This window comes from Staurois parvus, unplaced genomic scaffold (assembly GCF_062004578.1).
Source record: "Staurois parvus isolate SC_StPar_1 unplaced genomic scaffold, SC_StPar_1.0 ptg000953l, whole genome shotgun sequence".
In the NCBI taxonomy this organism is placed as follows: Eukaryota; Metazoa; Chordata; class Amphibia; order Anura; family Ranidae; genus Staurois; species Staurois parvus.
This window is the reverse complement of record NW_028318749.1, coordinates 422,009-710,366: the sequence shown is the minus strand read 5'-3', so window position 1 is coordinate 710,366 and position 288,358 is coordinate 422,009. Positions and strand designations below refer to the sequence as shown.

General features: G+C 43.0%; 2 protein-coding genes across 15 annotated transcripts; one reads left to right on the top strand and one right to left on the bottom strand.

Moving 5' to 3' along the window:
• Positions 1 to 39,793: 39,793 nt before the first annotated feature.
• Positions 39,794 to 78,742, bottom strand: LOC149441722 (scavenger receptor cysteine-rich domain-containing group B protein-like). 4 transcript variants are annotated; one of them, XM_089656960.1, is made up of 5 exons: positions 78,705 to 78,742; positions 57,388 to 57,547; positions 55,038 to 55,343; positions 42,654 to 42,739; positions 39,794 to 40,830 (listed from the first exon to the last, which is right to left on the bottom strand). In XM_089656960.1, exons 2-5 carry the CDS (start codon positions 57,440 to 57,442, stop codon positions 40,756 to 40,758), a joined length of 522 nt encoding a protein of 173 aa, XP_089513086.1. In that variant the 5' UTR covers positions 57,443 to 57,547; positions 78,705 to 78,742; the 3' UTR covers positions 39,794 to 40,755. The 4 variants fall into 4 exon arrangements, with proteins under 4 accessions (XP_089513086.1, XP_089513085.1, XP_089513088.1 ...); XM_089656959.1 differs by lacking the exon at positions 78,705 to 78,742 and adding an exon at positions 75,816 to 75,956; XM_089656962.1 differs by lacking the exon at positions 78,705 to 78,742 and adding an exon at positions 75,816 to 75,956 and having other exon boundaries at positions 39,794 to 40,802.
• Positions 78,743 to 118,959: 40,217 nt separating this feature from the next.
• On the top strand, positions 118,960 to 238,563 carry LOC149441721 (epsin-1-like). Of its 11 annotated transcripts, none has more exons than XM_089656970.1 (14): positions 118,960 to 119,146; positions 135,430 to 135,718; positions 175,090 to 175,299; positions 175,796 to 176,289; positions 177,712 to 177,961; positions 183,381 to 183,514; positions 186,204 to 186,245; positions 186,395 to 186,466; positions 201,530 to 201,616; positions 204,677 to 204,974; positions 212,709 to 212,864; positions 220,354 to 220,455; positions 236,378 to 236,611; positions 237,145 to 238,563. In XM_089656970.1, exons 4-14 carry the CDS (start codon positions 176,062 to 176,064, stop codon positions 237,516 to 237,518), a joined length of 1,977 nt encoding a protein of 658 aa, XP_089513096.1. In that variant the 5' UTR covers positions 118,960 to 119,146; positions 135,430 to 135,718; positions 175,090 to 175,299; positions 175,796 to 176,061; the 3' UTR covers positions 237,519 to 238,563. The 11 variants fall into 11 exon arrangements, with proteins under 11 accessions (XP_089513096.1, XP_089513095.1, XP_089513097.1 ...); XM_089656969.1 differs by lacking the exon at positions 175,090 to 175,299 and adding an exon at positions 145,768 to 145,807; XM_089656971.1 differs by lacking the exon at positions 175,090 to 175,299 and having other exon boundaries at positions 183,381 to 183,502.
• The last annotated feature ends 49,795 nt before the right edge of the window (positions 238,564 to 288,358 follow it).

The window sequence follows — 288,358 nt, the reverse complement described above, 5'->3', positions numbered from 1 at the left end:
CCTGAGAAGAGTACAGAGGCAGGGTGATGTGATATTTACAGGAAACTATGTACAGCACCCTGCTGGCTCCTCCCAGCAGCCATAATCTGCCTGCATTGCATAGGGAAGCACATACACCTAGTGATGATATAACTGGGTCCTAAGGTATGTAATGAAAATGGAGAGGTTTTATTTAAAAAATGTCATTAGCATGTTTAAGATAGGGGAAAGAAACCAGAGAAAGCAATGTAAATAAACAGAATAAACTTTAAGTTGAAAAATATTTTAAGGGGTTGATTATTATCGCCTATTAAAGGCATAAAGGATGTTTACTTTGCCAAGGAATGTTTCCTGGAACTCAGTCAACTGTACTTTGGAAAGAAGATCCAACCACTTGCAAGGAAAATAAAAAAAAATGAATTTTTGTTTGCACATGATTGAATGATGAAAGTCTGCAGAGCTTCGCCTCATTCATTAAGCTGTGTGGGACATCCCATTGCAAAGTGAACATTGTATTTGCATTTAGTAAACCAAACCCTTAGGCTGGCCATACATTTTACAATTTTCTTTAGAAAATTGCTTTAGATTTACTAAAAACCATATAATATGAGATTAAACCTAAACAACACTTTCAATTGTGCCCAATTAGGTAGGCCCTTGCACTACATAGTTGAAGGTAAATCTAAAGGAAATTGGGCAGAAATTGTAAGAAAATTGTATAGTCTATGGCCAGCCTTAGGCTGCATTCACACAGGCATTTATTCACAGTTCAAATCTCAGCAGCAGGAATCTATTGACTCCTGCTGCTGGGTTTGACAGCTGCGAGCAGATAGCTGCTGTTCATACACTGCAATGACAGACTTTTTGGAGGCTCCAGCTAATCGTGGCAGTTTGCACACCCAGCGGTTACATGCAGTGATTGTGGCTGGACACACGCAAAGTGTCATTGCAGTGTACAGGCTCAGTGGCCACAACTATCCATTTGCAGCTGTCAATAGTCAGTAGATTCCTGCCGCTGGGATTCGCACCGTCCCTAAGCTCCCATGCAAATGCAGCTTAAAAGTGGTTTTCTTGTTCACCATACTGCCCTTCAAGTAACTGTGAAAAGTTTATGTTTTTCTTCACCTTTGAAAATAAGATAAATCGTTAACTTGGTTGCCTTTTAAATCAAATGCAGAGAACAGATGAATGTGCAGGAACACGGCATCCAATAAGAGCTAATCTCTCAGTTCTGTGTACAGTGGGCTGAGCAATAAAATATGATACTGATGGGCTGCAAGTTGCCCATTCCTTTTTGAATTACTAAGTCTTAGCCTATGAAAGAATGTGATGGGTTCATAAACAAAATCCCCAGCAAAAAGTAAAAAAAGGACAGCTACTATAACACCTCATCCTGCTGTTTTAGTTATATTTTTCATAGTCTAATCACTTAGATGCATTTATAAAATAAGGCAAAGTGAGTGCTCAATAAAAAGTAGCTATTGCAGGTAACCATATAAAACCTCTATCAAACAGTAAATAAGAAGTGCAGCGCTAACATAAGTTAGTAAATAAAAGTGACGGATAAAAGTTCATAGATATTAAATGTTGATATTAATATAAGATCCCAACTGCAGCAGAATGCTTGTGCTTCGAAGTAATAGTAAAATTGCGCACTCACCAGATGAGAATTGAATATGCGCATATAAATAAATCTACCATGGTCCAATTATGGGAGCGGGATATGCCAGGTGTAAGGAAAACTTCCTTCCAGGTATGGAACAGCACAGCAGAAATCAGCATCTTAGCCACATACAGTAGCTGCCCTGCCAGCCAATCAGCACATCCTTTCTGCAAGGCCGGCCAGCAGCGATAGGTGCATGCCTTCAAGACAGCTGATTAGCTCTGCCTCAGTGGGCAGGGTTTTGCAATGACGAGAAGCAATTCTGTCCCGCCCCCTACCTGCTATTAAATTACAGAGCCTTCTCATGATCCTGACCCATCCAAGCACCCAGAGGAGGGAATCCCTGTAACAAAGGCTGCAGACCAATCCATCCTTAAAGGTGACCTCTGGATGAGCAGACCTTTTATCCAGCCGAAGAAATTTCTGCTGTGCTGTTCCATACCTGGAAGGAAGTTTACCATATGCCTGGCATATTCCACTCCCTAAGTGGACCGTGGTGGATTTATTTATATGCGCATATTCAATGCGCATCTGGTGAGTGCGCAATTTTACTATTACTTCCAAGCACAAGCATCTGAGTTCTGCTGCAGTTGGGATCTTATATTAATAATACTATCATTCCCACCCCACACGCCAAAGTCCTGGGTGTCACCCTGGACTCAAACCTTTCCTTCCAACCTCATGTCCAATCACTATCAAAGTCATGCAGGCTCCACCTCCGCAACATCTCCAAGATACGTACATTCCTCACCCCAGACACTACTAAACAACTCGTACACTCCCTCATCATCTCACGCCTGGACTACTGCAACTCCCTTCTCACTGGCCTACCCAAACAAACGCTATCCCCACTCCAGTCTATCCTGAACTTAGCGGCGAGACTCATCCACCTCACCAACCGCTCCATATCTAACACCCCCCTCTGCCTATCCCTTCACTGGTTCCCGATTGCCCAGCGCATTAAATTCAAATTACTAACTCTGACCTAGAAAGCCATTCACAATGCCGCCCCAAACTACCTAACTGACCTCATACCCAAATACCACCCTACCCGTGCCCTTCGCTCCTCACAGGACCTCCTACTCTCTAGCTCCCCGGTCTCCTCCTCCCACGCCCGACTGCAGGACTTCTCCAGGACTTCCTCCATCCTCTGGAACTCCCTACCCCAATCCATCAGACTGTCACCTACCCTCCTCACCTTCAGGCGCACCCTGAAATCCCATCTCTTCAGGGAAGCCTATCCCACCCTCACCTAACAACTGGTCTCCTCCACTTCTCCCACCACTCCATCCTCCACAGCCACTTCCTCCTGTACCACTATCCCCTCCCTCCTAGATTGTAAACTCGAAAGAGCAGGGCCCTCGAACACCTCGTGTATTGTATTGTTACCATTTTGTCTCATGTTCTGTCCCCCTTGCTATTGTACAGCGCTGAGCAAACCCTTTGGCGCTATATAAATACTGTATATTAATAATAATAATATCAACATTTATTATCTATGAACGTTTATGAACTTTTATCCGTCACATTTAGATGCACTGCATGGGACAGTGTTACTTTAAGGCTCCATGTACACTGCAGCTGATAAACTCACGTTTAGGAGCTTTTCTGCATTTTTTTCAGCAGCCCCTGAACTCACCCTAATGTTTTCCTATCTGCCCATGTACACTATGTCATTAACAGTTGTTTACAGGCAGCTGAGTTTACATTTGTTTTTTTTGAACGCACCAAACTTGCATTCAGGAGTAGATTTTATCAGCGTTTCAAACGCCAAACGCTTATAAAGGTGTGAAAACGCGGCTATCTGCGTTTATAAGCATTTGCATTTGGAATTTTTTTTTAACTCTTCCATTTCCAGATGCTGTCTAGAGCCATTTTTCATCATGAAAAATGCATGCAAAGTGTTTTCCTGGTACTCAAATGGACCTGGTGCACCATACTTTGAGGTTTCGTATGAAAGAAAATATGTTAGACACTGCTGCAATAATTTCTGCACAGAAATGAGCTGGAACACATCCAAACACCACAAAAAAAAAAGACAGCTAATCTCAACACATACTGCTCTCTCTGCTTCTGCTCTCTTTATTTCTCTCAAAATGTCTGAAATAGTTAATTTTTTACAGTTTTTCATGTGCATTCTGGGCATTTTGGAAGGTCAGCTGAGGTTATATTTAAAAAATGCTTCTAAATGCAAACGCACATAAACGTGGTATGCAAACGCGGCTAAACAGACGTTTTTTAACCTACATTTACCAGCAGTCAGTTTCGTTCAGATGTATCCCGTGTACATGGGGCCTTATATTGGATTGTACCCACAGGTTATGTAACACGTGAAAAGAGATACAGTCTCCTTAAAATTGGTAAAGTGTTGGCTGGGATGTCTCAGTGTTACAAAACAAACTGAAAAAATAGATGTGAAATATGCACTCAAAGCAAAACTCCAGCTGAAAAATAACAAAATAAAATGAATAGCCCATAAAAATTAAAATAAAATAGCAGCTTATGTTGCAATATTTATTTTCAATCCTGAGCTCTCCACTAAAGCACTACTTTTCCTGCACAAGTTGCCCTCAGTCTGATAGACAGAATCATTCAACCCAACTCCTCCAGCCCAGACTGTCCTGGATTTGTCCAAGCCTGTAACTAGCCAGTAATGAGCAAGTTTGTCTGTCACTTTCCACTCTCCTCCTCTCAACATGCTCCTTTTCAGTACATTACCTGCAAGAGGCTGATACCAGATTAAAGTCAGGTACTTACACTGCTTGTAAGCGTAAAAACATTTTAATAATGTATTAATAATTACAGAGCTGCATTCATTGGCGTCCTATATATATATGCCGAGAGTTCAGATTTAAGTTGAAAACTTCATGAATAGGTGTGTGTCAGTGAAAATGAGTAAAATGTTTGTATATTAATATTAATATTTGTTTATTCATGTATATCGTATATATCATGTATATTGTATATCATGATGTTAAAAAATCTTAATCATATTTTTCTGAGAAAAATCTAGTTTTATTAAGCAGAATTCAAATAAATCTAAGTGATACATTAATAATGGATGCGTGTGCTGTCTTGTGCTATTATCTTTATATTACTAGTATTGTTTTCGTTGCAAAATAATAGGAATAGTCTGTATAAAAGTGGGTGCCATGTTATTGTGGTTGGTAAAACTTTAAAACGTATGCCTTGTCAGCACACATGCAGACAGAATCTGGAGTTAGTACCATCACTACACCTGCCCTCGTTCCTACCTCTCCTCTTCATTCTAGATGCATAACACCATAAAGGCTGGCCATACAATTTTCTGTCCAATTTCCTTTAGATTTACCATCAACTATGTAGTGCAAGATCCTGCCTAATTGGATACAATTGAAAGTGTTGTTAGGTTTGACCTCCTATTATATGGTTTTTGGTAAATGTAAGCCAAAAATCTCAAGAAAATTGTATAATTTATGGCCAGCCAAAGCCATATTTCAGGTCAGTAAAGATTTTCTTTCTCCCTATGAGACCTAGAGGTTGATGTACTAAAGGCAAATCAGCTGTTTGCAAGGGAAGTTGCATTGTGCAAGGGAATTTTCCCCAAAGCTTAGTGAATGTGGCGACATTTCACTTTGGAAAGAATACCCAAAACCCATAGAACACCCAATCATGTACTAGAAAAATTAAAATAAAACTGCAGTTTTGCTTGCACACATTTGATCACTAAGATCTGGGGATAATTCCCTTGCAAATTGCAACTTATTTTACAAAGTGAAGAGCCTTTTTGCCTTTAGTGAATCAACCCTAACTTCCCAGAAATGTCTCCAGGTGTTTATTTGCCTTTTCCTCTAGATCAGGGGTGTCCAAACTTTCCAAACAAAGGGCCAGTTTACTGTCTTTCAGACTTTAGGGGGGCCAGATTGTGGCCAGCAGGAGGCAGAAAAAGTCTCAGGGCCAACATGAGTAAGAGTCAGGGGCGGACTGACTATTTGGAAACTCAGGCACTGCCCGAGGGCCTGGGGTCAGTAGGGGGCTCCATGAGATGCCCCTGGTACCTTTTTCATAGGCATTTTTGAGTTTGGGCAATGACACAGGGGCCCCATGATCCCCTATTGCCCGGGGGCCCTATGAGTTGTCAGTCCGCTCCTGGTAAGAGTAAACAAGGTCTCAGGTGTGGTGTTCAGTTGCATAGTGCCTGTGGTCAGTAGGAGGAGGAGTAGTGCCCCATCATGCAATGTGCACCTACCCGGTGATAGGAAACACTACAATATAGTCGACACAGTGGAGTAATGCATATAATTTTTCACCATAATTTGGAGTCACATATTATTTGTCTAATGTGTGTGGATACTGTGGAACATATAATTTTTGGTTATATAAAATGGTGTTGCGCTATGGTATGTTTTTGTTTTATTTTGCATGGATCTGCAGTTTTAAGGTCCAATGGAGGCATAATACATGGAAGGAACACGTCACAGATCAGAAATTTGGAGACACTTTTTCCTTATAAAGCGGTTTTGGCCTATTATAATTTATAGGTTAATGGTCAAGGTGAGCAGGCAGCGGGGCCACAAATCAAGCACGGTGTTGTATATTACTGGATGATAATGCAACTTTTACTGGATTGGACATTTATTATCATAATTCTGTTACACAATATTTTTTTGAACTGTCACTTTATGTTTTCAAAACGTATTGTTTTATTTATGAGGAGATAGCGCGCCACATTTTTTTCATTTATCTAATTTTGAGTGTGAGTACATCAGAGCAATAAGTGCAGCAATCTTCTCCCCTGATATTATTACTAATATTGGAACATAGCAGCGCATAAGCCTGTACCATTTGCAGTGCCCATCATTGCTATCACTGTAAGGAATATTGGCCCATCATTGATGTTAGTGGATAGAATAGGGCCCCATTGCCAGTTGTGTCAGTTGGGGGAATTATGCCCTACTTTTGGTGTCAGTGTTAGGAATAGTGCCCCAAGGGCCGGTTAAAGGCTAGCAAAGGGCCACATCTGGCCAACGGGCTGCAGTTTGGAGACCCCTGCTCTAGATCTAAATCAGTCTTTCTCAACCTTTTCACCACAGAAGATTCTTGAAATAATTTTCAGGTCTCAGGGAACCCCTGGTAAGATTAGTCTATTGATGGTCATTGGGAAAATGCTCCTTACATTGGTGGTGGGAAGTGGGAAGAATGTCCTTTTTACAGAGGTGGCCAGAATGACCTTCACAGTCATGTCACTGGCTCTGCCAAGTAGTGTTGGACCTGGAACTATGCAGGCATCATTAGATAGGAGTCAACTCAAGGAACCCCTAGCTATCCCTGTAGGAACCCTAGGATTCCATGGAACCCTGAATGAGAATAGGTGATCTAGATATTGGTGAATAATGTGTGTATTCAGACCAGTTTTTTTTCTAGTTTTGTATAGAGTGGAGAAGGATTGGAACTTCTGTCAAGTTTTAATTGCTAACAAATGCTCCATTACAGATATTTACCTTCACCTCCGGCCCTGCTCCTCTAACAGAGCCCCAGATAGCAGTAAGATCCTGACAGCCTGTATGCACTTGCCCATTTGCTATATCAGCTCTTGACTCTTTCAGCTCATGTTTTGGCATAATGGAATTTGCTCCTGAGGTCTCTGCTCTCCAGTATGTTGAAAAAGATAACAAAGCAATACATACAGTGGGGATCGAAAGTTTGGGCACCCCAGCTAAAAATTTGTATTAATGTGCATAAAGAAGCCAAGGAAAGATGGAAAAATCTCCAAAAGGCATCAAATTACAGATTAGACATTCTTATAATATGTCAACAAAAGTTAGATTTTATTTCCATCATTTACACTTTCAAAATAACAGAAAACAAAAAAATGGCGTCTGGAAAAGTTTGGGCACGCTGCAGAGTTAATATCTTGTACTGCCCCCTTTGGCAAGTATCACAGCTTGTAAACGCTTTTTGTAGCCAGCCAAGAGTCTTTCAATTCTTGTTTGAGGTATCTTTGCCCATTCTTTTTTACAAAAGTCTTCCAGTTCTTTGAGATTTCTGGGCTGTCTGTCACGCACTGCTCTTTTAAGGTCTATCCATAGATTTTCAATTATGTTGAGGTCAGGAGATTGTGAAGGCCATGGCAAAACCTTCAGTTTACGCCTCTTGATGTAATCCCCCGTGGATTTCGAGGTGTGTTTAGGATCATTATCCATTTGTAGAAGCCATCCTCTCTTTAACTTCAGCTTTTTCACAGATGGCATCAAGTTAACATCCAAAATTTGCTGAAATTTTATTGAATCCATTTTTCCTTCTACTCGTGAGATGTTCCCTGTGCCACTGGCTGCAACACAACCCCAAAACATGATTGATCCAACCCCATGCTTAACAGTTGGACAGAGGTTCTTTTCATTAAATTCTGTGCCCCTTCTTCTCCAAACGTACCTTTGCTCATTCCGGCCAAAAAGTTGAATTTTAACCTCATCGGTCCACAGAACTTGTTTCCAAAATGCATCAGGCTTGTCTATATGTTCATTTGCAAAGTTCAAACGATGATTTTTGTGGTGAGGACGTAGAAGAGGTTTTCTTCTGATGACTCTTCCATGAAGACCATATTTGTACAAGTATCTCTTTATAGTGGAATAGTGTACCACAACTCCAATGTCTGCCAGATCTTTCTGGAGGGATCGTGCAGTCAAACGTGGGTTTTGAATTGTTTTTCTCACAATCCTGCGAGCTGTTCTGTCTGATATTTTTCTTGGTCTTCCAGATCTTGCTTTAACTTCCACTGTTCCTGATGACTGCCATTTCTTAATTACATTCCGAACAGAGGATATTGACATCTGAAAACGCTTTGCTATCTTCTTATAGCCTTCTCCAGCTTTGTGAGCGTCAACTATTTTCAGTTTCAGTTTTCTAGACAACTGCTTAGAAGAACCCATGGTGCTGATTGTTGGGGCAAGGTCAGATGAGTCTGGGCATTTAAAACCTTTGAGATTAACATCACCTGGTCTTCCCAGACGATGATTGAGAACAATCCATGACACTGGCAGGTCTCAGCTTTGCAAAGGGGGCAGTGCATGCTATAAATTCTGCAGGGTGCCCAAACTTTTGCAGACGCCATTTTTTTGTTTTCTGTTATTTTGAAAGTGTAAATGATGGAAATAAAATCTAACTTTTGTTGACATATTATAAGAATGTCTAATCTGTAATTTGATGCCTTTTGGAGATTTTTCCATCGTTCCTTGGCTTCTTTATGCACATCAATACAAATTTTTAGCTGGGGTGCCCAAACTTTCGATCCCCACTGTATATGATTTTGGGTAAACAAGGTTTACTTTTGGTGATTTTGTCTTGCAAAAATTATTTTTTTTTCTATTTATTATAGCATTGTCAATTTACACAGCTCTTTTACATATTGCACATTCACATGATATAGCATTGTCAATTTACACAGCTCTTTTACATATTGCACATTCACGATTTTTTTTTTTTTTTTGCCATCCACAGACAAAAATCATAACAAAACTAAAAACACTTTTTCCTGCATTGAGGTTCTATGCACTGACTGAGTGTCACTGACAGCTCTCGGTCACAGCTTTTGATCAGGAGCCAGCAGGATGGGCTCCTGATCATGTGACCGTTGTGAGACAAAAATCTTGATAAAACAAAAAAAAAACAATTTTTCCAACTTAGATTAGTATTAATTCTAAAACAAATTCAGTGTTACTGTCGATTAATTATAATTCCAGTAGTAAGTAGAGATGAGCGAATCGAACATGACGAAGTGGAATTCGTTTAGAAGATTTGGAAAAATTCGATTCGCGACGAATCCGAAGATTAGCAAACTTCGGATGCACAAATCGAATTTTCCCAAAAATGGCGGCGACATGTGTGGCGACGGAGCGGGGATCTCTGGGAAGGCGCGCAGACAAGGCGCGCTGACCCATAATGCATTCATTCATGACATGTGATCGCATTAGCCAATCAGCAGCCAGCCAGCCAGCACTGTGTAATGGTGGAGCTATAAATCGCGGCCATCTTAGAATTCTCCAATAGCCTCCGGTCATTCAAGAGAGACAGACCTGTGTGTATTAAGGGACAGAGTTAGGGCCACAGAGACTTTAGGGCCACAGAATCGTTACTCAGGGACACAGAATCGTTACTCAGGGACACAGAATCGTTACTCAGGGACACAGAATCGTTACTCAGGGACACAGAATCGTTACTCAGGGACACAGAATTGTTACTCAGGGACACAGAATTGTTACTCAGGGACACAGAATCGTTACTCAGGGACACAGAATCGTTACTCAGGGACACAGAATCGTTACTCAGGGACACAGAATCGTTACTCAGTGACACAGAATCGTTACTCAGGGACACAGAATCGTTACTCAGGGACATAGAATCGTTACTCAGGGACACAGAACTGTTACTCAGGGACACAGAATCGTTACTCAGGGACACAGAACTGTTACTCAGGGACACAGAATTGTTACTCAGGGACACAGAACCGTTACTCAGGGACACAGAATTGTTACTCAGGGACACAGAATCGTTACTCAGGGACACAGAATTGTTACTCAGGGACACAGAATCGTTACTCAGGGACACAGAATCGTTACTCAGGGACACAGAATCGTTACTTAGGGCCACAGCTATCAAAGAATCGAAAATTTAAAGTGACATACACCCTTTTTTTTTTTGGTGGCTGTCGTGCACAGTTGGTGCTGCAGTTTGCCGATTGTGCAAAATAAACTGACTTTCTGCTTCACAACCACTATTGTACGTTCAAAGAGTTAAATCCATTTACACGCCGGCTGGCGGTAATATTTTTTGGGTGATTAGTGCATTCCAGTGACACAAACGTACAGTTTCCAGCCAACGGCAAGCTGCAATTGACCGATTGTGTACAATAAACTGACTTTCTGCTTCACAACCACTATTGTACGTTCAAAGAGTTAGATCCATTTACACGCCGGGTGGCGGTAATATTTTTTGGGTGATTAGTGCATTCTAGTGACATAAACGTACAGTTTCCAGCCAACGGCAAGCTGCAATTGACCGATTGTGCTAAATAAACTGACTTTCTGCTTCACAACCACTATTGTACGTTCAAAGAGTTAAATCCATTTACACGCCGGGTGGCGGTAATATTTTTTGGGTGATTAGTGCATTCCAGTGACAGAAACGTACAGTTTCCAGCCAACGGCAAGCTGCAATTGACCGATTGTGTACAATAAACTGACTTTCTGCTTCACAACCACTATTGTACGTTCAAAGAGTTAGATCCATTTACACGCCGGGTGGCGGTAATATTTTTTGGGTGATTAGTGCATTCCAGTGACATAAACGTACAGTTTCCAGCCAACGGCAAGCTGCAATTGACCGATTGTGCTAAATAAACTGACTTTCTGCTTCACAACCACTATTGTACGTTCAAAGAGTTAAATACATATACACGCCGGGTGGCGGTAATATTTTTTGGGTGATTAGTGCATTCCAGTGACATAAACGTACAGTTTCCAGCCAACGGCAAGCTGCAATTGACCGATTGTGCTAAATAAACTGACTTTCTGCTTCACAACCACTATTGTACGTTCAAAGAGTTAGATCCATTTACACGCCGGGTGGCGGTAATATTTTTTGGGTGATTAGTGCATTCCAGTGACAGAAACGTACAGTTTCCAGCCAACGGCAAGCTGCAATTGACCGATTGTGCTAAATAAACTGACTTTCTGCTTCACAACCACTATTGTACGTTCAAAGAGTTAGATCCATTTACACGCCGGCTGGTGGTAATATTTTTTGGGTGATTAGTGCATTCCAGTGACATAAACGTACAGTTTCCAGCCAACGGCAAGCTGCAATTGACCGATTGTGTACAATAAACTGACTTTCTGCTTCACAACCACTATTGTACGTTCAAAGAGTTAAATCCATTTACACGCCGGGTGGCGGTAATATTTTTTGGGTGATTAGTGCATTCCAGTGACATAAACGTACAGTTTCCAGCCAACGGCAAGCTGCAATTGACCGATTGTGCTAAATAAACTGACTTTCTGCTTCACAACCACTATTTGTCAGGGCAGGAGCTGAGGAACGGACAGGCAGGCCTAACAATGTAACGCACTGGCTGACGACAACCACCACCCACAGACCGAAGTCCCTCAGGGCGCGGAGTCTAAGTCCCAGGCTGCCCTTCACCAGGGCCCCTGATGGTGGGGATGGACTTGACGCAGCCAGGAACCAGGTCGCGGCCCCCGAGACACCTCAGCTGCGGTAATGGCCGCCGCCAATGGCGTGTAGCTAGTGGAAGAGACAAAAGAGTAGTCAGACAAGCCGGGGTCAACAACAACAGGACAGAACAGTACAGGACAGCAGACGAGAATCACAGGTCACGAGCCGGGTTCAGCAACAGAGGGTCAGATCAAAGGAGAATACAAAGAATAGTCAAGACAAGCCGAATCAGATACCAGGAGAGTCACGAGAGTCAGAACAGAGTAACAGCAACACAAAGACACAAGACACAAGTGCAAAGAGCATGTGCGGGCCACAGGCTTATATGTCATCAGCCACACCCCTCTGGAGGATGGACCACAGAAACCTGAAGGCATAAAAGGACTCCCATCATGCACAGCAGAATCCAAGATGGACGCCAGCACATGAAGTAACATAACCTCAGGGAAAAGGTAGGACCTTGACACTATTGTACGTTCAAAGAGTTAAATCCGGTTTTATTTTTGGGGTGCTTATTGAATTAAAGAGTATGTCAGACAACACGCAGAGGAGTGGCAGAGGAGGCAATGTTTCAGGATCGAGCAGACGTGGCAGCAGAGGAAGGGGTCGAGGCAGCACTAGTCACAGCCAGAGGCCAGTGCTCCCGGTGTCATCCAGCGGTCGTGTCTCCACCGACAACCCTGCCGTCATCGATTGGTTGACTCGGTCGTCTTCCTCTTCCCAGGTCACCTCTCACACCTACAGCCAACGGTCGGTGGGTATGTCAGACACAACCGTTAGTTGGCATGGCCCGGGAGCAAGCCCACTGAAATCACGTGTCCTCGACCTGCCCCTGTCCTTTGGTGTTCCCTCACCAAGCGAAGTATCGCATGCTGTGGGCTCAGCCCCACTGTACAGTGAGGAAGAGCTAACAGAGGGCGGTCAGGAACGGGGGGAGACATCCGCCTCTTCAGCAGCCAGGCAAAGAAGTACTGGCGAGGAGAGTGGCTCGGTAGCCGGTCTAGAGACAGGTCTGTCTCCTGACCCACACGCAGCCGAGGGGGCTAGTAGTGACGCGGAGACCCTAATTGATGATGATGAGGCTGATCGCACTTGGCAGCCTCGTCGTCATCAGGCTATTGCTTCCGCATCATCAGGAGAAGAGGGTGCCAGCTTGCCAGCGAGCAAAACAGTCGGTGGGTTGCCCAGGAGGCAGCAGGGTCGCAGCAGTGTCAGTGGAGCCAAACGGCCACGGAGTAGAGCACCAGCTCCACTGCAGCCTACCACCACGGCCAGTAGTGGTGCCGGTGTGCACGGAGTCAGCCAGTGAGGAGTAGCGGGGGCAAAGTTTCCTACTCGGCGGTGTGGCAATTTTTCGTCACGCCGCCCGAGGAAGTAAACGTAGCCGTATGTCGACTATGTGGCCAGAAAGTCAAGCGTGGCCAGGGGGCCAATGTTGGGACTACAGCGTTGCGTCAGCATATGCAGCGTCGCCATTTGGTGGCCTGGGAAAACCGTGATAAAGATACGGCGGTTCTGCCTGCCCCAGCCCCCGCTCCATCACCGTTACTTGCTCCTTCACCCGACGTCAATCGCCCTCTATCAGCCAGTCAAGGCTCCAACACCTCTGCTGAGGGGAGTTGTCGCTCGTTGGCATCTTCCGCTCGTTCAGATGCTCCTTCTCCTGCTACTCCTCTTCACGGATTCCGTCAGCAGTCTTTCTTGGAATCCGTTTCCAAGTGACAACAGTTTGCGAGCACGCACCCGACGGTGCAGAAGCTGAACGTCCTCCTGTCCAAGTTGCTGGTGCTGCAGTCCCTCCCTTTCCAAGTGGTGGACTCAGCACCTTTCCGAGAAATGATGGCTTGTGCCGAGCCGCGGTGGAGAGTGCCAAGCCGGCATTTCTTCGCCAAAAAGGCAGTGCCAGCCCTGCATTCACATGTAGAAGAGATGGTGGGCCAGTCTTTGAGCATGTCGGTCTCTGCCAAAGTGCACGGCAGCGCCGACGTGTGGAGCTGTAACTACGATCAGGGACAGTACATGTCATTTACGGCCCACTGGGTGAACGTGGTGCCGGCACAGCCGCACCAGCAACTTGGACAGGTCACGCCGCTTTTGCCTCCACGTTTGCACGTCCTTGGTCCAGCAAAGATGTCCGCCTCTACCACCTCTTCTTCCGCCGTGTCCTCAGCCGCCACCCCCGTGCCAAGTCCCATTACCCGACCGGCATATCACATGTGCAGGGCGCAACGGTGTCACGCTGTGCTGCACCTGGTATGCCTTGGCGAACGTAGTCACACAGGGGAGGAACTTCTGAGTGTAATGAACAGAGAAATCGACAGATGGCTGTCTCCGCGCAAACTGAAAATCGGAACCATGTTGACTGACAACGGAAAGAACATGGTGTCTGCTCTGCGTCAAGGAAGGTTGTGCCATGCGCCATGCATGGCTCACGTGTTCAATCTGGTTGTCAAGCGGTTCCTAAAATCCACCATCCCACTGCAAGACATCCTTAAAATGTCACGTAAACTTTGCATGCATTTCAGCCATTCCTACACCGCAAAGCACACCCTCCTTGAGCTGCAGCGGCAGAACGGAATTCCACAGCATCGCCTGATCTGCGACGTTGCAACAAGGTGGAATTCAACCCTACATATGTTAGACCGCCTTTACGAACAGCGAAAGGCCATCACCGATTTCCTGATGTTACAAGCGGATAAAGGTACTCCCCTGTGTAACTTAGATGTCAGCCATTGGCAGCTCATGCGTGACACCTGCCGCTTGTTTAGGCCCTTTGAGGAGGCCACGCTATTCGTGAGTCGGCAGGACTATGGGATGAACGACGTCATTCCTCTGTTGCACGTCCTGGAACAAATGCTATTAACAATGGCTGGTCAGGGTGCGGTAGACGTGGCGCACAGATCTCAGCGCCACATGACCCCTGTGGGGGCAGGACAGGAAGAAGAGGAGGAGGTAGAGGAGGACATTGGTGCTCAGGAATTATTGAGTGAAATGGGTGGTTTTTCCACTCAGCGGACAGGAGTGGAGGAGCAGGAGCATCTGGTAGAGGAGGAGGAGGAGACAGAGGACCCAGACGCACCGTGGCAGTATGCTGTGGAGATGGAGGCAGGGAGTCCCTCGCATTCCTTAGCACAAATGGCCCATAGCATGCTCGGTTGCTTGCGTAGCGACAGCCGAATAATAACCATCAGACAGAGGGATGACTTTTGGCTGTCCACCTTGTTGGACCCTCGCTACCGTTCAAAAATGGTGGCCTTTTTCACACCTGCTGAGAGGGAGGCCAAAATAAAGTACTATAAAAACCACCTATGTAGTCATGCAGTATATAGCCCTATCGGCCACTTTCTGGCATCCAGTTGCTGTAGCCCCCATCACCACACTGTGCCACGGGCCCCTGTACCGCCTTCTCATACTGCTGCCAGATCCATCCTCTGCCATGTGCGTCTTTGTCGTCTGCTCACGCTGCTGGGTTCCAGTTTTAAACCTAGGCCTGTGTATGGCTTCCGAATACTGCTGCCTCCACCGCCACCCTGTGCCATGTGCCTCTGTCGTCTGCTCACGCTGCTGACGGCTTCCGCTTTTTAACCTAGGCCTGTGTATGGCTTCCGAATACTGCTGCCTCCACCGCCACCCTGCGCCATGTGCCTCTGTCGTCTGCTCACGCTGCTGACGGCTTCCGCTTTTTAAACTAGTCCTGTGTATGTCTTCCGAATACTGCTGCCTCCACCGCCACCCTGTGCCATGTGCCACTTTCAGGTCTCCTTACACTGTTGGTGGGTTCCATTTTGTGATAGGGTGCTGTATGGCCTTCCATTGCTGCTGCCTCCACCGCCACCCTGCGCCATGTGCCTCTGTCGTCTGCTCACGCTGCTGACGGCTTCCGCTTTTTAACCGAGGCCTGTGTTTGGCTTCCGAATACTGCTGCATCCACCGCCACCCTGCGCCATGTGTCTCTGTCGTCTGCTCACGCTGCTGACGGCTTCCGCTTTTTAACCGAGGCCTGTGTTTGGCTTCCGAATACTGCTGCATCCACCGCCACCCTGCGCCATGTGTCTCTGTCGTCTGCTCACGCTGCTGACGGCTTCCGCTTTTTAACCTAGGCCTGTGTATGGCTTCCGAATACTGCTGCCTCCACCGCCACCCTGCGTCATGTGCCTCTGTCGTCTGCTCACGCTGCTGACGGCTTCCGCTTTTTAAACTAGTCCTGTGTATGTCTTCCGAATACTGCTGCCTCCACCGCCACCCTGCGCCATGTGCCACTTTCAGGCCTCCTTACACTGTTGGTGGGTTCCATTTTGTGATAGGGTGCTGTATGGCCTTCCATTGCTGCTGCCTCCACCGCCACCCTGCGCCGTGTGCCTCCGTTGTCTGCTCACGCTGCTGACGGCTTCCGCTTTTTAACCGAGGCCTGTGTTTGGCTTCCGAATACTGCTGCATCCACCGCCACTCTGCGCCATGTGTCTCTGTCGTCTGCTCACGCTGCTGACAGCTTCCGCTTTTTAACCTAGGCCTGTGTATGGCTTCCGAATACTGCTGCCTCCACCGCCACCCTGCGCCATGTGCCTCTGTCGTCTGCTCACGCTGCTGACGGCTTCCGCTTTTTAAACTAGTCCTGTGTATGTCTTCCGAATACTGCTGCCTCCACCGCCACCCTGCGCCATGTGCCACTTTCAGGTCTCCTTACACTGTTGGTGGGTTCCATTTTGTGATAGGGTGCTGTATGGCCTTCCATTGCTGCTGCCTCCACCGCCACCCTGCGTCATGTGCCTCTGTCGTCTGCTCACGCTGCTGACGGCTTCCGCTTTTTAACCGAGGCCTGTGTTTGGCTTCCGAATACTGCTGCATCCACCGCCACCCTGCGCCATGTGTTTCTGTCGTCTGCTCACGCTGCTGACGGCTTCCGCTTTTTAACCTAGGCCTGTGTATGGCCTTCAATTGAAGCTGCTTCTGCTCCGCCACTCTGCCATTGGACTCTTGATAGTCGTCTCCCCACGCTGCTGCTGGGGGGACTTTTTAACATAGGCCTCTGTATGGCCTTCAATTTTAGCTGCTTACGCTCCGCCACTCTGCCATGGGCCCCTGTACCGCCTCCTCATGCTGCTGCCAGGCCCGTAATCTGCCATGGGCCCCCGTACCGACTCCTCATGCTGCTGCCAGGCCCGTAATCTGTCATGGGCCCCTGTACCGCCTCCTCATGCTGCTGCCAGGTCCAGAGTGTGTCATGGGTCCCTGTACGGCCTCCCATTACTGCTGTCTCCATCGCCATACTCTGCCATGTGCCACTTTCAGGTCTCCTCACACTGCTGGTGGGTTCCATTTTGTCATAGGGTGCTGTATGGCCTCCCATTGCTGCTGCCTCCACTGCCACAGTGTGGCTCCACACTCTGGTTTTGGCCCCGTGACTGCCCAAATGAGTGAAGTGTGCGGTGATTCTAAGATCGACGGCACTCATCTGCATGTCATACTGACTGACAGTATTATTTCTCTTCCCCAGCAGACTCCAAGGGCATTTAAATTAAAGGTACAGTGTTCTGCACTAATATAAAGGCTCTCTGAAGCCTAGAAACACCCTTTTTATAAGTTAAATTCGCAGCGAATATATTCGCCTCGAATCGAATTTATTCAGCGAATTCGGCGAATCAGCCGAATCGAATTTTTGAATAATTCGCTCATCTCTAGTAGTAAGCATTGCAAAATTATATATAAATTAAATAAAGGGTTTTTTTTTTTTTACATTTTATGCTTTTTTCTGAAATGACACTAAAATACATTAATGAACAAAATGAATAGAAACAAAAAAAAGTTTAACCTGTTGCAGAGCTTGTAACGTACATATGTGACAGGAGGAAAGTGGGTTTTGGCACACAGGCGCTGCGCATATGCATCCATAACGGCCTGAGGTTGTGTTGTGTGAGTGCTCATTGTGAGTGCCCAGCACACTGACTAAGTTGTCACTGACAACGCTCAGCCTGGGTTCACACTTCTGCAGTGCAGCATATCGCGTGATTCGCATCTGCACCGCATTCCTGTGCAAATCACATGCAAAATTTGTGAGGTGCGATTTGAGCCATTTTGTATGGCTCAAATCGCACCGCATCTACACCAAAATGGTGCAGGACCCTTTTTTTGGTCCACACTAGATTCGGATTGCATGGATATTCACACATGTGTGATCCGTATCTGCACATCGCACCGCGTTTTGCGAACCGATTTCGGGTGTTGTTAACTTAACATACACACCCGCGTCGGTTCGCATAAACAGGGTGCGATTGTGATGCGGTGCGGAATTCACACAGAAACAGGTGCAAATTACGCAACGTATCAGTGTGAACCCAGGCTCAGTCATGACCTCTAATCCAGAGCCAGCGGAATGGGCTCCAGATCATGTGACCATTGGGAGAAAAAATCACAGTGGTCACTGAAAAGAGAAGCTGCATGAAAGGGTTAAATGTCAATGGTTACAAAAATAAACAAAAAATCTGTAGCAAAATAATAGCTTAAGGCAGAAGGGGAAGAAGCTGATTTGGGTAAACCAAGGATCCCGAGTAGTATGGGCCACCTTTCCCCGTTCTCACTGTGTGCCCTCATCCTCCTGGGAGCAGTGTGGAGCTAATTTCTGGTGTATCTGTTATGAGTTTCGTTCTGAAGAATGGATTCCAATGAAGTACATCCAGTCTATTGAATGATTCCAGGAAACATAGCGCTTATTGATCTTTCCTTTGAGGGTCAAAACCATCTGGTAAGGAACAGTGTGTTTGGTGTTGGTGAAGGATCTTTCCCTCTGATGTTTCCCTGGACACTCATTGGATTCATGCTGTTTCTTTAATACTGGACTTTCTTTATTATATATGTGGAATTTCTTGGATTCATTTATTTTAGATTATAATATATTTTCAGCGCTGCATTTTTTTAATTCACATGGGAAGCAGGACTTTCTGCTCAATTGGTACGGGGGATGGGTCATGGGCAGAACAAGTGAACCACAGAATGCAGGGCTAGTCAAGGGAGATCTCTCCTTGTTGGACCATTGCTTTATGTGCATGGCCTGTACTTTTTGAGTGGCTGAGCCTATATCAAACTAGCAGCCCAGCAGTACGTTAATTCAGTCCTGGTCAGAACAGGGGCGGACTGACCATTTGGAAACTCGGGCACTGCCCAGGGGCCCAGGGTCAGTAGGGGGCCCCATGAGATGCCCCTGGTACCTTTTTCATAAGCTTTTTTGAGTTTAGGCAAGGACACATGGGCCCCATGATCCCCTATTGCCCGGGGGCCCCATGAGTTGTCGGTCAGTCCCCTGAGTCAGAATGTCTGTTTTTTGACAGATACTGCTGGTATAGCTGCTGCATTTACACAGCAACTCTCGGCTGTCATTTTGGCAGCAGGAACTTGTTGGCAAATCCAAAACGGCAGAGAGGTAGTGAGGTAAAACAACAGAACATACTATACATGCCATGCCAGTGAATTAAAACCAGGCACATTTGCTAATTCCTAATCCTGAAGTATAAAAGAAACACACAACATTACAGTCTTGGCAGGTGACCTAAATGTATATTTTTCTCTTAAAAGAGAGGAATAGAAAGAAGTAAGAGAGTATCACTTAAGTCTGGTTCACATTTTCCTGTTTAAAACACATGCAAAATGTATTTTTAAGCATGGTTTTCATTTTCCTCATTCCTGCATTTTTGTTGGTGGAAAAGTGGAAGTGATACTATTCTATACAATGTGCTGCACATTATATTCTCCAGAGTACTTGACTGTATACACTATGCTAAACTATTCTGTATAACACATGCTTTTACTCTGTAAAGCTGATTGCAGTTTAAGGGGACCCATTCACTCTACGGATTGTGTTATTTTGTAATAACGCCCATCTCTGGTACCATGACCCATTTTTGAATTCAGTGTTTTTGATGTATGCTATGCAGTGTGGGTGTATTGCCTACTACTGTAATAGTGTGTTCAGTTGCCATTCAAATTAATGCCACTGCAATGCACCACAATTAGATGTGTGTTGCAGTAACTTGTGGCATGACACACATTATACCTTACGCTACCACAATACATATTTACACAGTTACATAGTTAGTCTGGCTGAAAAAAGAAAAAAGTTCATCCAGTTCAACCATTAAAAAAAAAAGTTATAATCCTATACCCACAGTTGGTTCAGAGGAAGGCAAAAAAAAACCCCCGGCAAAGCATGATGCAATTTTCTCCTGCGAGGAAAAAAAATTCCCTCCTGATCCCCTGAGAGGCAATCAGATATTCCCTGGATCAACTTTACCTATTAATGTTAGTATCCAGTTATATTCTGTGTATCTAAGAAAGAATCCAGGCCTTTTTTAACCTCCCTAGTGGTATTTCCGAGTGTAGCTTGGGGTAGAGTTTCAGTACCAAAAGCGGTAACCCCAAGCTACACTCGGGCTTACCATGCAGTGTTGCATAGGGAGTCCCTGCAGCACTTATCTTGTCCTTCGCTCCTGTGATGCATCCCCTGCAGCGTCCCCGGCCATCTCCTCCGGCCGATGCCGGCATCCGGCTTACGTGTTCCGGTCCCTGTGACGTCGGGACGTACGGGCACCAGAACCGGTGGCAAATTTGAAATTTTTAAAAAAATGTCATTTTTTTAAAAATGATTATTACATAGTAAAACATTGCTGTTTCAAAATATTTCACATACATTTTGTCCCTACTGCTTTGTCCTGTCCCCTGCCTGCATTTTGACTGTTCTTTCTGCCTGGAAACTTAGAAACGTCCATGGCGTCCAAAAAGCGTCTCTTTATGTCAAAAGCGGTTTTAGACCGGCTAGAGAACAGCGATAGTAAATCAGAACCACTTGCAGAATTGAGTGATAATGATTCGTGGGGAAATTCGGCATCAGACACTGAAAACGATTCTGCGACTTTACTCAGTGATGTGCGAACTTGGCGCTATATTTCAAATTTCAGTGTTTTTGGTTTGATTATATTATTTAATTAAATGTATTATTATATTATTATTTTTTATGATTATTTATTAAATTATAATTTGTGATTTTGTGTTTCAAGTTTTATCATATCCGGAATGTTTACTAGACTCTTGTTCGGACAGATTTCAGTGAGTTATTCTTAAATTACAGGCCTACAATAAAGAAAATACATATTCCATGCAAAGAAATGGTACCGCTTTCAGCACCAAAAATCTGAAATAATCATACCGCTAGAGAGGTTAAAGCAATCCACAGAGCTGGCCAGAACCAACTCTTGAGAGAGTCTATTCCACATTTTCACAGCTCTCACTGTGAAGAAATCTTTTTGTGTTTGGAGATTAAATCTCTTTTCCTCCAGATGTAAAGAGTGCCCCCTTGTGCTCTGTGATGACCTCAGGGTGAATAGCTCTACACCGAGTTCACTATATGAACCATTGATGTATTTATACATGTTAATCATACCGCCCCCTAATCTCCTCTTCTCAAGAGGGAATACATTCAGTTCCTCTAATCATTCCTCATAGCTGAGCATACGTCAGTGTGAACAGACCCTAGCTGACACAGATTTGTTTAGTTTCTGAAATTTGTACCTGAAATTCTTCTTTAACTAGTTCCAGACTTTGGATGTGCTACATGCAAAAAACGTCATAATTGTACACAGGACGTGTGTAGCATGTCCAGTCTCTCTGCCCTGCTTCTGGGACCCCCTCTCAGTATGCAACAATTATCAGTTTTGATTAATCCAAACTGGAATTACTGTATACTCAGAGAAGGTGTTGGCAGCTGTAGCTGTCAGAAAAATAGTCTGAATCAGTGTTTATAAATAGCACTTGCTCAGATATATACAAAGACACTTACATATTGTCACTTTTGTATCTTTCTATTCATTGAGATCAAAGGGATGAACTTAGATCTGCTAATGATGTTAGTTAACCACTTCCCATCCGGCCCACGTAGAAAAACGGCCGGACGGGAGCGCTGCTGATGCAGTTGGACATTTTTACACGTCCCCCCGCATACATTGCCTGTGCGCGCTCCCTGGGAGCACGCGGCACCGTGATCGTTGCCTGCTGTGTCCTCCAATCACAGATTGCTGCACGGGACCTCTGTGTGAGGTCCCGATTCATGCAATCACTGATTGGCCAATGAATAGTAGTAAACAAGATGTCACTTTCTGACATCATTGCTTACTACAAGTGAAATCTGTGAATGATCACAGAGGTCACATGGTACAAGGCTATTCACAACAGCCTTGTACCATGTGACAAGCTGTGACCAATCACAGCTCGCACAGTATTTCTCAATGGCTGCAGGAATGCAGCTGCAACAGGTCACAGCCGGCTTCCTTTATTAAACATGCTGGTGCCAGGGACCCAAAAATGGCACTGCTGGGCTGCACTGATGGGTGGCACTGATGGGCACTAGAGGGCAGAGGTGGGTGGCACTGCTGGGCACTGATAGGCACAGGTGGGTGGCACTGCTGGGCACTTGTGGGCAGCACTGGTGGGTGGCACTGCTGTGCACCGATCATCAGGGCACTGATCATCAGTGCCCTGATGATTGGTGACGATCCCTCCTCTGACAACTGCCGTGATGCTGTGACAGTGTGAGGAAAGTGCAGCTGATAACCGGCAATTGAATTTTCCGGTGATCCGTGTGTCATTGGACACAGCTGATCACGTGGTAAAATGCCACTGTGATTGGCCTTTTACCATACCACGTGATCAGCTGTCATGGAGATCTCAGGGTGCGCGCCCCCGGGGGCGCGCAGGAGAGCATGTTCTAGGACAGTGATGGCGAACCTTTTTGAGCCCGAGTGCCCAAACTGCAACCCAAAACCAACTTATTTCTTTCAAAGTGCCAACACTGCAATGAAACCTGAATATCGAGCTTTTGGTTTAGAAAAAACAACTCGTACAGTAGTGCAAACTAATTAACAGCTTTTGTCTTAAAAGAAAAACAACGGCATGTCCTCTCAGATCTCCATGCCCTCCGAGACAACTATATTTCCACCCGTACGTCACTGGCCACGCCCACCTCGGCTACGTCGCCGCTGGCCCTGCCTAGAGAATTGTGGGAGATGTAGTTTTGAGGGGGGTGCGGTGCGGCGTTACGGGATCAGTTTATGTCCATATTTAATTACCGTATTTTTCGCTCTATAAGACGCACCTTACCATAAGACGCACCCTAGGTTTTAGAGGCAGAAAACAGGAAAAAAAATTCTGAACTAATGGACTGCAGACATAGTAGAGGAGATGACCAGAGACTGCGGACAGTACAGGGATGACCAGAGACTGCGGACAGTACAGGTATGACCAGAGACTGCGGACATAGTACAGGAGATGACCAGAGACTGCAGACACAGTACAGGGATGACCAGAGACTGCGGACATAGTACAGGAGATGACCAGAGACTGCGGACAGTACAGGGATGACCAGAGACTGCGGACAGTACAGGTATGACCGGAGACTGCGGACATAGTACAGGAGATGACCAGAGACTGCGGACATAGTACAGGAGATGACCAGAGACTGCGGACATAGTACAGGAGATGACCAGAGACTGCGGACATAGTACAGGAGATGACCAGAGACTGCGGACAGTACAGGGATGACCAGAGACTGCGGACAGTACAGGGATGACCAGAGACTGCGGACATAGTACAGGAGATGACCAGAGACTGCAGACACAGTACAGGAGATGACCAGAGACTGCGGACATAGTACAGGAGATGACCAGAGACTGCGGACATAGTACAGGAGATGACCAGAGACTGCGGACAGTACAGGAGATGACCAGAGACTGCGGACACAGTACAGGAGATGACCAGAGACTGCGGACACAGTACAGGAGATGACCAGAGACTGCGGACACAGTACAGGAGATGACCAGAGACTGCGGACACAGTACAGGAGATGACCAGAGACTGCGGACACAGTACAGGAGATGACCAGAGACTGCGGACACAGTACAGGGATGACCAGTGACTGCGGACAGTACAGGGATGACCAGAGACTGCGGACAGTACAGGGATGACCAGAGACTGCGGACAGTACAGGGATGACCAGAGACTGCGGACACAGTACAGGGATGACCAGAGACTGCGGACACAGTACAGGGATGACCAGAGACTGCGGACAGTACAGGGATGACCAGAGACTGCGGACAGTACAGGGATGACCAGAGACTGCGGACACAGTACAGGAGATGACCAGAGACTGCGGACACAGTACAGGAGATGACCAGAGACTGCGGACACAGTACAGGAGATGACCAGAGACTGCGGACACAGTACAGGGATGACCAGAGACTGCGGACACAGTACAGGGATGACCAGAGACTGCGGACACAGTACAGGAGATGACCAGAGACTGCGGACACAGTACAGGAGATGACCAGAGACTGCGGACACAGTGCAGGAGATGACCAGAGACTGCGGACACAGTACAGGAGATGACCAGAGACTGCGGACACAGTACAGGAGATGACCAGAGACTGCGGACACAGTACAGGGATGACCAGAGACTGCGGACAGTACAGGAGATGACCAGAGACTGCGGACAGTACAGGGATGACCAGAGACTGCGGACAGTACAGGAAATGACCAGAGACTGCGGAAAGCACAGGGATGACCAGAGACTGCGGACAGTACAGATGACTGCTGACCTTTGGGGAGGGAGGGGGAGCGGGTACCTGAATTTGACAGGTACCCGCTCTTACTCCCGCAGAGTTTTTTTTTTATCTTACCTGTTCCTTTATCCAGCCGCGCGCTGTCTTCCCGGCTTCTGTAGTGTGGGCGCTCGTCGGACAGCCGGATGCCCAGTGCGCATGCGCGAGAAGCGCTGCGCTTTGTGATTGGTCCGGCGGCTTCTGGGATCTGTCATGTGTCCCAGGTACCGCCTTACCATTCACAAAGAGCACTGCTTCTTGCGCATGCGCACTTGGGACCCGGCTGTCACGCACACTACAGAAGCCGGGAAGACAGCGCGCCGCTGGATTCTCCTGGCGTGCCCACAGATAAGGCTCGGCGTGCTGGCTGTGGCACGCGTGCCACGGGTTCGCCATCACTGTTCTAGGAGAATGTCATATGATGCCCTCCCAGAACTGGCCAGCCACAGTGAAGCCATCATTCAGCTATCTGAGGTCAGCAAGTGGTTAAAGCGGAGCTCCACCCAAAAGGGGAAGTTTCACTTTAAGGACTGTTCCGCCGCTCCTCATTGGCACCTTTGGGGAGTGGGTACCCGAATTTGACAGGTACCTGCTCCCACTTCCGGTCCGATCGCCTAGGTGATCGGAAGCAGAAGGTGTCCTCCCTCCCTTCGTCCCTGTAGTCTTTTGGGACACATGACAGGTCCCAGGAGACTACAGGACCATTCATGAAGTGCAGTGCTACTCGTGCATGCGCAGTGGGTACCCGGCTGTGAAGCTGCAAGCTATCACAGCCGAGTTCCCACACTGAAGATGCCTCCTGGAATACAGAATGGCTGGTGAAACGAGCTGCGGGGGACACACCACGGTACCGAGGGACAGGTAAGTGGCTGTTTTTTAAAAGTCAGCAGCTACAGTTTTTGTAGCTGCTGACTTTTATTTTTTGACAGGGTGAATGGAACTCCACTTTAGGTAATGACAAAGTTACTGCCGAATAAACAGGTCCATAGCAGAAATGTAAAAATTTTGCTGACCTAAATATTTGAAAGATTTTATAAATAACTTAAGATAATGCTTTGCAAAGTATAAGGTACTTACTACAACGTTACCCCAGGTACTGGAACAAAAAGATTTATTTGCATAATGAGCCATGAAACTATGGAATGCAGTAAAAATGTGGAAATACTTGTCAGACTAAATTTTTATCAGGGACTGAAAATCAAACTGTGGACTGAACACTTTTCTTGCAGCAAATGGTATCTGATGCAATAGATGAATTACTAATACATTCTGTGGATGGCACAATCCAAATTTTCTCTTTTCAAGGTACTTAGGGTTCCTGGATGTAGTAGGAGTTGTGGTCCATTCACATGGGGGTTTAGCACACCCTACAAATTCCAGCAGCTTGCTGTATGAACAACTGTTCATACAATGAGCAATTACCTGTGGTTGGAGACAGATGATCCTGGCTGAATGCAGTCGGCTTGGATCCAGCCATAATCACTGCAGGTAATTGTTGGCTGTGTGAACAGTCATGAATTGCTGTGACCGGCACCAGCCCGTCCTTGCTTTGTATAAGCTGAGAACCCAGGGGAGTGTCTACTGAGAGGCAAACAAGGTGTTTGCCTTGGGCTGCATTTTTTGGGGAGGACGGTGTTGCCCCCCAGGCAGAAGTTACACTGCAAGCAGTGGCATCACTATGGGGGTGTAGGGGCCTGCCAGAGGGGTGACACCAGGCCTGGACAGGCCATAGGGGCACCATGTGGTGTGTGTCACCAGCACTGAGGGGGCCACCCGCAGCGCTGACAGAATGAGCTAGCTGCTAGACAGATTCAATCTGGTGGCACCTCAATTTTTAGGTATTGTGTATGGACTCCCCAATGTTTTCCATTCCCTTTCTCCCTGTTTTTGAAACAGATTCAAATTGGCCAGCACTGTCCATGTGATGGTGCAGACCAATTAGAATGACTCTTGTTCATAAATGCTGAGAGGTACGGATGCTGCAGGGATTTCAACTTCCCGGACCGGTGAAGTGGCATCCCAGGCCCCTGACGGTGGGGGATCACTGGACACTGAAGAAGAGTGTGGGGAGGATTCATCGCACCTACAGCCGAGCTCTCCTCTAACTGGCAATGTTCCTCTCCTATTGACCCCCAGCACCTCTCTAGGGGGACTTTATTCCTCGCACCAACCATGGCTGCAACTATAGCCAGCTCTTTCATCTGACAGAAGAGACAGGCTAGGGAGTCCAACAGTGACCGGGTGTGTACTGGTCCAAGAGATGCAGCAGCCCCAGCAAGGATGTCCAATCCCTGTGTGAGAGGTATGTCCTGGGGTTGTTCAGGAGAGTCCACTTCTGCAGCGGTCAGTGCTACTCCATACATCCCTCCGTACACCTGTCCTCCCATCCACCCTTCCCTCCTCCCATTCATCCTTCTGCCCCTCCATCCATACATCTGTCCCTCCATCCACTCTTCCCTCCTTCCATTCATCCCCCCATCCATCCATACATCTGTCCATACATCCATCCCTCCATCCACCCTTCCCTCCTTCCATTCATCCATCCGTATATCTGTCCATCCATCCCTCCATACATCTGTCCCCCCATCCATCCCTCCATACATCTGCCCCCCCCCCCTACACCCTTCCCTCCTTCCATGCATTCACACATACAATACATCTGTCCATCCATCCCTCCATACATCTGTTCCCCCATCCACCCTTCCCTCCTTTCATACATCTTTCCATCCATCCATCTGCCCCTCAATCCATCCTTCCACCCATCCTTCCATACATCTGTCCCCCCATCCACCTTTCCCTCCACCCATCCATCCATACATCTGTCCCCCCAATCCATCCATCCACCCATCCCTTTATACATATGCCCCCCCCATCCACCCTTCCATCTATGCATCCATCCTCCATACATCTGTGCCCCCCGCATACATCTGGAGTTTACAGATGAAGGGGTGGATCTTGAACAAGAAAGGGTGGGACAAATGTGGATGAGGGGGCACCTGATTCTAGTCCTGCCTAGGGCAGCACAAAACCAAAATACACCACTGAGCACCCATAGCTCCTCCCACACACCCATCAATCCAAATACAGGAATCTGAAGATTCTTGCCAGTGGAATTCGCAGGCTGTGTGCTAATCAGCCATTTAAATTATTATTATTATACAGTATTTATATAGCGCCAAAGGGTATGCTCAGCGCTGTACAGTAGCAAGGGGGACAGAACATGAGACAAGACAGTAACAAAACAGTACACGAGGGGTTCGAGGGCCCTGCTCTTTCGAGCTTACAATCTAGGAGGGAGGGGAAGGTGATACAGGAGGAGATGGCTGTGGGGGATGGAGTGGTGGGAGGAGTGGAGGAGGTTGTTAGGTGAGGTCAGGTGTTAGGTGAGGTTGGGGTAGGCTTCCCTGAAGAGGAAGGTTTTCAGGGTGCGCCTGAAGGTGAGGAGGGTGGGTGACAGTCTGATGGATTGGGGTAGGGAGTTCCAGAGGATGGGGGAAGTCCTAGAGAAGTCCTGCAATCGGGTGTGGGAGGAGGAGACCAGGGAGCTAGAGAGTAGGAGGTCCTGTGAGGAGCGGAGGGCACGGGTAGGGTAGTATTTGGGTATCGGGTCAGTTATGTAGTTTGGGGCGGCGTTGTGAATGGCTTTGTAGGTCAGGGTTAGCAGTTTGAATTTGATGCGTTGGGCAATCGGGAGCCAGTGAAGGGATTGGCAGAGGAGGGAGGCAGATGTGGAGCAGTTGGTGAGGTGGATGAGTCTAGCCGCTGAGTTTAGGATCGACTGGAGTGGGGATAGCGTTCGTTTGGGTAGGCCAGTGAGAAGGGAATTGCAATAGTCCAGGCATGAGATGATGAGGGAGTGTACGAGTTGTTTGGTGGTGTCTGGGGTGAGGAATGTGCGTATCTTGGAGATGTTGCGGAGGTGGAGCCTGCAATATCTAGATAGCAGTTGGATGTGGGGTAGGAAGGAGAGGTGGGAGTCCAGTATGACACCCAGGACTTTGGCGTGTGGGAGAGATGGTGGCGTTGTTAGTAGTGATGGAGAGGATGGGGGGGGCGCGGGGTGGGGGGAAGACCAGGAGCTCGGTTTTGGATAGGTTAAGTTTGAGGAAATGGACCGACATCCAGTCTGATATGTCGTTTAGGAGGTGGGCAATGCGGGCAGAGAGTGAGGGGGTGAGGTGGGGGGTGGAGAGGTAAATTTGGGTGTCGTCGGCATAGAGGTGGTAATTGAAGCCATGGGAGTGAATAAGTTTGCCAAGGGAGGAGGTATACATGGAGAAGAGGAGGGGCCCAAGGACAGAGCCTTGGGGGACCCCGACAGAGAAGGGGAGGGAGGGGGAGGTGGTAGTGTTGTAGGTGACGCTGAAGGAGCGTTGGGAAAGGTAGGAGGAGAACCAGGAGAGAGCAGCGTCCCTGATGCCAAGGGAGTGCAGTTTGGCAAGGAGGAGAGGGTGGTCAACAGTGTCGAAGGCCGCGGAGAGGTCGAGGAGCAGGAGGATAGAATAGTGGCCATTGGCTTTGGCGGTTAGCAGGTCATTGGTGATTTTAAGTAGGGTGGTTTCGGTGGAGTGCAGGGGACAGAAGCCAGACTGTAGGGGGTCAAAGAGGTTGTTATCAGTGAGGTGGGCACTTAGGCGATTGTAGGCCAGGCGCTCAAGGAGCTTGGAGGTGAAAGGCAGCAGGGAGATGGGTCTAAGGTTGTTAAGGTTAGTGGGGTCGAGGGAGGGTTTTTTGAGTAGGGGTGATGTGTGCGTGTTTTAGAGGGGAGGGGAAGGTGCCGGTGGAGAGGGAGAAATTGAAGATGTGGGTGAGGGAGCGAATGATGGAGGGGGGGTGACTGGAGAAACTGTGAGGGGATAGGGTCCAGAGGGCAGGTGGTGAGGCGGGCTTCAGTGAAGACCTTAGAGACCTCCTCAAGGGTAGTTGGGCTGAAGGAGCGGAGTGCAGGGGAGGTGATGGTGTGCGGGGCATTAGGTATAGTGGGGGGTAGTGCGGCTATGAGGTCGGGGGAGGGGAGGGTTGAGGGGTTGGAGGAGGGCGGGAGGCTGGGTGGAGAGGTGGATTGTGAGTTGACAATGTCCTTACGGATTGCGTCAATCTTGTTTTGGAAGTGATTGGCAATCTCGTGGGCGGTGAGTGAGGTGCTGGGTGGAGGTGGGGGGGGGGAGAGAGCAGGGATTTGAAAGTGGAGAAGAGCCGGCGAGGACAGGTGGAGAGGGTGTTGATAAGGGTTATGAAATAGGCTTGTTTGGCGGCGTGGAGGGAGGTGGTGTAGGCGAGGTAGGCGGCTTTATAGATGGAGAACGCGTGAGGGGATCTGGTTTTGTGCCATAAGCTTTCCAGCGCGCGACTGCGTCGTTTGAGGCATTTTGTGTGGTCGTTTTGCCAGGGTTGAAGCGGTCGGGGTCTAATGCTATGTGTGGTTAGGGGTGCCAGGGAGTCAAGGGCAGCTGACAATGAGTCGTTGTATGCAGTGGTGGCCAGGTCAGGGCATGACAGAGGGAGGATGCTGTCATACAGACGGTCAGCTGCCGGGTAGAGATGGGTCGGGTCCAGGTTGCGGAGGTTGCGGGTGATGGTTAGATGCTTCGGGGGGGGGGGAGTTGAGGGAGGGGGAGATGGAAAATGTGAGGAGGTGGTGGTCAGAGAGGGGGAAGGGGGTGTTAGTGAAGTCGTGGGGGGTGCAGAGGTGGGAGAAAACGAGGTCCAGGGTGTTTTCATTGGAGTGGGTGGAGGACTGTGTGTGCTGTGTGAGCGCGAAGGAGGAGGTTAGAAGGAGGAGTTGGGAAGTCGCCGGGCTGTTGGCGTTGATTGGGATATTGAAGTCGCCTAGGAAATGGACCCCTAAAGTGTTTTGGCAGAACAAAGATATGCTGTTCATAATTGTGTATGTGACAGTTGATCCAGTTGGTATTCATTGATTTGGTAACAAACATTTTTATGAGATATTTAGGTTCAGAATTTTAAACTGGATAAAAAAGGCTCCACACATTTCAGTGGCATGCAGGTACAGGGGTGCTAGTGTGCAGGGTCTATAGTTTGATAGAATCTGATCTAAACTGAGTCTAAGTTCATCAGTAGGGAAGTTATGGATATCTGATTATTTGTGAATTCAATGTCTTGATCAAATCACACACTGAATGGATAATAAAACCGAAGGGTTTGTGGCCACCATTACACCCATACAGGAAATACAGGAAGGATTGTGCCAAGGACAGGAAGGAATAGACTGTTCTGACAACACTGTCAGAGTATCTGAGTCTTCCCACTTTATTAAAAATGGGTTTTTAAACTGATTGTGATGCCTATCTGTATCTTTTATATTTGTCTGGAGTCTGGCTTTATTTTTTTTTTTAAATAATCTTTCCCACATGGAAGAAAAATATATTTGAAATATATTTTAAAAATATTCTTCCCAAATATATTGGCATATATTTGAAATGCTACAATTTTGACCATATTCAATATATTTCAAAATATATTTCAATAAATAGAAATAAATTAATATATATATATATATATATATATATATATATATATACACAGTATATATATATATACACACTGCATGTTGCAATGCTTTTTTATTACAAAATATATGATAAAGTATTTTACAAATACATTTCAAATATACTGTATGTCTTTAAAAATACAAATCTACATTTTTGAAATGCATTTACAAATATATGTAAAAATATATGTTAAAATGACTTTTTATGTCGGGAGCTCATCAACGATTGGGCGGGGCCTGAGCATGGCGGCAGGGGAGAGCTCGATGTAGGAGCTCTTGGACGGAGCTCCGTTGTCTGACCTCCCCAGGCCTCCGGGTCTATCCCCTCAGGCATGTTAGAGCCCTGTGGTGTGGGACTTACCCTGGCCTGACGGCTCCCTGTGAAGGAGAGGTGGATGCTGGTGTGAGGAGAGAGGAGAGCGGCTGGAGACTGGCAGCGAGAGAGTCCCTGGATGCTGGGAGACGAAGGAAGCCGGCGCGATCACGTGACCGGCCGCAAGGCACCACTGGGAGATCGGGAAGCCGGCCGGCGTCTTGCAGTGAGAGAGCTGCGCCGACCTGTTTGCCGGTGGCCGATTCATTCTCCCCCTATCCCCCTGAAAACCCCTCGAGCTAAAAGTAAAGCGGGAGGAGAACTACCGAGACCTGGACAAGGAGATCGAGGAGATCCTGGGGAGTTCCCCCCCATGAACGGAACCTTAGGGGAACTGAGCGAGAAAGCACTCACAAGAAGAAAACATATGAGGAGGGTGAGTGATCATGGCTGAACTCTGACTTGCATTGGTGTGAAGTACTGAGTTGACCCCTAAAGAGAAGCAGGGTGTAAGTGAAAGGGAGGACCCCCGGAGACTGTATAAAAGGTGGAAGAGGCCCGTGGAAAGAAAAGCTTAAAAAATCAGCAGGGGGATAGGGCAGAGATTTGAAAGTTAAAGAATTGTTTCCCCTCCCTACCCACAAATTTATAAAGGAGTATAAGAAGGATAAGAGCTACAGAGAAAAATTAAAAATAAAAATGTAAAAGGAAGTGGGCTTAAAGGGTCCCAGACTGGTACAATTAAAAAATACACCTCCCAAGGAAACGTAACCCCAGAAAGACCCCAGAGCAGGACTGAAAAAGGAGAAGCAGATTTTAGTATGGAAAGTAGCCCTAGAGTATCATTAGGCCTTGATACTAGTAACCAGCAAATATCAGGAAATATAGAGTTGGAAAAAGATCTACATATACCTAATAAAAAAGAAATGGCAGAAATGTTTAAAGAATTGGAGAAAACAAGAAAACAAGAAATGGTAAATATCCGCAGTGATCTGGGACACCTGTTGGAGAGAGTTGAAGAAACGGAGGAGAAAGTTAAAAGTCAGACCCAGGCTATCTCTGAACTAGAAAAAGAAATAATTAACATAGGGAAAGCCCAAGAAAAATTGTTATATAAGGTTGAGATTCAAGAAAACAAAGACAGGAAGAGAAACGTCTTGATACGAGGGGTCCCAGAGAACTCAAAGGGAGAAAGTCTGCAAGAGGTGGTTTGTAAAATATTTAATACTATAACAGACAGCTCTGAATTGGAAAGGACGAAAATAGAAGGAACCTTTAGAAAAGGAAAAATTCAGAGAATTCGGGGGAAAGAAAGGCCGAGAGATATACTAGTTAAATTTTATGAGCTTCGGGATAAAGAAAAAATCTGGAAGAAGATCAAGGGAAAACCAGTAATTAAGTATGAAGGAGGAGACATGCAGATATATGCGGATCTGGCCCCAGAGACTCTGTGGAGAAGGAGATCTTTGAGACCCCTATTGGAAAGGTTGAAAGAACATAATGTGCAATATAGATGGGGGACTCCCGAATGTTTAATAGGATGGAAAAATGGGACTACAGCATACCTCAGATTTCCAGAAGATTTGAAATATTTTTGTGATAGTTTAAAAATCCAAAGAATGGAAATCCCTGGCTGGGAAAAAGAACAATGGGAATATAGAATGAAGAGAAAAGAGGACTGGCAATCTGTGGGGGGGAGGAGGCGGGGGGGAGGGGGAGAGGGATGGAGGAGGAGAAATAGGGTTTTTTTTTTTTTTTCTCCTCGATCTCTTTCTGTCCTCACCCTACCGTCCATGTCTTACTGTGCCTGAGATAAATCTGGGTAGGACTTGGGGGGTTATGGGGAGGTTAGACAAGGGGATAGTCGTCCATGGACAGAGTTTCAGCCCAAGGATCAAATCAAAAGTGGATTTTATTTTCCATAAATGATTAGTAGGCAAATTATAGGCCTAAAAAGAGGGGGGAGGGGGGAGGGAGGGGGTTGGAAGGTTGGAAGGGTGGGAAACGGGAGAGGGTTTTTTTTTTTTTCTGCAAGATAAAAGAAGATATAAAAGCAAGTGAGAAGGGAGAAGGAGGAGAGGAGAAGAAGGGAGGAGAAGAGGAAATGAGAAAAGGGGAGAGAAAAGAAAAATATAGATGGAGGGGAAAAGAGGAAATTTAAGGAAGATGGAAGAGATTCAGTTTATAACATATAACGTAAATGGGTTGAACTGCCCTGGGAAAAGATATAGATTATTTAAAGAACTACACCATAGGGCAGCCTCAGTGATATTTCTACAGGAGACACATCTTGAGATAAAATCAAATGTTAGGCTGAGGTCTAGAAATCATCCAACATGGTATTACGCGGACTCCCCGGTTAAAAGAGCAAAAGGGGTAGCAATAGGTTTGGCAAAGAATATTAGGTTTGAGTTGGAAGATAGAAAAACAGACCCAGAGGGGAGATTCTTGTTTTTAAAGGGCAAGTTACAGGAGATCGAGTGTACACTGGCCAATATCTACTGTCCTAATAAAAGACCGGAGGCGTATCTGAAAAAAGTGTTGAGGAAGTTGATGGACTTTAAAAAAGGACGTCTGATTCTGGCAGGGGATTTTAACTTTTGTATGGAACCACAAAGGGACGCTACCTCCCATATACAGAGAGAAGGAAGTAGGGCCCTGAAATTATTGAAAAAAGAATTACATATAAGTCAATTGGTAGATGCCTGGAGAATTACACATATGCAAGATAGAGATTATACTTTCTTTTCAAACATGCATAAGAGGTATTCAAGATTAGATCATATATTAATAGAACATCAACTAATTGATCATCTGGTCCAGGTAGAAATAGAGACAATATCTCTATCAGACCATGCCCCAGTTATTGTGAAAATGGAATGGGGGAGGAGGAAAATCGGAGGGCTGGGATGGAAATTGAATGAGACACTCTTAGTACAAAAGGAAATAGCTCAGAAAATAGGAGAGGAGATCGAACGCTTTTTTAAGGAGAATGAGACAGGTGAGGTATCAACAGCCACAGTGTGGGAATCTCACAAGGCATACATAAGAGGAATATTAATAGCGATTGGGGCAAGAAAGAAAGAAGAGAGAAAATGAGTGGGCTCTTAGAAGAAATAAGTAACTTAGAACAAATACATAAGAATAGAATAACAAAAGAAATAGAGCTGAAGTTAAAAAAAAAGAAAGAAGAATTGGAAGAAGTGATAGAAGAGGAGAGGAGAAAAGTATATAATAGAGTTTTGAGTGAGAGATATAGATGGGGAGAAAGACCTGGAAAGTATCTGATGAGAGCTCTGAGGAAAAAGAAAAATAGAAATTATATAGAAAAAATAAAAGATGCTAAAGGAAACCTGATGCATTCAAATAAAGATATCATCAAAGTCTTCATAGAATATTACAGGAAACTGTACAATATAAGCCCCCTGGAAGGTTCAGAAAATATAAAAAGTGAGAAGAATCAAAAAAGAAAGAAATATCTGGAGACGGCTGGGTTACTAAAATTAAGCGAGGATCAATTGAACTCCCTAGATGCAGATATCTCACAGGACGAAATAACATTAGCATTGAAGGGGACAGTGTCGGGGAAAAGTCCAGGACCAGATGGATATACAGTGAGATATAAAAAATTTAGTGAAATTTTAGTACCAAAACTTAGAAATTACATGAATGCACTAGATGGAGAGATGGAAGTAAGAAGAGAATCATTACAAGCCCAAGTCGTGCTCATTCAAAAAGAGGGAAAAGATGCCTCACAGTGTTCGAGTTATAGACCTATTTCATTATTGAACACCGACACTAAGTTGTACGCAAAGGTCTTATCAAATAGACTGAAAGAGCTAATGCCTGAATGGATACATGAGGATCAGGTGGGCTTTGTCCCAGGGAGGGAGGGTAAAGATAATGGGTTACGATCATTGATGTTAATCCAAAAGAGCAAAAAGGGCAAAGAACCGGTGGTGTTACTCTCTATAGATGCTGAAAAAGCGTTTGATAGAGTGAACTGGAGATTCATGATGGATACTCTAGAAGCCTTGGGAATTGGGCCTAGGATGAGAGAGTGGATAGGAAAGTTGTACAGATACCCTTCTGTGGTTATTGGGGTAAATGGGGAGAGGTCAGAACCCATTGAGATGTCAAACGGAACAAGACAGGGATGCCCATTGTCCCCATTGTTGTATGTTATATCATTAGAACCATTGTTGTCAACAATAAGGCTGAATAGAGACGTAAAGGGAATCCCGATAGGGGACACAGAACATAAAGTTGCTGCTTTTGCAGACGACCTGTTGTTCTACGTAGGAAATCCCAGGATAACACTTCCAAACTTAATGAAGTCATTAAAGGAATATGGAGAACTATCAAACCTAAAGATTAATCTAACAAAAACGGAGATTCTAAATATAAACATCTTAAAAAATGAAAAAGAAAAGATACAAAAGGAATTTCCCTTTAAATGGAAAGACAGAGATATAAAATATCTAGGAGTAAAACTAACAGCCTCATATAAACATCTATATAAATTAAACTATATTTCATTGATTAATGAGATTAGAGAGGAGTTAAAAATATTGGAGGGAGGAACCCCGACATGGATAGGCCGTATTAATCTGGTAAAAATGGTAATAGTACCAAAAATTATATATAGATATCAAATGATCCCAATCAAACTCCCAGAGATCTTTTTTAAAATAATTAAGAAACTGATAACAAAATACATATGGAGGAATAAAAAAACAAGATTGTCATACGAGCTGTTGAGTAGGAGGAAAGAAAGAGGTGGGTTAGGGCTTCCAGACTTTAAAAGATACTACAAAGCTGTAATATTGGCAAGAACCATAGATTGGATATATAATTATAAAAAAAGCTGGGTGAGAATAGAGAATGAACTCAGTGGAATAGACCTGGGTAGGGTGATATGGGTGCCAACACAGTATAGGGGTTTAAATGATAATGTAAATACATACACTTTGAATGTTTTAAAAATTTTGGATAATCTACACAAAAATATGAAATGGACTTTTAATTCAACACTTATTCCACTAAAAAACACGGAGTTTTTTCCCCCAGGCAGAGAAGAAATAGGAGGGAGGTGGTTTAAAAAGGACAAGGTGCAATTAAGAGATATTTTGGTGGGGGATGAAATAGGATCATTTGGGGAATTGAAAAAAAAAGAGGGAGAGATCTTCACTAAATTAGATGAATGGCGGTATTTTCAATTGAGGAGTTTTGTTGGAAGTTTGACAAGGCCTTTAAGGACAAGAGACAATTGGAACTTGTTTGAAAAGGTATTGGGAATACAAGGTGATGGGAAACATGGGATTGCTAAAGTTTATAAAATACTCACTGAATTAGACACAAACACAAAGCCAACATATATAACAAAATGGGAAATGGATATGGGAGTTGTGATAGATGAGGAAAAGCAGAGGAGAATGTATAGACTAACTCACGAGAACGTTTCTATGAGAGAAGTAGAGATGAACTATAAGTGTTTGACAAGATGGCACATTACACCAAATGTAGAAAATAAGATGTGTGGAGAGAGTTCACCACTGTGTTGGAGGGGATGTGGAGAAATAGGCACAATATACCATATATGGTGGGGATGCCCAAAAATCCAGATATTCTGGAAGACAATAATCCACTTGATAGGAAAATTGACAGAAATAGACATAGATCTAGATCCAGAAGTATGTATTTTGCATAACATGGACATAACAGTAAATAAATATAAAAAATCAGGGATATGGTACTATATAAATGCTGCAAAAGCTCTGATACCCAAGTTCTGGCGGCGAATAGAGATACCGAAGGAAGAGGACTGGATTGAAAGAGTTGAGCAGATCAAAAAGATGGAAAGGTTGTGTCATATCCAAGAAGATAGAATGGAGGCTTATTATAGGAAATGGGAGAACTGGGAAAAAGCTAGATTATATATGAAGTATAGGAAAGAATAAAGAAAACAACAGAAAAACTTCACTTGCTGATATAAGAAGACGCAGAGAAAAGGTAGGATAGGCAGAGGGGATTAGGGTGGGGGGTGGAGGTGGGAGGGAAAGTTGCATAGAGTAAATAAAGTAGAAATGTTGGATATTATAATATTATAAAATATATTTATATATATATATATATATATATATATATATATATATATTGTGATGATGAAATGTATTTAAAATGAAAAATTAATAAATATTTAAATTATAAAAAAAAAAATGACTTTTTATATGTTAAAAAAAATCTGAAGAATATATTTAAAAAATACATGTTTTTTAACATATATATATTTTTAAATACAGTTGCAAGAAAAAGTATGTGAACCCCTTGGGATTACGTGGAGTTTTGCATGAATTGGGCATAAAATGTGCTCTGAATGTCATCTAAGTCACAACAATAGAAGAACACAGTCTGCTGAACATAATACTACACAAACATTAGATGTTGCCATAGTTTAATTGCACATAACATGTAAACATTCACAGAGCAGGGAGGAAAAAGTATGTGAACCTTTGGATTTAATAACTGGTTGACCCTCCTTTGGAAGCAATAACCTCAACCAAACATTTCCTGTAGTTGTAGATCAGACATGCATAACGATCTGGAGTAATTTTGGACCACTCCTCTTCACAAAACTGTTTCAGTGTAGCAATATTCTTGGGATGTCTGGTGTGAATCGCTCTCTTAAGGTCATGCCACAGCATTTCAATCGGGTTTAGGTCAGGACTCTGACTGGGCCACTCCAGAAGGCGTATTCTGTGCTGTTGTAGCCATTGTTTTGTTGAATTACTTGTATGCTTTGGGTCATTGTCCTGTTGCATCACCCATCCTCTGCGGAGCTTCAGTTGGCGGACAGATGGTCGTACGTTTTACTGCAAAATGTCTTGATAAACTCTGGAATTCATTTTCCCATCAATGACAACAATCCGTCCAGGCCCTGAGGCAGCAAAGCAGCCCCAAACCATGATGCTCCCTCCGCCATGTTTTACAGTGGGGATGAGGTTTTGATGTTTGTATGCTGTGCCTTTTTTTCTCCACACATAGTGTTGTGTGTTCTTCCCAAACAACTCAATCTTGGTTTCATCTGTCCACAGTATATTTTGCCAGTAGTGCTGTGGAACATCCAGGTGCTCTTTTGCAAACTTCAAACGTGCTGCAATATTCTTTTTGGACAGCAATGGCTTCCTCCGTGGTGTCCTCCCATGTACTCCATTCTTGTTTAATGTTTTCCTTATTGTAGATGTGTCAACAAAAATGTTAGCATGTGCCAGAGATTTCTGTAGGTCTTTAGCTGACACTCTGGGATTCTTCTTTACCTCATGCAGCATTCTGCGCTGTGCTCTTGCAGTCATTTTTACAGGACGACCGTGCCTAGGGAGAGTAGCAACAGTGCTAAACTTTCTCCATTTGTAGACAGTCTGTCTTACCATGGACACATGAACATCAAGGCTTTTGGAGATACTTTGTAACCCTTTCCAGCTTCATGCAAGTCAACAATTCTTGATCGTAGGTCTTCTGAGAGCTCTTTTCTGCGAGGCATGGTTCACATCAGACAGTGCTTCTTGAAACCAGTAAACCCAAAACAGGTGTGTGTTTTTTAAGGGCAGGACAGCTGTCAGCAACACATCCAATATCATCACACCGATTGGAGTCAAGGTTGGCTCACTCCTGGCTCCAATTAGCTCTGGGAGAAGTCATTAAGCTAGGGTCTCACATACTTTTTCCTCCCTGCACTGAGCATGTTTACATGTTATGTGCAATTAAACCATGGAAACATCTAATGTTTGTGTAGTATTATGTTCAGCAGACTGTGTTCTTCTATTGTTGTGACTTAGATGACGTTCAGAGCACATTTTATGCCCAATTCATGCAAAACTCCACGTAATCCCAAGGGGTTCACATACTTTTTCTTGCAACTGTATACTCTTCAGATTCTTCACCTAGGTGAATGACATGTGTCTGATTCCATAGCCTCCTGAGATAATCTAGCACATATCCCAGGAGGCTGATGGAGCAGGGACACACATCGATCGGCAGGTATACCACAATGTGAGTCATCGTGGGGCTGCATAAATCGGGAAGAGACAGCTTGCTCTTGATTATTTCAGAGAAAAAGATGGAAATGCAGTACCTGGGCTATGGCAGCAAAGCACCAGTTTGCAGCAGGACAATGCTGGATTCAGTGGGCAAGTGAATATGTGAATTGAGGACAAACCTGCATAAAATAGGTAAGATGGGTTATAAAAAAAACAAAAAAAACAAAAGGGGGGCAAAGTTCCTCTTTAAGTGTATGGGAAATCAAAAACAGATGCAGTGTTTCAGAGTCATTTAGGATCTCTTTATCAGGAAATTCTCCAAAGAGGTCCTGCATTACTTCCACATACTTACAGTATATAAAAATACACTATTTATAATGAATAAAGTGGAATTGAACGAAAAAAGTGAATATTTCCAATGAGAACAAAAGGAAGTCCGATCGCCTGCACTTCAAACACTCCACTTTATTGAACCAAGATAAAACCAATACAGACAGTGGAAATACAGTGGTGGACTGGCAGGTAAACGCATTTCACGCTAAAGACAGCGCTTATTCATTACCCAGTAAACATATATGAATATTTACAATGTTATTGATGAAATCTAGAAATGGTAATTGTACCTAAGCAGTAGCCAGAAATAATGTGCCTTTTGTCGGGAATGCCTCCTGAAACAGAGAACTTCCTGGTATTTGAGGGTGCCTAGGCACTCCTGTACAAACAGTCTTCTAGCTGTATATCAGCAGTGTGAGATCTAAGGCACTGCTGCCTCTTACTGCCATTCTCAGAAGATTTGCAGTGAGATTTGGTAATATCACTACTGTGCAGTTCCCTGTTCTCCTTGTTGGAGGCTCTGCCATAAGGAAGCAAAGCCCTGCCTCTAACAAGAAGGCCACCATCATACAAAGACACAAATCAAGACCAGTGCATTGCCCCCTGCTTGCCTTTTATGGGTACAGCTTCCAGAGGTCAGTCCCTCTTTAGGATGTGCTGCTGGAATATTCAGAATATACGATCCACAATGCCAATTTTTTTATTGCAACCTACATGTAACGTTGAGACAGATATGGTGCATAGACAGCAAGAAAAACTTGACAGAGGCTCTAAATAAATGTTTTGACTGGAGTTGGGCTTTAATAAGTTCATCCATACATTCATACATTATATCTGTTATAAACACATCCCCATTGTAGCCTCTACACACATTATGACCTGACAGCTTTGAGAAATGACACTCCATATAGAACAGAAAGTATGATTTATACATTGTTGTTCAGGTAATAAAAACATAATACATACATATACATATACATATGAAAATTACATATCTACTAATAACCTTTAAGGAACAGCTAGTACAATTAAGAAGTTAGGTTCACTTTCACGCTAGGCCACAGATGAATAGCTGCTTACAATTTCACCTTCCTTCTGATTTTGAGTTCAGGTAGAATCTGCCCTGCCAGGATAGAGAGAGCTGAAAGCAACTACGAAAAACGACAAAATAAAAAAAATAATAAACAGTTACAGCTGTTTATGATAATCAAAAAAAATTTCTAGAATTAAAAATACCCATTTTGCATAAACAGTTATTTGGCATTTGGCCACTAGGTGGAGATACGTATCATAGCAATTTCCTATGGTACCTAGCGCCATCAAATGGCCAAATGCAGTTTTAAATCAGTGATAAGCATTCGTCCAGTGCAGGAAGTAATAACATTGTTTTTGTTTTTCACACAGAATGAATGTGTATGTGCTTTCCCTGGCTTAATTGCAATGTGATTTTTTGTTTTAAATGAATACACCCCTATGTGTGTATTACTGACATTTGATTCTCTGAGCTGCAGGTTACTTACTAAACATTTTCCTTTTATTCAGATGTTTTTCTCTATAGATTAAAGATTAGAGTACAGAGCAGGATTTACAGGCCAGAGGTTTACAGAAATCAGTGAGCAAAGCTTAGATAAATAATTGTTCTCTAAACCTTGCTAATATAAAATGACAATTTCAAACTCTATCAGTGGCTATTGCAAACCAAAAAGGTTACTATAACTGTTTAAAGCTGTACTAAACACTACAAATACTCACCTCTGAATTCCAGCAATGTAACATTACATCTCTTGGCAGTCGCTGTTATATTCTACTGTTATATTCTACTTCTGCGTGCCTGATTTTCAGTCTCTTAATTGGCCAACTGGCGATGACATCATCCCATGAATGGGCATGGGAATCAATCATTTAGTCATGTGCAGCTCATGCACATACAGTATCTCACAGAAGTGAGTACATCTCTCACATTTTTGTAAATATTTTATTATATCTTTTCATGTGACAACACTGAAGAAACACACAACCATTAATGTCTAAACTGCTGGCAACAAAAGTGTGTTGAGTTATTTTGAAGGGACAGCAAATTTACACTGTTATACAAGCTGTACACTCACTACTTTACATTGTAGCAAAGTGTCATTTCTTCAGTGTTGTCACATGAAAGATAGAATACAATATTTACAAAAATGTGAGGGGTGTACTCACTTCTGTGAGATACTGTATCTCTTCTGCAATAAAGAGCTACCTACTCGCAGATTTTAAAATGTTAGGTTTAGTTCCACTTTAAAAGATGTTAGCTGCAGTTGGGCTTTACATTGTTAGTCAGTTGTAAAATCCATCTACATCTACTAGTTCATCTAACACTACCCTCTCCACTGATTGACAATGCTGCTTTCCAAGGATGGCTACTTTGCTCCTCCATAGATACAGTGGAGGAGTGGATGAAGCCTCTCTAAAACAGGAGGTGTGTTACTGGCTGATCACCAGATAAAAATAAGGAAATAAAAGATTGAAAAATAGAAAACAAATGCAGCCACCACATCCAGTGATTGCTAAGATATGCATCTATAGGATGCTTTCAAATGTCAGTACTAGGCACTGTGTGCCCTGAAGCCGATGCTGCCTGTCGCATCCTTACCAGGCTCCCCGATTAGATATAGATAAAGAGGGTGGCGGCAGCAAAGGAAGGTAGGGGGACCACCTTCCGCCAACTGTGAAAGTGATCCAGCGGCTATTGGACCATTGTTACCGTGTAGGGAATCCCAAGCTGAAAACAACAATACCAGGTTCATGATATAGTCTCAACCATTTTCCCAATAGAACCAATTCAACCTTAGGCCATTTATAAACAGGCTAAGGGACAAGAAGTGGTTAATAGTTTTGATATGGGGCCACATCACACATAGTTACACCCTTGATCACTACAGCTATTTATGACCTTACAAAGTACAATCTAAGAGATTTCATTTCAACTGCTTACCCCTTTTTCCTCTACAGTGCTGTTTATGCCATCCAAAGAAAAGAACGACGACACATGAATTTGAATCTGCAAATTTCTCCGTGGCCCTTGAAAATGAATAACATGATCTTAATTGTCAGCAAAAGACAGAAAAGGAACTTTTTATGTGTATTTTAGGTGGGGTGCATTGAAAAAAGTCCTGCATGCTGCGTTTTTGATGTGCTTTCACCAAAACACGTTCTATGGGTTTAATGGTAACACGCCTAAGATACATGTAAGAGATCCCTAAAATACAACGCACCAAAAAAAAAAAAAACATCGATGTGAATAGGCCCTTACACTTTGGGAAAAAGCAAAGGGGCCTGTTTTGTGAAACACATTTTCTATAGACATCTTTAACTCTTTTACCTACTTTTCATTCTTAGCAAATGGCCATTGTTAAGAACATTGTAAAATGTAGCTAAACAAGTAAGAAATCTTACTAAGAGCAGTGGCTGGCCAAACCTTTACTATTCCGAATGATGAGGGTGAGGGCTAGGAGGAGGATTAGGCTGGGGAAAGAACTAATGCAGGAACTAGGAAAAGAACTAGAACAAGTATCAGCTGAGGCTGTATTTATGGCTTAGGCAAACGACTAAGATTTGGGATAATATTATCACTAAGCATATTAGAGATGCTAATTTATTTTGGGGTAAAAAGGAAAAATGTTTCCCATTCTTTATTATTTATAGTTTTTTCTTTATTAAAAGGAGAGCTGTACCATTACTTAAACCATCAGTAGCCTACCCCTTCACTCTTTTTCAAGGTAATCTGCACAAATCCCCAACCCTTAAGACCCATCTCCCTGCTGCCATTTACCTCTAAACTCCTAGAACGCTTAGGTGTCCGTTTATGTACCAGCAGTAATAGATCGCTGCTCAGTTCTCCGGCATTCTCGGAGAACACAGTTCTCCTGTGAATGCCGTTTATGAAGCATATGTAGATCAGTTCTCCAAACGAAGGGAGAACGGTCTACAAACGCTGGAAAACGGCTGATTTTACTATAATCTCGTGAGATTACAGTAAAAGATCAGTTTACTAAACAGAGGTAAATTATCTCTGCTTAGTTTGCGGTCCCTCCGATTCTCCAGCTCTGGGCTGGAGAATCTGGAGGGAGAACACAGATCTCCAGAGAAGGGCTGAACATATTCTCCTGGGTGTCATAAACTGTGAATGACCAGAGAATAGCTGTGATCCTCTGAATCTCAGCTATTCTGTGTGTCATAAACGGACACCATAGTCTACAATTGCCTGAGCTCCTACAGCACTGACAACAACCTTCTTGACCCTTTACAGTCTGGCTTTTGCTCACTACACTCCACTGAAACTGCCCTACTAAAACTCAATAATGATCTACTAACTGCTAAAACCAATGGCCACTACTCCATACTCTTACTACTTGACCTCTCTGCGGCTTTTGATACGGTTGACCATCCCCTCCTCCTCAAAAAACTCCACTCTCTTGGCCTCAGAAACTCTGCTCTCTCCTGGTTCTCCTCCTACCTATCACAGCGCTCCTTCAGTGTTAACTATAATGCTGCCTCCTCCTCTTCACTCCTCTTTCTGTAGGGGTCCCTCAAGGTTCTGTCCTTGGACCCCTTCTCTTCTCCATCTACACCTCCTCCCTTGGTCACTTGATAAACTCCCATGGCTTTAAATACCATCTCTATGCTGATGACACACAAATCTATCTTTCTACTCCTCACCTCTCCTCTCACATTACTAAAGTACTAAGCGACATATCGGCATGGATGTCATTCCACTTCCTCAAACTCAATCTTTCCAAAAACTGAGCTCTTAGTATTCCCCCCAGCCTGCGCCCCCTCCCCTGACTTCTCCATCAAGATCAATAATACAATCATCAGTCCCTCCGATCATGTCAGGGTACTAGGTGTAATCCTAGACTCCCATCTGTCCTTTCAGCCCCAAATCCAATCACTGTCCAAACCTTGTAGACTTCACCTCCATAACATCTCCAAGATACGCCCGTCCCTAACCTTAGAAACCACTAAGCAACTTATTCACTCCCTTGTTATATCTCCCCTTGACTATTGCAACTCCCTCCTCATTGGCCTACCTCATCGCAGGCTATCCCCTCTTCAGTTTATCATGAATGCTGCTGCCAGAATCATCCACCTTACTAACTGTTCTGCCTCTCTGCCAATCCCTCCACTGGCTTCCCATTGCCCAACGGATAAAATTCAAAACACTAACAATAACGTATAAAGCCATTTATAACTCTGCCCCAAATTACATCACCGATCTTATCTCTAAATATCACCCAAACCGTACTCTCCGCTCCTCGCAAGACCTCCTACTCTCTAGCTCCCTTGTCTCCTCCTCTCATGCTCATCTCCAGGACTTCTCCAGAGCTTCCCCCATCCTCTGGAACTCTCTACCCCAATTTATCAGACTATCTGCTCACTTTTAGGCGATCTCTGAAAACCTATCTCTTCAGGGAAGCCTATCCTGCCCTCAGCTAATACTGGAATCTTCTACTCTTCCAACCAGTCCATCCCCCACAGTTACTACCTTTTGTACCACTAGCCCCTACCTCCTAGATTGTAAGCTCCAAGGAGCAGGGCCCTCAAATTCCTCTTGTATTGAACTGTATTGTTGCTGTATTGTCTCCCGTTAAATTGTAAAGTGCTGAGCAAACTGTTGGCGCTATATAAATCCTGTATAATAATAATAATAACCCCAACTCCAACTGCTTACTGCCCCCATCTGTCCAATTAAATTATCTTTTCATAGACTTGAATGCCCATATGGAAGAAAAATATATTTGAAATATATTTGAAAAATATTCTTCCCAAATATATTGCCACATATTTGAAATGCTACAATTTTGGCAGAGGGTGCCAACTGCGCATGCACAAGAAGCGCTGCGCTTTGTGAATGGTCCGGTGTGTTCTGGGACACATGACAGGTCCCAGGACGACGAGGCCATTCGCAAAGCGCAGCGCTTCTCACGCATGCACACAGTATAGGAAGGAGAGCTCCGTGGAAGTGTCAAATTCAGGTACCCACTCCCACTCCCTCCCTAAAGGTCCGCAGTGTCTGGGCATCCCCTGTACTGTCTGCAGTCTCTGGTCATCCCCTGTACTGTCTGCAGTCTCTGGTCAACCCCTGTACTGTCTGCAGTCTCTGGTCATCCCCTGTACTGTCTGCAGTCTCTGGTCATCTCCTGTACTGTCTGCAGTCTCTGGTCATCCCCTGTACTGTCTGCAGTCTCTGGTCATCCCCTGTACTGTCTGCAGTCTCTGGTCATCTCCTGTACTGTCTGCAGTCTCTGGTCATCCCCTGTACTGTCTGCAGTCTTTGGCCATCTCCTGTACTGTCTGCAGTCTCTGGTCATCCCCTGTACTGTCTGCAGTCTCTGGTCATCCCCTGTACTGTCTGCAGTCTCTGGTCATCCCCTGTACTGTCTGCAGTCTCTGGTCATCTCCTGTACTGTCTGCAGTCTCTGGTCATCTGTACTGTCTGCAGTCTCTGGTCATCTGTACTGTCCGCAGTCTCTGGTCATCTCCTGTACTGTCTGCAGTCTCTGGTCATCTCCTGTACTGTCTGCAGTCTCTGGTCATCTCCTGTACTGTCTGCAGTCTCTGGTCATCTCCTGTACTGTCTGCAGTCTCTGGTCATCTGTACTGTCCACAGTCTCTGGTCATCTCCTGTACTATCCGCAGTCTCTGGTCATATCCTGTACTGTGTCTGCAGTCTCTGGTCATCCCCTGTACTGTGTCCGCAGTCCCTGGTCATCTGTACTGTCCGCAGTCTCTGGTCATCTCCTGTACTGTCCGCAGTCTCTGGTCATCCCCTGTACTGTCCACAGTCTCTGGTCATCTCCTGTACTGTGTCCGCAGTCTCTGGTCATCTCCTGTACTGTCCGCAGTCTCTGGTCATCTCCTGTACTATGTCTGCAGTCTCTGGTCATCCCCTGTACTGTGTCCGCAGTCCCTGGTCATCTGTACTGTCCGCAGTCTCTGGTCATCTCCTGTACTGTCCGCAGTCTCTGGTCATCCCCTGTACTGTCCACAGTCTCTGGTCATCTCCTGTACTGTGTCCGCAGTCTCTGGTCATCTCCTGTACTGTCCGCAGTCTCTGGTCATCTCCTGTACTGTCCGCAGTCTCTGGTCATCTCCTGTACTGTGTCCGAAGTCTCTGGTCATCCCTGTACTGTGTCCGCAGTCTCTGGTCATCTCCTGTACTGTGTCCGCAGTCTCTGATCATCTCCTGTACTGTGTCCGCAGTCTCTGGTCCATCTCCTGTACTGTGTCCGCAGTCTCTGGTCCTTCTCCTGTACTGTGTCTGCAGTCTTTGGTCATCTCTTGTACTGTCCGCAGTCTCTGGTCATTTCCTGTACTATGTCCGCAGTCTCTGGTCATCTCCTGTAGTATGTCCGCAGTGTCTGGTCATCTCCTGTAGTATGTCCGCAGTGTCTGGTCATCTCCTGTACTATGTCTGCAGTCCATTGGTTCAGAATATTTTTTTTCTTGTTTTTCTCCTCTAAAACCTAGACGCGTCTTATGGTCAGGTGCGTCTTATGGAGCGAAAAATACGGTATATACATACTGCATGTTGAAATGTGTTTTTATTACAAAATATATATGAATAATATTTATAAAAATACTTTTCAAATATACTGTATGTCTTTAAAAATACAAATCTAAATTTTTGGAATGCATTTACAAATTTTTGTAAAAATATATGTAAAAATTACTTTTTTATATGTTAAAAAAATCGGAAGAATATATTTAAAAAAATATATATTTTTAAAAATAATTTTAACATATATGTTTACATATATTTGTAAATGCATTCCAAAAATGTAGATTTGTATTTTTAAAGACATACAGTATATTTGAAATGTATTTTTAAAAATATTTTTCATATATTTTGTAATAAAAACGCATTTCAACATGCAGTATATATATATATATATATATATATATATATATTGACATATATTTTGAAATATATTGTATATGGCCAAAATTGTAGTGTTTCAAATATATAGCAATATATTTGGGAGGAATATTTTTAAAATACATCTCAAATATATTTTTCTTCCATGTGGGTGGGGCCACATGCCAAGGATTTCCAGTCTTGATACAGTATATGGCCTATTCAACCCTATAGGGACCAAGGCCTGGCCAGCACTGAAGAGAACTGTGTGACAGTTTAGTAGTCCCTACTTGAAAACGTTGCTTACAGGCACTGTGGAGTTCCCTTTATATACTTTAAAGTATGGAGTCATTTGCCGAGATCTCCTCTTTTCTGTGATGAGGTGTACATTGTGTAGTCTGTCCTTTTCTGTTTTGTTCATCATGTTCATGTTCATTTTCACCTATCAATCACCCACCCATGCTCCATTCATAGATTTTGTTTCATTCATAGAAGTTGTAGTACTAGTCCTATGAATGGAGGAGCTGAGCAGAAAGGGTGGGCCTATCCAGGCTGTCCTGATGAGTGCCTGTGAAAGCCTCTTAGCTGTGTTAACCCCTGCTGCACCAGAAGATTATGGCGGGGGGGGGGCATGGACAAAAGAGGATTTCTACTGGAAGAAGAGGCATCAGCACAAGGGACACATTCTACTGACTGTAAGTTATGTCCCTTGTGCTGATCTTTCTGTTTTTAATTTTAGTTACACTTAGGCTTTAAGCCTTTCTACCAATCCGCTTGAGGAATTCACAGATACCTTTGCTTTTGTACAGTGTGTTGACTTGATACTCCCCAGTTAATATAATTTACCATATGTAAATTGTATCTGGCTCCCCTAAAAATGAGTTTCCCCTTGAGTGTGTGCAGGGCCGCCAATAAGGGGGTAGCACCGACCCCACTGCACAGGGCTCAGGCTCATCAGTTGAACAGGGAGCCCAGGCAGCTGACAGGCAGGAAAAAGGGGATCGTGGACAACTGACAGGCAGGGCAATTACTGGAATGGATTCCCCTGTGGCTCCCCCTGCAGCACAGCCAATTTCTCCTCCTCTCATGCCTGCTAACTTTCAGCTGCTGCAGGGGGAGCCACAGGGGGATCAGTTCCAGTAATTTTGCACCAATCACCCCATCTATCGATGATTTGATGCCTCCCCCTTCCCCACAGCTCTGATTACCCTCTATTACCCTCTCCTTCTTTGCAGCACTGCCAGCTTCTTCTAAACTCCCTCCTGGCAGCTGTTAGCTGCTGTGGGCACACAGAGGGATCATTTTAGAATGGAAAATCGTGTGGGGGAAGGGGCGAGGGGGCGCTAAACATGTTATGTTTACAGGCCCCTTCCTTTCCTGAACGAACACAGTGAGTGATTACTACCAATCAGTGATCTCAGCGGGACGATAAGATTCAGAGTCAGGATTCAGCGCTCACAATTCTGTGCTCTATGAAAGTAAAGATTTTAAACTTTGAAGCAGCAGCCAGACATAGGACTGACTGCAATAAGAGCCATTTATATTTAAAGTGCAAATGTATAAAAATAGGTGTTGGTTGGAGTTCACACCTTATTAGGTAAATGCATAGGGATTTTAGAGACAGACGTTTTGTTTTCATGTATTTATATACAGTATTACAAAAAAGAAGGGTAGAATATGGTAAAGCTGCATTCTTTCAATTTGCAGTGCAGGCAGGAGTCTAGGTTATATTATTTTATGCCTGCTACTGTGTTATAGTTCTTTACATTTCTGGCTGATGCAAAAAGGGTAAATGTAATTGTGTGACATTTCTTCCACTGCATGTGTGCGTCATGGCCCTTTTTGAGAGGCTATATGTGTAGGGGAAGCCAGCCTTGTGGTGCAGTCCAGTATGGAAGTTGTAAGGCTGATTTCAATTTGAGGAGTTTTTCAAGCGTTTTTGCGTTAAAAAAAGCACCTGAAAAGCTCAAGAAAACTGCTTCCTTGTGTATGTGAATGTATATCTATGTATGTTTTCACACTGAGGTGTTGCACTTGCGGTGCGGTGTAAAAACTCTTGCTTGCAGCATCTTTGGGGCATGTTTGGGGAGTTAAAAGAACACCCCAAAAAAATCAATGGAAAACGCCTGAAAAACGCCTCTGAGAAGCGTTTTTGGTGCAGTTTTAAGTTACATGTCCTTTGAAAAACGTGTGAAAAACGTGGTAAAAATTAGTCAAAAATGTGGTAAAAATGCCTATATGTTTTTGAGGCGTTTTTGCGGTGGATCAGTATAAAGGTAGCCTAAATGTAAAATATTCGTTCAGCAGCTTTCTCCCTAAATGGAACCTGAATTTGGGCAACCATGTGAATGATCTTTGTATGAATGGACTTTCCTATTTTCAGGTACTGTATGAGCAGCTCCACTAGGGAAACAGTACAGCCAAATCATACACAGCCAAATCACTGCACAGCAAATGTAATGTATAGTACAGTCATTTATGTGAAGGAACTATTCTGTGAAATGTACTACTTCAACTGTATTTCCAAGTCTATTCAGTAAACTTAATTATTGTTTGAAGAAGTTATCTTGTGTTGATTTATAAATGTGATTCTTATGAGCTACTAGGGTGTATTTTAATTTTACTAATAATTTTAATTAAGTAGGTAAAATAAATTATAAATATAAATGATTCAGTGACTGAATTAATTAGTTAAATAAATATATAAATTGAATAAGTGGGTCGCCTACACTACACACATACCCATACCAATGTGTCTATATTAAATTAAAAAAACACTTTGTGTCACGCTCCACTATTAATATATATACAAAACAATTAGTGAAAAACAATAAACTGAGTCCTGGTAAATTTTCTTAATGTGATATTATGAATCACGCTAGTGCTGCATGCATAATTTACATACAGAGAAGGAATCCTCAAAAAAATCCTCAAAACAATCCGTGATCCTGTAGTGTCTTTATTAGTATAGTGCAAAAAGAAGTAGGTGGATCTGACACCCTGCATGGAAACAGCTCCATCTCCGTTCGCAGTTAGTTAAATTGGACCCAAAAAAAATGGCCGCCGCCATGTGGACTTTAAAAAAATGGCGCTCATAGTTCCTATATAAGTCAATGTGCGCCATGCCAGCTAATCAATTCCCCCTGATGAAACCATGTGACCTTGTGGCGTAACGGGTAGGGGAGGGGCTCTGACGTCATGATGCTTTCAGGCAAACCACACAGCAAGTATATGGGAGTGTGTAAAACATACTAAAGACCAAGCAAATTTGTACCAAAAACATTTATTTTATTTATTTAACATGTGAGTGCACTATATTTATTTATTACATCTTTTAAAAAAGAGGATAAGGCACTATATTTTCTTTTTAATTACAAGGAACACTTATTTATGGAGGAGAAAGTCTGAAAGGAGCTAAGAGACCCCCTAGTGGGAAAAGGGATAACTCCAACCATCCACCCGTATTTAGGAAAGGATCTCTTGATAACGGCGAGATCCCCTGCTGGAAAAAAGAAAAACTCCATTTATCCATCCATCCATCTGGGATACAGGAATTTATCCATCTGTTCAATTCACTTAACGGTTTGGTCATATACATCAAATGAGAGCACAACTGGTGAAGGAGCCCAGAGTGTATATATATAAATTTGGTGGATTATACTTTATATCACTTTTTGCACTATACTATTGAAGACACTACAGGATCACGGATTGTTTTTAGGATTCCTTCTGAGGACTCTCTGTGTGTAAATTATGCATGCAGCACTAGTGTGATTGATAATATCACGTTAAGAAAATTTACCAGGACTCAGTTTATTGTTTTGCACTAATTGTTTTGTATGTATATTTGTCTTGTGTTGATTACTTGAGGATGGAGGAGAAGGATATTACAGTAATGTTTAGCCATGGTGTATTGAAAAGAAAAGTGAAACAGTGAGTTAAAGCCATAGTTACCCTCTGGGTTATGAATGAGGAGAGAACATTACAGTTAACCTTTATGGTTAAGAAGAAGTAAAGAGTGTGCAACAAGTTAATGATGTGTGGAGAGAGAACAAGAAGGAGAAGCTGCCAGCTAGCAGAGGAAACAGTGGCAGTGGCTGGTGATAGGTAGTGAGGGGGCAGGTTACACCTCATGCACCTCACTTAGTGGCATGGTATCCATGTTGGAGTGCACTGTGGTACAAAACACTCTTAGAGACCAGGATCCTGGGAACCATAGTGTGCAAGGCCTTATGAAGTGAAGTATAGTGGTTTCCCTCTATGTCTAAGGGGATAATATACACTATATTGCCAAAAGTATTGGGACACCCCTCCAAATCAATGGATTCAGGTGTTCCAATCACCTCCATGACCACAGGTGTATAAAATCAAGCACCTAGGCATGCAGACTGCTTCTACAAACATTTGTGAAAGAATGGGTCGCTCTCAGGAGCTCAGTGAATTCCAGCGTGGTACCACCTGTGCAATAAATCCAGCCGTGAAATTTCCTTGCTACTAAATATTCCACTGTCAGCTGTTAGTGGTATTATAGCAAAGTGGAAGCAACTGGGAACAACAACTCAGTCACAAAATGGTAGGCCACATAAAATGACGGGGGGGGGCGGAGCATGCTGAAGCGCACAGTGAGCAGAAGTCACTGACTGTCTGCAAAGTCAATAGCTAAAGACCTCGAAACTTCATGTGGCCTTCAGATTAGCACAACAGTGCGTAGAGAGCTTCATGGAATGGGTTTCCACGGCCAAGCAGCTGCAGCCAAGCCTTACATTGCCAAATGCAATGCAAAGTGTCAGATGCAGTTTTGTAAAGCATGTCGCCACTGGACTCTAGAGCAGTGCGGACATGTTCTTTGGAGTGATGAATCACGCTTTTCTGTCTGATGATCCGATGGACGTGTCTGGGTTTGGCGGTTGCCAGGAGAATGGTACTTGCCTGACTGCAATGTACCAAGCAGAGTCGTCTTTAAGGAGGGGCAAAAGGAAAAGCTGCTGCTGGGCCCAGTCATTGTTGTGGGGCCCATACCTGCCAACTATACTGGTTTACATTCCCTTGTCCCTGGAAGTCTTTGTCCCAGGCTGTGTCTGATATCTCAGTGTGAAGTGCTGTCACTTATGCTGCCCAGCTCTGTCCTAATGCCATATACAAATGACTAACATGTGCAGACCATGTCTGCATTCACATATAAATAACAGCAGCATTCATATGTAAATAGCAGCTGTAATGTAGCATTTATATGTAAATTGCGGCGGCATTCATTTGTATATTATGCCACCTCCAAGGCTCCAGCCACCAACACCTCTGCTAATGGTCAGTGTAAATTCCCCCTTACATTGGTGGCCAGTGTAGAAATCTATTGGTTGTTGGTGTAAAATCCCCCATTACATTGGTGGCCAGTGTAAATTTCCCTTTACATTGGTGGTAAGTTCAGAATTGCCTTTACACTGGTGCTCAGTGTAAATCCCCTTACATTGGTTATTAGTACCTTGGATTGTACACCCCTTGAGGGTTAGGGACTGATGTGAATGTATAATATATATGTAAAGCGCTGTGTAAATTGACGGCGCTATATAAGTACCTGAAATAAATTCGTTTTAATTCCCCCTAACATTGGTGGTCAGTGTAGAAATGTCACCCCCATCCCCATCCAGCACTGCCACTGATCCCATCCACCCCAAGCACTGCCATTGATCCCATCCCCCAAGAACTGTCACTGATCCCATCCCGCCAACAGCACTGTCACTCATCCCATCCCCCCAGCACTGCCACTTATCCCATCCTCCCCACAACTGCCACTGATCCCATCCCCCCACCACTGCCACTGATTCTATCAACCCTCTCCCCAGCACTGCCACTGATCATACCCTCCCCCACAGCACTGCCATTGATCCAAGGAGTCCTAGGAGTTTTCTGTCTTTTGGTGGGTCCCCTAACCTTCTCAGTCCATGGTGTGCAGGCAGTGAGGAGATGAAGTTCTGCAACCTTCAGCAACCAATCAGTGAGATGTAATGAAGTGCTGTAACCTCTAGCAACCAATCAGTAAGTGGTAAGGATGTGCAGTAACCTCTAGCAACCAGTGAGCGGTAATAATATGCAGCAGCCTCTAGCTATCAACTAGTGACCAGTAATGATGTGCAGTAACCTCTATCAACCAATCACTGAGCAGTAATGATGTGCAGTAACCTCTAGCTACCAACTAGTGACCAGTAAGTATGTGCAGCAACCTCTAGCTACCAACTAGTGACCAGTAATGATGTGCAGTACCTCTAGCAAGCAATCAGTGAGCAGTAATAATATGCAGCAAGCTCTAGCTACCAACTAGTGACCAGTAAGGATGTGCAGATTCCTTAAACAACTAATCAGTGAGCAGTAATGATATGCAGTAACCTCTAGCAACCAATCAGCAAGCAGAAATCAAGTGTTGTAACCACTAGCAACTAATTAGTGAGCCGTACTGTGTACTGTAACTTCTAGCAACCAGTCAGTGAGCGGTAATGATATGCTGTAACCTCCGGCAATCAATTGCAATTGCTGCCTGATCTGCTGAAGTAAACTGATTTTGAGTTTAGCTGCTATTTATTGTATGTCTCGGAGCAGGTGGAGAGCAAAATTGCATGGGGGGGTCTGAAAAATGTTTGACCAGGGTCCAATCAATATTAAAGATGGCCCTGGTGCCAAGTGTAAAATTTGGTAGAGGGGGATTATGTTGTGGGGTCATTTTTCAGGCTTTGGGCTTAGCCCCTTAGTTCCAGTAAAGGCAACTCTTCAGCATACCAGGACATTTTGGACAAATTCATGTTCCCAATTTTGAGGGAACAGTTTGTGGATGGCCCCTTCCTATTCCAACATGACTGCACACCAGTATACAAAGCAAGGTTCATAAAGACATGGATTAGTGAATTTAGGGAGAAGGAACTTGACTGGCCTGCAGAGAGTCCTGACCTCAACTGGATAGAGCACCTTTGGGATGAATTAGAGCGGAGACTGTGAGCCAGGCCTTCTTGTCTGACATCAGTGCCTGACCTCACAAATGCGCTTCTGGAAGAATGGTCAAACATTCCCATAGACACACTCCTAAACCTTGTGGACAGCCTTCCCAGAAGAGTTAAAGCTGTTATAGCTGCAAAGGGAACGTGTAAAGGCAGATGTCCCGATACGTTTGGCAATATAGTGTAGTTAAAGTTACAGTGTGAAGAGACAACCTGGTGGAGTTGAGTGCTTACTGCCACTTTCTCAAAATGACTTTGAAATCATGTGTTGGGAAAGGTAGGAATATACCATGTTGCCAGCTGAGGAGATGTTGTGGTTCTTCTATAGGTATGTGAGGCCTGAAGGTGTCATCAACCCACAATGAAGCTTAGTCTAAGATAAACTACTAAGGCTTGCAATACTCCTCTGTGGCCTCTAGGGGGCACCTGCTATCAGCAGTATAAATGAATATTACATTTGTACCCTGTAGTTCCTTACCTGAACACTTGGCTCCAGAGTCAGAATAGTATGAATGAGAATGTTGAAGAATGGTATAAGGACAGCTCAGTAGGTCTTTCTCAGTGCCAGTACATTGGAAGTAAGTCAGTCCACCAAAGGGAGGACCTTGACCATATTTGCCATTGCCGGATGCTTCAATTGGCGTACCACAGCCAAGTTGCCTGCACACTACTTGTACATCATTTAAATCCCACATTCCTGAGCAAACTGTACCCCAAGCATTGCCATAGTAAATCTCTAAACGCCCCTCACATGGGTTTGGCCCAACAAGACGAACATTTGCTTCTGCAACAAAAACAACACACGTTTTTATAATGCAAACTCAGGCAGCCAGTAAAGTTTGCTGAAAGTTTGGAAAAAATTGTGAGATTAAAAATTTTATTCTACCTACATCCCTATCTGTTCTTGCATGGTTTGTATGTTGTTTTATCTGCTCAACAATGTACATCTCATACAACATTGTATATGTGTGGAACAGTTTGATAAAGATTCTGAACAAGAAAAAAAGTGTGAAATTCCATTAAAAATTTTATAATTCTGAGGAAATGCATTGGAATCAATAGGGAAGGCAAAATTTGTGGTTCTTAACCACTTGCCCTCTGGAAGGTTTTAACCCCTTCACAACTAGGCCATTTTGTGCTATTCAGCACTGCGCTATTTTAACTGGCAATTGTGTGGTCATGGAACACTGTACCTAAAGGAAACTTTTATCATTTTTTTCACTCAAATAGAACTTTCTTTTGATGGTATTTTATCACCACTGGGATTTTTCTTTTTTTTTGCTATAAAGGAAAAATGACTGAAAATTTTGAAAAAAATATTTTTTCTACTTGTTATAAAACATATCCACAAAAAATCAAGGTCAAAATGTATTCTGCTATGTGTCTTTGGTAAAAATATATCTCAATAAGTGTATATTAATTGGTTTGTGTGAAAGTTATAGCATCTACAAACTATGGTATATATATTTAGAAATTAATTAGACCTAATGTACTGATGGCCTATCTCATTTCTTGAGGCCCTTAAAATGCCAGAGCAGTACAAATATCCCAATATGACCCCTTTTTGGAGGTAGTCTGAGGTACGTAGTAAGAGGTGTGGCAAGTTGAAATTTTTTGTGACAATTTTTTGGAAAGTGAAGAAATCAAATAATTTTTTTCTTACAATCTTTTTTACAGTGCAGTGATCAGGGATACCGACTAGTGACAGTATGCTAAAAATAAATAAAAAAAATAAAAATGTAATTACATTTTTAAAACATTGTTTTAAACATATTTTTTCATTTTTTTTCATAATTTTTTTACATACTGTCATCAGAGTAGTTTGGTATCGCCATAGTGACACTGTACTACTCTAGGGGATGATCAGGGATTTTTTTTTTACACTTTGATTTTTTTGCACTTTAATGAATGGGTTACATTCATAAAAACTGTGATTACTATTGTGTGCTGTGATTGGCCCACAGCTATCGCATGGCACTGGGTGCTGTGATTGGCTCAGGCACCATGTGATAGCTGTGGACCAATCACAGCATCAGTATAGGAATCACAGCTGTTATAAATGATATTCATTTATAACAGCTTTGTTGACAATATGATCATGTGATCGGATAGCGTTCACATGATCTCCCAGTCGATCAAAGTGGCCGAGTAACAGGAACTGCACAGTGCTGTGTCTGGTGGACACAGTGGTTGCAGGAACAGTGTGTTCCAGGGGGCATTCCAATACACCTGTGTTAAGCGGCATACAGGTATGCCGCTTATCCTGCTCGTACCACCCACCCTCAGTACATGTACTGTGGGCAGTCCAGAACTGTTTAAGTTCTTTTGCCAAAAAAAACTAACCCTCACACCAAAAAAAGCACCCTCTAAATAAAGAAAAAAATGGATCATGTTTTTTCTGCAAAGTTTTACCACAAATTCAATTTTGCATCATTCTGCTTATCCCTACGAGTATAGAATATACTAAACATATACAGTAGCTTCCAATTGTCATTCATATGGAGCCAAATCCCGGTGTCCTTCTATCCTCCTCAGATGACCGTTATTTTGGTCTGATGTATATCACTGATCTGAGTTCACTTGTGACATTTCAATAAAGTTCTGTCATCAGTGGGATCAGTGCATTGGCACTGTTTCTCCCAACACACAGCAGCAGTCGTGTGATCAGCGCAACTCACTGGTCTGATCGAGCCCAAAAACCTTTCACAAAATATTCAAAAATGTGAATATTAGTTTGACATTAATTTGAGGTGATGGTCTTATGTTTTTTATTTATTTGTCTACATTTTTGTAAATTTCCATTAAATAGATTTTAGGTTAAAGCTTACCAAGAGCATGGAACAAGAGAGCCCAGAATACGGAAGTAACTTTAAACATGTACATCTTGGTTTCATATGGAACTGTGATTTTTGCTGTTTCCACGTATTATCTATTGCTTTTTCTTCCTATTTCCAGATTCCTTTCACATTTATAATAATACCTGAAATACTGAAATGATGAAAAACAACACTTTATACAAACAACTGTGTAGTTTATGACAGCATCATGGTAGAAATATAGTCTGTTAAAAGGCACCATACACAAAGAAATGAATTGAGAGAGTAGGAACAATATAGTCTAAAAATTACACCTATTATTATTTGTATCTGATGATCCCCCACTTATATGCCCTTATCCAATATATTTACAGGTTATGGTGTGAAAAATGTACTATTATACTCTAGACCAGCCTTTCTCAACCTTACTATTAATGAGGAACCCTTGAAATAATGTTTTGGTCTCAGGGACCTTGTGCTAAAAACAACTTCATCTACAGCTGACTGTACATTGATATGATGGTCAGGGATAAGAAAGTTGCTTACACTTGTGGGCAGTGAGATTAATCCCCATTTTACAGATAACTAAAAAGATGACTGGTTTCAATGGCAACTTATTTGAGAGGCAAGAATTTCTCCTTGCTTAAGGAACCCTTTCCAACCTCTGGAGGAACCCTGGTTGAGAAAGGATTCTTTAGATTCTAGGTGTGCCTATGACCATTACCATGTACATCCAGGCATGTTTCTGTGCACAGATGCACATTAAATCCCAAGGATTGCACCCAACAGACTATTTAAACTTTCAGCTGAAGAGTAGGTCAATGATTCTGACCTGACCTGATATGCTTGATCCCACATTTCCGACTCAATCTGGCTTGATCTGGCTGTTTACCTGTACATGTATCCCAGTTATCCAGCTACCTCAATACAAGGATTAGAGATGAACTTGGTTATCTTCTGAAGTCATCTCTATCTGAACTTCTGCTTTGTGCTATTTTTTAGTGCAATCAGCTGCATGGGGGGAATGACCTGGAACTAGAAAACAGCACAAACATTAGCAAAGGGGTGGGATGTTGGTGACAATGTCATGGACTATATAGGGGCATGTGTTCATATAAGGGCACTGATACCACCAGCATCCCGTCCCTTTGTTTGATGTGCTGCAGGGTGAGGGATGACCTGGCCCGCAGCTATTTGTGCTAGAAAATTGCACAAAGTGGAAAGTCAGATAGAAATGAGTTTAGGGGGCAGGGCCAGAGCTAGCCTATCTGATCTGGGGGTGCAGTATAAAAAGTCTGGGGGCATAATGTCAACAGTGTGAAAGAGATGCAGGGAACCGGTATTCCTTGTTCACTTTTGTACCAAGAGTCACAACCTGGAAATAACGTCTGAAAGAGAGTGCAGAGGCATTGCAGGAGTGAACAAGAAAAACTAGTATCTATTAGGCTGTCATGAAATCAGGAGGATTAAACAGAATCTGTGCCTACATATATCAACTGTCCCTATCAGATTGACCCCTTACATTGGGGTCCTCATCAGAGTACAGTACCTCCTTACATCAGTTGTCCCCTTCAGAGTATATCAAATGTCTCCATCAGAGCCCCCTTACATCATTTGTCAACATCAGAGTCCCCCTTGCATCAGTTTTCCCCATCAGAGTGCCCCCTTACATCAATTGTCCCCATCAGCATGCCCCTTTTCATCAACTGTTCCCATCAGAGTCCCTTTTACATCCATTGTCCCCATCACAGCGTCCCCTTATATCAACTCTCTCCATCAAAGTGCTCCCTGACATAAATTGTCCCCATCAGAGCCCCCCTTAAATCAATTGTCAGTGCTCCATACATGAACTGTCTCCATCAGAGTTCTCCTTACATCAATTGTGCCCATCACAGTGCCTCATGGATCAGTGGATGCATTCCTAGAGACTTAGGGGGGACAACTAAAATCTGGGAGGGCATAGCACCCCCCTAGATCTGGGCTTGTCAGGGAATACCAGAACTCATCTCTAGCAAGGATTTCTATTAACCTACCTGGTTTAAGGGAATCTGCCATGAGAAAATGAACTGATTTTGAAATGCTATGTCCAGGCTGTCATTCTAATGCTTTGCCTTCAATTCCGTATAAGTTGCTTACCAGAAACAAGTATAAAGATAAGTAGTTCTGATATTTCTGACATATGTTTACATCTTGTTTGTTTGGGATCTTTGACTGAAATGTACTGAAGTCAGACCCAGCCAGGAATCTAGTTTAATGGCAGTCCCCATACTTCTCTGATGTCAGAGTCACTTTAAATCTGACCACTGTCTCTGACTTGTTCATGACTTTCCTTCTTACATTTTTCTGGTACTGTCCTGCCTGATTACTCTGCCCAACTCCAAGGAGCAGGGCCCTCCTAACCCTCTTGTATTGAACTGTATTGTTGCTGTATCATCTCCCGTTATATTGTAAAGAGCTGAGAAAACTGTTGGTGCTATAAAAATCCTGTATAATAATAATAATAATAATGATAATAATAACCATGACAGGCAGTGGCATAGGCACTACCATCCATTGGGATGTCTTGGTTCTCCCTGTCCTTTTTACTAGAATAGTCTATCATGGCTAAGAGGTGCAAGAGAGGACATCACTTCCACTTTAGTCTTTAGCCAAATTGCCTTATTTGTATTTCAATATGTTTATTAAGGATTTTTAGAAACATTATACAGAAAGACAGGAAACGCACTTTCAGATTTTGATCGATTATGAGCAAATTGCACCATAAACAGAGTGGTACAAATAATATCATTAAAATAGTAGACAAAAGTAGAGAGAACGAAAAGTGAGGAAAGAACTGAGGAAGAAAAGTAAAGAATAAAACCCTAAAAAGAAATGAGAGAGGGCCAGCCAAGAGTCTGTTAAATAACAGAAATATACTGAATCCATGGGTCCCAAGTGCTCTCAAATTTAGAAGTATTGTTATTAAATATACTAGGAAGTTTATCATTAATCATAATCCAATGTATTCTCTCTTGAGAAGAGGAGATTAAGGGGGGATTTTATTATTATTATACAAGATTTATATAGCGCCAACAGTTTGCTCAGCGCTTTATGATCAACATGTATAAATACATCAGTGGTTCATATAGTGAACTCGGTGTTGAGCTATTCACCCTGAGGTCATCACAGAGGACAAGGGGCACTCTTTACGTCTGGAGGAAAATAAATTTAATCTCCAAACACGGAAAGGTTTCTTCACAGTGAGAGCTGTGAGAATGTGGAATAGACTCCGTTAAGAGTTAGTTCTGGCCAGCTCAGTGGATTGCTTTCTTGGATACACAGAATATAAGTGGATATAACATTTATAGGTAAGTTGATCCAGGGAATATCCGATTGCCTCTGAGGGGATCTGGAACAATTTTATTTTCCCAGCAGGAGCAAATTGAATCATGCTTGGCTGGGGTTTTTTTGCCTTCCTCTGGATTAACTGTTGGTATAGGATTATAACTTTTTTTTTTTTATGGTTGAACTGGATGGACTTTTGTCTTTTTTCAGCCAGACTAACTATGTAACTATGTAATTAAGTTTCTGTTTGACTAAGTCCAGTGAGATTGCTGACCGTTTCCAATGTTTGGTTATCGTAATTCTCGCCTCCAACATGATATAAAGAATCAATTTAACCGATTTCTTGGGAATATCAGTTGGCAATAAATGAAATAGAGCTATTTTGGGGGATCTACGAATATTAATTGCTGTTACCAAGTAAAGGAAATTAAATAAATGGATCAAATTGTCTTATTTGACATAAGCCTGAGGGTTCTTCAGAGTGATCTCTTTCAATTTGAAAGGAAAATTCAAGCCTCATCCTCACACATAACTCCTACTACAACAGCTATAACCAGTGAGGGCCTAGTTCCTGTTCCTGTTGCAGTGCTATCAGTGCATAAATCCAAAGTACCTAGAAGTGATCATGTTTCAGTGACTGTAATCAGCTTTGGAGATTTCAGTAATTCCTGCCAGATATAACTTCCCTACATCCCTGCAGATTTCAGAAAGGCCTGGGCCCAAAGGCTCCCAAAGGTATCAAGTCTCCCAGAGGCAGCTCTAGGCTTTGTAAGGCCTTAGGCAAAACTTAGACATGAGGACCCAGTCATGCCCATCAATTCGTCAGCTACACAGCATGCCTTCCCAGATTGAGATCCTCATGAGGTGGATGGGAAGGGTGATGTGCGCGGACGCAAAGTCACTCCGCATTAGCTGGTGAGCGGAGCTCTAGACATCTTAGGTTACACAAGAGGTGAGTGTGACAGGGCTCTTAATGCTGCCTGCGCACAGAAGCGCTAAAGTGTCCTCTCACCTCTAAAATGAAGTCATGCTGCAAAACAGCTGCGAGGCCCACTGAAGTGAGACAGGGCTCTTACCGCTGCCTGAGAACAGCATTAACCAGTTCAGCTCCAGAGCAATTTAGTTTATTTTTCACATACATGTAAAAGTCTCAGTTTTTGGAAAAAAATTACTGAAACCCCCAGAACATTAGGCTGCGTTAGGCAAATTAGGTAACCGGGAAGCCTTTGTGACTGACCACCTAATTTGCCTAATTAGAGAGCCGCCTCTTTAGTCCCTTGGCTGAGACCATTCCTGACACTATGATCTTGCTATACAGGCATACCTCGGTTTACAAACGCCTTGGTTAACGTAATTTTCGGTTTACGAATGAAAATCCATTGAAAATAATGGCTCAGTTTACAATTTTTTTTCACAATACAAACTGATTCATTGGTTTTTAATGCATTCACAAATTTTTTTAAATCATGTCCCTGTACAGTATTTATGCCTTTAAAGTGCACTTTATAAAGAGTTTTGAACAGATAGACTTTTTTTTTTACTTTTTTCTGACCTCCGGAATGGATTAATTGGTTTTCAACGGATTTACAATTTTTTTTTTTATCATGTCCTTGTACAGTATTTATGCCTTTAAAGTGCACTTTATAAAGAGTTTTGAACATATAGACTTTTTTTTACTCTTTTCTGACCTCTGGAACGGATTAAATGGTTTTCAATGCATTTACAAATTATTTTTTTATCATGTTCCTGTACAGTATTTATGCCTTTAAAGTGCACTATATAGAGTTTTGAACAGATAGACTTTTTTAACTGTTTTTCTGACTTCCGGAACGGATTAATTGGTTTTCAATGCATTCCTATGGGAAACCGCGTTTCGGTTTACAAATTTTTTGCATACAAAAAGTCCCGCAGAACGCTTTAAAGCCGAGGTACGCCTGTATATTAGTTCTCAACACTGCCCAGACAGGTATTAGACTTGTAAAAGACTGCATAGGAGCATTCCAATTATGGAGCAGTACAGCTACTGTATGTTTTCACATGCCATGGCTCTGAAAAGTGATCCGCAGTTGGACTGCTTTTTACAGGCATTCAGAATGTGATACATCACCCCCTCATTGACTGTTTTAACCCCATAAAAGCCACAGCACGGCACCCCAACCACTTGTATTGTACGCAGTTGCTGGGTGATTGCGGCATGGCTCTATTCTCTTCAATGGATTGCGTTCAGCAGTGGTACTGCCCGCCGAATGCAATGGGGGGGTGGCAGACAAAATGTTTGCAGTTGCTGTGAAGCAAAGCATTGCTGCCCTGGCATGGGTACACCCCCTTCTGTTGCCTTTGGGTTAAGAGGTGTAGTTAAATCATGGCTGTTTAACGCCTTCCAACCAAGTCTAAAAAAGCCCCAACTGTATTTTAACTCAAATGTTCCAAATTTATCATCTCCAAAGAGGTGGGTTTTAATGATTTGGGCACAGTTTTAAATATGAAACAGATTGGGGATAGGTTATAGGAAATTTAGGATGGAACTTCCCAACTATAGAAGTGAAATAGCCAAAACTTGAAGAAACCTTAACATTTCTGAGCATCTTGCTACTAAGGGTCATTGGATGTTCAATAGGGAAGAAAAATGCACATGTGCAATATATGCAAATATCAATGTGAGGATCTATGATATTTTTTATATTTTCATAGCAATAAATAACTTAAACAGGAATAAAATTAACACAGCAATTATCTGAACATGCAAGGAACTATTTAGCAGTAAGCAAAGTATTCATATACATATAAAGGTGCAGTGCTAAAATAGCATAAATAAGAACAACATAATATAGCATAAAATAAAGTGCAGAGTATCAGATCACACTGAGGTGAACTTGAGTGAGTAAAAAGTCCCAAGATATATGAGGGCCCACGTGGGGATCCAGTAGATCCTAATGAGTGCGTGGGGCAGGGTTCCAGTGTACCACACAGTGAATATAGGGTAAAAAAGTGCGCACTCACCAGAAGTGTGTCAAAAATACGCATGTGAAATTTTCCTGTTTCATCAGGTAGCGGTCATCTACTGCCAAGGTAAGGTCAGGATCATACACCTTCCAATCACAACTCAGGGTAGGTACTCCAAGAGTCTCAAACGTGTCTCAAACGTGTCACTATCTGGGATCCCTTTGAACAGGTTCTGCAAGTGGGGACTCTCAATGAAGAGAGCCCAATAAGGGACACCACATAGCGTGATACCGTAGACACTAAGTTTATTGTATCAAAGGGTAACACAACAATAAATGGTGGAGATAAAAATGAAGGTTAACACTGACCAGACCAGACAGTGGTCAGACGTCCGGATACTGTAGCCCCCCCCGACGCGTTTCGTGCAATGCACATTATCAAAGGGTGCTGGGCTTACCCTTTGATAAGCAAAGTATTGTTTGAAACTGGAACTTTTAAAACTTACTGGCAGGAAGGTTTTTACTGTAAAGGGACTCAAAGCATCTCTTCTGCAATAAATGCTTCTTCCCTGCCTGCTAGCAAGTTGTTTGCTCATTGAGATACATCTGCAACTCAGTGTAAAATTTTGGCGTGTCTTGGCCACTAGGGTGAATAAGTTCCCATTATGTCATCCTGGGTTGGCCAATCAAATTGGGCAGAAAGAAAACCACGTAAAGATATCTGTGGTGAGAAAGCAGCTTGTAGATGTCGTATGGCTGGGTGGGAGGTAAATGCAGTGGACTTTCTGTTTGGTGAGTGGTACCTCCTGATGAATGTGATGGAGGTTTAAATCTTGCCATGGCTGCGAAGCAAAGAATCATGGCCACAGCATGTGTACACAGCCATGTCCTTGGCAGCTTAAAGTGGTTGTAAACTTCATGAAATATGAACAAAGTATATCCCTCTACAGTTCGTACTTGTCTCAGTTAAGAACACTATGTGTCATTTCTGTCTGCTGCTTTGTTCCTCTGATATCAGCATGAATCACTTCTGACAAGTTTTCCTGACACCAAGAAAGAAATTGTGACTAGGGAGTGCACAGCCTGTGATTGACAGCCACAGCTCTGTTCCTGTGTGCTGTGTGAAGTAGGGTGTGTCCCTTCCCTCCAATCAGCTCTCAGAGCTCACTTCACTGAGCACTGCAATGTGTAATTTTAGTGCTTTGTTTTCTGACAGCTCAGACAAGCTTTATAAATTCCGGACTCATGAACAGATGAAGAGAAAAAGAAGACAGCAGATAAAAAACACAATTTATGTATGAGGATATGTTTAATCTCTGTGTATCACCTGAAGCCAGTCACTTCACTGGATATATGTAAGGGTTTACAACCACTTTATGGTGGAGCTGATGGGGGGTGTTAAAACACAATAATGTGTTTTTACAGCCTCTGAACTTCAATGTGTAAATGAAGCCAAAACAAGCAATGAACAGATGCAGCTGACTCCTAGCAAATAACTCCCATTATTTTTTAAAACTCCCATCAAAAAGGCTGAAGTGACCATTGTTTTAGGCTTGGGAGCTGAGAAAAAATGCCAGTTGCATACTGCATGAGAGCCTGATCAGTCACCATGCCAATAGAGAGAACTGCCAGCTTGTGCTTTTCTCTAATTGCCAGCAAAGCTGACACGTGTTAAATTGTTGAATTTTTAAATGTTACTAAACCTAGGACCCTGCCTTCACCATATTCAGTCTCCCACAGTAGATAGAACATGGAAATGCAATTATTTTAGTAAATATTAACTAAAATACCGTTTCTCATCGGCAGTTACAGCAGTCTTGTGTTTTTTATCAGTGTCCAGCCGAGCACTGGTTAAAGCTTGTAGGAGGAGTTTTCATTCTCCTCGCAATGTCCAATGAGACTGCATGACACCTGACCCTCTGTCTGGACAGTGCTGATTGGCCCTGTGCTGATCGCACCCTCCCAAAAAACCCCAAAAAAACAATCTAGCAATATACACCAAACTGAGCAAGTGTCCCCAAGGCTCTGTTCTATCAGTAGATGGATTGGGGACAGTAGAAGAAGGGAAGGATCAGAGAAGACAGGATCAAACATCCTTTTTACACAATACGGAGGATTAACCACTTAGGTTCAACAACAAGTATAACAAGCATGCTTTCCTACATAACCTTAAAACGATAAAGTGCAGCGCTTAACCAGGTGAAGAAGACAATGAATAGGTAATCACAGTGAGTGCTTAACCAAATAAAAAAGTCAATGTATAGGTATCCGCAGTAAATCACTGTATGGATGCGAATTCCCACGGCCTCCACTCTGTCAAAATAGTAGAAATGCGCACTCACCGGAAACGCATAGGATATGCGCATGTGTGATTATGCATCACAGGCAATGGGAACATCAGAGGTTAGGCAGCCAGGCATCTCCCTCATGGTGGGTCATCACAGACTCTTTGATAAGGTCCAGGGGTCCCCTTAAGGTCAGCCAGGTATTGTAAAGGAATCTCCTCTCAGGATGGCAAAAGTGTTTTCACTGTGGGAATGAAAGCTCCAAATAGGAGCCCCAGAAACAGATGCCAGAGATAGTGTAGTATGTCCAAAAATCAGTGCTTTATTGATAGAGATAACAGGGCAGTAACAGGGCAGTATGCATGTAAATAATATAATAATGACATAGATATGCAGCAGTACTGACCCTTAATAGTGATGACCGCCGGGCCTCCTCGTGGCTCCGGCGGTGGAATGACGTCACGCTCTGCACAGCTCCTCCTTAGGCCTTTCGTGCTACAGGCACATCATCAGAGGGGAGGCTGTACAGAAGCGTGACCGACGTCAGTGTTAAAAATAGGAGAAACGGCACATGCGCAGTTAACCGCGGCCATTTTCCCGAAGAAAGCGTGTACTGCGCATGCGCGAGCACGGCAGCGCCATTTTGCCGTGGATCCGCGATCGTACAAAAAGCAAGGGGGAGACACAGAAGTCTCATAGCACAGAATCCCAGTGCCGTTTGCTAACTATGCCGCAGACCCCAGGGACTCTATGTCAAACATTATTACCCTCATAGCAGTACCTGTGCGCATGATGTATGGGGTACAAAGATCCCCCTCAGTGATTGGCGTAAGGTTGCAATAACGGACCACGGCAAGATGAAGAACAACATAATGAATATAATAAATGATATCCCACAAAGACTTGGATAAAAGCAATGGAGGTAAAAACAAGGCATAAGATCTAGGCAGTAAGGGACATAATTAGTGATACACTACCCAATCAACCAGAGTGAATGTAATAATCATATACATTACAAATACTCATAATAAATATGTACAAAACAAAAAGGGAATAAAAAGAGATAAAAAGACCCTAAAAATAGCCCATAAAAAGCCATCATGATTATTCCTGCAACCGTCTTAATAATTGGGAAGTCAAACAGGGCAGAAGGAAAAATCATAATAATAATAAGACCAATAAATAATAATCAATTAAGCTGAATGAATGTCCGAATAAAATTAAAAGGTATTCAAACACATAGAGAAGAAGCACGCTAAGAGTGCAACTTAATACAGAGAATAGGATTATTCAGCAATATATGTCAGATAAAAGTAGGCTCAAAATATATAAAACAGAAATGGGAAAAAGACATAAACCAATCAACTGTTAGCAATGAAGCAGTTGACATCTACCTCAATGTTATGGCCTAAAGGGTGTAAAGTTTGGAGCTCAAACACCCATTTAGTCTCGGCTTGGGAAACCGCCCTGGTTTTGTTAATACCCCTCCAATGGTTTTTAATCACATCGATACCAATGAATTTCAGTGAAGATGGGTCACTATTATGGTGAAGGCGGTAATGGTTCGATAATGAGTGCTCCCTAAACCCCTTCTTAATGTTTGAGACGTGCTCACGTAGTCGATCTCGTAGACGTCTTGTTGTTCTGCCAATATATTGTTTGCGACAGGGACACTGCAACAAATACACTACAAATTTACTATAACAAGAGATAAAATGCTTAATGTTGTATGTTCTACCCGTGATAGATGATTGAAATGTGCTGACTCTCCTTTTTCTAGTATTGTCACACTTACAGATAATGCACTTGTTACAGGGATGAAACCCTTTCAAATCTTCAAACAGAGATGTATTTTGAGGAGGGTCAACAACATTTGGTGCAATCATATGCCTAACAGCCGTTGCCTTCCGAAATACAATTTCAGGTTTATCTGGTAAAATTGTTGTTAAAACTGGGTCCATTTTTAGAATGCCCCAATTATCATTCATTATTTTATTTATCTTCTTATATTGAGTTGAGAAGGATGTGATGAAGGGGCATACTTTCCTTTGATTACTCCTTGATTTATCCATCAGCATGGTGTTTCTATCCATCTGCGCTATTGTCCGTATAGTGTGATCAAGGGTTGCCCCATTATATCCCTTCTCTAAAAACCTATGCTTTAAAATGTCGGCCTGAATATGGTAAGTTTCATCCTCTGTACAATTACGCCTAATTCTCATCATCTGTCCTTTAGGGATATTGGACAGCCATTTAGGGTGATGACAACTCCCAAGAGGGATGAAACTATTACGATCTGTTGCTTTAAAGAATGACTTAGTAATGACTCTACCCATGTGATTAACAAGTGTCAAATCTAAAAAATTAATTTCTTCATGACTATAGGCATATGAGAGCTTAATATTAAGGCTATTATAATTCAGTGTATTAAAAAATTTTTTAAGAGACTCCTCCTCCCCATTCCATAAAAGCAAGATATCGTCAATGTATCTTTTATAAAACAATAACTCAGGCCAATCTCTGGAGAAAATGAGGTCCTCCTCCCACCGGGCCATGAACAGGTTTGCCAGGCTGGGGGCAAACTTAGCCCCCATAGCCACACCTCTAATCTGCAAAAAATATTCTTTATTGAACCAGAAATAGTTCCTAAACATCGCGAATTCCAATAATTCTAAAATGAAATCCTTCTGGGTGGTATGTAGGGAGCTGTATTGTGTCAAGAAGAAATCAGCTGCCTCCATACCATCATTATGATTGATGTTCGAGTACAAAGAAGCAACATCGGCTGTTACTAAAAAGGTATCAGGTGAAGTGACAATGGTGCTAACCTCATTGAGAACCTGTTTAGTATCTCTTAGGTATGCCACAGTTTGCAAAACAAGTGGTTGAAGAAAAAAGTCCACATATTCGCCAATCCTAGAGCAAAGTGAGCCAATACCGCTTATTATTGGCCTCCCCGGTGGTTTTACGGGGTCTTTGTGGACCTTCGGCAGTATGTATAGGACTGGTAGTTTAGGTGCTGTTGGAACCAAGAAGGCTTTTTCCTTTTTATTCAAAATGCCTTTTTCATAACCTTTGTTGATGATCATTTTAAGAGACCGTTTGAATTCAATCTTGGGATCCTTAAGTAAACGGACATAAGTAGTGTTGTCACTCAGAATATGGTTGACTTCACTAATGTAGTCCTCCTTGTTGAGAACAACCACACCGCCACCTTTGTCAGCTGGCCTGATCACCAGATTGTTCCTTTCTAGTAATAGTTTGATAGCTTTAGAGTCACCTGATCTATCAAAAGATCTCTTATCTGGTAATAATGTTAACTCTTTCAAGACTTTATCCCTGAATAAATTCACGTATGTGTGGGTTTGCGGAGGAGGGTTATAAGTGGATGCATTGTGTAAGTTGGAATGAGTATATCTATCAGTTGGGGCATCCTTAGTGATAGGATTAGTGGTGAAATACCTTTTCAAGGATAATTGCCGTGCAAACTTATGTATGTCCATGTAGGTTTCAAATTTGTTCAGTTTTTTGGATGGGGCATATTTCAATCCTTTATCCAGTAAGTGAAGCTCTTTCTCTGTAAGGTTAGTCCCACTAAGGTTAAAAATACCCTGTGCCTTTACACCCTCCTTTTCTTGGGTGTGTCCATTTGATCTCTTCCCTCCTCTAAAGGTACTTACCAGCAATCCAAACAGGACAATTTCCGGTCAAGGCCAAACAATCAAAATAACAATAAGAATAGTTATCAACCTCACAATAATTTTAGAGCACCACCTAATTCAGACTATTACTATAACCAGCAACAAAATTCGGATTATTATCAGCAAACCACGAATTATCAGCAAACTACAAATCATCCCCGGCAGCCTTTTTTAGGGGTAAGTACCACACGAAAAAGAAGGGACACCGGAGGGGAAAGAGAGGAGGGAAGAGATCAAATGGACACACCCAAGAAAAGGAGGGTGTAAAGGCACAGGGTATTTTTAACCTTAGTGGGACTAACCTTACAGAGAAAGAGCTTCACTTACTGGATAAAGGATTGAAATATGCCCCATCCAAAAAACTGAACAAATTTGAAACCTACATGGACATACATAAGTTTGCACGGCAATTATCCTTGAAAAGGTATTTCACCACTAATCCTATCACTAAGGATGCCCCAACTGATAGATATACTCATTCCAACTTACACAATGCATCCACTTATAACCCTCCTCCGCAAACCCACACATACGTGAATTTATTCAGGGATAAAGTCTTGAAAGAGTTAACATTATTACCAGATAAGAGATCTTTTGATAGATCAGGTGACTCTAAAGCTATCAAACTATTACTAGAAAGGAACAATCTGGTGATCAGGCCAGCTGACAAAGGTGGCGGTGTGGTTGTTCTCAACAAGGAGGACTACATTAGTGAAGTCAACCATATTCTGAGTGACAACACTACTTATGTCCGTTTACTTAAGGATCCCAAGATTGAATTCAAACGGTCTCTTAAAATGATCATCAACAAAGGTTATGAAAAAGGCATTTTGAATAAAAAGGAAAAAGCCTTCTTGGTTCCAACAGCACCTAAACTACCAGTCCTATACATACTGCCGAAGGTCCACAAAGACCCCGTAAAACCACCGGGGAGGCCAATAATAAGCGGTATTGGCTCACTTTGCTCTAGGATTGGCGAATATGTGGACTTTTTTCTTCAACCACTTGTTTTGCAAACTGCGGCATACCTAAGAGATACTAAACAGGTTCTCAATGAGGTTAGCACCATTGTCACTTCACCTGATACCTTTTTAGTAACAGCCGATGTTGCTTCTTTGTACTCGAACATCAATCATAATGATGGTATGGAGGCAGCTGATTTCTTCTTGACACAATACAGCTCCCTACATACCACCCAGAAGGATTTCATTTTAGAATTATTGGAATTCGCGATGTTTAGGAACTATTTCTGGTTCAATAAAGAATATTTTTTGCAGATTAGAGGTCTGGCTATGGGGGCTAAGTTTGCCCCCAGCCTGGCAAACCTGTTCATGGCCCGGTGGGAGGAGGACCTCATTTTCTCCAGAGATTGGCCTGAGTTATTGTTTTATAAAAGATACATTGACGATATCTTGCTTTTATGGAATGGGGAGGAGGAGTCTCTTAAAAAATTTTTTAATACACTGAATTATAATAGCCTTAATATTAAGCTCTCATATGCCTATAGTCATGAAGAAATTAATTTTTTAGATTTGACACTTGTTAATCACATGGGTAGAGTCATTACTAAGTCATTCTTTAAAGCAACAGATCGTAATAGTTTCATCCCTCTTGGGAGTTGTCATCACCCTAAATGGCTGTCCAATATCCCTAAAGGACAGATGATGAGAATTAGGCGTAATTGTACAGAGGATGAAACTTACCATATTCAGGCCGACATTTTAAAGCATAGGTTTTTAGAGAAGGGATATAATGGGGCAACCCTTGATCACACTATACGGACAATAGCGCAGATGGATAGAAACACCATGCTGATGGATAAATCAAGGAGTAATCAAAGGAAAGTATGCCCCTTCATCACATCCTTCTCAACTCAATATAAGAAGATAAATAAAATAATGAATGATAATTGGGGCATTCTAAAAATGGACCCAGTTTTAACAACAATTTTACCAGATAAACCTGAAATTGTATTTCGGAAGGCAACGGCTGTTAGGCATATGATTGCACCAAATGTTGTTGACCCTCCTCAAAATACATCTCTGTTTGAAGATTTGAAAGGGTTTCATCCCTGTAACAAGTGCATTATCTGTAAGTGTGACAATACTAGAAAAAGGAGAGTCAGCACATTTCAATCATCTATCACGGGTAGAACATACAACATTAAGCATTTTATCTCTTGTTATAGTAAATTTGTAGTGTATTTGTTGCAGTGTCCCTGTCGCAAACAATATATTGGCAGAACAACAAGACGTCTACGAGATCGACTACGTGAGCACGTCTCAAACATTAAGAAGAGGTTTAGGGAGCACTCATTATCGAACCATTACCGCCTTCACCATAATAGTGACCCATCTTCACTGAAATTCATTGGTATCGATGTGATTAAAAACCATTGGAGGGGTATTAACAAAACCAGGGCGGTTTCCCAAGCCGAGACTAAATGGGTGTTTGAGCTCCAAACTTTACACCCTTTAGGCCATAACATTGAGGTAGATGTCAACTGCTTCATTGCTAACAGTTGATTGGTTTATGTCTTTTTCCCATTTCTGTTTTATATATTTTGAGCCTACTTTTATCTGACATATATTGCTGAATAATCCTATTCTCTGTATTAAGTTGCACTCTTAGCGTGCTTCTTCTCTATGTGTTTGAATACCTTTTAATTTTATTCGGACATTCATTCAGCTTAATTGATTATTATTTATTGGTCTTATTATTATTATGATTTTTCCTTCTGCCCTGTTTGACTTCCCAATTATTAAGACGGTTGCAGGAATAATCATGATGGCTTTTTATGGGCTATTTTTAGGGTCTTTTTATCTCTTTTTATTCCCTTTTTGTTTTGTACATATTTATTATGAGTATTTGTAATGTATATGATTATTACATTCACTCTGGTTGATTGGGTAGTGTATCACTAATTATGTCCCTTACTGCCTAGATCTTATGCCTTGTTTTTACCTCCATTGCTTTTATCCAAGTCTTTGTGGGATATCATTTATTATATTCATTATGTTGTTCTTCATCTTGCCGTGGTCCGTTATTGCAACCTTACGCCAATCACTGAGGGGGATCTTTGTACCCCATACATCATGCGCACAGGTACTGCTATTTTAATTGCACTGTCACTGTTAATGAGGGTAATAATGTTTGACATAGAGTCCCTGGGGTCTGCGGCATAGTTAGCAAACGGCACTGGGATTCTGTGCTATGAGACTTCTGTGTCTCCCCCTTGCTTTTTGTACGATTGCGGATCCATGGCAAAATGGCGCTGCCGTGCTCGCGCATGCGCAGTACACGCTTTCTTCGGGAAAATGGCCGCGGTTAACTGCGCATGTGCCGTTTCTCCTATTTTTAACACTGACGTCGGTCACGCTTCTGTACAGCCTCCCCTCTGATGATGTGCCTGTAGCACGAAAGGCCTAAGGAGGAGCTGTGCAGAGCGTGACGTCATTCCACCGCCGGAGCCACGAGGAGGCCCGGCGGTCATCACTATTAAGGGTCAGTACTGCTGCATATCTATGTCATTATTATATGATTTACATGCATACTGCCCTGTTACTGCCCTGTTATCTCTATCAATAAAGCACTGATTTTTGGACATACTACACTATCTCTGGCATCTGTTTCTGGGGCTCCTATTTGGAGCTTTCATTCCCACAGTGAAAACACTTTTGCCATCCTGAGAGGAGATTCCTTTACAATACCTGGCTGACCTTAAGGGGACCCCTGGACCTTATCAAAGAGTCTGTGATGACCCACCATGAGGGAGATGCCTGGCTGCCTAACCTCTGATGTTCCCATTGCCTGTGATGCATAATCACACATGCGCATATCCTATGCGTTTCCGGTGAGTGCGCATTTCTACTATTTTGACAGAGTGGAGGCCGTGGGAATTCGCATCCATACAGTGATTTACTGCGGATACCTATACATTGACTTTTTTATTTGGTTAAGCACTCACTGTGATTACCTATTCATTGTCTTCTTCACCTGGTTAAGCGCTGCACTTTATCGTTTTAAGGTTATATTGATATATTTCTGAGGTACTGTGGTTACCTATAGTGTTCTAGCTGCTGACATTGTTAGAGAGCGCTCACGATCTTTTCATACCATGCTTTCCTACATATACAGATTGATTTTACTGTTGTGGGCTTAGTAGCATTAACTTTGGAGGAAAACTTCAATGGCATTCTATATACGGGATTAGGTAAAGAGATTCTATATATGAGTAACTCAGAATAGATTGATTTCACACAAGGCTTAGAGAAATACTGGCAGAAATTCTGCTTGTTTCATATAATGGCCTTCACACATTGTGTTTCTATTTTTCCCTAGAAACCAATGGTTCCTAATAGCTTTTTTCCACTACAGCTGGGACATCTGGTTTGTTCTTAGAAGGTCATGCTCTACTGCAGACATCATGAGTTCTGGGAAAACCATGAATGCAGTACAACTTGAATGTGGCTGTTTACCAGCAATGAAAAAAATATTAGTTCAATACCTGCCGCTTAGCTTGGTCCTACTTATTGAAAGTATAGAATGTAGTTTTTCACTGGCTGAATTAAAAATAAAAATGTCTAACATGCTGCTTTTCACCTGTTTGTGAGATGTAAGTCAGAAAGACGTGTGGACACTGAGGACCCTGCCCAGATAATGACAGTGCTCCATCCCAGCAGAATACAAAAGGCCAGGGTACGAGGGAAGCTGGCACCAGTGGCGGATTGATGGGCAGCAAATCAGCAGTAAAAACAAAGGACAATGAGTTGCAAATTTTCAAGAGGCCAATTTTTACAAGATCATCTCAAACTACCGGCAAGACCACTGACCCAGAGCAAGCTTCCGACAATAGTTGCTGATTAGCTGCCTTGCTTTCCTTACCAGCCTTTGACTCAGATGAGGAGATGCATATTGACATCTTGACTTTTTTTTCTTTTGTGAATGGACTTTATGTTTGTCCAGAAAGTTATTCTTCATGCTCTGTTCATAATTAGGATTAACCACTTGAGCTCCAGAGGACAATTTTGAGGAAAAAAAAACAATATTTTGGACTTTTTGCTACAAAACATGTCCAGTAAAAAAAAAAAGCAAAAATTAAATTTAGTCATAAATTTCTGCCAAAATGCATTCTGCGACATGTCTTTGCTAAAAAAAAAAAACAATACGTGTAAATTAATTGGTTTACATGAAAGTTATAGCGTTTACAAATGGCGGGAAAGATACTGGGATTTTTAGGGTTTTTTTTATACTAATAATGGTGGAGATCAGCGAATTATGGCGGAGATCAGTGACTTTTGGCAGCGACTAGCGACTTATGGCGGGACTGCGGCGGACATTCTGACATTGGGGGGTACTGACTTGGGGTCACTGACATCCCCAAAAACACTAATACAGTGATCAGTGCAAAAAACAAAAAACACTGACACTGTACTAATGGCACTGGGGAGGAAGGGGTTAACTTTATTTTGTAGGGAAGGGTTATCTGTGTGAGGGGGAGTGTTTTACTAGGGGGCGGGGGGTGTGCTGCACGGGACACCGCTGATCGAGAGAGAGAAACTCTTCTTTCTCGATCAGCTCATCCTCGAGCTGTCAGTTGTGCTGTCTGTCACTGTTTGCCGCCGATCGCCAGGAAACAGCCGGTAAGGACCGGCTGTGACCCGGCGACTGACATCCGCGGCGGTGATCAGCGGGACAGATAGGGTGGCGGCGTGCCTCGCGCGCCCCCTATCTGTTTACAAAACACACATTTTAAAACGTGGTTTTGCCTGCCCGTGCCGCCCTGCCGCCGTATTTCTACAGTGGCAGGGCGGCAAGTGGTTAAAGCCTTTTAAATCCAATACCAAGAATACAATATGTATTGCAGCATAGCAATTGGGCAGCACAGTGGCTAAATGGTTAGCACTTCCACCTGGAATTACTAGGGTCGTTGGTTCGAATCTCGACCACAGCACCACCTGCCTGAAGTTTGCATGTTCTGCTTGTGTGGGTTTCCTCTGGGTACTCCAGTTTCCTTCCACACTCCAAAGATATGCTGGTAGGTTAATTGGATCCTGTCTAAATTGGCCCTAGTATGTCTAAGTAAGTTAGGGACCTTAGATTGTATACCCCTTGAGGGTTAGGGACTGATGTGAATGCACGATACATACAGAAAAGCACTGCTTAAATTGACGACACTATATAAGTACCTGAAATAAATAAATTAGATGTGGTGGCTGCACTAGTTTTCTTTTTTTGGCTTTCTTCCCTCTGTTTTCCTCTGGTGATCTGGTCAGTAACACACCTCCTGTATTAGTACGGGGGGGGGGGGGAGACAAAAGAGAGCAGCCACAGTCTGTGGGTGAGAGTAGTGTTAGATGTACTAGCAGATTTAAATACATTACAAATTGAAGCCAAACTCCAGCTAATACTTTATAAGCAGTTACAGCAAACAGTTTTTTTTCTTTATGCGATAAAGGTTTCACATGAGCACCCCTATCAGTAGAAATGAGTCGCCTAATCTCTGTAACTGATACATTTGCGGGACAGCTTGTTCTTTTGAACAACAGACTTACTGGCTGGATCACCAGATAAAAATAGAAGAAAGAAAGCCTAAAAAAGAAAATGAATGCAACCATCACATCTCAAAAATGGCAAGCTGCAATATAATAAGTGTTTGGTTTTGGGTTTACTACTAGAAACAATTAAGTACTGTCCGTGATACTTTTTTTATTTGCACTAACATACAAATTTGAGGACAAGCTTTCGGAGAGTGTCCCCTTCTTCAAGGTCCAAGCAGTACTGCTTGGACCTTGAAGAAGGGGACACTCCCTGAAAGCTTGTCCTCAAATTTGTATGTTAGTGCAAATAAAAAAAGTATCACGGACAGTACTCAATTGTTTCTGTCGCAAATGCACTAATACGGCTACAATCACCTCAAGCAAAAGGGTTTACTACAAAGATTTGTTTCAAGTTAAATTGACACTAGTGGCCTAACTTTCACATCCAAAAAATATTAGGGTGGGAAACTACCATAAAAAGATGCTTCTGGTTCTGAGTAACACTTTGTGTGTGTAGTGGAAGAGAGGGTGGTTATCATTACGGATGAGCAAATCTGGGGAAAACTTTGAAAATCCAAACCTTTCACCAACCTCATTTAAGTCTCTTTTGTTTGTGGAGCTAATAACCAAATTGTTGCCAGACAAAAGGCAGGTGAAGCTATGAACTTCCCCTGGGGACATGCCTAATGTACTAATGCCAAAATGTAAAAAAAATATATCCTACAGCTGGGAGAATGCCCTTTTAAATGCAGCTTCAAATTTGACATAAAAAATACACTATGCCCTGGTTCACACGAATGATATCACTGGAAGACAGCCGCTCAGGGCAATATTTGGCAGCTATGAAGGAGGCCTTTGCCAGAAGCAGCCATCTGCAGGTACTAGGATATGCACCATTACACATAATTAGGGCTCATTCAAATGAGCTTTTTATCTTGTCCTCCATGCAGGGCTGCTGGCAGTTGCATGGTCATCTACCTCGAAGCAACATGCAGGCAGCCCACAGAAGCGGGTGCATTGACAGCGCTGGCACAGACGCAATCACATGTCAAAATCTGACATGTGGGCAGGAGCGGCTGTACAGATCCGAAAGCAGAGGCTCTGATTTCAGATCCGTACACCTGCTTGTGCCCGCATCCACTTTTATGAGCTGCCTGCATGCAGCTCCGAGGTGAATGCATACGCCTCTGCCAGTGGCTCTGCAGGATGGGCTAAATGTATATGGTGATTTATCTCTACTCCCCTCAACATAAAAAATAAATAAACTTCAGTTTTAGGTCTCATGTACTCTGCAGCTGATAAACTCACGTTCAGGAGCTTGTCTGCATTTTTTTCAGCAGCCCCTGAACTCTCCCTAATGTTTTCCTATGTGTCCATGTACACATCGTCGTTTACAGTCGTTCACAGGCAGTTGAGTTTACAGTTTTGAACGCACCAAACTTGCGTTCAGGAGTAGATTTATCAGCATTTCAAACGCCAAATGCTTGTAAACGTGTGTAAACGTGGCTAACGCATTTATAAGCATTTGCGTTTATAAGCGTTTTTTAACTGTTCCATATCCAAATGCTGTCCAGAGCTTTTCTTCATCATCAGAAATGCATGCAAAGCATTTTCCATGTATTCAAATGGACCTAGTACATCATTGCAGTCAGTTCTAGGTTTTGCGTGAAGGAAAAAATGGTAGAACGTGCCGCATTATGCTCATGATGGGATCCATAGTGAATACAACCAGAAAAGACAGGTAATCTCAGCACATACTACTCTCTCTGCTTCTGCTCTCTCTATTTCTCTCAAAATGTCTGAAATAGTTAATTTTTTACTGTTTTTCAGTGCATTCTGGGCATTTTGGAAGGTCTCCTGATGTTATCTTTAAAAAATGCTTCTAAACGCAAACGTACATAAATGCACATAAACGAGGTATACAAACGAGGCTAAACAGGCGGTTTTTAACCTGTTTTCAGCAGTCAGTTTCCATCATTCAGAAGTGTTTTCCAAACGTCCCGTGTACATGGAGCCTAAGTCTGATCTTTACAAAGAATCTTACCACTGAAATATTGTTCCCTTGAATGAAGGGCACATGACCAGGTTTGCATCCAGTCAAGCTAATGTCACTATATAAAAATCTGCAAAGTGTATTTTCTGAAGTCTAGTTCCCTGATAGGGTCATGTAACATTCTGGGCACCAATACTTGCTGCAAGCATTTCTAAAGTCTAAATAAAATGTAATAGGTGTTTTCAGATTATTTTATAAACATATTTAATGTACTTTCTTCATAGGTTGTTACATTATGTACATTTCTTGGGATAGATCAGACCTAATAAATACTGTATATAATATAGTGTAAAACGCAATTACATTTATTAGGCATTTTATCAATTTATATTCAATAAATATAATAACACTATACAGCATAAAGTATGCACATATGCAAAAACAAAATCTGAGTATACTAATTCATTAATATATTAATATATAAGAATCAAAATAACAAAACATTTCTAATCTGAGTCAGGTTCAGGAAAACAGGAGACGTGTACCTTTACTGTTCCATTCTTCCATCTGCATTGTATGATGTTTTCTGCACATACAGTATATATTCATTTCCATAGACATTTAAATATCAGTTACGCACAATTTATCTTTGTATCTGTTTTAGTTTTCTAAACACATTTATGTGCAATTCAAATAATCTAGGATGTAGGTTATTTACAATCGATTTAGTGCATCTGAGTAAGCAAGAGAATTCTTAACTCCTTGATAGTAGAGGTGCAGTCCTTGGTGTTAAACTAAATCCGGCCATAGATGGATCGAAAGTTGACTGGTTCAGCAGGAACCAGCTGAATTTCTGATCTATTTATGGGCAGGCTAGTTGTACTAAAGTCGATCTATCAATCGATCTTTTGATCACTGTCAGGGGCTATAGCCGCCAGCAGTCATCACTGTATATTGCTGGTGGGGAAGAACACAATAGCACTGTGGGAGGAATTCCCTCATCAACGCTGACTATGTTGATGGGGGAATCAAGCAATTTTCTTTCCTTCAACCCATAGTTGAAGGAAAGAAATTGCTTAATGTATGGACTGCCTGATACAGACATTGAATGACATTTATCAATTAAGCTGTACGGGCAAGCAGATACAGTCCAATAGGAAAACTCAATGAACTACCACAGCGCTCAACAGTGCAGTGGTAGTTCATTGAGAACTACAGGCTGACAACCACAAAGGCTGTTGGGACTTGTAGTCCATTCATTCACAGTACTCTGTGAATGAATGATGCAGCTGTGTGGGCGAAACTGACAGCTAGTATGGACAACTTTTCCCCATACTGCTGTCACTGGGAGGTGGGGGATAGGTCAGCGGCTGCAGCCGTGGGAACATGTTCCTCCCTAAAAATGGTTGGAACATGCAACATGTTTCCAAAGGTGAACTTATCCTTTAAGCCGGCCATACATGGACTGAAATTTGGCCAAGTCAGCAGGGACCGGACGAATTTTGATCCATGTATGGCCAGGGAGGTTGTACAAAAGTTGATCTACTGACTGACTTCTGTCCTGTCGGATTTCTCCCCATAGCTGATAGTTCTGATCTGTGTGTTCTGACGGTGAGGAAGTCTCCCCGCTATCAAAGTACAAAGACACAGAGGGGAGGATTCCCCCATCCACCTCAAATGTGTGGATGGGGGAATCAAGTCATTTTTTTTTTTCACTAAACCTGTTGGTTGAATGAAAACAAATGACTCATCTGTGGGCTGCCTTAGTAGTCTAGTGGGATAATTACAATGGTGATCCCCACTTGTTTAGCACATTCATTCTGTTGCCAGATGGTGGTGATTTAATAGAAGGTTAAACATTTTAACCTCAGAAATGCCCTTTAAATTGATACCAATGGAATTACTGGTAATTGTTATTGCTGATAGATCTAGTGTGAGCAAAAACAATTTCCTAAAATCTATGGTGGCATGACAAAAAAAATATACTTATTATAATATTTTATGTCCTGTCATCCTGTGTGATAATTATCATGCTAGTCTTTTGTATTCAGGTGGGATAACATAAGAATGAGTCTTAGATGGCTAGTCAAATAAAAAATAGCTATATTACCCAAAAAGGAAAAGACTCAACTTCTTCTTCTTCTTTGGTACATATTAAAGTGTAACTTTAGTTAGAAATTGAGTCCTGCTAGATCACTTCAGGCTGGCCCCTTCTCCATTTATAGCTATGCAAAGCATGAAAAATAAGTGCCTATACTGTTTAAAAGCAAGTAATACACTGTCCCTCCCTACTCTGCACATGCTCAGTTGCTCTCTGTTCTCGGCACTGTACCTATAATCAGTCACTAGAGGATGATCAGCTGACAGCCTATAGATTTACTGTTATTGAGGGGTAAGTCAACAACAGGAATGACAAAGACTGTGACTGGACAGATTAGGGAGAGAGAAAAAAAAATCAGGACAGGTGACAGGTGAAACTTTGCTGCCAAGGAGACACAAAAAGCTAAACTCACAAGAATAGTATTTGATGTCATTTTCCAATATTCTCTACTATCTCTCTCATCAGCATCAACTTGTAAACTTCAGCACCGTAAAAGCTTCTGTCAGCCTTCCTCTCCAGCTGAGCCAAGGGGGAGAGGTTACAATAAGGAAGTGACTGCTCTGGGCTTCAATGAAAAGATGGCCTTTGGCTAGAAAAAACAGAAGCAATGCTGGAGGCAATATACAGCACAATCTAATTTTGGTATCATATTAACCACTTCCCATCCGGCCCATGTGCATAAACAGCCGGATGGGAGCAGTGCAGGAGCTCGTGGACATTTATAAATGGACCCTGCATACACTGCCTGTGCGCGCTCCGATTGCTGTACAGGACCTCTGTGTGAGGTTCTAATTCATGTGATCACTGAGTGGCCAATCAGTGATCAAATGAATAGTAGTAAACAAGATGTCACTTCCTGACATCATTGCTTACTACTTGTGAAATCTGTGAATGATCACAGAGGTCACATGGTACAAGGCTATTCACAACAGCCTTGTAGCATGTGACAAGCTGTGAACCAATCACAGCTCGCACAGTATTTCTCAATGGCTGCAAGAATGCAGCTAGAGAGAAGGAGAAATGATTGTTTTTACAGCATTTATGGGTGTAAAAGCAATCAGTGTAAAAAAAGAAAAAAAAATCTTCATCACCCCCCACAAGTAGTACAGTGTCACTATAGTGACACTGTACTGCTAGGGTTACTGTATGTTAAAAAATAAATAAATAATAATATAAAAAATAAAATAAAAATGTAAAAAAAATGTTTTGAAAAATTATAATTTTTGGTTATAAACTAATTTGGGTTATTTTTTTTTTTTTTACTAAAAAGATAGATGAATACATTTTGGCCAAGATTTATGAAGAAATATTATTTATTTGCAAAATTTTATAAGAAAAACACTATTTTTTTCAAAATGATTGGACTTTTTCATTTATATAGCAAAAAAATACAAATCCCAGTGCTGAATAAATACAACCAAAATAAAGTTTAATCTGTCTCAAAAAAATGCTAAAAATATTCATATGGGTACAGTGTTGCATGACCGCGCAATTGTCAAAGTGTGATAGCACTAAAAGCTGAAAATTGGCCTGGACAGAAAGGGGGTGAAAGTGTCCGGACTTAAAGTGGTTAATGTGCAAAGTATTTTCTTTTGTTAAACAGTTATGGGTAAAGTTCAGCTTTAATAGTGAACATGAGCCATGATGTTCAAGCACACACTGTTTTATCTGTAAAAGTTAATAAAACTGAAACTGAAAATCTATGGTGTCAGTTTCTGGTTAGAAACCCTGAAGAATGTTCCTATTTTGATGATCAATGCCATGATTTGAACCTTCTTTCTAGCAGTGACAGAGAGAAAAGGACTGTAGGCAGAGAATAAACTATGGATTTCCCCATGAAAAGTGCTATAAAATAAGTGATAGCTAAGTAATTATAAAGGCATGTCAATGAAAAAAAAAATGTGTGTGACGTTAGGATATAAACTTCAGTGGACTAGAGACAAATGCACAGTACATAAAACAATATTCTCTGTACAGCTCTATGAGTGCGTCAAACAAACATCCAAGAGCCCCAGGTAATTTAATAATAAAATTGATTCAGAGCAGAATAGAGCCAACATGTTTCAAGGGCCAAACACCCCCCCCCCTTCATCAGGGCTCAAGAATTTGGACTTTTTGTGCTTTAAGCGGTACTAAACCCATAACCAAAAGTGTGATATATTGCAGCTTAGGCTGGTTTAGGCCAGTGTTATTGAATGCAGCAAAGGGCTTCTCCAAATAAAATATAATTTCAGGGCTCATGTATATGGCTGTAGAAAGTAAATCAGCATTTTGTGCCCATTGAGATGCAACAAATAATACAACATTAGCGGCTTCATGTGAGTAACTGCTGCCTCTCGCATTTACACGAGCATGCAGGGGTTACATGCCTATAGCCATGCACAACATTTTCTGCAATGTTTCTCAATGGACAAAAAACAGCTGTGGCTCCCAAGCATTTCTGCAAAAAGCATAATGCTGGGTCAATGATGTCATGGGGGGGGTCACCTGGTGACATCACTGGGTTGCTCTGTCCCTTGGCTTTTTTAAAACCTGTCAGATCGTGGGGGTCTTTGTCAGGAGCGGAGCTTTTTTTTTTTATTCTTCTTTGGGTCAGTGGTGGTGATGTTCATTGTGATTGACGTTGGGTCTACTTCTGGGGACAATTAAAAAAAAAACATTTTTTAATAAAGGACTTGTCAAAAACTGCCGTTGTGTTTGTATTCACTTTTTACACTTTGTTGGTGAATGAATAGGGGTACTATATACACCATACTCATTCACATGGGGGGTGGAATCTGGGGGCCCCCTTGTTAAAGGGGGATTCCTGATTCTGATAAGTCACCCCCCACAGACCCTCACAACCACAGCCCAGGGTTGTGGGGAAGAAGCCCTTGTCCTCATTAACATGGGGACAAGGTGCTTTGGGTGGGGGAGCCCTCCCTGCCCCAAAGCACCCCCCCATGTTGAGGGAATGTGGACTAGTATGATTCAAGAGGCTTGCTCGCCCCTCCCCTTTCCTGACCTGCTGGCCTGCATGCACGGATAAGGGTCTGGTATGGATTTTGGGGGGGTCTCATGCTGTTTTTTTACAAAAAATTTGGCGTGGTGTTTCCCTTAAAATGCATACTAAACCTGAAGGGCCTGGTATGAATTGCGGGGGGGGGACCCCACGCTGTTTTTTCCCTAACTTTTTATTTTCTTGGCTAGGTTCCTTTGCATTCAACTGTCAGTGGGGAATCCCGCTGACAGATGATTACTTATCAGTTGTTAACAGCTTGGCAGCTGCCCGCAACTGTGTTGTTTACTGGCTAAAGTCATACAAAGCACAAAACACTAAATGCATAAAAAATGCAAAAAAAAAAAAAAACACAACAAGAAACTAGTGTGAAAAAAATGCAAAATGCACCAGGAAAATGCATCAAACGCAATCTACATAGATGTGAACCTAGGTATCTGCCTATCTCTTCACAGAGAGATCCTTGCCTGACCTGGGCAGCAGTATATGTGTGAAACTCTGTGTCTTTTCTCTTCTGTATAGCTGAAAGGGACCTAGCCCACTCACAAGGAGATTTTCTATCAGACTGGAAAATGTATCTATGTGATAACAATAATCGCCAACAAAAGATTCTTGTTATTGCCACCTATGTGATCAGAAACTAGTTGATAAACATGTGAAGCCTGAAACTGAGATAATTTCTATTGGCCAGCTTACCCCTAGGCATACTAGGAAAGATAAAACAAGAAATTAATGTCTTGAAAATAAAATACATTTTGCTTAAAGTATAACTTTGGAGTTAAAGTATAACTGTGGAGTTAAAAAACTGGAGTTGAAAACAGGAGATTATAACAGGAGTCTACTTTTTTTTTTAATTTAAATATTTATTAATTTTTCACATTATTACAAAAATTCCATTAGAAGAGACACAATACATATAAATATCAATACATTTCTACTCTGTCATTTCTATTTACCTCTTTTCTTTCCCTTCCCTCCCGACCCACCACTTCCCCCCCCCTCCCCCCCCCCTCCCCTCTGCAAGATCTCCAATCTCTCTAGGCCCAATAACTTCAAATAACTTCCTAGTTTAGATTTCTCTATATTTCTCTTTCAATCCCGATTTTTCCCATTTTTCCCATTTTTCCCATCGTGAATAGTATATTTTCGTCCTGTCTTCCTGAATATGATAAGATTTTTCCATTCTGCTAATCTGGTTAACCCTATTGATCCAATCCTCCTCCGTTGGTACCTCTGTCTTCCGCCAAAACTTGGGGATCAACCCTTTTGCAGCACTTAAGTAGTACCATACACCTGATTCTTTATATTTATTTACTGTTGTCTCAACACTATGTAGGAGACATATGGTTGGGTCTAATCCTATGTCATTTCCATTTATTATTTCTATTAATTTGACTATTGTCTTCCAGAAAACCTGAATTTTTGGACATTGCCACCATATGTGAAACACCGTGCCCTCTTCCCCACATCCTCTCCAACACATTTTTGAATTCTCCCCCCTCATCCTGTGCTCAGTGCTCGGTGTAATATGCCATCGTGTCAAACATTTATAGTTAATCTCAACGTCTCTCATACTAACACTCTCGTGAACTAATCTAAATATCTTATTCTGTTGGTCTTCATCTATCCCCACCCCCATATCTCTTTCCCAGTTTGTTATAAAAATTAACTTTGTGTCTGTGTCTAGTTCTGTAAGTATTCTATACATTTTTGTAACTCCGTGTTTCCCATCTCTACGTGTTTCTAATAGCCTTTCGAACATATTCCACTCCTTTTTTAATCTCAAAGGTTTTGGGAGAGTTCCTATAAAACATTTTAATTGATGATATTTCCACTCATCTATTTTAGTAAACAAATCTCCTCCCATCTCTTTTAATTCTTTAAATGTTCTCAATTCCCCCTCTACCAATACGTCTCTCAATTGGATATCTTCCTTTTTAAACCATCTCCCTGATATCTCATCTTTTCCTGGAGGGAAAAATTCCGTGTTTGCAAGAGGCATTAATATAGAGTTAAATTCCCATTTCATGTGTTTATGTAAATTATCCCATATCCTTAAGACAATTAAAGTGTAAGTGCTTGTGCCCTCTTTAATTCTTCTATAATGTGCTGGAACCCATATCATCTTACTCAAATTAATTCCACTCAGATCATTCTCTATTTTTACCCAACTTTTCCCCTTATGATTAAAAGTCCAATCATAAATTCTTGCTAACATTACTGCTTTGTAATATCTCTTGACATCAGGTAGTCCCATCCCCCCTTTCTCTTTAGTCCTACTCAGTGTTTCATATGATACTCTTGGTTTTTTATTCCTCCATATATATCTTGTTAACATTTTTCTCATTATCTTAAAAAAGATCTCTGGGAGTTTGATCGGGATCATTTGAAATCTATAGAGTATTTTAGGTATAATTACCATTTTAATTAGGTTTATTCGTCCTAACCATGATGGATTTCCTCCTTCTAATCTTTTTAGTTCGTCCTTAATCTCATTTATCAGAGAAATATAGTTTAATCTATACAGTTGTTTATATGAGGTAGCAAGTTTTATTCCTAGGTATGTTATATCTTTTTCTCTCCAGATAAAGGGGACTTCTTTTTGTAGCCTTTCTTTTTCGCTCTTTGGTATATTAATGTTCAAAATCTCCGTTTTTGTTGGGTTCATTTTTAGATTAGATAGTTCACCGTATTCCTTCAGGATCTTCATTATATTTGGTAGTGTTATTCGGGGGTTGCCTGCATAAAACAGTAGATCGTCCGCAAAGGCCGCTACTTTGTGTTCTATATTTTCTATCTGGATTCCCTTTACCGCTCCACTATTCCTTATTATTGATAGGAGGGGTTCCAATGTCAATACATACAGCAAAGGGGACAATGGGCATCCTTGCCTTGTTCCATTGGACATCCCAATGGATTCCGACCTCTCCCCATTTACCGTGATGATTGCGGTGGGCTCCTTATATAGTTTACCTATCCATTCACGCATTCTCTCTCCCATCCCCAACACTTCCAAGTTGTCCATCATAAAGCCCCAGTCCACTCTATCAAACGCCTTTTCGTCATCAATTGACAAGAGCACCACCGGGGCTTTCCCTTTTCTACTTTTCTGGATAAGCATCAGAGTTCTCAAACCATTATCTCTACCCTCTCTCCCCTGGACAAAGCCCACCTGGTCTCCATGGATCCATTCGGGCATTAAATCTTTCAGCCTGTTTGCTAGAACCTTTGCGTACAGCTTAGTATCAGTGTTTAATAATGAAATTGGTCTGTAACTAGAGCACTGAGAGGGATCTTTTCCCTCCTTATGGATGAGAACTACATGGGCCTGAAGGGATTCCCTCCTCCCCTCCATCCCACCTCCCAAATCATTCATATATTTCTTTAACTTTGGTAACAGTACTTCACTAAATTTTTTATAGTACTTAACAGTATAACCATCCGGGCCTGGGCTTTTCCCTCCCCCTGTACTTCTTAATGCTGCTTCTATTTCTTCCTGAGAAATTTCTGCATCCAAAGAGTTCAGTTGTGTTTCACTAAGCTTTGGCATTCCCGCATTTTTTAAATATATCCTCCTTTTTTCGTTAATACCTTCTCTAATTTCTTTTGGTGTTCCTTGGTGGCTGATGTTATACAACTTTCTATAATACTCCGTGAATACTTTAATGATTTCTTTAGTTGAGTGGACCATCTCCCCCTTAGGGCTTTTTATCTTTTCTATATAATTCCTGTTCTTCTTCTTATTCAGGGCTCTCATTAAGTATTTTCCTGGCCTATCACCCCATCTATATCTTTCACTTAATACTTTATTATATACTCTTCTCCTCTCCTCTTCCATCAATCTCTCTAATTCATCTTTTTTATCCCTTAACTTCTGTCTTCTTTCTATTGTTATTTTTTTCTTATGTATCTGCTCCAATTCCAGGATTTCCTTTAAGAGTCCACTAACCCTCTCTCTTCTTTCTTTTTTCTTCCTTGCTCCCATCGCAATCAGGATTCCTCTTATATATACCTTATGACTTTCCCATACTGTAGCTGTCGATACTTCCTCTGTTTCATTCTCCTGGAAATATACCTTAATCTCTTCACTGATCTTCTGCACAATATCCTCATCCAATAGAAGAGCCTCATTTAACCTCCATCCTAAACCTCCCGTCCACCTTTTTCCCCATCCCATTTTCATTACGACTGGGGCATGGTCCGAAAAAGTTCTTGTCTCTATTTCTATTTTAACCAGCATTTCAATGAGTTGATGATCTATTAAAATGTAATCCAGTCTCGAGTATATCTCATGTGCATTAGAGAAGAAGGTATAGTCTCTGTCCTTCATATGCATTATTCTCCAGGTGTCCACCAGCTGGTACTCGTGGATCACCTTCCTCAAAGCTCTCAGGGACCTACCGCCTTCTCTCTGCACAAGGGAGGTTGCATCCATTTGTGGGTCCATACAGAGATTCAAATCTCCTGCTATCATCAAGTGCCCTTTTTTAAAGTCTATCAATTTTTTTAGCAAACCCTTTAGAAAGATCTCCGGTTTCTTATTGGGGCAATATATGTTGGCTAGTGTACATTCAATTCCCTGTAGCGGGTGTCGGCAACCCGCGGCTCCGGAGCCGCATGCGGCTCTTTTTCACCTTTCCTGCGGCTCCGGAGCACACTGCCCACCAGGTGACAGGCAATAGGGTCGGCAAGCCACGGCTCTTTTAATGCAGCTCTTCTATGTGCCGGGCGCCCGCTCCCCTCCCTCCTCCAAACATTGGCTGTCAGGATGTAGGCGGGGCAGCGTGACGAACTCCTCTCCTCTCACAGTCCGCCCTGAAGACCAGAACGCCGCGGGAACACAGCTAGAGGAACGCGCGGAGCAAAGGTAAGTGAATTGACACAGGGGGAATGAATTACTATAGGGGGGATGAATTACTATGGGGGATGAATTACTATATGGGGGATGAATTACTATGGGGGATGAATTACTATATGGGGGATGTATTACTATATGGGGGATGAATTACTATATGGGGGATGAATTACTATAGGGGGGATGAAATACTATAGGGGGGATGAATTACTATATGGGGGATGAATTACTATATGGGGGATGAATTACTATGGGGGATGAATTACTATATGAGGAATGAATTACTATATGGGGGATGAATTACTATGGGGGATGAATTAATTACTATATGGGGGATGAATTACTATGGGGGATGAATTACTATATGGGGGATGAATTACTATATGGGGGATGTATTACTATATGGGGGATGAATTACTATATGGGGGATGAATTACTATAGGGGGGATGAAATACTATAGGGGGGATGAATTACTATATGGGGGATGAATTACTATATGGGGGATGAATTACTATGGGGGATGAATTACTATATGGGGGATGAATTACTATATGGGGGATGAATTACTATGGGGGATGAATTAATTACTATATGGGGGATGAATTACTATGGGGGATGAATTACTATATGGGGGATGAATTACTATATGGGGGATGAATTACTATGGGGGATGAATTACTATATGGGGGATGAATTACTATATGGGGGATGAATTACTATGGGGGATGAATTACTATGGGGGATGAATTACTATAGGGGGGATGAATTACTATAGGGGGGATGAATTACTATATGGGGGATGAATTACTATATGGGGGATGAATTACTATAGGGGGGATGAATTGCTATATGGGGGATGAATTACTATGGGGGGATGAATTACTATATGGGGGATGAATTACTATATGGGGGATGTATTTTCAGTTTTAAAAATGTTTCTCTCAAAATAAATTTCAATCGTGGTTTTGGCGAGATTTGGCTCAGTTGAAAAAAAAGGTTGCCCACCACTGACCTAAGGCTATGATTGTGATTATGACGATACACTGTGGCCCTGGTTAACCCTTTGCTTACTGGGCCCTTAAACCCCCTTCATGACCAGAGCGCTTTTCGCAATATATGCAGTGTCGGATTTGTTTTAAATGTTGCAATGGTTTTGCGGCTCCCAGTCTTTTTTTCCCTCTCGGAAACGGGTCCAAGTGGCTCTTTATGTCTTAAAGGTTGCAGACCACTGCCCTGTAGTTTACCTTTCAAAAACAGGAATCTCCCTTCTGGGTCTGTCTTTCTATCTTCCAACTCAAATCTCATATTCTTTGCCAATCCGATTGCCACCCCTTTTGCTCTTTTAATTGGAGAGTCAGCGTAAAACCATGTTGGATAGTATTTAGATTTTAATTTCACATTTGATTCTATCTCAAAATGTGTCTCCTGCAAAAATACCACTGACGTTGCCCTGTGATGTAACTCTTTAAACAACTTAAATCTTTTCCCAGGACAATTCAACCCATTCACGTTATATGTTATAAACTGTATTTCTTCCATCCTTCTTGATTTTATCTTTCTCTCTTCTAGTCCATCTCCTTCTATTAGGCCCGGATATCTTGCAGAACATTAACCCCACACCCCCCCCTCCCCCCCTCCCCCTCTCTCTGCCCTCCCCATCTCCCCCCCTGTAGCTCCCCCCCCGACCGCCCCCCCCAAGGCCTCCTTTGCCTTTGGATCATAATCCACCTCTGATCCCTACCTTGGAGGTTCGGCTCCGCTCATGACCGCACCCCTCCCCCCCCCCCTCCCCGAGGTCCCTTTATCTAATAACTCTCTATTTACTCTTCCAACCAGCTGCCACTTTCCTTCCCTACTGGTGTATAAATCTCCCTCCTCCACTTCCCAGCCCGGTATCTCTAGTCTCTGCAGTCCGAATTTATTACAAAAATCTTCCATATCTTCTGGAAAACTTAAAGTTGCCGAAATTCCATCTCTCCAACCGACCAAACTCGCTACTTGTCTCCATCTATATTTCACTTTATGTCTTTTCATCTCTTCTAATAAAGGTTTCAATATTTTCTTTCTTCTCAAAGTCTCTGCTGTTAAATCCGCAAAAATTTGGATATTTTTCTCACCATATGGAATACTTGTTCTTCCTTTTATCTTTTTCCATATCTCCTCTTTATCTCCATAATTATGGAATTTGACTATTATATCTCTTGGTTTTTCCAATCTTTTTTCTTGTTGGAACTTCCCTATCCTATACACTCCATCTAGTTTAAACATCACCACCTCCGCTTTATCCACTATGGAGTTCAAAATTTTGCCGATTAACTCTTTTAAATCCTCCCCCTGGGTCATCTCTGGGACTCCTCTGACTCTTAAGTTATTTCTCCTGTCTCTATTTTCTTGTTCTTCCATCTTAAAAAAAAGTCTTTTTTGTTCTTTTCTATTGTCTATTATCCATCTCTCTAATTTTGGGATAGCTTGAGCATGACCCTGAACTTTTTCCTCAGTTTCCTCCATCCTAGTTAGCAGTTGTTCCAGTTCTTCCCGAATTATCCCCATCTCTTGCTTTATTGATAATTCCAATTTTTTAAACATCTCAGCCATTTCCTTTTTATTTGGTAATTGCAGATCTCTTTCAGATTCTCTCGGCCCTATACCTTCCGATGGTTGTTGACTACTATATACCGGTCCCAGGGAAAGTCTCGGCCTATTATCCAAACTTATTTCCAGTTCACTTTTTTCACTCACTCCTTGAGATCTTTCTGGGGTCAAATTTCCTTGTGGTATATACTTCTTAATCGAACCAGTTTGAGGGTTCTTAGACCCACTCCCTTTTGTGTTTTTACCTTTCATGTCTTCACCTCCTCCAAACCTTCAGACCCCCCCGGGGAATCCCCAAATTCCTTCTCTCAATTTAGAGAATACAATGTCCTAGTGCAAGCACAATGAAAGCCTTGCTTAAAAACTGGTATACAAAAAAGGAAAATCCAGTACATGAGTCCAGGATATAGGGAGTATATAGGGAGTATATGACATCCCCTGCAGTGTACACGTTGTTATCACTCACCTTCCACGCTGGAATATCTTTCAGAATGCAGTCCTCTGCTATAGTTGTCTTTCCTTGGGGGATTCCTTTGGGTCTCTTTAAGCCTTTATCCTTCTTTCCATATTCTTCTGGGTTGGAGGAGGTATGGAAGTTTGAGGGGTAGAAGTAGTATAGAAGTGTGTGGCAACGTACCACCTTACCCCTCTTTACATTGCTCGCTCTTCTCCCTTGAACTGCTGGACGCCGAAAAGCCGGCTGTTTCTTCTGCTCCCAGAGCTCCTCCGCGGCTGCCCACGTGTGAGAGCCGCTATGCCGCTATGCTCGTCTCCCTGGCAACCCCAGTCCTGCTCCGGAGCTACCACGAGAGACGCCTAGTGAGAGAGGGACTCAGCCGTCTCCCTTCTGGGCTCGCCGCCACGCCGTCTCCGGGACCCCTCTTCGGCCGGGTAAGGCTCCAGTATGCTCCACTACTGCTCCAGTGCAGCTAGGTTTGGGACCGGGACCTCACAGGGGAGATGAACGGGGAAAGGGAGCGAGGAGTGCTTACTCCACGCTCTCCCGAGCCGCCATGATCAGGCTCCACCCCCGGGAATCCTTCCGTGGTAACAGGAGTCTACTGACCTGTAAGTGACAACTGATAATTCCTATTAGTAATATTAATATTGTAACTGGGATATGAGTGCTAGCAGGGTTGAAGGTTTTGTGCAGTGCACAGTGTGCCGCATGTATGCAACAATGGAGCAACCGCTCCAGGGTGGATACTGCTGTGACAGATATGAGCGGGTTGCCCTTCTGGAAACTTGCGTTAGGAGCAAGTTGCAACACTGGGCAGAACCGACAACTCTGAAAGGGGTCTTCTGCCCTCTGAGCAGGTAGCTAATGGGATTGATGTGGAGGGTCTAATCAGGATTATCAGGTAGGAAGATGGGTTACTGTAACGAGAGGGATTGGTAGGTGCTCACAGAAAAGGAAGGCCAGCCCTGGGTTTGTGCACCCAAACAGATTTGCCAAGTTGGGTGAAGATGTGGGGGTGGCAAGCTCCGGGGGGGCAGCCCTAGATGTCACTGCTATCCTTAACAGCCGGGAGGGCAGACCTTCTGGGAGGGGTGGTGTCAGGGCTCCGGGGTGTGACCAGAGGTATGTGACTAACGCAGGGAAATGCAGGCTTCAGATAAGTTATAAACAATATAATTTATTCAAGACTAACAATACAAACATAAACGCAGTGCAATACTAAAACATAACACAGTGCAAACGAACCAAACCACCCACAGATAACAATACATACAATGCAAGCGTCGTCAGGCAGGCCGGGTCAATAACAAACGGGCAGGTAGGAGCAGGAGGAGCAGGCAGAGAGTAGTCAGGTCACGAGCCGGGTACAGCATCTAACAGGCAGGCAGGTACAGGGGGGTCAGACAGAGAATGGTCGGGGTCACAAGCCAGGGATCAGAACAGGAGAAGTCAGCAGAGGTCCAGATCAAGCAGGGTCAGCAACAAGACAGGGACAGGGACAGGAACAGGAACAGGATGCAGGAACAAGATACAGGGCCCAGGAAAAACACACACCAAGGCAGAGTCTGCAGGTCTGGCCATCCCTTAAATACACCTGCATAAGCAGTTTCAGGTGTTTGGCTGGCTGCAGGGTTGAGTCTCTGATTGCTGGGAGCACCCGCTGGCCAGCCCTGGTACTGCAGCCCATAAGGCAGGTGAGTCACACCATTGCTGGCCAGTCCATTCCTGACAGTACCCCCCCCTCAAGGAGCGGCCTCAGGACGCTCCAAACAGTCCTAGCTGGGCAAAATGTTCCACCGCCCGGGTCTGGTAACTGGCGGGATATCAAAGACTGGCACACCGGGCAGGACTCCGGGCAGCAGGACTCCGGGCAGCAGGACTCCGGGCAGCAGCACATCGGGCAGCGGCACATCGGGCAGCGGCACATTGGGCAGGACTCCGGGCAGCGGCACATCGGGCAGGACTCCGGGCAGCGGCACATCGGGCAGGACTCCGGGCAGAGGCACATCGGGCTGGACTCCGGGCAGAGGCACATCGGGCTGGACTCCGGTCAGAGGCACATTGGGCTGGACTCCGGGCAGAGGCACATCGGGCTGGACTCCGGGCAGAGGCACATCGGGCTGGACTCCGGGCAGAGGCACATCGGGCTGGACTCCGGGCAGAGGCACATCGTGCTGGACTCCGAATCACCAGGCGGGGCGACAGGCATCGGGCCCCCAGTCGGAGCGGCGGGCGCCGGACCCCCAGGCGGGGCGACAGGCATCGGGCCCCCAGTCGGGGCGGCGGGCGCCGGACCCCCAGGCGGAGCAACAGGTCTCGGGCCCCCAGGCAGAGCGACAGGTCTCGGGCCCCCAGGCGGAGCGGCGGGCGCCGGACCCCCAGGCGGAGTGACAGGTCTCGGGCCCCCAGGCGGAGCGGCGGGCGCCGGACCCCCAGGCGGAGCGACAGGTCTCGGGCCCCCAGGCGGAGCGGCGGGCGCCGGACCTCCAGGCGGAGCGACAGGTCTCGGGCCCCCAGGCAGAGCGACAGGCACCGAGTCACCAGGCACGATAGTGGGCTTCGAGTCAACTGGCATGACCGCGGGCACTGGGTCAGACATTGGATCGTCTAGCTGGACAGCGGGCATCGGGTCACCAGGCATCAGGTCATTTGGCTCGACAGCGGGCACTGAGTCATCTGGCAAGGCAGTGGGCACAGAGTCACCAGGCACGACAGTGGGCTCTGAGTCAATTGGCATGACCGCGGGAACTGGGTCAGACATTGGATTGTCTGGCCCGACAGCGGGCATCGGGTCACCAGGCATGACAGCGGGCACTGGGTCAACAGGCATGGGGTTGTCTGGCTCGACAGCGGGCATCGGGTCACCAGGTATGACAGTGGGCACTGGGTCACCAGGCATCAGGTCATTTGGCTCGCCAGCGGGCACCGCGTCATCTGGCACCGAGTCACCAGGCACGACAGTGGGCTCCGAGTCAACTGGCAAGACTGCGGGCACCGAGTCAACTGGCGGAACAGCAGGCATCGAGTCGTCTGGCAAGACTGCGGGCACCGAGTCAACTGGTGGAACAGCAGGCATCGAGTCGTCTGGCAAGACTGCGGGCACCGAGTCGTCTGGCAAGACTGCGGGCACCGAGTCAACTGGCGGAACAGCGGGCATAGAGTCACCTGGTAAGACTGCAGGCACCGAGTTGTCTGGCAAGATCGCGGGCTCCGAGTCGTCTGGCAAGACTGCGGGCTCCGAGTCGTCTGGCAAGACTGCGGGCACCGAGTCGTCTGGCAAGACTGCGGGCACTGAGTCAACTGGCGGAACAGCAGGCATCGAGTCACCTGGTAAGACTACGGGCACCGAGTCGTCTGGCAAGACTGCGGGCACCGAGTCGTCTGGCGGAACAGCGGGCATCGAGTCAACTGGCGGAACAGCGGGCACCGAGTCGTCTGGCAAGACTGCGGGCACCGAGTCGTCTGGCAAGATCGCGGGCTCCGAGTCGTCTGGCAAGACTGCGGGCTCCGAGTCGTCTGGCAAGACTGCGGGCACCGAGTCAACTGGTGGAACAGCGGGCTTCGAGTCGTCTGGCAAGACTGCGGGCACCGAGTCGTCTGGCAAGACTGCGGGCACCGAGTCAACTGGCAGAACAGCGGGCATCGAGTCACCTGGTAAGACTGCGGGCACCGAGTCGTCTGGCAAGATCGCAGGCTCCGAGTCGTCTGGCAAGACTGCGGGCTCCGAGTCGTCTGGCAAGACTGCGGGCACTGAGTCGTCTGGCAAGACTGCGGGCACCAAGTCGTCTGGCAAGACTGCGGGCACTGAGTCAACTGGCGGAACAGCGGGCATCGAGTCACCTGGTAAGACCGCGGGCACCGAGTCGTCTGCCTGAACAGCGGGCATCGAGTCAACTGGCGGAACAGCAGGCACCGAGTCGTCTGGCAAGACTGCGGGCACCGAGTCGTCTGGCAAGACTGCGGGCTCCGAGTCGTCTGGCAAGACTGCGGGCTCCGAGTCAACTGGCGGAACAGCGGGCATCGAGTCACCTGGCATGATAGGATCATCAGGCTGCATCAGTTCATCAGGCCGGATCAGTTCATCAGGCTGGGTACAGACATCAGGGTGGATCAGTTCATCAGGCCGGATCAGTTCATCAGGCTGGGTACAGACATCAGGCTGGATCAGTTCATCAGGCTGGGTACAGACATCAGGCTGGGTACAGACATCAGGCTGGATCAGTTCATCAGGCTGGGTACAGACATCAGGCTAGGTACAGACATCAGGCTGGGTACAGACATCAGGCTGAAGTGCGGGCGCCGAGGCACCAGGCTGAACCACGGAAGGCAGGTTCTCAGACGGCAGGCTCACCGGTTTGGATACTGGCAGGATGGTACTGGTTGGAAAGAATTTTCGCTTTTTTCTGGTTTTAACTACTGGAGCACTGCAAGTAAACGCAGGTCTGCAAACAAATGGAGCAGCTGGAGACAGAGAAGAGCTGGAGGATGGAACAGAGGAGGGAACAGTTGCTACAGAGGGCTTCTTTACAGGGTTAAAGGCAGGATAGGTGCAGCGAGTGGGAACAAGGTACTGACATGCGGTAGATAGCCAAGTATACTGGGCTGTAACTGGAGGTGCTGTTGGAAATGCAGGAGTAGAGCTTTGAGGAAATAGATTAGAAGCAGGACTGGGTTTTTGTAAGCTGACTGAGGCTGGGTGTAACAAATCTGTCCATGTCTGCAGTATGGGTTGAACAAAGCTGAGCTTACACAAAGCCTGTCTGACCAAAGACTGCACTGCGTTTATACAATCCCTTAATACCTGTGGTGAACATGCAGAATAACGCTCCAGAAAGTAATCCACATCATCCTCTAATAACCATACCAGGGACTCTACCTGGTCTGCACTAAATGGTGGCAAAAATTCATCCCTGCATTCGGGGGTACCAGATGAAACCAACTCAGCACAAACCTGAATCAATGGCTGCACCTCAGAGAATTCTGTGCCCTGATCTACTAGAACATGAGCGATCCGTATACATTCTAGCAGTTCATCCCGGGGATACTCCTTCAGAGTTTGATAAGCATACTCTCTGTCATCAAACACTAGCAGAGACAAATACACAACCTCATCAAGATCCATCCTTCCCAGCAACAAGCCAAGATGGCTTCCCTGTGCAGCCACTTCTGGTCAGGATTGGCCTTGGTGTAATGTCAGGGCTCTGGGGTGTGACCAGAGGTATGTGACTGACGCAGGGAAACGCAGGCTTCAGATAAGTTATAAACAATATAATTTATTCAAGACTAACAATACAAACATAAACGCAGTGCAATACTAAAACATAACACAGTACAAATGAACCAAACCACCCACAGATAACAATACATACAATGCAAGCGTCGTCAGGCAGGCCGGGTCAATAACAAATGGGCAGGTAGGAGCAGGAGGAGCAGGCAGAGAGTAGTCAGGTCACGAGCTGGGTACAGCAACTAACAGGCAGGTAGGTACAGGGGGGTCAGGCAGAGAATGGTCGGGGTCACAAGCCAGGGATCAGAACAGGAGAAGTCAGCAGAGGTCCAGATCAAGCAGGGTCAGCAACAAGACAGGAACAGGATGCAGGAACAAGATACAGGGCCCAGGAAAAACACACACCAAGGCAGAGTCTGCAGGTCTGGCCATCCCTTAAATACACCTGCATAAGCAGTTTCAGGTGTTTGGCTGGCTGCAGGGTTGAGTCTCTGATTGCTGGGAGCACCCGCTGGCCAGCCCTGGTACTGCAGCCCATAAGGCAGCTGAGTCCCACCATTGCTGGCCAGTCCATTCCTGACAGGTGGTAAGGGTAGTGCAGGAAGGCCTAGACAGTTGGTGGTAGTAGGGGATTCTATAATCAGAAGGACTGATAGAATAATTTGTCGGCAGGATCACCTCAACCAACTGGCTTGCTGTCTCCCTGGCGCCAGCGCTCAGTTCACCCTCTGATCACATGGGGAGAGTGGATCAGTCTGTGATGATGGATAATAACGTGATGAACTCTGAGAGTGAGGCTTGAGTAAAGACATTACAGCTTCTCTTCTGGAGTGAATGGAAAGATGTAATATTAATCTTATACAGGTTAATGGTCAGAGGAAATATTGGGGCCCTTCTGTATACGGGGTTGGAGAAGCTCCTCTACTAGGGACAGCTATATTTATCAACAATCTCCCTCAAGAAATCTATGAAGATAGATGAATTCCACTTTTTCAGACTGTTGGAATATTGTGTGAATTTTGTCTTATGAAGGACAGATTATACAAGTGAACGCAAACACCTGAAATACAGCATGTGTAATGGACTTTGTGTATTCAGCATTGGAGGTGCCAGACTGTCTGGGGGAGGGGGGGTTGGGGGGCTCCCTTTCGCTTTGTTTGCTGTTGGTTGTACTGTCTACCATTTGCACTGTTTAGGATAATGTGATCCAGCTTTTAACTAATCAGTGCAGGATTTATTTATTTATTTTACACTTCTGTTTATAGGTTGTATTAGAGGATATAAATACAAAACAGAGCCTCCTGTGCATTCCCCAGCTCACATAATGCACAATAAACAATTACCACATAGTGCAAAACAACAGAGGTAATAAACTACGCCTAGGAGTAACCGCGCTCAGAGTACCAGTACATACTTAAGGATAACAGAGTAGGAGTACATGCATGCCCCCATTCATGTCCCTATCATGTCCAAAACCACTTGGTGTTATAAACTGTACCCAAGATACTAAGGTTTGCAGGAAAAGAGGGAAAGGGGGGGGGGGGGTGAAGGGAGATGGTAAAGCAATGAGGAGAAGGAAGGGAGGAAGGGAAAAGAAAATAGCCAAGAGAAAGAGCAGTACAAGAATACCGGCAGCCTAATACACGTGGACATCTAAGAAGATAGACTGAACTTAAAGCATCTGCTACAACGCTGTCATGTGGGATTCAACCCAGATGTTCCATACCTTTTGAAATTTCTAAGGGCACCCCCTTGCATGGTAGGTTGCCTTGTACAGAGGAATTACAGAATTAACCAGTGTTTTCCAGATTGTAAGGGTAGGGACTATAGCTGACTTCCAGTGAAGGACAATTGCCTTCCTGGAATAGAATAACAGCAAGCCTAATAAAGTTCTGAGTGCTCTGTTGTGTGCCAGAGCGTGCACCAACCCTAGGATACATCTGTATGGTAGTCACCTTGAATACACACTCAAGCACTTGTTCCCAAAAATACTGTAGGGAGCATTGGCAGCATCTGCCCCACTTCTCCAGCAGGTTGGTGGACAACTAGGATAAATTGCATGAAGATTTCCTGGAGTTAGATAAATATGATAAAGTAGTTTACATTGTATAAACTTATCTCTGGTAGAAACTAATTGTTGAAGTGGGCCTTCCCATATATCCTCCCAGTCCTCACCATCTAAAGGAGGGATAACCTCCTGCCATGAACCCCATAATCACTCCAAACCATGGTGAATAGTGGGTTGTGGGGACTTGTAAATAGTAGACAAGGATTTCAGGATGTTTATCTCAATGTGCAATATTTGTTTTTATTGTTCATGTGGGGACTGCACCATTTTTTAAAGTGTATAAAAACCTGTATTTCAGTTTAATAAACAGTTCCAGTTTTGCACCTAAGCTAGTGTCATCTAGTACTTGGGTGCAATGCCCAGCTAAAATACCTTGGTCCTGTGTCCCAGCGGGGAGGAAGCACTTAAGAGGGGTGCCAGGTGGTCCGTCTCAATACCCAACTAGTTCTCTCTGGGGCAGATGGATGAGGAGATTTTCATCTGAGGCCTGAAGAGGTTCCTTTAAAGGGACTGAGTGCTCCTAGTAAGAACTGTCTGCTGATCCATTAAGAGACAAGAGCCACTCCAGAGAGAGTAGAAAGTCCAGGATCAAATTCTTGCTTTTTGTATGTAGGAAGTTTGTCCTCCAAGTTGTTTCAGTTCCATTGGGCATCTCATATAGCCCTAGACCCCATCCAAGTTGTTTAACCCTTAACAGAACAACAAAACCAAGCTGATGGACTGATTACTAACTTTGGATGTAAGAGTGGAAAATGCATGTTGCCTGGCTGTGCAGGAAAATAGGGAGACCCAAAACCAGTGGCTCTCAAGCGCTACATATTAAACTCTGGTACATTTTCTAAATAATTTTCAGGAATTCTTAACAATTGTTCTGCTTGTACATTATCACGTCAAAGCCCTATTTTGGCAAACATGCCATCATCTTCCTGTAAATATTGATAGAGCAGGTTGTTTGATTTTTAATGATTTTTGTCATTAATCCTCTTTAGGAAAAAGAAGCCGGGACCAATAAAGCTGAGGAAGAAGCGAGAAACTCCTGAATGGTTTGCACAGACAAGTCTAGCAATGTTTGAACATTCAAATTGTTTTGACTGTTTAAAGGTTCTCAGTGTATTTATGGAAATACGGGCAATGTCATATATTGTGTTCATAGTCTGATGTCTTCTGGATAAATAAAGCCAAAATATATATTCCTATTGTAAAAGAAGTTTTGATGAGCGGATTTATTTTGCCAACTGATTTTGCTGCTAAAGAAACAATTTCACTTTCACCGCATTTTGTTGAAACTAGCCTTTTATTTATCAATATGACACTAAGGCAAAAGTTTCTTGAAAATAAATAATCTACCTTAGAGGACCATTCACACAAGAATGCGGTGAGGAAAACCCAAGTTCTGTGTATGTTTCTCCCACTGTGTTCAAAATGCACTGGATGTGCGACTGCAGGTGTCAAAGTAATCCTAACAACACCCCAAATGCAGAGCGTTTGCTTGCACTGGATTATATAGTACCTCTGTACCAAGCAATTTGGTTACAGTGTGTTTTTTAAAGTAGTGCATACACTACTTTTGGTGCAATCCAGTGCGATTTCAGACTATTCAAATGAATGGGTTGAAAATGGCATCACACTGAATTGCACAGGAATGGAATGGAATCGCTCTGCATTCCTGTGCGATTGCATTGAGATCTAGCACTTAGGCTGTATTCACAAGTGACTTTAAATATTAAATGCACATATAATATTATGGGAATGCTTCTGTTGAAATGAATTTTCAGGCAACAGGGTCTCTTTAATGCTCCCCAGCCCTTGCAGGGAAACTCTGATTTACCTCTGACACATAACACAGCCAGAAAGATCACTCTACTACTTACTGATTTACTGATTCAGCATTACAGATTCCTGGACCACCTCCTTACTGACTGGACAGGGTGGGGATGCTGATTCATCACCCTGTCCAGTTAGTAGTGGTGTGGTAACATGTAAGTTAAACTGCAGAAACGGGAGATAAGTGTGTCCCAATTATCTCTCACTTTTTCTCTGTTTGACCCAAATCCTGTTTTCCCCCATTCCTCCCAAGTGGTACATCATTTTGGTTGAATAGTCTTTTTATATAAATGTACTACTTAAAGTGACACTAAATGATATCCAGAGGCATGACTAGGGTTGGTGTCACCCAATGCGGTAACACATGGTGTCACCCCTCTAGAGGTGGGCGGTCCCTGTCGTGCACACACAGCCTGGCCCTTCCCCTCCCTGTGTCCCCGTCGCACACCCCGAACCGGAGCTCTCTGATTGCTCCTCACTCACCTCTGTCAGCTCTCTGTGTCTGGCTCCTCTCACATGTCAGGGGCCCCAGGGCCTGGCTACACTTCTCCTGCGCCCCGCACACACCTCCGGGTGCTCCTGTCCCGGGGCTGAGTGTGATGTGATGGCAGCCCCCTCCTCCCCCCTGTACACAACTGACAACTCCCTGTACATTATTGGGGAGGATGACACACAAACAAATTTTCTTCTTTACATTTTGGTATCACCCTCTGTGATGGTGTCACCTGGTATTGCCTGCACCCCCCTAGTGATGCCACTGATGATATCCTTATTCTCCAAAATAAATCATAACACATCCGCAGGGGAGGACTGACAACTCATGGGGCCCCCGGGCAATAGGGGATCATGGGGCCCCTGTGTCCTTACCCAAACTCAAAAAAGCCTATGAAAAAGGTACCAGGGGCATCTCATGGGGTCCCCTACTGACCCCAGGCCCTCGGGCAGTGCCTGAGCTGCCAAATGGTCAGTCCACCCCTGCACATCCGCTACTTAACCATAGCTCCCAACTGACACTCGTTTGGCGGGGCTGTCGGCCTTTTGAGACCAAATCCCTCTGTCCCTGCCTTATGCTGGCCATACATTACTTCGTTTTTTTGTTTAGCCAGCCAGCTGAAGAAAACAAAACTGAGCTGATTTCCCCATCCTTACTTCCGAGGTGGATGGCAAAATCCTCCTTGCTGCATATTTTTTATTCTTTCCCCTGGTTCACCCTAGGCAGCACGCAGCAGACAGGTTGCGGGTGCAGGAATCGATTTCCGCACCTGCAACCACCCACAGCCGCAACGCTTCTCTTGCGAGTCGCATGGGGGCGGCACCACCAAGCATCTCATCCCGCAGCACAATCGCAGGTGGGGGAACCGCACAGAAACCACATGGTCAAATGAATGGGCTGCCATGCCCGTGTGAACACAGACTGCACTAGTGTGAACCGGGCCTGACAGCAGGACTCTCTGACCGTCAGAGTACACCGATCAGCATTACAGCCTATTGTCTGCATGCACTGGTCAAGCAGAGATTTTCCAACAAGCTTGTTCATCAATAGAGCAGCTTCTCATGAACAGGAACCACCATACATGGACCAAAATGTAGACAGCTCAGGGGCGGACTGAACATTTGGGAACTTGGGCACTGCTTGAGGGCCTGGGGTCAGTAGGGGGCCCCATGAGATGCCCCTTGGTACCTTTCATAGGCTTTTTTGGGTGTGGTTTGAGTGTGGGCGAGGACACAGGGGCCCCATGATCCCCTATTGCCCGGGGGCCCCATGAGTTGTCAGTCCACCCCTTAGACAGTTCCTGCTGAACTAGTTGAATTTCAATCCATGAATGGCGGGCAGGGCTGCTGTTAGAAATTACGGGGCCCGATACATCTGATGCCCCTATCGAAAATAATAAAACAATATTTTCACTACAAATACACTAAAATCATTATTAGTTGACACAAACCTGATATAACTTACGAAATTCCTGACAAATCTAAAAGATAAAACTGTGTTGAGGTACAAAAGTTCTGTTTGTAAATTCGGGGTCATTCTTGGGGGTCATTCGCATAGGTGCTGTGGCCTGTACAGTGTGAATCAGTGTTTTTTTAATGGCTATTTCTGTGTGGAGGCAGCCTATGTTACTCTATGGGGACACAGCAACTGTATGAACACAGCCACAGGTCCTGATTTGACAGGTGTGTGGATGCAGGTGTATTTCTACCGAACCCTGGCACTCACCCACACCCACTCACCCACACCCACCCATACAGCCACTGCATCCTCATAGAGTAATGCAGGCCATAGATGGGGAGAAAACCGGCTGATTTTTCTTTAAAAAAACAAAAAATCCCGTCTACAGCCGGCAAAAAGTGTCCCTGCAGAGAGCTCCGCTATTTCTTTGACAATTCTTTGACATTTATAGCGGCTGCAACATTGTATCTATTTGTATCCATTTCGGATACAGATGTTTTTATTTGGGAAACAAATAGATACAATGTTGCAACCGCTATAAATGTCAAAGAACTGTCAAAGAAATAGCGGAGCTCTCTGCAGGGACACTTTTTGCCACACTGGAATTCTTCTTCTTCTTCATCCTCTTCTTCTTCGTCCTCTTCTTCTTCATTCTCTTCTTCTTCTTCATCTTCTTCATCCTCTTCTTCTTCCTCTTCTTCTTCTTCTTTATCCTCTTCTTCTTCATCCTCTTCTTCTTCCTCTTCTTCTTCATCCTCTTCTTCTTCTTCTTCTTTTTCATCCTCTTCTTCTTCTTCATCTTCTTCATCCTCTTCTTCTTCTTCATCTTCTTCTTCCTCTTCTTCATCCTCTTCTTCTTCTTCCTCTTTTTCTTCATCCTCTTCTTCTTCTTCATCTTCCTCTTCATCCTCTTCTTCTTCATCCTCTTCTTCTTCTTCATCATCTTCTTCTTCCTCTTCTTCATCCTCTTCTTCTTCTTCATCATCTTCTTCTTCCTCTTCTTCTTCTTCTTCCTCTTCATCCTCTTCGTCTTCTTCCTCTTCTTCTTCTTCATCCTCTTCTTCTTCTTTTTCTTCTTATTTTTGTCTTCCTCTTGCAGGTCACTGCTCATGCGCAGATTTTTTAGCAATAAAAAGATCGGCCGATTTGCCCATCATTGCCGCAAAAATCGGCCAATCGGCAAAATCGGCCGATCTTTTTCAAACTTTAACGATAAAAAAAATCTGCCAAAATACCGAAAAACGGCCAACCTATTAACCCACTAACGATCCGAAAATCGGCCGATTTTCGACCCATCTATGGCCTGCATAACAGGTGGCTCCAGCAAATTGCTCATTCACACTGTATGGGCCAGAGAACAAGTGTGAATGAGCCCTTCATTTCTTTAAACTATTTTTTATAATTTTTATATTTTACAACTCTGGTTGGGAAGGGGGGCTTGGGTGAAATATCAGGAGTCACCTTAGAGCAGTGTTTCTCAACTCCAGTCCTCATGGACCCCCAACAGGTCATGTTTTCAGGATTTCCATTATTTTGCACAGGTGATTTGATCAGTTTCACTGCCTTAGTAATTACCACAGCTGTTTCATCTGAGGGAAATCCTAAAAACATGACCTGTTGGGGCTCCATGAGGACTGGAGTTAAGAAACACTGCCATAGAGACAGAGAAAGTAATTGAGGACACGGATTCTTTATTTCTCTCCCTGTAAGCCTCAGCTGCACTGCACATGAATGAACAGGAGACAGAGGCTCCTGTCCATTCATTAAAATCAAGTTAAACAACAGCAAAGTGCCAAAAGATGCCCAATAAATAGTATATTTTGGCGCTTTGGGGGAGGAGAAACCATGCAAGCCTATAGTGCTGTATGAAGCTTCTTTCACATGGGCGGACTCTGCCAGTGGATGATTCTGTTCAGCGGGGTATCTGTCCACTGATCCCTGCTGAGCAGGTGGATTACAGGTCCATGTCCTCTCCGCTTATGCAGAGCGGACACAGACACAGCCTGCTCTCCTCTATGGGTGGTCTGATGTAAACAGACCGCCTGTCTGTTTACACCTGACTGTCATCCAGCCTGATCCAATCCACTAGACAGAAGAGGTAGGAACTCCCCATCCGTTTTTAGCATATTGGATCGGATGCTTTGACAGTTGGAAAATGGCAGTTGGGAAATGACAGTTGGAAAAACAGTTATTTTAGACAGTTGGAAAGTGACGTTTTTTTTTTGACAGTTGGAAAATGACAATGCATTTTTGACAGTTGGAAAATGCCAGTTGGAAAAAGAGAGTTATTTTAGACAGTTGGAAAATGACCATTTTTTTTGACAGTTGGAAAATGACACTGCATTTTTGACAGTGGCAAAAAATTACACTGCATTTTTGGTAGTTGGAAAATGGCAGTTGGGAAATTACAATTGGAAAATGACAGTTATTTTTGAAAGTTGGAAAATGAGAGTTTTTTTTGACAGTTGGAAAATGACAGTTATTTTTGACAGATGGAAATGACAGTTATTTTTGACAGTTGGAAAATGACAGTTAATTTTGACAGGTAGAAAATGGCAGTTGGGAAATGACAGCTGGAAAATGGCAGTTATTTTTGACAGTTGGAAATTGACCGTTATTTTTGACAGTGGTAAAAAAACAAACTGCATTTTTGACAGTTGGAAAATGACAGTTAATTTTGACAGTTGTAAAATGGCAGTTATTTTGACAGTTGGACAATGACAGTTATTTTTGATAGTTGGAAAATGACACTGTATTTTTGACAGTGGCAAAAACTGACACTGCATTTTTGACAGTTGGAAAATGGCAGTTATTTTTGACAGCTGGAAAATGACAGTTATTTTAGAGAGTTGGAAAGTTTCATGTACCAGTCACAAAATGCAGGGGTTTTGTACAATGTAGTAGGTAAAAGGATGGTTCCAAGACACCAGCTGTCACGCCAAAGCTCAAGCATAGTGGTCTGGGGCTCTTTTTCTGGATTCAGAGTCAGTGATTTGCACAGAGTGACTGGCGCCATGATACGGTGTGTTGTGTTGCCGAACAGTGTCATATATGATCCTTTCCTCTACTCTGTGATAAAATGCAGCATATCTGTATTTTATCGCAGCTCACTGCACAGCACAATTGTTTTCTGTGTCCTGGTGGTGTCCTGCATTCATCCAGTGCAGTAAAACAGAGCCTAAACCACATGACCTCCGGAAGGTCAGTCAGTTGGAAAATGACTGTTATTTTTTAAAGTGGTAAAAAAATAAAACTGTATTTTTGACAGTGGCAAAAAATGACAGTTATTTTCAACAGTTGGAAAATTGGCTGTTGGTAAATGACAGTTGTTTTTGACAGTTGGAAAATGACAGTAATTTTGACAGGTGGAAAATGACAGTTATTTTTGACAGTTGGAAAATGACAGTTAATTTTGACAGATGGAAAATGGTGGGGAAATGACAGCTGGAAAATGTTATTTTTGACAGTTGGAAAATGACCGTTATTTGTGCCAGTGGTAAAAAAAAGAAACTGCTTTTTTGACAGTTGGAAAATGACAGTTAATTTCAACAGTTGGAAAATGGCAGTTATTTTTGGCAGTTGGAAAATGACAGTTATTTTTGACAGTTGGAAAATGACAGTTAATTTTGACAGTTGAAAAATGGCAGTTGAGAAATGATAGTTGAAAAATTACAGTTATTTTTGATAGTTGGAAAATGACCGTTATTTTTGACAGTGGTAAAAAAAAGAAACTGCATTTTTGACAGTGGCAAAAACTGACACTGCACTTTTGACAGCTGGAAAATGGCAGTTGGAAAATGACAGTTATTTTTGACAGTTGGAAAATTACAGTTATTTTAGACAGTTGGAAAATGACAGTTATTTTCAACAGCTGGAAAATGGCAGTTGGGAAATGACAGTTATATTTGACAGTTGGAAAATGACAGTTATTTTTGACAGTTGGAAAATGACAGTTAATTTTGACAGTTGGAAAATGGCAGTTGGGAAATAACAGTTGAAAAATGACAGTTATTTTTGACAGTTGAAAAATGACCATTATTTTTGACAGTGGCAAAAAATGACAATGAATTTTTGACAGTGACAAAAAATGACACTGCATTTTTGACAGTGGAAAAAAATTACACTGCATTTTTGACAGTTGGAAAATGACAGTTATTTTCAACAGTTGGAAAATGGCAGTTGGGAGATGACAGTTAGTTTGACAGTTGGAAAATGACAGTTATTTTTGACAGTTGGAAAATGACAGTTAATGTTGACAGTTGAAAAATGGCAGTTGGGAAATGACAGCTGGAAAATGAAAGTTATTTTTGACAGTTGGAAAATAACCATTATTTTTGACAGTGGCAAAAAATGACACTGCATTTTTGACAGTGGCAAAAAAATGACACTGCATTTTTGACAGTGGCAAAAAAATGACACTGCATTTTTGACAGTTGGAAAATGGCAGTTGGGAAATTATAGTTATTTTTGACAGTTATAAATGACAGTTATTTTTGACAGTTGGAAAATGACAGTTATGTTTGACAGTCGGAAAATGGCAGTTGAAAATTGACAGTTATTTTCAACAGTTGGAAAATTGCAGTTAGGAAATGATAGTTATTTTTGACAGTTAGAAATGACAGTTATTTTTGACTGTTGGAAAATGACAGTTAATTTTGACAGTCGGAAAATGGCAGTTAAAAATTGACAGTTATTTTTGACAGTTGGAAAATGACTGTTATTTTTTAAAGTGGTAAAAAATGAAAATGCATTTTTGACAGTGGCAAAAAATGACACTGCATGTTTGACAGTGGCAAAAAATGACACTGCATTTTTGACAGTTGGAAAATGACAGTTAATTTTGACAGTTGTAAAATGGCAGTTATTTTGACAGTTGGACAATGACAGTTATTTTTGATAGTTGGAAAATGACACTGTATTTTTGACAGTGGCAAAAACTGACACTGCATTTTTGACAGTTGGAAAATGGCAGTTATTTTTGACAGCTGGAAAATGACAGTTATTTTAGAGAGTTGGAAAGTTTCATGTACCAGTCACAAAATGCAGGGGTTTTGTACAATGTAGTAGGTAAAAGGATGGTTCCAAGACACCAGCTGTCACGCCAAAGCTCAAGCATAGTGGTCTGGGGCTCTTTTTCTGGATTCAGAGTCAGTGATTTGCACAGAGTGACTGGCGCCATGATACGGTGTGTTGTGTTGCCGAACAGTGTCATATATGATCCTTTCCTCTACTCTGTGATAAAATGCAGCATATCTGTATTTTATCGCAGCTCACTGCACAGCACAATTGTTTTCTGTGTCCTGGTGGTGTCCTGCATTCATCCAGTGCAGTAAAACAGAGCCTAAACCACATGACCTCCGGAAGGTCAGTCAGTTGGAAAATGACTGTTATTTTTTAAAGTGGTAAAAAAATAAAACTGTATTTTTGACAGTGGCAAAAAATGACAGTTATTTTCAACAGTTGGAAAATTGGCTGTTGGTAAATGACAGTTGTTTTTGACAGTTGGAAAATGACAGTAATTTTGACAGGTGGAAAATGACAGTTATTTTTGACAGTTGGAAAATGACAGTTAATTTTGACAGATGGAAAATGGTGGGGAAATGACAGCTGGAAAATGTTATTTTTGACAGTTGGAAAATGACCGTTATTTGTGCCAGTGGTAAAAAAAAGAAACTGCTTTTTTGACAGTTGGAAAATGACAGTTAATTTCAACAGTTGGAAAATGGCAGTTATTTTTGGCAGTTGGAAAATGACAGTTATTTTTGACAGTTGGAAAATGACAGTTAATTTTGACAGTTGAAAAATGGCAGTTGAGAAATGACAGTTGAAAAATTACAGTTATTTTTGATAGTTGGAAAATGACCGTTATTTTTGACAGTGGTAAAAAAAAGAAACTGCATTTTTGACAGTGGCAAAAACAGACACTGCACTTTTGACAGCTGGAAAATGGCAGTTGGAAAATGACAGTTATTTTTGACAGTTGGAAAATTACAGTTATTTTAGACAGTTGGAAAATGACAGTTATTTTCAACAGCTGGAAAATGGCAGTTGGGAAATGACAGTTATATTTGACAGTTGGAAAATGACAGTTATTTTTGACAGTTGGAAAATGACAGTTAATTTTGACAGTTGGAAAATGGCAGTTGGGAAATAACAGTTGAAAAATGACAGTTATTTTTGACAGTTGAAAAATGACCATTATTTTTGACAGTGGCAAAAAATGACAATGAATTTTTGACAGTGACAAAAAATGACACTGCATTTTTGACAGTGGAAAAAAATTACACTGCATTTTTGACAGTTGGAAAATGACAGTTATTTTCAACAGTTGGAAAATGGCAGTTGGGAGATGACAGTTAGTTTGACAGTTGGAAAATGACAGTTATTTTTGACAGTTGGAAAATGACAGTTAATGTTGACAGTTGAAAAATGGCAGTTGGGAAATGACAGCTGGAAAATGAAAGTTATTTTTGACAGTTGGAAAATAACCATTATTTTTGACAGTGGCAAAAAATGACACTGCATTTTTGACAGTGGCAAAAAAATGACACTGCATTTTTGACAGTGGCAAAAAAATGACACTGCATTTTTGACAGTTGGAAAATGGCAGTTGGGAAATTATAGTTATTTTTGACAGTTATAAATGACAGTTATTTTTGACAGTTGGAAAATGACAGTTATGTTTGACAGTCGGAAAATGGCAGTTGAAAATTGACAGTTATTTTCAACAGTTGGAAAATTGCAGTTAGGAAATGATAGTTATTTTTGACAGTTAGAAATGACAGTTATTTTTGACTGTTGGAAAATGACAGTTAATTTTGACAGTCGGAAAATGGCAGTTAAAAATTGACAGTTATTTTTGACAGTTGGAAAATGACTGTTATTTTTTAAAGTGGTAAAAAATGAAAATGCATTTTTGACAGTGGCAAAAAATGACACTGCATGTTTGACAGTGGCAAAAAATGACACTGCATTTTTGACAGTTGGAAAATGACAGTTATTTTCAACAGTTGGAAAATGGCAGCTGGGAGATGACAGTTATTTTTGACAGTTGGAAAATGACAGTTAATGTTGACAGTTGAAAAATGGCAGTTGGGAAATGACAGCTGGAAAATGAAAGTTATTTTTGACAGTTGGAAAATAACCATTATTTTTGACAGTGGCAAAAAATGACACTGCATTTTTGACAGTGGCAAAAAAATGACACTGCATTTTTGACAGTGGCAAAAAAATGACACTGCATTTTTGACAGTTGGAAAATGGCAGTTGGGAAATTATAGTTATTTTTGACAGTTATAAATGACAGTTATTTTTGACAGTTGGAAAATGACAGTTAATTTTGACAGTTGGAAAATGGCAGTTAGAAATGACAGTTGAAAATTGACAGTTAATTTTGACAGTTGAAAAATGGCAGTTGGGAAATGACAGCTGGAAAATGAAAGTTATTTTTGACAGTTGGAAATGACCGTTATTTTTGACAGTGGTAAAAAAATAAATTGCATTTTTGACAGTTGGAAAATGACAGTTACTTTCAACAGTTGGGAAATGGCAGTTATTTTTGACAGTTAGACAATGACAGTTATTTTTGACAGTTGGAAAATGACAGTTAATTTTGAAAGTGGTAAAAAAATGAAACTGCATTTTTGACAGTGGCAAAAAAATGACACTGTATTTTTTGACAGTGGCAAAAAATTACACTGTATTTTTGACAGTGGCAAAAAATGGCACTGCTTTTTTGACAGTGGCAAAAACTGACACTTCATTTTTGACAGTTGGAAAATGGCAGTTAGAAAATGACAGTTATTTTTGATAGTTGGAAAATGACAGTTATTTTAGACAGTTGGAAAATTACTGTTATTTTTGACAGTTGGAAAATGGCAGTTGGGAAATGACAGTTGAAAAATGACAGTTATTTTTGACAGTTGGAAAATGACCGTTATTTCTGACAGTGGCAAAAAATGACACTGCATTTTTGACAGTGGCAAAAAAATGACACTGCATTTTTGACAGTGGCAAAAAAAATGACACTGCATTTTTGACAGTTGGAAAATGGCAGTTGGGAAATTATAGTTATTTTTGACAGTTATAAATGACAGTTATTTTTGACAGTTGGAAAATGACAGTTATTTTAGACAGTTGGAAAATTACTGTTATTTTTGACAGTTGGAAAATGGCAGTTGGGAAATGACAGTTATTTTTGACAGTTGGAAAATGACCGTTATTTCTGACAGTGGCAAAAAATGACACTGCATTTTTGACAGTGGCAAAAAAATGACACTGCATTTTTGACAGTGGCAAAAAAAATGACACTGCATTTTTGACAGTTGGAAAATGACAGTTATTTTCAACTGTTGGAAATGGCAGTTGGGAAATGACAGTTATTTTTGACAGTTGGAAATGACATTTCTTTTTGACAGTTGGACAATGACAGTTATTTTTGACAGTTGGAAAATGACAGTTAATTTTGACAGTTGGAAAATGGCAGTTTGGAAATGACAGTGGAAAATGACAGTTATTTTTGACAGTTGGACAATGGTAGTTATTTTTGACAGTTGGAAAATGACAGTTAATTTTGACAGTTGGAAAATGGCAGTTGAGAAATGACAGTTGAAAATGACAGTTATTTTTGACAGTTTGAAAATGATTGATCGTAATTTTTGACAGTGGTAAAAAAATGAAACTGCATTTTTGAAAGTGGAAAAAAAATTACACTGCATTTTTGACAGTTGGAAAATGGCAGTTATTTTCAACAGTTGGAAAATGTCAGTTAATTTTGACAGTTGGAAAATGGTAGTTGGGAAATGATAGTTATTTTTGACAGTTAGAAATGACAGTTGAAAAATGACAGTTATTTTTGACAGTTGGAAAATGACCGTTATTTTTGACAGTTGGACAATGGTAGTTATTTTTGACAGTTGGAAAATGACAGATAATTTTGACAGTTGGACAATGGTAGTTATTTTTGACAGTTGGAAAATGACAGTTAATTTTGACAGTTGGAAAATGGCAGTTGGGAAATGACAGTTGAAAATGACAGTTATTTTTGACAGTTTGAAAATGATTGATCGTAATTTTTGACAGTGGTAAAAAAATGAAACTGCATTTTTGAAAGTGGAAAAAAATTACACTGCATTTTTGACAGTGGCAACAAATTACACTGCATTTTTTACAGTTGGAAAATGGCAGTTATTTTCAGCAGTTGGAAAATGACAGTTAATTTTGACAGTTGGAAAATGGTAGTTGGGAAATGATAGTTATTTTTGACAGTTAGAAATGACAGTTGAAAAATGACAGTTATTTTTGACAGTTGGAAAATGACAGTTATTTTAGACAGTTGGAAAATGGCATCATACCTCAGAGATACCAAGCACCTTATTCAACTCTTGGGAGAAGTAGTGGGAGGTTCCCACAATATTATTCTGGCCAGTGCAGATGTATCATCTTTGTATACTATCATAAGCCATGAAGAAGGCATAGATATATATTGGGGATGTTTTTGGGGTTTTCTTTGGGAAGTTTTTGTTAGCATTTATATTTACATGCGTTATTTTTCTTCAGTCCCATGTTGGACATTGTTTATACACTAGTCCCATTTGGACTGTTTGTATGTTCACCATCACTTTCAGATCCATATTAGGATCAATTCACACAAACATTATTGTGTGAGTATTGTAGACACTTTCTTGTACCACTTTGTTTACTGTTATTCACTTCTTTATTTTTTTCACCTTTATGATCCCTGGAGGATCAAGTCTCTTTTAGACATCACATTAATATTGCTAAGAGTTTATGAGGACTCAGTCACGTTGTAAATTTTGCTTTAAATTTTGCATTATTTATTTATATTCATGTTTATATATTTATTTTTTCACTTATACTTTGGTTATGATATTCACATATGCACTTATTTTTTTACATAAATCATACAGACATCATTTACTGTGCAATTTACCCCTTTCAGGATCATAGTATTTTTTGCTATTCAGCACTGAGCTGCTTTAACTGGCAATTTCTCAGTCATTCAACACTGAAATTTTTATCACTTTTTTTCAAAAAAAAAAAGCTTTATTTTGGTGGTATTTAACCACCTTCAGCCCGCCATATAGTAATATGACGGACGCAAGGTGGTTTTCTCATTCTGGGAGGACGTCATATGACGTCCTCCCATTCTCACCGCACATGCACGGCCCCCGGAGCGCGCAGCGCGTGGCGATCGGCGGTGCGCTGTGTCCCTTGGACACAGCGGATCATCGATCCACGGAAAGAGCAGAACATGTTTGCTTGGTCATGTGATCAGCTGTGTCCAATCACAGCTGATCACATGTAAACAGGGAAATGCCGGTTATCGGAATTTCTCTCCTCTCGAGCTGTCACGCTGATAGCTCGAGAGGAGAGGAGAGCCGGTAATCGGCATTCCGCGGAGGGGACATCTAAACTGATGATCAGAGCACTGATGATCAGTGTGCCCTGATGATCAGTGTAGCCACCTGTCAGTGTCCATCAGTGCCAGCTGTCAGTGCTCATCAGTGCCACGTACCAGTGCCCATCAGTGCCACATCAATGCCACATATCAGTGCCTACCAGTGCACATCAATGCCACATATCAGTGCCCATCTGAGCTGCCTTTCAGTGTCACCCATCAGTGCCAGTCAGTGCCACCTATCAGTGCTGCCAATCAGTGCCACCTATCAGTGCCAGTCAGTGCCACCTATCAGTGCCAGTTTGTGTCGCCTATCAGTGCCATATATCAGTGCTGCCTTTCAATGCCCATCAGTGATGCCTGTCAATGCCCATCAGTGCCACCTACCAGTGCCTCCTCATCAGTGCCACCTATCAGTGTTCATCAGTGCAGCCTATCAGTGCCCATCACTGCAGCCTCTTTAGCGCACTTCAGTGAAGGAGATAAATCACTTATTTACAAAATTTTACAACAAAAACTAAGAAAAAACTTTTTTTTTCAAAATTTTAAGTGGTTTTTGGTTTGTTTAAGAAAAAATAAAAAACCCAGAGTTGATTAAATACCACCAAAATAAAGCTCTATCTGTCACCAAAAAATTATAAAAATTTCATATGGGTACAGTGTTGCATGACCGCGCAATTGTCATTCAAAGTGTGACAGCACTGAAAGCTGGAAATTGGCCTGGGCTGGAAGGGGGTATAAGTGCCCTGTAGGCTTGTGGTTAATCACCACTGTTTTTTTTTTTTCATTTTTTGCGATATAAATGAAAAAATACAGAAAATGTTTTAAAAAAATTAGTTTTAAAATTTTGCAAATAAATAACCTTTCTTCATAAATTTAAGCCAAAATGTATTCTGCTGCATTTCTTTGGAAGAAATAACCCAAATCTGTGTACAGTATATTATTTAGTGAAAGTATACACATTTGAACATTGATCGATCCTGATGTACTGACAGACAATCTCATTTCTTGATGCTCTAAAATACCAGGACGGTACAAATACCCCAAATGACCTCTTTTTGTAAAGTAGACAGTCCAAGGTATTTAGTAACAGGAATAGCAAATTTTTGAAATTGTAATTTTTTTGTCACAGTTTTTTGAAAAATAGAGAAATTAAGTACATTTTTTCACACTTTTTTTTTTACATACTGTCACCAGTGCAGTACAGCGTCATAATTAGGCATGGGGGTGAGCAAAGATACTGACTGGTGATAGTATTCTTTTTTTTTAACTTTTTTTTTCTTATTTTGAATAATTTTTTTATACAACCTGTCATCACAGTAGATCAGTGTCACCATAGTGACACAATACTACTCTGCTGGGTGATCAATGATTTTTTTTAACAATGTTATTGCTTATAACAGTGAAGTTCATTGTTATAATCAATAGTTTTAGTGGTCAGGAATGGGTAACACTCATAACAGCTTAGTTACTGTTGACATGCTGTGATTGGCGACAGCTAATCACATGGTACAGGTAGCCAAGTACCATGTGATAGCTGTGAGCAAATCACAGTTTCACAACACTAAGCAAGCAGTCATGAAAGGGAAACCAATCATGACGGTTTTGTTTACATAGTAATCATGTGATAACTATGACAAATCATAGCAATCACCTGATACCAGGAGCGGACTGACAGCTCATGGGGCCCCAGGGCAATAGGGGATCATGGGGCCCCTGTGGCCTCGCCCACACTCAAATCACACCCAAAAAGGCATATGAAAGGTACCAGGGACATCTCATGGGGCCCCCTACTGACCCCGGGCCCTCGGGCAGTGCCCGAGTTCCCCAATGGTCAGTTCGCCCCTGCCTAATACCCAGGTTGCTCATAATGTGGTACTGATAGCCGTGATCCGCTGTGTCCACATGACACAGCGATCATGGGATTGTGCCACTGCATGCCCTAAGGGGTGTGCTAGTGCGCATATGCCGGGTGACATACCAGTATGTCACCCAGCCTAGCTGTGCCGCCCATCTGCAGTAAAACTACTGTGGATGGGTGGCAAGTGGTTAAAGTATAAGGAAAGGCTACAATAAACCTATTTTTTTAAATGCTGCTTTCCTGTATACATGGTATTGTACATCCCATCATACCTATATTACCAAACAGAACCGCTGTTCAACTTCACAGGAATGAGCTCCCACACTCTGAGATCTGCATCAGGGCAGAGAAAGAGCATGTCAGGAGGTCTGAATTAGAGAACAAACTCTGTCCTGTGATGGTGAAAGTGGACAGTAATAGCTGGTCCTCTCTTAGCAACATCCTAGCAACGTCCTGGGAGTTTTCATGTCGGGCTTCAAGAGGTAAGTAAAAGACCTACACCTATATCAAGGGCATTATTCAACTTTGATCAAAGCTGCAGTTTGATTTTATCTACAGAGGCCTCTTATCTGTATAGGTAGTTTTCGGTAAAATTGAATTAACTCTTTAAGCTCTGGATGCCAACCGCACGCAAATTAGCGGCCTCACAGAACTGGGCTTTTTTCTGTGGGGCTGCTAATTTGTGTCCCTGCCTTTGTGCTGGGAGCACGCCGCATGGTGCACTCCCAGCACAAAGACCGGGGTGTCACTAAGGTCCCCGGCTCCCATTCTAACGATCGGGACCTGGAACTCCCAATTCCAGGTCACCTGATTGCTTTGATAGCCTCTGATTGGCTATCACAGTGATCAGTCACTGTGAAGCCCCCCCCCCCTTGTTTTCTCTCTCTCTGAATGGATGAGAGCGATACATTGCATCTCTCTCTGTCCTTTCATAGAGAAAAAAACAAAACAAATGAGTGTAATAAATAAATAAACAAACAAATAATAATAAAAAAATAAACAAAAATACCTAGATGAAGGTTTGATCTAGGTCTGCACCAGGGGTAATGTTTGGGTCAAGGTCAGGGTCAAAGGTCAGGGCTTTTTATTTTTAATTTTTAAATTAGTATCAGTGTCAGTTAGTGGCAGGATAAAAAAATAAAAAATAAAGCAAATTGCGCACTATTGTTTCTGGGCTGTACTACAAACAACAAATAACATGCACATATGTGGTTTCGCTGCGATCATCAAGAGCAGGAGAAATTTCTTTGGTGGTAGGTTATGGTACTAGCAAGAAATATACAGCTAGATTTAAAAAAATGTTTGTTTGTTTTTTTTTACAATTTTGGGCCAGTTTTCCTTTGGTAATAATAAAAAATAATCAGGAGATATCCGTTAGCATTTACCACTCAATGTGTCCTGAAAAAAACAAGGTCTAATCCACCAGGATACACAAAGTAGTGGTGATGGTATGTACAGCTTTGCTAACACACATCAAAGTTGCAAAATTGTGCTTAGGCGTTAAGATTTGTTTTACCCTTAGGCGGGAAGGGGTTAATGATGTTTATGGTCGTGGCCTCAGGGTTCAATTCTTGTGATGAGGGTAGAGGCCTTCTTTAACCAGTTGCCGCCCCGCTTATGGCCATATGGCGGCCGGGCTAACACTTCGTCCCTCCAGGAGGACACCATATGGTGTCCTTCCCGGAATGTGCATTGCGCATGCCCGCAGGGCCGTGCTGGGGCAAGATCTGTCACCGGCCGTGTACCTTGGACACGGCCGATGACAGATCTGTGTACTGGCCCCGTTGCCAGTACCATGTGACCTGCTGTGACCAATCACAGCAAGTCACATGACAGTTGTACACAATGGATGGCTTCCTTTCATGCCATCCATTGTATACAAGTGTGTCTAGCTGTGAAGGGTCACAGCGATCACATACACAAGCTGGGCCAATCACAGCCCATCTGTGTCATGTGATTAGCCGTGGTCAATCATAGCTAATCATAACAAAAAAACCCTGAATGAATCGATGTCATTCAGTTAAATACTTGCTTTTAGCAAATAAATTCTTTGCTATAATCAATCAAATTGTGTAAAAAAAAAACAAAAAACCACTGATCACTTCCCCAAAGTAGTACAATGTTACTATGGTAACATTATACTACCTTGGTCATAGTGAAATATGAAAACAAATCTTAACCACTTGCCTACCAGGCACTTATACCCCCTTATTTACCAGGCCAATTTTCAGCTTTCAGCGCTGCCGCACTTTGATTGACAATTGCGCGGTCATGCAACATTTTACCCATATGACATTTTGATAATTTTTTTCTCACAAATAGAGCTTTCTTTTGGTGCTATTTAATCGCCGCTGGACGCTTTACTTTTTGCGCTATAAATAAAAAAGTGCAAAAAATTTGAAAAAAAAAAGTTTCTTTGTTTCTATTATAAAATTTTTCAAACAGGCATTTTTTCTCATTCACTGATGGGCACTGATAGGCGGCACTGATGGGCACTGATAGGCAGCACTAAAGGGCACTGATAGGCAGTACTAATGAGGTGGCACGGATAGGCGGCACTGATAGACAGCACTAATGAGGTGTCACGGATAGGCGGCACTAATATGCAGCACTGATAGGCGGCACTGATGATGGGTACTGATAGACGGCACTGACTGGCATCACTGCTGGGCACTGACTGGCGGCACTGACTGGCACAACCCCTGGACACTGACTGGTGGCACTGACTGGCAGCACTGCTGGGCTGCACTGGTGGGTGGCACTGGTGGGCAGCACTGGTGGGTGGGCACAGGTGGGTGGCACTGGTGGGCACAGGTGGGTGGCACTGCTGGGCACATGTAGGTGGCACTTCTGGGCACAGGTAGGTGGCACTGCAGAGTGGCACAGGTGGGTGCACTGCTGGGCACAGGTGGGTGATCTGCTGGGCACAGGTGGGCGGAGCTAGTGGGCGCACTGCTGGGCACAGGTGGGCGGAACTTGCGGGTGTCACTGCTGGGCACTGATCATCAGTGCCCTGATGATCGGTGCCGATCCCCGCTCTGACAACTGCCGGTTCTCGGCAGTACTTTCCTCACGATCTGACAGCGTGAGGAAAGTGCAGCCGAGAACCGGCACTTGCATTTCCCTCTGATCTGCGTGTCATTGGACACCGCTGATCAGGTGGTAAAAGGCCGCTGTGATTGGCCTTTTACCACATCACGTGATCAGCTGTGTCCGTAGGACACAGCGATCACGGAGATCGCCGGGTGCGCGCCCCAGGCGCGTTCTGGGGGGACGTCATATGACGTCCACTCAGAACTGGCCGGCCGCAGTGAAGCCGTCATTCGGCTATCTGCGGTCGGCAGGTAGTTAATAAAAAATTGAAAATAAATTATTTTTTTTTGTACTGTCGCCAGTCAGTGTCCCTGATCACCGCCATGCCAGTTATATGATGACGCTGTACTGCACTGGTGACAGTATGTGAAAAAAAAAATTGTGAACATTTTTTTTAATTTCTTCATTTTCCAAAAAATTATGAGAAAAAAAATTACAACTTCAATAAACTCGCCATGCCTCTTATGAAGTACGTCGGACTGTCTACTTTGCAGAAAGGGGTCATGTGGGGGATATCTGTACTGTTCTGACATTCTTGGGCCTCCAGAAATTAGATTGGCTGTCAGTACTTCAGGATTGATCAATATTCAGATCTATACCATAGTTTGTGAGCTCTATAACTTTCCTACAAACTAAATAATAAATACTAATTTGGGTTATTTCCACCAAAGACATGTAGCAGAATACATCTTGGCCTAAATTTATGAAGAACAATTATTTATTTGCAAACTTTTATAACAGAAACAAAGGAAAACGTGTTTTTTTTTAAGTTGTCTTTTTTTGCTAATTTAACAAAAAATAAAAACCTTAGTGGTGATTAAATACCACCAAAAGAAAGCTCTAGTTGTGTGAAGAAAATTATAAAAATGTATAGTTTGGGTAGTGTTGCATGACAGCGCAATTGTCATCCAAAGGGTAAGAACGCTGAAACCTGACAATTGGCCCGGGCAGGAAGGGGGTAAAAGTGCCCGGTATGGAAGCAGTTAATTCTCATGTTAGAAAGCCTGACACGAGAGTGCTTAGCTGTTATATTTGCAAAATGCCGCCACTTTGATGTATTAAAACATTTTTTAAAATAGCTCCATGATTTCATTTGACTCTCACATTGTTTATTGGGACATTATGCTACATCCATTTCCTGGCTCTCATTCCCTGCTCTGGAATCATCTACAAAGCTGCCAGGGACATAGACGACTATTTCAATAGAGCTCCAGCCCCCTGGTGTCTTATCCCCGCAGTGTACACAGTACATGTTGTTAATAAAGATTTGTACAAAGTGGGTGCGGCTGTACGTGTCTTTACCATAAGGGCGGAAGTGGCGACATCGTGTGTCCCTGTGCCAGTAATCCATCTCCTTCCCCTGCTTCTCCATCCGGGGGTGAAAGGGCGTAGGCTCCGGGGCGTCTTCTGATGGTTGCTGGCCGTGTAACGGGGACGGCGGAGGGGAGGCCGTACAGCTGACGTCTGGGCGTTCTCTCCATTGCTGAGAGCCATCCTCCACCCGGAGAGCGGACACACCGGACGGACAGCTGTCAGGTACATGACGACGAGGCTGGGATCTGCTAATCATTGCCCCGTACATGGCTTCCGTTCCAGGGCCTCTGTGTGCCGGCAATCACCGGACATTTACTCCGGAACACCTCTGTCCGGCCATGGCTGTCATTGTGACCCAGAGAGCAGAGCTGGTAGACATCCTCCATGTGAATGATGCTGTGGCAGACATCCTCCATGTGAATGATGCTGCGGCAGGCGTTCCTCCATGTGAATGATGCTGCGGCAGGCGTTCCTCCACGGGAAGGATGCTGCGGCAGGCGTTCCTCCACGGGAAGGATGCTGCGGCAGGCGTTCCTCCACGGGAAGGATGCTGCGGCAGGCGTTCCTCCACGGGAAGGATGCTGCGGCAGGCGTTCCTCCACGGGAAGGATGCTGCGGCAGGCGTTCCTCCACGGGAAGGATGCTGCGGCAGGCGTTCCTCCACGGGAAGGATGCTGCGGCAGGCGTTCCTCCACGGGAAGGATGCTGCGGCAGGCGTTCCTCCACGGGAAGGATGCTGCGGCAGGCGTTCCTCCACGGGAAGGATGCTGCGGCAGGCGTTCCTCCACGGGAAGGATGCTGCGGCAGGCGTTCCTCCACGGGAAGGATGCTGCGGCAGGCGCTCCTCCACGGGAAGGATGCTGCGGCAGGCGCTCCTCCACGGGAAGGATGCTGCGGCAGGCGCTCCTCCACGGGAAGGATGCTGCGGCAGGCGCTCCTCCACGGGAAGGATGCTGCGGCAGGCGCTCCTCCACGGGAAGGATGCTGCGGCAGGCGCTCCTCCACGGGAAGGATGCTGCGGCAGTTGCTCCTCCACGGGAAGGATGCTGCGGCAGGCGCTCCTCCACGGGAAGGATGCTGCGGCAGGCGCTCCTCCACGGGAAGGATGCTGCGGCAGGCGCTCCTCCACGGGAAGGATGCTGCGGCAGGCGCTCCTCCACGGGAAGGATGCTGCGGCAGGCGCTCCTCCACGGGAAGGATGCTGCGGCAGGCGCTCCTCCACGGGAAGGATGCTGCGGCAGGCGCTCCTCCACGGGAAGGATGCTGCGGCAGGCGCTCCTCCACGGGAAGGATGCTGCGGCAGGCGCTCCTCCACGGGAAGGATGCTGCGGCAGGCGCTCCTCCACGGGAAGGATGCTGCGGCAGGCGCTCCTCCACGGGAAGGATGCTGCGGCAGGCGCTCCTCCACGGGAAGGATGCTGCGGCAGGCGCTCCTCCACGGGAAGGATGCTGCGGCAGGCGCTCCCCCGGGCGGACGAGTCTGTATGTGACATGTCAGTGCTGCGATGTCCATGATTGCTGATGACTTGATCTTTATAGGAATGGATGAAGATATTATTTTTTTTTTTTCCTTGAATAATATTTGTAGTGTGACTTCCCGGATTGCACTCAGAATGCTGCATGGGCCCAGCACATCTTTCCATGAGTCCCTGCACCTTTGTAAATGCGTGTGTGCCAGGTGTTTGTTAGCTCCACATGGAGGAAAGGGGGCCAGTCTGTGTGATTTCACATTTATAAGAAGGTCACGAGGTAGAAAATAAAATCTGATCAGCGAGGCTGCAGGTCAGATGATGGAAGGACAGCTTCAGGTATTATGTGCTGTACAGGACTGCATGGAGGAAGAAATTGATCCAAAGTGGTTGTACACCCTTCTATATACCTAGTGAAATGACTGGCCTCAGGTAATACACAGAGATGAAACCAATCCTCCTATATAAGTTGTACCTGTTTGTCTGCAGTCTTCTCTTCTCTACATCTTATCAAAATCCATACTCTATAAAGCTTGTCTGAGCTGTCAGAAAACGGGGGGGGGGAGCTAAAAATTACACATTGCAGAGCTCAGTGAAGGGAGCTCTGAGCGCAGATTGGAAGGATATGATTTGTTCATGTTTCATGTCTTTAGGTTTACAAACACTTTAAAGCAGAACTATACCAATGGATTTCATGGGTTCCTTCATGCTGAAAATGCTGACTGTCACATTTGTTGTGCTCTCAACCAAACCATCAAATGTCTGGTTTCATAACTGACCACATGCACCATGGCAACAGCAGATCAAACCGAGGCCAAGATGGCAGCTTCCCTGGCTGAAAGGATAGGAGGGTTTAGTTCTGCTTTAGGTGTGTGTTCATGAAACTATTGTTAGTAGTTGCATAGGACTTGATATCCCCCCTCCCCCCTTAGTTCTGTATACAGTATTATTGGGAAAGGGTTGGGTAGGGCTGAAAAATAATCACATTGTTCCACTTTCAAACATGCTGATAGTAGAAGAAGGCAGAGTGAGCCGACTCAGGACTCGTCATTCACTATGCAGGCAGCAGGCTGGGGTGGACAGACGTTGCTGGATTCTGTAGCTCTAATACAGTCAGCTGGGTGTGTGGTTTGATGGGAATGTGCCAAGACCCATTCTGAGCAGTGGGCATATATTCTGTTCAGTATACAGACCATCCGCTGGTGAACGTTGTGTATGATGCCTTATTACAATGTATTCCATGTTTTTTTTTTTTTTTTTTTTTTACAGTTTTTCATTCTTATGTCACAACATGACATTTCATTCAACTCTGCACTGCAGCATGTGCGCAAAATGCAACCTGTCCTACATTTTTATTTTCTCTTCCCCTCCACACACCAAGGCAGTGCTTTGGTGTGAACTGAAACAATAGGACACAATGCAGGTTATTATGGTCGTCTGTTGGGTCTGCATTGGTCACTGCTGCCCAGCACAGTTCAACATAACTGGTTAGAATGAGACCTCAAACCTGACACTGGATGGACAGGTCAGACAGCCCCGTTCACATGTATTTAGCCGTTTGACTGGAGTTCAGCTCTGAAGCCGAATTCTAGCTATGGCATTTCTTTTTTTTTTTTTTGCATAGTTACATTGGTCCAGCTTGGACCTGTATAAGCACATGGATTCTATACCTGGTCAATCCTTTTGCAAGAGGAGAATTGATGCAGTAGCTGTTGCTACTACAGTGATCCTTGCTGTCTTTTGAGTTCCATGCCAAGCGGCTGCCCTGCCCTGAAAGTGTTGCTTGGAGAATCCTTTGCATTTTCTTAAAGGCTAACTCCACTGTTAGTGGGGGGGGGGGGGAAGTAGCAAAAAAAAAAAAGGGTATACAATTCTTATTGTAATTGAATGTTATTAAAAATTACTTTTCCCTTTCAATCTGCAGCACTGTAAATGCAATATGGCAACCTGGAGGTGTTCTGTACACAGATGGTATATGGGAGGCCCCCAGAACCTCATTTCCTGCTTGTGTGATTGGCTCACTGATTTTTCCAGAAGTCTGTGCTAAGATAAAGGTTAGATTTTGGGTATTCCCTACATCAAAAATTTCATTTTTTTTTGGTGAGATATTCCCAATAGGAAATAGGTCTGAAGGGATGCAGACCCTGTCACTTTCCTCATTAGAGCCCTGAAGGTGCTGATTGATCATTATGAATCCACTCTCATTAGATTCACTTTGCACATGGACACAGACAAATGGCTACTTCTTCAGAATAACAAAAGGTGGGAATCTTCAGCAGCCTTTTGTTAAAACATTTGCAAAATGTACATGGATCACTCAGAGCAGAATGTTGTTTTTTTTTTTTCTTTTCTGAACAAAAGTGGAGATACTCTTTAATGAATACAAAGTGTTTTCTGATGATGTGAGAAGGTGGGGTGTTGACAGTACAATCTCCACATCTTCCATTCAGAGAATGTCTTGTTTTGATTTAAATGAATACAATTGTCTCTTGCCAAGCCAGCATTTTTTTTCTTTTTTCCCCTCCTCCTCCTCGCCCTGTGGTTTCTATGCTGCCAGGCATTCCCTGGATCCAAAAGACAGAGATGATCGCTGTAGTAGTGGTAGCTACCACAGTGATTCTCCACTTCCACAGGGATCATGGGTTTGGAATAGGTATATTTACATTGATCCCTCTTTAATGATCCCAAGCAGTGCTTGTATTGTCATTGCTTTGACATAAATGTGTGTTCTATGACCATCATCAGATGATGACATCCTCCCCCTTCTTTTTTTTTTTTTTTTTTTTTTTCTTTTTTTTTTTTTCTTTTCCTTTCCTCTTATACCTTTTGGACAATCGACTGTTCCTACTTCTTACACCTCTGGTCTCTATACACCTACGCCTTCAGCTGGAATCTAGTCATTTCCGATGCAGACATGCTGTTGTTTTGACAGCCTCAGATCTGTCACTCATTTTGTTAAATACTTGATGGCAGTGCTACGTATGTAAATCGGTGTCAATACTATTTAGGTATATAATGCTGCATAAAGTGCTGCTGGTTGTTCACAGGGTTTTTTATCTACTACTACCGTCATAGCTGTCGCCCATCCTCACATTGACTAGACATAAAATCCATCTGCATGTTTTATATTGTCTGGTTACTTTGACTATTTTCTCTTCTTGTCTCATGACATTGATATCATGATGGGTGTAACCTTGTTTTTAGCTGGATCTTTGGAGGATCCTTTTGTGTAGGACACTTGCTTTAGGCTCATGGTTGGAGCATGTGTCTGGGAAGGGAAAAGGATATTGAATTCCAGTGCTGTAAATGAGCCCTATGACTTGTAACACTCCTACATCAGGGAGACAGTTCTTCCTCTTCTCATTTTTAACTCTAACTTTCAGTGTGGCCTGCAGATCTGCTCTGTTGCAATGCATTGCTCAGCAGAAAAGGCTGCACAGGAAACGGTAGTCAAGCTGCAGCTGTAGAGAACAGGACTTAGTCCGGGGTTTGCTTCTCGCAGCTGATGTGAATGTAGGCTTGCTCCTGACACCGGCTGCAGAATGTACTTTCTATACTTTAAATTGTCCCCTAGGATTTCATTGACAAACACTACATTGTACTTGAAGATGTCATTATTGTCAGATAGCCAGATGGATCTTGAGGCTGTTCCTATCATGGGCCTTCGATTCCGGTTGTGTCATAGAAGCTGTTATCACCACGAGCTTTGTACCTATAGTGAACACTGCAGAGCAGAGAATGCTGCATTCCCTTGGCTTGAGAATTGCAAGTGTGTAATGTGTCTGGTGCTAACCTTGAATGGGGATTTGTGTGGTTTCTAAGCAATACAACTGATGTTCTGTATGGGGTGGCGGTTCTAGAGCGATACAAGGATTTACTATTAAAAAAAAGAGATTGAATTTCATACTGTAACACAAACTGTAGAGCGGTTGTAAAGCTTTGTGGTGTTTTGTTTTTTGTTTTTTTTTAATTAAAATAACATGTCATACTTTGCGTGCTCTGTGTAATGCTGTTGTGCAGAGCATCCCCAGTACTCCTCTTCAGGAAGCACTCCTAACCCCCCCCCCCCCCCGCCGCGTGCCCCCAGAGCACGCTGCTGGCTCTGGGGGTCACTCATGTGTGCTCACTCCTGAGCCGGTCCTGTATGTCAATAAGACACGCAGAGCGCCCTCCTCCCTTTGCTCCCTCCTGTTCGGCTGTAATTGACAGCAGTAGGAGCCGATTGCTCTTACTGCTGTGTCTCAGCTAACGAGGCGAGGGAGAGTCGAGACTTGTGCACAGCTGGATCACAATCTGGCTCAGGTAAGTATTAGTATTCGGGGCAACCTGTGACTTTTACTTTTGATAATAACGGTAAACAGAAGAAATAGAGGGGGTGAATCTCCGTAATGGGGGCACAGACAGCATTAAAAACCTAATAAGTATTCTAATCCCTCTCCACGCTATTCAAAACAACTAAAAAGGTAAAATCTTTTTTTTTTTTTTTTTTTTTTTTTTTTTGATTACTTTAAGGGCCCATTCACACTTAGGCTCCATACACAAGGGGCGTTTTAATAGTGCTGGTAATGTTAGCTGTGTAACGTCACATTAAAAACGTGAGCTTTTTTTTGCATTTTTGTATTAGCGTTTAGCGGCATTTTGCCGCATTTTTTCACTTGTTTGCATATTTTTTTTTACCAAAAAAGGTTTTTGTTTTTTTTTTGGTCAAAAAAAGTCCAAAAATGCAAGTTTACCGCGATTTACCATGTGTTGCCATGTTTTTACAGCTAAAAAACTCATCTAGAAACCCACTAGTCCTGGGTTTTTTTTCCAGCTAAAAAACGTTGATTACAGTGTATATGTGCATGGACACATAGGATAACATGCTGGGGGGTTACTAGCTGTAGAAAAAAATGTCAAAAGCCAAAAACAGCAGCTGTAAAAATGTCCAGTGTGCATGAGGACTTGGCACTGGTTCACATATGTGCGGGCCGTGTTTTGCACGGGCATGAGAGCCCATTCATTTGAGTGGACTACTGTGCCCTGGGACACGCAGGGAAGAAGACCCTGCACTTCTCCTGAAAACGCAGCCTGCAGGGGAACCTCGGTTCCCAGTACGGTTGCATTTTCTAATGTGGGCGGCGTGCCATTAGAAGTAATGGCACCCGCCCACGGGTCCACATTCCTCTGTGCGGGTGGATTTTCATGTGGATCTGCAGTGGCACCACCCGCACGGATGTGAACCTAGCCTTATGCATTGTAGCAATATGCACGAAATCACATGTATCGTCACAACACTTGTCAAACCACTGGCTCTATGTGCCCCCCCCCCCCTACTGCCAGGCAGGAGGTCTGTGTTTTGTGGAAGAGTGGTGTAAAACTAGCCATACACAGCTAGAATCCCCTTTGCCAGCTATTGTATTCAGGCAGCCATGGCACTGAAGGCTATCTGAATACTCAGAACAGTAACTGCCCTTGATAGTATGCATTCTCTGCGTAGACTATTATTTTCCACCCGGCTCAGTCTATTTTTAAATCTACTTTTGTCAAGCCAGATGGTGCTTGAATATTGGAGGCTTTAGCAGGACGAAATTCAAAATGTATTTACATCTTAAATCTCTGGACTGGATGGACAGAAATTCAAAACCTTCTGGCAGAGCAGCTCTCCTATAAAAAAGAAAAATTATATATATATATATATATATATATATATATATATATATATATATATATATATATATATAGTGGTTTGCCTTGTGTTCAGCTTTAAAGCTGAAGTTTAGTGATTTTTTTTCTTTTTCTTTTTTTATATAAAAACAGCACCAGGGGCGGTATGTGAGAGAGTGTCCCCTATGCTGTGTTCATTTGAACATAAAGTACAATAGCCTAAAGAAAAGTGATTAGAATAATATGATTGCACGTGGGTTTCACAGCTTGGCAGTGGCACATGTGAAATTGTATGAGTATTTCCAGTGCATCCAGAAAGTATTCACAGCTCTTAACTTTTGCCACATTTTGTTATGTTACAGCATTCCAAAATGGATTAAATTCATTTTTTTCCTCAACATTCTACAAACAATACCCCATAATGACAACGTGAAAGAAGTTCGTTTTGAAATCTTTGCAATTTATTAATAATAAAAAAACGGAAAAAAACACATACATAAGTATTCACAGCCTTTGCTCAATACATTGTTGAAGCCCCTTTAGCACCAATTACAGCCACAAGTCATTTTGAGTATGATGCTACAAGCTTGGTACAACTATTTTTGGGAAATTTCTCCCATTCTTCTTTGCAATACCTCTCAAGTTCCATCAGGTTGGATGGGGAGCGTTGGTTCACATCCATTTTCAGATCTCTCCAGAGATGTTCAATCGGGTTCAAGTCTGGGCTCTGGCTGGGCCACTCCAGGACATTCACAGAGTTGGCCCTTAGCCATCCTTTGTCAGTGGGAACAGGATGCACCTGAGCTTAATTTTGAGTGTCATGGCAAAGGCTGTGAATACTTATGTACATGTGTGTTGTGGGTTTTGTTTTTTATTATTAATAAATTGCAAATATTTCAAAACAAACTTCTTTGATGTTGTCATTATGGGGTATTGTTTGTAGAATGTTGAGGAAAAAAATGTGACTACTTTCTGGATGCATTGTAGTGCATTTGCATAAAATCTGCCTGTGAATCTACACATAATGAAAACTATATTGATTTGAGATCAGATGTATTGTGTCGTATTTTATGTTTGCTCTTTCCTTGTCACACAGGGTTGCTTCTCATGAACCTTTTGATTGTAGTCTTCAGACATGTAACACTAGATACAAATTGCAACAGGTTTAAAGTGTAGGGTCACATTTTGGATCCCCCCATATCTTTGTGTGATCCGATGCTGTGCAGGTAAGGAGAGATCTGGGGTCTGATACCCCAGATCTTTCAGTAAAGAGTACCTGTCACTGCCTTTTGCTATCATAGGGGATATTTATATTCCCTGTAATAGCAATAAAAGTGAAACCTTTTTTTTTTTTAGGTGCTCACACATCTATGCATCGGTCCCACACACTTGCAATCATCTCACACATGTGAGATATCACTATGAATGTCAGATCAAGGGCAGTTCTAGCACCAGACCCCCTGTGTAAGTGGTAACCTGTAAAGGCTTTTAACTGCTTTACCACCGCCGTATAGCAGGAATACTGCTACAGGGATGCGTCAAATCGTGCGTGTGTGTTTTCCGGGTAGGGGGGCACACGCGAGCCCTACCCTCGTTGCTATTCACGGCCTCGACTGTCAATCACCGGGTCCCGGCTGGTGATTACTCGCCAGCACCTGGTGATTATCGACGGGGGGAGAGAACTGTATCTAACCAGTTCTAACAGTTCTCTCCTCTATCTGCTCCAGCACACTGCTTTGTATGGCTCTGCATAGCAGAGCCATACAAAGCAGTGTGCTTACAGTTGAAAGCGTGCACACACAGCTTACTGTGAAACCGCACACAGTTAACCCTTTGATCAACCCATATGTTAATCCCTTCGTGCCATTAGTACAGTGTCAGTGCTTTTTATTAGTACTGATCACTGTATTGGTGTCACTGGGGATGTCAGTCCCCCCCAGTGTCCTTGCCCTTGGACAGCATCATTGTCATTCAGTGTTCGATGAATTGGTAGATTAAAGCATAACGAAAGGCAAAACAGTTTTTTTTTTTTTTTTTTTTTTCAGACATATGGATTAGAACCCGTCAGGTTTTTTTTTTTTTGTTTGCGGTCTGTGTCCCTGTAAGTGAGATTCAGACTCTCTATTTGTCCTGTTTACCATCACAAATTTTGGGTTGTCCCCAGAAAAGAAGTAGAGGGGAAATCCCAATAGGGATGCTAGTTCTGGTGACCTGAAGGTCCCAAAGGAATTCCCTTAATTTGCAGGGATTTCCTTTCACTTTCTGTTTTGGCTATGGGACAGGAAGTGAAGGGAAATCTCCCCAATGGGACACAGATGGCAAAAAACAAAATCTGAGAGGGGTTATAACCCTCCATTCCCATCAGTCTGTCATTAGTGTACAGGATCAAATCGGATACCGGCGGGTGTCAGCAGACACATGTCCACTGACACCTGGCGCGTCATAGAGCTCAATGGATGGTCCGACTGGGTTCGTCTGAAAAACTGACGGGCGGACCTGATTGGACCATCAGCATGACGGGCCTATTCTAATGTGCTTTTATTCACAACACGATCTCCCTCTGATGAAATGTTGCAATTTATTTTCATTCCTGAGCTCAGAGGAGAACATTTTCACACTGACACATTGTATACTTTTCATTTCCTGGCCAGTGCAGAGTTCTTCTAATTGTTATTTTGTACATTTCTAAAATACCGCCAGCCTACACCAGGTGATAAATTGCAAATGTCAAAAGCTCCTGCGCATGGGTGTGGAAGGCTAGGAACAGAAATATTTGGTGGAACTCAGATGTGTGTGAAACTCCAATGGGTGGGCCAAGCCTTGCAGCTGTCATACAAGACAGGGGGAGTCCAGATGCAACTGCAGAAGGAATAAAACAAGAGTGCACTGGCCTAGCGCATTATCCCAGATAACTGTTTATTAAAACATGGATAAAATATTATACTCACAAGTGGTGATAGATCTCATATAGATAGTCACAAGATGCATTAACCCACAACGAGCCAAAAACCCTGACGTCAGGTGCCATCTAGCGGCCAAATCCGGCTGACGCATTTCAAGGGTAACCCTCTTCCTCAGAGCCCTCCACAGAGTACCTGTCACTGCCTATTGCTGTAACAAGGGATGGTTACATTCCTTCTGACCGCAATAAAGGTAACAAAAAAAAAATAAAGTGCCCCCTTCTTCCCTCCATGCTTATACGCAAAGGTGAACGCATGTATCGGTCCCGCACACATATATGTAAATGGTGATCATACCATATGTGAAGTATCACTTTCAACATCAGAGAGGGATAATTATTGCACTAGACTTCCCGTGTAACTGTAAACTGGTTACCTGTTAATGCTGCGCAATTTTGAAGCATGACACGTTTGGCATCTGTTTACTCAGTGTAACATCCTCTTTTATATTTTATCTCAAAAAATTGGTGTTATATTGTGTTTATTTTACTAAAATGTATTAGTTTCCAAAAAATTTGCATTTGAAAAATTGTTACGCAACTACCACTACTTTTTTTTTTTTTTTTTTTTTTTTTTAACAAGCACCCATCATTTTTGTTCTCTAGGGCCTCTGCTTAAAAAGTAAAAAAACAAGAACATGGAAAAAAAAAGTGTGTGTGTGTATATATGTATGTATGTATATATATATATATATTATGTATGTGAAGGATCTGGGACTTGGATGAGTATATCCAAATAAATTAATAAATTATACATTTTTTTTGTTGGTAGATTATTATAATTATGCAAAAAATGTGTTTTATTAATATATATAAAAATTGTGTTTGCATAATTATAATAATCTAGCAAAAAAAGTTAGAATTTTTAGAAGAGAAATTTCAGATTTGGCCTGGTAGGCAAGCGGTTAAAAAAAAAAAAAAAAGCGATCTGCAGGAAGGCTCAGCAGGTAATACAACTGTTACAGGAGTGTCAGAAAATCATGGCTGTGTTAATGCTAATGACAGAATGCATCATATGTTTTTGTGCCTTTTTGTTTCACTGCAAGAGATATAGGCATTGTTTCACTTTAAACCTATTTTAAAGTATGTTTCATCTGCCATTAACTTGATTCATTTCAATAGCTGCCACATAATAGGTCTGTAATGAGTAGAAAATCTCTGTACATTTACTCAGGAAGAATGGTTTCCTGCATTTCCTGTTACTTACTTCCCTAGTGTCTAATGGTCATGGAGTTGCCCATAATAGGGAATCTGGGTTGTTCTTGTGTAGTGTAATACTCACCTTCTAATATGATGTGTGTTTTTTTTTGTTTTTTTTAACGTAATTTACCATATTTGCACCACATAAAATGATCTGATATTTGTATGGGGCGGGGTCTGCTACAACATAAAAATCTTTCAGTCAGTAGCTTTTAATCTCCATAGACTTGTAAAAGTTTATATTTAGGTAATTTTGTTTTATATAGAGTTGGGAGGGGTTTGATCATCTGGCAAGTTTTTTATTGCTGTCTCTGTTCCTGTTGGGGAGGTTCACCTATTTCTATTTTGTAATGGTGATTACAGAGAAAGAGAAAGCAAGGGGACAGCCAGTATTTTCCAATTGTCCCCAGATCAGGCAGTAAGGGGAGAGCTTTTAATGTGGACACATAGTCCAGGGGCAACTGTCTTGAAAGGATAAGTTCACCTTTCTAAAACAAAAATAATAATAATAAAAGCACTTTTTTTTTTTTTGTAGGTAAAAAAATGTGTATTTTACTTATTTTTTTTTTTTGTAGGAGCTTCGAAAGCATTGCAATCCTGATCAGCAGATCATGGGTGCTATGTAGGGCTGCTGCAGACTGTCAGTTTAGCTGTCTACTCTTACCTCCATAAGGGCAGGTAGTTTACACAATGACCGGAAGATCAACTACTTTGCACGCGCACTAGCACCCTGGTAGTTTAAGAACTACAAGTCATCAGCTGCAAACACGGTCGGTATTTGTAGTTCATTCATCGACAGATCTCTGGGTAAAATCTTGTAGGAAATGGAAGTTTGAAGACTTCTGCTTTGATGAAAGATCTCAGGCAGATTTGCAATGCTGGTTTCCTGCACCTTGAAATATGGGGTGGTGAAGGATATAGGACTTGGGTGAGTATATCCAACTTCACCAGGTAAAAATAAAGAAATAAAACGTAATCAGGATGGGTTAAAGGGAGGGAGCGGGTTTACAGTTCATTTCATCCCCAGAGTGGGGTTTTAAAAGCATGCAAAATATTGCATATAAGAAAATATAATCCATCACCATGAAAAATTGTTGTTCTGCATAACTTTACTGTAACTAATGCTAGCATAACTTGAACCAGCTTTGCAAGTCACTTTGGCTGGCCATACACTATACAATTTTCTGCCCAATTTCCTTTAGATTTACCTTCAACTATATAGTGCAAGGGCCTACCTAATTGGTTACAATTGAAAGTGTTGTTTAGGTTTGACCTCATATTATATGGTTTTTGGTAAATCTAAGGCAAGTTTCTCAAGAAAATTGTATAGTGTATGGCCAGCCTTGCACTAGTATCTGCATTCATTTACTGCAGCCAATTTCCAAGAGCTTTCATTATAAGTTACTGTGTACAAGCTATTGATTATTCTGAACATGACTTTACTTTGTGTGCTAACTTTATGTTCCACAAACCAAATGACCCCCCCCCCCCCCCCCAGAGCTTTAGTCAGTGCAGTACAGTGCCCACGTACATGTCTGTTCCTGCCATCCCAACATACATTATTTAGTTTATGACTACTTTGTCTTATCTAATCTCGTTGAACTTTGTCCTGTCATCTACAGACCTTCACAGGATAAAGGTTTGTGGAGAATTTGTAATTGATCTGTGCTATACATATTAAACCGTAACAGATCATTATGTCTTGTGTGTTTTTACTATGTAAGCCACGTTGTGGTCTTGTGTCATATCCAGTGGCTCAATCAATGAGGGAATGCTGGGGGTGTTGGTGCGTGCTGGTGGAGGGATTCCTTCTAAGTCTTTCATAGTGTGCTAGTATACATCGTAGACTTGCACATGAGGATATTACCTTGCAGGGAGAAGATTTATTATTATTATTATTATTATACATTTTTTTTTCTAACAGTTGATTTATTGTTATTAGTGTGTGTGTGCGTGTGTGTATGTATGTGTGTATGTGTATATATATGTATGTATGTATGTCTAATTTTTTTTTTTTTTTCTGTCAAGTTTAGTGCAAGGGCGCATAGAAACCATTCTCTGTGTATTGTTCACACCATACATGTGCAATGGTATGTGTTGTGTAATAAAGAAAACAAAAAAAAAAATGCAGCATGTCTGCATTTTTACAGATCACTGCATGTCAGTACACCGCAGCTCGTCACAATGTGCTGCCATTCATAACTTGGAATAAAATGTCATTTTGTGACATTTCAAAAAATACAAAAAAAAGTACACCACACATAATAAAGCTTCACACTGCCCCTATGCAGTGCACACCAGCATGCTTTACCACTTGCCTACTGGACACTTATACCCCCTTTGTGCCCAGGCCAATTTTCAGCTTTCAGCGCTGTCGCAATTTGACAATTGTGTGGTCATGCAACATTGTACCCATATGAAATTTTTTTATTTTCCACACAAATAGAGCTTTCCTTGGTGGTATTTATTCGTCACTGGGTGTTTTATTTTTTGCGCTATAAATAAAAAAAAAAAAAAAAGTTTCTTTTGTTTCTATAAAATTTTGCAAACGGGTACTTTTTGCCCATTGGTGTGCATTGATGAGGCTGTACTGACTGGCGACACTGGTGGGGACAGATGGGTGGCACTGGTGGGGACAGATGGGTGGCACTGGTGGGGACAGATGGGTGGCACTGGTGGGTAGCACTGATCATCAGTGCCAATCTCTTTTCTGACAATCGTTGGTTCTCAGCAGTACTTTCCTCACTTGTGAGGAAAGTGCAGCCGCCAACTGCATTTACCCGGTGATCTGCTGTGTCATTGGACATAGCTGAATAGATGGTAAAAGACTGCTGTGATTGACCTTTTACCACATCATGTGATCAGCTGTGTCCATAGGAAACCGCGATCACAGAGATTGTGGTGTGCGCGTTCTGAAATGACGTCTTATGATGCCCTACCAGAGCTGGACAACCGTGCTGTAGCCGTCATTTGGCTATAGCCCGGTTGTCAAGTTGTTAAATGAACCATACCGTGCCCCTGCTGGTGCAAACACGGCACTTTAGTCAAAGTTTTGAGAATGAAAACTGTTAATTTAACTGCAAGGAAACACGCAGTCGTCATTGCTTTGCACAAAAAGGGATTCACAGGCAAGGACATTGTTGCACTAAGATTTTGTGGCTAAATCAGCCATTTATCGAATCATCAAGAACTTCAAGGAGAGAGGTTCAATTGTTGTGAAGAAGGCTTCAGGGTGCCCAAGGAAGTCCAGCAAGAGCCAGGACCGTGTCCTAAGGTTGATTCAGCTGCAGGATCGGGGCACCACCAGTGCAGAACTTGCTCAGGAATAGCAGCAGTTGGGTGTGAGTGCATCTGCAAGTACAGTGAGGGGAAGATTTTTGGAGCATGGCCTGGTGTCAAGAAGGGCAGCAAAGAAGCCACTTTTCTCCAGGAAGGACATCAGGGACAGACTGATATTCTGCAAAAGGTACAGGGGTTGGACTGCTGAGGACTGGGGTAAAGTCATTTTCTTTGATGGAATCCCCTTTCCCATTGTTTGGGGCATCCAGTAAAAAAAAAAAGACCTTGTCCGGAGAAGTAAAGGTCAGAGTTACCATCAGTCCTGTGTTGTGCCAACAGTAAAGCATCCTGAGACCATTCATGTGTGGGGTTGTTTCTCAGCCAAGGGAGCGGGCTCACTCACAATTTTGCCTAACACCGCCATAAATAAAGAACGGTACAAAAACATCCTCCGAGAGCGACTCTCCCAACCATCCAAGAACAGTTTGGTGACGAACAATGCCTTTTCCACCATGATGGAGCACCTTGCCATAAAGCAAAAATGATAGCGAAGGTGCTTGGGGAACAAAACATCTTAATTTTGGGTCCATGGCCAGGAAACTTCCCAGACCTTAATCCCATTGTGAATTTGTGGTCAATCCTCAAAAGGCAAGTGAACAAAAAACCCCCACAAATTCTGACAAACTCCGAGCATTGATTATTCAAGCATGGGCTGCCATTAGTCAGGATGTGGCCCAGACATTGACTGACAGCATTCCAGGGTGATTGCAGTGTGTTGACCCTTCTTTTTCAACACCTCTGCAAATTGTGATTCTTTGCGTAAACCTAATGCATTTGTCAATAAAAGCCTTTAACACTTATGAAATGCTTGTAATTATACTTCAGTATACCATAGTAACATCTGACAAAAACACTGAAGCAGCAGACTTAGTGAAAAATTAATAGTTGTGTCATTCTCAAAACATTTTGGCCAGGGCTGTCTAATGCCTAACGATGCTGTTCCATTTTGGCTTTGGCATCTAGATTTCTATGAACTTGGGTTAAAGCTGAACTTCTGAAAGATATTTAAAATATAACTAAATGCGGAACCTTTTTTTTTTTTCCAAATTTGGATAGATTGGAGAGGGATTAGGTTTTTATTGCTGTCTGTACCCCAGTTAGTGAGATTCACCTTCTCTATTTTTCATGTTTACTGTTCTCATCGAAAGTGAAAAAAAAACCCTAATTTTTGTTGTCCCCAGAAAAATGATAGAGGGGAAATCTTCAAATGGGGCCACTAGTTCCAGTGACACTGGTGACAACCAGGGATTCTATTAGTTTGGAGATACTTCTTTTTTTTGATGATGGGACAGTTATCCTTTCAACATTTTAATGAATGCAGTTATGTATTTAAAAAACAAAAAAAGTATATTCTCCTGTACACCATTACTTAAACTGGGACAGAAAGGGGGCAGTATTTGGGTCCTTCCAGGTCTTGCATGCACAGGAGCTAACAGGAGAAGAGAGCAGAAATGACCTTGTTACTCTCTTGCTGCTCTGTTAACATCCAATGAATGGCTGGTGGCAAAGGAGGTGACCTTTGTGTTGTCTAGATGCAGTAAGGAAAGGTCAGGTCACCAGGCTGTGCTGCGTGGTAGGGTTGTCTGTTGCCTAACTGAATGGACAGCAATACAAATTCTTTGGCAGATGTTGCTTCCATATCTGTATATCTGCTGTGTATTTCGCTGTTTTGGCTGCAGTTCGGCTTTAAAATCACTTTATTACTAGTATTTCTGTGTTCATTGGGAACCCAATTGCTGAGCCATATGAATTTTCAGGCAATGTATTCCCAAATTTGTGTGCGTGCGTATGTGTGCATTTTAAGCCTCCTGGCTATCCTTAGGGGTCAGCTGCACATTTTACCTGTTTCCAGACCTCTATGATAATTGTTTTGTTTTTTTTTTTTTCCATAGGTTTTCACAGAAGATCCTTTTTATTTCCCCTAAGTGGAGTTTGTCATCTATTCACGGTCTTCTACTTTACAAATCTAAAGTTCTACTGTACAAGCGTTTTCTCCAATTGTTGTAATTCATGAATTTTAGAAGAAACAGCACCTTTATGTGGATTTTAAAGCCTGTGTTAACATTTTGAGGGCATCTGAGGTCCCTTCACACGCTAGGATTCGGAGTTGGTCTGATCTGGTTGGATATGTAGGATGTTTTGTCATTTTTGGATTGGAACATGCAGACATTCTGTATGACGGTAAGCTCCATTTTTTCCACTGTTTTGAATATGTACACTGTTCATATTTTTCCACATGTGCATTCTTATTTGGGTAAGTCCATCCAAAACTAAAATTTACGCTCTGAGTTGATGTTGGAAATATTCCCATGTGTGTGGTGTTTTTTTTTTTTTTTTTTTTTTTTTTTTTTTTTTTTGCAGAGTAGTACAGCCATAGACAAGGGGGAAGGGAAGATTCATAAAGGGAGTGATAGGCACCCTTTAGAATTCCGTTGAGTAGCCACAACAAAATTGTTGATGGTTGCACCTGTCAGAGACAGTTACATGAATCTGTCATGGAGACCGGCATGGAGGTCAGAGTGTCCATATCTTCCTCGGTGTGCCTTCTTTCCTCCACTGCGCCCATCACACAAACCATTTGCTTGAGAAAAGGGACCCTACAAGTCCCTTTAATGTCCCGTCTTCACAAACATGTGAAACGCATCTATTCTAAGTGCTCGTGACTTTGCATCATTGTAGAACACAGATTATGTAACCCACTGGATCTAACCGAAACAAAAATATGTTTTGGGAGGCAAATCTTTTAAAGGTACTCTAAAGGTAAAACTGAAAATTAAACTTTAAAGTGTGTCCCTTTCCTTCCCTTTCCTTCCTTCCCTTTCCTTCCTTCCCTATAGTGCACATAGTCTATTTTTATTTCCTTTCATCTCTATTCTGGAAATCTGGGAATCCTTGCTGCTGATACACAGGAGCTATCCTTACAAGCACCCACTGCAGGCTCCTTTTTTTCCTTCTATATATACAAAGCCTGGTGTAAAATATATTTACAGAATTGCCAATCAGATTTATATCTGCCTCAGAAATGTGAACATTATTCGGGTTCCTGGAAGCACAGAAGGGAGATTACGTGGCACCATGGAAGTACATTCTCAGTGACTCTTTGAGGTGCTTTCCGAAATTTGGCAGCAGCAGCCTCCGTGGATTGTTTTTATCTTGCACCTTAAGTCCTCTGTCTCCTGCCTGTACAGTAGATGTCTGCAGGGCCCCTCTACCTCCATCTTCATCTAGAGTGGTGTTTGGTGGAGAACATGGCTTCACTTTTTGCCTGAAATCGCTCTTTACAATATCTGTGTTCCGTGTCTTTCACCTTGGTGTTTTGATGTCTGGATACAATGCCCAGAATAGCAACAAGTACTGATTACAGGTCAGACAAAAAAAATCTACCTGTGGCCTTGTGGATATCATTTTTTGGGTTTCTGGAATGAGATTCTGAAGCCGTTCCTTATTTGCAATGACATGCGTACCAATGTACACTTGTAGGCATTGTACAGCGGTGCTATATAAGAAAAGACCAGTACTTTATCAAAGCGTCACTTCCAGCATGGTGAATGAACCCAATTTGACAGTCGGTGCCCCATGATTGTAAGGTGCTAAGAGGAGTGGGTTTGCTCCTTTTATTAATGTCTACCCTCAAATTCCGTAGGCCCCATTTCACACTATGGTATTTTGAATCGTGGGCAGAATAGCCGAGATTCTGTGCATGATTCCAAAACACTTTGCTAAAATAACAAATCCCACAACAGTGTGTTCAGGTGCCATTCATTTTAATGGCGCCTAAAAAAAAAAAAAAAGCAATGTGGTTCTGCCACGATTGTCGCATGATTACAGCAAACTGCGTCATGCGAAGTGTCACTCAAAAAAAGCTCCTGCACATCTTTTGGGCAATACGCTTCCAGCAATGCGGATTGCTGTGATTGCAGCACGATTAAACGCATGACCGTCCTGGCAGAACCACACCACATTTTTTTTAAATAAATCACAAACCCCAGCGCACAAAAAAAGGATCTAAATAAAATTAAGGTAACGGTATGCTGCTGTGCAACAGTATAAAACACCAGTTAACCTCCCTATCGGTATTCCCGAGTGTAGCTCGGGGTAAAATGTCAGTACCAAAAGCGGTAACCCCGAGCTACACTCAGGCTTACCATGCGGCGCTGCATAGGGATTCCCTGCAGAGCTTACCTTGTCCTTCGCTCCCGCGATGTGTCCCCTGCAGCGTCCCCGGCCATCTCCTCCGCCTGATGCCGACATCCTGTGTTCCGGTCCCTGTGACGTACGGGCGCCGCCGCTGGCGGCGGGAAATTTGAAAATGTAAAAAAACTCATTTTTTTCAAAACGATTTTACATAGTAAAACATTGCTGTTTCAACCCATTTCACATACATTTTGTCCCTACTGCTTTGTCCTGTCCCCTGTCTGCATTTTGAATGTTCTTTCTGCCTGGAAACTTAGAAAAGTCCATGGCGTCCAAAAAGTGTCCCTTTAGGTCAAAAGCGGGTTTAGATCAGCTAGAGAACAGCGATAGTAAATCAGAACTACTTGCAGAATTGAGTGATAATGATTCGTGGGGAAATTCGTCATCAGACACTGAAAACGATTTTGCGACTTTGTTCAGCGATGTGCGAACTTGGCGCTATATTTCAGATTTCAGTGTTTTTGGTTTGATTATATTATTGAATTAAATGTAATATTATTATTATTTTTTATGATTATTTATTAAATTATAATTTTATGATTTTGTGTTTCAAATTTTATCCTACCCGGAATGTTTACTAGACTCTTGTTATAGATTTCAGTGAGTTATTCCTAAATATTACAGCCTACAATAAAAAAACTACATATTTCCATGCAAAATAATGGTACCGCTTTCAGCACCAAAAATCTGAAATAATCATACCGCTAGGGAGGTTAATAAAGAAAAATACATAAACAGCGCAAAACACAAACCTCTTTACCATAAATTGACATTAAACAATATCTAAAGTGTTCATAAATAAGTGTCATAAATATATAAATAAATGAAAGTCCTTCTTCCCAAAGGTGTATAATAAATACAACAGATAAATCTTCTCCCAAAGAAATTGTGCTTCCACCAGTGACAAATCAACATCAACCGCACTCACCAGATGTTGGGGAGTATTGCGCCTTTTAGGATTTTAGGGATCCTATGCCCCCTCTAAATTCTCCAGAACTCTTTATCCACCTTGACTGATATGATGCTCTCCTCCCAACTCCTTCAAGAGCTCCCCAACAGTGCAAGAAAAAGAAATACCATAGTGTAATACTGCCAGTAGCTTTCAATACAGTAAAAGTAATACCAGGCCACTCACATGCTCAAGGATAGGTAAAAGCATTTGTTTATTAGCCTCAATGGCTCATACATATCCTCATATCCACAGTAGTAGCAAGAACCTCACAGACTTGCGGTTTTGCAGAGGATGACCATGTATTCCACCTCAAAGATGGCCGCTTGGAACGCACCCCTCAGCATGCGTTCCACTCACCAGAAGTGACGTAGATCGTATTGACGGCGGACCGGAAGTGCGTCGACGTGTTTCGCCCCCACCCACAGGGCGTTCTCAAGACCAATTTATTTTTTTTAGCACAGAGTTTTGAAATCGTGGTGATCCTGCCTGCAATTCAAAACTCAATGGTGTGATTTAGGGCCTTTATCTAAAAACGCATTGCTATGACACTACTTTTGATGCAGTGAGAGGGAAGAGATGAGCATTCTGAACTTAGAGGCAGTTGCTGTTTTGTTGGTATGTAGATGTAAAATATGGACACATTTTGACAGAATTGTTCAAGAAATTTGCCATGTATAGGGACACAAAAATAATATCTTGTTCTTGCTACATACATGGTGGGTGGTGACATTGTTGCACTAGAATTTTATAGTGCCTGATATTCTCTGCTTTGTATGGTGTGTCATCAATAGCCCTCTTCTGCACAGATCTAAAATGTATTCGAATTCTATTTATTTTCATAACCATTCCTCATCACTTGTGAAAATGTTTACTCCTTTTCCTTTTTAATCATGCCACAAATCTATAATTGAATATTATTTGTTGTGATAATTATTTGAAATGCATCTTTCTACCCTTGAATTTTTTTTCTTTTATATTTTTGATTTTGCTGCAAGCATCTGCCTTGACTCCTCTGCTTTTTACCATTTAATTCTTGTACCAGCTGCTGCTTTTTTTCCACTGTAAAGGATCATTTGTTGCATTGGCCTCACTCTCTGCTGTATCCTCTGTGTAGCAGGTGGAGCAATCTGTTGCATATAACTGCCAAACAGAACATTCATCTGTTGTTGTTGGTCGAGATGAAATGTTCACAGTAAGATGGATATTAGGGGTAGATGTTTTACTTTTTTTTTTTTTTTTTCTTTCTTTCTTTAGGACACATCACAGTAAGATTAGAGTCATTTGTATATGTCACCAAGCCATAGGAGAGAGAACAATGAGTTGCAGTGTACGGTAGCTGACCATAGCAACAGATGGGTTGTCTGATATCGCATGGTTTCATGTGCATGTCTTCCTCCCCCCCCATGCAAAGGGGGTTTGATTAATCGGTTATGATCCTACAAATTTGGTTTAAATGCTTGACACCTTTCAGGTTCATTAAAGTGGAAGCTTAGTCAATATCTAACACTAAACCTGCTCTCAGCCAATTTTTGTTCAAACATTTTATTGTACAGAAATGGAGTACATACAGAAGGTAGCGATGAGCATTTCAGAAAATGAGGTAAATAAAAAGATACGAGGCCCAAGGCCTTAGAGCAACTGAACGTACATAGCTAATGTAGTATAGTAGCTAAAGGAGTGGTAGAAAAGAGAAGGAAGTAGAAGAATGAAGTGGAGAAAGAGAAGGAGGGGGGAGAGATAAGTGGGTAAAGTGTGTGACAACCAAGACAGGGTAGGGGAGGTGGGGTGGGACTAGACCGGAGCTACTGCTTGTGAGTGGAGGCATTAAGGAAGAAGCAATGATTCATCAAAACCTTGGGGGAGGAAGTGGTCTACCCAAGGAGACCAGATCGACAAAAATTTGGGGATATTGTCTGTAATGGTGGCTTCCACTTTGGCGTGTATCATAGCCTGTGTCACTTTATTCCGAACTGCTGGAATCTTAAGTGAAGAAGTTTTCCAAGACTTGGCTATAATTTGCTTTGCAGAGGTAGTGACCTGCAAAAGGAGCTTAAACTGAGATTTAGAGATTGAAGGGGGTCGGAGATTAAGTAAGGCTATGTCTGGGGTTGGCGCCAGTGTTTTTTGTAGCAGAGTAGATAACATGTGGAAGACACCATCCCAGAAAGTGCGGGCTATTGGGCAGGACCACCATATGTTGAGAAATGTACTGGTCATCGCACAGCCATGGAAGCAATCAGAATATCCTGGAGTATACTTAGCAATTCTTGCCGGGACCAAATACCACCAGGATATGACCTTGTAGTTCGTTTCAACTGCTACCACATTCTGCGAGGAGGATTTAGTCGCTTGCCAAATGCAATCCCAATCCTCAGGGCTCAGTGAGGAGCCCAGATCCTCCTCCCACTTGGTGATATAGGATGGCCGAGGGGAGGGCTCAGGAGTCAAATGTAGGGTGTATAGAATAGAGATAAGACCACGTCTATGTGTGTCGTTTTTACAGGCACTTTCGAAAGAGGTTGTGGTTCTAACAGAACGGGAGGTAGAGAGGGGGGAATAGAAGTGTTTTAATTGGAGGTAGCGAAACATTTCTGACGCTGGAAGAGAATGGGTTTCATGAAGGGATGGGTAGGATTGAACGCCGGAGTTGATCAAGAAGTGGTGGGCTCTAAGGAGATTGGCCGAAGATCAGAGTGCAAAGGACCGTGGGGAAGACCAGGCAGGGGGGAAGGCCGGGTTTCGAAGATGGGAAAGAAGAGGGTTGTGGGGTGATTGAAGGGGGAATCGGGATTTGAATCTATCCCAGAGAGCCATATAGTGGGAAGTGATTGGATTTTGGATAGTGTGTCGGTCAGAAGGATGAAGCCAGAGTTAGTTAGCTAAAGAGAGGGGGTCAGCATCTACAGATTCTAAAATTACCCATTGCGTGATTTCGTATGATGCATGATATTTTGGGAGTTGCGCCAAATGGGCTGCTTGATAATATTTTGTAAAGTCCGGGAGACCCAGACCCCCTTATGAGCTGATCATTATGACCCCAGTCTGATCATTATGGATAAGGGAGCCTATAATGGGATTTAAGTAGGAGCAGAAAATTTTAGCCAGGATCTTGACATCGATATTAAGAAGGGAGATAAGCCTATAGTTGGACCAAGTCGAGCCATCTGCATGGGGTTTCGGGATCATTGTAATAAGGGCGGAAACTGTATCTGGGTTAAAGTATTGGCCTGAGAGGATGGCGTTAACAGCGTTAGTGAGAACGGGAGAGATTAAATGAGCAAACTCCTTGTAATAAGAGGCAGAGAAACCGTCCGGGGCGTTTTCTGGGCTTGAGGTCTTTTGATAGCGGACAGTGTTTCAGTTGGTGAAATTGGCTTCTCTAAGACTTTAAGGTGTTGGGCTGTTAAGGTTGGAAAAGAGAGGTGAGTGATGAGACTCTTGGCCCGCGACTGGTCAAAGGGTTCATTCTGGGAGTATAAAGAGGCTAAATGTTTATGAAAAACATTAAGTATTCGGGTAGGGTTGCTGGTGTAGTCGCCGTTTGGAGAGTTTGAGGCGGATTGGCTTTGCGATATGATCTAACCTACGGAGTGAAATGGCTTAGAAAGTATCAGGCTTATTTGCTTTAGTATAGAATTTGTGACGAGACCTGTGTAGGGAGAGCTCAGCCTGGTCTGTCAAAAAGAGGTCAAGTTCTATACGGGCTTGCTCCAAAGCTGTACGATGGGGGGTGGAAGGATCGGACTGAAACAGGAGACGAGACTGGTTATATGCCGCCTCAAGACGGAGGCAAATTTGTTGCTTTTCTTTGCGGAGGAAGGACAATTTACTTATACAGAGCCCACGAAGGACGGGCTTATGTGCTTCCCATAGTAAGAGAGGGGAGACTTCTGGGGTAGAGTTCAATTCAAGATATTCTTTTAGGGTGCTTTCAAGGTCAAGGCTATGTGTAGGATGGGAAAGCAAGGTTTTGTTAATTACCCAAAAACTGTCAGAGGCTGGGGGGGACAGGGATGAGAGGGTTGTAAGGACTGCGCAATAGTCAGATCATGAGATAGGAAGAATGTCGGAGGCTAGCAATCTAGAAGAGGTGCCGACTGTTACCAGAATGTGGTCGATACATGAGAATGAGTTATGTGGGTGGGAGTATAAGGTATATCTGCACTTTACCGGATGGATTTCTCTCCAAGAATCTACCAAAGAGTGGCGATTAAGAAGTTGGAAGGAACGTGATGGGGGGGGAGGAAGGGTTGAGGAGATTTATCAAGAAAGGGGTGTACTGTAAGGTTGGAGTCAGCGCAAATTAGCAGGGAGCCACTTTTGTGGTAATCGGAGTCAACAAGTGGGATAGGAATGGAAGGGGGTCTTGATTAGGAGCGTAGTAGGAGATGACTGTAACAGGAATGTCAAGGAGCAATCCCGATAGGATGTGATACCGACCTTCTGGGTCTCCAAGTTGAGTTTGGAGCACAAAAGGGGCTGTGTGGTGAAAGGCAATGAGAACTCCCCTACGTTTTGGTGTTTGCTGAGGCGGTGAAAATTTGCGGGTAGAGTGGACCGAAGAATTTAGGTGTTGAGGTGGGGGTGAAGTGTGTCTCTTGGAGGCAGATGATATGCGCCTTCTGAGACGCAAAGAAGCGGAAGGCTTTGTTTCGCTTTTGAGGGATATTAAGGCCCTGAACGTTCAGGGTAAGGATAGTTAAGGGTCCCATTGCAGAAGTAAGGAAGCTGCCAAGGGAGGTTGGATTCAAGGCCGAGTACTGAGGAGACGGTCCCAGAAGGGGGGGGGGGGGGCGGGGAAAGAGGGGAAGGAGGCAGGGGAGGGATGGAGGTCACACAGAAGAAAGAGGCGGGGGGAAAAAGAACCAGAGGCAGTAGAAAAGAGAGAAGTAAAACGGAGAAGAACTGCCTGGCCCCTGAGACCTGAGCAAAACGACCGGTTCGAGGGGTCAGAAACAGCCCGAGCAGTTAAAGAAAAAAAAAAAAAAAAAAAGTACTGCATGGGCTGATAGGGAGCGGGCAGTGACTAGCAAAGCAGGAGAAACAGCCGAAGTAAAAAGAAATGGGCAAACAGACACCAGTTCAAGGAATGAAGTCTGGGGTTTCCTGAGTAGCAGAGGGGGGACCGTAGGTCCAACTGCACTGGTGAAAAATACACTGAAATAAGACGGGTGGTGTAGGAAAAAGGTAGTCAAGTGCGGTTAGTCCAAATCTCCAAACTGCTACGAGGGGCCTCTACAAACTAAGCCAACAGTAACAGATGACCTGGGGAGAGAAATAACACTGTGAATAAAAAATGTACAACATGATAAAGAAAACATTGAAATGGAGAACAAAAAACCCTCTGAGCTACGAGGAGTCCAAATTAGACTCTGGAACAGGGAGAGGCTCTGATTTGGGACTCGTGGGTCGGTCCGGGAGACCAACGGGGCAAATGGGCGCTGGAGAGACGGATCGCTAGATAGGCCGAACAGATGTAGGGTGGTTGAGAACGTGGCAATCATGGGGGGAGAGTCAGCAGTAGGGTCCTCCGATGCAGGGCTTAGAGGAAACAAGGGTCCACAGCAAAATGCAAAAAGAAGGCCAGGATAGCCGAGTTCCAAAGACTACCAGAGGACACAACCAAACTTGAGAAAAAGAGAGGCATCTGGAGTTGAATTCAATCCATGGAGTCCTGGGGAGCAGGAGCTGGGGAGATAAAGCGACTGCGCTTGTGGGTGGTGGTTTGGCCTGTCACTGAAGCGGAGTAGTGGGCCTTCTGGGGTGAGCAGGAAGCGGACCTTCTGTGCAAACCCTCAGGGGTGTCTGCAGGAGGGTGAAGTTGGAGAAGGCAGAGCGTGTCGATAAGTTCCTTGGTAGATCTACAGATGTAGTCACGGGACTGATGAGTGAGGCGGACAGCAAATGGAAAATTCCAATGATATGCTATACCGTGTTGTTGGAGTTGTAGGTGGGGCTTTATGGCTCAGCGTCTGGCAATAGTGGCAGGGCATAGATCCTGGAAGATTTGGTAGGTGTGGCCCTGGAAGGTTAATGTATCGGCGTTGCGCGCCGCTTGGAGGATCTGCTCTTTAGTACGGAAATAATGAAATTTCACGATGAGATCGTGAGGTGGGCCCTTTGGTCTGCATGGGGCCAGGGCGCGATGAACCCTATATAACTCGAGACGCTCAAGCTGGATGGAGGGAGCGAGCTCTTGAAGCAGGGCAATAGTTGTGGAGAAGACATCGGTAACCGTTTCAGGGAGACCGCAGATTCGGATATTGAGCAGCGGGCCATATTCTCATAATCCTCAAAGCGGGACTGGAGTGTAAGATTCTGGTCACGCATCACCTTGAGTTCATCTGAGTATGTGTGTACTTCTGCGTCCAAGTTATCGACCCTGTGTTCAAGCTTAGAAGTACGGCCACGCAGGTCACGGATTTCTTTAGATAGTTTATCTGTAATATGGTCGGAGGTCTGCTTTAATGCCCTGTGGAGCATCCTTTCAAATTTGTTTAAGAAAGTCATGTTGCCCAGGTGAGGGAGTAGGGTTAGGGAGGCCAGCTGTATGTGTTGAACTAAGTTTCCTCAGGTCAGTGTCATCTGACTCCCCCCTCTGAGATGCTTTTGGTCCGAATCCCTCTGCAGAGCTGTGAAGGAGAGGGAGCGTGGTTGTTTAGAAGTGCTGGAGTCGGCGGCCATCTTGGAGGAGGCCCGAGCCAGGGCTTTCTTAATAGGTTTGGCCTGCGGTTGATGTTTGACGGCTCCCCGGACCATCGTGCCTGGTCCTGGGGCTACCGTGTATGGTGCGGGGGCATTCACGGAGGTGGAGCGGCTTAATCCAGGCTGTGTCTCCCGCTCTGCAGCGGAGCCTCACGGAGACATGTACGCGCCGGGGATCCCTAATCTATATACCCTTGTAAAGAAAAGATCACTCTATTTACCTATTCTGAAGCCGCTCCAGTCCGGTCCCAGGCTGAGCTGTCAGCGGTGGCTTCTGTGCAGAGCAGAGGCAGTCTACAGTGGATGCCCCATAGTAAGTCTGAGTGATGTCATCTCCTATTCATTTCCTATTCATTGTCTGCTTTCTCTCTCTACACAGAAGCCGCTGCTGGAGACTGGACCGGAGCGGCTTCAGAATAGTTAAGTATAGCGATCTTTTCTTTACAGGGTTAGATAGAATAGCCTTAATATAGAATGGGACTGGGAGTAGGTTTAGCAATAGGTTTTGTCTAAACTTCCACTATAATGTTTGTGTATTCTTAAGATGCTTTCACGGAGAGCATAGTTCACTCTGATCATCATGGTATCCATGAGCCGATCCCTTCCTGAATGGTACTGATGTCAGTTTTTTGTTTTACATCTGTACCCGTTCAGTTTGTGCTCAGCAAACATACATGGTCTCGTGACTTCTCTATGAGCAGCTGGGTGTAAACAAACAGTCTATTTACATCAGGCTACCTCAACTCTATCATCTTTAGGCCCACAAAAATGGAAAAAAATGCAGTTCTTTTTCAGTGTCCTTCTCTTTTTTTTTTTTTTTTCTCTTCCAAGACAAGACGGACATGGAGGTAATCGGACGTAAACCGATTTAAGTCTTTTTTACATCCAACTGTCCATAGGGTTGCTTATAGCTTCTGATAAGGTCTGCCTGAAAAACTGACAAACGGATCTGATCGGAAAGCCCATGTTAAAGGGCCCTTAATGTAACTGGGAGGTGAAGAAGGTATGTGGAGCTGTGGGGTGGCAGGTGGGGTGAGAGCAGCAGGACGGAGATTGGGGAAAGGGTCTGATATGCTGGAGGCTGTGCATGAGCATTGTTGCCCAGAAAGGCAACAACCCGGGTCCAGAGTAAAGTGGTCTGTTACGGGTAGCTGGGCAAAGGGCCATGCATGATTATGGGGTAGTCGAATCCTTTTTATCTATGGTGTTGGATCTACATGTTTTTGTAGATGGATGAATAGATGAAGTCGACCTATGTAAATTAAGTGTCTGAATTGTTCCTTTCTTCTCTAGAGGAAGCATTCAGGTCTTCATCCTCGTAATTTAATTAACTTTAGCAGTCTAAAGAAATAAGGCATATTTCCACAGGGCAGGAATGCCCGCTTTGCATTTAACCAGGTGGCTTGTTATTGCCAAATATACTTTACTGTCAGGATCCTGTTCAGGTGGATTAGGTAACCAGTAGGTTCTTGCCCCAGGTCTACTCAAGTTAGCTAGAGAACTACTTTTGGACTTCTGACCAAAATGGTCTGACTAGGAGACCATTTTAGAAAATGTGAAGAAATGTTACCAATGCAGATTGGGATCCCCATCAAGTTGGGGGGGGGGGGGGGGAGATCTGCAAGTAGATCTTATGTAGAAGAGTCAGTAACTGATACCAGTGAGACCAATTTTAAAGCCTTTTTTTCTAAGTTCCCTGAACTATAGATTACTTTTAAGCAATGTAATTTGCTCTGTAAATTTGCACATGAACCCTTCAGGGGGCTTGGTTTTTAACTTGTGAATGAAAGAGCATTAATGGTATGGTGGGAAAGGTCTGTCTATAGAGCTCTTCATAGGGTGCAGTAGGTCTAGCAAGGAAGTATAGCCTTCAGATGGCAAACAGTTTGGGTTGGTATGTTGCCCATATGCCTGATGGTGATGTCAAGTGTTCTCTTCTGTTTGCTATCCTAAATCAATCTCAGTAGCATGGAGTTTAACCTCCCTGGCGGTATTCCCAAGTGTAGCTCGGGGTTAACTTTCAGTACCAAAAGCGGTAACCCCGAGCTACACTCGGGATTACCCTGCAGCGTTGCTCGGGGATTCCCTCTTGCATTTACCTTGTCCTTCACTCTCGCGATGTCCCCCTTGCAATGCCGGCATCCGTCTTCTGGGTTCCGTTGCCTGCGAGCATCGGGACATACGGGGGATGGAACCGGCGGGAAATTCAAAAATTTTAAAAGTGACATTCACTCAATACACTAAAAATATCATAGTATAACATTACTGGATCAAACCATTTCACATACATGTTGTCCCTACTGCTTTGCCCTGTGCCCTGCCTGCATTTTTACTGCTTTTCTGCCTGGAAACTGAGAAACGTCCATGGCGTCCAAAAAGCGTCCTTTTAGGTCAAAATCTGTTTTAGACCAGCTAGAGAACAACGATCGTAAATTAGAACCATTTGCAGAATTGAGTGATAATGATTCGTGGGGAAATTCGTCATCAGACACTGAAAACGATTTTGCGACTAAGTTCAGTGATGTGCAAACTTGGCGCTATATTTAAAATTTCAATGTTTTTGGTTTGATTACATTATTGAATTTAAATTTATTATAATTTTTTTCTGGTTATATTTTAGGATTTTGTGTTTCAAATTTTATCATACCCTGGATGTTTACTAGACTCTTGTTCGGACAGATTTCAGTGAGTTAATCCTAAAAATTACAGGCCTACAATAAAAAAAACACATTTCCATGCAAAAACAATGTACCGCTTTGAGCACAGAAATACTGACATAATCAGACCGCTAGGGAGGTTGAGGGAAATCAGATTGTGAAACAGATATACAGGTGAAACTCGAAAAAATGTGAATATCGTGCAGAAGTTCATTTATTTCAGTAATGCAACTTAAAAGGTGAAACTAATATATGAGACTCATTACATGCAAAGCAAGATAGTTCAAGCTGTGATTTGTCATAATTGTGATGATTATGGCTTACAGCTCATGAAAACCCCAAATCCACAATCTCAGAAAATTTGAATATTGTGAAAAGGTGCAATATTCTAGGCTCAAAGTGTCCCACTCTAATCAGCTAATTAAGCCATAACACCTGCAAAGGGTTCCTGAGCCTTTTAATGGTCTCTCAGTCTGGTTCAGTAGGAATCACAATCATGGGAAAGACTGCTGACCGGACAGTTGTGCAGAAAACCATCATTGACACCCTCCATAAGAAGGGAAAGCCTCAAAAGGTAATTGCAAAAGAAGTTGGATGTTCCCAAAGTGCTGTATAAAAGCACATTAATAGAAAGTTATGTGGAAGGGAAAAGTGTGGAAGAAAAAGGTGCACAAGCAGCAGGGATGACCGCAGCCTGGAGAGGATTGTCAGGAAAAGGCAATTCAAAAGTGTTGGACTTTCACAAGGAGTGGACTGAGGCTGGAGTCAGTGCATCAAGAGCCACCACACACAGACGGATCCTTGACATGGGCTTCAAATATCGTATTCCTCTTGTCAAGCCGCTCCTGAACAACAAACAACGTCAGAAGCGTCTTACCTGGGCTAAAGAAAAACAGACCTTGTCTGTTGCTCAGTGGTCCAAAGTCCTCTTTTCTGATGAGAGCAACTTTTGCATCTCATTTGGAAACCAAAGACCCAGAGTATGGAGGAAGAATGGAGAGGCACACACTGCAACATGCTTGAAGTCCAGTGTGAAGTTTCCACAGTCTATGTTGATTTGAGGAGCCATGTCATCTGCTGGTGTTGGTCCACTGTGCTTCATTAAGTCCAGGGTCAACACAGCCGTCTACCAGGAGATTTTGGAGCACTTCATGCTTCCTTCTGCAGACCAGCTTTATGGGGATGCTGACTTCATTTTCCAGCAGGACTTGGCACCTACTTACACTGCCAAAAGCACCAAAACCTGGTTCAATGACCGTGGGATTGCTGTGCTTGATTGGCCAGCAAACTCGCCTGACCTGAACCCCATAGAGAATCTATGGGGCATTGCCAAGAGAAAGATGAGAGACATGAGATCGAACAATGCAGAAGAGCTGAAGGCCGCTATTGAAGCATCCTGGTCTTCCATAACACCTCAGCAGTGCCACAGGCTGATAGCTTCCATGCCACGCCGCATTGAGGCAGTAATTGCTGCAAAAGGGGCCCAAACCAAGTACTGAGTACATATGCATGCTTATACTATTCAGAGGTTCGATATTGTTCTATGTACAATCCTTGTTTTATTGATTGCATGTAATATTCTAATTTTCTGAGATTGTGGATTTGGGGTTTTCATGAGCTGTAAGCCATAATCATCACAATTATGACAAATCACGGCTTGAACTATCTTGCTTTGCATGTAATGTCATATATTAGTTTCACCTTTTAAGTTGCATTACTGAAATAAATGACCTTTGCACGATTTTCTAATTTTTCGAGTTTCACCTGTAGGTTGTTACATTGCATTGGATATTGAGAGTTCAGGTAAGGTTGTCATCTTGAAAGTGCTAATTCTGCTCAGCCACATTGACATCAGTGATTGCCAATGTCCAAGGTCTTTTCAGATTTTAGTGAGGAGAAGGCAATAGATGGCTTCCTTTTTAATTTGCTGGGATCAAGTGTATTCCATGTTCCTAAGTATTTAAAATAGGATTGCGCCCAAGGGAAAGAATATATATTTTTTTAACTAGTAAACTCCCAGCATTTTTTTTTTAATTTTTATTTTAATTTTTTTTTTTTTAGCTTAACACATTTTATGCACAATTAAAATAAACATTCGATAGTAACCGATTTGTTAGCCACTTGCCCTCCTTAGGATTTACCCCCCTTTAATGACCAGGCATCTTTTTGCTACTCGGCGCTGCACTAATTTAACTGATAATTGCGCGGTCATACAATGCTGCACCCAGCGAAATGTACGTCCTTTTTTTTTTTTTTTTTTAACACATATAGAGCTTTCTTTTGGTGGTGTTTGATCACCTGTGCGCTTTTTATTTTTCACGCTATAAGCAAAAAAAGACCAAACATTGTGAAGAAAAACTATATTTTTTACTTTCAGCTATAAAAAATATATAGTAAACTCAACGTTATAAATTTAGGCCAAAATGTATTCTGCTACATGTTTTTGGTAAAAGAAAATCCCAATAAGTGTATATTGATTGCTTTGTGTGAAAGTTATAGCGTCTACAAACTATGGTATAGATACTGCAATTTACGCCATTTTTTTTTGCTATACAGCGCTGCACTAGTTTAATGGACAATTGTGCGGTCATGCAGTACAGTACATAAATGAAATTTATGTCCTTTTTCTCACACAAATAGAGCTTTCTTTCGGTAGTATTTGATTGCCTGTGCGTTTTTTTTTTTTTTTTTATTTATTTATTGCGCTATAAAAAAAAAGCTGACAATTTTGAGATAAAACATTATTTTGGACTTTTTGCTATAAAACATGTCCAGTACAAAAAAAATGAAATCAAATTTCGCCATAAATTTCGGCCAAAATGCATTCTGCGACATGTCTTTGCTACAAAAAAAACTCCAATACGTGTAAATTAATTGGTTTACGTGAAAGTTATAGCGCTTACAATTGGCGGGAAAGATACTCAGATTTTTATTTATTTATTTTTTTAATACTAATAATGGCGGCGATCAGCGACTGGTTTTGCCCAGCCGTGCCGACCTGCCATCGTATTTCTACAGTGGCTGGTCGGCAAGAAGTTACAATTCCGCACATATTGTTGCCTTGCAGACTGGAATGAAGACAGGGTTTTTTTTTTTTTTTTTTTTTTTCTGTTTAGCTGTATTTACTTCCAAGTGAACGATCAAACACCAACATGTCAGGGGAAAAGAGTAAAAAAAATTATTCAAAAACCGAATCACTGAGATGGAAAAAGGATCACCCTCCCCTCCTGAAAATGACTTGTAAACTTAATCAGGTGTAGCTAATCACCACCTCAAGTGACCGCTGTAGCATTTCAGTCCATGGTAGTTCAGCTGAAGCAAATCAACTATGGGTGCAAGGCACTGTCAAAAGATCTCCGGGATAAAGTTGTGGACAGGCACAAGGCAAGAGATGGATACAAAACCATTTTGAAAGGCTTTATCAATGCCTAGAAGCACAGTGAAGTCTATTAAGAAGTGGAAGGTATTTAGTACAACACAGACCCTCCCTGGATCACGACATTGCTCCAAACTGGATGAAAGAGCCAAGAGGAAACTGGTCAGAGAGGCTTCCAAGAGGCCTACAGCAACTCTGAAGCAGTTGCAGGAATTTATAACGATATCACAAATTCTCCACATATGTGGCTTGTATGGGAGGGCTGCAAGAAAAAAGTCATGCCTCAAAGGCCACATGCAGTCATGACTGAGCTTTACCAAAACACACCTTGAAGATTCTGAGGCCACATGGAAAAAGGTGTTATGATCAGATGAGACTAAAATTTAATGATTTGGCCTCAACACAAAATTGTAAATGTTTGGAATTTCTGACATGTTGGTGTCTGTATCTTTCACTTGGATGTTATGAGTTGCACTTAATAAATACAGCTGGATAAAACAAAAACTGTGTCTGTCTTCTTTTCAGGCTGCAAAGCAACAAAATGTGATTATTTTAAAAGGGGGGGGGGCAATTTCTTTTTTATCCCCACTGTATATTCAACAAGTGAATAAGTCAGCTGCTGAAAGTGCTAAAAAGAACTGAGGGGTTGATAGCACTTTTCTCCTGTCTGGAGAGAGTGTAGGTAAGGTCCTCTGATTTGGTATAATTGTGAAGTTGAAAAGATCTAATTATTAAGAGGGAACAAGAGTGCTAACTTTGGGTTCGAAATTAAAGAGTAGTTTGTTCACATATACTGTTGCTTCGTGGTGTGGACAGACCTTGAATATTTTGGTTTCCCATAATGTTGCATTAGAGGGGTTCCATAGTCAGAAGAAAGATTAGTGAAGAAAGGGGGCAGCCCTGATGGTGCCATTAGTGAGAGTAAAGTAATAGCGAGTTTCATTGATATATCCTGCTACTTAGGAGGTGGAACATAGGACTGAAGTCTAGAATGTCAGATGGATTACCAGGCCATTGCATGACCAGGTAGATTTTAGGTACTGCAAGTGCACCCTACGAAGACCTACTGGTGTTATGGCCTAAAGCAATGGCCCACGATCTGCCAGAGTGGATTAGGTCAATGACTCTAGCAATGTTGCCCCAGGGCTCTCATTGCAGGATAAAGTCAACCTAGTCAATGTGGATAATTTGTAATAAGAAGGGAAGTAGTTGGCTGGATAACATTTTTTTAAAAGAGTTTGATGTCCTTGCTTAGACTATTGGCTTGTAACTGTCATATGTAAACCTTTTTATATGTGTTTATTTATATCAAGTCTTTGTGTGATGAGGTTAAAGAGGATCTTGCATTAAAGTGCAAAGTCTGCCTTTTCAATTTGGTCCATCTCCTCCTGTAAAATCCAATGCACTATAGTAGTAGAAAAATGCACCCGTGAGAACCTCTATTCTATATTCCCATAACCCCTCTTCTTCTTCTTTTTTTTTTTTTTTTTTTTTTTTTTTTTCTCTTCATTGCTAATTGTGATGGCACTATCCTTCTGGCCAGATTACTGGGTAATGGAGTACCTAAAATCTTGCAAGAATACACTCCAATTCAGTGCAGAATTTTCTTCTAAGATTTGGGATCCTCATTCCCAGGATCTTGCCAGAAGATGTGTGATGTTGCCACAGGCGGAAGATGGGTGTAAGGTAAGTGTATGTGGTGGGTTTTTTTTCTTTTCCCCACTTATTATGCAGCGGTATTTACAGGGGAAGGGGGACCTTGTCTAATAAGTGGACCTTGCTTTTTAATGTGAGACCCACTTTAACCACTTCAAGTCTGGACACTTTCACCCCCTTCCTGTCCAGGCCAGCTTTCAGTTCTATCGCACTTTGAGTGACAATTGCGCGGTCATGCAACAGTGTACCCATATGAATTTATCATTTTTTTGGAGACAAAACTTTATTTTGGTGGCATTTATTCACAACTGGGATTTTTTATTTTTTTGCTATATAAATGAAAGTCCAAACATTTTGGGAAAAAGTGTTTTTTTTCTTTTTGCAAATCTTTCTTCATAAATCTTGGCCAAAATGTATTCAGCTATCTTTTTAGTAAAAAAAAAAATAAAATAACCCAAATTATAATTTTTCAAAAGTGTTTTTAAATTTTCAATTATTATATATTTTTTACATACTGTCACCCTAGCAGTACAGTGTCACCATAGTAACACTGTACTACTTGGGGGGGGGGTGGTGATTTATTTTATTTTTTTTAAACAGATTGCTTTTACACCCATAAAGGCTGTAAAGGCAAGGCAATCCTTTCTCCTCTCTGGCTGCATTCTTGCAGCCATTGAGAAATACTGTGAGAGCTGTGATTGGTCACAGCTTGTCACATGGTACAAGGCTGTTGTGAATAGCCTTGTACATGTGACCTCTGATCTTTCACAGATTTCACTAATAGTAAGCAATTATGTCATCAAGTCAAGTGTAATCTTGTTTACTACTATTCATGCGATCACTGATTGGCCAATCAGTGATCACATGATCAGGACTTTACAGAGGGTGTTCACCGATCGCGGTGCTGCGCGCTCCCAGGAAGCACGTACAGGCAGTGAATGCAGGGGCCTTTTTATAAACGGCCACCTGCTTCGGCACTGCTCCTGTCTGGCTGTTTATGTACATGAGCCAGACGGGAAGTGGTTAAAGAGTGTGCTTTCTCATAGTTTTTGCATTAAACAATATTTATCAGTGTTTTTTCATATCGAACTAATTCTAGGTGTGGGTGTTTTTATATAGTTACGTTGGTCCTGCTTGGACCAATGTAAATATGTATACACCATACCTGGACAATGCCCCTGGAAGCTGGAAATAGCTGAAGTAGACATTGTTACTTCAGTGTTCTCCACTTGCTTCTGGGTCCTGTGCTGAGCGGATGGGCTGATGCATTGTGAACATAGGAAGTCAGCTGCTGAGCATGAGCTTGTTTATGCACATCTTGGTGGCTTGATCACCCTGCTGTTCTTTTTTGATTTGGAACAGTAGCAAAACGGCCTCTGTCCCTGTCTAGGAGTCAGACTTTGCTGCGGCAAGGAGATTATTGCTTATCCTGTAAAATCAGATTGAAGGTTGGATCTCGGGTGGAAGGGCCGCGCTATTGTCTCAGGAGGTCTAAGAGGATGGTGATTCGTTCACTCTTCAGCATTGATGAAAAGCTGGAATCTGCATTTAGCAATAAATAGCTGGGAGAATGCAAAATTAACAAATGTGTTTTACTCATTTGAATGCAGTCTTTTTATAGCCCAGTGCCTGATCACATGGGGGGGGGGGGGAGCAGCGCAGTCTCCATATACAGATGGTACATTAAGTTGTGACTACAGAATGGTGGCTTTTTGTGATTCATTTATTTTTGTTTTAATCTAAGTCAAATTGTTTCAATTAAGTCAATGCAACTTTTATTCCACTAGGAAAGTACCTGCAATCCACAAATACTAGGCCATTTAAGCCACTCATTGAATTCAAAACACCTAGATGAACCAGTTTTACTCCTTTTTGTGATAGGTAGTAGACTGTATATTTTATACCTAAAAGACTGAATAAACATTTGGGAATCCAATGCTAGTTTTGATTTGATTTGTCAAAAGAAGTTGGGAAACGCAAGAAAGACCTACCTCTAGAAGAATAGGTAGCTTCTTTTTATGATGTGATATTGGTGAGGCCTCAAGCTTTTTTTTTTTTTTTTTTTTTTTTTTTGTAGGATTCAACCTTAATGCAGTTCTGTAATGTGTGAGTGTACCTATGAAAGAAGACAGCTTTTTGTATACCCAGAAGAGTCTGGTCCAGAGGCTTTACAGTTTTTATTACGGTTTATGTATGAAAAGGGCACCAACAAGACCGTTTAATAACCAGATTTTTCTTTTTCTTATATATATTTTTTTCCAAACCAGGACCTATAGAATTGATGGAAACCATTTTTGTAAGCGGCCACTGTCATAGCAACATTTGCTTGAAAGAGTGCTGTTAAAGCGTAGCTCCACCCAAAAGGGAAAGTTCTGTTTTAAGTCTTTGTCCCCCACTCCCCATTAAGGATTGGCACCTTTGGGGAGTGGGTACCTGAAATTGACAGGTACCTGCTCCCACTTCCGCTGCAATCACCTAGGTGATTGGAAGTGGAAGTTGTCCTCCTACCCTCCCCTCCCCGTAGTCTTCTGGGACACATGACCGGTCCCAGAAGACTACGGGGTGACAAAAGACAAAATTCCATCTATTTCAACCATAAAAACAAACAAACAAAAAAAGTTATTATTCTGTACCCACAGTTGATCCAGAGGAAGGCAAAAAAACCCCAGCAAAGCATAATCCAATTTGCTCCTGCTGGGGAAAAAAATTCTTTCCTGATCCCCCGAGAGGCAATCGGATATTCTGTGGATCAACCTTACCTATAAATGTTATATCCAGTTATAACAATGTGGTTGGTTTTCTTCTTTGGGAGGACAGTCTGCCTGTACACCAACGGTCAGGCTTCTGCTGACAGACCCCACCCCCGCACAGCTGTTCATTGGTGGGAAGATCAGTGTACTGCTGTTTTTCTGCCTTCTGCTGACACGCCCCCTTGCCTAGCTCATCAAAGTGTATTTGTGTCCCTGCCTTTTACACAACATGGTGTCATTGCTACGGACAAGCTGCTGCTGAAAAGTATTTGAAAGATTTTATACAGATTTACAGACTGTGCATACATACACTGTATATACTGCCTTTTGTAAAATGGCTGTATTGTGGACTTAATTACTCACAATGCACTGTTTTGAGATATGTATAGTATGTGTAAAGGGAAGGTCTCAAATGACTCACTAGAGTACGAATATAAAGACTAGAGATGAGCGAAGAAATGAAAAATTCGATTCGACTGATTCGGCGAATTCGTGGACAATATTCGATTCGAGTCGAATAAATTCGCTGTGAATTTAACTTAAAAAAGGGTGTTTCTAGGCTTCAGAGAGACTTAATATTAGTGCAGAACACTGTACCTTTAATTTAAATGCCCTTGGAGTCTGCTGGGGAAGAGAAATAATACTGTCACTCAGTATGACATGCAGATGAGTGCCGTCGATCTTAGAATCACCGCACACTTCACTCATTTGGCCAGTCACGGGGCCAAAACCAGTGTTTGGAGCCACAGTGTGGCGGTGGAGGCAGCAGCAATGGGAGGCCATACAGCAACCTATGACAAAATGGAAACCAGCAGGAGTGTGAGGAGACCTCAAAGTGGCACATGGCAGAGTGGGAGCAATGGGAGGCGGTACAGGGACCCAGGTCACACTGTGGGACCAGCATCAGCGTGAACAGGCGGTACAGGGGCCCATGGCCGATTTGACCTCGTTCATCCCATAGTCCTGCCGACTCACGAATAGCGTGGCCTCCTCAAAGGGCCTGAGCAAGCGCAGGTGTCACGCATGAGCTGACAATGGCTAACATCTAAGTTACACAGGGAGTACCTTTATCCGCTTTTAACATCAGGAAATCTGTGATGGCCTTTCGCTGTTCGTAAAGGCGGTCTAACATATGTAGTGTTGAATTCCACCTTGTTGCAACGTCACAGCATGAGGAGTCGGTACGGGGGCCCATGGCAGATTACGTGCCTGGCAGCAGCAATGGGAGGCCCGTAATCTGCCAGCACCCTATGTCAAAAAATTGAACACACCAGCAGTGTGAGGAGACCTCAAAGTGGCACATGGCAGAGTGGGAGCAATGGGAGGCGGTACAGGGACCCAGGTCACACTGTGGGCTCAGCAGCAGCGTGACCAGGCGGTATAGGGGCCCATGGCCGATTTGGGGCCTGGTGGCACCTATGGAAGGCCTGTAATCTGCCAGCAACCTATGACAAAATGGACAGCCGCAGGAGTGTGAGGAGATTTCAAAGTGGCACATGGCAGAGTGGAAGCAATGGGAGGCCGTACAGGGACCCAGGTCACACTGTGGGCTCAGCAGCAGCGTGACCAGGCGGTACGGGGGCCCATGGCCGATTTGGGGCCTGGCGGCACCTATGGGAGGCCTGTAATCTGCCAGCACCCTATGACAAAATGGAACCCTGGGCTGGGGCAGGCAGAACCGCCGTATCTTTATCACGGTTTTCCCAGGCCACCGAATGGCGACGCTGCATATGCTGACGCAACGCTGTAGTCCCAACATGGGCCTACTGGCCACGCTTGACTTTCTGGCCACATAGTCGACATACGGCTACGTTTACTTCCTCGGGCGGCTTGACGAAAAATTGCCACACCGCAGAGTAGGAAACTTTGCCTCCGCTACTCCTCACTGGCTGACTGCTACTTCCTCCGTGCACACCGACACCACTACTGGCCGTGGTGGTAGGCTGCAGTGGAGCTGGTGCTCTACTCCGTGGCCGTTTGCCTCCACTGACACTGCTGCGACCCTGCTGCCTCCTGGCAGCAGCAATGGGAGGCCGTACAGGGACCCATGAGAGACTCTGGACTTGGCAGCAGCATGAGGAGGCGGTATATAGGGGCCCATGGCAGATTAGGGGCCTGGCAGCAGCTATAGGAGGCCCGTAATCTGCCAGCACCCTATGTCAAAAAATTCAACACACCAGCAGTGTGAGGAGACCTGAAAGTGGCACATGGCAGAGTGTGGCGATGGAGACAGCAGCAATGGGAGGCCGTATAGGGACCCATGAGAGACTCTGGACTTGGCAGCAGCATGAGGAGGCGGTATATAGGGGCCCATGGCAGATTAGGGGCCTGGCAGCAGCTATAGGAGGCCCGTAATCTGCCAGCACCCTATGTCAAAAAATTCAACACACCAGCAGTGTGAGGAGACCTGAAAGTGGCACATGGCAGAGTGTGGCGATGGAGACAGCAGCAATGGGAGGCCGTACAGGGACCCATGAGAGACTCTGGACCTGGCAGCAGCATGAGGAGGCGGTATATAGGGGCCCATGGCAGATTAGGGGCCTGGCAGCAGCTATAGGAGGCCCGTAATCTGCCAGCACCCTATGTCAAAAAATTCTACACACCAGCAGTGTGAGGAGACCTGAAAGTGGCACATGGCAGAGTGTGGCGATGGAGACAGCAGCAATGGGAGGCCGTACAGGGACCCATGAGAGACTCTGGACTTGGCAGCAGCATGAGGAGGCGGTATATAGGGGCCCATGGCAGATTAGGGGCCTGGCAGCAGCTATAGGAGGCCCGTAATCTGCCAGCACCCTATGTCAAAAAATTCAACACACCAGCAGTGTGTGAGGAGACCTGAAAGTGGCACATGGCAGAGTGTGGCGATGGAGACAGCAGCAATGGGAGGCCGTACAGGGACCCATGAGAGACTCTGGACTTGGCAGCAGCATGAGGAGGCGGTATATAGGGGCCCATGGCAGATTAGGGGCCTGGCAGCAGCTATAGGAGGCCCGTAATCTGCCAGCACCCTATGTCAAAAAATTCAACATACCAGCAGTGTGAGGAGACCTGAAAGTGGCACATGGCAGAGTGTGGCGATGGAGACAGCAGCAATGGGAGGCCGTATAGGGACCCATGAGAGACTCTGGACCTGGCAGCAGCATGAGGAGGCGGTATATAGGGGCCCATGGCAGATTAGGGGCCTGGCAGCAGCTATGGGAGGCCCGTAATCTGCCAGCACCCTATGACAAAAAATGGAACACACCAGCAGTGTGTGAGGAGACCTGAAAGTGGCACATGTTTGAGGCATGATTCATGGCGGATTTAGTCAGTTGTGTCAGGAACTGGTGGTTTGAAATCCAGACTAATCCACGCCTGATTCATTTTCACAAACGTGAGTCTCTCCACACTTTGGGTGGACAGAGGTGTCCTCCGCGGAGTTACAATACCTCCTGCCGCACTAAACACGCGCTCCGATGCCACGCTACTGGCCGGGCATGACAGCCTTTCAAGGGCAAATTCAGCTAGTTGGGGCCAAAGGTCAAGTTTCGTTGCCCAGTAGTCAAGGGGATTGTCTACCTCGGTTGGCAGGGTGCTGTCCAAGTAGGCCCAAGCCTGTTGTTTGAGGTCCTGCTCCAGGTCCACCTGATGCTGCTGCTGCGGCTGGTTAGTAGTTTCCTCACTGCGCTGGTGAAGAAAGCTACTCATCATCGACTGCAGACTGAGGCAGCCGCTGCTGGTGGAGCTGCCACTGCTCCTACCACCCCACCCCTCCCCTGCTGCCATGGCAGCGGAACGCGAGCGCACAGGGCCCACAGTGTCTGAGGATGGACGTTGGCGCACAAAGGCAGAGACCAACTGACTACATAGGTGGTTTTTATAGTACGTTATTTTGGCCTCCCTCTCAGCAGGTGTGAAAAAGGCCACCATTTTTGAACGGTAGCGAGGGTCCAACAAGGTGGACAGCCAAAAGTCATCCCTCTGTCTGATGGTTATTATTCGGCTGTCGCTACGCAAGCAACCGAGCATGCTATGGGCCATTTGTGCCAAGGAATGCGAGGGACTCCCTGCCTCCATCTCCACAGCATACTGCCACGGTGCGTCTGGGTCCTCTGTCTCCTCCTCCTCCTCCTCTACCAGATGCTCCTGCTCCTCCACTCCTGTCCGCTGAGTGGAAAAACCACCCATTTCACTCAATAATTCCTGAGCACAAATGTCCTCCTCTACCTCCTCCTCTTCTTCCTGTCCTGCCCCCACAGGGGTCATGTGGCGTTGAGATCTGTGCGCCACGTCTACCGCACCCTGACCAGCCATTGTTAACAGCATTTGTTCCAGGACGTGCAACAGAGGAATGACGTCGTTCATCCCATAGTCCTGCCGACTCACGAATAGTGTGGCCTCCTCAAAGGGCCTGAGCAAGCGGCAGGTGTCACGCATGAGCTGCCAATGGCTGACATCAAAGTTACACAGGGGAGTACCTTTATCCGCTTGTAACATCAGGAAATCGGTGATGGCCTTTCGCTGTTCGTAAAGGCGGTCTAACATGTGTAGGGTTGAATTCCACCTTGTTGCAACGTCGCAGATCAGGCGATGCTGTGCAATTACGTTCTGCCGCTGCAGCTCAAGGAGGGTGTGCTTTGCGGTGTAGGAATGGCTGAAATGCATGCAAAGTTTACGTGACATTTTAAGGATGTCTTGCACTGGGATGGTGGATTTTAGGAACCGCTTGACAACCAGATTGAACACGTGAGCCATGCATGGCGCATGGCACAACCTTCCTTGACGCAGAGCAGACACCATGTTCTTTCCGTTGTCGGTCAACATGTTTCCGATTTTCAGTTTGCGCGGAGACAGCCATCTGTCGATTTCTCTGTTCATTACACTCAGAAGTTCCTCCCCTGTGTGACTACGTTCGCCAAGGCATACCAGGTGCAGCACAGCGTGACACCGTTGCGCCCTGCACATGTGATATGCCGGTCGGGTAATGGGACTTGGCACGGGGGTGGCGGCTGAGGACACGGCGGAAGAAGAGGTGGTAGAGGCGGACATCTTTGCCGGACCAAGGACGTGCAAACGTGGAGGCAAAAGCGGCGTGACCTGTCCAAGTTGCTGGTGCGGCTGTGACGGCACCACGTTCACCCAGTGGGCCGTAAATGACATGTACTGTCCCTGACCGTAGTTACAGCTCCACACGTCGGAACTGCCGTGCACTTTGGCAGAGACCGACATGCTCAAAGACTGGCCCACCATGTCTTCTACATGTGAATGCAGGGCTGGCACTGCCTTTTTGGCGAAGAAATGCCGGCTTGGCACTCTCCACCGCGGCTCGGCACAAGCCATCATTTCTCTGAAAGGTGCTGAGTCCACCACTTGGAAAGGGAGGGACTGCAGCACCAGCAACTTGGACAGGAGGACGTTCAGCTTCTGCACCGTCGGGTGCGTGCTCGCAAACTGTTGTCTCTTGGAAACGGATTCCAAGAAAGACTGCTGACGGAATCCGTGAAGAGGAGTAGCAGGAGAAGGAGCATCTGAACGAGCGGAAGATGCCAACGAGCGACAACTCCCCCTCAGCAGAGGTGTTGGAGCCTTGACTGGCTGATGGAGGGCGATTGACGTCGGGTGACGGAGCAAGTAACGGAGCGGGTGATGGAGCGGGGGCTGGGGCGGGCAGAACCGCCGTATCTTTATCACGGTTTTCCCAGGCCACCAAATGGCGACGCTGCATATGCTGCCGCAACGCTGTAGTCCCAACATGGGCCCCCTGGCCACGCTTGACTTTCTGGCCACATAGTCGACATACGGCTACGTTTACTTCCTTGGGCGGCTTGACGAAAAATTGCCACACCGCCGAGTAGGAAACTTTGCCCCCGATACTCCTCACTGGCTGACTGCTGCTTCCTCCGTGCACACCGGCACCACTACTGGCCGTGGTGGTAGGCTGCAGTGGAGCTGGTGCTCTACTCCGTGGCCGTTTGGCTCCACTGACACTGCTTCCACTGACACTGTTGCGACCCTGCTGCTGTCTCCTGGGCAACCCACCGACTGTTTCGCTCACTGCCAAGCTGCCACCCTCTTCTCCTGATGATGCGTAAGAAATTGCCTGATGACGACGAGGCTGCCAAGTGCGATCAACCTCCTCATCATCAAGTAGGGTCTCCGCCTCACTACTAGCCCACTCGGCTGCGTCTGGGTCAGGAGACAGACCTGTCTCTAGACCGGCTACCGGGCCACTCTCCTTGCCACTACTTCTTCGCCTGGCTGCTGAAAACGCGGATGTCTCCCCCCGTTCCTGACCGCCCTCTGTTAGCTCTTCCTCACTGTACAGTGGGGCTGAGCCCACAGCATGCGATACTTCGCTTGGTGAGGGAACACCAAAGGACAGGGGCAGGTAGAGGACACGTGATTTCAGTGGGCTTGGTCCCGGGCCATGCCAACTAACGGTTGTGTCTGACGTACCCACCGACCGTTGGCTGTAGGTGTCAGAGGTGACCTGGGAAGAGGAAGACGACCGAGCCAACCAATCGATGACGGCAGGGTTGTCGGTGGAGACACGACCGCTGGATGACACCGGGAGCACTGGCCTCTGGCTGCAAATAGTGCTGCCTCGACCCCTTCCTCTGCTGCCACATCTGCTCGCTCCTAAAACATTGCCTCCTCTGCCACTCCTCTGCATGTTGTCTGACATACTCTTTAATTCAACGATTCTGTGTCCCTGAGTAACAATTCTGTGTCCCTGAGTAACAATTCTGTGTCTGTCACTGAGGGCCACAGAACCGTTACTGAGGGCCACAGAAACGTTACTCAGGAACGGTTCTGTGGCCCTAAGTAACGGTTCTGTGGCCCTCAGTAAAAATTCTGTGTACCTCAGTAACAATTCTGTGTCTGTGCGAGTAACAATTCTGTGGCCCTAAGTAACAGTTCTGTGGCCCTAAGTAACAGTTCTGTGGCCCTCAGTAACAATTCTGTGTCCCTGAGTAACAATTCTGTGTCTGTGCGAGTAACAATTCTGTGGCCCTAAGTAACAGTTCTGTGGCCCTCAGTAACAATTCTGTGTCTGTCCCTGAGTAACAATTCTGTGGCCCTAACTAAAGTTTCTGTGGCCCTAAGTAACAATTCTCTGGCACTCAGTAACAATTCTGTCTGTCCCTGAGTAACAATTCTGTGGCCCTAATAACGTTTCTGTGGCCCTAAGTAACAGTTCTGTGGCCCTCAGTAACAATTCTGTGTCTGTCCCTGAGTAACAATTCTGTGGCCCTAACTAAAGTTTCTGTGGCCCTAAGTAACAATTCTCTGGCACTCAGTAACAATTCTGTCTGTCCCTGAGTAACAATTCTGTGGCCCTAATAACGTTTCTGTGGCCCTAAGTAACAGTTCTGTGGCCCTCAGTAACAATTCTGTGTCTGTCCCTGAGTAACAATTCTGTGGCCCTAACTAAAGTTTCTGTGGCCCTAAGTAACAATTCTCTGGCACTCAGTAACAATTCTGTCTGTCCCTGAGTAACAATTTTGTGGCCCTAATAACGTTTCTGTGGCCCTAAGTAACGATTCTGTGTCCCTGAGTAATGGTTCTCTGTCCCTAAGTAACGTTTCTCTGTCCCCAAGTATCGTTTCTGTGGCCCTAACTCTGTCCCTAATACAGAGCGGTCTGCCTCTGTTCAATGACTGCAGGCAAATGAAGAATTCCAAAATGGCCGCTATTTATAGCTCGACCATTACACAGTGCTGGCTGGCTGGCTGCTGATTGGCTGATGCGATCACATGTCATTGAGGAATGCATTATGGGTCAGCGCGCCTTGTCTGCGCGCCTTCCCAGACATCCCCGCTCCGTCGCCGCACATGTCCGCCGCCATTTTCGGAAAAATTTCGATTCGCGCGTCCGAAGTAGGCTATTTTTCGGATTCGGCGCGATTCGAAATTTTTCCGATATTCGACTCGAATTCCACTTCGGCTACTTCGATTCGCTCATCTCTAATAAAGACAGCTGAACCTTTTACCCTCTGAAATTTTTTGGTACAGTAAATGTAGTTTTAATATCTTTGCATAACTTAAATGGTAACAAAATGTCATTTCCCAGAGCTGGCACAGTATTTACTTCCTTGGTTCCTACCTTTTTACCTGTAAAAGGGAGCCATATAGAATGACGTATGCTAGGCAGCAAGTGGAGATAACCATTATTTCCTATGTTGTCTTCCTGCACATGAGTTATTTGTTATAGTGTTTGTAAAGGCTCATTCTATGCATGAAGGTAAAAAACTTTGTGTGCAGCATCCCCCCCCAAGCCCCCTCTTGATCCAGCGATGAGTTTTGGTGTCTCGGCTATCCCGAACCTTCCTCTCCTCATTGGCTGAGACAGCAGCGGGAGCCATTGCCTTCTGCTGTCAATCACAGTCAGTGAACCAATGAGAAGAGAGAGATGGGGAGGGGCTGAGCCGTGGCTCTGTGTGTGTGAATTGACACTTGGAGCAGCGGGTGCCCCCATAGCAAGCTGCTTGCTATGGGGCATCTGATAGGAGGCAGGGGACCAGAGAAGAGGAGGAGCTGAGCTGTTCTGTGCAAAACCACTGCACACAGCAGGTAAGTATAACATGTTTGTTGTTTTTAGAAAAAAAATAAAAATGTAAGCCTTTAGTATCATTTCACTAGCCCCACCTCCAGGCACCAGTCAATAATATGTTCATGCTGCAAGGGTTAAATGCTCATTAAATCTAGGGGTAGGGGAAAATAATGTTAAATACTTGCCCTATTATTTGTAAAGGCTGAAGGTTGTAAAACCTTCAATGTGCAGCTCCCCTCGCAGCCCCCCCCCCCCAAAACATACCTGAGCCCGATCTAGATCAATGTGCACAAGAGCCAAGGCTCTCTCTGGTCACTGCCTCCTCATTGGTTGAGACACAGCAGCAGAAGCCATTGGCTTCCATTGCTGTCCCTCACAGCCAGTGAGTGAGGAGGCTTGTTCAAGCCACGCTCTGTGTTTCCATAGACACACAAAGGTAGCTTGGGAGCTCATCAGGGGAGAGGGGCCAGAAGCGCCAACAGGGGACCTGAGAAGAGGTGGATCAGGGCTGTTCTGTGCAAAAACTGCTGCAGAGAGCAGATAGGTATAACATGTTTATTATTTTAAAGGAACCTTTTATAACCACTTCAAGGAAGATCTATTGTTCTGTGCCCTATAGACCCATGCTGCAAAGCACTTTCTAGGCCATAGTTATGAGGTCCGACCTGCCACCCGTGTGTGTGTGTGTAGATCAATACAGGATCAATACACCATCTGGCCGATTGCTTGCGGAGGACAGGGAGGAACCCCCTTCCTCTGTGACAAATGAAGCTGGAAACAGTGAGGATTTCATCATAAAGAATATTTATCATTGCCTCAACTATCTCAAGGGATGTTGTTCATTTATTGTCATAGCAATACAGTTCATCCCAAAAAAGTAAAAAAAAAAAATGTAAATCCTTTCCATCTCCCTGTGTTCACACGCAAATGTGCACGTAGGTCCCACATGCATATGTAAATGGTGATAACAGCAATAATTCCAGTGTTGTAGCTCATCACTCTAAACCTGTAAAGGCTTTTAAAGCATCACCTATTAATAATTTAAAGTATCAGTTTGTTGCCATTGCACATGCGTGCAAAATTTTAATTCTTGACATGTTTGGTTTTTATTTACTCCATCTTTTATATTTTACCAAAAATTGGGTTTTAGATTGTTTTTGTGCATTAAAATGTATTTACATGTTTTGTTTTTTTTTTTTCCCTGAAAATTTGCATTTGATAAATGGCTGCACAAATATTGTGCAACATAAAATATTGCAACGGCAACCATTTTATTCCCCAGTCTACTTTTAGAAACTATATAATTGGTGATCCTAAATTTATTTTCTAGCAAAAAAAAAAGTTGGGAGTTGGGACGCTGTGTAAAATCTACAGAAAGACTGAATGCAATGATTTGCACATCTCATAAACCCAGATTTTATTTGCAATAGAAAATGGAAAACCTCAAATGTTTAAACTGAGAAAATGTAGCATTTTAGGGAAAAAAAAAAAGTCATTTTGAAATTGATGGCAGAACCATGTCTCAAAAAGTTGGGTCAGGGCAACAAAAAGCTGGCAAAGTACAACTCCAATTCCAAAACAGTTGGTACAGGGCCGTTTTTTTTTTTTTTTTTTTTTCTTCTCACGGTGTAGCATCCACTCTTTTAACACTCAATAAACATCTAGGAACTGAGGAGACTAGTTGCTGACGTTTTGGGAGAGGAATGTTGTCCCAATCTTGCCTGAATATATCCTGAGCATAACCTGGATACATCCCTCTCCGCATTAGTCCAGAGGATACGGCACCAATGGTTGTCCAAAGAATGACAGATTTCGATTTTACTGACCACAGACCATTTTTCTTCTTTGCAACAGACCATTTTAAATTAGCTTTGGCCCAGAGAAGATGGTGGTGTGTTTGGATCATGTGAAGATATGGCTTTTATTCTTTGCATGATAGCGCTTTAAAGGATAAGTTCACCTTTTGAAAAAATTATAAATGCACACTTGAAAACAGGTAAAGAAAAAATGTGCCTTTTTTATTTTTTTTTTCCTAAAGAGCCTGCAGAGCATTGCACACACGATCCGCAGCTATCAGGTGCATTGTCAGCCTCCTGCAGGCTCTCAGGATAGCTGTCTACCTGTCCCTCATACGGGCAGGCAGTTACCTGAGAGTAGGGAGATCAGTGGACTATAGGAGTGCTCACCAGTGCCTCTGTAGTTCATTGAGAACGACAAATCGTCAGCTGCAATGGCTGACGGTACTTGTAAGCATTCATTCACAGGAAACTGAATAAATAATGGGGCTGTGTGGATTGAGCCCTACGGCCACACTATTTTACAGGTGGTTACAGCGAGTGTGAGAAGATCCCTTGGCCACTGTCACAGGGAGGGGTGACGAGGCTGTAGATGCTGGAACAGGTTACACCCTTCACGTATAGCAGTGGTTCTCAACCTTTCTAACGCCGCGACCCCTTAATACAGTTCCTCATGTTGTGGTGACCCCCAACCATAAAATTATTTTCGTTGCTACTTCAGAACTGTAATTTTGCAGTGGGAGGACTAGCGCCCCATCATTGGTATCAGTGGGAGGAATAGTGCCCCATCATTGGTATCAGTGGGAGGAATAGTGTCCCATCGTTGGTATCAGTGGGAGGAATAGTGCCCCATCACTGATGTCAGTGGGAGGAATAGTGTCCCATCGTTGGTATCAGTGGGAGGAATAGTGTCCCGCCATTGGTGTCAGTGGGAGGAATGGTGCCCCATCATTGGTGTCAGTGGGAGGAATGGTGCCCCATCATTGATGTCAGTGGGAGGAATAGTGTCCCATCGTTGGTATCAGTGGGAGGAATAGTGCCCCATCGTTGGTGTCAGTGGGAGGAATAGTGCCCCATCATTGGTGTCAGTGGGAGGAATAGTGCCCCATCATTGGTGTCAGTGGGGGGAATAGTGCTCCATCATTGGTGTCAGTGGGAGGAATAGTGTCCCATCATTGGTGTCAGTGGGAGGAATAGTGTCCCATCATTGGTGTCAGTGGGAGGAATAGTGCCCCATCATTGGTGTCAGTGGGAGGAATAGTGCCCCATCATTGGTGTCAGTGGGGGGAGGAATAGTGCCCCATCGTTGGTGTCAGTGGGGGGAGGAATAGTGCCCCATCGTTGGTGTCAGTGGGGGGAGGAATAGTGCCCCATCGTTGGTGTCAGTGGGGGGAGGAATAGTGCCCCATCGTTGGTGTCAGTGGGGGGAGGAATAGTGCCCCATCGTTGGTGTCAGTGGGGGGAGGAATAGTGCCCCATCGTTGGTGTCAGTGGGGGGAGGAATAGTGCCTATCGTTGGTGTCAGTGGGGGGAGGAATAGTGCCGATCATTGGTGTCAGTAGGGGGAGGAATAGTGCCGATCATTGGTGTCAGTAGGGGGAGGAATAGTGCCTATCATTGGTGTCAGTAGGGGGAGGAATAGTGCCTATCATTGGTGCCAGTGGGAGGAATAGTGCCCCATCGTTGGTGTCAGTGGGAGGAATAGTGCCCCATCGTTGGTGTCAGTGAGAGGAATAGTGCCCCATCGTTGGTGTCAGTGGGGGGAGGAATAGTGCCCCATCGTTGGTGTCAGTGGGGGGAGGAATAGTGCCCCATCGTTGGTGTCAGTGGGGGGAGGAATAGTGCCCCATCGTTGGTGTCAGTGGGGGGAGGAATAGTGCCCCATCGTTGGTATTAGTGACACAAATGATGGGGCACTATTCCTCCCACTGACACCAATGATACTTACCTTGCTGACCCCTGCTCCAGCCTGGGCTCGCTCTCTCCCTCTCCCATCTACAGCCTGCAGAAGCAAAATTTGCACTTACCTGTCAGCTGTCTTCCTTCTCTGGCCTCTCTCCTCTTCACTCGGTCCTGCAGCTCCCTCGATCTTCTTCGATCTGCGCGCTCTGCCGCTCGGCTCCTCCTCTCCAAGCTCCACCTCCTCGCCGGTGATTGGCCGCCTGTGTGCCTCTCCTGAGCTACAGTTCCGGTGGCCAATCAGCGGCGAGGAGGCGGAGCTGTTGAGTGATCCCGGAGGTGTGGCCAGGTTACAGGGGCAGCATATCATCCCGCCCACAGATCGCGAGACAGAGCAGCGGTGTCTCGGTTCCTAAGACCATCGGAAATATGTTTTCCGATGGTCTTAGGCGACCCCTGGGAAATGGTCGTTCGACCCCCAAAGGGGTCGCGACCCCCAGGTTGAGAACCGCTGACGTATAGCATGTTCCAAAGGTGAACATATCCTTTTTTTAACTTTTTTTTTTTTTTTTAAGATGGCCCAGCGAACTGTGTTCATGCACAGCAATTTTTTAAAGTATTCCTGAGCCCATGCAGGGATGTCCATCACAGAATCATGCCTATTTGTGAGGATCAGAAGATCATGGGCATTCAATACGGTTTTGACTTAGTCCCTTGAACACAGAGATTTCTTCAGATTCTTGGAATCTTTTGATATTATGTACTAATAAATGATTGCATACTGTATTTAAAGAGTTTGCAATTTTAACGTTGAGGAATGTTTTCCAATATTTAGGCACCGCTTTTCACAAAGTGGTAACTATCTGCCCATCTTTATGTCTGAGACACTCTGACTCTCTAAGCTGCTCTTTTTATACCCAATCATGTTACTAACCTGTTACCATTTAACCTAATTAGGCCTTGTGCACCCTTCACCACTGCAAAAAAGCTGCTTTTACAGGTGCTTGAGCTTTTTGTTTTCTCTGCCTCTAAACTCCCCCCCTTGTTAACCTATGTGTCCATGAACACTATAGGCGTTTTCAGGAGTTTAGATGCAGAAAAAAAAAACCACTTTCTTTCAGGAGAGGAGTTTTTTGAGCATAGACTCCTTAATATGCATTAACGCTAGGTGTGTTCCTGAGTTAATGGATCCTAATGGCCAGAATCCTGGACAATAGAATGTATTCACGCCAGATGCGGGAACACGCATTAAAGAGCATGCAAAGCACATTGTTTTTTTGCTGCCACGAAACACCTGTAGGAGAAAAAGTGTCAGTAGCATACAGTATGCAGTAAGCCTTAGTTGCAAAATGCTCTTCCAGCTTTTCCTTGTTATTACCACCTCCTTTGCCAGCTTTTTGTTGCCCTGTTCCAACTTTTTTGAGATGTGTCGCTGCCATCAATTACCCTTTTTTTTTTTTTCTTAAAATGGTATGTTTTTTTCAGTTTAAACATTTGATATGTTTTCTATTGTGACTATTATCTGGTTTTATGAGATTTGCAAATCATAGCATTCTGATTTTCTGTAGATTTTACACAGCGTCGAGACTTTTTTTGAAATTTGGGTTATATGTGAAAAATGTCAAAACTGGCCTGGATGTAAAGTGGTTAAAGCAAGAGTTGCCTACCTAGGGCAATCTGCAGTTTATGAATCTACATTGTCATAATCTGAGATTGTTAGGAAAAGGAAGATTTCTTTTACAGCAACAATACAAGCCGGTTAGGAGGGCCCTGCTCCTTGGAGCTTACATATCTCATACCGTAATTTCATCAGTTTGATGGGCTGTCTCACTGTCTATTGGGAATGTGTGGGCAGGCAAGCCTTGACCCCACCAGGAAATGGTGGAGCTCTGAACAGCCAGAACAGCCGTGCATTCTTGCTTAGAAGTGATACTACTTCGTTTTTATAAGTGTGTGTGTATATATGTATGTGTATGTATATATGTGTGTGTGTGTGTGTGTGTGTATATGTGTGTATATATATATGTATGTATGTGTATATGTATATATATATATATATATATATATATATATATATATATATATATATATATATATATATATATGTGTGTATATATATACAGTATGTGTGTGTATATATATATATATATATATATATAATATATATATATATATAATATAAAACATTTTTGGCAACGGTGACTGCAGTGCAATACATTTTGAGTATGACCTATCCTTACTCACTTTGCTGTCAGTGACTTCTAATGTTATTACAGCAGAGCAAATACAGCAAGAAAATGGTTTCAATCCCAATAGTACAACTAGGAGGGTTGCACATAACATGGATCAACGACATCATACTAGACCTCTACAACTAATGCCTGGTACGGACTATGAAAACCCTGATGAGGTCTCTGTATGAACTATGCAATGTTGGTACAGTGATCTCCCTGCTGAGCTATTGTTTTCTGCCCCCACACTGAGATAAGCTGGTCAGTGCTTCACAGCCATTGGCTGAGAGCGCTGATCAGATGCGATTTGGGCATGCTAAAAAAAATTCCATCAGCCAATCTACAGAAGCTGGACAGGCTGCTGTACACCCAGGCCGAATATTGGCCGGTTTCTCTTGATCTGGCCAATATTCGGCCCATTTGTACCAGGCTTAAGCCCATTTGGGATGAATTGTGTCAAGGGGGCATGGCCAATGTGGTGTGCACCCCATAATTTTACTATTGAGATTGTCCCATAGAATGAGATGTGATCCTGGAGGAGCTGACATTCACTGTGGGAGGAGAACTGACAGAAGGACAAACTGGAGTCTTTGAATGGCACTATTTCCTATTTGTGGTAATTAAATGATTTCAGTTGTGTGATTTTTGTGTGGTCAGCAGATGTACAGTGGGGCAAGAAAGTATTTAGTCAGCCACCAATTGTGCAAGTTCTCCCACTTAAAAAGATGAGAGAGGCCTGTAATTGGCATCATAGGTAGACCTCAACTATGAGAGACAAAATTAGAAAAAAAATCCAGACAATCACATTGGCTGATTTGGAAAGAATTTATTTACAAATTATGGTGGAAAATAAGTATTTGGTCAATATCAAAAGTTCATCTCAATAGTTTGTTATATATCTTTTGTTGGCAATGACAGAGGTCAAATGTTTCCTGTAATCTTCACAAGGTTGGCACACACTGTTGCTGGTATGTTGGCTCATTCCTCCATGCAGATCTCCTCTAGAGCAGTGATGTTTTGGGGCTGTCGCTGGGCAACACGGACTTTCAACTCCCTCCAAAGGTTTTTTATGGGGTTGAGATCTGGAGACTGGCTAGCCCACTCCAGGACCTTGTAATGCTTCTTACAAAGCCACTCCTTCATTGCCCGGGCGGTATGTTTGGGATCATTGTCATGTTGGAAGACCCAGCCACATTTCATCTTCAATGCCCTTGCTGATGGAAGGAGGTTTGCACTCAAAATCTCACAATACATGGCCCCATTCATTCTGTCCTGTACATGGATCAGTCGTCCTGGTCCCTTTGCGGAGAAACAGCCCCAAAGCATGATGTTGCCACCCCCATGCTTCACAGTAGGTATGGTGTTCTTTGGATGCAACTCAGCATTCTCTCTCCTCCAAACACGACGAGTTGTGTTTCTACCAAACAGTTCTATTTTGATTTCATCTGACCATATGACATTCTCCCAATCCTCTTCTGGATCATCCAAATGCTCTCTAGCAAACTTCAGACGGGCCCAGACATGTACTGGCTTAAGCATGGGAACACGTCTGGCACTGCAGGATCTGAGTCCCTGGCGGCGTAGTGTGTTACTGATGGTAGCCTTTGTTACGTTGGTCCCAGCTCTCTGCAGGTCATTCACTAGGTCCCCCCGTGTGGTCCTGGGATTTTTGCTTACCGTTCTTGTGATCATTTTGACCCCACGGGGTGAGATCTTGCGTGGAGCCCCAGATCGAGGGAGATTAGCAGTGGTCTTGTATGTTTTCCATTTTCTAATTATTGCTCCCACAGTTGATTTGTTCACACCAAGCTGCTTGCCTATTGCAGATTAAGTCTTCCCAGCCTGGTGCAGGTCTACAATTTTGTTTCTGGTGTCCTTCGACTGCTCTTTGGTCTTCCCCATAGTGGAGTTTGGAGTGTGACTGTTTGAGGTTGTGGACAGGTGTCTTTTATACTGATAACAAGTTCAAACAGGTGCCATTGATACAGGTAATAAGTGCAGGACAGAGGAGCCTCTTAAAGAAGAATGTACAGGTCTGTGAGAGCCAGAAATCTTGCTTGTTTGTAGGTGACCAAATACTTATTTTCCACCATAATTTGCAAATAAGTTCTTTCCAAATCAGCCAATGTGATTGTCTGGATTTTTTTCTCATTTTGTCTCTCATAGTTGAGGTCTACCTATGATGCCAATTACAGGCCTCTCTCATCTATTTAAGTGGAAGAACTTGCACAATTGGTGGCTGACTAAATACTTTTTTTGCACTGTATATTAGCAGAATCTCCCAGCTTCAGAAATGAAATGTTAGGATACAACCACAATATTAGACATTACAGGAAAGTTATTGGCTGGATGTCTCCTTTTCAGTATGAACCAATAACCTGGATGGTTTACAGAATCTGTTTCTGCTCTATTCAATCTGAATCCACCGCAAAGTTTTATTGGTATTTTAAGCTGCAATTAATACAAAGGGTAATGTGTACACACTACTAGTATTAGGGTTTTAGCTGGTTCTGTTCTGTTTTCTATTAAATATGTCAGACTACAAATGAAAGTGAATGCTTACACTACAGTGTGACAAACCAGATCGACTGGTAATTCCTGATGGCTGCCTGCAAAATAGTAGTTTTGATAGTACAGTCTAGATATTTAAAGTCTATTTTTGAGCAAAATTAATACAATTTATATTCAGTACTTTCTTGCATTCAATACTCCTTTTCCCATATTTTTTTTTTTTAAATCCCCTTAAAAATGGTGCAAGTACAGAACTGTATCTGATGATTGGCCAGTGAGCTCCTAACCTTTTGCACTAGTACTCTGCTGCACTAAAATTTCAAGCATGATCAGTCCTGTCCAGTTCTCCATTTAGAATAAAGAACGCCTTCCCCATATGTTATGGAAAGGAGAAGTTGAGATGTTCTTTAAGGTGGGAATACACAATTCGAAAATCAACCGATCGGTCATCTGATGACCAAGAGGCGTTCGTTCATTCGTTGGTCAAAATCGTGGCCCACATTAACCAATGTAAAAAAAAAATTGTTCGTCGGGCAATACGTAGTGTTGATGTCTTCTGTACAAGTGGAAGTGATGCAGTGTGCATGTGACCTTGTAGCCACGCCCTTCCGGCCAGAACGTGCGATATACACAACAATAAACAGCAATGAGTAGAATATAGTTTATTACATTACCTAGATACATAAAATATAATATGAAGAATCATGGTTTCATTATCTCATTAGGCAATCTACTTTTAACATTTGGATTTTTTGTTTGTGTTTATGAAGATTCCTTGGACATAAACATCCGGGTCATCGTCTGTTTCCGCTCATGCGTGATAGTGCTTGATAGATTTTTTTTCCTTACAACCGTCATACCACCGCATAGAAAATCGGTCGTTCGTATGTGAAACGACAACATTTTTCACTGTTGTTCAACCGGATTTTTTCATTCACAATATCTTTATCGGTTAAAACATCTTGCTTGTCAACGAAGAGAAAATCGTTCAATCAGTGGTTCTGTGAAATTTTTCATATGATTTTTTTATGGTGTGTACGGGGCATTAGTCTGTAGAAGAGGACTGGGGATGACTGACATTAGAGGCAAAATACTTTAAACACCATGTAAATGTGTTTTTTTTTTTTTTTTTTCTTTTTTTTTTCTTTTTTTTTTTAAGTGATGAAATGCAGAATGTTCCATTTTTTTTGTTTTGCTTCACACTAATGAAGTGCGTTTATTTATGAACTAGGCCTATTGTAAACAATACGTCTTTGCTTGTCATTGCATTGACCCACTGCTGGTGTGCTTTACCTTGAGTTGCAGCACACTGGATTTCTGACAGTTTAAAAGGGTTTTTAAAAAGCAAAACGTTAAAGTGTTTTGCAGAAGTGTATTGCATATTATGTTTACTGCCCAGGCGCAAAAAAAGAGAAATGCATGAGTGTCACGGAGACACTGGAATCCAACTCTTGGTTAGGCTTATGATGTTGAGGGGTCTCATTTCCTGCACCTTGCACAATTTTGCAAGAACAAGCAGGATAAAGAAAAAAAAAAAATAATAATTTTAGATATACTATACATGTGTAATGTGATCAAGTGGCAGATGAATGAAAGGTCAGCTCCTTCCATTCAGAAGTCATATTTCATGCATGGAGATTATAGTACAGGTTCTATGAATGGAGACGGGGGGAAAGATAGATCTTTAGAATAATCACTCGATCGACCACTTATTATTCCCTAGCACATCCGCCTCCTGCAATGTCATAGCCCTCTTCTGGGAGTGTCTACTTGCTGGTCCAGCTCCTCTGCCCCTCCCATCCCTACATAACGTTTTTGTGTAGCAGACGGGCAAGGAGTAAAGATGTATGTTATAAACTGAGTTTACTCGGGCTGCTGACATCACATTCAAGATTGTAGTGCCCATACTCAAATGTATTGCACTGCAGTCACCATTGTAGTGCCCAGCAACAGTCTCCGTGCTTTTGAATGCTTATACAAGGGAGGCAATTACAGGTTAATAAAATACCTAAAATGTGTTTATTGCACATAATCCTATGGAAAGTTTTTGATGCCATTTCAATATGTTCCAGTGCATTTTTGCCCCTCTTGCTTATTTTTTTCCCAAGGTTTCCTGCGTGTGTGGTGTATTTTTTTTTGTTTTTTTGTTTTTTGTTTTTTTGTTCGAATGCATTTCCAGTGCTGCATAATCCTTTTTTATTTATTTTTTACACTGGAACTGACCACACTGGTGTGTGCTATGCCATTGGAACCCATATGACCTACTGTCCATGTTTTTTTTTTTTTTATGTAGAAAACAAAATGCACTGGACTTATTCTGGTGTGACCCAGCCCTTGGGGCCAGTTGCAGCCAAAATGATCACCCGTACACATTCTGATGGTCTCCCACTACCCCTGAAACTGTCTGCAAGGGCAGAGATTGTCTATGGCAACTGAGAGGCTTGGTGCATTCAGAGAACAGAAAAGTACCAATCTGAACTGGCAGCCATGTTGAATGGACATGGTAGGTGGGATGGTCGTAAAATTTTCTACATATACTATACATGTGAATACAGAAAGTGTACACTCTTGCTTTGTGTTCATTACTTATAGAGTGTGTGTGTTTTTTTTTTTTTTTTCTTTTTTTCCTGATTTTTGTTTTACTACAAATTCAAAATATTGTATCTATGGCGTGCTATATAACTCCAGGATATGTGAAGGGAAAGTCCTTAATTTAATTAAGGTTTCTATAAGCTGTTCAACCCTTATTCTTCTGAACAGCTAAATAATATTCATGTTCCATTTATCAGTTTTCAGTGGTATTGAGATGATTCAGAAAATGGTGTCTGAGTGATTCAGGGCCGTGTGTGGGTTACTTGTGGTGAAAGAAGTGCTAATGTGTAAGGAAAATGTCTTGCTGGAACAGTCATAGTCTTTTACAGTGTGTAGATAAACATGTTATTTTCATTTTATCTGTACATGTGTAGATTGCTTACGGATCACCATTTTATGTTTTTCAGATGCATCTCTAGTGCATTCACAATGCCAGGATTGCATGCTGCTGGAGAGCATATCAGGACATCTTAGCCCACCTGAAAGAGGACGTGGAGTAAACCTTGGATGTCCTGAGAGTCTTCTTTCCACTATCAAAGGCATTTTACTTGGGTTCTGCTGTTGACAATCTTCAGAATTTGAAGGAATTTTTGCTCTTTAAACTATAATACATATATATATTAAGTATTCCAGTCATCTTTCCTTACTGCCTCCTGTCATAAAAACAACCAACATGTCTACCTCCTCGCTGCGCCGACAGATGAAAAATATAGTCCACAATTATTCTGAAGCTGAAATCAAAGTGAGGGAAGCTACATCGAACGATCCATGGGGTCCATCTAGCTCTCTCATGTCTGAGATTGCAGATCTCACCTACAATGTTGTGGCATTCTCTGAAATTATGAGCATGATATGGAAGCGGCTTAATGACCACGGGAAAAACTGGAGACATGTGTATAAAGTAAGAACGAGTTTTTCTTTTCTTTTTTAGTGTTAAAGTACATCTCAAAAGAGAACTGATAAAAAGGCAATCCTCAAATATGGTGAGCAGGGATCACTGAAATGTGCTCAGTTCACACTATGAAGCGCACTGGAATGAGCTGCACATTCCTGTTCTATTCACATGCAATTCAGTGTGATGCAATTTGGGCCCATTCATTCTGAATGCGTGCAGATCGCATGAAAGGTAGTGTATGCACTAATTTTGGAAACACACTGCAACTGGGTCACATGGTACTTTAGTACCACGTGATCCAGTGCAGGCAAACACATTGTTTGTGGCCTGTGTTTGGAGTGTTAACCTAAAATGTTACTAAACCCAGGAGCCTGCATTCACTATATCTGGTCTCCTACAGTACACACAACATGGAAATGCAGTTATTTTAGTAAATCTAAATGGCTAAATACCTTTTTCTTATCAGCAGTATAAAGCAGTCTTGCAACTTCTATTGGTGTCCAGCTGAGCACTGGTTAAAGCTTATAGGAGGAGTTTGCATTCTCCTCTGACTGTCCTTGGAGGCTGCATAACCCCTGACCCTCTGTCTGGACAGTGCTGATTGGACTTGTGCTGATCACATGCACCATAGGAAAACAAAAACAAAACTCTCTAGCCATATACACTAAACTGAACATGTGCATAGTGACTCCTAGAGCTCTGTACCATCAGCATATGGATTGGGGACATTAGAAGAAGGGGAGGATCAGAGAAGACAGGACAGTGAATATAACAAGCATGCTTTCCTACATATACAGACTGATTTTACTGTTGTGGGTTTAGTAACACTTTAACATTTACATTGCTGCAGATTGCAACTGTAGAGCGCTTGAAACCCTGTGTGGGAAATGTGCACAGATCGCCAGTTTCTAGCACCGCGCTCTAGTGTGAACCTAGCCTGATCTTCATTACTTACTGTCATCTGGAATTTGTGGCCTGCAACCTTTTTTTTTTTTTTGTATTTAATTTATAATGGAATTTAATTACACCAATTAGACCTTCCAATTTGCTCCTTTTTGTTTTCTGCTTTGCCCATCTATTTCTTCAATGTATGTTTTGAAATCGTAAATACCAGTTTACTTTGGAATAAAAGCTCACCAGCCCCCTAACCTATTTTTAAGCTGTTTTTGGGGTGTATGTCGGTACATGTGCTTTATGCAAATGCCACCAGCACATACCTGCACACAACTGCATCTTTTATTGTTCTCAATGTTCGGCTTTACTCAGCAACTATAAGTCATGGGGATGTTTTTACTAAAGTTCTGGACACATATACACCCTATATGAGCCTTGATGCCCATGTGCATGAGCCCTTTCATACTTGTTTAAGTGACAATTACATCCATTTTCTCCAGGTTTAATTCCAATGTATTGCTTTTTCAATTACAGGCTATGACGCTAATGGAGTACTTAATAAAGACAGGTTCTGAACGGGTTGCACAGCAGTGTAAAGAAAACATATATGCTATTCAGACCCTGAAAGATTTCCAATATGTGGATAGAGATGGGAAGGATCAAGGTGTGAATGTTCGAGAGAAAGCCAAGCAGTTAGTGGCTTTGTTAAAGGATGATGAAAGGCTAAAGGAAGAAAGGGCACATGCCTTGAAGACCAAGGAGAAGCTAGCACAAACCTCAACATGTACGTATGATGGCAGGAGCCTTGTACTGTATGGACACTTGGCATAAATTACTTGTGAGATTTGTATGACTGTTGAGAGCCCTGGCAAAATTTCTGAGAAGTTGATTTGGAAATGGCATTCAGATCATGAAAATCAGAATAGTGCTAGCTGTACACTTGTAGAATTCACTTCTTCAGCCCCCCAGGCTATATGGATCACCCATTCTAAACAGGGATATTCCCTTCCGACTGTTGTATTCAGACATTCCACAGCATCTGCGACTGAATACCTGAACGTTGACTGCATCTGTTTGAATGCAGTCGCTGTTCAGCTGATGGTTTTTCACCAGGCTCCTTTTGATTTTTCAGTTAGTTTGTTGAGCCCGGTAATGCCAACAGGGCAGCCCACAGCTTGAATTTTGGCTGATTCAGCATCATTCAGCTGAAAATCGAGCTTTATATCGCCAGCTTTAGTCTTGGCTCGTAGTCCATACAACAGCTGATAAAATAAACCCTTCTTTCCCTTTATGTCAAAACCCCTATCAAAGTTTATTATTGATTGGTATCTGCAGGCATAATATACTCACTATTTTGGGCCTTTCAAATTAGAATTCCACCAGTGATCCCATACCTGGGGTGCGGTTCTGCAGTTTTAATTATTTTTGGGCCTTGTAGAGGGCCTTTATAACTAGTAACCATTTAAATTAAATATATATTATTTATATTAAATAAGAGGAATAATATGCATCTCATTGTTCTACCCTTTTTTATTGTTGATTTTGAAAGTTTAAATTCTGGATAATGGCATGTTTTTTGTTTTTTTTTTTGTTTTTGTTTTTGTTTTTTTTCTGGATTTTAATGCAAAATTCAAAAGCAAATTACTTAATTTCAAAGCTTTCTCAGTGGAAGGCTCTATTTTAGGGGGTCAGGAGATTAATAGCAGTTTCGCTACTCTGCCTGGACTCCTAAGACTTGGTAATATTGTAATCCAGGGCTTGACAAATTTGCTTTGAATCTAGGAGCCAGCTGAAAAAGTTAGAAGCAAGTGTTTTGTTTTTTTTTTTGTTTTTTTTTTTAAGTGTAGTGTGGGTTGTCAGCCCCCGGGACTTCACGCGATGCGATTTGACACGCGATTCGGCAAGACTGCAGCACGTTTTAGACACCATTGAAAATAATGGCACCTGAACCTGCGTTTTGCGATCCCAAAATGCCCAGGTGTGAATGGAGTATCCCTGGTTCACACGTTTATGCGATTTTGGATTTGTTTTGAAAACTCATAGATTCACGTGACAGGCTAGATATTATTTGTTCCTATTGAGGTGGTTCACACAGATGCGATCCACACACATTGTATTTTGAGTGCAGTTTTGAAAAGGGTCCGGTTGATAGCAGCGGGATCCATTGGCTCCTGATCCTGTCAATCAAATCTTATGACAAGGTAGTGGGGGTGGAGTTGAGCCTTGCTGTCTGCATCAATGGGAGCGAGCCTGAATGTGTGCTACCATAGGAAGTGACTTCCTATGGTGGCACACAGATGAGTCGAGAGTGCTGGCGGAGGCCCCCAGAAGAGGAGGATTGGGGCTGCTCTGTACCAAACCATTGCACAGAGCAGATAAATACATTTATTTCATTTAAAAAAAAAAAAATTGGAATCGTTAATACCACTTTAACTACTCCCCCTTCTCCCCACCAGCAGATACTGAACTTTTTTGCTCTTGTACTGAGCTTTTCTGCTGCCATGAGCTGAAAACAAGAGCACTGTTAAGCTCCATCTGACTTGTCAAAGCTTGGACTAGGGCTATGGACCTCATTCCTGGTGGCTGAAAAGAGCTGCACATGAATACATGCTGCTACACTGAGTGCCAAGTGACCCTTTTCTACTGCCCTGCATTGGCAAAGGAGAGGGCCACTTTAAATCCACTGCCAATTTTTTTTATTTTTTTTTTGCTTTTTGGTCCTAATGGGGGTGATTTACCCAATTTCTTGTTTACTTCTGGCAGTGTTTTCATGGAGGCAAAGTTGTAGGAAATTTCTGTGAGTGAAGGAAATGGCCAATATACTAGGGTTGTAACCATTCTCTTTCCAATGCAGAACTTAAAAAAAAAAAAAAAAAAAAGAAAAGAAAAATAGGTTAAAATTAGCATACAATAAAAATAAATTGGTGAAGGGTAGGATATTAGAGGTATAGGCAGCTGAACTATGCAGTTTTCACAGAAGATAACATCTGCTTTTTTTTTTCCTCTTCATTCGAATTGCCAGAGTTTGACAGGTTTGCTTAAAAGCATTTCTCTTTCCTGACATCTGTAGCAGGCTCTCGGCAAGCTCATACTGGGTGATGTCGCAGAGGGTATTAGGTTGATAACTGATTCTGATGCCCACTAATATTTCATCCTTGCTAGTCGACTGCCCAGAGCGTTAAACTAGAAAAATTCCAATTCCTGGAAAGCAAATATTCCAGAATACTACATGTGTGTTTTAATATCACATGAGCTGTTTTGGTTTAGCCCTGCGTTCTGGTATTATTTTGCCTCTGGGCCTGGTTTATCAAAAATAAGTAAATGCATTTTGTGTTTTTCATGGTGACCAATAAGTTTTCTCTAGGGTAGGTTCAAAAATGAAAGCAGAGATCATCTAAAAGGTGGGAGCTATTGCCAGCACCATCTCTTTTCCTGTCATTTAGGGTTTATGATCTCCCCCCATTAGTTTAAACAAGCTGGCATTGTACATACCTTCAGGTTTTCACGGTTTATTGTAGAACATAAGCAGTAATGAGTAATTCCCATTATGCTGTGCCTCACCCTGTGAAAAGACCTTCAGCCTTTTTAATCTAATCTCAGTATATTTGTTGCTATGCAATGATTGGCACTTTTTTTTAACCTGTTTAAGAGTAAAATTTAATTATCTTACAATAGCTTTTTTTTTTTTCTTCTTCTTTCTTTTTTTTTTATTTTAATAGAGATCATAAACAGACCTTGTCTGTATACCGGACCAACCTTAATTCATTTCTGCTGGAGGCCATGGAAAATATGGAACCTACTTACTGGCCAGTAGAGGGTATATTCTTACAAGGATTATACTGACCATCAGTTAGAATTATTCCTTAAAACCCTCACTGGTGGGCTGTACCCCTAGCCATATGCTGGCTGTGACCCTAATCTGTCAAATTGGGTTAAATCTCTTTGAAGAGGTCTCTCAGCTGCAGTGATGTATCACTTATGAAGTGTGTGGTGGATCAAATGTCTGGACTCCTACGCTTCAGCTGTGATAGCTGCTGGAACATCTAAGCTTGGGTGTTGTATGGGTCTGTTGTCCATACATATGCATAGAGCAGTCTGGTTAAAGTACCGAGTGTTAGAAGCTGTATCCCAGGAGCACCTGACTCTCTTGGTCTTGCAGAGATGACAACTTGTCAGACCTACCCTTGACATTTATTATCAAAGATGACAGTGTAGGGTGGAGCATTCACCTGCCTCAACATGAGAGTTCTATTGAAAGGTCTGCTGATTCCCATCCCTTTCCTTCATATACTTCTGGGGTAGGCATGACCAAAACCTCCATTCTTCAACCACCCTCAAGGCTGTCAGCTGGAAACTTTCTAAACCTGAATAAGTCTTGAATGACAGTGTACCCTCACTTTAATAAGTAGAGAGATGTTAATCCATGCTCTTGGGAAGTTTTTTCTTCAGTCATCCAGGTACAGAGAGTGCTCTTTTAGGTTTACTAGCTAGTCGATTGCCTCTGGCATTCTCTTCAGCTGATTACCCTCTCCATTACAGTCCACATCCCTGTCCTTCTCCAGAGGGGCAAGATTCATGTAAGGGAATCTAGCCCCCATGCCCTGCTTGCCCTGGTTAGGATGCTTTTCATGTCATGTACCTTTCCCCTATGGTCATGCTGACTTTGTGGGATCAAATCCTGGGTTTCTTAGGTTAACTCCAAAGCAGCTGTTGCACTCTCTAAAGGTTCTGTTGACCCAGGTTGCTCATTGGGTTTTTCCATGGAAAGTATTACCTTTGCAAGGTAGTTGCCTGTTCTGACAGCTTTCCTATCTTCCTTGAATATTATGTGATCATTTTAGTTGAGGCTTAGAGCCTTCCTGCATAGACTGGCTTTTACGCAGACATTGTGTCTAGGTTCTGCAGTCTGGTGCTTTTTTTTTTTTTTTTTTTTTTTTTTTACATTTTTCCCGCTCCTTGTTGGCTAACTGCAGATTCTGGGTTTCTCCCTGTGGGGAAATAGGTTGGTTGATTGTTTCTTCCTTCTGGCAAAATCAGGTTGACCATCTTCATGCTTTTGGCCTATGGGTTCGGTGCCCCCTCCTCCTATGACAGCTCGGAGTCATTCTTCTCTGTTTTTGCAACCATCTTTTTTTTGTAATTGGGCATCACACTCCATTCTCCATCTTCTCCTCCCAGTCTTGTTGTTAGACTGCCCTCAAGGTGGGGGGTTCAGCCTCATCCTGCATCAAATTTGTGAGCTGGCCCTTCAGGTAGCTCTTGAGCTGCAGGCAGTCCTTGTTTTGGTTCACTTTGGGCCTGTTAGCAGTCCTTTGTTTTTTGACTACCCCACAGTTGGTCTGTTTTTGGACATCCTGACATCTAATGACTTACTGCAGGGGTGGGCAACTGTGGCCCTCCAGCTGTTGGGGAACTAAAAGTCCCATCATGTCTCTGCCTTTGGGAGTCATGCTTGTAACCTTAGATTGTACGCCCCTTGAGGGTTAGGGACTGATGTGAATGCGCAATATATATGTGAAGCGCTGCGTAAATTGACAGCGCTATATAAGTATCTATAATAAATAACTCAGTTTTGCAATGCCTCATGGGACTTGTAGTTCTACAACAGCTGGAGGGCCACAATTGCCCACCCCTGACTTACTGCATCCCTCAATGAATGAAGGGGAAAAAAGGATTTTTGTATTACCCGTGAAGTTATTTTCTTAGAGTACATTGAGGAACACAGGTCCTTACCCATCTGTTTGTAGCAAGCAGTCACAGGAGCATGAAGACAGTCAAGACACACTTGGAACAGGATGGGTTATCTTGGGCTAGCCTACAGATTTTGTTTGCCGTTGTACTGCTGCCTGCAGAAGGATAGAACATCTCAACAGCTATCTACCTCCTGGTCTAGTGACATGCTGGGTCTCTTCCTCTTCTTCCTGCAGCATCAGGAGGCGATCCTTAATATTGCAGAGAACACCATGCAGTGTCATGTTGGTGCTGTCCTCTGCATCAGTCTGTGAGCCCAGGGCAGCTTGATGCCATGTCATTGACACCCTGGGCTCATAGGATGCAATATTGAGGCTTTATACCCTTAAGATAAAGTCTACTGTTACTGTCTGCTTATAATGTGTAATTTTGGTTACAGGTAAAGTCAATTTTAGTTTCCTTATTTTGTGTTTTTTTTCTATTTTATTTTCCTTTTTATTGCATGTTTCCAGCATCTTCTGCATCAACAATGAACCCAGCAACAGAAGCAGAGCAGGCATGGCCTCAGAGCAGTGGGGAGGAAGAACTGCAGCTGCAGTTAGCTCTGGCCATGAGTAAGGAAGAAGCGGAGCAGGTAAGAGCAAAGGTAAATTCACACCGGACCTACAAAATAATTTCTCAAAAACTTTATTTTATTGTTATACCATTATCTTGCCCATAATAAAGTTATATTGTTTTCAAAAGATGTGATGTTTTTTTCCCATATTATGTTGATTATGATATTTAACACAAACTGCAACCATAAGTGAACATATTTTATGTTTTTGTTATGTAATCCATTAAAATGTACTTGATTCTTATAGTGTTTGTGAGCTTTACCGCATACATGTGGACACTAATACAAAGCTGGCACCGTATGTTTCTTGGCACATATCTTCAGTTGCAGGCCCTGTACCTCCAGCACTACTTCCAGCAGTGCAGTGTTGAAGTTAGACATTCTCCACCCCACGAATAAATGCATCATGCATAAAAGCCTTTCAGTAGGTCAGACATTGCCAAGTGGGAGGCTCTGTTTATGCAAATAGCGATTCTCAGAAAGTTGCATTTATATAACTGATCTGCTAGGGTACTAAGTGGTACTGGGGAGCAGAGCCTGCAAAACGGTACATGTATGCTAAATCCCTACGCTGTGATCTTTGTGCTGGTGCTATTCAGATAATGACTGAGCGGGTTCCTTTTGGGTCTGTAAGAACTGTTTTTCTTTATAGTTACCTTATGACCTAGTTTCTGCAACAATTTTGACGGTACTATTTTACTGGGATCAGCCTAGGTTATAGGCATCAGTGTCTCCAAAATGTTGTGATTAGGCTCCAATTTTGGAGTGCTTCAATGTACATCAGTCATGTTGAACTTCCAAATGCTGGGAGAAATTCAGGTTATGGACTGTTGCCATTGCTGAAGACATGCGACTTCAAAGCCATACTGGTGTGAACCAGGGCTTAAATATAAAAAAAAATTGAATATAATCCTACATTAATTTCTGTTTATACATCTGCCTAAAATTCAGCTTCAACTCTGTTCAGTCCATTCCATGCATTCTAATATATACGTATGTATTACCCTTGATGTATAAAACCTGGGTTTCTTTTGGTTTTATCCTGTGTGGCTTTTAAATACTAAAATAATGGTCAGGACAGATCCAGGAACTCTTACAGGTAATTCTCCCGTCAGAAGTACAAGACTCTAAGAAGCCAGCTGTTGTCAGTCCTGGTGTTAGTTTCTAATTAAAGTAGTGAGATTACTGGTTACCATTTTAAATTGAAACTAAAGCTGTCCACACACTTGATCTTGTTTTTTCAGCTTGCTGCTGAAAAAAAAAATCCAATATCAATCCGTGTATAGCCAGCTTTATATTTGACCCATTGTGGTCCTCCTTTACCCTGCTTACCCCTTTTAAGTCATTCTTAGGGATCGTAACCTCCTGGTCACGCATGTGGAATTAAGTAGGTTTGATCATTAAGATGTAGAACTTTGATTATTTTGGCTTGTGGAATGAGCTAACATTTTTACAGTTTTTCAGACATGCTTTCTAATTGTGTACAGTGATGTTTCCTACTTGTTGAAATTATGAAAAATGTTTGTTTGCTTTTTCAGGATCTCTTTTCAGGTTTTTATTTTTCATCATTACGTTTATTAAACTTGAATTTCTCCTGTACACCTAAAAGGTTTTCTGCAGATGATTTACTGTGCTCAAATTATCTGTCCACTTCGCTGTAGACCTCAGTATCTGCAGTGATTAAAGCTGAAGTTTAAACTGCTTATATTTTGACTTCTCTGGTACCTACCTCCCCTATTCATTAACATGGTAATACATATTTTTAATCAAATCCTCCCATTTTCATTATATACCTTATTTTAGATCCAGTGATGTTGGTGACTGTGCATAGCTTCCAGAAAAGATCATAAAACCCTGCCTCAGTACATTTCTTAAAAGCCCTCTGCCCTGATGCAAGCAGTGGGCTGGTTCTTGGGAGGGGGTATGCAAATATAAAAGTGTGGTGATGGGTGGGTGTCAGTCTTGAGAAGTGGGTGTTCCTGAGCAGGAGTTATTTTCATACACCCTAGGAAATGCCCATTTGTGATGCTGATCCTCCATGAACTGAAATAGAATGAATGAAGGGACAGTAAAGCTGGGGAGCAAAGGGTTAGGTGATGATGGGACATCCTCCAGACAGGAAATGAGGTGGGCTGTATCAGACTTGCAGAATGGTGAGAAGCTCAGTGTGCAGTAAAACCAGAGCAATTTCAGTTCAGGAGCAGATCCCTTTACAACTGGGCAAGACCAAAGGTAGGACTGGAATTCATCTTTAATTCCAGTTACAGTAAGATGACGGTTACAGTTCCTTTTTGGACCAGAAGAAAGTCCCTACTTTTCCCTTCTCCAGTTTCATAAACTTTTGTTCTTCTACCCCTTACTTCTTGTTACCAGCATGTACCATTTTTTTTTTTGCTGAGGTTTGGTTTACCTATCTTTATTTACATTTAACTGTTGTGTTTTGTTCTTCTTTTGGTTTTATGGCCACAGTATTCCCAGCTTCAGCCTTTCAAATTCTGCCTAGATTGTTTAACAATTGATAGGTTAGTAGGCTTTTATGGCTTTTTGTTCTCTCTAGCTTACCACATGTTGGCAACCAATTGAAATAATGAAATAAAGTACTATGGAAGGTTGGCATTATTTAAAGAATTCAATCTAGTTTTCCCCTCATAAAATTTCAAATGACCAATTGAACATTTCAATTCTGCCATACATAATTTACAGTATTTTTTTTGTTTAGATGTGTCCAATGTCTCTTAAAGTTAGAAGATCTGAAGCTGAGGTATATATGGCAGTTTATGATGTTTTAACTCATCTGTCCTTATTTGCCTATATTTTCCCCTTCCCTCCATGTGTTATATTTTTTTTTTTGTGGTTCTTTTCCCACCATGCTGGTGTGTCTTGTGCTTTTATTTTGTTTTTCTTTCCCAGCCCCCTGCTGCGTCCGAAGACGAATTGCAGCTTCAGCTTGCACTTAGCTTGAGCAAAGAGGAACACGACAAGGTAGAGCTAATGCGTTTTTGTAACCAAAACCAAAATAATTCTAATAGCAAATATAACAATCAGTCCCCTGACGGCAGTCTGTCCATTGTGCTGTTGTTTTTCCTCCAATTCTTGAAAAGACAGGATAAACGTAAAGGTTCTAATTAACCCCCACTAACCCCTGTCTGCCTTCTTTTGCTGATCGCTAACTTGAATGGAGTTTGAGAAAAGATCATATGTCTAAGTGTTCGTCCACACCAAGACTTGTCTTTTAATTTTGGTTAGATTACAAGGGAGATGCATAAACCATCTCCATCTCCCATGAAAACCACAACAAATTCTTTTTCTTCCATTTACATTCTCATGGCAGACATTTTCATTTTGTCATTAGATTGTAATGGGTGAATTTAAATGCAAAATTTCAGATACAAAAGCCTGGCGAGTAAGTTTGTTGACCATCACTTAAACGAGCATGCAAATTCGAAAAGACATTCAACCAGGTCTTAAATTTCCTTTTGATTGAAAGCAATCATAGGCTGTGCTGCATGCTTGGTGCAAACAATTTATGAAGGATGTAATTTTTTTTCATTGAAACAATTGTTTTATCATATGACTGATATATGTATGACCAGTATGAGACTGTTGTTCAGAACTTGGGAACACTCTTAGTGTTGGGAAGTTATTTAACACCCAAGTTTAGTCAGTTGTTGGGTTTTTTTTTTCTTTAATATCCACACATGGGACATTACCTCCACAGTGGTAATTTTCTAGTGCTGCGGGGTTTGTTAGAATAGAGGGACCTGTCAAGTGCACGCCTCAAAAGTGTCACCTGTATCTGCTCTATACACCTACCTCCTCCATACTTAGAAGCTGTTCTATAGCATCTATGAATTAAAAGCTATGAATGGAATAGACAGACATTTCATTCATCCGCCCATCCTTAATTCAAAGATTTAATGCATATAAGCTATAGTGTTGTAGTACAGTGGCTAAGCGGCACTTCTGACTAGCAGCACTAGGATTGTTGGGTCAAATGCCAACCGCAGCACTGCTTGCCTGGAGTTTGCATGTTCTCACTGTGCCTGCGTGGGTTTACTCCAGGTACTCCAGTTTCCTCCCACACTCCAAAGACTTGCTGGTAGGTTAATTGGCTCCTGTCTAAATTGGCCCTAGTATTTTTCTGTATGAATGTGAGTTGGGGACCTTGGATTGTAGGCTCCTTTAGGGCAGGCACTGATGTGATTGTACAATATATATGTAAAGTGCTGTGTAAATTGTGCTATAGAAGTACCTGAAATAAATAAATGGCACAGTTTCTATGTATGGAGGGGGTGGGCAGAAAGAGCAAGCTTAGTTGACACTTTGACAAGTACATTTGACAGGTCCCTGATCCAAAACACACTGCAAGAGCAACCCAGGAGCTTTTGAAGGAAAAGAAGTGGAATATTTTGCAGTGGCCGAATCAATCGCCTGATCTCAACCCAATTGAGCATGCATTTCACTTGCTGAATGCAAAAGTAAAGGCAGAAAGACCCACAAACAAAGAACGACTGAAGACCGCTGCAGTTAGAGCCTGGCAAAAGCATAAGAAAGGAGGAAACCCAGTCTTTGGCAATGTCCATGGGTTTCAGACTTCAGGCAGTCATTGCCAGTAAAGGATTCTCAACAAAATATTACAAAGGAACATTTTATTTATGATTGTATTTAACTGTCCAATTACTTTTGGTCCCTTTGAAAAAGGGGGGGATGGCTACTCTTAAGAGCTGTAATTCCTAAACCCTTCCTCCAATTTGGATGTACATACCCTCAAATAAACCTGAGAGTGTGCACTTTCAGCCTGTATCTATTATAACTGTATCCTGAATATGTTTTAGTAAATGCCTGAAAAAACCACAATAATGCCTGTGTCCAAATATATATGGACCTAACTGTATGAGGTGAATAACAATAAAGTGTAGCGCAACAGACTAATATCTCATATAAAAATACATATTAAACAATAATTAAAGTCCCATGAAAAAGCCTCTTATAACACCACTGTGTATAAGATGAATCGTCTCTCTTCTTCAGTGCCAACCACGCCACCACCATTAGGTGAAAAACCTGCTCACCTCACTTTGACCTCATCAATGGGTCATTATGCGCCCAATATGGGGACAGACTTGTGTACACCCTATGTAGTCTTCCTCCAGCTCCTCTCCCGGCACCGCCACACTATACACTCCTCCAGCTGACCCTGTCCTATAATATGTATTTTGGAAAACAGAAAAGTGGAACCATAGTGGTCTCTATAAAACAATTTATTTGCGGCCAGATTAAAAACTTACAAAATGTAAGAGCAAGCCAGCATATAATGTTTAATTTTGTTACATGGCTCACCACCACGCTCTCCCAGATGGTCATCAGTTCAAAACTTGTAGGGCTCAGCTCCTTCCACCTATATGCGTTACGCTCCAGATTCGGGCTTCCTCAGTAGGCAGGGAGCTGGCAAATGTGGAGCTCCAAATGTGATCCAGTTAGTGTTTTTTCAAAACGAATGGGCTCCAACTGCACTGCACTGAATCGCATGGGCATGCTACAGGAATGCGCTGCCTAGTGTGAACCTAGGCTAGGATGCCTACATATGTTTTTCTATATAGTAGGTGTGATACTCTGGTGTCGTCAAGCTTTTGGCCATATAGTGTATCCCAGTACTGTCTGTAACTGCCAGTGGTGTTATTGCTATGGAAGTAGTATGAGTGACGCAAGTTAGAAAATAGTTGCTCTCTTTCATGGTTTTCAAGACTGGCACCCAGTTTTGTGACACTCCCAAAAGGCACCGCAGAGTGCAATACAGCATGCATTTCTAAGTTCTATATGGGAAAAATTCCATTAATTGACTAGTTCATACAGCATGTAAGACTTTTCCCCAGTGCAGTACGCTTGTTGGAACTGATCCTATTGGAAACAGTCTATTTTCTATTCAATACAACTGATGAGAAGTAGCTATTGTTGCATTATTTATTTATGATATCTGAAGCCCTACAGCCACTTTGCTGCTTTCTTTCTTTAAATCTGTATGCTAAATATTAATTTTGCTTTGATTTACTGTAATTTGAGCTTTTGTAATTTCAACGCCTGTTGTGGATACGTTGTTCATTCTAGCAATTAAGAACCTTTGGTGCCTTTTTGTATTTTATGTGTTAATTAACCATGCTAACTTAATCATGTCGCTTGTGTGTTATGTATAGACTTCAGTACTAATTATTCTGAAAGGCTGTTGTGACAGATGCAATGTGTTCTTGTTTTGAGGTTCTATCTTCTGAATCTATTAAAATATTGAATTGAAAACCAATATATCATGAATGAAGGCATGTTTTGTGAACTTTCCATTAATGATGTAAAGAAGTAATGTTGTATGTGTGTTTTAAATCTTGGGTTTCTTGATCTCGGAAAATGGAAATAAAGGTAAGTGTTGAAAGATGAGTAGCCCAATAAAATTCAAATATTTGGTATACCGTTTTTGTTGTCATCTGAGATATATCAAAATGTGGATTTTGCTAAACTTGATCACACTTTTTTAGTCCATATTAAATTTGTTACATTTTAGTCATTTTCTGCCAATTTAGCTGCCTGTGACATTTATCCAGCATACAGCTTGAAAAATGTTCACCTTTTTGCTTGTTGCCCTATTGAATCTGTACACTTGTCATACACAACTGTAAAGTACTTTTAGTTTTGAAATAATTTTCAAGGCTTTTCTCCATGTGTATGTAGGCTGTTTACAGCTAGGTCATCTTTATTGAGAATGACGGAAGGCAAGTGGCCTATCTTATGCATATTTTAGTTATTCTGCTGCTGGGACCTTATAATTCTGTTATATCCCCATTAAAGCTAGTGCTCTTTTAGGAACAAGTGTTGAAATGCTTATATTTTCAACACCACATTTCTGACACTTATGACCACTTATTTTAGAATCACTAGAATTCATTTTATCACTTAGTAAAATTACATACACAGGCTGACATTTCTAACAGGGAACTAGCGTTGACACATAGGAAACAGCTCTTTTTACTGTGTTGTTGGTTCTTAAAGGACAACCACATCTTTGTTTTAAATGTCAATATTGTAATAAGCCTGGCACACTTATTAATTCAGCAGTATACATGCTATACCTTTGTTCCAAATAAAATTAGATTTTTCCAAGGTCCACCTAACTTAGAGAATCTTCAGTGTGTCTTCTCCCCTGAAAAAAGATAAAAAATTAAAGCGGTTGTTGACCCTTACATGTACCAAGTGATGTGACTAGCCTTAGGTGATGCACCGAGATAAAACAAATCCTGCCTTCTCTTCTCTACATTTGTTCAAATCACAGAATTTATCAAGCTTGTTTGACTGTTCAGGAAAAAGGGGGCGGAGAGCTGAAATTAAACTGTAGAACTCAGGAGAGCTGATTAGAGGGGAGAGACACCCCCCCCTCCCCCCTTTCCACGAACAGAGCTCAAGCTGTCAACCTGTTGGAGGTCCCTCCAAAGTCACCATTTTTCTCCTAGTGTTAAGAAAACTTGTCAGAAGCGACTCATACAGATAGTAGAGAAAAGGGGCAGCCGACATGTACACACTATAGAGGGATATGCTTTGTTCATATTTCATGTCTGAAGTTCACAACCACTTTAAAGGTCAGCAGCTACAAATTCTGTAGCTGCTTACTTTTAATATAAGGACACTTGCCTGTCCAGGGATCCAGCACCGTCCTCACCCGAACTGGTTCTCCCGTCTTCGGGTCCTCGGCACCAGCAAGTTTACGAATGGTATCTGTAGCTGTGAATTCTAGCAACTTCACAGCCAGCTTCCAACTGCGCATGCGCCTTGTGAAAAGTCCTGCAGCTTTTTGGGACCTGTGACATGTCCCAGAAAGCTAGAGGGGGGGTGATTTTGGATTAACCATTTCAATACCGGGCAATTTTACACTTTCCTGCCCAGGCCATTTTTCACGTTTCAGCGCTCTCACACTTTGAATGACAATTGCGCGGTCATACAACATTGTACCCAAACTAAAATTTTATCATTTTCTTCACACAACTAGAGCTTTCTTTTGGCGGTATTTAATCACCGCTGGGGTTTTTATTTTTTGCTAAATTAACAAAAAAATACAAAAATTTTGAAAAAAAAAACAAATTTTTCTTTGTTTCTGTTATAAAAGTTTACAAATAAATAATTGTTCTTCATTAATTTAGGCCGAGATGTATTCTGCTACATGTCTTTGGTGAAAATAACCCAAATTAGGATGTATTATTTAGTTTGTAGGAAAGTTATAGAGTTCACAAACTATGGTATAGATCTGAAAATTGATCAATCCTGAAGTACTGACAGCCAATCTAATTTCTTGAGGTCCAAGAATGTCAGAATAGTACAGATATCCCCAAATGACCCCTTTTTGCAGAGTAGACAGTTCGACGTAATTCATAAGAGGAATGGCGAGTTTTTTGAAGTTGTTTTTTTTTTTTTTGTCGTAATTTTTCGGAAAATGAAAAAATTAAATTATTTTCACTTTTTTTTTTTTTTACATACTTTCACCAGTGCAGTACAGCGTCATCCTATAACTGGCATGGCGGTGAACAGGGACACTGACTGGTGACAGTATGAAAAAAAATAAATAAATATATATAATTTTTTTTATTACTTTTTTTTATTTTTTTTAAGATTTTTCTTTTTCATATTTTACTATGACCAATGTAGTACAATGTTACCATAGTAACATTGTACTACTTTGGGGAAGTGATCAGTATTTATTTTTTTTTACACAATTTGCTTATGGCAAAGAATTACTTTGCTATAAGGAAGCATTTACCTGAATGAAATCGATTCATTCAGGTTTTTTTTTTTTTTTTTTTGTGCTATGCTGTGATTTGGCCACAGCTACTCACATGACATGTGCATGTGACCTGCTGTGACCATTCACAGCTAGGCACTAGTATACAATGGATGGCACGAATGAAGCCATTCATTGTATACAACTGTCATGTGACCTGCTGTGATTGGTCACAGCAGGTCACATGGTACCGGCAACGGGGGCCGGTACTCAGATCTGTCATCGGCCGTGTCCGAGGTACACGGCCGGTGACAGATTGCGCGGCTCTGCTACCGTGTGAACTGCGCATGTGCGGGAGGATGCCAAATGGCGTGCACCCGGAAAGCTAGGGCATTTTTGCGGCCGCCAAACGGTCGGACGGCTAATGATTAAGTACCACTTTTCCTTTTGTTGCTTAAATGAACCATATCCCTGACCAACGTCAATAACTAACCATCCATCCAGGCTTACGTAGAGCAACAAGTACACAGGAAGTTTTGTCACATGCTCTTCAAAGTGGTTCTAAACCCCAGGAATGAAATATGAACAAAGAATATCCCTCTATAGTGTGTATTTGTCTCAGTTAAGAGTTCAAAGTGTCATTTCTGTTGACTGGTTCATTTCTCTGCTATCCGCATAAATCAATTCTGACACATTTTCCTGACCGTAAGAGAGAAATGGTGACCGGGGTGGTGGCTCCAGCAGATTGACAGCCTCAGCTTTGTTCCTGTTTGCTGTGTGAAGGGGGCTGTGTCTCTTCCCTCCAATCGGCTTAGAGATCTCCTCACTAAGCTCTGCATTGTGTAATTTCAGCTGTACACTTTTTTTTTTTCCCCTACCGTCTTTCAGGCCAGCACTCTGAGAGACCTCGGCTCCTCCCCATCTGAGGAAACACCTCCACCTACAATAAAAAAGCTCCACTCCCCTCTGACCTCAGTTCAGGTGTTTCCTCCGGTGGGGAGACACGAGGAGGCGCAGGGCAGACGATAGGGGAGCCGAGGGCCGGATAGCCGGCTGAGAGGCCCGACGCAGCCGGGAGTGAAGGCCGGAGTGTCCGGCTGCATATCCTCCCTGGGCAGGCTGCGGGCAGTGAGAGTGCATCCCGGGGGACGGGACAAAGCACTTGCCTGCTCTTCGCCCCCCGACCCTCTCCGGCGAGGGGGGGCGTCGGGGTGGCCGTGGTGAGATCTGGGGAGGATCGGGGGGAGTTCCGCTCCTTCCCATGCTGGCGGTCTGAGGACTTTGCCGGGCCGGACGTCGGGAGACGACGGTTTCCGGCGGAAGGGGCGGGGCTTCGCCCAGGGCTGCGACTTCCGCTTCCGGTCGCGGCCCTCACACCACGGCGGCGCGAAATTTAAAAAGGCGGTGCGGTGCACAGCGGTCTGGGGGACAGACCAGCGCCAGGCGACCACCCTCCGGTGCGGGATGTCGGAGGCACCGGGACCAGGAGATGCCAGCACCAGCCAGTCACAGGTAAGGTGCCTCAGTGGAGGCCTCCCCTACCTGTTGGCCCCTAGCAGTGGGAAGGTGGGGCAAGGGGTCTGCGGATTTGCAGGCCCTTTTTTGCTCTGCCAGGAAGGAGCAGGGGGGGGGGGTGTTTAGTGTTGGACTGATTAGGCTTCCCTCCTCCCCCCTTTCTTTTGTGTCTTTCAGGGCAAGGCCCGAGCTAAACTTAGGCACCAGGAGCCCAAGCGGAGATGCCCTTCCTGTAAGGAAGTTTTGAAAGAACCTTGGCGAAAGGTTCTTTGTGGCCCATGTATACAGGGGTTGGTGAGGGAGGAGAAGCCGGAACAGGGGGACCTAGCCAGGTCAGTGAAGGAGTTGGCTACCACCTTCGACTCCTTCAAATCCCTCATGGAGAGGTTTGCCCTCCCATTACCTACACTTCCCCCCCCCTCCCCAGGTAGCTTTGGTGAGTCGTCGGGAACCCCTTATGACCGGGGAGGAACCAGTGGGGGACTCCCAGTCTGAGGAGGAATCGGCGGGGGAGGGTCCCTCGGAGGAAGGGAGGGGCCCCTCTGGGTACAAATTGACTCTAGAGGAGGTAGATGAGCTCCTGGGGGCTATATACGAAACCCTGGACATTAAGGAGGAGGTTAAGGCCTCATCTCTCCACGACCAAATGTATCAGGGGTTGGAGGAGCACCAGCACAGAATATTTCCTGTGCATGACATTTTGGTGGACACCATTAAGAAGGAGTGTCAGGACCCGGAAAGGAAGCCGTTCTTCTCTACGGCGTTGAGAAGGAGATTTCCGTTTTCGGAAGACCCGGAGGCGGTCTGGAACAAGAGCCCTAGACTAGACGCAGCCTTTTCCCAAACGACCAGGAGAACTGATCTGGCGTTTGAGGACATGGGGGTCTTACCAGACTTATTGGACAGAAGGGCGGAGTCTCTCCTTAGGAAGGCCTGGGACTCGACCCTGTACAACCTGAAGCCGGCCATGGCTACGACAGTGGTAGCCAGAAACTTAGAGTATTGGCTTACGCAATTACAGGCCCATATTGTGGCAGACTCTCCCAAGGAAAAAATCTTGGCCTCTTTTGAGACCCTTTTGCAAGGAGTTGGGTATATTGCGGACGCTTCCGCAGAGTCGGTGAGGTTGGGGGCCAGGTCTGCTGCCCTGACCAACTCAGCCAGAAGGGCGCTGTGGCTAAAAACATGGCAGGGGGACATCACTTCGAAAATTAGGTTGTGCGGGATCCCCCTCACAGGAGACTGTCTGTTCGGCCCGGGGTTGGAGGAGTTATTGGACCGGACAGCTGATAGGAAGAAGTCCTTCCCCCTCAAGAGGAAAATGCAGGAGGGGGGGACACGGAAGGCCCGCCCGGCAAAAAGGCTGAGCCTGCGACCGCCTGGTCAGGGTAGGTCTGCTGGACAGAGAGGTAGGGGAAGAGGGGGAGCGATTTTTTTGCCCTCCTGAGCAGCCCCAAAAACCAAGGTGACTTGGTTCCTCCTGTGGGGGGAAGATTGGCGGCATTCCTCCCACAGTGGAAAGCCGTGGTCACCAGCCCCTTCATTTTGGATGTCATCCGAAGGGGTTAACGGTTGGAGTTTCTAAGGCCGCCACCCGAGACTTTTCTGGTGACGACCCGTCCAAGGGATCCGATGAAGGACGCGGCTCTGGTGGGCGCTTTAGAGATTCTAGAGTCCCAGGGGGTCATCTCCAGGGTTCCGGTAGAGGAACGAGGGAAGGGAGTTTATTCCCATGTGTTTGTGGTTCAAAAGCCGTCTGGGGCGTTCAGACTGATTTTGAACCTGAAACCCCTAAACAGGTCTGCGTTCCCGGAGGTTCCGCATGGACTCCATTTTTACAATCAGGTCCCTAATACCGCCAGGTGCATTCATGGCATCCATAGACTTGAAGGACGCCTACCTACACGTGCCCGTGGCGGAAGCCTCTCAGAGGTTCCTCAGGTTGGCAGTGGGGGGGGGGGAGGAAGGAATTCGACATTGGCAGTTCAGGGCTCTTCCATTCGGCCTTTCCTCCTCGCCAAGAGTATTCACCAAGGTTCTGTCGGAGGCACTGATTTCTATTCGCTTGAGGGGGATTTCAGTGGTGGCCTGTCTGGACGATTTGCTGCTCTTCACAGATTCAGAGGCTCACTTACGGCAAGACCTGGTTATAGTGAGGGGCCATCTAGAAAGCTTGGGGTCGATTTTGAATCTGGAGAAGTCCTGCCTGGTACCTTCTCAGAAAGTGATTTACTTGGGCTACGCTCTAGATTCGGTGGACCAGAAGACCAGCCTGACTTTGGAAAAAATCACCAAGTTGGAAGCCGGGGTCAGATTACTACAGGGGAGCGGGTCGATATCCATGAGGCAGGCCATGTCGGTACTTGGATTACTGACAGCGTCCATTCCGGCAGTTCAGTGTGCAGATCTGCATATGCGTCCCCTCCAGTTGTGGATCCTGAGGGTTTGGGACAGGAGGAGTCACTCCCTAGAACGCAGGGTCCTGGTTCCCCCCAGTGTGAAGAGGTCTCTATGGTGGTGGAGGAGATCGTCCAGCATAACTCAGGGGCTGTTGTGGTGCTTTCCGATATCCACGGAGGTCACTACGGATGCCAGGGGCTGGGGAGCCCACCTGGGAAATTTGGTGACTCAGGGGGAATGGTCCTTGGGGCAGAAGGCCAAATCCTCAAATTGGAAGGAATTGAGGGCAGTGTGGGAGGCTCTGCACTCCTTCCAGGCGTGGGTCACGGGGCCAGCACGTGCGTGTCCTAACGGACAATGCCACGGCAGTGGCTTATATAAACAGGCAGGGAGGGACAAGGAGCAAGGCCCTCGGAGCCTTAGCGGCGACACTGTTGTCCTGGGCAGAGGTGAACTTGGCGTCCCTGTCTGCGATGCACTTAAAAGGGGAGCTGAACCAGAAGGCAGACTTCCTGAGCAGGACTCGGCACAGGGAGTCGGAATGGGCCTTGAACCCCAATGTCTTTCAGGAGATTGTGCGGAGGTGGGGATCCCCGGATGTGGACCTTTTTGCCTCCGGGAGGAACAACAACCTCCCAAATTTCTTCTCTCTATCCCGCTGGGACGGGTCCAGAGCGGTGGACGCATTAGGTCAGAGGTGGGACTACCGGCTTTGTTACGCCTTCCACCCGGTTCCCTTGCTCCCCCTGGTCCTGAGGAAATTCAGGACAGAGGGGACCTCGTTAATCCTGATAGCTCCCTTCTGGCCGCGGCGGGCGTGGTTTGCGACCCTAAAAAGTTTGGCCTCTCGTCCACCCTGGGAGCTGCCACCAATAGAGGATTTGTTAACACAGGGGCCGGTTCTTTGCCCCAGCGTGGGAAGATTACGGTTAACGGCCTGGTTTCTGAGCAGCAGCTCCTCTTAGAGAAGGGGTTCTCACCTAAGGTAGTGGCGACATTACTGGCCAGTAGGAAGGAGGAGACCCAGGCCATTTATGGTAGGGTCTGGGGTTGCTTTACAGCCTGGTGTGACCGGACGGCAGTGGCAACCCATAGTTTGGTTTCCGTGTTGGAATTCCTGCAGGCGGGAGCGGACAAGGGATTGTCTGTCAGCACGCTCAAGGGCCAGGTCTCGGCCCTCAGTGTGTTCCTAGAGACGCCCCTGGCCAGGGAGGAGTTAGTGAGTAGGTTTTTCAAAGCTCTGGTGAGGCAGAGGCCTCCGAGGTCCAGACCGTTTCCGGTGTGGGATTTGGCCAAGGTGCTCGGGGGGGATGACTAGGGCTCCGTTCGAGCCCCTGGAGTCCTGCCCGATAAGTGAGCTCACCATTAAAACGGCTTTTCTGGTGGCGATTACCACGGCGAGGAGGGTGTGCGAGATGGAGGCTCTCTCGATCAGAACACCTTATCTCCGTATTTTTTCGGACAGAATCGTTTTCAGACCGGACCCGTCCTTCATTCCGAAGGTAGCTCGGAGTTTCCAGAGGGAACAGGACATTGTCCTTCCCTCGTTTTTTCCTGACCCGGTGGGGGTAGATCAGGAGAGGTATCATTGTTTGGATGTAAGAAGGTGCGTTCTCCAGTATCTAGAGAAATCTAGGGAGTTCAGAAGCACCGAATCCCTTTTTGTTTTTTTTAAGGGGGCTAGAAGAGGCAAGAAGGCGTCTAGAAGGACGCTGGCCAGCTGGCTGCGGCTGGCGATTGCAGGAGCATATCAGGCGGAAGGCCTGGAGGTCCCGGAGGGTATCAAGGCACATTCCACCCGAGCGGTGGCGGCTACCCAGGCAGAGCTAGCAGGGGTTTCCCCAGGGCAGATTTGCAGAGCGGCAACATGGTCCAGCTATGACACATTTGCCAAGCATTACAGACTGGACCTGGTCTCGGTGCAGGAGCAGGACTTTGGTCGTAAGGTCTTGCAAGCAGTTAGCCCGCCCGAGGAGTGAGTACTCGCTTATCCTCTCAGAGTGCTGGCCTGAAAGACGGTAGGGGAAAAATCAAGTTACACTTACGGTAACGTCTTTTCCAGGAGTCTTTCAGGCCAGCACCGGTTTCCCACCCGTGTTGATATTGGTTATGTGAAGATGGCTTATTATGATTATGTTGTCTCGCATTGTGTCTCCCCAGGTGACCGGAGGATGCTTGGAGAACTGAGGTCAGAGGGGAGTGGAGCTTTTTTATTGTAGGTGGAGGTGTTTCCTCAGATGGGGAGGAGCCGAGGTCTCTCAGAGTGCTGGCCTGAAAGACTCCTGGAAAAGACGTTACCGTAAGTGTAACTTGATTTTTTTTTCTGAACTCTCAGACAAGCTTTATAAGTTGAGCACTTTTGAATGGATGTAGATAGACAAGTACAACTTATGTAATGGAATTTGTTTCATCTCTGTTTTTCACATGAGGCCAGTCACTTCACTGGGTATATTTTAAGGGTTTACAACCACTTTAAATCCCAGCATGTAATACACCTGAAGAACCTCGCTGCTACCTGTTCCCCCATAGTGTGACCCTCCCACCTGTTAGCTGATTGGTGAACATGCTGAGAAGATTTAACCACACTGAACTGAAGAGTAAGGCTGGCCATACACTTTACAATTTTCTGTCCAATTTCTGCTCAATTTCCTGTAGATTTACCTTCAACTATGTAGTGCAAGGGCCTGCCTAATTGGATACAATTGAAAGTGTTGTTAGGTTTGACCTCCTATTATATGGTTTTTGGTAAATCTAAACCAAAAATCTCAAGAAAATTGTATAGTGTATGGCCAGCCTAACACATCCATCTCTGGCATTAAACACTTGGGTGAAGCTGGCAATGCCAATAAGCAAACAAGATTTTATTAATGTTTTTAGAGTTTTAACCAGTTGCTTCCCCTCTGGTCATCCCACCTACCTTTTTAGCCATTTGGTTAGCTTGGTTTACCCATATGCATTGAATGCTGGGACTTGTATAGCACAGGAAAGTACTTTCTGTGTACTTGTTCCTCCAAAGGACACTGGATGGTCAGTTAGTGATGTTAGTAGCCACCATTTTAGTTGCGTTAAGGAAGAGTTAGTGTTACTAAACCCACAACAGTAAAATCAGTCCGTATATGCGGTAAAGCATGCTTGTTATCCTCACTGAGGAACCCAAGGGGTTAACTCTGCATTGTGTAAAAAGGCTGTTTTGATCCTGTCTTCTTTGATCCTCCCATTCTTCCACAGTCCCCAATCCATCTGCTGATATAACAGAGCCTTGGGGGCAAGCTGTGCATGGAGTTGTGTTTTTTTTTTTTTTTTTTTTGGGGGGGGGGGGGGGGGGGGAAGAGTCCATGTGATCAGCACAGGGCCAATCAGCACTGTCCAGACAGAGGGTCATGGGTCCTGCAGCCTCATAGGACATTCAGGGTAGAATGAAAACTCCTCCTACAAGCTTTAACCAGTGCATTGCTGGACACTGATAGAAGTTAAAAGACTGCTCTGACTGCTGATTAGAAAACATATTTAGCAGTTTGTTTACTAAAACATTTACATTTCTATGTTGTGTGTAATGTGGGAGACCAGATATAGTGAATGCAGGGCCCTGGGGTTAGTAACACTTTAAGTAGATTGTAGGAAGTCTTAAAGTGAGCCTTTAGAACCACTTTAATTTATGTGAAAACAAGTTTTAGCATTTATATTCCCGTTGTAATAAGTGTGCTAGGCTCATCACAAAATACATTTTATAAAATAAATGTGTGCTTGTCCTTTAAAGTCTTTTATTATGGTGTAGTATTAGTTAGGTTCATGATTGTGAACTACAATATATGTTCTTTACTGGTGCAAGGATTTAATGGTTTGCATGATAGTTTGACATCCACACTGGTATGTAATAATTGGCAGACCATTTACACATCATTCATGTGACTGTTATTTCCTCAATCCTTCTGTTTTATGGCATGCTTAACTGTTAATTATTACCATCAATTGACCACTTGGCCTTCCAAGCACAAAGCACTGGGTTTTTCTTTTATTACATTAAATAGACTGTGCAACACTAATGACAAATGTGCATGTTAAGAATTATTTGATAATCAATAACAAAGACCGTTTGGAAAGGAAGTAACCCATGACATCCAGCTTTAAACTGGAACTAAGTTTTCATTTTTTTTTTTTTTTTGAGTGAAGAAGAGTTAGATCCCTATCTGCCTTTTAATGCTTTGTGTACCTGTCCCCTCAATTCCATGGGCATTGTTCCATTCTTAAACCTTTGGAACTTCTGATTATTGCAATACCCTACTAGTCATTGCTGCTTCTTCACTGCTGTAAAACCTCACAGGATCTAGGCGTAGTCCACTGGGTCTGAAAGCTATAACCAAAAAATAGAATACTAAGAAATACTGAGGCTATATTAGTTGACTTTCTATTGCAGATTCTAGTTATCTTGCTGTCCCTGGCTTCATTACTTTGAATCACTGACCTGGTACAAACATCACATGTAGTCAGAGTATGATCCGCATGCTTAATCTGCACACTTGTTGCAAGCTTTCCCACTTTGCATTATCTAGCTAAATAAGCCCAGTTGTGCACTATACATTGAGGTGCTGGCAATGGCATCCAATTAGATTTGACCTTTCATTTTTCTACCAATGGTTTGAAAATGATGGCTAATTGTTTTGTAACCCACACCCCCAACCCATTTCGCTCACCCTCCTCCCCCCCCCCCCCTTCTCCCTGTCATATTTTGTTGTACACAAAGTAAAGGGTTTTTTCCCATCTAAATTGTTTGGAAATTAGATTTTTTTTTTTTCCTTTTATCTATCCTTTCCAAACTATTTGGTATCAATACATTTTCACCAGAAGCTGCAATCTTGCTACATGTTTAAACAGTTTACTATATCCGTATACGGTATAATTCATTTGATTTAATTAGTAATTCTTTGTATTATATTTTATCAGATATTTTAAAGGCAAATGCAAGTCAAATTTGGACTTACAGTTCAGCATAGAATGTTTTCTGCAAACACGCCTTTGATTTCTGAAAGCTTCAATCCTCCAAGTGTGCTAGTTATCTAAAGCCCAGGACCACTCTATTTTTATTCAGCTCTAAACTAATTTTGGATTCCAGAAACTAGCCACTCCAGTGATGGAACTGCTGTACATTTTTAAGTTGCCAGAACAGGCTTGCAGGAACTTGTATAAAATTATGGAATATTTGGCTGCACAAGAGTAGCTTGTTCCAGTGAGGGAATGCAATTTAGCAAGATTGCTGTATTCATACTTCTCTCAGAAAGATCATAATCTCTGTCCATATTGTTAAAGTTGATGATAGTATTGATTCTACTTTATATGCACTGTCCAAAGCGGCTTATTTACAGTATTCTTTTTCATATTAGGAGGAGAGAATAAGGAGAGGGGATGACCTCAGACTCCAGATGGCCATTGAAGAAAGCAAGAAGGAGGCTCCAACCAAACCGGAAGAGGTTAGTTCAGTTTACCTTACCATTTCTGCAGGATAATAAACAGAAAGGGGTGCCAACCCCAATTACTATCAGGGAGAACCAGCCCTCCAAAGTGTATTAACATTCTATATGAATCAAATCGCAAACCAAGGGCGCTAGTCCCAGTTCTTTGTATTTGCAAAAAACCACAGTGCATGATTTCAAAATTGTGTATAATCTCACCACACAATCATGTGAATAACATAATTAGTTCAAATGTTCATTCAAGTAAATAGATTATGTGGTGATTATATTAGTATGACTTCTGTCTGCTGTGTACCCGCAACCAGTAATAATTAAAGATGATCCAATATTCCTCCGCTGCATGCGGTAAAATTAGCAACTTGCCAAATGCCCATTGTTGCAAGTATAATATATATCACCAAAGTGATGCCATCAGATTAGAAAGGGTCCAGAAGTCATCACACCTTCTTTGGAGTTTCTTTCTTGTAATAATTGGGATGCCATCACAAATGTACTCGTGAAAGAAAAGAGATTGCTCCCATAGTGTAATAAGTTTATTAAAATGAAAAAGTAATGGTTAAAAAAAATGCACTCATCGGTCAATGTGCCCCAAGGCACTAAAACACAACATTGGATGAATAGCAGACACCAAGCACTGCCGCTCACTGTGTTCGAGATGGATCAGATCCAACCCGCCGGAAATGACGAGCAGTGGTGCTTGGTGTCTGCTATTCATCCAATGTTGTGTTTTAGTGCCTTGGGGCACATTCACATGGGAGTACATTTTTTAACTATTACTTTTTCATTTTAATAAACTTATTACACTATGGGAGCAATCTTTTCATTCCCGAGTTTTTTTTTATGGTGGCATCCCAATTATTACAAGAGAGAAATTCCAAGGAGGTTGATAGTAAGAAATCTAGGGTTATACTATTGCTTTCAGGGCAAATAGACACTAGGCACATAGAAAACTGAAGGCTTGTCCTTTAGAATTTTATAACCCTCATCCACTTTGCATCTCTTCAGTTACATTTAATGACCTTGGGATAGTAGATGTATTTTCCTGAGCTCTGATATTTTCTACCATCAATGGCTACTGGGAGAGTCATGACCAATAATGAAAATCCTGGCAGTCTCACCAGTTAGCCAATGAGTGCAGATTTTCCCAGTTAAGTATACTTGTGTTCTCTCTGCAACAGTCCTGTGGCTGACAAGGATTACCCTCTGTGTTCCAGTTAGCAAAGCACTCAGCTATTCAGGTTAAACCACTATATCTGGGGATTCCTTGTTTAGTTGCCAGAGTTGCATTAGTTTTCTAGTCCCGTTTTGAAATCTTAGTGTTGTGATTGACTAGCAGGCTATGGACTATTCTGAGGCTCTTCCTCTGTAGTGAACATGCCACTTTAAGGGGTTAAAATTCTTCTCTACTACTGGGGTTGCCTATCTACTTTTATGTAGTTTGCAGTTTGGCCACATGGAGGAGCCTCTTGATTCTAGGGCACTTTTCTGTGGCATCAGCGCTGGACTCTTTCTGCCAGAACCATCATTGTACATTTCCTGACTCCCCATTCTTGCTGGACTTGTGATGCAGTGCTTTTGGGGGTTAGTGCGTCTGGGGGCGCACACAGTGCCAAATTACTTTGCTTGCACTAAGAGCAATCAAATCAGTGGTTCATCAACAAGTTGAAAGACACTTCTGCCAACCGAAAAATGTCAAGGTTCTTTTTTGTTTTTTAGTTATGAAACTTGCAGGCAGCATTCAACCCATCTTGGATTTAAAGGTTCTCAATGCCTTTTTACATCTTTAAAAGTTAAAATGGAATCTATTCAGTACCTTTTTTGCTTCCCTTTTATCGTGGACATTTCTTGGTTTCCTAATATCGAGGATGTGTATTTACTGATTTCCATTGTTCCAGGTCATCAGCAATTTTCTTCATTTTGCCTTGGATGACAACCACTATCTGTATGTGGTCCTTTCATTTTGCCCCCAAAAGGTTTTTGCACTAGTTCGTCATTTGTCTTGGATGTATTACAATATTCAGATATCTGAACGATCTGCTCCTGCAAGAGACAACCTTTGACTTTGGACTTCATTGTGTCATGCTACGAATCTTGGAGGACTGTAAACGGATACTGTACTGAGAAGACATCTCTGATTTCATCACATTGCTTGGAGTACTCGAACCTTCTCTTGGATACTTTTCAGGCCAAAGTCTTCTGCCTCGGGAGAAGTTGACAGAACTGCAGAATCGGGTTTGGCAAATTCAGTGTAGACCTTAATATTCCCTACAGAGCTGCAGGTGAAAACTGGAATTTAATGATGTCCACCTCCAGAGCCATCACATTTACTCAATTTCATGCCAGAACTCTGCAACAAAAACTTTTCAGTTGGACAAGTCTATTTTTTTTTTCCCTAGACCAGGCGATCTGTTTACTTCTTTGAATCGCAATTTCTCTATTGGTGGCTTATTTCTCCAACATTGTCGGAAGACACTAAGGTCTTTTTTTTTTTTTTTTTTTCTTCCTCCCTACCCCATATTGGAAGATTGTTATGACTGACAAATGTCTTCTAGGAGGTTTGGACTTAGTTCTGGACATTTGCTCCAGGTGCAGTTGGACAGTTATCAAAGGCACTGTTTTCATGTTTTAGCAATTTTCGCATTGAGCAACAGACAGATTTTCTTAGCAGACAATGCTTGGGCTCTGTTGTCACCAGCATCCCACCTCCTTGTTTACATATGCTGCGGGGAATGACCCAGCCTGCAGGTGAATAGAGTTAAAATAGAGGGCAGAGTGGAAGTTCGGTTAGAGAAGAGTTTTGAGGACGTCCAAGCTCGTCTCTTCTCTTGGTAAAACATTTAGCCCACCTACTGATACATGTCCTTATTGTCTTTTGCAGCTTCAATCATCCTTTCTAGCCTTTGGAAATACCCAGTATTTCTTGGTTTGCCTTATGAAAAGAACCTGTCCCTTTGCCCTGACTAATCAATGAAAAAGCTCAATGCCCACATCTAGTATCAGTTTTTGTGATAATCATGTCTTCTGTTTTTTTAACACTTTTTATATGGTTTGTTTCAGTCTTCCCTAATGGACTTGGCAGATGTCTTTAGCTCTCCACCTGCTGCAGCCGCTGCACCAGATCCATGGGGATCAACATCTGCTCCTTCCACAGACCCTTGGGCAGGGGCAGTTACAACGTCTGCAGCACCTGTCGTGTCTGACCCGTGGGGAGGCCCTCCTGTGGCTACAGGTGCAAGCACAGATCCGTGGGGTGCTGGTGCCCAGTCTGCCAGTACAGCTAGTGACCCATGGACAGGGAAGCCAGCTGTTTCTTCCAACGAAGCCAAGTCTGTCTCCGATCCATGGAATCCTGGGGGTAGGTATTTTTTAAACCTTACTAACTGTGTGGAGCAAAGCAGGAAAACAGAAATGTGTTAGCTCTAAATCCCACAAGTTTCTTGCTGTTAAATGAACAGGCGTATTGATAAATGCTGTTGATTTTATTGTTACATAATTTTTTGTGAAAATATGTATGTTTTTAAATTGATAGTTGCTTAAGTCACTTTAGTTTTGTTCTTTTTAAGAGGGTTCTCATTTAATCACTGGGTCCCGGCCTCTGATTACTCGCCAGTGCCTGGTGATTTCCGAGGATCTCAGACAGGGAGAAGAACTGTTTTGGTTTACTAACAGTTCTCCTCCCTGTCAGCTCGGGCACACTGCTTTGGATGGCTGTGCATAGCACAGCCATCCAAAGCAGTGTGATTAATGTGAAGCACACTGACACTGCTCTCTAGTAAAACACTCCCAGCACACAGTTAACCCTTTGATTGTCCCTCATGTTAACCTCTTCCTGTCCAGTGCCAGGACAGTCGGTGCTTTTTTTTTTTTTTTTTTTTTTTTTCTTCTTTTTAAGCACTGATTACTGTATTGGTGCCTCCCCCCAGTGTCAGAATGTCTGCCACAGTCCCCACTATAAGTCACTGCATGCTGCCATTACTAGTAAAAAAAGAAAAAATATCCCAGTGTATATATACCTCCCCATTTGTAAACGCTATAACTTTCATGTAATTAATTTACATGTATTGGGATTTGCTTTTAGCAAAGACATGTAGCAGAATACATTTTGGCGTAAATTTATGACGAAGTTTGATTTTTTTTTTTTTTTTTTCTTTTTTCAATTTTTACTGGACATGTTTAATAGCAAAAAGTCAAAAGTATTGTTTTTTTTTCCTCAAAATTGTCTTTTTATTTTTTTTGGCACAAAAAATAAACGCACAGGATCAGATACCAAAATAAAGCTCAATTTGTGGGAAAAAAGGACCTAAATTTCATTTGGGTGCAACATTGCATGACCGCACAATTGTCCAGTTAAAGTAATACAGCGCCGTAACACAAAAAAATGGCCTGGTCAGGAAGGGGGGGGTAAATCCTCAGGAGGGCAAGTGGTTAAACTAATAACCGTTCACACACATGCAGTCCAGTGCGTTTTTCTGTCTGCATCAAAAACGCATTGATAACAGATTACATGGCTTCCAATGGCATAGTTCATACCAGTGCAGTCAGTTTCAGAAAAAAAAGTAGAACATGCTGTATTTTTCTGCACTGAACTGTACTAGAACGCAGTAAACGCATCTAAAATGCACCTACATGCACAAAAAATGCATTGGAATGCACATGTCCTTATTTAAGTTAAAGAAAAAGAGAGGGGAAAAGTGAACCGGAATGCTTCAAAAACACAGTCAAAACCAGAGTTTCTGTGGTGTGAACCAGCCCTTAGTCTGGTTTTATCTGTTGCAGTGCTTTAATGCACACACTTTATATAGTGTATTCACATATGAATAACCCATTCATTTGAATTTTCCTGGACTGGCTAAGCCACCAAAACACCCCAATAAAGTTGCATGTGCTATTTTTTTTTAATGTAGTGTACCAAAACATGTAGTAGTGTGTTACCATTCTCCTAGATTGTAAGCTCCAAGGAGCAGGGCCCTCCTATCCCGCTTGTATTGAACTGTGTTGTTGCTGTATTTTCTCCTGTTATATTGTAAAGCGCTTAGCAAACTGTTTGGCGCCATATAAATCCTGTATAATAATAATTATAATAATAACAATTGTGGTGCCCTGCAATGCATGTCCATTGGCAAGGTGCTTAGTGGTGCCATTTAAGAATGTGCTACCACAGTGAAACAAAGTGAAAAGCGTCTTAGTGGCGCACCATCAACTCTTCCATTTGTGATCCAATATCACATATAAAATTACATTTTATTGTTCCAATAAAATGATTAAAAAGGTGTGTTACACATATGTTGTAGATCCACCTGTCCCTTTCTAAACTCCATAGATAAAGGTGTTTATGTATCTTCGCATTATAAATCCATAGTCACTTTTGCACAGATAGTTTATTTTAGTGAAGAGGTTTTTCTTTGACTTGTTTCTTGTATCAAGTAGTTTGCTTCCTCAGGGACCGGTGGAACAACATTAGTCTTTTTCAGTTGCTTTATAAACATTACTATATTAGAGACTGCTTACATACATTCCATATGCTGTAGGTTCCATTCTTTATATACAGTATATCAATCATCAGACTTAGGTTTACAGTGATTACTATTAGCTCTGATGCCCATCCCTAGGATTATCCCTACATTTTACCTGTTGTCATATTGGAGTGGTGAGAAGAGGCTGCTTATTGGGAAAAAAAATTAACAATTTGTTTTACATGGTAAAAAGATTGAATCAAAGTTGGTCTAGTCTTTAAATGGATATTAAAGGCAACTAAAAAAAAACCAAACATGTCAAGCAGCTTGCTATGGGGGCTTCCGAGTTGTTGCTCTGCATGTCCAATGTACATATTCGCCAGCACACCATGGATCTCCAGTATGGTCCAAAAAAAGATTTTTATTGCAAAAAGATCACATCACAAAAAGTTCATTGTTTCAGAGCTGCGCAGGACTCCATCATGCATGTGATCATCACATGCCTGATAAAGGGGTCCTGTGTGGCTCCAAAATGTTGCACCTTCTTTTGTGATGTGATCTTTTTGCAATAAAAACCTTTTTTGGACCATATTGTAGATCCATGGTGTGCTGGCGAATATGTACGTTTGCCTATGTTTCCAGTCCCAGCTGGTAGTCGCTGCAGCACCCACCATTGATGAGCCATATGTCCAGGAATGTGTGTAAGGGGAATATAGATAAAGCTCTGCATATCCATACACACAATGAGCTGTGGCTCGGCCCTACCCCCTCTCTCTCCTCCTTAGCATCCTAGCTATTGGGAGATTCCCTGGAGAGCCGAGGCTCTCGTGCATATCGCTGGATCGGGATGGGGCTCAGGCAAGTATAAGGGGGGGGGGCTGCTGCACACAGACTGTTTTTTACCTTTCTGCATTTAATAATGTTAATTATCTTTTAATTAGATGAATTAGCTTGTAAACTTGTTTTCATAGTAATATGCTATGGTAATTTACCTTTAAGGAATACCCATCTGGTTTCTTCCATATTTATATACCAACATATTGGGTGTTCTGGCTTACATTAAAGGATAAGTATATGCAAAGCTATTTTGGCTGTATTCTTCCTATGGAACACAGGAGTTTAGTTTGTTCTGCGCTCCTGTGGCCTGTTTTCAGCCGACAGTGGGCTAAAACCAGATGTCGGCTGGTGTTACTCAGCTGGTCCAGGCACTGCAAAGATCCCAACTTTATAGTTGGCATCCACCCAGAAGCTGGCTCAGCCTCTCAGTGATCTGCTAAGAGCCTGAGTCTGCTCCTCCTGCACCCTCCACAGCCCAGGGCTCTAGTGAGCACTGGAGGGACAGAGCAGAGAATAGTGACTGACAATCACCGCTCTTGGTTTAGAGTGGAGGGGGAGAACTGAGCAAACAACGGTGTTTGATCACTCAGTGCAGATCCTGCAGGCACCAGCTACAGCTGGCATCGGTGCTACAGCCATCTAGGTGAGTATGATTATTATTTTTTTTTTTTTGTATTCCCATACTTCTCTTTTAAAGGGATCCCACCATGTAGCTAGTAAACTTTTATTCACCATTTCCTCCTTATGGGTAATTGTAAAGGTTTGGGGTTAATTTTATTTAGAATTTTTGTTTTCATAAACATGGCAACTTGCTTCTAGCTCTGTTTTTTTCAGTTGAAACCTCAGACTTGGCCCTCTAATATGGGATAGATCACTGCTCTGATGACTCATTTGTATCTTCATTTAGCACAGCTGAAAATAATCATGTTAATGATGTGAAAAGATTAGCACTTCACCTGCAGGCTGGATAGCAAACTGCATAATATTAACATGTAATGCGTCCAGTCACTGGACTAAAAAAATGTATAGCTGATCATAATAAAGAGAGGAAATATGTACAAAACCACCATAAAGTCCTCTAAACCTCCCCGTACATTCTCTTCAGTGACATGTCCCCCCCCCATGATAGCCTTAGATTGTGCCACTGGAGGCAGGATACACCACTACTCAGGGTACATGCTTTGCTGTATTGGCTTTTTTTTTCTTTGTTCTGATACTGGAGGTGCTTATTTGATTCTCAGAGGCATCTATAAATTTATTGTAGCTCATTTTTATCGCTCATTTTTTGCTCGGGAATAAAAACAGACCCAAACCGTGGAACAAGTAAGACCGCTGTCTGCACTTTCACTTCAAATTGGTTCTAAACTTGATCCTTTATAGGGGACTTTTTTCATTTTCTATTGAACAGGGAAGGGTTAAACCCACTGCAGATGTCGCTTTGTCTTTTGTGTTCCAATGGAGAGATTTCCATTCACCTCCTGTCCTGTAGACATAACAAAAAGTGAGAGTAGACATATGGAAAGTAAAGGGATCACCCTTGACCGTTATCAACAGAACAGGTATCTCTGCTGGACGATTTTCTGTCTGTTCCTGTTCTGGTGACAGCTAGGACTTCTAGATTTCTCATCACTTTCTCTCCTTTATGGCAATGGTCAGTAGGTAAAAACTAGAGTGAGTCTTCTAGCAGGGACACGGACATTAAAAAAACCTGTTAAGTGTTTTGACTTTAGATACACATTAAAGTGGTTGTAAACTTCAGACATGAAGTATGAACAAAGCAAATCCTTCTATAGTGTGTACTTGTTTTGGGCCATAGCACTAAGTGTCATTTCCATCTGCTACCTTGTTCCACTGCTATCTGCATGGGTCACTTCTCAGGAGTTTTCCTGACACCAAGAGGTAAAAAGGTAACAGGTGGGATCTCCAGCACACCGCCTGTGATTATCAGCCTCAGCTTTGTTCTTGTGTGTTGTGTGAAGGGAGGGGGGTGTCCCTACCCTCCAATCAACTCTAGGAGCTCTTCTCAGTGATGGGTGAGGATTTTGCTTAACAGAAGAGCAGCACAAGGGGCACATTCTACTGGCTGAAAGTTATGCCTTGTGCCAATTTCAGTCATTTATATTTTGGCTGCACTCAGGCTTTAAGGTACACAAAATAATAGTGCGGTATGTGCATGCATAAAAATACACTTGGGGGAATTTAATAAAATTGGAGCGGACAGAATCTGAAACTCCCTTAAATGGCAACTAATCCGTTTCTAACTTTGAAAATGAAAGATGGAAGCTAATTGGTTGCCTTGAGCAGCTGCTCCAGATTCTGTCTGCGCCAGACATAGTAAATGTCCCTCGCTGTACTTTACCTATATGAGCTCTTAAAGACAAGCAGCATGGATCAGCATACTATATATAAGCAATTAAGTTTAGAATAACCGCCTATGCAGAAAAAGGGATTTTTCAATAAACTGCTATTCTGTTGGGCCTCTACATGTGCAAGGCACTAAATATAGCAGGTCAGTCTCCATTGGCAAGGATGTAAAATGAGCTTTCTTATGTCATCCTCCTTGATCAGCCTTCTTGTTGATGAAAAAGGGTGACATGTCTTTATGCCCTGGAAGTAGAAGTCTAAAGTTGCTCTCAGTTGTTGCCAAAATCAATCTGCCAATATTGAGTAAACAGTTCACCATGAACAGTTCAACCCATCCCCTCTCACACAGCTACTCCCTTATCCCCCCTCCCCCTCGACATAACCCGCAGGGACTTCGTCGCTGCTCAAACTCTCTCCAACCCCCTTCACCCTCACTCAGCTACCCCCTCATCACCCCTCTCCCACAGCCCCACCACTGCTCTGACCTCCTCTTCCACCCCACCCTACATTCCTCATACTGAAGCTCCCCCAACACTCCGCACCTTTGACCTTACTATCATCGAGGAAGTCTCCAAGATCCTCTCTGATGCCCGCCTCACCACCAGCCCCCTTGACCTTATCCCCTCACAACTCCTACGACCTCCTTCCCCCTCCATCCTACGCTCCCTCACCCACATCTTCAATCTCTCCCTCTCCGGCACTTTCCCCTCCCCTCTGAAACATGCACACATCACCCCCATACTTAAAAAGCCCTCCCCAATGACCCGAACAACCTCAGACCCATCTCCCTGCTCCCATTTACATCTAAACTCCTCGAGCGCCTAGTCTACACCCGCCTATGCTCTCACCTCAACGACAACAACCTCCTTGATCCCCTACAGTCCGGCTTCCGTCCCTTACACTCCACCGAAACTGCCTTACTCAAACTCTCCAACGACCTGCTAACCGCCAAAGCTAATGGCCACTATTCAGTGCTCCTACTCCTCGACCTCTCTGCGGCCTTCGACACAGTCGACCACCCCCTCCTCCTCAAAAAACTACACTCCCTCGGCCTCAGAGATTCTGCTCTCTCCTGGCTCTCATCCTACCTGTCACAACGCTCCTTCAGCGTTACCTATAATGCTACCACCTCCTCCTCACTCCCCCTCTCTGTTGGGGTCCCTCAAGGCTCTGTCCTCGGGCCCCTTCTCTTCTCCATCTATACCTCCTCCCTTGGCCAACTCATACACTCTCACGGCTTCAACTACCACCTCTATGCCGACGACACACAAATCTATCTCTCAACCCCCCCACCTCACCCCCTTGGTCTCAACCCGAATCACACACCTACTGAGCGACATATCAGACTGGATGTCACTCCACTTGCTTAAATTGAACCTCTCCAAAACCGAGTTTCTTGTCTTCCCCCCAGCCCGGACACCACCCCCCATTGATTTCTCCGTCGCATCCAACAACGCTACCATCAAACCCGCCCTGCAGGCCAGAGTACTTGGTGTCATTCTGGACTCCAACCTATCCTTTCAACCCCAAGTCCAATCTCTAACAAACTCGTGCAGACTCCACCTCCGCAACATCGCCAAAATCCGCACGTTCCTAACCCCAGAAACCACTAAACAGCTCATCCACTCTCTCATCGTATCACGACTCGACTACTGCAACTCCCTCCTCACTGGCCTGCCTCGCCGCTGGCTATCCCCGCTTCAGTCGATCCTGAATACGGCTGCCAGACTCACTCACCTTTCCAACCGCTCTGTCTCCGCCACCCCCCTCTGCCAATCCCTCCACTGGCTTCCGATTGCGCAACGGATCAAATTCAAAATCCTAACGCTGACATACAAAGCTGTCCACCATACTGCCCCGAACTACATCACTGACCTAATATCCAAGTACCGCCCAGCACGCACACTCCGCTCCTCACAAGACCTCCTTCTCTCTAGTTCCCTGGTCTCCTCCTCCCATGCCCGCCTCCAGGACTTCTCCAGGGTGTCACCCATCCTCTGGAACTCCCTGCCCCAACCCATCAGATTATCACCTACTCTCCTCTCCTTTAGGCGCACCCTGAAAACCCATCTCTTCAGGGAAGCCTACCCCACCCCCTGCTAACTTGCCGACCTCCTCCACTCTTCCTACCACTCCACCCCCCACAGCTATCTCCTCCTGTGCCACCATCCCCTCCCTCCTAGATTGTAAGCTCGAAAGAGCAGGGCCCTCAATCCCCTCATGTTTTGCATTGTATTGGTATTGTTCTGTCACATGTTCTGTCCCCCTTTGTAATGTACAGCGCTGAGCGAACTATTGGCGCTTTATAAATACTGTATAATAATAATAATGAACTGTGTGTTTTTTGTGTTTTTTTTTTTTCTCCTTGCATGTCTACTAAGTATGCAGCTGTAACGGTTTTTATTTACAGTCATTCGATGCTCTTATTTTTAAAGGTGCCACAACTACTGGCGGTGTACAGGCCAAAGATCCTTGGTCCTCAAGTCCATCCATGGCAGCTAAACAGACTACAGACCCTTGGGCTCCTGCTACAACATTTTCTGATCCTTGGGGGGGCTCACCTTCTAAACCAAGTACGAATGGGACCATAGGTAGGTTTCCCTGGTGGGTATTGATGGTGAAGGGAAGCTGTTTGCCTGCAAAGGACACATGGCTCTTTTGACTTTGACAATTTTTGTACCTTTTTTTTTAACTGAGATATAACTTGAAATTGCTGCTGCGGTTTTTCTCTACATAGCTGAGAAAAAAAATGTTTTAGTTTCAAATGAAAGATTTGTTTGGTAGAATTTTTCCACCCTCAGCAGTTGTCTTCCAGGTAAGTTATGGTAGAAGCTGGTAAAGGTTGTTCCCAAATAATGGCTAGAAGTATTGGTTCGTGCATGGTGGACATCTCTTTTGAATGATAACCAAAGTGTCCATTCTCTGCAGGAGTACAGCAGCACCCCTAGGAGTGCTTAATCTGTAACATGTAATATTTTGACACCATGCAGCTGAGCCCTGCAATACAAATGAATATACTGTACATCTGCTGCAGAAGTGTTATTTGACTTCAGCTAAAGTATAAAGTGTGAACCATGTCCAAGACTAAGACTATAAACATTTTAACCTTGCGTTACTAAGGAATCTAACCTGTTATGTGCAGCCGGCTTTTTTTTTTTTTTTTTTTTTTTTTATTAGCTTATTGATAGCAGTATTTTGCCTCATGAACTGACCGCCAACAAAGGTTTAAATCACTCCATATCCTAATATTGAAGTCATCTCTGTAGTTCAGCCATAAAGGAGGTCCAAGATAGACAGATCTCATACAGAGAATGATTATTGCTGAGAGAATGGCCCATCTCTGTGCAAATCATGTGGAACCAAGACCTTGACGTAGTTGACTGATTTGGCTGATATACAGATGCGGTTCATTTACAGTAAAGGCATCTCCACCTTTTTGTTAAGAAAAAAAAACTGCTGGCAAACGTTTTTTGTTTTTTTTTATTTGTTTTTAGATATTTTTCAGTATCTGACAATCTTTACCTATGATAATATTTTTGATCCTGGAGACACTTAATTGTTGACCACTATAAAGTGTAATTGCTGGAGCTGATAGTAGCTGTATTTTAAAGGTTTTGTATAGTCACCCTTAGTGAGAGCGAGAGAACTGTATGTTGTTTAGAATAAAGCCTTTAACAATTCAGAAGGCAAAATTTAATAGCAGGAAAATGTGATGCTACTCTTTGACAGGCTACAATTTTAACTTAATGTAGGTCTTAAGGATATATATAGATATATTATATATATTGGATTGGAGGCTTATAACCTGTTAGGTGTTTTTTGTTTTGTTTTCTTGTCATCCATGCCCCATTGGGGAAAATCCCCTTCACTTCCTCTCCCATAGCCTGAACAGGAAGTCAGAGGAAATGCTTCCAAATTGAGGGAATCCTGCAGTTGTCACCAGAACTGGTGTCCCCATTGGAAAACTTCCCCTTTATTCCTTTCCTGGGGACAACCCAAAATTAGGAATGTTTGATCACTTTCAGCAGTAACATACACATGACAAATAGGGTGAATCTCTGTACAGGGGCACAGACAGCAATAAAAAACTGACGGTGCTCTAATCCCTCTCCATCTATCCAAAACTAAAAATAAGATATTGCCTTTTATTTATACTTATATAATTGCAACATATTTTGCTTGTTATTATTGACTAAACACTAACTCTGTAGTACATTGCAGTTTTTTTCTTTAAATGTGATATGTCAATTCCTCAAATGTATATCAAGGCAAAAAAAATACAGGGCATGGGATTGGGTAATTCTTAGACCAATGGTTTCTGTGCCACCTTCAGATTATTGGACAATGGAAAAAATGGTGAAAATCCAGCCCTGCATAACATTTCCTACTACAATCATGCCTTCATTTCTTAATTTTTTTTTGGTGAAGTTAAATAAACTTCCTTCTTTACTGGAACCTACATTGGTTTCTAGCAAGCTTTTTTTTTTTCCTGCTGTCTGGATGCTTGCCCTAGGGGTCATCTAGCAGCATCTGTCTGTGCATTGAGAGATCGGGAGCGGGGGCAAGGCTACAAGTTGCTATCTAGCACTGGACCCTACTTAAGAGGCTTGTGAGTACAGTGAAGCCTAGTCCGTGAAGACCCCTGCAGGGTAAGCCTGATTATGGAGAGGCAAAACTGGGACCCTGTGGCTTTGCATCTAAAGATGTCTGACCAGTAAGTGCTCTTGACTAAAGAGTGCCAAGGTGTTGTTGCTTTCACTCTTTTGGGGCATGGGGAAGCTGCAACTGTGGTTAGGGCTCTGCTGACCCATGAGATCTAGTTCCACCAGATTTTATTATTGCCCGCAAGGTCTCTCTGCTCAATAAAGCACATGTCCAGGCCCATCTGAAGTTTGCCACTGAACACCTGAATGATGCAGAGGAGGACTGGTTGAAAGTGTTGTGGTCAGATGAGACTAAAATCGAGCTCTTTGGCATCAACTCAACTCGCCGTGTTTGGAGGAGGAATGCTGCCTATGACCCCAAGAACACCATCCATGTGCAAGCAGTTGCATGCAGGTTTCCTGCAGATACTCAGTGTAATCTATGCGCTCGTACCGGCAGACAGTTGTACACTGACAGGAAGACTCACTGAACTACCACAGTGCTCTACGGCAACGTGGTGGTTCATTGAGAACTACAAGTTGACATCCGCAAAGGATGACGAGACTTTTAATTAATCATTCACAGAACTGGTGCGGCTGTGTGGGGGGAGCCTCGTACAGCCATGCTGTTTTCAAAAAGTGACAGCTTGTACGGGGAACATCTCCCAGTACTGTCACAGGGAGAGAGGGCAACGGCAGCAGTGGGAACATGTTACACTAGCTTTTAGGGTGGAACATGTAACGTTTCCAAAAGTGAACTTATCCTTTAATATCCAGCTCTGCCTTGTTAACTGTGTTTCATGTCCCCAGCACTTTCTCCACTTCCATGACATGGTTATGCCTAATGGCTTGATTCAATTTTGATGACTTCTTTTCAACATCTGTTGTCCCCAGTTCCACTGACACACTCCTCCTGTCTCATTTCACTCCCCATCACCTTCACAGTCTGTGATGCTGCTGTCATGTTTCCTACCACCTCCACTGTCCTAGAAAAACCTGCTTCAATTGTGTTGAACTAATTTCTTGGAAATTGATTTTGACCTTTACTCCCCCTCCTTCAGAACTCCTTCTGTGAGGAACCCAGATCCAATGCTGCTCTATAATTACTCAGTTTTGTAAATGGGTGCCAACTACACTGCTCGAAAGAATTTAAAGGCACATTTTTTAAAAACGCATCAGATCTCAATGGGGAAAAATATGCTGGATATCTATACTGATATGGACTGGGTAATGTGTTAGGAACGTAAGGATGCCCCATCATTTGATGGAAATGAAAATTATCAGTCTACAGAGGACTGAATTCAAACACACCCCCCAAACATCAAAGTGAAAAAATGATACAGCAGGCTAGTCCATTTTACAGAAAAGTTATTGCAGCAACTCAAAATGGTAGTTTGTATTGCCCGCACGTGCTTGTATGCGTGCCTGACCACATTGGGGCATGCTCCTAATGAGATGACAGATGGTTAGACAAAAAAATGGAAACCTTACATGATTTGCAGGTTTGAAAGTGATGTAACATATTTTTTATTTTTTTTTTGCTCCCACTGTGTGATGGGAGGCCTAGCTAACAGGTGGGAAGCTTCACTTTTGTCATTCACTGCGTGCGCTGCTAGTAATACGGAGCCATGTCATATCTTACTGAGTTTCAAAGAGGGCAAATTGTTGGTGCCCGCTTAGTTGGTGCCTCTGTGAAACTCAATTTATTTGCGGTGTCACGGGGTACAGTATCATAGGTTCTGATGGCATATACAGTTTCCAGGAAAACGTCTGATAAGCATAAGCGCAGTTGATATAGTCAACTGAGCAAAAGAGACAAAAGGACTGTGACCCAGAATAAGAAAACGACTGCGACAAAAGTGACTACAGAGCTCAATCTCAGTCTTTATGGGACTGAGATTGAGCACTTCCCCCAGTCATTCCATCCGCACTCCTCTTACACATACTGCCCCCTGCATACCCTCCGCACTCTTCCTCTGCACATACTGCCCTCTCTCATACCCCTCACACTCCTCTCTTGCACATACTGCAATCTTTTATACTCTCTGCACTCCTCTCCTGCACATATTTCCCTCTCTTATACCCTTCGCATTCCTCTCCTGCACTTGATACCCTCTGCACTCCCACTGCTGTCAATCACAGCCAGTGATCCAATGAGGAGAGAGCAGGGGGTGGGGCTTTATGCATCTTCTGGATGTATGAAGCAGGGCTTGGGAGTGAGCACGCACCAGTGCTCCCATAACAAGCAGCTTGCTGTTGGACTCACTGGTCAAGGCGGAGGCGCCAAGAGTACTAGCAGGAGACCCAAGAAGAAGAGTATCGGAGCTGCTCTGTGCAAAACCATTACACAGAGCAGGTAAGTATATGTTTGTGGGGAAAAAAATGAACCTTTAATATCACAGTGAGACAGTGCTTGAACTTCGTTTACAACTGTTAATAAAATCAGTCAGCCCAGTAGAGACAGGATTAATTATGGTAAATCTCAACCCCCACCCCTCTTCCTAACATTACATAGAAAGGGAAAACAGGTAGTGATCTGATTTGGAAAGGTACAGAAAACGTACAACCTCATTCAACATTAAACATATTTATTGAAATACATCTTCTACATCGATAGTATAAAATCAATACTTGACTAATGTGCCCGAGAGATCACAATTTCCTGTTCCATGACATAATTATCCTCCAGAGGTCAACGCGTTTCACCTGTTGGCTTCTTCAGGACCCCAAACTGGAGATCAAATGCCTTAGCTGAAAGGTGTGTGTGTGTGTGTGTGTGTGTGTGTGTGTGTGTGTGTGTGTGTGTATATATACATATATATAACAACCATTAATAATACAAAACATAATGTCTTCTAATCATCATAAACTATCAAAAAACATTACTCTTCACAAACTTACATGCCAACATAGACGGTGATGCGGGGCAACAGCACCCATATAGAGGGTCAAATTGGCCTCGGGTGAGTGTCCACATACAGAACCCCCTCCCCCTTGTCTTCAATCAGATGAAACTATACAGAAGGAATAACAAAAAAAACAATCCCACTAAAGAGATGGAACCAAAAAGGAGAATGGGAGAAAGGAACAGGGAAGAAAAGAATAGAACAAGACAAAGGGGTGTTATATCCCCAACATAGCTAATATTGGATCACTCACTGATAAAAGAAACAATCAGCGTGAACCTCCATATACGAGTATTATCCGTATGCAAACTGTTCCATGAGTACGTTCCAAAGGGCAATCTAAATGCAATGAAAATCAATATGGAAATATCCACATATTTTAAAATCATAACCGTATTCAACAGCCCATTTCCAAACAGTTAACTCGTAATTCCCTCCGCAGGAAAGGTATATGCAGTACTGGACAGATTGTGTAATGAAGGCGCAGTCCTTCCAATATTCAGTATCTTGTATGTGTTAATGCTCCAAGTCCTCTAAATGCGGCTCCTATAATGTATATCCATGCTTCGTAATCCCTAATCACTGCTGGATCTATTGAATACAATCAAATATATCTCGTACCTTTCAGGCCACTATGTCTCATCAAAACACCCGCTGTATGTGTCTCTCCTCAATGGCGCTAATAATGGCATGTGGCGGGGCGCTTAAATGCTGTCATCAATTTGGGACCGCAATTGCACCTAGATAGACTATAGGGTGGAAACAAACAGCACCTCCCAGCGGTGATCGCGCATGCGCCCAAGCATCAACTCCACCCAAACAGCCAATAGACGGAAGTGCAATCAACCATAGGGCGGAACCTCCCCTCCTAGCTGTGATCGTGCATCACGCATGCGCACGAACATCACTTCCGCTTGAATAACCAGTGGACAGAAGTGCAGCCAACCATAGGGCGGAACCAAACTGTCCCCACGGTGGTCGCGCATGCGTGCGAACATCAATTCAGCCCAGACAACAAGTGGGCAGAAGTACAACAATCTACAACACAATAAGCCAATGCTTATCAATCATATTTCCCATAGATCAAAAAATGTGTTATATCCCAAATGAAGACGGTAAAATGGCAGAGGGCATGAGCCCCCACCCAAGCCATACCATAAATGAATGCCATAGCACACCCAGCACCATCGCGTGACATATGTAGTATTTGTACAGAGAACTATTATACATAACCATGAAAAAAATAAGAACAATTGTATAAGTATAAATCTAGCCCCGTACAATACTCCTCATATGTTGGACATATATTTTCTTTTCTGCATAGATAACATAACTTCATCAATCCAATATAACAGCCTTGACATATCAATATTTATTCTCCAGGAGAGTATACCATAAAATAGAGCGATTCTATTCCTGTCCAATAGCCAATTTCCCCTTTTTTACAGTTGGTTTAGCTGGCTGACTGATTTCCTATAGCTAGTGATCTGATTTGGAAAGGGAACTAATATTTGCACGGCACATTTATATTCTTGGATTGAAACTAGGCACAGAAAGTCAATGGAGGTAAATCATTTGTAGGTGATCTAGTGCTTCAGCAATCGCCCCGTGCACTTTTATAGATTGACCATGTTGTACTCTACTTTTTTTTTTTTTTTTCTTTAACTGCCGCTCAGTAACACTAAAAAGGTCTTGTCTGTCCCCCAGACTGTGACTGGACAGTAAAAGAGAAGTAGTTGACTGAGCTCATCCCTCTGCTTACTCTTGATTCACCGCCTATTACCCTGTTTCTTGTTAGCACATGAGCAGTGCAGCACATCTGAATGGCTCATGTGTGCTGCTTCTCCCTCTCCCTTTCTGGACTTTGCTTTACAGGGTGTTGCAACAGGATGGTACCAACTCAAATTCAGGTTTTTGCCTTTGAAAAGAAAAAAAAAAACTTGAATATTGCCTTTCCTAATTTATTACCTATATAACAATTTATGTGAACAAAACTCTTTGTATTTTTTTTTACTTTGTCAACTATTTTCTAAATCTCTAATAAAAATGTATTAAACAAGAAGAAAAAATTTCATGATTAATTTAAAAAATGTAGTTCTGCATTAATTTGTGCCTTTTTGCAATTACCTGGAGTTCAGCTTTGAGTCTGTTTTGAAGAGCTAATAACTTGGTATTCAACCTGGATTCCACCAAGATCATCTGCTAAGGGGTCTGTTGAGGCCTGTGGTACACAGTGAACATCCTAGTTATCTCTAAGTCCTGCCATCAATATGTCATCTAATATATCTGGGTATTCAGTTGTGTTGCTGGTCATTATTTTGCTGTAATAGGGCTCAGGAAATACAATGTAGCGTCCAAAATCCAGCTTTTATTATGAGTTTTGTACTGGCTGCATATACAGCTCAGCTCTGATGCATGAATCCGACACCTTTCCCCAATTTTACCTATTGTCTGGTTTTTGTGAATCTGGTTTTTAACATGTTTGTCTTTATGTATATGCTTGTCTCCGTCTGCTCCTCCTGCCTCCTTAGCCAGTACCAACTTTGACCAGTTCATCAGTTCTGCAGATAAGGATGAGTTTTCGGATTTTGACAACCTGAGGACCACCCTTCCCCAGTCAGGAAGCAGCACAGGTTTGGAAAAGCTCTCTTTCCTGCCTGCTTGCTTACTGTCATTCCATTTGCTTTCTGCTTAATGCTTTATTCGTTTTTTTTTTTGTTTTTTTTTTTGTCTTATTATTTTGCCTCTGGGCTGCTAGCATGGGTTTTTCCATATCTTTCATGCCTGCATGAGAGCCAATTTGTAACAGTTCAACTTTAAAAGGCTGAATTATAGGAATTCAGCCAGTTTTTAAAATGTTCTGGATTACTAAGGGTGAAGTCCATCAAGGTGCTTGCCTCCTAGTGGACTTATTGCTGTTATTGTACATGTGACAGTTTTGCTGAGAAAAGGGAGTACAGCTGTCACTGCACTCCTGTTGCTCTTACAGGAGAGACCCTGCCTTCTTAAAGTGGTTATAAAGGCTGAAGGTTTTTTATTTTCATGCAGTAAAAAACCTGTGTTCTTCCTCCAGAGCCCCTCTCTTATACTCACCTGAGCCTGATCCTGATACAGTGATGTGCATAGGAGCCTCAGCTGTCCCAGGTCTCTCTCTCTCTCTCTGCATTGGCTAAGAGCAGTAGGAGACATTGGCAATCCCAGCCAGTGAGCCAAGGAGGAGAGGGCTGGGCCGAGCCCTGTTCTTATGGACACATAGACAGGGGCTTGGGAGCGAGCATGCCCCAATGCCTACATAGCACGCCGCTGGCTTTAGGGGGAACTGTTCAGGGGGGGGGGGGGGTTAGAAGCGAAGGCAGGGAACCCAAGAAGAGGATCGGGGCTGCTCTGTGCAAATTCATTGCACAGAGCAGGTAAGTATAACATATTTAATAAAAAAAAAGACACAAAAAAAACCAAACCTTTAAAATCTGTTTAATAGCAGCTGTGCCCTCCCATCCCCTTTGCTGCCCATTCACAGAAGGCAGGAGGAGGGAAGGGGCTGGCAGAGCCGGTGTAAGAGCTGAGACCAGAACGGGCAGAACTTAAAGTATAGCAATGCTCCGATCGCTCAAGAAAATTTTAAGTAATTAACTCCAGGAGGTGGTGTGCACCTCCTTGGACTTAACCCATAGTAATCCAGAACATTTATAAAGCGAGTTATTTCCTGGAGTTCCACTTTAAATAGGAACACACATTTAATCTAAGGTAATACAGCTCTGCTTACCTGTGTTCATAACAAAAGTATCTGAGTATAATAAGTTTAATGGTACAGGGAATTGTGGACAGTTCTCTAGGCACAGGGTACATTTGTCAGATCTTGTACATTTTATGGCTGATTATAATTGCTGTCCTGGTCTTCTAACACTTTTTGTAAGATATTTAAGGTACTTTTTCATTTCTGTTCTAATGTATTTCATAGCTAACACCGTGCCATTCTTAAAGCATGACTCCAGACAGTTTTTTTTTTAAAAAGGTTAGGTTCACCTTTTGAACATGTTACACATGTATTGGGGTGTAACATGTTCAAGTTGACCCCCTCTCCCCCTTTCCTGTGACAGGTGGGTGTTCCTCTCCCCCACAGTCACATTTGCACTCGTAGTCCATTTATACTTCCTACATCTCTGAAACTGAAAACTCGTACAGGGGTACGGGCACAGAGCTGTAGGAACTATCTGCTGCAGCTTGACATTGCACCTGTGATCTACTGATTGCTGACATGCTCTGCAGGCTCCTGTGGGGAAAAAAAAATAATAATAAATGCACTTTTTTTTCTTTTTTACCTGCTAAAAATGTGCATTTATTGTCTTTGGAAAAAAAGTGAACTTGGCCTTTAATTTTGGATAGATTGTGGTTTTTTTTCTATGTCTTGGGGATTCTTATAATTTTTTTTTTTTAAATTGGATACAATTAGCTGAATTAACATGGGTACAGGTGGTCATAGATGGTTTGAATCTCGGCTGGTTCAGCATGTATGGGCAGGCTGAATGTACCCAGGTTGATAGATCAATCAATCTGGGTACAACCAGCCTACCGGATTTTGCATACGATTTTATTCCGCTAGCAATAATCACTGTATTCTGCCCTCCCCATCCCCCAACCAGGAGCCACACAATGGCTCAGTGGGAAGGATTCTCTTGTCAACACTGTGCGGATGCAGGAAGGAAATTTTGCTCCGTCGATGGCTTGCCTTACACACCAGGAAATTGGTAAAGATAAAAATCTTTCTGGGAAAAGGTGGCATATACTGCAAGCTTTGCACTTTTGGCATGAGAAGCTGGTATTTCCCACTCTAGCAGAAAATACTACTTGCAGGCATTTTGTATAACTGCTGACCAGTCTCTCATCAGCAATGAAATGTTTGACTACTTCTCCATGCAAAATTCCTTCAGTTTCAAGATGTTTGCGGGTTTCCTTGCATGAACTGTGAGCTTCAACCCCTCCCCCCTACAAAAATTCAGTGGGAATCAAGTCAGGGCTTACACTAGGACAGTTCAAAGCCCTCTTTCAGCCATTCCTTAGTGGATTTGCTAGTGGGCTTCCATTTCCGGTTAAATTTCAGCTTTTGGACAGATGACCTCACATTCCTATAAAGCACACACTGATATGAGGTAGAATATATAGGTGACTTGATGGCTAGAATTTGCCCAAACCTTGGAGCAACAAAGCAACCCCAAATCCTATTTCTGCCTTCATTCTTCAGTTGTTAGGAGGTTGTTCTCCTGAAATCCTATCTTCAGTGTGCGTCAGACAAGTCCATTCTTACTGTGACCAAAAAACTGTCTTTGATCAATCTTCTGCACATTGTTCCAGAAGGCCCAATATTTTCCTTTTTATGTTCCATGGCAAACTGTAGTCTTGCCCCAATGTTCTTTTTGGACAGCAAAGGCTTTTTCATAACATACCTCTTATGCAGGTGAAATGGGTACAGTATTTGATTGTAGATTATTCACTTTGACTCCAGTTGTTACAAGAGTTACCTGAACCCTTGGCATAGATATTTTGTCATTCTTGGAAACTTCTTTTAGCATCAAACGGTCATCTTTTGGGTTGAATTTGCTGGGCTTTCCAGTTCTGGATGAGTAGCTGCTGTTTTGAATCTATGCCATTTATAGATTATTTTCCTTAACGTGGAGTAATTGATTTCAGATTTGGTGATCTTTTGCTATCCCTTGTCAGACTCGTCTACAACTTTTTTCTGAGGGCCTTGGAGATCTCTGTTGATCTTGACATAACAACACACATCAGTAGCAAAACACCAGAACCTACACTCACCGTCCACTTTTAGGTACACCTGCTAGTGCCAAGAAAATATCCCCCCCCCACCATTGCACCACCACCACCACCAGCCTGAACTGTTGATGCAAGGCAGATGGATCCATGCTTTCATGTTTTTCATGCCAAATTCTGACCCTACCATCTGAATGTCACAGCAACCAGTCTGCCCATTCCTCTGACATCAGCAAGGCATTTTCTTCCACACAACCGCCGCTCACTGTTTATGTTCTATTTTTTGGACCATTCTCTGTAAACCCTAGAGATGGTTGTGCATTAAACTCCCAGTAGATCAGCAGTTTTTGAAATATTCAGACCAGTTTGTCTGGCACCAACAACCATCCAGTTACTTAAATCACTTAAATCCTATTTCTTCCTCATTCTGATGCTCAGTTTGAACGTTATCAAGTCGCCTTCATCACGTCTACACACTTAAATGCATTGAGTTGCTGCCATGTGATTGGCTGATTAGCAATTTGTGTTTCCAAGCAATTTAACAGGTGTACCTAATAAAGTGGCCGGTGAGTATAGATGTCTGAGGTTTAGATAAAACAGGCTCTCACTAAAGCGATTCTACTAACTGACACCTAAGGTGAAACACCCAATTCTAATAGCATGGGACTGAAGTGGTACTAAATTTAGGTGTGTACTTACTTTCCATATGACAAATCTGCATTTTTGTTCATTTAGATTATGAAAATGTCCCTTTTATGTATCATATGTTCAAGTATATGACTTTTATCTATAAGCACTATTTGAAACAAATGCATGTTCAAATATGTGGAAAAACCATTTCCAATTTTCCATATGTGTGTTTTTTCTTTTTTTTTTTTTCTCATTACTGTATGGTGTGTACAGCATGGTTTTACAAAACAATTGCAAAGCTTTAAACCAGCTCCAAACAGCTTATTGAATCCTATAACTATGATGATAGGATCCCCCCCTTCCCCCATCAACCCTTCACCCTCCTTATCCTGCACATCAGCCCCATCATCTCCATTCTGCCATTGTATGGACCTGTATATTAACCACGTTACCACCTTCTCTCTCTGTTTATGATCTGTACAATACTCTATCTAATGCACCATTATCAAACTCTGCATTATAACCTCCTCATTACCAGCATGTTTTTTGATTTGTAAAAATTTGTGGCAAAAATTCCAAATAGGTGTAGTATAATTTTTTTTTTAAATGCTAGTTATCCCCAAAATAGAGCTCCATCTGTATTTTAAAAAAAGGTATACATTTATTTGGGTACATTGTTGCATTAGAGGCTCAGAAAGCTCAAGTGTAAAATTCTTAGTGCTTTCCTGCACCTGCGGAACCGCAGGTGGTGTATACAAGTGAATGGCTGTGCATCACTGTATACCCATGTCTGTGCATGGGATTATCTCCCAAATTGTGAAGCTGTCACATTTGGGAAAAAAATGCTGTACATACTTTCTCAGTTAAACATGAGTACAGCTGCCTACAGCTATTCACTTGTATGGCCAGCTGTACACACCACCTGCAGCTCCCCGAGTGCTGGATTGAGCACTTTTGAATCTCTAAATGCCTGTGTGCATGAGGCCTTATTGTCAGTTAAACTATTGCAGCATTAGTAACTGAAAAAATGTCCTGATAATGGAGGAGTATTACAGACTGGCACACGAATGGTTTAAATCAGCACACTTTCAGAAGGTTTTTAGTGACCCTTGTGTGTACAAGTTCTAACCATGTTCTATAAGCTTGCATGCCATTACTGTTCTGAAAATCTCCTCTCATCTTCTTAGAAAACCAATCCTTTAGCAACCTGCATGGATTTTATCATTAGTCCGTGGATGGATTTTACAGCTGTCCATTTCCAATATCTGCCTCTACTACTTGTCCCCGAGTGCTATCACATGGAAATTAAAGTGGGGGGGATGTCCTCAACAGACAGCAAATAATTGCTTTATATTTGTGAAGTGGGAAAGCGAGAGACCAGCCTTTCTCAACCTTTTCAACGCAGAGGAACTCTTGACATAAATTCATTTTAAGCAGGGGTCCCTGAGATCGGAAAGTTATCTACAAATTGTGATAATTAGTGGGAAGAATGCTCCTTACACTTGTGGTCATTGGGAAGAATTACTCCCTTACAGATAGCTAAAAAGATCAATGATGTTAGTGGGAACTTACCTGAGAGGCACAAATTGTTCAAGGAACTCTGTGGAGGAACCCTAGGCTTCCATGGAACCCTGGTTGAGAAACCCTGTGATAGAGCCTCACTCCAATTTTTATAGCTTTGTTCTTGTGGGGACATTTTGTTAGTTTTTTCTTTTCCAGCGACTAAGGCCACCTTGGGGAAAAAAGTGAAAGAAAAGCTCCTGCAGAGGTCTTTACCTTCCCTACTTGATCCATAGAAAAAAAAAAAGTTTTAGATAGACTTCAACTTTAAAGCTGGCCATACATTATACTATTTTCTTTTTTAATTTCCTTTTAGATTTACCTTCAACTATATAGTGAAAGGGCGTGTATGATTGCCTTCAAATTGAAAGTGTTTAGGTTTGACCTCATATTATATGGTTTTGGTAAGTCTAAAGGAAAATTGTACAAGAGAATTGTATAATGTATGGCCAGAATACCATTCAGTATTGGCTATTGCTGTGTTTTACTAGAGTCTGTATATTCTTCAGGTCTCATGTGTTCCTTAAGGTACTACCAGTGATAACACCTTACTTTATGATCTATTTTGCAGCAGTTGATGCACTGTAAATTTGTCATAACTGCAAAAGGTAATTTCTTATTGATGGTTTTATCTATCATAATGTTTGAACGATATGGCAGGTAAATAAAAACAGAAGGCAGTGAAAAAGTGCTAAAAGCGGCTAGTTGCAAAGAGATGCAGTTAGCTTCGTTTTATACAATTCTTCCTCTTAATCCCTAGATATACAAACAATATGCAGAACTGACCTCATTTAAGATGGATTACTCCTTGGAACAACGTGCCAAAAAGCCCATAAAGAGATGTGTGCCCATCAGCTGGACCTTCCCATAGTAGCCTATATTGTGCTTCTGTGAGTCAATTTTTCATTGTATATCCTTCAACCAAGGTCCTACCAAATACTGACCTTGTAAGTGGAAGGCGGACAAATGTAAGGGTACTGTGAGAAGGCCCAGGTGATGAGTGCAACTCTCTTTACAACGTTCATTCATGGTTCATTGCTTTTGTTTGTGTTATTAATTTAACCACTTGCTCTCCAGAGGATTTAACTCCCTTCTTGACCAGGCCATTTTTTGTGATACAGCGCTTCGTTACTTTAAATGACAATTATGCAGTCATGCAACACTGTTCATAAATGAAATGTATGTCCTTTTTTTTCCCCCCACAAATGGAGCTTTCTTTCAGTGGTATTTGATCACCTGTGCATTTTTTATTTTTTGCGTTCTAAACAAAAAAAAAGGCCGACAATTTTGAAAAAAAAAAGCAGTATTTTTTACTTTTTGCTATAAAACTTACCTAGTAAAATTAAATTTAAAAAAAATCTAATTTCTTCATAAATGTAGGCCAAAATGTATTCTACTACATGGCTTTGCTAAAAAAAAAAAAACCCAATACATGTAAATTAATTGGTTTATGTGAAAGCTATAGCATCTACAAATATACTAGTAATGGCGATCAGCAGGACTGCCGTGGGCATTCTGACACTGGGTGGTAACTGACTTAACTGCCACTAACATCCCAATGACACTAATATAGTGATCAGTGCTGGGGTGATCAAAGGGTTAACAGTGTGCTGTTTTACATGTGCTGTGTGTGTTTTTATTAGGGAGACCTGCTGCTGTGTATTTTTTGTCTGTGCAAAGAAATACACAGCAGCATGTCCTTGCTGGCAGGAGAGAGACCTGTGTTTACACACAGGTCTCTCCCCTGTCAACTTTACCCGATGCTCGGAAATTCCCTGCCGGTACCCGGGAATTGACGTCTGTAGCCGCCAATGGCGGTGCGTGCCCCCCTACCCAGAAATGCAAATCGTGTGTATGTATGTGTGTGTGTGTGTGTATGTCTGTATGTGTGATTTTGTGCAGCCCTGCCCCCTTGTAGCAGTAGTTCTATAGGGTGGCGGGAAAACCGTTAAAAAAAAAAAAAAAAAAAAAAAAAAAAACTGAGGATACTGGCTCTTGCCATGTTCCAATACGTTGATGTGAGTATACAGCGGGTAATATAAGTATTAAGCACGTCACCATTTTTCTCAGTAAATCTATTTCTAAAGGTGCTATTGACATGAAATGTTCACCACATGTAACAACCCATGAAAATGAAATCCATACATACAAAGAAATACGTTCAGAAATTAAGTTGTGTAATGGAATGACACAGGGAAAAAGTATTGAACATGCTAACTGACATTTATTTAATATTTCTTACAAATTTCTTTTTTGGTAATGACCGCTTCAAGACGCCTCCTGTATAGAGAAACTAGTCGCATGCATTGCTCAGGTGTGTCTTTGGCCCATTCTTCCACACAGTCTTTTAATCTTGAAGGTTCCGTGGGCCTCTTCTATGAACTCTGATCTTCTTTCCATAGATTTTTTTTTATTGGATTCAAGTCAGGTGATTGGCTGGGCCATTCTAGCAGCTTTATTTTCTTTCTTTGAAACCAATTGAGTTTCCTTGGCTTTGTGTTTGGGATCATTGTCTTGCTGAAATGTCCACCCTCCTTTTCATCTTCATCATCCTGGTAGATGGCAGCAGATTTTTATCAAGAATGTCTTGGTACATTTTTACATTAATCCTTCTTTCAATGACCTGAAATTTGCCAATACCGTATGCTGAAAAACAGCCCCATGCCATGATGTTCCCACCTCCAAACTTCACTGTTGTGATGGTGTTTTTGGGGTGATTTGCAGTGCCATTCGACCTCCAAATATGGTGTGTATCATGGCATCCAAAGAGTTCAATTTTGGTCTCATCTGACCAGACTATATTCTCCCAGTATTTCACAGGCTTGTGTAAATGTGCAGCAAACTTTAAATGAGCTTCATGCTTTTTCATCAGCAATGCAATCTTGCGTGGTGAGCGTGCATACAGGCCATGGCTGTTGAGTGCATTCCTTAATATTTTCTTTGAAACAGCTGTACCTGCTAATTCCAGGTCATACTGAAGCTCTCCACAAGTGGTCCTTGGCTCTTGGACAACGCTTCTGATAATTCTTTTCACTCCTCTGTCAGATATCTTGCAAGCAGCATTTGGTTGTGGCCCGTTTATGTTGAAATGATGATCTTTCCATTTCAGGTTTATGGCCCCAGCAGTGCTCACTGGAACATTTCAGAAGTTTAGAAATCTTTCTGTAACCAATTCCATTAGTATGTATTGCAACAATAAAGCTGCGTAGGTCTTGAGAGACCTCTTTGCTTTTACCCATCATAAAATGTTTTTTGTGTGACACCTTGGTATTGAGACACCTTTTTAGAGGCCATCATTTGAGACTGAACCAGTTGATATTAGTTTGCACAGACAAGGGGCAGGATTGCTTTCTAATTACTGATCGATTTCAGCTGGTGTCTTGGCTTTCCATGCCTTTTTTTGCACCTCCCTTTCTTCATGTGTCCAATACTTTTTCCCTCTGCCATTCAATTTTATTACACATAACTTAATTTCTGAACTTATTTGTTTTGGTTTCTTTGTATGTATGGATTGCATGGGTTGTTACCGACGTGGGGAAAATTTCATGCCAGTAGCACCTTTAGAAATATTTACCTAGAAAATTGACGTGTTCAATACTTATTTTACCCGGTGTATATGAAGATATGTGGGTCATCCCAGTAACCAGGTATCCAGAATTTTTCTACGTACCATGGTATGCATTTTCAGCTTATATAAATAAACAGACCTTTCATGGAAATTGCGGTCCAGGTGAATTTTTTTGGTTATTTAATTATGAAGACCGTTTTGGGTCTGTAGCAGTCCATAGGCAGGATATAGAATTTTATTTATAATCTCTATATATATCTATATAATCTATATATATATATATATAATCTCTCTATGTGTGGCTTTCAACTTTTTTTTTTTTTTTTACAAATAAGTATCTGAAAAGTGTGGTGTTTGTATTCAGCCCCCTTTTACTCTGATATTCCTAACTAAAATCTAGTGCAACCAATTTCCTTCAGATGTTACCTAATTAGTATATAGTCCATTTGTGTGTAATTTAATCTCAGTATAAATACAGCTGTTCTGTGAAGCCCTCAGGGGTTTGTTCGAGAACATTAGTGAATAAACAGCATTATGAAGGCCAAGGAACACACCAGACAGATCAGGGATAAAGTTGTGGAGACGTTTAAAGCAGGGTCAGCTTATAAAAAAATATCCCAATCTTTGAACATCTCACAGGTGAAGAAGGTGCTCTGGTCAAAAGAGGCCAAAGTTGAACTTTTTGGCCTAAAAGCAAAATGCTATGTGTGGCTGAAAACAAACACTGCACATCACCCTGAACACACCATTTCCGCTGTGAAACATGGCATGTTGTGGGGAGGCTTTTCCTCAGCAGGGACAGGGAAGCTGGTCGAAGCCAAATACAGGGCAATCTTAGAAGAAAACCTGTTAGAGTCTGCAAAAGACTTGAGACTGGGGTGGAGGTTCACCTTCCAGCAGGACAATGACCCTAAACACACAGCGAGAGCTACAATGGAATGGTTTAGATCAAAGCATATTCATGTGTTAGAATGGCCCAGTCCAAGTCCAGACCTAAATCCAATTGAGAATCTGTGGCAAGACTTGAAAATTGCTGTTCACAGATGCTCTCCATCCAATCTGACAGAACTTGAGCTATTTTGGAAAGAAGAATGGGCAAAAATGTCATTCTCTAGATGTGCAAAGCTGGTAGGACATCCCCAAAAAGACTTCGCTGTAATTGCAGCAAAAGGTGGTTCTACAAAGTATAGGGGGGGCTGAATACAAATGCACACCACACTTTTCAAATATTTATTTGTAGAAATTGTTTTAAAACCATTTATCATTTTCCTTCCACTTTAGAATTGTGTGCCACTTTGTGTTGGTCTATCACATAAAATCCCAATAAAATACATTTACGTTTTTGGTTGTAGCATGGCAAAATGTGGAAAATTTCAAAGGATATGAGTGTGTGTGTCAGTGCGTCAATCTCGAGTTCCCTCATCCTTTTTATAGTTTTGGTTGTTTTTGTACTGTTTCTTTTTTTAATTAATATACATGTAAATCTAGAAGTATTACTTTTGTTCAGTCTGTATTATGATTGCACGGGACTGTTTATGATATGAAGTACCAATACAGCAGTTCATATAATAGTTCATATATTCCAGCCTGAAAAAATGGAAATGATCCAATAATGTTCCAGATCACAAACGATGAAATAAGAGAAATTAGTGAGGTTGTGCGCTTACCACAAATACACACAATATGAGCATTGTATGTAATTAACAGCAACCGGGCATCATGGTCTGGTCAACAGCCTGGGCACCATCTGGTCATATATGGACATCTGGGTCACAGGTACAACGCTGTCCAGGCCCCTTCTGGCTTTCAAATCCAAAACGCCACCTTGCATAAGCTCATTACAAAACGAGCCGGGAGGCAAGAAAGCGCTAATAGTAAAGTACGTTTATTTAAGAACACAAGACAAAAACCAAGCAACCAGGACTCGCATTGATATAATATAAATCCAAGCCCACATAAATCAGCTCCCTGGTGGTCAGTGGTTCACTCAACATGCAACGCATACAGATCAAAGGTCAGGTGAGGTAGCCAGGTCAGGTGAGGGAACTACCTCACCTGACCTGGATGAGTATATTTTTATTAATACTCACTATACTCTATGGCTTTGTATTTGTGATACCACTGGCCACCAGGGTCCTATCGATTGGCCTTTGATCTGTATGCGTTGCATATTGAGTGAACCACTGACCACCAGGGAGCTGATTTATGTGGGCCTGGATTTATATTATATCAATGTGAGTCCTGGTTGCTTGGTTTTTGTCTTGTGTTCTTAAATAAACGTACTTTACAATTAGCGCTTTCTTGCCTCCCGGCTCGTTTTGTAATGAGCTTATGCAAGGTGGCGTTTTGGATTTGAAAGCCAGAAGGGGCCTGGACAGCGTTGTACCTGTGACCCAGATGTCCATATATGACCAGATGGTGCCCAGGCTGTTGACCAGACCATGATGCCCGGTTGCTGTTAATTACATACAATGCTCATATTGTGTGTATTTGTGGTAAGCGCACAACCTCACTAATTTCTCTTATTTCATAGTTTGTGATCTGGAACATCATTGGATCATTTCCATTTTTTCAGGCTGGAATATATGAACTATTATATGAACTGCTGTATTGGTACTTCATATCATAAACAGTCCCGTGCTTATTATCTGTTCTCTAGCGCTACATACCCCATTCATAGTTTATGTTCCAAGGTAATGAGGATTACCCTGTATGTTAGCTGCTCACCTGATCTGTTTGCGCTCACTTACCCACCCTTTATATCTGTATTATGATTGGTTGTCTGACATGTATGTTGTATGGAGATATTCGTTCGATTGATAACGTTCTGTCGCAGTCTATCAACTTGCCAGCGTTGAAATTGATTGAAAGCTCATTAGTTCAATTAAATGGCAGGTCTGTGTTGTGTTATGTTTCTTATTCAGTTCAGTCATTTCTGTTGTATCGAATGATCGATTGAATGATCGTATCGATCTGTATGTATAGTCACCCTTTAGACATTAGGCTTGTAAAACCACTGTGTTATTTCATTGCAAGGAAATCAGGTAAAAATGGAAAAGGGAAACCTGTGCTGATGATAACTTTATAGGCTTTTTCTGACCAAGGGAGACTGTCCCTCGGAAAAATTGTGCTTCTGTTCTGTACACTTCACTGTTTATTTCTATAGCATTTATCTATCTTAATATGCACGTAAGTCTAATTGTATTTTTTCTGTTCATTTTTTTTTTTGTTTTGTATTTTTGGTGAGTGGGCTTGGGAGCTTACTCCCTCATTAGGATATTTTTACATTCAAAATTGCATAGGCTTCCACTGATGATTTTCTTTTTGCTAGTTCCTGCCTATAATAATCTATGGGATTTAGTACTATGAGAGGCTGACCTTGAAAATGATGTAGATCAGTTCTGATTTCACTTTCTGTATACTTGATTTGGGTCACTGACCCAAAGCTAGGCAGGTTGAAATACAAAGAATCTCAGTTCATAGAGTGTCTTTGAAAATTGACCAGTAAGCTGGAAAAGTTTCCCAATCTGGACATAGGCAATAGCTGTAAATGGTAAGCATACTGTAATGTCCTACCACTGCCACCTAATGTCAGGGAATCATGTTCCCTGTGACTGCAATGATTACAGGTGTTCCTCGGTTTACGAATTTAATGCGTTCTCAAGGACATTTTTTATTGCGTAAAATTTGTAAACTGAAATGCGGTTTCCCATAGGAATACATTGAAAACCAATTAATCCGTTACGGAGGTCAGAAGAAAGTTTTAAATAGTCTCTGTCACTATAGGTCAGTGCCAGTTTTTAAATGTAATTACCGGCTTTTCTTTTTCTTTACTATAGCTTAGAGAATCAGCTGTCACTTCCCCACCAGCTAAAAGAAAGCATGTTTCCTTTTTAGTTTAGTTCCCAGAGTTAAAAGAAACAATGTTTCCTTTTTAGTTTGCCGAAATAAAAGAAACTAAGTATCCTTTAGCTCCGGGGAAAGTGACAGCTAATTCTGTGAGCTATAGTAAAGAAAATAAAAAGCCGGCTATTGCATTTAAAAATCGGCACCGACATACACTTCGTATTGCGAAAAAAATTTGTAAAACGTTTGTAACCCGAAGCATTATTTTCAGTGGATTTTCATTCGTAAACCGAAAATTACGTCAACATCTTGGTGCCAGCCGCACATTTGCGTGCAATTAAGAAAAATGTGCTGAGAGCGCTCCCAGCTCACGTGTCCGGTACTCACAGAAAGGTCCCAATCTCCTCTTTCATTCGGGACCTTTCCCGATCATGTGAATCATGGCGGTCACAATGCCCTAAACCCCGCCTCGCCTCCTGGCTTCTTAAACCCTTAAAGGGCTGGGAGGTGCCAGCGCCAAGGGGTTAACTGAGGTGTTCAGAAACCGAGGTACACCTGCACATTGTTTGGCGGAGAAGGAATGAGGTGAATGCTTACTTATCACTACCTGCAATACTGTTGGCTGCCACTAGAGGGACCAAAATCTAGCTGGCTGAGCACACAGGCGGACAAGAATTTTGTATACAATCTGGTGCACTCTTCAGACTGGGGAGCAGTCTCACATACTTTAGAAATTTTCACCAAGCTGTTCTGTCAGAATCACTTTGCATACTGTTGACGCGCACATCAGAGCCACACAGTTCAATGTCATAAAGATTAACAGTGAATTTATGCCGAGCATACAGACACTGGTAACACAATGCATTCATCTCTAGAAGTATGAATTCATAGCCTAACACAGAAACTTTATTTTTTACCATTTTATATCCTTAGTTGAGCAGTGCATAGAATTGTGTACAAAATTCTTATACAAAACAGGAAAAGTCTATTTGCTATGGAATTAAAAAGGATCATACCAGAAATAAACCCGATCGTTTCGGGCAGTATTGTTTTATCATGCTGGTGGGGAGCACACTAATGCATACTACCGAAATATTCTGTGTTCCAAACAGGCTTCATACGTATTGGCCAGATTATTTTTAATGCTGCTCAACATCTAGATCTAGATATGGATGTGGGGCGCACTCACCTTTTGGGGGTGTTACCTCATCTACGGGAAGGAGACGGTCTAGTCTCGCTGATGATTGGGTCAGAATTAGGATTTCCAGCACTACATGGCGTCTCAGTCTTAGCAAGTGCAACAACATGGCTTCTGCAAATGAGGCCCATAAGTCATTTAGTCTGTCCCTAGGGGGTTCTGTGCCACCAGGACATACTAATATTCTGGATTTTACTAGAATAGAAGCATGACCTCTCTGATATTAGGAAATCTAATGCTGCAGCAGACAGTCTAGTGCCTCCAGTATGGGCTGACCTTGGCCCCCTGCTAATTCTGAAGCATTCCTTCAAGGGATGGTGAGGTGGCAGTTGTCTATACTCATTTGCATTGAAGCTTGATGGAAGCTTGATTGAAGCTGCTAGCTTCAGAATTGTCAGTAGTCTTCGCAGTGGGCTGATCGCTGTACAGCCTAAGGCAGGATGTTGGCTCTTAGGGTTCATGTACACTGCAGCTGATAAACTCACATTCAGCACTTTTTTCAGCAGCCCCTGAACTCACCCTAATGTTTTTTTATGTGTCCATGTACACATCTTCGTTAACAGGCATTTGAGTTGTCAGCCATTTTTTTTAACGCAGAAAACTTGCGTTCAGCAGTCGATTTTTATCAGCGTTTCAAATGCAAAACATGGCAAATCGCGTTTATAAGCAGTTGTGTTTGAAATTTTTTTTCAACTCTTCCAGTTCCCGATGCTATCCAGAGCCTTTTTTTCATCATGAAAAAGCATGCAAAGTGTTTTCAAGTTGCACAGATGGACAAAACCCTGAACACATGATGTTTCTACCAAGCTTGTCACACATTGTAATGACCAATTCACACCTCAGACCTCTCCCACCCTTGGAAACAACAGATATGTTAATGACCATTCACACCTCAAATTCCTCATGAAGACCCCCTGCCAGTTGGTCCTTATGACTCCAGCCACCAGACACCTTTCCCACCCTTGGAAACAAAAATGTTAATGAGCAACTCACACCTAAGCTAATCTCAACACATACTGCTGTCTCTGCTTCTGCTCTCTGTATTTCTCTGAAATAGTTAATAATTTACCACTTTTTAGTACATTCTTGGCATTTGGGAGGTTCTCCTGTGCTTATCTTTAAAAAACGCTTCTAAACGTAAACGCGTTATGCAAACGCGGCTAAACAGACGTTTTTTTAACCTACGTTTTCCAGCAGTCAGTTTCCATCGTTCAGAAGTGTCCCGTGTACATGGGACCTAAGTAGGAATCCCACTTGGGCCAGCAGGTGAATTTTTTTTTTTTTTTTGTTCCATGCCCACCATTATAGCTGGTCATAAGCTGCTACAATCCTTTGCGCTCCCTTTTAGATCCGGACAGAACTGATGATGTGTTATGATGAACAATCGATGAGGAAAATATTTCCGATGATTAAATTATTTCTTCTTGTTAATTTTATATAATTTTGAATGTAGTAGTAACTGCTGTCAGTGCTTAACTTTCATCCTGGAAGAAGTATAAACTTCTGAAGAAATTTTGCAGTAAAGCTGATTTTTCTTTTTCTGTACTTTAAGTCTGAAGAAAACAGTGCAAATCCACATTTCATCTGCAGCTCCCCCTGCTAGTGAAATGTGGTATTACAATGCTAAGCAGATGCTCTGCCTTTTGTAAAGGGTTGTCAACGTGGTAACCTGTCCGTATTACAAAAGCAGAAAAGAGAATTTGAATTGGAAGTCCCGTTTAATGCTAACTAATTTTGTTTTATAGGTCATTTTGTTTAGTCAGAAATGGATACTACAAACCTGACAGTAAACTACTAACTTCATTGTATACTCTTGGCTCTTCATGCATTTCTTTCTTTTCATCCTACATTGAACAGTCTGGTGCTAGGAAATCGGTGGTTTTTCAAGTTGGCATGTTCATATAGAACATTTTATTTATATTTGTGTTTCTCTTCCAGCTACAACTCAAACAACCATTCTCAATTTGGTTCTGTTTCTATTTAACAGGTGAGCTGGATCTTCTGGCTGGAGAAGTTCCAATGTCTCGCTCCCTTGGATCAAGGAGTCCTGATGCCTTTGACATGGCAGCAATGAGCAGCTCGCTTTCAGAAAGTTCCAAGCCAACCCGGAAAACACCAGAATCTTTCCTTGGGCCTAACGCTGCCTTAGTAGATTTGGACTCCCTTATTTCAAAACCCACAATACAAAATACAAAGACCTCCAATCCCTTCCTAGTAACAGGTGAGTGACTTGGTACTTGAGAGGTTAGTAGTCCAGTACAAAACCAAAATACCTAACCAGCTATTGACTGGCCTGTTTCAAATATTAAAATGGTCCTATTGTATTATGTGAAGTAAAAAGGTCAACATTCCCACTGAAGTTTTCTTTAACATCCACTTCTTTTGAACCTTCTTTTTTTTTTATATTCTAAACCATAGTTACAGATAACTATATTGTACATTCGTACATGCAGCAGCCTCCTGGTGTTCCGATGATGTTCTGATGTTTCTGGTACGCGTTGAAGCTTGCTCCACCCCTTCATGCCTACTTATTTCTAGTGGTCTGTGAGGAAGCCCATTGTACTAATGGGCTAGTAGGAATGCATGGAAAACTAGGCAAGCTGAACACATCTCAGTATCAGAGCTTTGTTTGTCAAATCAGCCTGACTTTTGGCTGTATTGACAGGGACTTGGAGGCAGCTGCAATTGTTTTCTTCAGTTCTTCAGTAATGTATGTGTTCACTTTTTTTTTTCATTTGTTTTGTTTTATCTTAGGAGCACCCAGTTCGACCACAACAAATCCATTCCAGAGCAACCAACAGTCATCTCTTACTTTGAACCAACTTCGTGCCAGCCCCGTGATGTCAATGGGACAGCCAGTTACACCAGCTGGACAAGCACCTGCAGCAATCCCATTTAGTTCTGTCCCCCCCATGGTGTCAGTATCCCCGTTAGCCCCAGGAATTCCTTTAGCCAATGTGTCACCAGTGGTTGGAATGAGTGGCCTCCCAGCTGCGGCGGTGCCTCCTGGTGTACCTCCTATGAGCTTGCCTACTATGATGCCACCACAGCAGTTGGTGACACAGCCCATTGTCCCCAATCTATCTTCACAAGCTGTGACGAGTGCTACCAATCCTTTTCTGTTGTGAGCTGTGGAATTATTGAGTTTGTAATGGCAATGACCAGGGGAGATGGGTCAAAAACTGGCATTTTCATGCTACTACCACAGAATGTCCCTGTCCCCTAATACCATCTTTTGTGGCAACCCTATATTGGCAGCACACTTGACTTTTGGTGTCTGCTTCCTTTTCACTGTGCCTCTGAATACCAAGAAATAGTATTTTGCCCTCCCCACAGTACTGCTAAAGATGTTTAGATAGAAGACCATAGATTAATTCTTGTTTTCTTGGTTAAATCAATAGTGTTATGTCGGACTTGGATGTCCGTGTTCTTTCCGTTTCCCACCCTTCATCCATTTGCATTAATAAAGCAGCACTTCACAGTGAGGTTAGTTTTTGTTTGCTTTTGGCCTCGTAGCAGTTCCAGGGTCTTGATTTTTCAAGCAGAGTGTTACTTGCTTTGAACATCTGTTCTTTTCTACATACAAAAAAAGTGTTTTACCGACACTATTTTACCTCCATCTACAACCCGAAGCATTGCTGCATTTCAACATGAACTCATGAATGGAGTATTGTTCCTTTTTAACTCGATAGGAAAGGCGTCTCTGCTGTTCTACATGTAAATATTGCACCTCACTCGAGCACTTCTGTGTTACTGGACCATGATAGGATATTGCCCTACTTAGAAATGTGTTATGGATAAAACACTAAAAATGGAGCTCTTTAAATTCCAGATCCAGCTTTCTGTTGAGAAGGGGGCTATGAGGGAGGGGGGGGTCTCCGGGGTATGTTGCCATGATAGCAGGATGTTTCCTATTTATTAGAATGAATTTGTGAATGCTGATTAAGTGGATTTTTAACCCTTAAATTTCTTCCACTTCTTTCCTATTTCCCATTACAAATCAAATCTGTGATGATGATTTATTTGATAACCACTTAATAAACTGATGGCTTTGCTTGGTGTGCTGTCCATCGACTCCTATTCAGTATATATTATATATTTTTTGCATTTGTTTTCCTTCCTTCTAGAAGCGAGAACAGTGTTTAAATAAAATCAAATCTGGGAAAGCTTAAACTATACTTGCTTTATTTTGTTTGGGTAATATTGCTTTTTAATGTGATGACAAGAGTATAATCTAAGTGCATGCATTTTTTTCCACAATTAGATTTTTGCATTTCTTTGAGAGAAGCCATGAAGTACACAGAAGAAAAATATATTTGAGAATGGTTTTACCTGTCTAAGGATATGAATTGCTGTCCATTTTTAATTTTCTGATGTACACAGCATAACCAGCCTGCAGACCTGACTTTTCTCTACTGCAGTTAGGAAATATACCGAAGTAAAAATATATAGGTGCAGCGCTAAATGATAAAACATCTAAATATACAACAAATAATATATGAATAAGTTCAATAAATAAATCTGTGCAGGCGGGAAATCCAAGGGTAGTGAAATCAGCAGCAGATAGACTTGTGACACCAGCCAATAATAAAAGTGCGCACTCACCGGAAGCGCATCGGTAATGCACATGTAATATAGTGGCCACCAGGGTAACACTAGGTAGGCAGGTGAACTTCCCTCTATGGTCTGGTCGTCTAGCCTTGGGAATTAGTAGTAATCTGCTGGATCCAGAGGTCCCCTTAAGGATGGATTAGGTGCTCAGCCTGAGTACAGGGCTCCTTTCCTCTGGTTGTAGAAAATCTCTGGGGGTTTGTTGCAAGCTTAGTAGCTCCATGAAGGAGCCAAGAAACAGGTACCATAGTGTAGTATGCTTGAGTATTTTATTATGAATAAAGTAAAAGTGCAGGGTAGTATTGTGACATCCACAGTAATGCAGAGTATGCAGCACTAACCCTAAGAAAGATGGCCGCCGGGCTTCCTCGTAGCTCCGGCGACGTCACGCTCTGTTTGGTTGCTACCTAGGTCTTGTCCCTGCCCCTATCTGTGATTGGTCCATGAATATATTCTTTAACACAAGAACACTGCAGAACAACTGACTGGCTCCTTTTACAGTTTCTCCCTCTTCCACTCTGAGTCCTGTGACATGGGTTTGCAAAGGCTGATACTAGATCCAAATCCGTTACTTACACTAGTTGCTATTAAAAATACACTTAATGATTTTACTTTTACAAAGATCTCTCTATACAGTGAATATTTTTAGATTTACAGTCTCTAAGAAAATGTAATTATTTCATTTTATGCACCAAAACAAACAGCTAAAAATACACTGCTCAAAAAAAGTAAAGGTCAGTTAAGTAGCAGAGGGGGTTATTAATCAGTTTAAGCTGTGTTGGTGTTCATGAAATTAACAGTTGCATTATATGGGCAACAATGAGACCATGCCCAAAATAGGAAAGGTTTTACAGGTGGAGGCCACTGACATTTTTTTTTCCCTACTCTTTTCTGACTATTTTTCACTAGTTTTGCAGTTGGCTAGGGTCAGTGTCACTACTGGTAGCATGAGGCAATACCTGGACCCTACGTGCCATTGCCAGAAGGTTTACTGTGTCTCCCAGCACAGTCTCAAGAGCATGGAGGAGATTCCAGGAGACAGGCAGTTACTCTAGGAGAGCCGGACAAGGCCGTAGAAGGTCCTTTACCCATCAGCAGGACCGGTATCTGCTCCTTTGTGCAAAGAGGAACAGGATGAGCACTGCTGCCATAGCCCTATAAAATGACCTCCAGCAGACCACTGGTGTGAATGTCTCTGACCAAACAATCAGAAACAGACTTCACGAGGGTGGCCTGAGGACCTGACGTTCTCTAGTGGGCTCTGTGCTCACTGCCCAGCACCATAGAGCTCGATTGGCATTTACTATTGAACACCAGAATTGGCAGGTCCACCACTGGCGCCCTGTGTTTTTCACAGATGAGAGCAGGTTCACCCTGAGCACGTGACAGATGTGAAAGGGTCTGGAGAAGCCTTGGCGAATGTGGACATTTTTGAAAAAACTATTTGTCCAGGGACTAAATCGTGGCCCCAATCTACTTGTCCAGCTAAGCATTTTTTTTTTTTTTTACCAAAACCGTATTTAAATCAAAGGTGGTTTTAGGAATGTCTGTGACTTTTAAAAACAAAAGAGGCTTTATGGCGACTTAAACGTGTAATATTTTTAACATTGCTCTGTTTATCTCCCCCTCCCTGCTGTCTCCAGCACCGCACTCGGGGACTAGCAGGGAGGGAAGAGACCTTGCAATGTGATGAACGATTGGCTGCTCGTCAGGAAATGGTGGGTCAGGGCTTATACTCTATCCCTTTTGCTGCCAGAGCAGTTTTTGCGTTTTCGCTACCAGAGCTGTGTTTGTATTTTTCGGACACGTTTAAAAAATAATTTTAGGCCTGAAGATTACATAAAACCCCCAAACATTATATATATATTTTCTGAAAGCAGAGACCCTAGAGAATAAAATAGTGGTAGTTTTAAATTTTTTTATGTCATGATTTTACTGCGAAATTTTAGTAAAAAAATACAAGCAAGTTAATTTTGGGGCACAAAAAGCAATAAATTACCCTATTTTTTTGTAAAATATAAAAGATGAGGTTGCAGCACGTAAATAGATATCCAACTTGTCAAACCTTAAATTTCTGCGCGCTCGTGAAATGGTGACAAACTTCAGTACCCTATATTTTGTATAAGTTGATACTTTTAAAGCTCCTTTATAGGTCCTCAGTTTAGCGTTACGGAGGAGGTCTGGTGCTAGAATTATTGCTCTCATTCTGGCGTGCGCGGTGATATGTGATGTGTATAGCAATCAATGGTTTCATGTGTAGGCACCCCAGCGTGTACTTTTACGCTTGTACGTGCATATATATGGGTTTGGATGCCTCTTTTTTTTTTTTTTTTTTTATATATTTTTTTTTTTGGGGGGAGGGTGGGGGGGATATGTGCTTGGGCGTTTTTACAATAACAAAAAACCTTTTTTTTTTTTTTTTCATCACATAGGGAACAGAGTTCCCTATGTGATGATTTTTGGTGACAGGTTCTCTTTGAGACATGCAGGGTCTTTTAGACCCTGCATGTCTCCCCTCTGCTCCACTGAATGTAATGTGGTGCACATTGCACTGCATTACATTCTTTCCCAGGGTTTGTATTACAATCTCTCAAAGGGAACCCAGAAGTGACATTGTAACGTCACTTCTGGGTCTGCACAAGCAGGGGATGGGCAAGCGCGGAGAGGCTGGCACTGGGTGGAAGCAATTGGCAGCAGCGCTGCCGCCGAATAATTCCACCTGACAGGTGAGCGTGCCACTTGCCCACAGCAGGGCTTAAAGGCAGAAAAAATAACTACCTGCCCTGTGCCTGGAACTACATGTCCCAGATGTTGGGCGATAGGAATCCAACATCCCTGTGCTGCATGTAACCTCATCCACTATAACCATTTTTGGTGGTGGGTCAGTGATGGTCTAGGGAGGCATATCCATGGAGGGACGCACAGACCTCTACGGGCTAGACAATGGCACCCTGACCGCCATTAGGTATTTGGATGAAATCCTTGAACCCATTGTCAGACCCTATGCGGGTGCAGTGGGTCCTGGGTTCCTCCTGGTGCACGACAATGCCCAGCCTCATGTGGCGAGAGTATGCAGGCAGTTCCTGGAGTATGAAGGAATTGATACAATTGAATGGCCCCCATGCTCGCCTGACCTAAATCTAATAGAACACCTCTTGGACATCATGTTTTGGTCCATCTGATGCAGCCAGGTTGCACCTCAGACTGTCCAGGAGCTCATTGATGCCCTGTTCCAGATCTGGAGAAAATACCCCAGGACACCATTCATCGTCTCATTAGGAGCATGCCCTGACGTCAGGCATGCATACAAGCACTTGGGGGCCATACAGAATACTGAGTAGCATTTTGAGTTGCTGCAATGAAACTTCAGCAAAATGGACTAGCCTGCTGCATCATTTTTTCACTTATATTTTCAGGGTGTCTTTGATGGAAATGAAAATGATCAACCTGCAGAGGACTGAATTCAAACAATGGAACATCCTTACGTTCCTAGCACATTACCCAGTCTATATCAGTATAGATATCCAGCATGATTTTGTTCCCCTTTTTGAGATCTGATGTGTTTTCAAAGTGTTCCTTTAATTTTTTTGAGCAGTGTACATTGAGAAATACAGTCCAGGATTTTAAAGACATTCTAATATGTTTTCATGTGGCAAATGACTGTAGTTATGTGTTGGGGTTTTCTTCTGTCATGGAGAGCCAGACATTTGGATGTGACCAAGGTGTTTACTTTTATGCCTTCACTCTTTGGAGGCATCACAAGGATCTCCCAGTCTTAAAGTGCAAGTAGACATCAATCATGAATTATAATAAAAACCTTTTTGTGATATACCATCAATAAAAAATAAATCTAAATAAAATAAATAGAATTCAACCAAAAAGTGTCCAATTCCAATAAAGTCTCAAATGTGTCCAATAAAGTCCAAAATTCCAAGCTTTCATCCAATAAGAAGGGTTGGCTCCTATTAATCCAGCGAAAACCTCAAAAATAAAAAAATATATTCTCTAGTGCATTACCTTTTATATACAAATAAACCAATTTGTGCAAATCACAAACCACTCCAAAATGTGCAATGAAGAAAAAAAAAAAAAAAAAATATATATATATATATATATATAGTTTTATAACCCTAATCCTATGCACATAAAACACAAACTGTGAACACTCCGTGATCACTGCAACACTGTGTACACTCCGTGGATGAAGTCCGGAAGTGCCGAAACGCGTTAGGAAGTGACGTCAAGACACACGTACGCTAGCTGGAAGTATCGCTGCGGCCATTTTGTTGGTTACCTACACATGGTGTTTGCCAGTGTTTGTTAAGCCTTTACAAGAGCCATTGTCAGAGCTGGCAGTTCTTTATTTTAATGTAAGTTACTATGAAATTTTCCCTATGCTTTGAGATCCGTCTTAAGAGTCTTCTTGTCTTTATGAGGACCTTGGAAGAATTATCTTTGAAGAGAGAATGGAAGATTTGGGTTCCATAGTATTGATATGTGTATGAATACTCACAGAGGGTAATAGTATTTAGCACTATTGGGCGTTTGTCCACGGAGTGTACACAGTGTTGCAGTGATTACGGAGTGGTCACAGTTTGTGTTTTATGTGCATATATATATATATATATATATATGAGTTTTGGTTTTTTTTTATTCTTTGCACATTTTGGAGTGGTTTGTGATTTGCACAAATTGGTTTATTTGTATATAAAAGGTAATGCACTAGAGAATATATTTTTTTATTTTTGAGGTTTTCGCTGGATTAATAGGAGCCAATCCTTCTTATTGGATGAAAGCTTGGAATTTTGGACTTTATTGGACACATTTGAGACTTTATTGGAATTGGACACTTTTTGGTTGAATTCTATTTATTTTATTTATTTAGATTTATTTTTATTGATGGTATATCACAAAAAGGTTTTTATTATAGTAAACTTTCTAGGGCGAAAGTGTGACTTTTTGGTGGGATCATAGTGAAGGAGGTTATTGATTTGTTTATCAACCATGAATTATTTGCTTCCTTTTGGTCTGTTATCTACTAAAAAGCATTTTGTTATATCTGTCTTATAAATGCAAAATAACACCTGTTGATCCTGACAAATTGTGTGAGCTTGTAATTTCCTATGCTGCACCATCAGCCCTGCCCAGTGTACCTTTGTGTGAACTACAGAACAACCCTCCTAATGTTAGGGAGATGATGAGATGGGTAAAGTTTTCTAGTCCAAATTAAATATGAGCAGCATAGGGTGACAGTTCTGCTCCATTCTACAATACAATGCAGTGATTTAGCATTATCACCCTAAAACAGCAAGTGTGTTACTGGCAGGATCACTAGGTGAAATTAAAGTGTTTGGGGAGACTGAAAAACAAATGGTCACCACATCTAAGGATTGGTACATGGCAATATATATACAGTCATGGCCAAAAATATTGGCACCCATGCATTTCTGTCAGATAATGCAACACTTCGCCCAGAAAGTTGTTGCAATTACAAATGTTTAAGCATTCTCATGTTTATTTCTCTTGTTTGTATTGGTCTGACACACACAGCCAAATCTGACACATTCCATGTAATACTGCAAAAATGGACTGGACAAAATTATTGGCACCCACAATTTAATATTTGGTAGCACACCCCTTGGAAAAAATAACTGAAATCAATCACTTCCTGTAACCATCAATGAGTCTTACACCTCTCCACTGGAATTTTGGGCCACTCTTCTTTCATCGACTGCTTCAGGTCTCTCAGATTGGAAGGGTTCCTTTTCCCCAATGCTGTTTTGAGATCTCCACGGGTGCTCTAGGATTGAGATGGACTCATTGCTGGTTAGTTCAGTACTCTTCGGTAGGGGGGCTGAACACCCCCCTGTTCGGTTCGCGATCAAACATTCAAACCTACTGAAAGTTTGACCACAAACTTTGAACAGGGACAGTTTACTGATCAGTATCTTACCGCTTCTGAGTATGTGGTAAGATACTGCTCAGCTACTAAAATACTGCTTGAGTTCTATTAAGTCATGCAGTATTTTAGTAGTGAAACATCCTTGAATGTTTCAGCTGTCAGCAGGGGTCCCTGCTGACAACTGAATGTCAAAAGAATTGTCGGCGTTGCACGACAAACTTTTTTTTTTTTTACAACAGCAGGGCGTCCCCCCTCCCATCCATACCAAATCCTTCAGGTCTGGTATTGAATTTAAGGCGAACCCCCACACCAAAATAAAAAAAAAAAACTAGCGTGGGAGACCCCCTTAAAATCCATACCAGACCCTTATCCGAATATGAAGCCTGGCAGGTCAGGAAAGGGAAGGGGATGAGCCAGCGCCCTCCCTTCCTGAACCATGCCAAGCCACATGCTCTCAACATGGGGGAGGTGCTTTGGGCTCCCCCCCAAATCACCTTGTCCCCATTGTTGATGGGGGCAAGGGCCTCTTCCCCACAACCGTGCCCGGTGGTTGTGGGGGTCTGCGAGCGGGGGCTTATCGGAATCTGGAAGCCCCCTTTTAACAAGGTGCCCCCAGATCCCTGCCCCCCCCCCCATGTGAATCAGTATGCAGTACATGGTACCGCTACCCATTCATATAAAAAAAAAAATGCAGTGTAAAAATGACAAAAAGTCTTTAACAAGTCCTTTAGTAAAAACAAAAAAAAGATCTTGTCCTCCAAAGTAGATCCAACGCAATCACGATGTCCACCGCCGACCCAAAAAAGAAACTGCTCCGCTCTTGATGCTGGCTCCCGGCCATCCGACAGCTGCGCCGCAATGACAATTCTTAAATACTGTGATGTCACCTTATGATGTCATCATGCGCTGTGATTGGCCAAAGCATTGCACCTGACCTATGGTCAGGTGCATTGCTTTGTCTAATCACAATGTACTGTCAGGGTGCAATGCATTGTGGGGTATGGCGAGCGAATAGCCTGCTGAACGCCCTTACCATTCGTGTATTCAGCAAACACACGAACGGCCAACGGTCGAATTTAACTTGCGTTCGACTCAAACATAAAGCCCACCACTACTCTACAGAGCTTTGTCTGAAACCATTTCTGGGTTCTTTTTGACATGTGCTATCCAATGCACATGGTCAAGACATTCAGAGCCTGTAGCAGCAAAGCAACCCCAAAACATCAGTGAACCTCCACCATGTTTGACTATAGGGACTGTATTCTTTTCTTTAAAGGCCTCATTGCTTTTTCTGAGAACAGTAGAATGATGGGCCTTACCAAAAAGCTGTCATTTTGTTTCGTTTGTCTACAGCACATGCTCCCAAATCATTTTTGTTTCCTCCAGGTAAGTTTTGGCAAACTCCAATCTGGCTTTTTTTATGTTTGTGTTAGGAGAGGGGTCCTCCTGGGTCTCCTACCATAGCTTCCCTTTTCATTCAGATGGCGACGTATAGTGCGAGCTGACATAGTTGTACCCTGTGCCTGAAGGTACAGGGTGAATTTGTCTGGAAGTTGATCAAGGTTCTATAGCCACCATTCACACAATCCATTGCAATCTTTGATCAATTTTTCTCTTTTGTCCACATCCAGGGAGATTACCTACAGTGCCATGGGCTGTAAACTTTTTGACAAGGTTGTGCCCAGTGGACACAGGAACATTAAGATCTCTGGAGATGGATTTGTAACCTTGAGATTGTCCATGCTTTTCCACAATTTTTGTTCTCGAATCTTCAGACAATTCTTTGCTGCTCTTTCTCGGCTCCATGTGGCACACAGAGACACACAACAGAAAGACTGAGTCAATTTTTCACCATTTTAACTGGCTGTCGGTGTGATTTCTATATTGTCGTCACCTGTTGATTGATACAGGTGAGTTTAATTACAAATTACAGGAGCATCACAAACCTGGAATGCAAATATTTCTTACTATTCTGAGAAGGTGGCAATAATTTTTCCCAGTCCATTTTTTGAGTTTTGGGGGGAACATGTCAGATTTGGCTTTTTGTTTCTCTAGTTTTTGGGGCGTGCCATTACAGACAAAATAAAAAAAAACATGAGAATGCCTAAACTTTTGTAATTGCAACAATTTTCTGGGCAAAGTGGTGCATTATCTGACAGAAATGCAGGGGTGCCAATATATTTTTTTTAATTTTTGTTCTTGGGTTTATATCTGTATAATAGCTCTTGTTTTCACCTGCATTCTGTTGTGATCATAACTACAGTATTGGAATTTTGTGCCTATATTGTCCAAGTGCTCCATTAATTTGGCTCACAATATCGCTGCTATGTGGCTTTAATTTAAAAAGTACAATTAGAATACTTCTGCAATAAAATGTACAGTATTTGACAATCTACTGAATTGCCAAAAATGGAGAAAAAAAGCTAAACAAGAATTATAGATCTCTGTTGTTAAATAGCAAGAGTACTTTCACAATGCACTTACCCACCCTGCATAACCCTCTTGAATTCCCTTCACTTTTTCCTTAAATGTATTTTAATGTGTACAATGTTGAGACAAATTCTCTGTAAAGATACATGCACATAGACTAGCTGTGTTGGTATTTAATTGCATTTTTCTTTGACTCCCTGATTCCCCGCCAAAGTGTCCGACATTGAAATGTTAATCGCTTCCCGACCGCTCTATAGCAGAAATACTGCTACAGGGTGGCATGGGTGCGCAAAATCACGTAATATACACAAGATTTTGCATTTCCGGGGGGCGTGCGCCCTACCCGCCCCTTCCATTCACGGCCGCAGCTCACTGGGTCTCGGACGGTGATTACCGTGTGATTACAGTGCAGCACACAGTTATCCCTTTGATCGCCCCTCATGTTAACCCCTTCCTGCCAATGCCATTAGTAAAGTGTCAGTGGTGTTTTTTTTTTTAAGCACTGATCACTGTATTGAAGTCCCTTGAGATGTCAGTGACACCAAGTCAGTTCCCCCCAGTGTCAGAATGCCTGCTGCTATAAGTCGCTGATCACCGCCATTACTAGTAAAAAAAGTTTTTTTAAATCCCAGTATAGATACCGCCATTTGTAAACATAACTTTCACATAAACCAATCAATTTACACGTGTTGGTATGTGTATATGTGTGTATGTATATATATGTGTGTGTGTGTGTGTGTGTGTGTGTGTGTGTGTGTATATATATATATATATATATATATATATATATATATATATATATATATTTTTTTTTCAAAGACGTAGCACAATACATTTTGGCCTAAATTTCATGACAAATTTTGATTTGTACTTTTTTTTTTTTTTTTTTTATTGGACATGTTTAATAGCAAAAAGTGAAAAATATTTTTTTTTTCAAAATTGTTGCTTTTTTTTATAGCGCAAAAAATTAACGCACAGATCAAATACCACCAAAAGAAAGTTCAATTTGTGGGGAAAAGGGACATACATTTAATTTGGGTGCAGCGTTGCATGACCGCGCAATTGTCAGTTAAAGTAACGCTGCGCCTTAACACAAAAAATGGCCTGGTCAGGAAGGGGGGGTAAATCTTCAGGAGGGCAAGTGGTAAACACTGTAAGATTGAATTTACCTGGTTTCTCCTGAGTCTCTTTAAGCAGGCAGTACTTTCACTAGTAGGGCGATTGACCCTTTATTAACCATGCAGCTAGTTTGCAATGGTGTACGTTCAAAACACAACTGTATGCAGCAAAACATAAGAAACCCCATGTGTGTTCATTAAAGTGTATCTCATCTATTTTTTAGTGTAGCCTACCACGCTTTCTTCACTTTCCTTCTTTTCACGTACACTCTATGATGGTGACTTTCCTGAATTTGTAATGATCAGTGAGGCCCAGATCAAATTCCTTTTACCAAGTAACACAAGCCCTCTGCCAGGATCATGGTTATCTGTTAGAGCTTGTCCACACCACAAACTACATTCCTGTTCTGGAAAAACTGCTTGAAGAGATAGAGCCTCTGCTGTGTAAACCGAGGCAGAGCAGAGGAAACTGGTACATTCTGTTTGACATGTAACATATTGTAATTGCACACCGACCGCTCCAGCACAAGTGCACAACTATGGAAGTCAATGAACAGGTGTGCACATACAGTAGATAGGACTTTTAAAGCTTGTATTTAATATATTAAATTATTATTATTGAAAAATTTCTTATGTGTTTCCACTATAGAGAATGGCAAAGCATTAATGTTGCTTGCTGGTGCTGTGCCTTCAATTGCTTATCAGTGTCAGAAGTACATTGCTAAAAAAAAAGTAGCCACTTGCACTCCGGAGGATTTACCCCCCTTCCTGACCAGGCCTTTTTTTGCTATTCGACGCTGCACTAATTCAACTAGTAATTGCGCGGTCATGCAATGCTGTACCCAAACAAAATGTATGTCCTTTTTTTCCCCACACAAATAGAGCTTTCTTTTGCTGGTATCTGATCACATGTGCGCTCTTTTATTTTTTTGTGCTATAAACAAAAATAAGACTGAAAATTTTGAAAAAAAAATTTTTTTTTACTTTCAGCTATAAAAAAATATATAGTAATCTCAAAGTTACAAATTTAGGCCAAAATGTATTCTGCTACATGTTTTTGGTAAAAAAAAAAAAAAAATCCCAATAAGTGTATATTGATTGCTTTGTGAGAAAGTTTATAGCGTCTACAAACTATGGTATAGATACTGCAATTTACGCCAATTTTTGCTATACAGTGCTGCGGTAGTTTAACTGACAATTGTGCGGCCGTGCAATACAGTACATAAATAAAATTTATGTCCTTTTTTTCACACAAATAGAGCTTTCTTTTGGTGGTATTTAATCACCTCTGGGTTTTTGGTTTTTTTTTTGCGCTATAAACAAAGACCAAAAATTTCGAAAAAAAACTGATATTTTCTCATTCTATTATAAAAATATCTAATAAACTCAAATTTCATCATAAATTTAGACCAAAATACATTTTGCTACATGTCTTTGGTAAAAAAAAAAAAAAAAATCTCTAACTGCATATTAATTGGTTTGTGTGAAAGTTATAGCATCTACAAACTATGGTATAAAAGTTGAAATGTTACGATGAAATGCTCGTAGCTTCCAATTTCTTAAACTATAGAGATGAGTGGCACCATTCTGCTCTCCAATCAGCTCTATAGTCAGCTGGCAGAAACGCTGCATTCTCAGGTTCCCCGGGGGCACAAGACTGCCCGAGAAGGTCATGGAAGGCAGTGGGGGAGGGGAGCATCGTCTGCTGCTTGCAAAAGCAATCCTGAAGCTAATTAGCCACTAGGATTGCTTTTACATGAAAACCGATTGCAGGCTAAAAAAACTATACCAGGATGATGCCTGTGGGCTGAATGAAAAAAGAGAAGAAATCTCTGTCAGAAAAAGTGTGTGGTATGCCCACTATTAGAATATACCGCCCTGCATCCACCCAATTCTAATGGTGGGCACACGTGCAATGTTCTTTTTTTTTTTTTGTCGTTCAGCCCACAGGCTGAAGAAGAACCTTACACATTCCTCTATTCACATCGGTCGACGTGGATGAAGAAATCTCTGCAAAAAAAAAGTTTTTAAAAATTATACCGAAGCATAGGGGACATCCACCCACTGGCCATTCCAAGCCCCCATGCTTCAGCATATATGCTTTTTTTAACTGCAGATAAAAAATCTCATCCAACAGCGCTGCCCACACTTATGTATATTCTGAGAGCAAGTTTCTGTTGCTGTCAGATTAAACAGGTCGGTGCTGCAGCTGAATGGCATTCCTGCAAAGAAAACCGCAATGGTTAACAATAAAACCATACCAGTAGAACAGTAACTTGACAACAAAAAAAGCTACAACTATTTTTGGCTTTTGAAAATTTTTAAATTTTAAACTTTTTTGTATCTTATTTTTTTGGGGTTTTTTTTTCCACTTTAAACAGATTGTAGGGTACCTCAAAATGCGTTTCCTGACTACCTAACATCTTTCAAGACGCTGTGCAAATATATGCCCTGCTGTACCGTATACTAATACTCCACTAGTGTGTGGTAGCGACGGAAGCAGTCCTTGAGGCAGAGACCAGGTTGGGCAGGATAGGAGGCATGAAAAAAGCGGGTGTCACACCTAATTCCATGTCTGCTACAGATGCATATTTTTTGGGGTGTCCTTTGGGTTGGGGTACCAGGAATGGCATCGGGTAAATGGCTCTCATGCAGCTGGCTAACTGCATCTGGGTTGGGGGTTTGGGCCATAGCACCTTCTGGATACAAAAGGGCCGTGATGATCTATTCCTGGAATCTTAGGAAGGATCCACTACGTCCAGTTGCTTTGTAAAGCACAAAATAAACAGCCACTTTTTTTTGTACCAGCATCTGGCTTTTCAGGAAACTAAGTGCGGCTTCATCATCTGGTCATTGAAGTCCACCCCTCCCATGTTAAGGTTATATTTGTAGACACGGGGGCTTCTCAACAACACCAGCTGCCATGGCAATTTGGATAGTCGTATCTGCATGAATGGAAGACAGGACGAAAACATCCCGTTTTGTCCTTCCACTTCATTGCCAGCAATTAATCATTTCTCAAGCAGGCTTTTTCCGGCTTTCTAAGATGGGCATTTACAAGCCATTGGGGGAATCCACGGTGATTAGATCGCACAGTGCCACATGCAGCAATTCCAAGATTGTACAAATGTCTAAATAGTGGCACGCTTGAATAAAAATTGTCCACGAATAAGTGGTACCCCATATGGAAAAAGGATGACGCCAAGTCCCAATCTATCTTGCCACTACTCCCCATGTAGTCTGGGCATCCGGGGGCTCTGCATGACAATCTTTTCCCTTGTAAATCCGAAATTTATATGTATAGCCTGTTGCCCTCTCACAGGTCTTATACATCTTGACCCCTTATCTGGCATGCTTGCTGGGGAGAAATTGTTTGAATGCAAGGCGGCCAGAAAAACAAATGAAGGACTCATCAACACAGATGTTTTGCTGGGAAGTATAGACATCTGGTTAAGGTGACTTACGAGGGGCCGAATTTTGTGGAGCCGGTCAAATTCAGGATCACCCGAGGAGGACAGAGTGTGTTGTCATTGAAATGCATAAAATACATTATATTCTTATATCTACGCCTGGCCATGGCAGCAGAGAACACGGCATATGATGAATCAGGTCTGTGGACCAATACAACTGCAATTCATTTTTTCTTTAGGAATGTCCATGTTGAGGGTCAGGCCCAAAAAAAACTTTAAATTTGGAAACCATAATGGGTTTCCATGCAAATGGTCTGGTTTGAATTTGGGTTGGTGGCGATAAACTGTTGTGCATATAAATTGCTTTGATCCACAATGAATGCATACAGATCTTCCGTGAAAAACAGCACTAAAAAATCAAGGGGAGTTGGGCAGTGAATGGGGGAAGAACGGGTGCTGATTAATTTGTGGGCTGCCAATCTGGATTTGCAAGCACATCCGGAAGGATACTAGGGGCTCTGTGGGCCTGTGTGCGAATTCTTGGTGGCTGCGGGACACTACTTGTGCTAGCCACCGCACCAGCTTGTACTGCACTTATGGGACTTGCCACGTCACCAAGTGATACTGCAGTATAACACCAGGATGTACTAGGCCGCTGGTGCTCTTCAGTTCACCAAAAGGTAGAGCGGAACTAGTACTGGCACTCTGCTGCATATGAGAATCATGCGATTGTAACATTTCAGCAACCTGGAAACAGGGTCAGGTATGCCTGACCTTTGCAAGGACCTCTTCTCCATCGACTGAGCTATCTGTCAGGGTGCTGCTGCTGTCTACAGGTTTGTATTCGGAGGCGGATTCTGTCAGTGAGGCTTCCCCTTCGCTCTCACCTGACATGCTCAGAATCCTATAGGCCTCTTCACTAGAGTACCTTTTGTTTGACATTTTGGCCAGTAAATGTATAGGTACCTAGTACGACTCACGGGAAAAAGCGCACCTGGCTTTCAGGGACTGCTTGAACCGCTACAAAACAAAATTGCCTGCAAGTGCTAACAGAGATCAAGCCTGATTCTGCGAACACTGCGGTTTTGTCTGCAGTATATCAAGTGACAGTGTACTACTGACACTGCACTTGCTGGGGGGGGGGGAGGGGGGGTAAGCATAGAGGCTAAACGCAGGTGCCGGGGCTGATCCCGCTAATGCTGTGTTTTTGGGGACACTATACTAATGTGAACGCTGGTATAGTGCTGATCTGATCAAAGATATTGATCCGTTCAGACACTATACTAGCAATGGAGGTTTATTGTGTATGTGAGCGTGTTCCTGGCAATCAAGGGGTTAAATGGGATGACTGTGTACTGATGGGCAATCTGAAGCTATCTGGGTGGGAAGATAACTGACGCTAATGCTATCTGAAGTCGCCAGCGACACTAATACAGTAATCAGCAAAAAAAATCTGTGCACTGTACTAATGACACTGGTGACAGGGCAGTGAAGGGGTTAATGGGGGGAATCAAGGGGTTAAATGTAACCTAAAACTGTTCTGTGTGTGTTCTCTCTCTCTGTGCCCACAGAGAAGATGTCGTCATTTCCTGTACCTGTGTAAGTATAAACACAGGGACAGTAAGATCTGTGATTGGCCTAAATCGGATGATCGATCCCTGGCCTAACATCACTGGCCTAAATCAGATGATTGATCCCTTGAGGACTAAATCGTGGGGCTCCCGGCACCTAATCACCACGGTAGCGCAAATAACACACACACACATATATATATATTTGTGTTCAAAATAATAGTATTGAATAAAGCTCAAAATCCTTCTAATAGCTTTTATTTCCATACACACAAATGCATTGGGAACACTACACATTCTATTCCAAATCAAAACATGAAGAAAAAGATATCAAATTTGTGTTGTTCCTCTAAAAAAAAATTGAAGAAAAGTGAATATTAGACTGTTCAAAAAAAAATAGCAGTGTTTGCATTCTTCTTTACAAACTCAAACATTCACTATATAAACTGAAAAATGTTTTTGAATATTTTGCTTTCCTTTAAATCACTTGATATTTAGTTGTATAAGCACTGTTTCTGAGAACTGCTGTTCATCTGTGTTGCATGGAGTCAACCAACTTCTGGCACCTGTGAACAGGTATTCCAGCCCAGGATGATTGGACTACATTCCACAGTTCTTCTCTATTTCTTGGTTTTGCCTCAGAAACTGCATTTTTGATGTCACCCCACAAGTTTTCTATTGGATTAAGATCCGGGGATTGGGCTGGCTACTCCATAACGTCAATCTTGTTGGTCTGGAACCAAGATGTTGCACGTTTACTGGTGTGTTTGGGGGTCGTTGTCTTGTTGGAACACCCATTTCAAGGGCATTTCCTCTTCAGCATAAGGCAGCATGACCTCTTCAAGTATTCTGATGTATTCAAACTGATCCATGATCCCTGGTATGCGATAAATAGGCCCAACACCGTAGTATGAGAAACATCCCCATATCATGATGCTTGCGCAACCATGCTTCACTGTCTTCACAGTGTACTGTGGCTTGAATTCAGTGTTTGGGGGTCGTCTGACAAACTGTCTCCGGCCACTAGACCCAAAAAGAACAATCTTACTTTCATCAGTCCACAAAATGTTGCGCCATTTCTCTTTAGGCCAGTCAATGTGCTCTTTGGCAAACTGTAACCTCTTCAGCACATGTCTTTTTTTCAACAGTGGGACTTTGCGGGGGCTTCTTGCAGATAGCTTGGCTTCACATAGGTGTCTTCTAATTGTAACAGTACTCACAGGTAACTTTAGACCTTCTTTGATCTTCCTGGAGCTGATTGTTGGCTGAGTCCTTGCCATTTTGGCTATTCTTCTATCCATTCGAATGGTAGGTTTTTGCTTTCTTCCACGTCTTTCAGGTTTTGGTTGCCATTTTAAAGCATTTGCGATAATTTTAGCTGAGCAGCCTATCATTTTCTGCACTTCTTTATATGTTTTCCCCTCTTCAATCAATTTTTTAATCAAGGTACGCTGTTCTTCTGAACAATGCCTGGAATGACCCATTTTCCTCAGAATTTTAGAGAGAAATGCACTGTAACCAGCATGTACAACATTTGCTGCCTTCCTTCCTTAAATAAGGGCAATAATTGCCACCTGTTTTTCAAAGAATGAATGACCTCACTAATAGAACTCCACACTGCTATTATTTTGAACATGCCGCTTTCAATTAGTGATTCAATTACACAGAATCAGCAGCATGCATGTCATGACTGTTGGGTCTGTTGGATTTCTATTACTCTACTACACCTGCTAGTAAATTATTTGCCATGTAGAAATATCATTTCTACCAAAAACAGTGATTGATCAGGTTCGTGATGTCTGACTGCTATTATTTTGAACACAACTGTATATATACACATGATTTTGTGTACCCGTGCTGCCCTGTATTACTTCTATAGGGTGGACAGGAAGCAGTTAAAGGAACACTTTTTAATCAGAGTATAGCATCAAGTCAATTAAACTCCTGGGATATTGATCTGGTCAGTTAAGTAGCAGAGGGTTGTTAGTCAGTTTCAGCTGCTTTGGTGTTAATGAAATTTACAACACTAGATGCACTAGATAGGCAACAATGATAGGAACGGTTTTATAGGTGAAGGCCACTGATATTTTGTATTTGGCTAGGGTCAGTGTCACTACTGATACCTGGACCCTACAGATGTTGCACAGGAAGTCCAACTCCTCCAGGATGGCACATCAATACTTGCCATTGCCAGAAGGTTTGCTGTGTCTCCCAGCACAGTCTCAAGAGCATGGAGGAGATTCAAGGAGACAGGCAGTTACTCTAGGAGAGCTGGACAAGGCCGTAGAAGGTCCTTAAGCCATCAGCAGGACCGGTATCTACTCCTTTGTGCAAGGAGGAACAGGATGAGCACTGCCAGAGCCCTACAAAATGACTTCCAGCAGGCCACTGGTGTGACTGTCTCTGGCCAAGCATTCAGAAACACACTTCATGAGGGTGGGCTGAGGGCCCGACATCGTCATCGTTGAGCATGACTGTTTTGGTGGTGGGTCAGTGATGGTCTGGGGAGGCATATCCATGGAGGGGCACACAGACCTCTACAGGCTAGACAATGGCACCCTGACTGCCATTAGGTATCGGGATGAAATCCTTGGACCCATTATCAGACCCTACGCTGCTGCAGTGGGTCCTGGGTTCCTCCTGGTGCACAACAATACCCGGCCTCATGTGGCGAGAGTATGCAGGCAGGATGAAGGAATTGATACCATTAAATGGCCCCCACGCTCACCTGACCTAAGTCCAATAGAACACCTCTGGGATATCATGTTTCAGTCCATCCAATGCTGCCAGGTTGCACCTCATTAATGCTCAGTGATACCCTGGACCAGATCTGGGAGGAAATACCTCCGGATACCATCTGTTGTCTCATTAGGAGCATACCCGACATTGTCAGGAATGCTTACAAACCCGTGGGGGCCATACAAACTACTAAGTGCCATTCTGCAATGAAATTTAAGCAAAATGGACTAGCCTGCTGCATCATTTTTTCACTTTGATTTTCAGGATGTCTTTGAATTCAGTCCTCTGTAGGTTGATCATTTTAATTTCAAAAACAAGATTGACACAATTCGCAAGGACATTGCTGCAACTCACACGCCCTCTCAACCCATCCCCTCTCACACAGCTACCCCCTCATCCCCCCTCTCCCTCAGCATAACCTGCAGGGACGTCGTCACTGCTCAAACTCCCTCCAACCCCGTTCCCCCTCACTCAACTACCCCCTCATCACCCCTCTCCCACGGCCCCACCACTGCTCTGACCTCCACTTCCACCCTACCCTACATTCCTCATTCTGAAGCCCCCCCCAACACTCCGCACCTTTGACCTTACTACCATTGAAGAATTCTCCAAGATCCTCTCTGATGCCCGCCTCACCACCTGCCCCCTCGACCCTATCCCCTCACAACTCCTACGACCTCCCTCCCCCTCCATCCTTTGCTCCCTCACCCACATCTTTAATCTCTCCCTCTCCTCCGGCACTTTCCCCTCCCCTCTGAAACATGCACACATCACCCCCATACTTAAAAAGCCCTCCCTGGACCCCAATGACCCGAACAACCTCAGACCCATCTTCCTGCTCCCATTTACATCTAAACTCGAGCGCCTAGTCTACACCCGCCTATGCTCTCACCTCAACGACAACAACCTCCTCGATCCCCTACAGTCCGGCTTCCGTCCCCTACACTCCACCGAAACTGCCTTACTCAAACTCTCCAACGACCTGCTAACCGCCAAAGCTAATGGCCACTATTCAGTGCTCCTACTCCTTGACCTCTCTGTGGCCTTTACACAGTCGACCACCCCCTCCTCCTCAAAAAACTACACTCCCTCGGCCTCAGAGATTCTGCTCTCTCCTGGCTCTCATCCTACCTGTCACAACGCTCTTTCAGCGTTACCTATAATACTACCACCTCCCCCTCACTCGCCCTCTCTGTTGGGGTCCCTCAAGGCTCTGTCCTCGGGCCCCTTCTCTTCTCCATCTACATCTCCTCCCTTGGCCAACTCATACACTCTCACGGCTTCAACTACCACCTCTATGCCGACGACACACAAATCTATCTCTCAACCCCCCACCTCACCCCCTCGGTCTCCGCCCGAATCACACACCTACTAAGCGACATATCAGACTGGATGTCGCTCCACTTCCTTAAACTGAACCTCTCCAAAACCAAGTTTCTTGTCTTCCCCCCAGCCCGGACAACACCCCCCATTGACTTCTCTGTCACATCCAACAACGCCAGCATCAAACCCGCCCCGCAGGCCAGAGTACTTGGTGTCATTCTGGACTCCAACCTATCCTTCCAGCCCCAAGTCCAATCTTTAACAAACTCGTGCAGACTCCACCTCCGCAACATCGCCAAACTACGCACGTTCCTAACCCCAGAAACCACTAAACAGCTCATCCACTCCCTCATCATATCACGACTGGACTACTGCAACTCCCTCCTCACTGGCCTGCCTCGCCGCTGGCTATCCCCGCTTCAGTCGATCCTGAATACGGCTGCCACACTCATTCACCTTTCCAACCGCTCCATCTCCACCACCCCCTTTTGCCAATCCCTCCACTGGCTTCCGATTTGCGCAACGGATCAAATTCAAAATCCTAACACTGACGTACAAAGCTGTCCACCATACTGCCCCGTACTACATCACTGACCTAATATCCAAGTACCACCCAGCACGCACACTCTGCTCCTCACAAGACCTCCTTCTCTCTAGTTCCCTGGTCTCCTCCTCCCATGCCTGCCTCCAGGACTTCTCCAGGGTGTCACCCATCCTCTGGAACTCCCTGCCCCAACCCATCAGATTATCACCTACTCTCCTCTCCTTTAGGTGCACCCTGAGAACCCATCTCTTCAGGGAAGCCTACCCCACCCCCTGCTAACCTGCTGACCTCCTCCACTCTTCCTACCACTCCATCCCCCACAGCTATCTCCTCCTGTACCACTATCCCCTCCCTCCTAGATTGTAAGCTCAAAAGAGCAGGGCCCTTGATCCCCTCATGTTTTGCATTGTATTGGTATTGTTCTGTCACATGTTCTGTCCCCCTTTGTAATGTACAGCGCTGAGCGAACCATTGGCGCTTTATAAATACTGTATAATAATAATAAAATAATAATTTCCATCAAACGATGGGGCATCCTTATGTTCCTAAGACATTACCTAGTCCATATCAGTATAGATATCCAGCATGATATTTTTCTCCATTGAGATGTGTTTTTAAAGTGTGCCTTTAATTTTTTTGAGAAGTGTATTTATCAGATTAAATCTCAACCCCATAGAAACGTATGTGTCCCCCAGTGGAAACATTTCTCCTTTTTCCCTGGGTAATTGATGGTTGTCAGAACAGTAAAGGACCATTACCACCTATCGTCTGTGTTAACACAACACACTACACATGGCTTAGGGTAATTCAATTTTATTAATTTTCCACCTTACCCCAATGCACTAAGGCAGTGGTGGGCAACCTTTTTTTTCAACTGAGCCAAATCTCGCCAAAACCACGATTGAAATTTATTTTGAGAGCCACATTTTTAAAACTGAAAATACATCCCCCATATAGTAATTCATCCCCCATATAATAATTCATCCCCCATATAGTAATTCATCCCCCATATTGTGTCAATTCACTTACCTTTGCTCCGCGCGTTCCTCTCGCCGTGTTCCCGCGCCGTTCCGGTCTTCAGGGCAGACTGTGAGAGGAGAGGAGTTCGTCACACTGCCCCGCCTACATCCTGACAGCCAATGTTTGCCACGCTCCGTGGGCCGGATGAAGAGGTCCGCCGGGCCGTAGTTTGCCCATTGCTGGGCTAGCTGCAGAGTCCTGACTTTTGGGGCGGCCGGCACACAGAAGAGCCGCATTGAAGTGTGTAAAGAGCCGCATGTGGCTCGCGAGCCGCGGCTTGCCGACCACTGCACTAAGGCAACACACTTATGGCACATAGGGTGGGTTTGCACTACTATCTGTTGTGGTGTGCTGCTTCAGAAAAAGATGCTTTTTTTAAAATTTTTGGTTATGGTGTGCTGGCTGCCCAGCAAGCTTTAAAGTGTTACTAGACCCACAACAGTAAAATCAGTCTGTATATGCAGTAAAGCATGCTTGTTATACTCACTGTAGAACCTAAGGGGTTAATCCTTCGCATTGTATAAAAAGGCTCTTTGACCCTGTCTTCTCTGATCCTCCCCTTCTACTGTCCCCAATCCATCTGCTGATAGTACAAAACCCTAGGAGACACCTCTGTATTGCTGGACAGAGGGTCAGGGGTCATGCAGCTTCATTGGACAAGGCAAAAAACATACTCACAAACTTAGCGCATAAAAAACCTGTAAGGCTTAAAGGGCTTTAGCTGTGAGGAAAGGGACATGTCCCCAAAATGAGTCAGCAGGCCGACCACACCACCTGTAGGACACTGTCATCATTTCAGCCATCTCTGGCCTTACAGGCTTTTTATGCGCTAATTTTGTATGTTTTTTGTCTTTTTAAACATTTTAATAAACCTTGGATAATGCGCTAGGTGTTTGCGCTACCTGTGTGCTTTGTTCCATTTCGTTGATCTCTCCATCTGAGGAGGGCTGCATCTCCGGTACTTTATCCATTGGTCATTCACACACCATATTCCCTGGCCTCGCCCTGGTATTGACCCCTTCGAGGCTCTGGAGAGTTAGTACTTTTAGCCTCATTGAACAGTCAGAGGAGAATGAAAGCTCCTTCAAGATTAAGACTGGTAATGAGAAAAGGTATTTAGCAGTTTATATTTACTAAAATAGTTTAATTTCTATGTTGTGTGTACTGTGGGAGACCAGATATAGTGAATGCAGGGTCCTGGGTTTAGTAACACTTTAATAAGCATTTGTTCATGCCCTGAAAAAGTCCAGCTAGGTGTTAAAATGGTTGTAATCCCTTAGCTTGGTTTCATAAAGGTGCAGAATCATTTTGTAGTGTGATTTGTAAAAGAGTCCAGTGCAGTTTCATTAAGCAGTTCAGGTGCGATTCCAATGCAAATTGTTAAACTGTATGACATTGGAAATTGCACTGAACTGGGCTGAAAATCGTAACTTTTTTTTTTTTAAATTGCACTGTGGCCAGCCCGCACATTTGCGACTCTGATCCATAAAAAATTATTCTGGTTCATGCGAATTGGATGTGATTCAAAACGCATCCAATTTACATGTATATGAACTGAGCCTTACATATGCCCACTAAAGTGACTAGTCCCAGGCGATACACAGATATGAAACAAATCTTCCTCCATAAGATGTACCCATTTATCTGTAGCCCTCTCCTCTATACAGCTTCCTAATGTACACATTTTACAAAGCATTTCTGAGCTCCAGATGGCAGGGGGCAGGGATCTGATGTCACACACCACACAGCATAGAACAGAAAGCTGAGTGTAATCTGAGAAATGAGTGTGTACAGGGGTGGGGGCAGGGGCAGAACTGACTAATGCAGATAGAAATCACAGTAGGTGCTTCGGATTTCGATAAGTATATTCTATAGAAGGATAAGCTTTGCTCATTTTTCATTTCCTATTTTACAACCACTTTAAAAAGCTATAAGTGTTTTTCTTTTTTTCTGTTATAAAGTTTTGTAAATGAGTAATTTTTTGTCTTCACTGATAGGCTGCACAGATGAGGCAGCACTGATTAGGAGGCCCTGATAGGCATTGACAGGCAGCACTAATAGGCATCACTGATGGGCACTGAGAGGCATCACTGATGATTAGTGCCGTAATTATCAGTGAAGATGTCTCTTGTGTGAGTTGCCACTTACCTACTCTCCTCTCATCACACGCTGTCAGTGTGAGGAGAGGACTGTCAATCACTGGCAAATCCTGTTTGCAATGTGATCAGCTGTGATTACATCTGGTGCGCTCTGTGATCGCTGTATCCTTTGGACACAGCTGATCACAGATCGAGGTAAAGGGCCAATCATAGCAGCCCTTTACCTCAATATGTGATTAGCTGTGTCTGAAGAATACAGCTATCACAGAGAACGCCCGATGTGGGGTACCAGAACTGGATGACCACACTGTAGCAGTCATTCAGCTATAGTGAGGTCAGCAAGAGGTTAAGTATTCAGACCCTTTACTCAGTACTTTGTTGAAGCACACTTGGCAGCTATTACAGCCTTGAGTCTTTTTGAGTATGACGTAACAAGCTTTGCACACCTGGATTGGCAGATTTTCTGCCATTCTTCTTTGCAAATCCTCACACGCTCAGTCAGGTTGGATGGGGACTGTTGGTGAAGAGACATTTTCAGGTCCTTCTAGAGATTGTTCAATAAGCTCTACCTGGGCTACTCTAGGACATTCACAGAGTTGTTCCTAAGCCACTCCTGTGTAGTCTTGCCTGTGTGTCTAGGATCGTTGTCATGTTGGAAGGTGAACCTTTGGCCCAGTCTTTGGTCCTGAGTGTTGTGGAACAGTTTTTCATTGAGGATATCTCTGTACATTGCTCTATTCAGCTTTCCCTCAACCCTGATCAGTCTCCCAGTTCCTGCTGCTGAAAAACACCCCCACAGCATGATGCTGCCACAACCATGCTTTACTGTTGGAATGATATTGGGCAGGTGACTGGTGCCTGGTTTCCTCCAGACATAACATTTAGAATTCAGGCCAAACAGTTTAATCTTGGTTTCATCAGACCAGAGAATCTTGTTCCTCACAGCCTGAGAGTCCTTCGGGTGCTTTTTTGCAAACTTCAAGTGGGCTTTCATGTTATTTGTACTGAGTAGAAGCTTCCTTCTAGCCAGTCTGTCATAAAGCCCAGATCGGTGGACGGCTGCAGTGATGGTTGTCCTTCTGGAACTGTGTCCCATACAGGATCTCTGGAGCTCAATCAGAGTAATCACCAGGTTCTTGTTCACCTCTCTTACTAAGCCCTTTCTTCCCTGATTGCTCAGTTTGGCATTACCGACCAGCTCTTGCAAGATTCCTGATTGTGCCAAACTTCTTCCATTTTGAGAATTATGGAGGCCACTGTGTTCCTGAGAACTTTCAGTGCATCAGAAATTTTGTGTAGTCATCCCCAGATCTGAATTTTGCAATAATCCTGTCTCTGAGCGCTGCAGACAAATCCATTGACCTTCTGGCGTTTGCTCTGATACAGTATGCACTGGCAGCTGGGAAGCCTTTTATAGAGAGGTATACATTTTTCCAAATCATGTCTAATCAATTTAATTTACCACAGGTGGACTCCAATCAAGGTACAGAAACATCTCCGCAACATTCCAGAGAAATGGGAAGAACCTGAGCTAAATTTCAAGTGTTGTTGCAAAAGGTCTGAATACTTATGCCAATGTGATGTTTCAGTTTTTCCTTTTTCATACATTTTTAAAATTCTGTTTTCACTTTGTCATTATGGGGTACATGAATGCATTGTAGGTTAAAAGTAAATATTCTCTTCTCCCAGTAGTTTAATAAATGAGTTGGCAAAGAGGGATCTGCTGCTGGCCTATCCACGGAAGTCCCTCATATCTGTTTAGACATTTTGTCCTGAGACTTGAAATAATTGATAAAAAGGACAAGATCCAGACCCTGTAGGATAAATTCAGAAGGGACTGTTCTAGAAAAAAAACATCTCACAGCCCATAAACCATCCTGATTTGGAATATTAGTATATTAAAGGAGAAGTATGGCCAAAGCTATTTTGGCTTTACTTCTCCTGGGGTCACAGGAGTACTCTTAGCTCTGCACTTCTGTGACCCAGATTCAGCCAAAAGTGGGCTAAAGCCCACTGTCTACTGATATCACAGAACCGAGCCAGGCTCTGCAGGAATCCTGACAATTTTATAGGGATCTGCCCAGATGCCTGACCGGCACCTGGCTTTGCCTCTAAGTCCACTGCTGAGAGCCTGAGCCAGCTGCTCCCACTTCCTCCACAGTCTGGCTCTCCAGTGAGTGCTGAAGCTGCAGAACAGAGAGCTGGTGACTCACGGCATCCAGCTCACTGAGGACCTTGAACTAATTTATCAGTGGTCTTCAGTTCTCGGTCTTAGAGATGGCCAGTGTCAGGGATCGCGGCTCCGTGGTCCTGGATCGCGGCGCCGTCCCCCGCGCATGCGCATTGGCGGCAGATCACGCCGGGACACAGGCACTAGGTCCCGGCGAGCCGCGGCTGACAGGACGCCGCGCATGCGCAGTAGGAGCCGCGGGCGCGCCTCAGGCGTCCAATGACAGCCGGGGGCGCGTCCTAGCCGGCCAATGACAGTGCAAGGCGCACTATTTAAAGATGCCCTGCACTGTCACAGATTGCCGCAAGGTCTTTCTGTGATTCTGAGTTCCTGCACCCGTCTAGTGACCCTGATTGACCCTGACTACGCTGCCTGCCCCTGTGATTGACCCAGATTGCCCTGACTATTCTGCCTGCTCCTGTGATTGACCCGGATTGTCCTGACTATTCTGCCTGCTCCTGTGTTTGACCCGGATTGCCCTGACCATTCTACGGACTGACTTACCCTGCTGATCCTGCGTGTGACCTGACTACTCTTTGCCCACCGATTCTGTACCCCGCTTACCCTCATGGGTCCACGATCCGTTACTACCCTGCTGGGGCCGCCATTCCCTTCACATCTGGCTCTCCCGGTACCTGTCCCCAGAGGTCTCCTCAGCCACTGGTGGGCCTGCTCGGAGGTCGTGACCTGGCCCGGGACTGTTTCAAGTCCATCCCCACCATCAGGGGCCCTGGTGAAAGCACATCCCGGGCTTAGACCCCACGCTTTGAGTAGATCTGTCAGTTGGCAGCCTGAGGCACCACCTGGCGGATCATAACAGTACCTTGCGGCGATGAAAGAGCCAGGAAGTGGACCGGCGTCCCTAGAGGATATTTGCCAGCACCTGGCAACTTTGACCCAGGCTTTCCAGAATTTCCACAGTTGCTGCGCCCGACTGGAGGACCGCATGGAGTCATTAGCTCCCCTGACTCCCCCTGCTCAGAGTCCTCCATCTGCGGAACCTCCCGCTAACCCGGTATCTGGAGCGGTTGCCACACCCCTAGCTCCTGAACCCCGCGTTCCTCTGCCGGAACGATTCCGTGGTGACCGGAGCTGCTTCCGAGCCTTCCGGAACGCTTGCACCCTGTACTTCGACTTACAGCCCCGCACGTTCACCACCGAGACCGTCAAGGTGGGGTTTATAGTCTCCCTCCTTCAGGATGAGCCCCAGGATTGGGCTCACCGTCTGATGGAGAAGCACGACCCCCATCTTGACTCCGTGACCGAGTTCTTTCAGGCCATGGCCGTTTTGTATGACGACCCTCAGCAGGCTGCTTCCGCAGAGGCTACCCTATACTCTCTGCGGCAGGGCCGCCGGACAGCCGAAGAATACGCGTCCGATTTTAGGCGTTGCATGGGAGACACCAGATGGAACGATGCGGCCTTATGTCACCAGTTCCGCATCGGGCTGTCTGAGTCTCTCAAAGACGAACTAGCCAGAGTAGGCCTACCTGACTCCCTGGAAAAACTGATTGAGTTGGCCATTCAAATTGACCGTAGACTAAGGGAACGTCGGCTGGAAAGGAGCAGCCAGGGTCAAAGGGTGGCATGGATTCCATCGAGAGACACAGCTCCAGCCCCAGGGAACCATCCGCGAAGCACGGAAACAGGGGACAACTCGGAACCCATGCAACTGGGACTGGCCCGTTCCCACTTATCGGTCGAGGAACGTCAGAGGAGACGATCACATAACCTATGTCTGTACTGTGGGGAAGCTGGTCACCAGGTGCGCTCCTGTCCTGCAAAAATGAGTAAGTCCACTCCCATTTCTTTTACTTTACCTGCAGGAAGGGATGATCAGTCAAGTTACCTGGCCATTCCTGTGTCTTTACAGCTCCCCGGAGGAACATTGTCGGTGACCGCAATCGTTGACTCAGGAGCCTGTAGTTGTTTTATCGATCTGACTTTTGCCCACCGGCAAAAAATCCCTCTCCAGACCAAAGAAAGGGGGTTCAACATCTTCTTGACAGATGGGTCCAGTATAAAATCAGGGGTGGTTTACCAGGAGACACCACCCATTTTCACCACAATGGCAGACCATCACCAGGAGTTCCTCCGTTTGGATGCCATCGCATCCCCCCTTTTTCCAGTCATTCTGGGGCTCCCTTGGCTGAGGGCCCATAACCCCCAGATTGACTGGGAAAAGGGAACAATTCAATTTCGGTCACCTTATTGTTTGAGTCACTGCCACGTCACAGGATCCGTGGTTCCCCGGTTCCTCCTGTGCCTGGATGGAGACACCAATCTATCCCAGGTTATTCCTCCGGCCTACCATGACTTCTTAGACGTTTTCAGTAAGCGGGGTGCTGACATTCTTCCTCCGCACCGTTCCTACGATTGCCCCATAGACCTCCTACCCGGATCTGAAATCTCATTCGGCCGTATCTTTCCCTTGTCTGAAACGGAATCGGGTGTGCTGAGGGAATATATTGACGAAAACCTTCGGAAGGGATTTATTCGTCCATCCACATCCCCAGCCGGGGCCGGGTTGTTCTTCGTAGAGAAGAAGGACAAATCGTTATGGCCCTGCATAGACTACCGTGATCTGAACAAAATAACGGTAAAGAATCATTATCCCTTACCCCTAGTCCCCGAGCTCCTCCAGAGACTGAGATCGGCAACGATATTCACTAAATTAGACCTGTGGGAGGCCTATAACCTTATTCGTATCAGGGAGGGGGATGAGTGGAAGACGGCGTTCCGTACAAGATTCGGTCACTACGAATATTTGGTGATGCCGTTTGGGCTCTGTAATGCACCAGCGACCTTTCAGCACTTTATCAACGATGTTTTTCGTGATTTTCTCGATATTTTCGTGGTGGTTTATTTGGATGACATCCTATTTTTTTCCCCCTCACTAGAAGTTCATCGTGGTCACGTGTTACGGGTATTAGAACGGTTGCGTCAACACGGGCTATACGCTAAGGCAGAAAAGTGCTGTTTTGAACAGCGCGAAATCACGTTCTTGGGACTGGTTCTCTCTTCCACGGGGGTCTCGATGGATCCCCAGAAAGTCACGGCATTCTTAGATTGGCCAATACCCGCCGACAAAAAGGGGGTACAGCGTTTCATCGGCTTTTCTAACTTTTACAGAAAGTTTGTTAGGAACTTCTCCAGTCTGGTCTCCCCGATCACCCAACTGACGAAACAAGGGGTCCGCTTTAAGTGGACTCCCGAAGCTCAGACGGCATTCGAAAAGCTCAAGAAACTGTTCACCTCTGCTCCCATTCTCTGCCATCCGGATTCTTCTCTCCCATATGTTTTGGAAGTGGACGCCTCCGAAAACGCGGTAGGAGCGGTTCTGTCCCAAAGGAATGGTACCAAGGAACTACTGCACCCTGTGGCGTTCTTCTCCAGGAAGTTGACACCGGCGGAACGTAACTATGACATTGGAGATCGGGAGCTCCTGGCCATTAAAGCCGCTCTAGAAGAATGGAGGTATCTACTGGAAGGAGCCACGCACCCAATCCTAATATTCACAGATCACAAAAACCTTGAATATTTAAGAACGGCTAAACGACTGAGACCGCGCCAAGCGAGATGGGCTCTTTTCTTTTCTCGATTCACATTCCATATAACGTACCGACCTGGTACGAAGAATACAAAACCAGACGCCCTGTCCCGCATGTTTGAGGACCCCGACGACGCCGTGGTACCAGACACCATCCTACCTTCTGGAAGCTTCCTCGCTCTACAAACAGAACTTCGCTCCCGGCTTCTCGATGCTTCTGCAGGACTACCAGTTCCGTCTGGGTCACCCCTCCAGAGCCACGGTGGGCTGTTGTGGAAGGAAGACCGGATCTTGGTCCCAGAAGAAGTGCGAACCTTGGTCCTAGGGCACTGCCACGACCATCCAATGGCGGGTCACTTCGGGGTTACGAAAACTCTGGAACTACTATGGCGCTCGTTCTGGTGGCCGGACATGATCAAGGATTGTGAGCGTTACGTCCGGACCTGTCCCACCTGTCAAAGGAACAAGCCCTCCAGGAGCAGGGCATGGGGATTGTTACGTCCATTACCCATACCCAAACGGGCCTGGCAATTGATAGCCATGGATTTCGTGGTCGAACTCCCACCATCCCAAGGCTACACAGCAATAATGGTGATCGTCGACCGCTTCTCAATGATGGCACATTTCGTGCCCCTGGAGAAGACCCCATCGGCACCGGAAACGGCACGGATCTTCATTAAGGAAGTGGTGAGGCTTCATGGGGTTCCCGAAGATATTGTGTCAGATCGGGGGGTCCAATTCACCTCCAGGTTCTGGAACGCCTTATGTAAAGCGCTGGGAATCAAGCTGTCGCTTTCATCCGCCTACCATCCACAGACCAACGGCCAAACCGAGAGGACCAACCAAACGCTGGAACAGTACTTACGATGCTACACATCCTACCTTCAGGATGACTGGCTGACGTTGTTGCCCTCCGCAGAATTCTCATACAACAACTCGAGTCACTCAGCTACGGGTCAATCCCCGTTCTTTTCCAATTACGGGTATCACCCCACATTCCTCCCTGATCTAATGCCTGAAAATCCGGTACCGGCGTCTCAAGACATCTTGAACTTCTTTTCCGTCAACAACAAGACGATTCAGGAAGCCATCGCTAAAGCCCAAGAGGACAGTAAAAGGGCATTCGACAGAAAGAGAAGAGGAGAATTACTACTTCAACCAGGGGATCAGGTTTGGCTAGCAACAACCAACTTGAAGATGCTGTGCCCTTCAAGGAAGCTGGGACCCAAGTATATTGGCCCATTTCCGGTAAAACGAGTAGTCAACGAGGTGGCCTACGAACTCGAGCTTCCGCGGACCTTCAAGATACATCCTGTGTTCCATGTGTCTCTCCTGAAGCCATCCAGACCGGATCCCTCCCCGGACCGTGAATCCGGACCTCCCGAGGCAGTCACCATAGGTGACCAGGAGGAATATGAAGTGGAGACTATCCTCAGTTGCCGAAAGAGGGGGGGCCAGACACAGTTCCTGATAAAATGGAAGGGTTATGGCCCTGAGGAGAACTCATGGGAACCCGCCCAGAACATTCACGCGCCCAGGCTCATCCGGGAATTTTGTCGTAGTCACCCGCGGTGGAGAGATCAGTGGGGCTCCCGGAGGGTGCCCATTGGGGGGGGGGCAATGTCAGGGATCGCGGCTCCATGGTCCTGGATCGCGGCGCCGTCCCCCGCGCATGCGCATTGGCGGCAGATCACGCCGGGACACAGGCACTAGGTCCCGACTGTTTCAAGTCCATCCCCACCATCAGGGGCCCTGGTGAAAGCACAGCCCGGGCTTAGACCCCACGCTCTGAGTAGGTCTGTCAGTTGGCAGCCTGAGGCACCACCTGGCGGATCATAACAGCCAGGGACAGTTTCAGAACAATGCTGCAAGCACCAATGTGAGTATAATTGATCGATAGTTTTTTTTTTTTTTAAAGCACACTTTCTCTTTTAATATCGAACATCCATAGGTGCTAGAATCCAATCAGATTTGGGTTTAATCTCCTGTCGTTTAGAGGAAAATTTCCTGTTCCCCTCAGAAATTATGGTAGAGTAAACACAAGTAGTTAAAGAAAGAAATCAGAAAATATGCCCAACAGCTGTATGGCATTTCCAGAGCCAGAAAAGATCACATCAAGGAGTCAAGGCCTTTGTGGGCCTTTTAGATGGCCATAGATTGCTGGGAAAAAAAACACAACTTTGCATTCAAGTATTCGTCAATATAGCTGAGATCCATCCATTACTCATCCTTGTATTCGCCAACTGCTGAATAATCTTTTGAATACTTGATGTAGGGTCAGAATAAGAACACATTTGACAATAGGCTGGAGAATCCTGCCCAAAATGCCTTGTTGGTAATCTGAGTAATTGTGCAAAACAATTGTGTTCCCTTTGTCATCAGACTTCAGTATTATAATCCTCTTTATATAATATAATAGAACGTTGTATATACAGTGCATCCAGAAAGTATTCACAGGGCTTAACTTTTGCCACATTTTGTTATGTTACAGCCTTATTCCAAAATGGATTAAATACATTTTTTTCCTCAAAATTCTACAAAAAATACCCCATAATGACAATGTGAAAGAAGTTAGTTTTGAAATCTTTGCAATTTATTAAAAATAAAACACATGTACTTAAGTATTCACAGCCTTTGCCATGACACTCAAAATTGAGCTCTGGTGCATCCTGTTCCAACTGATCATCCTGGAGATGTTTCCACAACTTGATTGGAGTCCACCTGTGGGAAATTCAGTTGATTGGACATGATTAGGAAAAGTATAAACCTGCCTATATAAGGCCCCACAGTTAACAGTGCATGTCAGAGCACAAGCCAAGCCATGAAGTCCAAGGAATTGTCGGTAGACCTCTGAGACAGGATTGTATCAAAGCACAGATTTGGGGAAGGGTACAGAAAAATTTCTGCAGCATTGAAGGTCCCAATGAGCACAGTGGCCTCCATCACCCATAAATGGAAGAAGTTTAGAACCATCAGGAATCTTCCTAGAGCGGGCCACCTGGCCAAAATGAGCAATTGAGGGAGAAGGGCCTTAGCCAGGGAGGTAACCAAGCACCCAATGGTCACTCTGAAAGAGCTCCAGCATTTCTCTGTGGAGAAAGGAGAACCTTCCAGAAGAACAACTATCTCTGCAGCACTCCACCAATCAGGCCTGTATGGTAGAGTGGCCAGATGAAAGGCACTCCTCAGTAAAAGGCAAATGGCAGCCCTCCTGGAGTTTGCCAAAAGGCACCTGAGGGTCTCTCAGACCATGAGAAACAAAACTCTCTGGTCTGATGAAACAAAGATTGAACTCTTTGGACTGAATGCCAAGCGTCATGTTTAGAGGAAACCAGGCACCTCTCACCACCTGGCCAATACCGTCCCTACAGTGAAGCATGGTGGCGGCAGCATCATGCTGTGGGAATATTTTTCAGCAGCAGGAACTGGGAGACTAGCCAGGATGAAAGGAAAGATGGATGCAGCAATGTACAGAAACATTGTTGAAGAAAACCTGTTCCAGTGCGCTCTGGACTTTAGACTGGGGCGACGGTTCATCTTTCAACAGGACAACAACCCTAAGCACACAGCCCACATAAGAAAGGAGTAGCTATGGCCAACTCTGTGAATGTCCTGGAGTGGCCCAGCCAGAGCCCAGACTTTAACCCGATTGAACATCTCTGGAGAGATCTGAAAATGGCTGTGCACTTATGCTCCCCATCCAACCTGATGGAGCTTGAGAGGTACTGCAAAGAAGAATAGGAGAAATTGCCCAAAAATAGGTGTGCCAAGCTTGTAGCATCCTACTCAAAATGACTTGTGGCTGTAATTGGTGCTAAAGGGGCTTCAACAAAGTATTGAGCAAAGCTGTGAATACTTATGTATATGTGCTTTTCTTTTTGTTTTTTTATTTTTATAAAATTGCAAAAATTTGAAAATGAACTTCTTTCACGTTGTCATTATGGGGTATTGTTTGTAGAATTTTGAGGAAAAAATTTAATTTAATCCATTTTGGAATAAGGCTGTAACATAACAAACTGTGGCAAAAGTTAAGCGCTGTGTATACTTTCTGGATGCATTATACAGTATATTATATACAGTATGATCATTTCTATATTTTTTTTTATTTCATCTTGATATAATTTTTATCCTGTTTAGGTGTTGTAATGGCGTCACCTGGTTCCTTATACAGTACAACTTGCATAATTTACTGTCACATCTGAGGGGTTTAACAAACTGTGTAGAATGAGGCTTAGAGTGCAATCATCACATTTCTGATTGCAGCAACAGAATCTGAGACTGTCACATTCTGGTGAGAGTGGTGGGATTGTCTCTGGGTGAGATTTGGAGCATTCACAAGCATGTTCATTCATATCTACAGAGAATCTATTAGCAGGAAAGATTATAATTACTAAGCATCAAGCATAGCCAGGAAGCAAAATATGGCTTCCCTGTGTACATATACAGAAACAAACGTATAAAACCGTAACACAGAAATGTCTTCAACGCACTGGTTAACTTCACTATACAGTATGCCTTTAAGTATTCAGGTTGTATTAAAGTGATTCTAAAGGTTCATTTTTTTTGTGTGTAAAATAACAAACATGTCCATACTTACCTACTGTGTGCAGTGGTTTTGCACAGAACAGCCCGGATCCTCCTCTTCTAGGGTCTCCCGCAGGCTCTCCTGGCACCTCCCTCCTGTCGGGGGCCCCCACAGCAAGCAGCTTGCTATGGGGGCACCCGCTGCTCTGCGTGTCTATTCACACACAGAGCCATGGTTGGCCCCACCCCTCTGTCTCCTCATTGGCTGATTGGCTGTGATTGACAGCAGTTGCTGTCTCAGCCAATGAGGAGGCAGAGACCTGGGGCAGCCGAGGCTGTCATTCACATTGCTAGATTGCAATGGGGCTCAGGTAAGTATTGAGGGGGCTGGGGCCACTGCTGCCCATAGAATGCGTGAAGGCAAAAATCTTTCGGCCTTTGCAACCACTTTAAACCCTCAGCATTTTTTAGCTTTACACATTGAGCACAATAAAATAAACATTCCCCAGTAAATTATTTGCTACAATTCTTACCCCAGCAATTACAATTTGCAACTTCAAAGCTGCTGGCTCTTGCTCTCTCAGTGCTGCTTCCCTTAACCTCAAGACCTCACAGCAAGTGTGAAAAGTGGACAGTGCAGTGTCCAGCCTGTCTGGACAAGTGAGGAGCAGGGGAGTGTTTTGCAATCCTAGGCTACTGTTTTTTACTGATTAACAAAATAAAAGTGACAGAGAACACACAACGGACCTAGTGTAACTCCATTTATTAATAAATGGAGTCACACTAGGGGGGGTTGTGTGCTGCCACTTTTGTGTTGTTACTTGGATGTTATTCTGCTACCCTGTGGAGATACTGGAGAGCTGCAATACCAATCCCTGAAGTCCTTGCATCAGAAGTCCTACCCAAGCTGACGGTTTGATAGAAGATCAGCGCAATAGTGACTCTACTGTTTGTTTTTTACTGATGCACACAATGTAGGGAGAAACAACCAGTGGCTCTATAGAATTTATTTTATTAATTTATTTCAGGTACTTATATAGCGCCGTCAATTTAGACAGCGCTTTACATATATATATTGTACATTCACATCACTCCCTAACCCTCAAGGGGCATACAATCTAAGGTCCCTAACTTACAGTCATACATACATATACTAGGGCCAATTTAGACAGGATCCAATTAACCTAACAGCATGTCTTTGGAGCGTGGAAGGAAACCGGAGTACCCGGAGGAAACCCACGCAGGCACAGGGAGAACATGCAAACTCCAGGCAGGTGGTGCCGTGGTTGGGATTCGAACCAACGACCCTAGTGCTGCCAGGCGGAAGTGCTAACCATTTAGCCACTGTGCTGCAAAATACTGCAGGAGAAAGAGGTCACTCTGAAACAGGAAACCTGGGGTGTGGTCATGACACCAGCCTAAACTGGAACATAGGCAAGGATTACAAGACAAAAAAACTGCATAGTCAGTAGGTTATTACAGGTGAAACTCGAAAAATTAGAATATCGTGCAAAAGTTCATTTATTTCAGTATTGCAACTTAAAAGGTGAAACTAATATATGAGATAGACTCATTACATGCAAAGCAACATAGTTCAAGCCGTGATTTGTCATAATTGTGATGATTATGGCTTACAGCTCATGAAAACCCCAAATCCACAATCTCAGAAAATTTAGAATATTGTGAAAAGGTGCAATATTCTAGGCTCAAAGTGTCCCACTCTAATCAGCTAATTAAACCATAACACCTGCAAAGGGTTCCTGAGCCTTTAAATGGTCTCTCAGTCTGGTTCAGTAGGAATCACAATCATGGGAAAGACTGCTGACCTGACAGTTGTGCAGAAAACCATCATTGACACCCTTACTGTGCTTGATTGGCCTGCAAACTCACCTGACCTGAACCCCATAGAGAATCTATGGGGCATTGCCAAGAGAAAGATGAGAGACATGAAACCGAATAATGCAGAAGAGCTGAAGGCCGCTATTGAAGCATCCTGGTCTTCCATAACACCTCAGCAGTGCCACAGGCTGATAGCTTCCATGCCACGCCGCATTGAGGCAGTAATTGCTGCAAAAGGGGCCCAAACCAAGTACTGAGTACATATGCATGCCTATACTTTTCAGAGGTCCGATATTGTTCTGTGTACAATCCTTGGTTTATTGATTGCATGTAATATTCTAATTTTCTGAGATTGTGGATTTGGGGTTTTCATGAGCTGTAAACCATAAACATCACAATTATGACATCATGGCTTGAACTGTCTTGCTTTGCATATAATGAGTCTATCTCATATATTAGTTTCCCCTTTTAAGTTGCATTACTGAAATAAATGAACTTTTGCACAATTATCTAATGTTTCGAGTTTCACCTGTATATCAGATGCTGTAAGTGTTTAATCTCTTCCCGTCTGGCCCATGTCAATAAATGGCTGGACGGGAGCGCTGTTGATGCAGGGGGGGGCGTTTCTAAACGTCCCCCTGCATCCATTGCCTGTGCATGCTCCCTGGAAGCACACGGCACCACGGTCAGTGCCTGCTGTGCACTCCAGACATAGCGGAACACAGATTGCTGTACGGGACCTCTGTGTGGGGTCCCAATTCATGTGATCACTGACTGGCCAATCAATGATCACATGAACACTAGTAAGCAAGATGTCACTTCCTGATATCATTGCTTAATACTTGTGAAATCTGTGAATGATCGCAGAGGTCACATGGTACAAGGCTATTCACAACAGCCTTGTACCATGTGACAAGCTGTGACCAATGCAGGAATGCAGCCAGAGAGAAGGAGAAATGATTGCTTTTACAGCCTTTATGGATGTAAAAGAAATCAGTGTAAAAAAGAAAAAAAAAATCTTCATCACCCCCCACAAGTAGTACAGTGTCACTATAGTGACACTGTACTACTAATGTGACAGTATTTAAAAAAAAAAAACAAATAATATTTTAAAAAATAAAATAAAAATGGAAAAACATTTTTGGAAAAATTATAATTTTTGGTTATAAACTAATTTGGGTTATTTTTTTTTACTAAAAAGATAGATGAATTCATTTTGTCCAAGATTAATGAAGAAATATTATTTATTTGCAAATTTTTATAAGAAAACTATTTTTTTTCAAACTTTTTGGACTCATTTATATAGCAAAAAAATAAAAATTCCAGTGGTGAACAAATACCAACAAAATAAAGTTTTATCTGTCTCAAAAAAATGCTAAAAAATTCATAAGGGTACAGTGTTGCATGACCGCTCAATTGTCATTCGAAGTGATAGCACTGAAAGGTGAAAATTGGCCTGGAAGGGGGTGAAAGTATTCGGACTTAAAATGGTTAAAAAGTGACAGTTTAATATCACTTTAAAATGACTATAAAGTTCTATCATAGGATCCCGGAAGGCTGTGATGAAGTCATGAGGCCCAGCTCCATGCATTACTTGACATTTAGTTCATAAATTGCGAAGATAAACAGCTACTTCACTTTGAATATATTTATTATGAAACCAGTTTAATTTTTGAAAGTTTAACAGCCTGTAACCTATCAGCCTGATATGATTCATTCTCCCTAACGCACGGTTATGTACTATGTGCTATAGTGTTTATGCATGAAAAGAGAAACTCAAGGCCTTTGAATATAGTTGGAGGCATCTTCAGTTTATGAAGGCCATATTTGATAAAGATGAATACATTTTATTTGCTTTATTTTTTTCTAGTTTGTATGATCATTTGTGTCCTGCCACTTTTTTAATAAAACACTTTAATACATTTGCTTGGTAAATGTTTGTACATACAAATTGGCTTGAAGCACTGGTAAGGCATAGGAGGCTTATCCATTATCTTAGATCTTTAACCACATGAGCTCCGGAAGGGTTTACCCTTGTTTAGTTAGCAGTATGCCCCCTCAACACCCCCCCCATACTTGCCTCACTCAATCCACCTGTAGCAGCTCTCTCTGCTCTCACAGCCTTTGCTGAGGTAGTGGGAGCCATTGGTGCCCGCTGCTGTCAGTCAAATACTATGATGGGGCGGGGTCGAGCCTCGCTGCCTAAATCTATAGATGCAGGCAGTGCAGTTCGGGAATGAGCCTGCAGATTTTCCCCATAGCAAGTGGCTTGCAATGGGGGCACACCAAGAAGAGAAGCTAGGAGCACTGGCAGAGTCCCGAAAAGAGGAGGGTTGAGGCCACTCTGTGCAATTCCATTGCACAGAGCAGGTAAGTATAAATCTGTTATTTTTTTTCTTAAATAACAAAGTGTTGACAATCAATTTGATAGCAGATGTAAATTTGTGCTTCAATTTTAAGAAATAAAACATTTTCCCATTTTTTCCCCTACATAACCCAAATTTTTTACTCCGAAATCAACCTGCCCAAAGCTCAGATTATATTACGTAATTAAGTTATGTAGGAGAGTGGTAAAGCCCATTGTCAGTTTGCGTTTCAGTTTAGGAGAGCTTTTTATCCTTTCAATGTCACACTGCAATGCACATGGGGGAAGCAATCTGTTCACATAAATTATTAGTGTAAGATTAAGATAAAGTTGAGTCACATTTGTAGAGACAGGAGCTGGTGTGGCAGCACTGTTTTCGAGGGTTGGAACTACAAATTACTGCACAACATTGTGTATGCTTGTATGAACATTTCATCTGCTCGCAATAAGCACAAATGGTATTCACAGCATACAACACGTCTAATGGAAGATAAGTATTAATTGAGGACATTTATTTAACTTTTGTTTTTTATTCTTTTATTTTAATGTTATACTTTGGGTAGTTTGATAAGGTCAGGGGACCCAAGGCAGCCCTCACCATGCACCCCTGCAACAGCAATGGCTTATAATGGTGATCTATAAGGGCTCATGTACACTGCAGCTGATAAACTCACGTTTAGGAGATGTTCAGCATTTTTTTCAGCAGCCCCTGAACTCACCCTAATATTTTCCTATGTGTCCATGTGTCAAAGCATTTGGGCAAGAGGGTCACTGCAAAACTGATCTAGTTATTTCTGGTAACAGTTAGGCCCCATGGGACACTTAATGAACAATGGAAACTGACTGCTGCAAAATGTAGGTTAAAAAACGTGTTTAGCCGCGTTTGCATACCACGTTTATGAGTGTTTGCGTTTAGAAGCGTTTTTTTTTAACGATAACCTCAGGAGACCTTCCAAAATGCCCAGCATGCACTAAAAACCATTAAAAAATGTAATATTTCAGACATTCTGAGAGAAATAGAGAGAGCAACAGGCAGTTGAGTTTACAGTCCTTTTTTTGAACACAGAAAACTTGCGTTCAGGAGATTTTATCAGCGTTTCAAATGCTTGTAAACATGTGTAAATGCGGCTAACTGCGTGTATACGCATTTGAACATTTTTTTTTAACTCTTCCATTTCCAGATGCTATCCAGAGCCTTTTTCCATCATGAAAAATACATGCAAAGTGTTTTCCCGGTACTCAAATAGACTTGGTACACCATACTTTGAGGTTTTGCATGAAAGAAAATGTTAGACACTGCAGTAATAATTTCTGCACAGAAATGAGCTGGAACACATCCAAAAACCACAAAAAAACAGCTAATCTCAACAAATTCTGCTCTCTCTGCTTCTGCTCTCTCTATTTCTTTCAGAATGTCTGAAATACAGGGGCGGACTGACCATTTGGAAACTCGGGCACTGCCCGAGGGCCCGGGGTCAGTATGGGGCCCCATGAGATGCCCCTGGTACCTTTTTCATAGGCTTTTTTGAGTTTGGGCAAGGACACAGGGGCCCCATGACCCCCTATTGCCCGGGGGCCCCATGAGTTGTCAGTCCGCCTCTGCTGAAATATTTAATTTTTTAATGCTTTTTAGTGCATGCTGGGCATTTTGGAAGGTCTCCTAAAGGTTATCGTTAAAAAAACGCTTCTAAACGCAAACGCTCATAAACGTGGTATGCAAACGCAGCTAAACACATGTTTTTTAACCTACGTTTTCTAGCAGTCCGTATCATCGTTCATTAAGTGTCCCGTGTGCATGGGGCCTAACTGTTACCAGAAATAACTAGATCAGTTTTGCAGTGACCCTCTTGCCCAAATGCTTTGACATCAATTGCAAATTAGACTGACTTTCATTTAGCAAAGCATTCACCATTTGCAGCACTGCAGGCAACACAGCTGCAGAGGGGTGCCAGGCGCTGGAATGCTCTCTGTGTTCCAGCATCCAGCAGAGAAGGAAATACTCTACTTGTACTGTGGGTAGATCACTCCCTCTTCACAGTAAAGTCCTACTAAAATAATAAAAGCCAACACTAGGAATTTCAATATCTAGGCAGCTAACATCAGGCTTTGACATACAAAGCTCCAAATGAATGTTCAAAGTGCAAATGTAGCGCCAAAACAATGAATATTTATACAAACAAGGTGAAAAAGTCTCTTTCAAATTCAACTTCAATTCCTTTCTTCCCATGTGCCATTTGCTTTAAATGAAGATCCACAAAACTTCAATCAGCCATCAAAGTGAAAACACACTGGAATTAATGGCTGGTTAAACTACAGGCACCAAAAACGCATGTCAGTAATAAGTAGGGTTCCCCTTAGATCCACTCCAGCCTCTACCCAACTCCGCCAAATCTTTGGCTCCACCACATGTATACCAGATTGCTGTATAGACAAACCTCACATACCCGAGCAACAAAAGGAGGACCGTAGTGTAGTATTTAACTATTTCATGTTCACCCACAGTACATTTACTATGGGCCAGTGGGCAGCACGGGCAGGCTGGATCACATACATGGACGTTATCCAACCTGTTCCGGGTTAGGGGTGTGCATGCGTTCGCCCACTGCTAATCCATACTGTCACTGGCTACAGTGGGATTTGGTCAGCAGGTCTAGGCCAATGATTTATGGTTGAGACCTGCTGATTGACTGTAGCCAAATACAGCACAGAACCAGGAGTTTACAAACAACACAGGGCTCTGTACACAGATTGGTGATCTGGTTGTTTCTTCTCCCTGCAAAGCAGGGAGAAAAAACAGCCAGATCTGTAAGTAAAAGTAGCACATATTACACGCATTACACTTGTTAGGTACACAATTAACCCTTTGATTGCCCCTTGATGTTAACTCCTTCCCAGCTAATGTCAGTGTACAGCATTATATCTAATCACTGTATTAGTGTCACTGTTGGTGTCAGTTAGTGTACTTCCCAGCAAGGGTCTGTTAGTGCCAGATTGCCTGCCACACTATTACAGTACCACTATAGGTCGCTGATCAACGCCATTACCAGTATAGAGTCATAGCTGCATAAATTCCAGTATACTGTATATTCCATTGTTTGTAGACGCTATAACTTTCACACAAACAATTTATATGCACTTACTGTGATTTTTTTTTTTTATAACAAAGACATGTAGTAGAATATATTTTGGCCTAAATTTATGAAGAAATTATATTTTTATATTTTTTAATGACTGTGTTTTATAACAGAAAGTAGCAAATGTATATTTTTTTTCAAAATTTCTGTCGTTTTTTTCTTTCCTATAATAAAAAAATTAAAAACCCAGTGGTGATCAAATACAACCAAATAAAAGCTCTATTTGTGTGAATAAAAATAATTTAAATTTAATTTGGGTACAGTGGTGCATGACCGAACAATTACCAGTTAAAAATTGAGCAGTGCTGGATAGCAAAAAATGCCTGGTCATAAAGGGGGTAAAACCTTCCAGAGGTCAAGTAGTTAAATACATGGTGAATGTGCTAATTACACGCACTGCTCACCTAATATAAATATGGGTATGACCACAACAAACACATATCCATGAGCTCCTCCACTGTGATCAAAAGGTATCCACCCAGAAAATATGTTCCATCGATCACCAGACAGAATACAAACTCACCAGAGATATTGCTGCCCAGTAATAGCATATCATGCCAGTTGACGTTATATAATGTCCCCTTTAAGGCAACTCCAGTTTCTTCATCTCCCCTGCCAGGGCAAAATGGTGCCAGATAGATGAGCAGCCTCCACTCAGGTTTTGATATGGCGACGTGACTGTCACAGATCAAACAGACACCCATGGTGACTAGCTAACCGAGGCGTGCACTGTGACTGGGGTAAAGAGGGACTTTGAGCATATTAGACTGGCCATGATACACTGTCACAGCCAGCACTGCCTCTGGCCACCACTAGAGGGAGACTCCACTCCAATCCAGCTGGCTGACCACACACAGGCAGATGTGAATCTTACATACAATCTGGTGCACTCTAAGAGTTGGGGAGCAGTCTAGCAATTGGCACACCCTTCCAGGATTCTTCCAGCTATCATACAAGCTAGAACCTGGTGTTAATCACTGTTCCACTGTCCATACACCCCCACACCAGACACACAACAAACTGTAGCTTGTCACTATCCAACAGTTTGTCCACAGACTGGTCTGCTGAGCCACCACACACACACACAGATGTCCATCTGGCAGATCTGCTACTTTTCAATCTGCAGGGAATCTGCCAACACGCAGAGCAATTGCATACAGATTGACAATGAACTTAGGCTGAGCACATAGACACTACAATACAACAATCTCTTCGGACATATAAGCCCGAACTTAAAGCGGAGCTCCATCCAAAAGGGGAAGTTCCACTTTAAGGACTGCTTCCCCGCTCCCCATTAAGGATTGGCACATTTGGGGAGCGGAGCTGGGGGAGTGGGTACCCAAATTTGACACTTTCGGTCCAATCGCCTAGGCGATCGGAAGCGGAAGGTGTCCTCCCTCCCTCCCTGTAGTCTTTTGGGACACGTGACAGGTCCCAGAAGACTACAGGACCATTCATGAAGCACAGCACTACTCGCGCATGCACAGTGGGTACCCGGCTATGAAGCCGCAAGCTATCACAGCCGGGTGCCCACACTGAAGATGCCGGCCTCCTGGAATATAGGACGGCTGGTGAAATGAGCTGCAGGGGACACACCATGGGACCGAGGGACAGGTAAGTGGCTGCTTTTTAAAAGTCAACAGCTACAGTTTTTGTAGCTGCTGACTTTTATTTTTTGATAGTTTGAGTGGAACTCCGCTTTAAGTACCCAGAAGTCACTTATTAATTTTATGATTTAATATCCCGAAAGTGGGCAGTGCATAAAATATGTACAAAGAAAAAACAGTTACAGAAAATACAAAAAGACAAAAAAAAAAACAAAAACACACAATCGGTTATTCACTATGAAATAAAACAGGAAAAAAAAACTGAAATAAAACTTTTACCAAGATATATCCTGCAACTGGAGCAAGTCAATGAAAGGCCATGATTTGCCAGTCATATGGAAGTGGCTCCGTACGAATCACTCCGTCCATATCTCAGGGTCCTCAATTTATTGAAATATGAATGTGGGCTGGACTTTAGCCCTTGACCAAACAACCATGGGGGGGGGGGGGACCAGAAACGATCAATCGCGACAGTACCAATCACTGTTCAGCTGTTGCAATCAGGCACCATATAACAGTTTTGTGCATTTCTCTGGGATATACTTTTACATGTAGATGTAGCCTAAAATATGTCCAATCAGAAGGAATTATTTTCATCTCTCCACAACTAATATTGTAGTTTTTATGAGAGATGAAATAGATTCCTCTGATCTGTGGATATAAATCAGAGCTGGCAGACATTTCGGAGCCCTCTCCTGGTCCCCTGAGGTTTCTTGAAGCCAAAATGGCTAGAGCTCTTCTTTTAGATTTCAAGAGGGTGGCAAACTTTGGCTACATAGGTGAGAATGTTTTATTGGCATCTCGGTGTCACCTCCAGCCTAGAAGCTTCATCTGTCCTTTCAGATGCTAATTGGTGAACATATGTTTCTGACTGAATACTGAACACTTATCTTTAATAACATGAAATGAAACTAGATCTACAATTACATATTTCTGCTGATCACATCACATCTCAGCTACCCTACTCTTACATTTATATTACAGTGACCTCACACACAAAGCTCCATCCAACTTGTTTAATGTAAGCAAGTAAAGTCCTGGCCTCCTGGAGAGCAAAACAGGAGTGTGTGATCACATAAGTGTCCACCAATGTGCGAACACATTATTTATTTACATTGCAAGCTTTGAGTATATTGGCCTTTTGTTGTTAACAGCCTGTGGTGCCTTAGTGCTGACTTTTTTCAATGCTTCGGGAGTTGATTATTGACAAAAGAGACCAATGTAGTGGGGTTTGAAGGTTAGAAACAATTAAACCCGATTACTATTGGTGCAGAAATTGGTATGGTGTTAAATAGCACTGACCATCAGTGGAAAGGGGGTGGGGGGGCATAAATATTACTGAAAGTGGCCACCAGTGCAGGGGGATTTATTAGTATTGCCTAATAACCCAATTATGGAAAATATTATTATGGCCACTGCCATAGGAGTTATTATTGCTTCCACTGATAGCAATGACGGGGGTTATCACTGCATCTACTGACACATATCCTGGGGTTATTATTGTGTTCACTGACACCAATCAGGAGGGTTATTACTTCATCCACTGACACCAATGCTGGAGGTTATTATTGCATCCACTGACACCAATGATGGGGTTATTACTGCATCCACTGACACCTATGAAGGGTGTTATTATTGCATCCAGTGATGCCAATGTTGAGGGTTATTATTGTACTCATTGACACCACTGATGAGGAGTTTTGATTGCATCCACTGCCAACAATGCTGGTGGTTATTTATACTGCCATTGACCCCAATGCTGGGGCTTACCTATACTGCCACTGACCCCAATGCTGGGCTTACTATCACTGCCAATGACACCAATAATGAGGCTTATTTTACTCCCACGACCTTCTCAGTGTGCAAGTGTGATATACTTTTGAATGGGGCCCTTACTTGATGGAATGCACTTAAATGCATCAAGGTGCTCTGCTATTGTATGGTCCTCTCAAAGTGTCGGGGGCTGAACTTTCCTCCCTCTATATTTTTCAGGTTGACCATCACTTGTATAGAAAATCCGGCTCATGATCTGTCCTACTGCTGCTGGCTTGTATTGTCTTGCTGTGGTATAGAATTGATAACTCTCTCCATTTGAGTGACTTCATTACAGAGGAGGTCTCATTCATGTATTGTCTTGCTGTGGCAAAGAATTGATAACTCTCTCCATTTGAGTGACTTCATTACAGAGGAGGTCTCTTTCATGAAAGATATTAAGCCAAGCGTGAAAGATGATCCTGTTTGATTTGACCACGAGAAGCACAGATTTCTTGTGGCTTGAAGAGTTCTTCCTTGTACAATCGGTGTGTTGTTATGTGACCTGCTCCCTATGACGCCACTTGGGGGAACTTGTTAAAATATTTCTAAAAGTTTGTTATTTGTAGACCTGAGTAGAACATTTCTCCTTGAAGCACGCCATCTTGCCATTACAAATTCCCAGTAAGTTGAAAGAAAGCAGTGGTGGATGTCCTCTTGTTCTGTTGAGTTCTCTCTTCATAGGGTTTGCAAACTAAAGCCTAACTATTTACAGTATATTATTATGAATATAAATATACATTTTTTCTTAGGAAAATGCATCTCTTAAAAAAAAAGTTAGTAAATTTTTGCACTTTACATAGTTGCCACTAGATGTCAGATGGTGTCTACAAAATAAATGTGTGTGCGTGGACAACCATTCTGCTTCAGAATGTTTAGTGAAATAGTGAACCTTTGTTCCTAAAGCAGCATTAAATACAAAACAAAACAAAAAGTAATATATTGCAGCTTACCAATTATTAGATGTGGTGGCTGCATTAGTTTTCTTTCTTGGGCTTTTCCCCCTGTTTTCACCTGGTGATCCAGCCAGTAACACAACTCCTGTATTAGAATGCCTCCACTCTGGATGAATGAGCACAGGAGGCATCTTTGGACAGCAGAATTGTCAGTCTGGAGGGAAGGGAATAATAAATGGACTAGCAGATTTAGATACACCAACAAATTGAAGCCAAAATCCAGCTAACACATTTCAAGCAGTTAAAGCAACATTTGTTTTCCTTTTGAGATAAAGATTTTACATAAATAAATACAATCATTGATCATTGTAAGCACCCCTGTCAGTGGTAAATGGCTCTAACTGCTACATCTGCAAGACAGCTTGTTCTGTTGGAAAACAACAGACTTACTGGCAGGATCACCAGGTGAGAATAGAAGAAAGACAAAAAAGGAAACTAATGCAGTCATTATATCTATTGGTAAGCTGCAAAATTTAAATGTTTGCTTCTGGGTTTAATACTGCTTTAACCACTTGTACTCTAGAGGATTTACCCCTCTTCCTGACCAGGCCATTTTTTGTGTTACAGCGCTGCATTATTTTAACTGACAATTGCGCGGTCATCCAATGCTGCACCCAAATGAAATTTATGTCCTTTTTTTCCCACGAATTGAGCTTTCTTTCGGTGGTATTTGATCGCCTGTACATGTTTTATTTTTTGCGTTATAAAAAAAAAAGACTGACAATTTTGAAAAAAAAACCCCAATATTTTTGACTTTTTGCTATTAAACATGTCCAGTAAAAAAATTAAAAAAAAAACAAATTTCTTCATACATTTAGGCCAAAATTTATTCTACTTCATGTCTTTGCTAAAAATGGTTTTTACTAGTAATGGCGGCAATCAACGACTTATAGCAGTACTGCGGCACTACGACAGGCATTCTGACACCAGGGGGGAACTGACTTGGTGTCACTGACATCCCCAGTGACACCAATACAGTGATCAGTGCTAAAAAAAGCCCTGACACTGTACTAATGGCACTGGGCAGGAAGGGGTTAACATGAGGGACGATCAAAGGGTTAACTGTGTGCTGGGAGTGTTTTACTGGGGGGTGGTGTGTTGGTGCTTCACTGTAAGCACACTGCCATTCAGAGCAGTGTGCCTGAGCCAACAGGGAGGAGGACTGTAGTAAATAAAGCAGCCCTCCTCCCCATCGGAAATCCTCGGTAATCACCGCGCGCCAGCAGGTAATCACGCCGGGACCCAGTGATTGACAGCCGCGGCGGCGGCACGGGTAGGGCCCGCACACGGCTTGCGTGACCCCCTATCCGGAAATACAAAATCATGTATATATACGTGATTTTGCGCAGCCCTGCTGCCCTGTAGAAGTATATCTGCTATAGGGCGGTCGGGATGTGGTTAAAGAAAGTTCTCTATTTACAAGCATTTAATATCTTTAATAACACCAATATTTGCTCCATTTACGTAGGTTTGAATGAAATTTCTTATATTAAATCTGGATCCAGCACTTCCTTCTAACTTCTTTTTCTCCTTCATGCCAGCCAGTAGGAGTATGTCTCCTTTCAGAACTTCAGCTTAGTGTAAATTTTTTGTTTATTTAAAATCTTGGAAACATACAGCTTATTAATAGAAGTATATTTATATATATACAAAAAAATAAAAATGAATATATATCCATATAAATAAACAAAACCAAACAAGCTTACATCAGCAAATAACAGAAAAGAAAATGTCTTTTTTCTGAAAATAACATAAATAGAACTATATACAAAGAAACATAATTTTATTATCCGAAAGCGTACTAAATTATGCAAAACACAACCCTACCTTCACTTAACAATATAAATCAAAAGATGCAGCGCTACAGAAGAGGAACACTATAAATAAATGAATGGATGTATAGATACAAATATGTATACACATGAATAAATAAATGAATAGAACAGTTCATATGATAATATCAAGGTGACTTCAAGTGCTCTCCTCTATTTCATATCCTCCTGATAATCAGGCGTTGTGCGAAATAGTGCTGAAGAAATGCACACTCACCAGAACGCACAGTTAAATGGGCATTTATAAATATAAATTTCCCTTGTAGTCATCAGCTGGTCAGGATAGGGTCTGCAATATGATAGCCTCCCTCCAGAGCTCCTGGATATTACTGTGTAATCCCTTGGAAGGTAGCCTGTGGACTGCTCCTTAATGCTTACACACGTTCCTTTCCCAGCAGAGAGATGAGTAGCTGTGGATTGATACTCCCCAAGGGAGTCAAGACAGAGATATATCCATAGTGTAGTAGGTAAATCAAATGGTTTATTTCAGGTAAAACACTCGGTGATACACAGCAGTGTATAGGAGAAATGTGTGGACTGACCGTCCAATGTTAAAGATGGCCGCCGGAGCTCCACGATGCTCCGGCGGCGTGACGTCACGGCGTTCCTGGCTCCTCCTATGCGTTTCGTGCACACGCACGTCGTCTGGGGGGATTTGCCAATAACGCCGAGCCGTGCGACGTCAATTTATATGCTAGGCACATGCGCATTAGGAAGGCGCCATGTTTTGGAAGTGTAATACGCAGACGTCCGGATACTCGTACGGGCGCCATTTTTCGTTGGATTTGTTATATATACACACTATTACAGCTGCAGTATGTATGGTCGGCCGGCTATCATTATCGGATACACACAATGTGACCCCATAACAACCTTTATCTTGGATTTAAAACCTGGGGGCCGATCGGTATATAATAATTTTAGTGGTAATGAGATAAATTTATATAATAGAATCTTTCTCAATCAGCCTAATTAAAGTGCGAATCGAATCCAAATAAACATAGAGTTATGTTTATAGCGCTAGCAGATAAACTATTTCATAAAAATATACATATAAAATACATTAAAAAAATGCATAATAAGATAAAAATCGAAATACCCAATATTATACAAATACAGTTAAAATAATGGACATTAATAAGTCCTTGCTAAAATTTAAAAATGGTACATATAAAATTCCAAAAATATATATTTTATTGTCCAGTGTTAACCAGTCCCAATAAGTGACAATAGCCTGTTATAGATGACAAAGTAAAATTAAAAATTAAATAAAATAAAACAAGATAAGATAGATGAAATGGAATAGCATCATCTTATTTCCTATTCTATTCTCTTAATTTGGCGACCAAAGCATATGGCCCAAAGAGGTTAACTGTTATTAATGAAACAGTTTAGATCTATATCTATATTGTGGCCTTTTGGATGCAGGGTCTGGAGCTCATGTATCCAGCGTGTTTCAAGTTGTGAGACTACCCGCAGTTTATTAACCCCCCTCCAATGGGGTTGTACTATATCTATTCCAACAAACTGTAAAGATGATGGATCATTGTTATGTTTCCGTTTGAAATGATAAGACAGTGAATGATCCTTGTATCCCTTTTTAATATTATTAATGTGTTCTCTCAGTCTATCGTGTAAACGTCTAGTAGTACGTCCCACATACTGGAGTTTGCAAGAACATTCAAGGAGATATACTACATTTCTACTATAGCATGTTATACATTTGTCTAATTTGTATGTTCTTCCTGTAGTACATGAAGTAAAAGTATATTGTTTATGTTTTCTTACATTATTAGTCGTACAAATGACGCACTTATTGCAAGGAAAAAAACCTTTTATGTTTGGTGCAAAAGAGATCTTATCTGGGGGGTTGATGACATTCGGTGCTAATCGATGTCTCAACGCTATAGCTTTTTTATATATAACTTCAGGTTTCTCTGGTAGAATTTTGGAAAGGATGGGGTCCGTCATCAAAACATTCCAATTCTTATTAATAATGCGTTTGATGGCCCTGTGCTGTATGGAATATGTAGTTATAAAAGGGCAGGACAATGACTTATTTGTCATTCTTTTATCCTCTAGTAATGTATTTCTATTTATATTAGCTACTTGTTGGATAGTGTCATCAATCTTTTGTTGGGGATATCCTTTTTCCAGAAACTTTCTTTTTAAAGTCTCGGCTTGTGTATAATATGTGTCGAGTTCGGTACAGTTCCTGCGGATTCTTGAAAATTGGCCTTTCGGAATGTTTGCTAGCCACGCGGGGTGGTTTTTTTGAAAAAGGACTTAGTAATGATCATACCATTATCATTCAATAATGTCAAGTCTAAAAAATGTATATCTGTAGTACTATAGGCATAGCTAAATTCAATATTAAGTGTATTATCATTTAATGTTTTAAAAAAGTTATGTAAAGAGTCCTCCTCCCCATTCCATAATAAAAACACGTCATCTATAAATCTTTTATAAAATATTAACTCTGGCCACTCTCTGGCATAGATTAAAAACTCCTCCCAATACGCCATAAAAAGATTTGCTAGGCTGGGGGCAAATTTAGCCCCCATCGCTACGCCCTTGGTCTGCAGAAAATAATTACGATCAAACCAGAAATAATTGTTTTGCATGGCGAACTGCAACAATGATAAAATATACTCAATATGTGGGGGAGATAAAGTGCTATGAGTGTCCAAGAAATATTTAGTAGCTTCCATCCCATCTACATGTGCAATGTTACTATATAAGGATGTGACATCCGCTGTAACTAGAAAGGTCTGAGAGGAAATTCTGATGTCTTTGATATCATTCAAAATATGCTTTGTATCTTTTAAAAAAGAGGGGGTTTGTGTAACCAGTGGCTGCAGGAAGTAATCTATATATTCTCCTACTTTAGAGAATAATGAACCTATTCCGCTTATAATAGGTTGTCCTGGTGGTTTTGTCGGATTCTTATGTACCTTTGGGAGTATATAGAACACTGGAAGTCTTGGAGCTGATGGACATAGAAAGTCCTTCTCTTTTTTGTTTATTATGCCACTCTCAAATCCCTTTTTAATAATATTTTTCAAACCTTTTTTTTAAGGGTTGGTAAAGGATTACTAGGTAGGCGAGTGTAAGTAGTGGTATCATTAAGAATTCTGTAAGCTTCCTCTAGATAATCAGATTTGTTAAGTATAACCACCCCTCCTCCCTTATCCGCTGGTCTGATGACCAGGTCTTTTCTTTCTAGAAGGAGGTCAATTGCTTTCGTGGTATCTGTATCGGGGGTTTTTTTGTTTTGTTTTCATTTCAAACGGAAACATAACAATGATCCATCATCTTTACAGTTTGTTGGAATAGATATAGTACAACCCCA

Bases quoted from the DNA above. Each gene is read 5' to 3' on its own strand.
- LOC149441722 (XM_089656960.1), bottom strand. From the start codon at position 57,442: ATGTACATGTTTAAAGTTACTTCCGTATTCTGGGCTCTCTTGTTCCAT. The intron at 42,740-55,037 runs GTAAGGAACTAC...TTCATTTTCAAG, and splicing joins CTCTGGAGCCAAGTGTTCAG to GGCCACGGAGAAATTTGCAG. The intron at 40,831-42,653 runs GTAAGCAGTTGA...CGTTTTTCGTAG, and splicing joins GCACTGTAGAGGAAAAAGGG to TTGCTTTCAGCTCTCTCTAT.
- LOC149441721 (XM_089656968.1), top strand. From the start codon at position 176,062: ATGTCTACCTCCTCGCTGCGCCGACAGATGAAAAATATAGTCCACAAT. The intron at 186,246-186,394 runs GTATATATGGCA...TTTCTTTCCCAG, and splicing joins TTAGAAGATCTGAAGCTGAG to CCCCCTGCTGCGTCCGAAGA. The intron at 186,467-201,529 runs GTAGAGCTAATG...TTTTCATATTAG, and splicing joins GCAAAGAGGAACACGACAAG to GAGGAGAGAATAAGGAGAGG.